Source organism: Rattus norvegicus, chromosome 2, assembly GCF_021556685.1.
Source record: "Rattus norvegicus strain SHRSP/BbbUtx chromosome 2, alternate assembly SHRSP_T2T, whole genome shotgun sequence".
NCBI lineage: Eukaryota > Metazoa > Chordata > Mammalia > Rodentia > Muridae > Rattus > Rattus norvegicus.
In genome coordinates, this window is record NC_141535.1 from 221790496 (window position 1) to 222013866 (window position 223371).

At 46.3% G+C, this 223371-nt stretch overlaps 2 protein-coding genes and 1 long non-coding RNA gene across 30 annotated transcripts; 1 reads left to right on the forward strand and 2 right to left on the reverse strand.

The window, feature by feature from the left end:
* Positions 1-47323: 47323 nt before the first annotated feature.
* Lef1 (lymphoid enhancer binding factor 1) lies at positions 47324-160614 on the forward strand. 28 transcript variants are annotated; one of them, XM_087614992.1, is made up of 14 exons: positions 47378-47586; positions 47908-48788; positions 50940-51006; positions 52516-52649; positions 123632-123764; positions 128447-128537; positions 130104-130187; positions 132032-132154; positions 133617-133779; positions 138862-138969; positions 142630-142678; positions 143293-143333; positions 156546-156587; positions 159433-160614. In XM_087614992.1, exons 2-12 carry the CDS (start codon positions 48582-48584, stop codon positions 143325-143327), a joined length of 1194 nt encoding a protein of 397 aa, XP_087471118.1. In that variant the 5' UTR covers positions 47378-47586; positions 47908-48581; the 3' UTR covers positions 143328-143333; positions 156546-156587; positions 159433-160614.
* On the reverse strand, positions 82095-84558 carry LOC147996547 (uncharacterized). The gene is made up of 3 exons (XR_015676926.1): positions 84495-84558; positions 82939-83561; positions 82095-82827 (listed from the first exon to the last, which is right to left on the reverse strand). It is a non-coding gene; the product is annotated as an uncharacterized LOC147996547 (long non-coding RNA).
* An 8099-nt stretch (positions 160615-168713) lies between the features above and the next one.
* On the reverse strand, positions 168714-211124 carry Hadh (hydroxyacyl-CoA dehydrogenase). The gene is given in 8 exon segments (NM_057186.2): positions 168714-169518; positions 170746-170862; positions 176549-176621; positions 178182-178271; positions 182310-182436; positions 185567-185724; positions 189084-189212; positions 210965-211124. Coding segments are annotated over 8 exon segments (945 nt in total). The 5' UTR covers positions 211097-211124; the 3' UTR covers positions 168714-169399.
* Between the last annotated feature and the right edge of the window lie 12247 nt (positions 211125-223371).

The window sequence follows — 223371 nt, forward strand, 5'->3', positions numbered from 1 at the left end:
TATTTTGATAAGGAAATGCGGAAGCCCAAACTGTTTAGCATTCCTGATAGAGAGCAATGGGACACGCTTATGCACATACATGGGTGTTTGTTTGGGAGTGTATAAAGAGGACTTTAACTTTCATAATATATGTTTAATACCCTAAAGTATAAGTACTAAACCTTCCTAATCTAAGTTATTTTAAGGACATACATAGTTATAAAGGGTTTCATCTAAATTGTTGAGAATGAGAAGGCTAAAGAGATGGCTTAGTGGTTAGGAGTACTGGCAGCCTTTCCAAAGGACTGGGGTTCAAGTCCTGGCATCCACACAATGACTTACAACTATCTGCGACTCCAGCTTCAGGGAATCCAACACTCTCTTCTGACCTCTGAGAACACCAGTGCACACGTGTAATATAGGCAAAACCCTCACATACGTAAAATAAAAAGTACTGAAATATTTGAAACTTTTTACAAATTAGAAGGCACAAGAATGTCCAATGGTAAGATATTAATAAGCCATGGTATATTGATATAATTAAATATTATATTAGGTTGCTATTCTACATTGATTTGTGGGCCTAGCACTGTTCTATAGAGACTGTACTTACATGAAATCATTGCGTTCTCATGATAACCCTGTGAGTTAGATCCTATCATATCCTTTCACAAAGTCTCAGAGGGATGGGAAAAACTGACCAACAGCCCATAGTTAGAGTGACAAGGAGCCAGGGTCTCCAATGAGCATCCTCGTTTCACAGCCCACACTGAGTCTACGCTATGCCATGCTCTCAAGAAGCTTGAAGCCTCTTAAAACATCCATGTATCCAATTACATATACACAACACATAGGGCAGACATTGAAAGCCCTAGGACTGGGAAGATGGCTTTGTTGGTGAAATGCTTGCCTGGAAAGCATGAAGACCTGGGTTTACCTTCCAAGCTCCCATGTAGAAAACCAGGCACGGTAGCTCATTGCCTATAATAACAGTCTAGCTGGACCAGAGAGCTCTGGGATCAATGAGAATCAAAAAAATAAAATGGAGAGCAATAGAAGACAACACCTGAAGCAGACCTCTGACTTCCACATGCACATTGTATACATAATTATGGGTCACAGAGAGAAAGAGAGATGTCAAGTTCTACAGTTGAGCATCACTGATAGTCTACTTATCCTCCTACCTAGAAATATATATAGTTTGCTATAAGGACAGCCTGCTATTTTATGTTTTAAAAATGAAGACAGTAACAGTGCTGTTACCATCTTGATTCTAGCTAAGGTTTACTCGATGCAGAGAATGCTCGGAGCTGCCACACAAGCCCACGCATCCCAGGAGAGCATACCCCAATAGCAGAGGGAGACCCGCCAATGTGGACAAGTTCCAGGCTCAATCATTGCATGCCTTCTCAGTGAGCCAGTAGGTCACCAGGCTCTGCCGGATGACAGAATTCCCAGTGAGTTTTTCTGGGGTTACTGACAGGAATGTGAGAGAGTGGTTACTTACAGGAGCAGAGTTGACAAAAAAAACAAAAAACAAAAATAGTATCACCAAAGTCCACCCCATCATGGCTAACTGAAAGCTAGAAACTTGTTGTGCAAATGCACAGCCTACTGACAGTCCAAGTTAGAGATTGTCTCTTCTAAGCATGGCTGGGGCTCTGCTTCTTCCAGGCACCTTAGTTGGTCCAAATCTCTTTAGAGGCAGCTCGGTTTGCCTGAGAGTGTCTCTCTGAAATCCTTAGAGGTTTTATATGCTTGGGGAAGGAGGGGCTATCTATGTCAGTTTCGGGGACTTCCTGAAGTGTTGCAGTAAAAAATAGAAAATGGTGTGGCCGGTTCCTGCTCTCTCTCGCTAGTTCTGGCTCCAGCAGGCCACAGGAACTGGCACTAATTTATCGCAGTGACTCCACACTGGCCCCCATGGTACTCTCTCACCCTGGCGGTCCACGAGCCGTTCTAATGGGGCACCTTGCCATGCTAGGCATACACATCCCAATCCCCTGGTGGTCTTGGTGCAAACTGCCACCACACATTCTCTTGAACGCAATTAAGTAGCCACATGAAAGAACACATCACACAACAACCTCTGATCCAATTGATAAGATATAATTTGCCCATCTAGATAGCACAAAGTCCTATCCACACCCATCCCTTAAAAACATACACAACTATCTGTATCTATGCACAGAGAAGAATCTTAACATCTGCTGCCATGTTCTCCCAGCTCCTTCTCTTCTGCTTCTCCCTCTCCTTCTAAAACCTCCTTTCCAGTCTCCCTTCCTTCTCCTCCTCTTCCAATGACAGGCCTTGGTTTATCTTGCCTGTCTTCACCTGCATAATGACAGCAACCTACACCAAGACTTCTGCTTGTTTAGTTTATAGGGTGGTTTGAATGAGAATGGCCCCCTATGGGCTCATACGTTAAATAATTGATCCCCAGACAATGGAACTGTTTGGGAAGGGAAAGATTAGGAGGTGTGGCTTTGTTAAAAAAAGCTGTTGGAGGCGTGTTACTAGGAATGGGCTTTGAAGTTTGAAAGCCCACAACCAGCTGGCTGTTTCTCTCCATCTTCCTTCCCCTCCCCCTCCCCCTCCCCTCCTCCTCCCCCTCCCCCTCCCCTCCTCCTCCCCCTCCCCTCCTCCTCCCCCTCCCCCACCTTCCTGCTGCCGGAAGCTCGGCTACACCTACAGTAGCTGAGCACCTACAATGCTGTGCCTATTTCCCATGTGATGATCATGGAATCATCCTCTAAAACTGTAAGCAAGCCCCCAATTGAACGCTTTCTTTTGTAAGAACTGTTGTGGTCATGGCGCCTCCTCACAACTGAACAGTGACTGAGACAGTTCCTGAGCCTTACAAACCTTCCCTGCAGGGCGGGATGTTCCCTCTCTCTTCAAACATCCTGTGTCTTAAGGAGCTTCCCTCTGAAACACAAGGTTTTTAGTCTCAAAGCCTGCCTCAAAAAACTCTCTCTCTCTCTCTCTCTCTCTCTCTCTCTCTCTCTCTCTCTCCCTCTCTCTCTCTCTCTCTCACACACACACACACACACACACACACACACACACACACACACACACATACATCAGCTCTTTGAAAACTGAAGAAGGAGGATTATACATTGAAGATAGACCCTGTCTAAGAAGAGAGGAGAGGGGAGGGGAGGGGAGGAGAGGGGTGGGGTGGGGAGGGGAGGGGAGGGGAGGGGCCGGGAACGATCTATAAAGAAATTATAGGAAAAGCGGAAGTTCCGCATCCTACATGGCTTTGACCTAACTCAGGCTTCAAGGCAATAAAAACGAACAGATACAGGTGGAGAAAGCTGGAGTCGGGTGGACAACGTTCACTCTGCTGCAGCAGCACCAACTGCAGAAAAGCCGGAACCTGGGTGCGCTTGTGCACACACAGCACAGGGAGCTGAGTTGGCTGGCCTGGCTGGGAGGTCTCTGTAGGTGGGTAGACTCAAGTTGCTGTCACCCCAGAGGAGCGAGCTGCAGCTGCTAGTTTTCTTTCACACTCATCAACTCCTGTTTGGACCAGAGGAAGGCTTTGCTAATTGCCAGGGGTTGGAGGCATTTGTCCTCCACATGGCTGTGACCGTGTCAACAGTACTCGGTCATTGAAGAGGACTTCATCAGCTCCTTACAAAGTCACCCCGGGCTTCCTTGGCTCATCCCATAAATGTGACCAGTCAGGTAAAGGGGCTTGCTGATCGAGACTGACCAGAACCCATGTAAAGGTAGGAGGAAAACAGACCTATAAGATTGTCCTCTGGCCTCCACATATGTTCGTGCACATTCCTCCCATCAACGCAGAAGAAGAAGAAGAAGAAGAAGAAGAAGAAGAAGAAGAAGAAGAAGAAGAAGAAGAAGAAGAAGAAGAAGACCGCAACACCAATAAAATAAGTTGTTTTTTTTTTTTTTAAGTATGTGTCACTCTTGGGGGAAATGGGAGGGGGGGATTGTTTCTTTCTTTCTTTCTTTTTTTTTTTTTTTTTTTTTTTTTTTTTTTTTTTTTTTTTTTTTTTGAGCTGGGGACTGAACCCAGGGCCTTGGGCTTGCTAGGCAAGTGCTCTATCACTGAGCTAAATCCCCAGTCCCGGGAGGGGGGGGATTGAAAAACAGAGGCCTTGAGTAACCAGAAATAGTCGCGACTTCTCCTTTAAGCTGCGTCTGGTCGTTGCCCGTGTTCTGGAGGTTTGGTATAGCGGTTGTTGCATCTCTCTGGTGTATCCCTGTCCATCTCCTCCTGCTTCGAATTCTGTGATGTCTTGGGATAAATCTGCCAAGGAGGGAACGTTACATCGTGCAAGTTAAAAACCGGCGACAACAGACTGCCAACCAGGGCCTCTCCTGTCCTCGGGGCTAGCCAATACCTAAGTGCGTGCGGACACACCATTGTTTTCAAACTGCTGGGTTTTTTTAAAAGCATAAATAGATGGTGGAACGTGTTTTAAAGTTGGCTTTATGTATCTCTGGGTAAAAGAGAAATACAGGGCGCTTAAATAGGTAGGACCTTTACCGTGAACCCGCTGTATAAACCGCCATTCATCTTTCCTCGTGTTCCTTGATAATCTGGCCCTCCATTGTAACCGAATCCTAATTCCTTTTAACTTTCCTCATTCGGGTTCGTTCTGCCTCCAGCCACTTCAGCGCCCCACGCCTTTCAAGCGTGTTTAATGGGAAAGGTGAGCGTTTCTACAGCTAATTACTTAATAGGTAACAAAGCTCAGCTCTGCCAGGGGGGGCTCCAGATCCTTCCAGCAGCGGCGAGGCCACTCCCCCGACCCCCGCCCCCACCACCTCTCCTTACCCCACCTCCCCTGTCCCCCCACCTCTCCCGCCCCCGTTTGAGTGTCAGAGGGAGAGCGATATACTTCATCTCTTTTATTCACACACCAAAAGATCAGGTTTCCTTAGATTCCTTGGGAATTTCAGAAGATTAACTTTTAGATAGGAAACTTCATAAGCTGAACAGGCTGAAGGGGAAAAAAAAAAATCATGTCACCCTCCAGCAGTTCCAGCAAGGGATGAAATTTTAAGTCGCATCATGTCCCTCACTCATTTCTTAGTGCAAAATAAATCACTTGGACAGAGTGCAAGCCAATTTTTACTTTAAAAATGTTGTGTCCTAAGGCTGTCTTCTTGAACTTCAAAAGCACACTTCGTAATTACTCCACCTATCAAAGGAAACCCCACATTTCACCTCCAATCTCCCTCAGCTATGGTTATCAGCTTTAATGGTTAATAAACCACATTAATTTTAAACTGAGTATTCTGTTTGGGAATTCAGTGTTTTCAAACAGAATGTCCTGGATTGTATAAATAAACTTATTTTTGTAAAGGCTAACCCCGTGCGAGGTTTTGTTTTGTTTTTTTTTCCTTTTATCTGCTGCTTCATTTTGATTTTAGTTCTCTCTGTCATTCTGAATCCCTGGATGGTTCATGACTCTGTGTGTGTGTGTGTGTGTGTGTGTGTGTGAGAGAGAGAGAGAGAGAGAGAGAGACAGAGACAGAGACAGAGAGAGAGACAGAGAGACAGAGACAGAGACAGAGAGAGACAGAGAGAGACAGAGAGAGACAGAGAGAGACAGAGAGAGACAGAGAGAGACAGAGAGACAGAGAGACAGAGAACGTCCCTTACTGAATCTGGAGTCAATATGTAGGCTAGCTGGATGCCCTTTGAACCCCAGGGTCCCCACATCCCACACCTCACTGGTGTTAGAATTCCAAGTGTGTGCCTCTGCTGCACCGTGGGCATTCACAGGGGTTCTCGGGGACCGAACTCCAGCCTTCCTTTGTGCACAGCAAGCACTTTCCAGACAGAGCCAGCTCCCAACCCCCATGACTCATTTTTACAGTAACGGTTTTTCTGAGAACCACAGGAAAGAGGTCAGGGTTTGACCTTGGTCTGTCTGACACTGACGCTATTGATAAGTTGTCAATCTCCGGACTTCATGCAGTCTGTCTTTTGCTTTCATTTGGTTCACCTTGGGTCTTAAGGAAGTAAGATGTTAAAAACAACAACAACAACAATAATAATAATAATGACTTGTTAAACTCAGAACTCATTACCATGCTGAACAATTCATTCAGATCAGTTTAGAACTTTCATGTCCCTAACAAGGGTCTTCTTCCTCAACCCAGAATTAACCGGAAAGGGTTTCGATTTGTTTTGCTTTGCTTCGCTTCGCCTTGTTACCATTCTCCCCACACTCTGACCCATCTTCCCACACTCCAATCTCACTATATCTACTTGACAAAAGTATTTGCTTAAAAACTGTAATCCCCTCCCCCACCCAGGTCCAGACAACCTTCTCTCATTCTGACAAACATGAATGTTTTAGAAACAGGAACACTTTGGCATGAGGCGTTGAGCTGCTGAGAGACTGGGTACCCTGCTGCAGGGAATCCTTCTCCCCGCCCTCCCACACCTGTGTGCTGATGTACCCAGAGGGGCCTCCCCTCCTCTCCCAGGTCAGTTCTGCAGTGCCAGCCCCACCTCCTGGCACAGCTGGCACTCCTTTCTCTGTCCCACACCCAGGAGCACCTATCACCATCACCCCAGTGAGCTTCCATTAAGGGGTTCCTGCTATACATATTCCAGACATTTCAAACACTAATAATCCTCATCATCGGCCACTTGGGGAAAACCACAATCATTTTCACTTGACAGATCAATCAAACTGAGGTTGGGCAAGGTTGGTGGCCAAGCTCCATCAGCCAAAGAGTGACAATAGGCCAGTTCCTGGGACTGTGCACACAGCACTACTTCTTTCCATGTAGTGCTGTTTGGTCCCTCACACAGATGTCTCTACAGGGGTCCACTGCATAATTTGGGCAGTGACGATAAGGTGATCATTAATCATTTATGGAATAAATCAATAGATTGTTCCTAGTGTTTCTAGCCCATGCCCCATGTGCATTTAGAGGGTCCTGTGAGCAAATGGGGCCAATGGTGGTCTCCAAGCAAAAGCTCACAGAGCTGGTGGCCCTGGACTGTATATGGACAAAGGCTGGAGCTGTCCACTCCTGAGCTGAGTAAACATAGTTGATCTTGGCAGCCAGGTAAACAACCAGCAATTATTAACTATGACAAGTGGGGAGTCTGGGAGGTACTTAACATACCACAAGTATGATCTGAGGCCAGCTCAGATAAGAATAAGGGTGCAAATGAATGAACAATATAAATGAAGAAGGTAAGAATGAAAACTACACAATAGTGCCTTCTGTGTTTGTTGTGGAGGAAGCAAGGAGCAGGGTGCATACATACAGTATGTACATTCATGAATGCATACATACATACATACATACATACAGTATATATGTACATAAATACATACATGCAGTACACACATGCATATATAAATACATATATACACAAACATATAGTACATGTGTACATACATACAGTACACATACATATAGTACACACATACAGTATACATGTACATATAGTATATACACACAGTGCACACATATATATACAGTACACATACATACATACATATAGTACATATGTACATACATATAACACGTGTACCGTACATATGTACATACAGTACATACATATAGTATACATTTACATATACACAGTACATACATACACACATACATATAGTACATATATACACACATACACAAAGATAGATAAAGTGATGGTGTCCACAGCTATTGTTTCAATGCCCAGGTTCTACCTCAGGGCTTTCAGGAAGCCTGAATGGCCACATCAACACTGTGATTGAAACCGAGGCTGAACTCTCCTGGGGACAGGAGCCAGTTATACAGCCTGTTGCCTAGTCAGCCTCACAATTTAGCCATACCTAAGCTCTCTCTCCCAAATACATACCATAACCACCTACGGTCCAACGCTCATTTGCCCCTTTAATTTATAGTTAACTAGAATGAGGAGAGTGGAGCTTTGTGAGATATGAGTTTGACTCTGGAACTAGTGTTCAGGCCAATCCACGTCATCAGCCTACACTGCAGGGAAGATTATTGACACATCAATTAAACATACATCTTACGGTCTGTTTGTCCTCCTCATGGCTCAGCCCTTGATACCAGCTTTCAGGGCTTTGGGGTTACAGTCAGAAACTCATTCTACACTCCAGTGCCTGTGTTGTTTGGGCTATACTGAAACCTCTTAGTGAGGCTGCCTGGGAGGAAGGGTGTGGTCCCTGGGCACAACAGGCATCTTGCTACCCAGGATATGGGGGAATGTGTAGAATGATATAAATGCCCCCACATCTATAATTCAAATGCTGCCCCTCCCCATTGTATTAGGACCCAAGTGTAGATCAGGAGACTTCAGAAATGGGGACCTGAAAAACGCAAGAAGAAAGCCAAAGGGAATGTGCGTGCGTGCGTGCGTGCGTGCGTTCATGCGTGCATTCATGCGTGCGTGTGTGTGACTACTAACTGCAGCAGATTCTGACCTCTGCCCCTTTTATCCCCTCTGTTTCAGGAGCTATCCCTATTTCTCCCATTGCCACCAGTATCTGCCTCGAGGCTGCTCTCCCCACAGGGAGCAACCCTAAGGAAGGGGGTTCAGAAAGCGTCTTCCAGGAGTGTGCTTCTGAACCTCCCTGACATTGCCAGCATCCACAGAAGGCCCCACCGCGGGACTCCAGTCAACACCGGGAGGAAACATAATGCCATCCACTTAGCTGTGGGATTAGTGTTCACCAGACACACTAAGGAACAGAAATTCCTGGGCCTCCTGCTGACTCATTGTGTGAGGGAGAAGTCCAGCAGATGTGCTAGCAATCTTCCTTGAACAATATGATAATCTAGCAGTGTCTATGTGGAGACGGACTTATTCACTAATGGGATTTTGCCACTGACACAAACACAAATGTGCATCCCTTTTCTGACCTTCGTGAGGTGGCCTGTTTCTGGCTGCGATAATGTACCAAGAGGCACAAACATAGACATTTTCTTTCAGAAAACTAATCACAATTCTAGAAGGAAGGGGAAAAGAACCAGCATCGTTTGGACAATGTGGGCTCACATACTTTGGCTCTTAAACCATCTGTAGCCAGTACCTCAGATTTTAAAAAATAAAGTAGGCTTGTGGAGGATCATGATGTAGAGTAGAGAAATGCAAACCTCGGAAAAGGAAAGATACTTTTTGACACATACTCAGTTGTCTCCCTGTGGAAAACTCTGACAAAACTGTCACAGCAGAGCAGACAGCTCATTTCCTGGAACGAGCTTTCATGACGTCCTACCCTTCATTTTGCAGATAGAGATGTCAAGACCCAAAGAAGTTAAATGAAAATCCAAAAATTCATAGTACAAGTTAGTGTTCAGTCAAGACCCTGAGTAAGGCGGGCAACAGGAAAAAGAACAAAAGCAGTTTGAAGAATCCAAGAGGGCAGGAATTATGCAAATCAGACACACACCCTGTTTCCCCTTCTCTGATTCCTACGGACTCCTCTGATCTTCCGGCCTCTCCCGCTCACTCTTGGGATGTAGCGCTGTATAGAGCAGTGATTCTCAACCAGTGGGTCGCAACCTCCTTGGGGTCGCATATCAGATACTTGCGTTATGATTCATAACAGTAGAAAGATTACAGTTATGAAGTAGCAGTGAAAATAACTTTATGTTTCACCACAACATGAGGAACTGTACGAAAGGGTTGCAGCTTTAGGAAGGTTGAGAACCACTGCCCTAGAACCAGGATGAAGCTCTCAGAGAGGGCGTGGTGACTAGCCTCTGAAGCCCCTCCCACTCTCAGTGGACCCACCTCACGTTTTGAATGGGCCTAACCACACAGCACAAGGGACGGGGATGGTCTGCTACATTTGTGTAAATAGGGCATGCACACATCGCACAAAGAATTAAGAGATTTCTTAAAGCTTATACAAGAGAAATAGATGGCTGTTGATGTCTTGGTTTGGGGCTTGATTTGTGGTTTTTTTTTTTTTTTTTAAGTTCCACGACGAAATCTTCGTTCAGAATGTTTTTTCATCCTCTTTGGTTTGGGGACACAGGTCAGTGGTGAAGATCTCCTCAGCTCCCACTTGTCCCCGATAGAAAGTAAATAGCCAAAACCACCTCTTTGCGGTATTTACAAAAATAAAGAGAAATTGGAAAGATTGCAGCCAAAGCTTTGGAGTCTTAGGGGGTTTGTTTGACTTTGTTTTTATAGGGATAGAGGCTTGTGCCTGTAGCACTGGAAATCAGGAAGCTGGGGTAGGAAAATTACCATGAGTTGAAGCTACAGAATGAGACCCTGTCATTGAAAAAAAAATCAATATCATCGCTTAAGAACTAACTGCCCATTTACCACTGTCTGGTACCTGCACCTTGAATTAACAGTTGGTCCCTGGTGTCAGTGCTGAACGAGGAAGCCAGAGCTGTCCGTGGTGATTCTCGGGACAGCTGGAAGCCTTGAGGGAGTCCTAGAGACTATTCAGATCCTAATGTATCCGCTGTTGACTTATTTACAGATTTTACATCCCCCCCCCCCCGCAAGGCCCTTTGTGATGTTTAATAATATATAAGTATAAGTTTTGCTCTGCGAATTAAAGCCGCCGCCACTGCCATATTTATCAAAGGTAGCTCTGAGCTGTGAATCTTTGCCGAAAATAAGGTGTGTGTGTGTGTGTGTGTGTGTGTGTGTGTGTGTGTGCGCGCGCGCGCGCAAAAATATCGATGAGGTAAGGTGTCTGCTCTGAGTTATCTATTCAGCAGGACACCATAACTGAACACGGCTGGCGAAGCGGCTCGCCCAGCTTGGGAAAGCTACTCCATTCTCCCGCACATCTCTGGCGCAATTAACGAACCTGGTGCACAATTAAAATTCAGGTCAGCACACAGCAGCAATGGGGCTCTTTGATGTGAGGGCGGCTTTGGCCATTCTCGTCTACTCATTAAACAGGTTAATCAACTTAGTGCAGGATATAGGACAGGAGTAACCAAAAACTGTATTTAATTGCCACTACCCCAAGAGTTTCAGCAGAAGCTCTGCCCGTGCGTTTGACGCTGCAGCTGCTGGTCCAGTCGACCTGGCCGAGGCGCCGATGCCATTTCTGGAACTTTGTAGTTTTTCGAGCAAGACCTTCTGTCCATATTTATTATTCGTTAAAATGCTACAAAGTCGGCCATGGTATGCGTTTTGTTTGTTTGTTTGTTTGTTTTGTTTTTCTCTTCCTTTGAGCTTTTCTCTCCTGGTTCAGGCTGGCGACTCCAGATAGGTTCGTGTTGTCTGTTCTCTGCATCCTTCAGTTTGAGCAAAGACGGCAATGACGTGATACTTCGTGCTCCCTGGTCCTTGTCCTCCTGGTGCATTTTCATAGGTCAAAACGGCATGACCGCTACAGCAGAAAAATCTGGACACCGTAGATTAAAGATGCAGACTTCAGTCTAGCTCCCTGACCCTCCCTTTGGCAGGTACTCATTTGGAAAAACAAAGACAAAAAAACAAACATAGAAAACTTGACCTTGGGAGTGCGTGTGAATGTGCGGGTACAGTACAGTGAGGTCTTCAAACTGTAAACACCTTCAGTCCTTGGGTCGTGACACAACTTCATGATAATGACTCCACCATTTAGAAAATGGTACTCTGGTACCAAGAGCTAGAACACCAATTAACCAGGCCACCACCTTCTTTCCCTAAAACCTTTTCTCAGTACTTCTTATAACATTAAAAATAAATAAATACATAAATAAAAACTAAAGACACTACGTTACAATGCGAGACCAATGAAGGACGAAAGAATACAAATCTTAAGAGATGGCTCAGTGGTTAGGACCACTTCCTCTCTTCTGGAGGCCTCCAGCTTGGATCCCAGGACCCACTTAGTGGCTTAGAACCACCTGTAACTCCAGCATTACCGAATCCAATACAGACCATTCCAGGCACCTGCACGTATGTCATACATTCACACGAGCACACTCATACGGATAAATAAAATAATCAATCTTTTTTTTTTTTACAGAGAAAAAAATCTCAAGCCTCTACTCCCAGCTACTAAAGAGTTTGAAGCAGAAATAATATTAGCCCAAGACTATAACATATAATAACACTTAATAATAATAATAATCAGATTGTTCAGATATGATACAGAAGGCCCTTTTGTGGGCAGTACAGATGACATGGGTACACTTCTGGCTAAAAAAACAAATGACAATTAGAGTGGAGAGTTGCCAGGCCCAGCAGGTATTGACACAAGCCTAAAGGCCTGGATTGATCCCCAGAACCCACACAGTAAAGCACGGAGCTGACTCCTGCAGGTTGTCGTCTGGCATCCACGCCTACACCTTGACGTGTGTGAGCCTCTGTGCTGGTTGGGTTTCGTGTCAGATTGACACCAGTTACGGACATTTAGGAAGAGGAACTCTCAACTGGGGAAATGCCTTGACCAGATTCACCAGTGGGCAGTGGGCAAGCCTGTGGTGTACTTTCTTGATTGATAATTGATGTCGAGGGGCCTAACGCGTTGTGGATGGTGTCAGCCCTGGGCTGGTGGTTCTGGGGGCTATAGGAGAACAGGCTGATCAAGCCATGAGGGTCACGCTAGTAAGCGGCATCCCTCCACGGGCTCAGCATCAGCTCCTGCATCCAGTTTCCTGCACCGCTTGGGTTTTGGTCCTGACTCCCCTCAGTGATGGACTGTTATCCGGAAGTATAATTTGAAGTAAATCCCTCCCTTCCCCAAACTGACCTTTTTCACGGTGCTTATCACAGCAATGGAAACTCCAGATAAAGACAGCCCCCCATCAAATAAATAAATGTACTTTAAAAATTGTTTTAGAAATAAAGAAATAAACCAAATAACTCTTGAGTATTCAATAAGAAAGTGAACTAGATTCCTTGACTATTAAGCGCTCAGCCTTTAATAGGAAATCTAAACAACACCTCCCTACACACACACACACACACACACACACACACACACACACATACACACACACGCACACACACATGCACACACACACGCATACACATGCATGCACACACACACACACACACACACACACACACACACAGGAGGTTTAAAGAAAATACGGACAAAGCAGCCAGAAAGACTATAAGACTCCAGGACAAATGAGATGACACAGTAGGTGAGCGTCCTAGCTGCTATTCCAGAGGACCTGAGCGCCATTCCCAACACCCACGAGGCAGCTCGCCACCATCTGTGCCTCCACTTCCGGGGAATCCCGTACATTGTTCTGCCTCCAGTGGCACACACGTGGTACACAGACCCCTACAAGAGCAAGATAACCCATGTGCATAAAATAAAATGTAAAAAGGAAGAAAAGTAAGTTAGAGCTGGGGGCTGGGGGTGCCGTTAAATGTAGACGTGAGTGATACGGCTATTGCACAAATTCGATACAGCTTGGTTATCTTTGCAAGATCTTTAGATGATCAGGCCACCAAGGTGAGTGAGCGTTCCAGCAGGCAGTGGCTATAAAAAATAAATAAATAAAGAGAGGGACACGAAGGTGGGAAGGGGATGACTTAGAGGGGATCCAGTGGGTATGGAAAGGGGAGGGAGGGCTGAAAGTGTCAATGAATAAGATATTTTGTTTTTCTTTAAAGAAAATTCATCTGATTATTCCACAGTGGATACCCAAGCAACCAAGTTTGTGACTACTAGGTTCCTCCAAGCCTCTGGGGACAGCAACAGAGCGTGCTTTGCAAGCACTTCTGTCTCGGGTCGCCTTGTGTAATATAAATTGTCAAACGGTGAACTCTGAACTCATGGCCTACAGGAACTTACAGCTTTCGGTTACTCTGTTAGCCAGTTCCTGCAGATTACTTTTGACATCTCTGGGAACGCCATACAGTTTTCTCACGGACCGATTCCTCTGCATGCTATGAACTAGCTGTGTCGCAAAACCTCTTTTCTCTGTTGCTGATTTGGGGCTGTTTAAAGACGCCCTGGATTTAGCACGCACAGGCCTTGGGCCTGTTACTCCTCATTCACCACCGTCATCGATGCTAGCGGCTTGAGAGTCAGTGGTGAGGAATAAAAGAGAATCGATGTTGAGGCCTGGAACAATGCGTGCTGGATATTTAAGAAATAATAGCTATCATTATTAGCAACTGGATAAGAATTAAAGGGCCAACATGCTTGTTGGATGGACACGTAGATGCAATGAACTGACTGGGACAAAACATTCAAAGGCTTCGGCTCTGGCTGCCGTGTTCCACAGCACTTCCCAGTTGTGCTCACAGATTGCTGGGCCCTCAGTAGTGTGACCTGGGCCTACACTTTCTTACGCTCTGGTTCTTGGTAGAACATAGCACTGTGTGTCCAGTAGGCCACTGGGGAGAATCCTTTCTTGGCATCCTTATGTATGGACTATAAGTATCTCCAATGGTTAGTGGTACCCAGAAGACTGGTCTTCTCAAACGATCATGTCTTCCCTTCACAATTGTGTCTTCACTTCAGGACGCTCCCTGGACGCTGGAGGAGAGATGGTCTAGGTGTGCGAGGTGGCATCCCCTGATTATCTTGCTAAAACCTCTAGCTGAATATTTAGTAGAAGCCATCTGTAACCTTGTTTTTTTCCACCCACCCACTTTGTTCCCAGAAACGACCACTCAAGAGATTTCTTATATATGAATAAATGTTTAGGCCAACAGCTTTGCTCTGCTCTCTGACTCACTCATTTCTTAATATCCGTTTGTTTTCTTCTAAGTCGTGTCACATGGCTGGTTACCTGGGCCTCCGTTTCATATGACCGCCTTCTTCTGTGTCTGGGGTGAATGTTTTTTTCACCCGACTCTATTCCCAGAGATCCACTCTCCGTGCCGGAACGTCATCTCCTTATTTCTTGACTAACCTAATAGGCTAACAGCATTTTATTGACAGGTTATGCGTCCACATAGTACAAGAGATTCTCTCTACAGCGTTCCTTTAAGGCAGGGTCTCCAAAGCCTGGCTCCTTATCCTCTACCCTACTGGCTTCTCCAAGCTTTGTTCCTACTCCTCCCCACAGCACCACGCTCCAGACTCAACCTTCCTTCTCAGCTCCTGCAGCAGCAGGTCCTCTGTGGCTTACAAACATACCTGCCTACCTCCTAGGTTCCCAGGGCAATGTTCTTGGCTCTTCACTGATTAATTCCCACTCTTCTGCTAAGTGACTTTAACCTCTCCCTGTCCCCCACCCCCCAAAATCAGATCTTCTTGCTTTGCACTCCCATAGCACCCACCCATAGTCCCATAGTCCACTGTAATGTTGCATGTAACATCTGTCCTTTCTATACAGAGCATAAGCACTGTGTGATCTCCATCATGCCTGTTTAGGGCATGACTGTATCCTTAGCAGCTACTGGAGTGCTTCTCTCATTCCTGTTGACTGGACGAGAGGTTTAGTAAACCACAGGATAGCCTCAGAGGGAGTAATACAGCGCGGAGGCTGAATGTTGCCCAGTGATCAGGGGTTCCCCATGGCGTTGCTGCTGGTAGACAAGTGGAGCTTATGGAGGGTGTCAGGTCTTTGCAAGCTTGGCCTTAAATGAGACTCTCAACCTCTTCCCTTCCCTCCTCCATTCTTTGCTTCCTGGATAATTAGCTAAATGTCACAAAACCCCACCCTGCTGTACGACCTCTCTTGAAACCCACAATAACACTCAGTGATCACACAATGTGGAACCTCGCAAACTGTGAGCTAAAATACCCTCTGCGTTAATTATCCCAAGTACTTGTCGTTGTAAAAGGAAGCTCACTGACAGGACGACAAGATTCAAAACTGGATCTCCAATACCAAGACTCATCCTCATTTACTATAACAATGTGGCTTTGGGGACAGGAGGGGAAGAGAGCCATGGGAAGCTACCACATACCTCAGCTGCAAATCAGGCTTACTGGAAGAGCCGTGCTACAGGGTTGATGTGTGCGCTAAGGGGCTACTGCAAAGAAAGCACTGGATCAGCTCCCAGCAGAGAATAGCACTGTACTATGCGCTGACTGTGGTTACTGGCTTTGGCTGGTTTTCCTGAATAGTGTATTGCTACCCCATCAGAGGTAACCTGCTGAGCCAGACAGGTGCTGGGAGGGATATCTGTGGGCTGGGATTTCCACACCTTGGCCTAGAGGGGCTGTAGTGGGAAGGGTTAAGGCTGCTACTCTGATGTTTCAGTCACCGACACCACGATACAGAGGAGAGGGTCTTACAGAAAGGCACATAAACCATCAGAGCCTTTTCCAGCCCATCTGCAGAGGCTGGCCAAATGCATGTTTCATCTCTATCCCCCAAGTCCCTGAGAATAACACATCAAAGAGCTTGTCTGCATCCCTACAACAGATAACAGCTCTGCCACAAGCTTCGGGGTCCATACATGCTACAGATAGAATGAATTAATAATTCCACATGTTTATAAAATATGAATTAACCCAGGAAATATATAACTCCAAGTAAAATTCTTGCTTTTAAAAAACGGAGAAGAGAAAAGCACTTTGGAAAATGAAAGTCTAGTGAATTTCCATTTGTGTGGTGTTTCTAGGCTGGCATTTGTCGCTTGGCATGAAACATCCCTATGTGACAGGTAGGTGCCGAGACAGCAGGAGCATCTGGCAATTTCAGGGGACCGGGTCTCAGACAACTGACTTTTTAATTACGTTTTCTTAGTTGGCTATTTTGTTTCAACAAAAGAGGAACAAGAAATAGGATCAGCGAGAACTGCAGACAGCCGAGTGCCTTTCTTTAAGCAGGGTAAATTACTCTTGAAAACCATGCCACATTTACCTCTGTCTTTGTGTATAATATCCCGTGTCTGTGTGGAAGTAGTCTCTTTGATGGTAAACAGCTCTTCTCTTGGAAGCACCGCCTGATCTTGCTCTGCTGCATTGAGTGGCTCCCTTAATAGCTGAACTGGTTTTCCTGGGGGCTGTGGGGAGGGGTGAGAAGAAAGCCTTGCACGAAATGAAATGTGTGTATTAGACTCCTCTCTTTTCCATAATATTGTAATGGTAATTTATATTCACACTGGAAGATGTAAAGAGTCATATTCTGGCTTTGCCACACACACACACACACGTGTGTGTGTGTGTGTGTGTGTGTGTGTGTGACTCTATCAATGAATAAATTAATTAAAAATGTAAAAGAGCATCATATCAAAGATATCACATCAAAGAAATCACCCCACTGTTCTATAACAAGACATGGACTAAAGACTGAGCCTTTACACGCTTGCTCCTGGCCCTGTTACACGATGGTGTATTTATAAAAATGTGGTATGCACGGATTATTTATGTCTGGACTTAAGGATTATTTCGAGGCTGAGCAGGGCCTGGGATGCTGAGTGTTTCCACCAGAAGTTTCCACAGAACACGAATTCATCATTAATTAGAGAAAGCAACTTTAGAACTTCAGGGGCTGGCTTTCTCTCTGAAAATTTTCTACTTGGGACATAAAATAACACTACGGCTTTGACAGAAATATCTACATGGGGCTGGAAAGATGGCCCTACTGCTAAAACCACTCGGTGCTCTTCAAGAGGACCTGAGTTCGGATCCCAGCACCCACGAGGCACCTTGTAACCATCCATAACTCACGTTCCAGGGAATCCGGCATCCTCTGCTGGCCTTCATGGGTTCCAGGCGTGCTTGCGATGCACATGTGTACATGCAGACAAACACTCACATGTGTGCATGGGCACACAAATACACACACAGGAACACACACACACACACACACACCCCAAGAAAAAAACAGAAAAGACAGACAGGAAAAGAAGAGGAAGGAAAAGAAATAACTGGATGCTGGACAGTTAGCCCAGTGGTTAAGAACACTGGCTGCAGGGCTGGAGAAATGGCTCAGAGGTTAAGAGCACTGTCTGCTCTTCCAGAGGTCCTGAGTTCAAATCCCAGCAACCACATGGTGGCTCACAACCATCTGTAATGAGATCTTCTGGCCTGCAGGTGTGTATGCAGGCAGGATGTTATATGCATAATAAATAAATAAAACTTAAAAAAAAAAAAAAAGAACACTGGCTGTTGCTCTTCCAGAGGACTCAGGTTCAATTATTCCCAGCACTGATATCATGGTTCACGACCTTCTCTAACTCCAGCTCCAGGACATCCAACACCTTCTCTAGCCTCCATGAGTACCAGGCGCACAACTGTCACACATAAATACATGCAGGCAAAACACCCATACACATAAAATAAAAATAAGGTAATATCTTTTAAGAAAGAAAGCAATGCACATCCATACAGAGATATACAGTCTAGGATTTCATAACCATGATAGGAAAAAGATTATAAAAGGTTTTCATCAGAATCACTCCCAGGTTAAAAAAAAAAAATACGTGAGCTGAGATGGAGTGCTTCTCCGAGTAAAGCCAAGAGCATTCATCTCCATGTGGTAAAATGTGTCAAGTTTTGCAGAGATAATAGCATTGACTAAAAAAAAATGTTAATTACAGCAAACCTCCCAGAAACACCTGGGGCTAGAACAGCCCGAAGATGACACCTAAGTCACCCCTCCCACTGCCTGCCCTTGCCAAATGTCCCCAGGTAGACTAAAACCTTTCCCTTTGGCATCAGGACCAGAGCTACCATCTGTAGTCCACGGACGTTCTCTGTAAGTGCTTCCTCCTACACACACACACACACACACACACACACACACACACACACACACCCCTACAGACTTGGAATAGATGACAGGATCCACCCAGACCCAGGTCTGCTGGCAAAGCCCATCTGGATAGATGCAGGCAGCTGCAGCCACACACGGAGCCACCTGAGAGAAGGGGTAACTTTCACTGTCCCTCCCTCTCTGGCACATCTGCGAAACCATCAAAGTGTGTATGTGTGAGTGTGTGCCTGTGTGTGTGTGCATGAATGTGTGTGTATGAGTGTGTGTGTGTGCATGAATGTGTGTGTATGTGTGTGTGTTTGTGTGTGTGCATGAATGTGTGTGAGTGTGTGTATGTGTGTGTGTTTGTGTGTGTGTTCGAGTGAGTGTGTGTGCATGAATGTGTGTGTGCGTGAGTGTGTGTGTGTTTGTGTGTGTGTGCTTGAGTGTGTGTGTGTGTGTTTGTGTGTGTGTGTGTGTGTGTACACATGCAGAACTGCTTCCTCCTGAAGGTGTTGGAACAGAGCTATCCACAGAGTCTGACGGTGAGGACACCTGCAACAAATAATAAACAGAAACAAATCAGAAGTAGCCATCCATGTGTGGACAGAGAAGCCAGAGCAGTGGAGGGGCTCCATGACCGGAAGAACCAATGCTACCCAGACTCCTTTCGAAGCCTGTCCTTTCACAAAACAGTAAGTGCTTGTACTGCCAGCCTCCAGGCCGGACTCCAGGCAGGTATTAACGGAGAGCTGACCTGAGAAGACGAACCACGGGGAATGGCCAGAGTGTATGCCACAGCTTACTATTAGGCATTTATATTGTTTGATGGGCAGCATATCAATCATCTCCATTCTGCAGGGGATGGAACCAAAGACAGCCACGCTCAATAGTGTGTCCTGGTTTGCATAGCTGGCATCTGAGCTGGCAATAGAGCCCCATTTCTCTATCCAAATTGTAACTGCTCATGTGTGCAAATTAGACCCAAGTAAGCAGACTAAGAACCCTGGAACCCTACCACTTAGAAGGCAGGGGGATCAGGAGTTTAAGGCCATCGATTTTGTTTTTAAAGTTTTTGAGACGGGGGATCTCTGTATAGCCCTATCTGGCGTAGAACTTTGTAGGCCACATGGACTTAGACTCACAGAGATCTGCCTGTCTCTGGAGGACTGGACTCAAAGCTGTATACCACCTTAACAATTAACTTGGAAATGACTTCATCTTAGTGATTATAGGAGCCTCATCAATAGCACTTGAAAGACAGCCATCTCAAAGGCATTATAAACCACGTTGATGTCACACATGCACACAAACACACGCACGCACATCGTGTAGGGCAAGGTAATAGAACAGTATAAGCAAAAGAAGGCACAGGTATTGATACCCTGCAATCACATGAGGAAATTCTGCGGTTGTCAGGGTTTCGTCCAACCATGTGGATGGAGACATGTGCAGTTAATCCAGAGGCTGCCAGGAGCTGCCTTTCTGTGGAAGCTAATGGCAAACTAATAAACAACAGTGACGTGGCAACCTGCCTCAGTCCTGGAACAGCAAAGGGACTTGGACATGAACCCTAAGGAAACCTGTCTGATGTCTGAAAACTGGTGTGCCTAGAAATAAATCAAACTCATGAGGTAATTTAATATACGATGCTAAGTTATCCAGGCATTAATTAAAAGGTGCGTTATTCAATATTGTACTGAGGTGAGTGACTGGGGATAGATTGCTAAGAGTGCTGTTTCATTTAACCTTCCACCAAAATAAATCTCAGATATAGTTTAAAAATGTGTAGACAAAGTGGGTAAAATATGAAAAAACATTAATAATCTGTTTTAGAAAATTAAGCTTTCTTATGTATGGTGGGAAATCTTTAAGTCATAAGAACTATGAAAAATAGCTTCTGCATGGAAAAAAAACAAAACAGGTGAAAACAGCAAGCTTAATGTAACAGGAAAAATTAGCATTTTAAATATGGAAAGAGCTTGGACAAATCAATAATAAAAGTAATTTTTATTATTTGTTTGTTTGTTTGTTTGTTTTTAGAGACAGGCTCTGTGAAACAGCCCTGGAGCTCCTTCTGTAGACCAGGCTGTCCTCGAACTCATAGAGATCTGCCTACCTCTTCCTTTCGAGTGATGGGATTAAAAGTGTGCACCACCACGCCTGGCTAATAATCTGGTTTTAAAGTTGGTAAAGACCCTAACCAGGTTACAAACTAGGAAATACAATGGGCTTTCCACACTTAGACGAAGATGTACGTTCTTGCTTATAAAATAGCGCAATAAAAACATTAAAGCGACGTTTCATACTGGCGAAGACTGTGAAGCTTGATACGGTGTATATCAGAATACTCTCAGAGCACTCTCAGAATAGTATAAACATAATTGGGATCTATATGGAAAACAGTTTAGCCACGTCGTTTCAACCCAAAATACACGCAGTCCTCTCATACACGTGCTCCTCTCATAAAGCATGGTCCTCTCACATGCCTGCTCCTCTCCTACGCATGCTCCTCCCATATGCATGCTCCTCCCATACTCATGCTCCTCCCATACGCATGCTCCTCCCATAGGCGTGTTCCTCTCCTACGCATGCTCCTCCCATATGCATGCTCCTCCCATACGCATGCTCCTCCCACACGCATGCTCCTCCCATAGGCGTGTTCCTCTTAGATGCATGCTCCTCACATATGCACGTGCTCCTCCCACACGCCTGCTCCTCCCATATGCACGTGCTCCTCCCACACGCCTGCTCCTCTCATAGGCGTGTTCCTCTTAGATGCATGCTCCTCCCATACGCATGCTCCTCCCATACGCATGCTCCTCCCATACGACTAAGTAGTTTAAACATTGTTCACTCTTCAAGCACATTCTCATAATCATAAAGTCATGCAAACGGAATATTGATTTCCACATTCTTGATGGGAGCAAAACTGTAAAAATTATCCAAGCATCTATTAAGAAGGTAGGTGACATAAAGCAGGGGACAGTGCTACAAACACATAGAACTCAGTACTGATCAGGAGTGGAAGGCGGCTCTAGATTTAAAACAGAAAGTAAACTACAGAGGTTGGAGTGAGACTGGGCTTTTAAAAAAGTTGCTGCAGCTCCAGGGGAATCCAATGTCCTTTTCTGGCTTCCGAAGGTTTACATGAATATGTGCATACACACAGAACAATACACAAACATACACACGAATACGAAAGTGTTTAATGGCAAAACAATGAATGAATATCACCATTTGGTATGTCAGTCAGTGTGGGGTGTGTGTGTGTGTGTGTGTGTGTGTGTGTCTTTGGATGTTTGTGTGTGTTTGTATGTATGTCTGTGTGTGTGTGTTCGTGGTATGTGTTTATAATTAGATGTAAAACCTGTGTAGGGACACTTCCTGGGGAGAAGGATACAGAATGAGACGCAGGGACAGAATGTGTAAGTTTTCCCATTTGGTCTTACTTATAGAGAGATGAACATTAATTTCATTTGAAATGAAGAAACTAAACAACGTTAATGTTAAGGAACTCCATCAAAAGTCCTGTAACTACCCAAACTCTTTTCTGGGAAGAGAAAAACTGAAAAGAAGTAGGGCCACCTGGGTCCCTTAGGCCCTTAGCTGTGATCCTAAGCAGTCTCCGCCCGCCTGCTAGGAAAACATTGTGTTAAACCCCCAAAGCCTCCCAGCTCTGTTGTTAAGGTAATTGTGTTTACTGTTTTCCAAACAAAGTAATTTGAATCAGAAAAGTAAATGTGCTCTTCAGGTCCTTTGATGTCCTCTTCCTCCTCGCTGGAGCCCCGGTGCTCTTCAGCCGGGCTGCCCTGGGCGGGACACACAGATTCTATAAGCATTGCCTTAGCTACGCCATTCCGCCTGAGATAATGATGTAAACCGAGTAAGCTGTAAGGAAAATCAAATTGGAAATGAACGCGGTGGACCCTGGAAAACACGGGCTGTTTTCGCTGTTTCGTTTTCCCTTTGAACACGTGTGTGGTGATGACTTGGAGCGTGGAAAAACTGCAATGCGGCCGATTGTTAGTGTGGGTGAAATCTTTCCCGAAAATAACATCTGATACCTCTGGAGAGCTGGGCTCGGACCCTCTAAGCCTATCAGATGATTTCCCTCCCTCATGACCCCTGATCAACCTCGTATCAGCTCTAAATGTGATTTGGGAATTTTAGGTTCCTAAGACTCAGAAGCTGGTAACTGCTTAGTCATTCGGCCAGATCTCCAGGCAAAAGGCTGAGCAGCCGGCTGCGTTAGTGGAACGCTCTGAGTCATCCTAACACTGGCCCTCCGGAGACTGGGTCACCTACTGTCTCCGCTGCTCCCAAACCACCCACGGTCACCTAAAGCTAACTCCCTTCTACCAACCCCCACCTCCCGCCCTTTCAAGTTCTCCTTTCTCCCTGTTTTTCCTTGGAATGATAAATTTGGATATGGAAATTATTTTAATAAGAGAAAAAATTAGAGAGAAAAAAAGATTAAAAAGAAATTTGCTAAATCAGCCATTGCTCATTTCCGAAGTCTGAGCTTCTATAACGGTGTCTAACTCCTTGGTGGCTTTTTTTTTTTTCTTTTCTTTTTCTTTTTTTTTTCCTCTCTCCCATTACTGTGTGTACTTGCTATAAAAACATTCCTTTAGACTTTAGAAATTCTAAATAAAACAAGAACAAAAGAGTGCTCCTTCTTTTTAACTCTCCACCCAAATGTTACCATTGTAAATCAAGGTAGCCAAGTAAATTAACCACTGGCATTTAAATGCTTGCTGTCCCAAATATTTATTCCTTCCCACTCCCCCAAATTTGTTTTATATAAAACAATGATCATAAAAACAATAAATATTCATTCTTTGTCTACTTAAATTTTTAGATCAAAGCGCTGTGTGGCCCAAATCCTGAACAGGATTTGGCAACAGGAAGCCATCCACTTCCCCACAGTAACCTGACCAAATTTGGTCTCCATTTATCTCTACCCGATGGCAGTGCTAGGTGTAGCCGTGGTAGCATGCGGAGCACTGCACATGCGCACTTCACAGTCAGAGTTCTTTCACCCCTGGGGTGGCAGGAGAGGGTGGCATGGGACACGTGTGGTATCCAACAGAACTGTGTTTGAGTCAAGGTGCTGTCACCGATGGTTACCTGCTCTCAGGAAGCTACAATTTAATTTAGTCTTGAGTATAAAAAAGAAATGACCACATCAGGGGGTTGTGACAAGGATGGTGAGATGGCCTCTGCCTCTATGGGCATAGGATCGGGCTGTCTGGGGGAGTTTCTGGGACAGTTAGGATATGGGGCCCAGGGGCAAGTAAGAGGTCACAGGAAGGGGCATACTTAGGGGTCCTATCTAGGCAGTCTCCTCTTCTACATATTCCAGCCACCATGATGCTCTGGTTTACCATAGGCCCAAAATCAATGGAGCCAAAGAAGAGAAATGGAACCCCCTGAAGCCAGGAGCAAAATAAATCATTCTTCCTTGTACGTTGTTTAGTCTGACACTCTGGTGACAGGCACACAGACTCCCTCTTGCTACTCTGTGTGTGTTTGCTTCCTCCGGCTGCAATGTAAACTTCTCCTGGGAAAACCCAGGTCTTCACACTCTCTGTAGCCTTCAGGTAGGTCCCATGCATGCTTTTGGTCTACTTGAGTCAACTACACCAAATCTTACTCTTTTCTTTTTTTTCTTTTCTTTTCTTTTTTTTTTTTTTTTTTTTTTGGAGCTGGGGACTGAACCCAGGGCCTTTCGCTTGCTAGGCAAGCGCTCTACCACTGAGCTAAATCCCCAACCCGGTCTTACTCTTTTCTGGAACTCACAAAATGGCTACTGTGCCCTGACACTTGTTCTCCAGCAAGCAGTAAATAGACCTTTCTTTCCCCACTGTGTAACTACTTCTCCTTAGCATCCATCAAACTGTCCTCCATAGTTTGTGCTCTTCATTAGATCTCACACAAACAATGTGAGCATACCCAGGTGCATGTGTGTGCGCTCGGGAACACAATTTTGGGCACGGGCAGGACTTGCAGAGTCTAGAGCTGAGAAGAGAAATGTTGCTTAAAGAAGTAGGTGTGGAGGAGAGAAGCGAGGAGGACTAAGACAGCTTCCAGGCATGATGGAAGGGCATCCCAAAGAAGGAATAGGGCTGGATGAGACCAGACAGACAGAGGGCACACGGACGAAAGGGAAAAGGTCTTAGACGTTGTGCTTTGTAACAGGGAAGCTTACTCGAGGAAATAGGCTTTGCTGGAAATGGAGAAAGGCCATCAAAGAGAGCTACCCCAGAATGAGTTTTCATGGGTCATTGGTGTATAACTATAATATGTATATTATTATGTGGAAGCAGGAAGGAGACATAACACAATGCCCACATAATTATTTTGCACTGATAGGGTTATGGGTGATTGGTATTTTGTCCTTTTCCTGGAAAAGAGTGGGCTAACAGAGGAAGAAAATGCCCTATTTCAAGAGGAAACGTTGGAAAGCAGACAAAACATTAATTCAACACGCTCAAGAACTTCAACTAATGAGGGAGAGATCAGCCTCATGAGGATGTGGCATAAAATACAGAACTACTATTACTGCTCACATTTGGAAACACCACCCGCACCCCACACACCCTCCCGAAACTCCCAGGACACAGCAGTGCTAACTCAGAATGCAATGGCAGCGCGTTCTCCAGACGCGCACCACTAACTCAGTGATTTTTTTTTTTTTTTGCCAAATCCTTTCACCACCAGCTCTGCTATTTAACAAACGTTTTGTTTAAGCCAATTCAGTTTTTAAACACGATGGTACATAGAAAATTATAATAAAGGAAAGGCTACTAAGTAAACATAGTGTGTTGTGGGGTGGGGAGCTATAGTTCTAGCAAGATAGCCCTCAACAGCTCAAGGATTTTTAGTGTGGTGCTGGATACCGCTGGTCTGGTGGAGGCAGGTATGAAGAAGGAGGGGTTAAAGGTCACAGGTACTCCTTACTTGGGGATCTCTCCAGGCCTAAACTCCAAGATAAGAACGCCCGTGCTAGTAGTTACTTAGTAAAAGTCATAAAGGATCTGAGAAGAGAGGTGGAGAAAGACGAGATGTGGGTGATTGAAATGCCAGCTGTCTGTCCCTCTGGGCAGCAACAATGATTCCTCCAGTATCAGACACAGCCCAGAGGCAGCCTACATAGAGGGCCAAAGAGCAAGGCACGCCAATTGCTGTCAGCCATAAGCTGGAGGGTCGTCTCCTGAACATTAACCCTTAGACACTCCTGGGCTCCCCTGCCTTAGAAAGGCAGGCCTCAGATTCAAAAGCTAGAAGCCACTGACAGACTTAACAAAGATGAAGAAATGTGGATCAGGGCTCCAATAGAGGCTTAACTCCAGGGCTAAACTGAGACTCCAAAACAGAAGGAAATGGCTTTCTCCTTATTCAAGTCAAAGGAATTTATTGCTGGGTCTGTAAACTTCTCAAAAGCATCTTCCGTACTACAGAACTAAGGCTCCCTGACCCCAGAACCTTGCAGACACTGGGAGGCCTGATGCAGCTCAGCAGGAATAGAGCCTATCCCAATGGGCCTGGCTTTCTTCATCAGCACCAGAGGACCTTTTAAGTTATCATTCAGGAATAGACCCATCAAGCTCGTGTGGTGACACAGGCCTAGGATCCCTGCACCGGGAGGCTAAAGCAAGGGGATTTTTGCTTTGAAAGTTTTTTTTTTTTTCCTCTTTTTCGGAGCTGGGGACCGAACCCAGGGCCTTGCGCTTCCTAGGTAAGCGCTCTACCACTGAGCTAAATCCCCAGCCCCTTGCTTTGAAAGTTTAAAGATGGCTATGGTCTACATAGCAAGTTCATGGCCAGGCTAGGGGCTTGGGAGACTCATCATAAAGGTTTGCTCAGGGTGTTTCTTTTCTTCTCTCTTTTATTATTGTGTGTGCATGCATGTTCATGTGTGTGTATCAGGGGTAGTCATTCTGAAAGTACGGTGTGCAATCTGCCTTTCCCTTTTCCTTTACGGGTCCTGGCTTAGACGTCTCTGAGTAGTCTAGGCAGAGAGTCCCTGGATCCTGGGATTACAGAAACAGGCTGCCACAACGGGCTTTTCTTGAGTTCTGGGGACTGAAATGGGGTTTTTATAATTACGAGGCAGGCGCTTCACCAACTGAGCTTGCTCTCCAGCCTTCAGTAGACTTTTTAAAGGACTCCAAGTCGCTAAAATGTAGCTTTCTTATGAACGACACAGACAGGTGAGAAAATAATTGCAGCTTATTATTAATAATTAATGTGTGTGCATGGTGTGTGTGTGTTAAGTGTGAGTGCCCGGGTGACGACTCTCCGCTGTGGACTCCAGGAAGCAAACACAGATATCAGGATTGCTCGCCTGACAAGCACTCTAACCACTGAGGCGTCCTGCCCAACTACATGCTCTTATTTCTTAAGAAAACTGGCTAGGAGCCAGGTGCTGATGACCCACACCCCACTCCTTTAATCCCAGAACTGGGGAAGCAGAAGCAGGTGGGTCTCTGAGATTGAAACCAGCCTGGTTTACAGAGTGAGTTCTAGGCCTTGTCAGGGCTACTCAGAGAAACGCAGTCGGGGGGGGGGGGGGGGGAGGAGAGGGGAGGGGGGGAAGGGGAAGGAAAAGGAGGAAGAAGGGAAAGAATTTTTATGATTTAAAAAATGATTTGTGCATGTTTGTCTGTGCCTTTCGATTCACTGGAGCTGGAGTCACAGGCAATTGTGAGCCACAGTGTGGGTGGGTGGGAACCAAAATCAAGAAGAACAGCAGCCACCATCAACTACTGAGCCACCTCTTCAGCACCCCCAACTACACTTTTTACATTTTTTTTGAGAAATAAAACAATTATAACATCCTCCTTCCCTTCTCTCCCCACCACCCACCCATATACCCATCCTTGCTCTCTTTCAAATTCACGGCCCCTTTTTTATCAACTGTTATTACATGCACATATATATACACATATTCATATATATATAATTTATTTATAAATTTATATTACACACACACACACATACACCCATTCCTAATATGAGCTGCTCAGCCTGTATAATGTTCCTTGTATGTATGTTTTCAGGGCTGACCACTTGATACTGTAGAAGCAAATGGTGAGCTCTTTTCTCACGGAAGACTGTTTCTCCTGCCCACAGCAGTCCTTCGTTGTCTGTAGCAATGGCACCTTTTTTTTTTTTCCTTTTTTTCCCCTGGAACTGGGGAGTGAACCCAGGGCCTTGCACTTGCTAGGCAAGCGCTCTACCACTGAGCTAAATCCCCAACCCCACCTTTTAAAAAAAAAATTCTCAGTTTTTATTTGTATCGTGACAGGATAGTATGAAGCAAAACTAATAGTCCTGAATAATTTTTTATTAGATTTTTATTTATTTATTTACATTTCAAATGTTATCCCCTTTCCCGGTTTCCTGTCCATAACCCCTTATCCTATCCCCCCTCCTTCTTCTATGAGGGTGTTCCCTCACCCATCCACCCCTCCCTTCCCTCTTCCCCAACTCTAACATTCCCCTGCACTGGGTGGGGAGAGGGGATCCAGCCTTGGCAGAACCAAGGGACCAATGACACTTTTAAAAAGAATCTTTACCCTTCTAAAAGAGCCATCATGTTCCTTCTAGTAACAGTACCCCTGCTGCCTTTAGAATGGTTTATTGTTGGGATTGTGGGGGATCACAGTGTTAACAGGGACCAAGAGTGTCTTGGTCCTGTTACTATATTTATATACACATATTGTTGTAGATATTCTTTCTGTCAACAAACAGTTATTCAACAAACTCTATTCATGTGTCATTAACTGTTGTGGGTACCTGAATTTACAGCAAAGATGGGAAGAATGTCGTCAACAACCAAATCTCTTGCCTCCAGGGAACCACAATCTAAAGGGTGAGATGGTCAATAAACCCATTAATAATCTATACATGGGATGCCTGCAAGTGATAAGTGCTGGGATTAAAGCATTTATTAAAGAGACAGACCATAAGAGGCACCAGAGGCTGGGGTGGGTGTGTCACTTTGGAAGCACATGAACAGACAGGACCTTACTGGGAGGAAAATTTGGCAAGGTCTGGACGAAGTTAAGGAGAAAGCCTAGTGAGGGTCTCAGAACAGATGGGTATGGAAAGAGAAGATGTGATGCAGGGGCATTCCTGAGTGGGGGATGGAACAAACAAGCCCTCTTGATCTGGTAGAAGAATGAGAAGAGTCATGACACAGGGCCTTGGTAACTGCTGGGAAACGGTAACCATCTAGAGAGCTTAGGGAGGGCCGAGCCCTGGACTGTCCTGGGTTCGAAAAGGTCCCCAGCAGCAATTCAGACAAGAAACAGCGTGGAAACCAGGAGAATGGTGAGGTGGCTGGTTGTAAAATCCAGAAGGAAGCTGAGTCAGAAGAAAGTAGCTTTTACATCTTGTAGATGAAGTATTTGTTGACAGATTGTATGTGGGACATGACAGATGAGAAAATGTGAGGTGGAGCTTCTGGCCTAAGCAAACGGAGCACAGACCTGTTTCTTGTGAGAAGACTATGCGAGAGCTGACTAAAGGAGACTAGAAGCTGCATTGGGACCCAGAGAGAGCTGTTTTCTTGGAACGGGGTGTTGCTATACATCCCATATGCCAGCCTCTGCAACCTAGGGTTACAGATTTGTCTCATACTGTATACGTGACTTAGAAGTTGGATTTTAAACCTGTGAAGTTTCAGATAGCTATTGGACACTCGGATGGGGAGGTAGTCGCCATTTGGAGAGAACTCAGGGAGCTGTTAGCACATAGAAGGCATGAGAGTGGATGAAGTCAACAGGGCAATGAGTGGGAAAGAGAAGAGACAAGGAAAGGCTAGAGACAAAGGGACAGAGCAGTGGCCCAAGAGGGCGGGGAGGAGCCCGAAGTTGTAGGATTCTGGGAGCAGGGGCGAAAAGTATTTAATAATCAACTATGCCAAATGCTAGTGATGGGTTGGATGATGGGACCGCACTGACCAGCAGGCCAGCAGTCTGAGTAGAGAGGGACAGTCTCAAGCACATTTAGACAGACCATGCTCAGGAAAAATGAGAGACATGCATATTCCTTTGCTGTCTTCTTTTTGCCAATGATTTCGGTTCTGCTTAAAACCTAAAGAAATGTCTAGGTTCTCGGGGTAGGTGGCAGGGAATAAAGCCTAATTTAACAGACCTCCAGTTAGTTGACTACTCTGAAGGTCACTCTTTTCACAGTACAGCATGCTATTTGAGATACTAGTCTGTCTGTCAGGCAATGGGGCTGGGAACCAACTTCAGGAGCTGGCACATTTGAAACACGCCATCGGGTCATACTTCTTCCTCTACATGCATTATGCTATTTATACATCGATTTCTTTCATTCTGGGATACTGGGGGTTGAACCTAGGACCGTATGCGTGCTGGGCTAGTGTCTGCCACTGAGCTATATCCAGTTTGTCCTTTCCTTTTTAAAACTTTTGAGCCGAGTTCTTAACTTAGTTGCTCGGCCTGGCCTTGGGATCCAGCTTGGCAGGCCTTAAACAGAGAGAGATTGCAGACCAGCACCGAAAGTTACTTAAAATTCTTGGCTCTACTTTTTATAATCTGGACTTTTGATGTGACTGTTACTAATTTTCAGATGTCGCTAGCTGGGGGTGGGGGGCACCGGAGGTTGGCTTTCCCTCCTCGTGCATGCTAGGCAGATGCTGCATTATTACTCAGCCACAGCCTCGGTCTTCTGCTTTACTTTTAACTACATCCCGAAGCATGTGTACTGCTCGATATCGTGTTTATCTGGCCTACGTGGTAAGCAGAGGACTTGTGAATGTGTAAGTTTCTCCTTTCTTTCTTGGTAAAACAGAGCACAGGAAGAAAGGGAGGAGCCTGCGGCCATCCTAAGCCCCCCCCCCCCCAGGGATGCCCAAAGTTCTATTCAAATCCAGTAGCAGCAGCAGAACAGAGAGATGTGAGGTCAAGTCACTTCGCCAGTGTTCAAGGTGGGGCTGGCGGCGTAATTATTAAGTCATGGCACAATGTAAATTGAGTTACCAAAATGAAAGGAGAAATTGCCCCTTTTTCCTTTTAAATTAAATCTTGTGTCATGTTCCCAGTCAGATTTGAATACAATCCTGGCTTTTTAACTATATAAATTAGTCTTGATGTTTGCACTGCAACTTTCATTTGATTACGGATTTCTCTTTCATCTCCAACAGGAAGACGCTGTAAGGAAACACACACCAGCCACCCCGGTTAATGGGAGTGAGGTGGAGTGTCATTCACAACCACCCACAGTGAAATTGTTATTTTTTTCCTCTTCTTTAATAATAACAAATAAATAAGAGGGTAGGGAGAGAAGTTATGGCTGAAGAAGAGTTACTTTCATGAAATGTTTCTTCCACAGTGCTGGAAACCCTAAGATAACAGCCCTGTATTCAAATATGAAAGGCAGAAAATGTAATTTACTCGAAGCATTAAGTGAGACAGAATAAGAGGGTTATTATCTTTTTTTTTTCATCATCCATAGTAAGCGAAATGCTCACAGTAACCAATGGACAAATACGCTTGGTTTTTGGTATTTTTCCTTCAAATTGTAGTAACCGATAAGTAAAACACAACAGTGATTTTCATATAAAGATTATTTCCGCTGCTATTGCTAGAATCACGGGGCATCACTCCTCTGTGGAAGGCAGACACCCATTTTGGTTTACAAGGAGAGAAACAACAGGAAACATTTGGTTATGTAACATCTCACTTCTGCTTCATGTCTAAGATTGTCACAGGACATAGTGTTCATCCCCGTCCAATTGGTCCTTACACGGAAGCGACAGTTATTATCCTAATTTTCGGGTCCGTTACTGCTCATTTCTTCGGTTGTCATGCAACGGTACTTCTCAGGGTGGCTCTGTGGCAACCCGTTCACCTCTTGGGGACCCAAATCGTCCCTCCTAACACTTCTAATTCCTTCCATTTTCAGGAGTCCAGCTATGAAAAGATCTCATAGCACACCAGCGGAAACAGTTTATCAAGTGATTTCACACACCTTGCCTGCTGCAGGGCCACCAAGAAGTGCCAGCAGGGGAGGGAGTGGATTGAAAAGCAGAGAGAAGGTGTCAACCAGCTCTGAAGGCCACATGTGGAGGAAATCCTTAACGCTGATATATCAGTGTTTTTATCTCCTTCACAGCACGTGATGGTCTTCAGGATTTGGAAGAGTAACCCAGGAAATTCTGACACTTGGTTAAAACGTTTCTCTGACCTTAGCTATGCTTTGGTTCCTTCCATAGTCCCCTTCTGGATATTTCTGGCAAATCTGGAATATATATATATATATATATATATATATATATATATATATATATATATGTGTGTGTGTGTGTGTGTGTGTATGTATGTATATGTATATATGTATATGTATATGTATATATATATATCAGTTTATTTGGGGGCTGAGCCTCTGAGCTCCCATTCAATTTTTTTAAATGTATTTATTTATTATATATGAGTACACTGTAGCTGTCTTCAGGCACACCAAAAGAGTGCATCAGATCTCATTACACATGGTTGTGAGCCACCATGTGGTTGCTGGGAATTGAACTCAGGACCTCTGGAAGAGCAGTCAGTGCTCTTAACCATTGAGCCATCTCTCCAGCCCTCTTATTCAATATTTAAGCTGCTTGTCTTTCTACGTGTTTGGGGCTGGAGGACCTTGGAAGTGGAGGACGAGAGATGGAGGAACATCCCGTTTCATAATGGAGGCGGGGTCAAGACTACCTTGCATCTGTGTTTTTTAACATTTGCCTTAGGAAAAAACCAGGAAATGCTCTTTGTTTTTAACGAGTACGGTTCTGTGCTGCAGCCGGAAGAATTTTGCTGTTGCTGTGTTTAATGGATGGTACGTGTGGACTAGAGCTGAAGGCAGCCTATTCTATCGCCCCCGTTCCCCATCCACCAGACCCATTTCTGTTCCTGAGATGCTATTGCCTCTGGAAATCACCTATCACTTGCTCCCAGAGTCTCCCTCCCTGAATTTTCGTGTCTGCAGAGGCCTTTTCTGAGTGTTGCGATCTTGGATGCACTGCCATTTTTTTTCCTTCCCGTTTATTATGCTGAGAACACTTGGCAATACGTATTATCTCACTGAATTTACTTGGCTGGTGCTTCAACACTTCAGCTGCCGAGCCAAAAGCCCGGTATCCACTTCTGTCTTCTCTTATAAAATGAGTGATTAGCGTACTTCTAGGAAGGCGGACTTTACTCCCACAGGCCTTTTCAAATGGAGATGAGAAATTACAGAATTAAAGGGATCTATTAAAGCAGCCAGAGGTTGGCATCAGGGATGTCTTCTGTAATCACTTCTCCATTTTAGTTTTGAAAAAGAGTCTTTCGCGGAACCTAGAGCTTACTCATTAGACTAGATGGGCTGAACAGCAAACCCCAAAGGTCTGCCCATCCTTACCTGATCCATCGCTGGTAAGACATGAAACACCATGCCCAGTTCTTATGTAGGTGCCAAAGATCTCAACTCAGGTCCTTATACTTGTAGAGCAAGCATTTTACCCACTAGCCACCTCCCCAGCCTAATATCTATATTTCTTATAAAAGGATCTATAGGTTCTTTTAATATTGTTTTATTAGTAGTAGTCTATGGCAGTTTGAACCTGAATGTCCCACATTGGCACATGTACTTGAATGGTAGATGGTGGAGTTTGGGGATGCTTAAGAGAAATGGCCTTGTTGAGCAAAGTGTGTTCACTTATGGTGGGCTTTGAGCTTTTAAGGCCTCTCCCCACTCCCGGTTTGCTCTCCGTGTTTTGTTCTCACAGTTTAAGATGTGAGCTTTCAGCTTGCTGTTCTAGCTGCTGTGCTTGCTTCCTGCTGCCATGCTGTTCCTTGCTATCTGGAACTGTAAGCCATAAATAAACTATTCCTTCCATAAGTTGCCTTAGTGTTTTGCTGCAGCAACAGAGAAGTAACCAATACTGTGTATGTGTGTGTGTCTATTGCCTTTATGTGGGTTCCAGGTATTGGTCATCGGTGGGTTCCAGGTATTGGTCATCGGGCTTGTCTTTACAGGAAGCACTTTTACTTGGAGGGTCATTTCACTGGCCCCTTTTAAGAAAAGGACAACACACATGTAGTTTTCTACTGTAAAGGCACAGCAAGGCCAGAGGAGCTGATTCTTCTCCCTTCACCTCCTCCTCCTCCTCTTCTTCTGTTTCTCCAGACTTGTTTTGTGTTGCCCTCCACTCTCTTTCCTCCTTCTCAGTCTCTGAGTGCTTGAATTTTAGGTGTATGCCACCAGAACTGGCAAACCAGCTTCTTGATTTCCTCCAGAAATGGCCCTGCTTTCTTTTGCTTCCCTTCACCTTCTTATTTCAGAGTGCACATCTCTGAACAGAGTGAAATGGCTCATGAAGGTATTTGGGTAAAAACTAAAGGCACAGACCAGAGGAAATTTACTACCTTAGCCATGAGTACCAAGACACAGATGAAGAAGTGTAGCTGAATGTGAACTCTGTGGAGGAAACAGATACCCTCCACGTTATAGATTTCCTAAGAAAACTTTGATCCCAAAGGACTCAGAGAGCTCTGAGATTGGCAGTTTTACAGGGCAGGAAAAAAAATAAAAGGGTATTCTAGAATATAAAATACAGAATACCTCAGGTTCTCTGCTGCTTCACATTTAATGGTGAATCCATTATTTAGAGTGTGGAAGAAATGTCCAATCTAACAACACACTGAGTCACAAATACTCATTACACATAGATTGTGGGTAGAGACCTATCATAATGCATTCAAGTGATTATTACAAAAGCTAGGCACCGGGGTACATAACTGTAATCCCAGTGGGAGACTGACACAGGAAACTCATGAACTCAAGGTCAGGTCGGGTTACACAGTGAGACCCCATTTCAAAACAAAACCAGAACCAAAACTCTATAAAAGATTATTACTATTTTGAACTACTCACAAAAACTTATTTGGCCGCCTAATGAAATAGAAAGTCATGTAAATAGTATACAAGAACATACTGGGGTTCCATTTATAGGTAGAAATAGTTTATGTCCGTATTGAATATGCAAAGCTTTGGTTTTTTTTTTTATTATTCCCTAATCAATACAGTATAACAGCTATTTACCCAATCTAGAGATATTTAAAGTATATGGGAGCAACCAAGTTCACTTCTTTCCAGAAGTCGCATGATCCAATGAATAAATGCAGAAAAAGTCTATAATCAACAAATTTCTGGCTAGCGTTCTATGCGATGAGGGAAACTGAAAAGCTTCTGCTCTGAAATCTGGAAGGGGACAAGGGACACACTCTCCCCTTCTTAAAAGTAGCCCTTGATGTCTTAGCCACATCAATAAGGGAAGGGAAGGAAGTAAAAAGGAAAATGGTAAAAGTCAGATTATTGTGATTGTTGACCATCTGACTCTATTCTTGGGAGACTATCAAGACCCCTACCGCAGGAGTAGCTCTGCTGAGCCCTCTCCTCAAGGGAGTAGAATGCATAGCCAATATACAAGAAATGGGTAGGTTTTCTAAATATTAGCAAACACACTGAGAAAGAAATCATGAAGGGAATTCCATTCAAGACAACAACAACAATAAAAACTACCTAGGAGGTTGGGGATTTAGCTCAGTGGTAGAGGCAAGGCCCTGAGTTCGGTCCCCAGCTCCGAAAAAAAGGAAAAAAAAAGAAAAAACAAACAAAAAACAAATTTTGGGGCTGGGGATTTAGCTCAGTGGTAGAGCGCTTACCTAGGAAGCGCAAGGCCCTGGGTTCGGTCCCCAGCTCCGAAAAAAAGAACCAAAAAAACAAACAAACAAAAAAAAACAAAAAAAAAAAACAAACAAAAAACTACCTAGGAATAAACCTAACAAAGAATGTTTAAAACTGTGGGGGGGTGGGGGGTGGGGGTGGAAAGATGGCTCAGCGGTTAAGAGCACCAACTGCGGGGGGGGGGGGGGGGGGGGAGGTTTGGGGATTTAGCTCAGGGGTAGAGCGCTTGCCTAGGAAGCGCAAGGCCCTGGGTTCGGTCCCCAGCTCCGGGGGGAAAAAAAAGAACCAAAAAAAAAAAAAGCACCAACTGCAATTCCCAGCAACCACATGGTGCCTCACAACCATCTGTAATGGGATCTGATTTCCTCTTCTGGTGTGTCTGAAGACAGTGTGCTCATAAAAATAAAATAAATATTAAAAAAAATTGTGCGCGCGCGCGCGCGTGTGTGTGTGTGTGTGTGTGTGTGTGTGTGCGTGCGTGCGTGTCTAGAGGTGACCTCCATTCACATTGTAATAAGGTGTGTCTCTGTATTTTAAATCGTTAATTGCTGCACTTGCAGAGCTAAATGCTAACAGATTCTGGTATTGTCATTGCTACGGCCCATTCATTCCTAGTCTTCTGTTTTGTAAATTCTAAAGAAAAGATCACACTGTCCCTAGACTGTTCAAGAGTTGATTCTGATGTATCTCCTTACTGATTGGTTGTCATAAAGAGATGATGGCCAATAGCTAGGAAGTGGAAGGCAGAACTTCCGGTTAGAGAAAGGGACTCTGGGAAGAAGAAAGGTCTTTTTGCCTGGAGATGAGAGAAAAAAGAGCCGCGACTACAGGACTGGCAAATATAGCTAGCCATGTGGCTAGATGGTGCTAGGTGACCGTCCGGTTTTTTTTTTTTTTTTTCTCCTTTCTCCCGGAGCTGGGAACCGAACCCAGGGCCTTGCGCTTGCTAGGCAAGCGCTCTACTACTGAGCTAAATCCCCAACCCCCAGTTAGGTTAACTTAAATGAGCTAAGGCCTACGCTCCGAAATAGTGAAAGGTCTCAGTGTCTTTATTTTTGGCTGGTGCGTCACCAGGGTCCTACAACAAATCGCTACAAAACTTCAAACACAGGGAGAAAGAAACTGAAGTTGACGCTAGATGACAGGAAGACCTCCCGTTCAGAATTCAGCAGATTAATATTGCATGTGGAGGGGTCATGGCTATGCTACCAAAACTGATCTATGGATTCAATACCATCCCTACGGGAATCCAGTGACGTTCTTCCCAGAAACAGACAAATAATCGTAAATTGATAGGAAGCACAAATGACCTCGAGTACCAAAGCATTCCTGGGCAGAAAGAGCAATACTGGGGGCATCACGATACCTGACTCTTGAATTTTACACAGAGCCATAGTGCTGGCACCACAAAATAAAGGACCAAGGGAGAGGAGAAACCCATTCAACTACCGGTACCTTTCTTTTTTTTTTAATACAAAGGTGCTAGGACCCTGGATATTCATATGCAGACAAATCAAACTACATCCATATTTCTCATGCCAAACAAAAATTAACTTAAAATACATGAAAGTTCTTATTTGGGGAAGGGGACTGTTTTGAGACAGGGGGTTTCTCTGTTTAGCCCCGGCTGTCATGGAACTCTCTGTAGACCAGGCTGGCCTCACCTGCCTCTGCCTCTGAAATGCTGGGATTAAACTTTTGAGCCATCACCTGCCCAGCCAGATCAAAGCTCTTAATTCAAAGTCAGAAACTGCTGGAGTAGAACCTAGAAAAGATACTTCAAGAATCAGGTGTGGTAGAGGACTTTTGGAAAAGGAGTCCAACAGCTTAGGGACTAATAGCAAGACCTGAGGCACAGGACTGCATGAAATCAAATAGCTTCTCCACAGCAAAGGACAATCTGGAGTGAAGACATGGTCTACAGCATGGAGGGGAATCTTCACCAGATACACATCTCACTGGGTATCACCAGAACTTGAATAAAAAAAAAAATGAAACAAACCAATCCTGGATCATCCAATCAGGAAACAGGCAAGTGAACTGAACAGGCAGCTCTCAAACAATGAAGTACAAACAAATTGGCAAACAAATATATGAAAAGAAAAATGTTCAACATCTTTGTCCATTGGGAAAATGCAAATCGAAATACAGAGAGATTTTTTTTTTTTTTATCTCGGTCCAGTCAGAATGGATCTTTAAAAAAAAACAAAAACCAAACAAACAACAACAACAACAAAAAAGACCCAGTAACCAAATGCTGGCCAAAAAGAGGGAATGGAGAGGATGAACTATTAAGTACTGCTGGTGGGAATTAAATTCGTCCACCATCTTTGAAAATCATGGCGGACCCTCCTGGGCATACAATCAATGTAAGGAATGTCCATTAGCATTCTAAAAGGAATCCTGTGCATCCGTGTCTACTGGCACAGCTACCAGTGGGCACTTCGTGGATAAGCCCAGGTATCTACCATGACTGGATAAAGAACATATAGCAGTCATAAACAATGTGTTTATTTTGCAACCATCAAGAACAGTTAATGTCATTTGCAAGAAAATGGATGGAATTGGCTGTAGTCATACTCAGTAAAGCAAGGTAGACTCAAGACAGACATCGTGTGCTTTCTTTCAAATACTGAATCTAGACAAGTAGACTATTTGGGAAGAGGCAGGGGAGTAGCAGGAGATGGGGGTGGCATGAGGGGGGTAAGGGGTGGACAGGAGAGGGTAATGAGTGCGCATATGCTAAAAGTCTATGATATTTTTCAAGACTGCCGTGAGGAAGCCCTTTGCTTTTTTTTTTTTTTAAGATTTATTTATTCATTTATTATATATAAGTACACTGTAGCTGTCTTCAGATACACCAGAAGAGGGAATCGGATCTGTTTACATATGGATGTGAGCCACCATGTGGTTGCTGGGAATTGAACTCAGGACCTCGGGAAGAGCAGTCGGGTGCTCTTAACCACTGAGCCATCTCTCCAGCCCCGAAGCCCTTTGCTTTGCACAATGAATATCTGCTCACAGATTTTTTAAAAGAATAAATACAGGAGAGCACATAGTGTTAAGTTTCAAACCAGACAAAGGCTGAGGTACCAATTTAATATTTCAAAGCGGACCTGGCTTCTAGATTCTCCCAGCATCCTTCAGTCCTTACCTGTTACAGAAGATGGTTAGCATTTCTGCCCTCTACTAGCTCGGGGTCTAGGCTGCCCTTCCCCCAAAGGCTCTTCCCTCTATGATGGAGACATTTTGGGTACCTGCCCTTTTGTACCTTTGGCCTCTTGGCTGCTGCACTTGGTTCCTCTCTCTCCCCTCCCCTCCCCTCCCCTCCCCTCCCCTCCCCTCCCCTCCCCTCCCCTCCCCTCCCCAAGTCTTCCCATGGCTCAGTCCACTCTGGACTCTCCCAGATGTCCCTGCCTTTGGCTATGCTGTCTCACACGTGTACAATAAACTTTGTCTTCCACCGTACCTAGGGGCAGTCATGTCCTTTCCTTTCCTTTTTATTTCTTCCTTCCTTCCTTTTATTTTTATTTATTTATTTTTCTTTTTAGGTTATATGTAAACACAACAAACAGCTGTGTTTTATACAAGACCATGGTCATCCTTGAATTTAGCACCAGGTCCCGGGGGCTCTAGAACCAATCACTTCTTTTGAAAAGAGAGTGATACATAAATTTTGGATATTTGATTTAAGTAAATTATATCATTAAGATTAATTTAATGTGTTGCTTTTTGGACTTTTTTTTTTTAGTTTAAAATAACACATGTATCTTTCGTTGTATTTCCATTCATGGTAAAGATCAGGTTATTTATGGTTACTGCTGACTGCATGCTGGGTAATTTTATATTGCCACTCTACTTCATATTCTGTGATGTTGAACACACACACACACAAAAAAAAAAAAACCCAAAATGCCCCTCTTCATAAAACACATATTCCAAGGGAGAGGAATCTAATAAACAAGTACGAAACAAGCTAGACAGTGAGGGGGAGCTGAAAGATAAAGCCAGTGTTTCTCAACCTGTGGGTTGAGACCCCTTTCCCAGGGGTCACCCAAGACCATCAGGAAACAGAGATTTACATCACAGTAGCAAAGTTACAGTTATGAAGTGGCAACAAAAGTGATTTTATGACTGGAGGTCACCACAGCAGGAGGAACTGTCTCTGAGGGTTGCAGTAGCATTAGGAAGGTTGAGAACTACTCGATAAAGCCCATAAGAGAATATAAAGCAGTCGGGATTGCAGCCTGGGTGAAGGCGGGTTGGCTGGCGTGCTGTTTTCCTAAGAGCCAGGAGGCGGGATGAAGCTGGGGAGGAAGGCCTGAGGTATCTACCAGCTGCAAGATGCTCCACTGAGGTTGCAAGAGCAGGATCGTGGAGCCTGTTACAAGCAGAGAGCTCTGCACAGCTGGAGAACCAATGCTTCCGGACAACAGTATTCAGAGGCAGCCACGAACTAGTTAACATAACCCTTGGGAAGCCTTGCCTAGGAGGCGTGAGACAAAGGGCTTTATTGTGAAGCACGAGGGATGTGCACAGGAACCCAGAAGAGTGGAGGCCGGAAGACTAGCGGGGTGTCTACTACAGGTGTGCAGAGGAGAGTTTACCCTAGGAGTAGAAGTTTCACTGGGGACGGTTTTTTTTTTTCTCCCGTAATGCAAAGTCAAGCCGTCTAAAGGCTACCCCGAGAAACTGAAGAACAAAGACCGCGTTATCTGTTTAAGTCAAGCCCTAAAACACATTTGGGAGGCTGGAGAGTTATCTGAGCTGACAGTCAGAATTTACTGCCTAACTTGATAGGAGAGTAATTAATCTCTCTGCTTTGTTTTCTGCCAACTCAACCTGAGGGAAGTGGGGCCCAAGATCTGGAATTGGCAGAGTGAGAGTACAGGACCTTTTAAGTCAAATTCAGATAAGGCCATTTAGATTTATTCTGCCAAATACATGTTTACCCGAGCCAGATGACAGTGCTGTAGCCTAAACTGTTTGTACTGGCACTTTCAGCCTTCTGAATTCTCTGCCCTAATTGGTTATTCTGAGTTTTAAGTGTAGCTGGGCAAGACACAGTTAAGAGCTAGAAACAGTATTTTGTGCGCGCGTGTACACACACACACACACACACACACATTAGTATAGACAATTTCATCCAGTGAGTGGTTTTATGGACAGAAGCACTTTAAAACAAAGGCATTCTCGGGGTTGGGGATTTAGCTCAGTGGTAGAGCGCTTGCCTAGGAAGTGCAAGGCCCTGGGTTCGGTCCCCAGCTCCGAAAAAAAGAACCAAAAAACAAACAAAAAACAAAAACAAAAAACAAACAAACAAAAAAGGCATTCTCTAGGTCAAATGTGGATAGGCCAACTCCCTCCTTTGAGAAAGAAATGAAGATTTGAAACAGTTACTCCGTTTCTAATGAAAACGAGTACATGTTAAGTACAAGGATTTGCCACCAAAAGTCACATGAAAAGCTGGAGGGTCCATCCCAGACTCACTGACAGATTGATGAGACCCTCACTGAAAAACTGTTCCATGCCCGTGTAAGGCCATTTTCCAGGCATTGATTGGATGTAGAGCCTGTCAGTCAGGCGCTTTCCCAGAGCAATAAACTGTATGGATCACACACCTCAAAGGCAGGCTGCAGTCCCTGTAGGTGGAACTCCTCTCAGTGTGTGCTGGGAGTAACTGGGTGCACGGTGAGACTAAGGACCATGTTCTGCATTCATCTCCCTATGGTTTGGTTGGTTCCACTGCTGTCTTTGGGCAAGAGGGCTGTTGCTTTGGCTTCTAGCTTCAAACCAGGGATTAGGGGCTTGCCCAGTGTTGGCAGAACTCTGGAAGTTGCAGAACACAAAGTAAGGCTGGCCATCTTAGGAGATACTTTTACCAACATTCAAGAGGCCCCTCAGGCACCATGTGCACCGAGGGGACAGATTTCCAATCCCACAGAAATCCCCTTAGGCATCCTGCCTTCTTCAGAGTTTCTTTCCTTAAAGAGAGACCCCGGTTTGCTGTCTCCCTTTCAGTATTTTCAGTGTCTCCTTACTGGCCGCTCAAACAAGACAAAGAGAGAGCCACCGCGCTTTGGCAGGACGCCTCCTCTGGCCACGATTAAATTTTAAGACGTTTGTGTTTGTAAAACTGTGAAAGGAAAGATTGCTGCTGGCCAGTTACCTGGATGGAACCCACGTCTCGTTTGTGACTTTTGGGGAAAGGTACAAATGGAAGATGCCTCCTAAGTGCCAGGCAAACCCAAATGGCTGTGGAGTGCCTTCCAGGAGGCTTCTCAAAGATGGAGGCTGGAGTAGGCGGCAGCAGAAAGCAGAGCATCTCGGGATTCTGTTTCCTTTGGCCTGGAGGTCCCCAGTCAGGGCAAAAGGAGCAGAAGAAACACTGGACGTTCCCATTCTGACTTCTCATTCATCAGTCTGTACGCAGGCTACCTGAAAGGCTTGTACTGAGAACCTGAGGTCAGAAGATGGCTCCGACGGTAGTTTGCCTAATTATGGTCCTAACTACACTCGCCTCCTTCCATTTCACAAGCAGTCTTTGCCACCATCTTTACCACACTAGGAACCCGGGATGCCTCAGCCTGGGACGACATAGTCAGTCTAAAACACGGACTCTGGTGAGATTTACTGTTTCTGCGCATCTTTTAGACTTCCTCTGGCCGTCGTGCCAGGGTTCTTATTGCTATATTTGTGAGTATGTTCTCGTTCTCCATGTGTTCACTGTCCCTACGTACGCACCTATACACTCTGGGGTAATTAACTGTGGCTCTGCAGTTAACAGATTCTCTCCTTTAATAAGCATCTTGCACCTTAATATCTTGCATATCTTCGTGTGTATTAGCTCGTGGACAGGTAGACTACTGCACACCCATTTGCAAAGAAAATGAATCCTGTGAGAGGTTAAATGCCCTCCCACACTTCACCCATTGTGAGGGAGGCAGGGGCTCAGCCCTGTCTCAGACGGGGAAGTAGGATTCTGCATCACACTATTGGGCATTCCTGCCTCCCCCTCTCTGCAGGGAACATCATTCAAGAAATGCTTCAGAGAAGACTTAGAGGCTTTTCACCACAGACCCAAACATTTCTGTGGAGTCTCCGTGAATGAAACATGGGGGCAGACCCATCAACAAGATAATTTCAAATCATCGAGACCAACTGAGAAAGCGATTAAAGATGGTATTAACATCGGTTTTCCAGAATCTAATTTCTGTGGAAGAAATATGCAGTGTACTGTAACAGCGGACAGGGGTTAGGAACGTGTGTAGAGGGATTAAGAAAGCAAGATGCTCAAACAGCATGTGCGCACACGTGTTGTGTCAGCCCTCTCTCACAAAATGTGGCCGCAGAAGAAAGTGTGAAACATGCTGGAAGAAGACAATATTTATGGCTGAAGAAATTCAGCCTCACATAACGGTAATTATGAACAAGATATTTCCCCTAATAAAATTACTGCAAAACAAAATCTGGAGAATCTAAGTGCTTCCCTATGTTGTCATTATTTTATCCCATGTGCTTGAGAGTGATTTCGAGAAGGAAAAAAAAGGGGGGGGAGCAAAAGGGAGCCAAGAGAAAGGGCGCCATAGTGAGATGGCCTCTGCAGAGGGTTGGTTTTGCTTTAGAAACTGGAATGTGTCCAGGCTTGATTTTTATTTTCAATTCACATTTCAGATCCAGCTCCCCAAACTCTTTGATCTTTCTCCCTGTCTCCTTACCCGGAAGAGAACCCTTGGCCTTCTCAGCTGGGAGCTGGGAGCACACGTGGAAAGACTGGCTGGGATCCATATTCTTGCCAAATTTAGTCACACAAAGGGGCCTGAGAGGGAAAAAAGAAAGGATGAAAGCCGCAGCCGCCGCGACTTCAAAGGCCGCGCCGCCGCGCCGGGCCCTGCGCAGGCGCCGCCCTCCGCCGATAAAAGGCGAGACCGGCGTGCGCGGGCGGCCCTTCCGCGCGCGACCGGGCTCTGGGGCGGTCGGAGGGGGCTGGAGGGTCGTCGGAGAGGGTCCGAGGGGACGTGCTTTCCACAAGTCGGTGCCCACGCCACAATTGAGGCTCAGGAGAAAAGTTTTGAGAAAGAGAGGAAAAGAATGTGATGTTCGGGTCCCCTAAACTAGCGGATCCTCGGCTGGCACGTGTACCCCAGAACCGAAGTCCAAGTGTGGCTGCCCCCTGTCCCGATGCCACGCAGGCTCTTTGGTGCCGGGTCTCGGCTTCCCGGTGCAGAGCTGGACTCCTGCACCCCTTTTAGCTCATTCTGTTCCCCTGCGATTATTCGCTGGTCTCCACCACTGTCTGTCCTCAGCCACCCTCAGGTCCGCGCTGCTGTGGCGTTGGGGGCAGGCACTCCCGCCTGGGGTTGACATCCCACGGAGCAGAGTGGATGGTGCTCCCTCCACCCTGCGATGCGGGCACACAGGGCTGACCGCGCCGCCGATCCCGTGCTCGAATCACCCGCCCGGGAGACCGCGCCGGGCTGCAGACGCCAATGGGCGCCGGCCGCGCGGAAACCGGGCGTCTGCAGGCGCCGGATTGGAGAAGGAGGGTTTCACGGTCCCGCGAGTTTCCTGACCCCGAAGGAAGGGGCTTTGGGTTTGTTTTTCTAGAGGAAGAGCCCCTGGGACACAAACTGCCACTTCCCTCATCGTCCCCTTTCTCCGCGACGTCGGTTAAACTGAAGATGCTCACAGATTTAGCATCCTGCGGATGCTGGGATGGAAAACCGAGGTCTCGGTTCCGCCCCTGGAATCACTGAATTCGTTTTTTTCTAGTCCTTTCTCGGCCGTCTCTCGGCGCATCCTCTTCCCTAGGCCCCGCCACCTCCTTCCTTTGGAATCCCACCTAGGTTGCAGCTGGCAGAGAGTCTAGGCCACACAAAGGGAAGATCTGGGGCCTGAGCTGGTGTTAGGACTTAGGGGGCGGAGAGGACTGTGCGGGGGCACTGCGCTTCCCATCCCTGTAATTAAGGACTCTCCGGACTGTCTGCAGAGGACTCCACGTGGCTGCAAAATCTCTAAGGGAGGGAGGGTCTTGGCTGCAAAATCTCTAAGGGAGGGAGGGTCTTCTTGTGTGGGTGTGGGTCATTTCCCCGGTTCCCTGCCCCCCACACCCGCTCAACGTATTGGGCTATGCTCACTCCGGGGCAGAAAGGCCGACTCTGCTCCCGGCAGCCTGGGTTCCGGCTGGGGTTGGGCTCCTGGCCCCCACTACTCTCTTAACCTCCCACCCCCACCCCCCAGAGGCACAGCACGGGCGACAGCTCCCTGTGCAAAAGGAAGTGTTGATATAAAACAAGTTCGCTCCCAAACTAAACCCAAAGCCACCAGGAGGAGAAAAACCAACAGCAGCGCAGCCAGCCCCTAGCAATTGTTTCACGGTCGGAATTAAATCACATCAAAACGCCCCCCTGAAACCCACATCCTGAAGGAGCAAACCTACTACAGCCAACCTCTGGTGGTTCGCTAGAGTTCATTTGAACAACCTGCCTCTACATCCGAGGAAAGGGGGCGGCGAGGCTGCTCTTGCGCCGCACCCACCACATCCCAGATCTAGGATCCCACTCGCCCAACCCCAAGTAGGGAAGAAGCTGCTGCTTATGCTAATAACAGTCCCACAGGAATTAGGAGAGACTGCCCGGCGGCTGGAATGCTATTGCCAGGAAGGCGAAGTCCAGAGACACCACTTCCTGGGGTTACTTCGCCCCTTCTGTGTCTCCTTGGTATTCTGTCTTAAGAGAGACTACTTCACAGGGGAATGTCAACCTCCTTTGCCGATAGATCTTTAAAACACGTGGGCGCATGGTTTTAAGGGAAGCCCTATTTAAGATTTGCAACACTGCTAAAGACAGCACACTGCAGAGACCCCTCACTGCCACATCGCATGGAGAGCGAGGCCATTAGGTGATTTCGTTAGAACCAATGCTTCCAAAGAGGGTTACAGCAAGGTACCAAACGCAGCCACCTATCCCAGCCCTTGTAGTAAAGCGTTCTCCCTAGGTATTGCTCCAAAAAATTCCCATCTTGAGCTCCTAATCTCTGGGACACCTAGAGCTGAGCTCCGTATGACTCACACAGTCCAGATAATTAACGCGAAGGAGAAAATGGGAATTCGAATTAGTTGCAACACTTAAACAGGGAAGATGTAGACTCGTCATTTAATCTCCTTTTGGCTTTCAAAAAATACCCTCTGGCTATTCGTCCCCCCCCTTTTTTTTTCTGGGTTTGATGAAAAGGACCGGTCTACTCCGACTTCTTTGATGAAGCTGCATCTTCCAGGGTTCTGTTGCTCAGTCAAATTGGCTCACTCGGAGGAGGAATTCTGACTTTGTTAAACGTATGTTAGCAGGAGCTGTAAACGTCTGAAAAGTCTGTCCCTTGCTCTTCACCCTAGCACACTAACAGCACTGGAGGCTGCATAGCATCACTCTAAAAATGGATTTATTCCCAACCTTCCTTTTATTCTCCCTGGCACCCTGAAGGAAGATGCCATTTTTGGCTTCTGTAAGGTATAGCCTTGACGATTATTTAATTTTTAAAGACAAGTTTTCGTTATTCTGACTTCTTTCACCAGTCCCTTATTGTACCTAAAACTATCAGATTACAAATGACCAACCACATCCTGTGGAGCCAACCGAACTAATGTATAGCATTGAAAATCACTCCCTAGCAAGCTCCCAACCTGGTGGCTATCAGTAAGCAAAGTTTTAAATGCTGACTTAAAGAACTGTTTAAGTCTACAATGCTCAATAGCCCACAATTACACCTTTAAAGGAGAGATCTTTTCCTAAGCGACCTTATGTAATGTCACTAACACACGATTCGGTGGCGTTTTATTTTCAATCTAAGGAAGATAAAGATACAGTTCTTCCTGTCCCCCCGCTCACTGCTCCCAGGTTTTACAGATGGCTGCCGCGTTGGTCTAATGATTTTGCCTGAATATTTGTCTTGAGGGGAGGGGTTGAGAGCTAAAAATGTGTTTCCAAACTTAAGCCTCACTTACACCGTGACTTTCACAAAGCATCGCCCTTAAAAGTTCTGTCCTTTAAACAAAATGCATCAAAGAGACAGTGGGAACTGGAGAATTTTTGAGGTTTGATTCGTATTCTCATCCTCAAGGGTCCCTTTCACCGGCGTCTCCAGGATGTCAGCAACCGCCCAGTCCTGCCTCCCTCTCCTAGGTTCCTCTTTTCCCTCCTTTTGGGATGTATTTTCCTTTTCTACGAGATCTCTACCCGCTGAGTCGTGAATCTCCAAAAATACATGTTCATTCGGTGGTAAGGACACAATGAATGCGGCAGTGTAAAAGCGATAATTAAGGCTCACTCTTCATTCACTCCCTTCTTACTGATCTTCCCCCATGGTAAGCCTGGAGATTTTATTTTCGCTAGGGTGTGTGTGTCCTTGTCTCCTAAGAGTGTCGTGATTCACAGTCAGTAGAGCCACAACTCTTTTTCCTTGCCTTTCCTTCTTCCCTCTGGTTAGGTGAGCAACGTGTTACATTTTCTCCTTCTCCTTCTCCTAGTCCCTAATTCTCGCCTCATTCCCTCTGTCAGAGCATCTATCAACGTGGTGTCGACCACAGCGCCGGCGGCTTTCTCTTTCATCTTCCTCCCTTTGCCTGAGTGAGGGGGCCAGCGTGGGCGGCTGGAAGGAGGTTGAAGAGAGACTGGCAAAGGACGAGAAGTGAGCTGGGGTTGGGGGAAGGCAAGAGAAGAGATGCTTAGATGATGAAGTTAAGCCATTCCCGTAGAGTTTCTCGTCAATTTCACGTGGGCCACATCGTTCTCTGGGGTGGGTTACACACAGCACCCAGTCTATCTTCAGGTTGTATGTTTTTTTTTTCCCCTCCAGGCATGAACGCGCGCGCGCAAACACATACGCACCCCCACGGCGCCCCCCAAACTATGACTCATTCTTTGGGTGCTAGGAAATGAACTAGGGTTGGGGGAGAACCTGGATCTCCTCCTCCTCCTTCTCCTAGCAAACTCCCTCCTCCCCACCCCTCCAGCGGGCAGCCAAGGAGAGCAGGAGGCGGGGGAGGGGCGGGGGAGGAGAAGCGACGCAAGTGAATAGCTTTGCAGCGCCGGCTAGGCGCGGTGAGGAGAAGCGGTGGGAAGGCGCAACCGCTCACCTGCGGGGCTGCGCGCACCGGAGGGACCGGGCTGCGCTCTCGTGGGCCCTGGCATTCGGACTCGCCCGAAGCCTTGCAAGCGGCCACGCTCCGGCTGTTCCCCGCCGGTCTGCCGGGAGGAGCCGAGGGGCCACCGGCAAGCTCTTTGCTTTGACAGAGGGGAGGCGGGGAGAGAGGCGAGTAACAGCGCCAGCGAGCCAGGCAGAAACTCGAGCCGGGAACAAAGAGGGATTGGGCTCGAGTGTGTGTGCGTGCGTGTGTGTGTGTGTGTGTGTGTGTGTGTGTGTGTGTGTGCGCGCGCGCGCGTGTGTGTGTGTACGTGTGTGTATCGGCCCGAGCTACGGGCTGGAACATTTGAACCCGAAGCTCCTGCTGTGACTCCCCAAGACTCCGCCGTGCCAGCCACTGCCGATTCCCAGCGCTCATCAGCACAAACTTTATTCTTGGCAAACTTCTCTTTTTCTCCCCTCCTCCTCTGCCCCCTCCCCCTCCAGCAGATTAAATGCTCCTCCAGAAGGAAAACCGAAGCGAAAGGGAAGGAAAGAAGCTCTAACGCGGACGTCTGCAGCCCGGGTGGCTCTTTATTGTTTACTCAGAAGGAAGTGGACTTTTCGGCATTTTCTGATTTTCCTCGCACCTCCGCGGAGGCAAACGGAGCCTTCTTGAACCAGCTCTTCTCTTCTCAAAAGAAAAAAAAAATCTAAAAACACCGAAATCAGCATCCGAGGAATCCGCGGAGAGGTTTTGCACGGCGACGCGCCACGGGACTCTCGTTTGCACTTTGGAAAGTCGTGTTCCCTCCGGAACCGGTGTCCTCGGAGCACAGACCCCAGCAGCGAAGGCGGCGTGGGGTGGCCACCCAGCCCTGGCAGTCTAGCCTAGTGCACGCGGAGCGGGGCAGACGCTCCCAGAGGCGCCAGCGGCTGCCGCCCTCGCAGTCTGGTGCCCTTCGCCCCAGGGCCGGGAGCCGGCGTCCTTCTAAGTGGGAAAGCGCGGCAATCGCAGAGGCTCTTGCAGCTGCTCCAGTCGTGGGCCCCTCGCTTGCCCACCCAGCTTCCATTCACAGTCCTCCCACACTCAGTCTTCCAGCCCTCCCCACCTCACATCGACCTCCCCTTCCTGCTGTCTCCGAGTGTTCCCGCGGCGGAGCGGAGATTACACAGCCGCCGGGATGCCCCAACTTTCCGGAGGAGGCGGTGGGGGGGACCCGGAACTCTGCGCCACCGATGAGATGATCCCCTTCAAGGACGAGGGCGATCCCCAGAAGGAGAAGATTTTCGCCGAGATCAGTCACCCCGAAGAGGAGGGCGACTTAGCAGACATCAAGTCATCCTTGGTAAACGAGTCCGAAATCATCCCAGCCAGCAACGGGCATGAGGTGAGTGGGCGGCTGTCCGGAGAGGCGTGGCGGGTCCGGGGGACGCGGAGGGGAAGCAAGCAGAGCGCGCGGCCACGGTGGCCACTTAGCCCTGGTCCCTCGCGGGCTGGGTGGGGAATAACGGCCCCTAGTCCATGGTGCGCACGTGTGTGAGCAGCGGGCAGGGAAATTTATTCCAGGTGGGTCTATGGCTAAACGTTGGCAAATGGGCAGGAAACGCTGGCCTTTACCCGACCGGTTTCGTCCTCCGACGTTTCGGCTGCTCTGAGGGACGCGGCGCATTAAAACAGGGATGTCTAAACAACCGCGAAGTCCATCATGGGGTGGAAAACAAAGTGCATCCGCTAGCTTTCTCGGTACAGTGCACAGAAGTGCGTTAAACCACGGAGTGCTCCAAGGAGCGAAGCCCCAGGCGAGAGGAAGGAGAGGCGGGCGTGGGCCTCAGAAGGGGCCGTCCCAACCGCCGTGGAGCAGGGCGCGCGCCCTAACTGCGGGGGCGTTGCGGGGCCGGGTCCCCACAGCAAGAGAGGCTGCTGCCGGGAGCCGTGGGCGAGCCGATCCGAGCCAGCCAACGGCACAGACGCCGCAGCCCTTCCGCCCGCAACCCCGGCATTTAAAGTGGAAAGAAAAGCGTTTATTTGGGGTTAGGCTGGGTTGGGATCAGGCCCTGGATCTCTGCTGAAGAAAGGCGAGCCCTCGGCGGAAGCCGGGCCGCGGCTTGGGAGGAGGGACGCACTTTATCAGATCTCTGGGCCAGCTGAAGGCGACGGCGCTGGTAACCCGAGTAGAGTAAATAGAGACACGTGGGTGCCGGCGCGAGGGAGAGGAGAGCCTGGCCGCGCGCGAGAATTGGATGGGCGGATGGGCGTAGATCCCCAAAGCCCACACCTTAGCGGCCACTCTGGCTCAGCAGCTGAGGAAACCTCACGGGGTCATCCAGTAAAAAAGTTCTGATACCCAAATGATGTCCCCAACGTTTTTTCCTTCCAGAGAAACTTGGAGAGTATAGCTTTTTCCTTAAATGGCAGCCTTCTGCCCCCACCCCCACCCCAAAGAAAGGGTGGTTTCGGGGGCGGGGACATTTTGGGTTTAAAGAGTGCTTTTAAGAACACCTCACTTACCTTCTCTGTCCCGATGGCAGGGGTGAGTACGCATCTGAGAAGCCTGGGGGGCCTGATTCCAAAATATAAGGGAGTCTCTATTCCCAAAGTTCTACCAAAAAATAGGGGAGGGGGGTACAGTCAAAGTCAGGTAAGGGTTTCTGTGCCAGAAGGGCACGGGTCCAAGGACTGAAATACCATCTGAACTCTGGTGGTTGGCTTTTCTTTTTGACAGACTGTAGCGTAGCCTCTTTCTTTCTACTGGAGTAGTCTACACATTTCAACCCACCTCACATTTCTACGGTTTTTCTAGTCTGAGGAAAAAAAGTCATGCTTAGGAGGCCGAAAACTAGCGGGGTTGGGTGTTTGAACTGTTCATCTTTCCGCGGTGGAAGTGAAGCAAGCCGAACCACGGAAGATGGTGAAGGGGTTATACCACTGATTTGCACGTGGTTGAGTCGGGTCGGTGGTGCTTACCAAAAGTGATATTCACTGGGCTACCTTTTAGATGTCTATAACTCGACTCTCAATTTTCCCTCCCATTAACCACAGACCAGTTTTACTCTGATAGCCAGATAGCACTCGGTCTGAAAGTTGTAAGTGAACGCAGTTTCAGCTAGGACTCCTCTCAAAGCAATTTCCCTAAGACCTCAGCCAAGTAGATCTTTTGTTTACATTTCCAGATCTCATTTTCGGTTACAAAATGTTGTTTCTGGTGGCATTTTAATCAGATCTTGTCAAAGTAAACTAGGGCTGAAGAGGTTTGTACATCCTAGAAGTTGGGCACCCAGGAAGCAATGGCTTGTTAGAACAGAACGGGTCATTTCTAAATTCGCTTACTTTTTTGCCACCTTACTTTTGATAATAATTAACTAATAATCATTCAAAAATACACATTGAAAAGAAGATTTTTCCAGCTTGTCTTTAATTTTAACCAAATGAGTAAACTGAGTTTTACCCAAATCTTTACCTTTGAATTAACAGCAGACCAATTTGCTACAAACTCTAAGGTGATCTTCTTTCTTTTGGGGGTGGCTATTCGTGCCATTAGGTGGTCAGACAAACACAGTCCTCTCAGGAGCCCTACCACGACAAGGCCAGAGAGCACCCGGATGACGGTAAGCCAGATTCTCTTTCTCCTCACTTTTCCATAGGGCACATGCAGTTTGAATATCTGCTTTTATTTTGATACTTGTATTTGAGTAGAGTAGAACCAGATATGCAAGACTGTGCCCACGTATTGTTTTAACAGTACGACCAGGAATTCACAGCTTCTCTCTCATGGTGTATATCACACACATCCTTTTGAATCATGCCTTGCATGAGTCTGGGCCTTTGGATTTCCATTGGTCTTCAGATTCTCAGAGAAGGGATGTTTCCAAAGAGTATTTTTCATTTGCAAATTGCTGCCTGTGGGTTCTCAGCACAGTAAAGGTAGGCAGTGGCAGTGTGTGGACAGACATATCAGTATTAGAAGCTAAGTAGATCAGATGATAGACATTTCCCTCATTGTTGACTCTTGTCAGGACTTCACAAAAATCACACACAGAGAGAAACATACTAATATACACACACACTCACACAATAACAATATACATACATGCTGACATACACTTCCAAACACACATTCTCTCTCTCTGTCTCTCTCTCCTTCCCTCCCTCCTCCCCTCCCTCCCTCCTTCCTTCCCTCCCTCCTTTGCTCATTCCATGTTTAATGAGATCACCATAGGGTTCACTTGTTAATCAGTTGGTATTTCTGGTCTCCTTCAATTACTTTACAATTGGCCTGTCTAGAATGGAGTGTTTGTACATTCAATGTGTAGGCCAGGGGGTCATGGAGAGAACGCTATATCAGCCTTCCATTTTGGCAACAAGTAGATACAGTAACTTGTATACAGTAAATTGAAGGGAATAAATAAATACATGCTGTAAGTACAGTAGAGTATGGTAAAATACATATGACGTTTTAAATAAATACAGTAAAATAAATAAGTTAGTTGCATACAGTAAATTAAGCGTAAAGAAACATTTCTTTGACAGTCTGTAATTTCAGCCATGAAATTATTACTTCCGAAGGTTAATTCACTACAAATTTGGGTTTTAACTGTACATTAGATCCAGTTTTTTTTTTTTTCTCAAAAGTCTAACATTTGGTAGAAGTTCAGAGACGAGATGCAGGTGGAATTTTTGAATTTGCCTGAAAGAAGGACCCTTCAATATATAGTAAATGTGTATGTGCTCTGGAGGTAGAAGGCCTTGCATGTTAACACCTCAATTTTGAAGTCTGCCTGTGTTCCCTTGTGTTTCTGTATTTTTGCAGTCTAGTTTGTTAGCATTAGAACAAATTAGGTTCCATGAATAACACTTATTTCTGTAAAAACATCAGTCAGTGGTGGAAGTAAACCGAACCACATGTTTTCTAAGCATCTGGTTTGCTGTTGAACCATCGAGGAGCATAAATGCTGTCAATCTAAAATAGAGCACAGTTGTCCAGTCATAGTATTTTATAAACAAATACTGTATGTAAAGTCTGGCCTGTCTTAGAAGCAGAGATTTCCTGATGAAGAACGGTGTGATATAAAAGCAAAGCTGACACATCTTTTTGATTGTTCTTTGGATCCTCCCAGGAAAGCATCCGGACGGAGGTCTATATAACAAGGGCCCCTCCTACTCCAGTTACTCTGGCTACATCATGATGCCCAATATGAATAGCGACCCATACATGTCAAATGGATCCCTTTCTCCACCCATCCCGAGGACCGTGAGTAACATGCTGATGTTGAAAATTATTTTCAGACGTGCAAATTACCTTGTATTTCAGCAGAATGCTTATTTCTTCAAACGCATTGGCAATGGCTTCCTTGTATGAGGCTTAGTCATCCCATCGCTGTGCGAAAGGAATGGCGGCCTGAGAACAGTGCTGTCTTTATGTTTCCCATTTGGATTTTTAGATTTAGGCCAAGACGAATTAAGTAGAGATTCACGAGTTATGGAATCAAATGAAGCCAAGTCAGCAGATCTAGGATTTTTTTTTTTTAAATCATACGTACTGTGTTTCTGTGCTGAAGATCGGAGGGAAGTGGATTTAATCTTTCAGTTAACTAAGGACCAGGTAGCTTTCAAAACCCTAAAGTGTTTAGAGTCAGAACTACTGAGGCTCATTTCAATCTAGTCATTCAGAATGTTATTTTGGTTTTTGAAAATGTCTTGCTTTATAAACTTTGAAATTGTTTTAAAGGGGGGGAGGGTGCAGACCGGCCATTTTCACTGTGTCGTCAACTGGGAAACTCTCTGAAGATCATGTAATGAGAGCTGTTGCTATTGTGTTTGATTTACTTGAAGTTGTGAAAAAGAATACAGCAGTTGTACCAACTGCGTTATGCTGGCGCGTGCAACGTGACTGTCACATGTGCTGTTTGATGCGATGTCTCTTTAACTGGGGATGAGATGGCACCTGTGTCTTGAGAAAAGGAGTGGGTGGTAACTTGTGAATGTGATCATACTGGCAACCCCCCCCCCCCCGATTTTTGGAGAAGCTGCTGGGGTGGTCATAATTAGTTGCCTGTTCCCAGGCCCACCTCCACCACCCAAGCCGAGTTAAAAACACACAGAGTGAGGGTCCCTGACTGACTTCTTGTGGTGAATCTCCGGTCTCAGTGGGACTCAACACCTCTACTGAGAAGTCCCTCAGAAGCTCCTTGGGTAGAGTTGGAGAGCTAGGAGGCTCACCAAAGAGGCAGACAGGAAACTGCTGGCAATCAAATGAAGTGAGATGAGAGCTCATGGGTTATCTTGGTGATATGAGCCCTCGATGGTTAAAATGATATAGGTCTGTGAAGTTGGTGGGCCTTGCAATTGCAGACTTACGGTGATAATTTTTCTGCAAATTCCAGAAGGATATTTACACTCGGGGAGGGATCATGCATTTTCTCATTTTCACAAAGCGTTTGGCATGAAGCTCATGGCGATGAAATCTTGGAGATTTTGGTGATGTTCATTAAAAGGAACCCTCCCCCCATTATTTTAAAGCATTTCAAGTATTTAGTGGTATTTAATGCCTGTGTGGTGTGAGGAATCTTCTACCTAAAATGTGGGTCAACTAATAAAGCAGTCATAGCCTATTGTTTTAGAGATTAACACCCCCCCCCAACACACACACACACACACACACACACACTCTCTCTCTCTCTCTCTCTCTCTCTCTGAAAGTGCTTCTGGGTTTTAAAACTTGTAGAGAACTTGTTGAGCCAGATAGAGAAATATACCTTTTTTTTTTTAAATAGTTGCTCGTTTTTGTTTTTTGTTGTTGTTTTTGTTTGTTTTGTTTTGTTTTGTTTTTTACGGGCTGCATTTTGGATAAGGAACAGTTGAAGATTTCTGTGGAAAGGCTAACAGGTCAACAGATGAACTTTTCCAATTAAGTTAGAGCTCTGGGAACAGAAAATCGCTTCCCAGACTGTTCATGTTTTACCCATGAGTGCAGGGTGGACTGAATTGTGGTTTGTTCCATAGAAAGACTAGATGCTTCTCTCTTCAGACATTAGTGTAATAATCTCCCTGGTATTTATACATAATGTCTATAAATATTGAAAATGACCCTTTCCCCCTTTAAGCTAGTACTCTGTCTTAGGTCTCTGTAGCCTTTTGTCCTGATTTCTTCCAGTGTATCCATTTTAGTGTGTGTATGTGTGTGTGTCTGTGTGCACGCCTATGTACCTTAGCTCAGTGCCATTTTGAAATGTCAGCAAGTGAAAGGTATGTATGTATGTATTGAACTGTTGACATCCATGAATCAGTCATTCATCGCTTTAGGAAAGATTTGCGGGCTGAGCCAATGTCAGTAGGTCCAGAGAACCTCTTGTCTCTTTTCTGTTGTCTGTGCCATAGCCTCTTACATGTTAAAATGTATCCATGTTAGGTATGTTTTATTGAGAGACCCTGCAGTTTGCACAATTCCAGAAGCCATTCAGCTTTAACCACAAGGCTATGTCAATTTTTTTTTTTAGAGTCCAACTGAAGTGAGTTACAATCTTTGGTTTTTAATACCTCACAGCTGTTTGTAATGTTTCTGAGATCAAAAACACTTTAACCGGAAGGCAGCCTCTCTCCTTTGGCCTGCCCACACTTCTCTCTTCCTCCTTCCCTCTGTACCCCGCAGCACGCAGCACGGTTTGTGTCACTGACATCAGTGATGGTAGACTTTCTTAGATGGTGTCAGGAGCTGGGGGACCATTTGTATTTGAGTGGGAGCAGCCCGGGTGACTTGAATTTGCATTACAAACAATTGCCCGGTTTATTGCATCTGCTGCTTGTGAGAACTGGGGAGAAACATCTGTGGGAGGGTGAGGCACCAACAGGGCCCCTCTCTCCTTTCTGTGACTAACCGCTGTCCTGAGATTCCAGCTGTGGCCAAGTGGCACACATAGGGAGGCCTCTTCTGAGATCTCCCCATAACCATATGCTGTTGCTCCAGTTTAAAGTCAGGCCAGGTATCATGGTGCCCATCAAGACCCATCCATCCATCCATCTTCTTCCCTTCTGCCAGGACATTTCAGTTGGGACCTCCTTTTAGGAACTGGAACCTTTGGGTTGGGGATTTAGCTCAGTGGTAGAGCGCTTGCTAGGTTCGGTCCCCAGCTCCGAAGAAAAGAAAAAAAAAAAAAAAAAGAACTGGAACCTTTAAGGGAGTGTGAGTATCTGTACCAGGTCTCTCATGAACGAGTCTCTCCTGGAATCTCAAATCCGAGTTTTTAGTTCAAACAAATGAGAAGGCAGCTAGGACGACCTGCTTGGTGCCAGTGTGAGCTCTTCAAGCACACAGGATGAGACGATGTGCAAGCCTGTTAATATTTCAGAGCCAGGACCCCAGGAAAATTTATTGAAAACATATAACCAAACCTTTCTTTCTCTGAAGCTTATGTCTGAAAATCAGACCAATGCTGAGGTATTAGAACAACAACAAAACCCCCAGGGCCTTTGTGTCCCAAGCTTAGGGTAGAGCTGAGCGTTCAGGCACAGTGTGAATGAGCCCTGAACTCAGGTGCTTTCACATAGGGAAGTTCCCTGTGGGGTGAGATTATCCTTGTAGTTAATCACCCTGGGCTGCAGCAAACTTCCATTTGTCCCTCCTGCAGCCCAAATGGTTAACACCTTACAAGAGAAGCCTTCCATATCTCTTCTGATGCCTGGGGAGGGAGAGCCAGGAAGCTGCCCCTGGCCCCTGACCACAGTAGCTCTGAATCATGAGAACTTCAAACTTTCTGGATCTCTATGATCTTCCTCACAGAGACCTTGCGGGTAGGAAAGGGAAGATGTCTACTGGCCTCATTTCAGCTGCCTTGTAAATCCTTAGTTTTAAAGTGAGAATAGCTGTGGAAATGTTACAGGCTTTTAGTTATTCAGTCTTTGTGGAAATGTTATAGTTTTTCAGTCTGAGTTATTTAGAATAGTTCGATTGTGTTGACCGATGCTTCTAGGGAATACACGTTTGTACTGCTGGTGAACAGAACTATCTATGTCTAGGAGATCTCCCACCCCTGATTTTGCATTAAGTCTACAAACAACTAAGATTTGGGTTTCCGTCAGTGTTCACTTCTGGGACAAAGGAACTGAGGTAGATTTGCCTCAGCATGCAAAGCTTCTGAATGCCAATATGCCAGTGCTGTATGGCTTTGAAACAAACGGTAAAAAATGAAATAAAATAAAATAAAAGTAGCTCAGGGGTAGTATGCCTGTGGCTTGTTCCTTGTGTGAGGACTCTGGGGGGAGGCACTTTGTGCTGCAAGGGGCTACCTGGTTTGACTTCCTGATGAATTAATGTTAATTTTCTGATTCCAGATGTTTCATTTCTCGCAGCTAAGTATGCTGGCTTTCCCCGCTTTACCCCCAAGCACAGGATATATTTTTCCAGTGTATTTTGTGTAATACTTGCTATCAGGAGGAGAAGGTGTGGGAAATTCCTCCTCAGAGTCCCTGGGTATTCTGTCTGGTCCTTCCTCACTTCACTACTGCAAAGCAAGGGGAGACTCATGATTGACCAGAGTTTGGAGCACTTCCCATTCCTCCCCCCAGACATCCCCAGTTTCCAGGGATTTTGCTTATGGAGTGTGCCAGGAAGCCAGGCTCCACAGGGCCCTTTCAGGAGTTGATGCTGTCGTGTACTAAGCACTGGTCCTCCCTGATCATGTCCTCTCAATTGACCCTAGCAGTTTCTGTTTTGTTTTTTGTTTTTTGTTTTTTTTTTTGTTTGCTTGTTTCAGAAAGACATGAGAGCAACCTCACACACAGTAATTTCACAAACCCAAGACCACTACCTCAAACTGGGAACAAATCTTTTGATGTTGTTTGTCTGGTTTGGTTTTTTTTGAGTCAGGGTGTTTTGAGTCGAACTCACAGAAATACAACTACCTCTGCTACCCCAGTGCTGGGATTAAAGGCATGACAGGCCAGCGGAATCCTGGCGTTTTAAAGTGTCTCTACAGCCCCACAGGTCTTGGCTCTCTTTTTGCCAGCCTCCTTGTTGTGGCTCAGTCTTTAGTACACACGTTAGGATGATCGGCAGAGCTGGACTCTGACAGGCACGCCAGCTGAGAATATCCGAGACTGTAGAGTTTAACTCTTTGGATTTATTTAGTGAAGTTTTTAAGCAGTCAGGTCCCCTCCCATTTTCTTTCCTTCCTGAGTCCTTTGTTCTCCATTTACATATATATTATGGGCAAGATCAGGATTTTACAAATTGGTTTCCCTTTGATTTTGGAGAATGACTTGGGAGTTTAAAAATAAAACATTCCAGTTCTGTCCGTGGCGGGGAGCAGAAGCACGCACACATTAATTCCAGGTACATGTAGCACTCGGCAGCTAGCGTGTAACACAAGTTGCTGTCACAGGACTGGAGTGGCTTTCCAATGGAGGTGTCCATTTAAAAAGCTGTTCTCTAAAGCCAGTAGATAAGCAGCTGCAACAAGCTAGTCCAGTCTGTGGGAAGTCAGACCCGGATGGTCGAGAACCAGCTCTGCTCATGCTGCTCCAGGAGGCCTGCTTCGTTTGTAGCTCATTTGACCGAGTGCTTGCCTAGCACTGTAAGAAACCCCATGTGGAATTAAGTAAAGCTGGGCGGGAGGGCAGGGACAAGGACAACACGCAGGTTTTCGTTGAAATAACTGTTTACAAATATACCCTTGGAACCAAATTTGGTGGCACACAACCTTGGAGTCATGGCTGCTTAGAAGGCTGAAGCAGGAAGATTGAGTTTAGCAGCTGAAGGCCAGCCTGAGTCAGCAGAGCAAGGTGTGTGTGTGTGTGTGTGTGTGTGTGTGTGTGTGTGTGTGTACGCACATACATTAACTCATGTTTGTCTTTTAAATACTGAAACTTAGATTATTTTTAAATTTAACTTTATTCATGTTTACGTGTGGTCTGCTTAGTGCATAGCAATGGATTCCAGTGTGTGCTCGCCACGATGGGTGTTAATGTGCAGAGGTCAGAGGACAACAACTTTGGGAGGTTACTTGTTCTGTCCTTCCACTGTGGATCCCAGGGGTTGAACTCGGGTCACTGGGTCTGCACAGCAAGTGCCTCTACCTGCTGAACCATCTCACCTGGTCCTATCATGGTTTTTCTTCCCCTCATAACCCTGCAAATCATTTTAAAGATGTAAATAATCCAATATGTAAAAACTGGAGGCCTGAAGCCCAAAAACGAGTTAAAGCCCAACAGCAAATGCTGGAAATGAATAGGTGTGGAGAACCAGGCAGGGCTCCCAATCAGAGGGCCATGTGGCAAGTAGAGACCGCTAACTCAACCTCTCGCAACTCCGCTGTGTGTGCTTCAAACCGTTAGCCGATGTGATAGGGGAGAGCACGCAGTTACATGCAAGTATCTACTTTGGCCAAGCCAAGCCCACTGGAATCATGAACTTGCTGTGTGTACCATCCCAAAGCTTAATAGGGAATGATAGTCTCCCAGGGAGCTTCTCTGAGAGAGGTTCTCTGAGGCTCACAAAGCAGAAAGAATGTGTGTTGACTCTCCCACTTCCCAGTACTAGTAGGGAAGCTGCACCACAGAAAGTCTAAAAATAGACATTTTCATTTTTTCTTTTTCTCTTTCTCTTTTCTTTTCTTTTTTTCTTTTTTTTTTTTTTGGCAACTGTCTATGGGCAGTGAGTCTCTTGAAGCTCTATTAGTGGTCATTGTGACTTCTTCTGCCCACCAGTAATCCTATATGGCACCCGATGACAGTTTTCCTGAAGTCACATTTTGATCTCCATCAGTAATGAATTACTGGGATGATTTAAAGTTCTGTTCAGTAGAAATGATTAGCCAGGCCTAATGGCAAAGATCTGTAATTCAAGTTACTCAGGGGGCTGAGGCAGGAAACTTGCAAGTTTCAGGACAGTTTCAGGAAAGAAATCTGTAAGATCCTGTCCCAAGAAAGAAGGGAGAAGAGGGCTATGGATGGTCCAAGGTAGATGCTGAAGTCCAGGATGGCAATAGGAGTGAATGGAGAAGCCTGTTGCTATGCAACACTGAGGAAGATGGAATGAAGAGGCTGATGTAGGGAGGCTCTGTGATGAGAAGAGGATCCCCTCTAGGGATTCTCCACTTGGAATAAAAATTACTGTCAGCCTCCGAACCAAACAAAAAACTTTAAATCTGCTCTGATTTTTAACTTTTAAACGCTAAAAAATTGTAACTTTTATTAAATGTAAGCATGTGTGTCTGCATGCAGGTATGTACACATGAGACCAGAGGCATCAGGTCCCCTGCAAATGTAGTCACAGATGGTTTTGAGCCACCTGATCTATACGTTCTAGGACTAGAAGTTGGATCCTCTGGAACAGGAAGTTCTCGCCATCTCCCTGTCCCCTAGTCTGATAAGCTTTGTCATACTCACTGTCAGCAGTGACGGGAGCTGGCCACTTGGTCCTGAGCTTATCCGGGACTGAGATGGTCACATCAGCTTAGAGCAGAAGGGACGCCTCCAGTCAACTCGCCTAATCAATAAAGTGCCAATGGGGCTGTACATGTCCTTGTATCTGCTTTTATTCTTCTAATATGTTTGCTTTCTAGCAAACCATTTCTTTTTATGAAATATAGAATCTGAAAGTATCTGCTAGGTAACCCTGTCCTGTAGTATTTTTTTTATTCTCTTATTTGTTAAGGGCCATTAGACTATGGTGCTTAATGAACATCCCAGGACGCTCTGTGTTCGGTAACAGCTAAAAACAGCTCATGGGAAGAACAGAAAGGAGGGGACTGGAGCCTTGGGAGGATTCTTGTCTCTCACCTAGATCCTTGAAACCTAGGACAAAATACAGATGATAGAAACATGGTCACTTTTTCTCTTCACAAGTATATTCGAGATGAAAATATAGCTGTGTAAAACAGAAAACATCCAAAAACCAAAAACTAAGTACCTTCTAGCATTGTGTCACTAATGCTCTGCCGTTCACCCGACTTCCAGCCAGAAAGGTTTTCACTAACAAGTCGGGCGTTTCTAGATATTAGAAGTGTTGGATAATCGTGGCCCTGATGCAGCCTGGATGTGTGCTATGCAATGATGGACTGTTTGGTGAGGTTGAGGGCATGAGGATAGTGTTGATGGAGGGAGGTCTTGGGGTAGATGTCAGAAGACCTGAGGCCTAGCCCAAAGTCTGTTGTCCCCTTCTGGAAGTATTTCTCCTTCCCTCCTTTATAAAATGGCACCTTCCTGTGTGGCTGACCTTTCTGTGCCCATGTGGGGCTCTCTGGTAGCACAAAACCTGGGCAAGTGCTGTTTCCTAACCGTGGCAGTAGACTAGGAGTCTAGAATGGTGTGAGCCGGTGCCCAGATTCCCTTCTGGTAGGACTTCTGCAGCAATGACAGGTATGTGACTGGACCCTAGAGCTCGGGAGGAAGGAAGGACACATGGTTGATTCTTCCCGTGCCGAGGTACTGGTTCAGAATCTAGACCCTAGGCCTTATCCTAACCTCTGGAAAATACTTACATTACTAAGTTTTAGGGATTCAATGGCATCCTTGTCTCTTCGTGGTGTTTTAATTGGGCTCCCTTTCTCTCCTGGATGTTGGGAGAACCCCATTCTCACCTCTAACACCCCTCTCCCCTCTAAGGAAACAAGATAGGTAAGGCAATAATAGGCTTCCAGATTTTTGCTAAAGTCTCATAGCCGTCCAACATTTGATAGGGAGTTATCAAATAACCTGTGCTTCCTTGCAATATTCTGACTTAGAAGAGGTTTCCCCCTTAACCCTTTAGGTTCTGGATTTCTTTCCCGTTACATGGAGAGGAGCTTGAGACCATAAGAATGTGAGGACAAGACCAAGTTACATTTTTCTCATTACATTACATTTTCTTCTGACTGAAGTCTTTCTTTTTTTTTTGTTCTTTTTTTCGGAGCTGGGGATCGAACCCAGGGCCTTGCGCTTCCTAGGCAAGTGCTCTACCGCTGAGCTAAATCCCCAACCCCGACTGAAGTCTTTCTATCTCAGTTGGTACCAAAAAAGATCAGGCCCAAGGGACAGGTTAGCTGGGGGGGGGGGTGGGGAGTCTGTGGGAAATTCCAGTTTCTCTAATGTCTCTTGCAGTAAGGTAGTTTCTAACGTTGATCACCCTGCCCTTGTAGACTTAGTTCTAATGACTTGGATCATAGAAAAGACACTGGGAGATGAGGGTTTGGCTTGATGTTAGACACAGCAAGGGCCCGACTTCCAACCAGTACTGAAGGAAGATTTTAAAAGAAAAGGAAAGCAAAGGGCACTGTAATTTTATTTTATCCTTGATGTACTAGGCTTTACATTTAGATTATTAAAGTCTGAGACCCAAAAAAGAAAAAAAACCCAAAAAAACCCAAAAACAAAAACAAAAACAAAAACAAAACCCCCAAAAGTACCAAAAGCAAAGAAGGAAAACCCTGGTTGCCACCTACCACCATTCGGTGAGCCAGTCAGCCTGCCCGCAGGATTATGGAAGAAACTGATTCTCTCAAACACTGCTCCCTGTGTTTGCACGGTCGTTTTTATGAATATATTAAAAATCCATAGCCTAATATTTACCTTTTTCAGCTTTAGGTTAATATATCACTATTTCATACTTTAAAGTGGAAATGGAAAACAATTATATGTTAAAAAATACTGCCTCGTACCTTAGCTCACTGTTCCCATGAGTGCTGTGTGAAGTCAAGCCTGACCCAAGGAGGCAAGGAGCCCACTCTAGGTCAGTAGACTGTACAGGGTTTCCTTTTGTACGTATAGATCACAAATTGTACAGTCAGGGTCTTTCTTAGGTATAGACTTGTTTATTGTCATTAAAAATACATTTGTGTCAAAGAATTAAAAAAAAAGTGGTATCAGACCAAGCTACTTGGTTTGATTCGAAATGCCTTTTTAAAATACTTGTTTTGTGAAGATGAAAGAAATGTTTTTAACTAAAAAGCCTTCCTGTGTAGCCCTTGAGACTTCTTTGCACACACATTAAAGCAATGAGGCTTGGGCTCCCTAAATCCATGTCAGGCCCCTCACCTACAAACTCAAGTTGTCATCATTCAACCCTGATAAACCCCAGGCAGAGGGTGCTGACAGGTGTTTACCTGCAGACTGTATGGGGTTCTCCCATGATGCCTTGCTCTCCTGACCCCAGAGCAAACCCCAGTGTCATTTGGAAGTTTTCTTGCAGTCCAGAACAGCTGCCTCTTAGACCTCACCTCCTTGCCCCTGTCCTACAGCTACTTTCTCAGGCGTGTACCCTAAACCTTGCTCCAGATCCTTGTGTCTGGGTTCGTGTGGCTCTATGTCCCTGGAATAGCCAGCTCATCTTGTCCATACTTAAAGGTCCAGGGTAAAGGTGACTCCTTCATGAAGCATGTGACTGGTTCCCTTCCAACTAGGAGGGTCTGGCTCTCCTGTGCAGTGCTATTGAATCTTCCTGGCTCTTTATACATTTTAAAAATGAGGGTTTTTAAAAAAAAATCTTGTGCATGTTTGAGTGTCTGTGTTATGTATGTGTGCATGTGTGGTTATATGTGTATATCTGTATGCATGTGTATGTTTGTGTGTTTTTGTGAGAACATGTTATACATGCATACATGAGTGTGTGTGTAGTTATGTGTATATGTGTGTAAGTATGTTAATATGTGTGTATTATGTGTGTATTTGTGTGTAGGAACATTTACAGATGCGCGCGCGCGCGCGCGCGCGCGCGTGTGTGTGTGTGTGTGTGCACGTGTGTTAGTACCTGAAGACACCAGAGGTGCTGAAGCCTAGAAATGAAGTTGTAGGCAATAGTAAGTCACCCAACATGGGTGCTGGGAACTGAACTCACACTGCAAAAGCATTAAGTACTTGTAACCTCTGAGCCCCTGTGCATATGTTTTGGATGAGTTAGGTATCTCCATGTTGATTTTTTTTTTTTAACTGGGAATCCCTTTGAGGATAGAGAGTGCGTTTTAATTTTCTGTTACCCACAAGTTTTTATACTGCATGCCATGGTCCAGGTTACTCGCCAGATGTTTAATGGAATAGGTTAGGAATTTTAAACTTCAGGAGTAAAAGGTGCCAATACCAGGTATCAGTCCACCTTTAAATGAGAACTCTTAGAAAGTGTATAGACTTTTGCTATATATAAAGCTAAGATTGGGTTTAGAAATTTTCATACCATTAGGCAATGTTCACGAAATGGATGTTAACACCATTGGTTTTGAGTATGTGGTCCATGTCAGAACTGTTGTGCATCCTATCCACATGAGGTCATGTCACCCTCAAGGCAAGTCAGTGCTGGCCTCAGCATCCACCCAAGGCAGCCCATGAAGGAGCCGAGACGCAGAGGGAGAAAGTCAAGAACGGAAGATCGCAGCTGGCCCGTAGATGGACTGTGAATGGGACAAATGGGATGTAGGCTCGGCTCTCACTGCTGACTGTTCTCTCCCTGTCTTACTCTCATCGCCGCCGGTACCCAGAAGATGCTGGAGGAGATTGAAGTCAGCAGATCTGTCACTAGAAATGATTCATAGAGAGGTGTGTGATGAGAGATTGGATGCTATGTGAAAGTGGGACCTTTCCCACATTCCCTTTGGTGGACAAGAAGCCGGGGAGAGGAGATGGGGGAGACTGGGGAGTGTTCTAGTTTGAAGGCCAAGAGGGGCGTTAACTACATAGTGGCTTTAGAAGGAGGAGTAGGTTTGTGGGACGTTTATTCATGAGTTTTACTTAGGTGTTTTCTATATCTTCATTTTCATGTCAAGCAAACAAGACAGCAGCCACAAAACTGAGATCTAGAACCAAGCTATCTGTTATGAGCATCCTTTTTCGTCCATCGTTCAGTATAAGCTAGTGGTGCCTCACAAGTTGCCTCTCTTTACCCGTGAGCTTCCTGGTCCTCGACCATTGATGTGTGACCGTGAGAAATAAACACTCTGTCCATGGATGAAGCGAGGAGTACAATTGGTAGGATAGTACATTTACTGCTGGCTAACCCATGCACGTTGCACATGCTTTGTGTCAGACTCTCACTACCAAACTCAGGACCTTGGAATGGTGCTCTCATGTTTCCCACGAAGGACCCGTGGCTAGAGAGGTCGCTCAGTTGTCTTGTCTGCAGAGCTAAAGTTGAGCAAACAGGAAAGCTTGGATTTGAGGACAGGTGTCTCTGCCCCTAGTGACAGGACCCAGCCCATAAGCTAATGTTCCACACAAAAGGACCCTGTGAGGAATTCCACCGCCAGGAAACTACCTGGAGCCCTGAGGATGACTGTTAATTATGCTTTGGGATAATGTAAATGGCTAGGCTTCAGGGATGGCTTAAATGGGAGATGCTAAGAATGTTTGAAAATTGTCATCTGGTCCATTGGACAGAGAACCATGCCATTGCTCAGTACGGTTTTGAAAATTCCCAGGGAACATTGACAGCCTGAGTGTTTCACATCCACTTTTCTTTTGCTTGTTATTTTAAAGGGGGCCTTTATTGTTCACTTCTAAAATGGCCCCCCCAGTGTTAAGACTAAGTAAGCTAATTAAATAGCTGTGTGATAGGACATTTTCCAGTGCTTGGATCCTTCGGTAAATGATAGACCCCTTTTCCCCCATAGGAGCCAGGCATTTACACACAAACCTCTGGTAAAGAGTGGTTTTCTTTTTGCACAGCCAGCGTTTGTGTTGTAGGATGTCCTTCACGTTCAGCGGTTTCTGTGGGTTTTCTGACGTCATCACGCCACGTTAAAGGAAAGAAAGAGAATCTAATTTCATAGCAGTGGGAGTCATGGTTGCTCCTGAGGCACTGCAGCAGTGATTAAGAAGTGAAGAGACAGGGCTGCAGAGTGGTTAGGAGCACAGTCTGCTCTTCCAGAGGTCCTGAGTTCAATTCCCAGCAGACACATGGCGGCTCACAACCACCTGAAATGGGATCTGATGCCCTCTTCTGGTGTGGCTGAAGACAGCTACAGTGTACTCATATACATAAAATAAATATTTAAAAAAAGAAGTGAAGAAACCTTTTTAAAGGGGGTATTGATTGGGACCAGTCTTTTTCTCTCTTAAAAGGAAATTTCCTCTTCTTCCTTCTTTTCCTCCTCTTCTGCTTCTCCCTCTCCTCCACTTTCCCCTCCCTCCTCTCCTTCAACCTCTTCCCTCCCCATATATATACATGAATATGACATACACACACATGTATGTATATATAGTCAGGGGAATCCCATAACAGAACAGAAAAATAAAGAAAAAGTCCCTAGATTTCTGCCTTTCAGACATAAGAGTTTCACTTACTTGTACTTGTGTCTTAGTAGCTGCTCACGAACTCAGAATTATTCTCTACTGATCATTTTGTTTTTATTCAAAATTCCACATGTATTTTCCTATGTGAATAAATATAGACCTATATCTCAGCTCTACGTGCTGACTGTCACCTAGTTATGACTATTTTTATCTTCCGTTTTGGCTCTCAGGGGGTTTCATTAGTTTTAACTAATGCCTCAATAAAGCCATGTCCAAAATAAATTTAGAACCTATTTTTGTCCAAGTCGGTTACTATTTCCTATCTTTCTTGATTTAGTAACCATTAACAATGTAAATTAATTGCTAGTTTTATTTGTTTTCGTCTTAAGGTGGGGTCTTTTTATGTGCATAACCCTGGCTGGCCCAGATTTATAATCTCCCTGAGATATTGGCACTCTACAGGGCTTCCCACCTCTTGATTCCCTCAAGTGCTCTGAATAAATGATTCAAAGCTACTTCATGCAAAATGTATGCTCTCTCTCCATTTCTCGACTGTTGCACGATTGAGGTCCACCGTACTATGCAGACAGCTAGGTCCTCACCAAGAGAAATGCCCCCCATCCTGTGATTGGCTCATCACCCTTTACATCTTAGGAGAGCTGGGCTGGGAAAGGACCTCTGACCTTGGGAGGTTGGGACAGTAACTGGAAACACCAGAGTCAACCCAGCAGTTTAGGGTCGGGCAGGTTTTCTGGCGGAAAGAAGACAGGCACCAAAGAATGTTGCGTTTTAAGAACATTCATCTTTCACCCCATGCTCACGGGAGGACCTTTTCTTGGCCCCTCGAGGGGCCCCCAGTTCAGCACAGAGCAGACAGGAACTAGTGTGTATCTTGGATGGATCTGGAGAGGCAGCAGGGAGCAGAGACACGCCCGTGGCCCTTGCATATGGCAGCCTGCTACCACAGGCTTGTGGTACTGATGGTGTGTGTTGCTCTTTACCCGGAGTCGGGCCAGCATGATTAATTGATTATGGTCACAAATATTTGATTCGTTTTGTTGAAATGATTTTGTAGATAATGAACTTTAGGCTCAACTAGGAAAGCAGATTGGTATTTGCTATTGTAGTCGTTGTTGTTGTTGTTGTTACTAAAAGGACATGCGTGGGGGTGGGGTGGGGGGTGGAGAGCTAGCTTAGCAGTTACAAGCAATGCTGTTCTTACAGAGGGCCTGAGTTGGAGTCCCAGCACCACATGGACCCTTACAACCAATCCAGCTCCAGTTTCAAAAGATCTACTGTCCTCTTCTGGCCTTTGGGCACCAGGCATGTGCGTGGTGACGTATGAGCAAAGCACCCATACACGTTATGTACATGTATATTAAAGGACATACATCTTAACCAAGATGACTTAAGAAAATAGCTCAGAGGTCTTTATGGAGCCTTCGAACACGTTTATCACTGCAAGTTAACTGGAACCCACAACTGGTTTTTCTGATGGTGCCTTGTGGTGGTACCCAACCCCACTGGCTAGAGCTGAGTGTTCAGAACCTCGGGAGGGAAAACAGCTGTCACTTCCTCATCTTATGACTTGCCTGGGCACTCAACACCAAACCCCAAACCAGCTCAAGCCACCTGTCAGTTGTTCTATGCACACGCATATAAGCTGTTTGTTTCCATTCCTACCCACGGATTAAAAAAAAAAAAATGTTTGCCATCCTAAAGAGGGTTGGGAATATAAGAAAAATTACTGCTTAAAAACAGTATAGCTTAGTTACTGTTGATTTAAAAAAAATAAAGAAAGAAAGAAAGAAAAGAAAAGAAAAGAAAAGAAAAGAAAAGAAAAAAGAAAGACTTGGACTTGGTCAGGATCCATGTCAAAAAATCACAGTAGTTCTGGGAATCAAGTGGCAGCCTTGGCCTGTGAACTAGACAGAGGCCTGAAGGTGTTTGATCCTATGTCTTCCATACTGTTTAATGAACAACAGGAAGTCGGGATGGAGAGATGACTCCACAGCCAGGAGCACTCATTGCTCTCACAGAGGACCTGTGTTGGGTTCCTAGCACCACATGGCAGCTTACAACTCTCTCTGACTAAGGTTCCAGAGAACCTGATGCCTTCTCCCGGCCTCCATGGGCATCAGGCAGGCACATGGTACCCAGATATGCACGCAGGCAAAAACACTCATAAAATAAAATAAAATGTTAGAAATAAAAAACGGCGTGCAGCTAACCGCAAAGTTGAACGATGCAAGTTTGAATTGATCAGGCCCCACGAGGGCCTTATCTATCCAACTGTAGTAATGACGGATTCGGTGTTTCAAAAGAAAACCTCTCTTAACCTGTCTGGGACTCTAGAAACAGCAGCTGCTCCTGGAATGGCGGAGGAACTGTGGCACTCATGGTGCTAATGATGAGACAGGTCTTATCTGGGCTGCTTGTGCTCATTCTTGTTGGCTATTTTAGCAGTCCTCACATGAACTCAGTGACAACTATGCAGTGTGAAACTTGAAAATAACAGCTGCTTAAGAAAGTCATTCACAGGCTTTTTAAACCTCTCCAAAGAAACAAGAGTGGGGTAGGGCTGGACGCTGTCTTTTTGGGGGTTTTTTGTTTTGTTTTTTTCTTTTTAATTTTTATTTCATGCTCATTGGTGTTTTACCTGCATGTATATATGCCTGTGTGAGGGTGTCAGATCCTTTGGAACTGGAGTTACAGACAGTTGTGAGCTGCCATATGGGTGCTGGGAATTGAGCCCAGGTCCTCTAGAAGAGCCATTTCTCTTACCCTCAGAGCCATCTCTCCAGCACCCGCTGTGTGTCTTAAATGACTACTCTCTTCGAGCAGTTTTCTTATCTGGAAAGGGGTCCCAGCAAAGGGCTGTTTGTTACCTGGACTAAGGCAGGCAGTCTAGCCTGACTGCTTTCCGGTTTAAAAGCCCCCTGAATTTCTGGGTACCCAATATTTGAACCAGCTCACAGAAGGAAACCCATCTGTTTTGTTTCCCCCACCCCCATCATGTCATTTCATCCGTGTTTAGTGAGATGAAGGTTTCCTATGCTCTGGAGGGGAAACCCAAACTAGGCTGGGTGGAGTACAGCAGGGGTGCGTGGAGCGGGGTACGGACCATCTGCATTAGTGGCAAGTCTTCAGAGAGAAGTGCAGGGGAGACACCATCTAACGCTGGATGGAAAGGTTTTCTGCTCCCTCTCCCTGCCCACCTCTGGCAGGGGCTGGAACTCCCACACCTTGCCCTGGGCTTGGCTTACTTACACTTTGGTGTTTTGCTGTGACAGTTATCTCCATCCGGGGGGAGTGAGCCACATGGTACTTTTACTCTTGGAGAACGAGTCCAGGAGTTTTCCCTTGTGGCTCTCCCTTATTTTTATTTTTAAATTTAATCAATTTATTTATTTTTAATGAGAAGACAAGGAATTTCTTTACTTAGTTGGTCGGATCAGTAGTTTTTTAAATTGCTTCACTGTTTACTGAGTTGCCCCCACGACAAAGGTTCTACCCATTCATAGTACACCATTTGTGGGGTGGGGCCGGGAGGCAAGGGTGTTAGTATATTCAGGGTTTCAAAGCCATCAACACAGTCAGTTACATTCTCACCACTTCAGAAAATAACCTGTGCTCCCCCCCAACATCCCACCCAACCCCAACGCTGCCTCCCTCAAGCACCCACCCCAGGCCTGAGCTCTGATCCATTTTTTTGTATCAAAAGACTGCCCTGCTTGGGACATACCACAAAATAGAATCACAGACAAACATAGTGTGCAAATCTGTTGTGATTTTGCCCCTCCCCCAACCCAAAACAGGGTCTTGCTGTGTAATCCAGGCTGGTTCAAACTCCCAATCCTCCTGCCTCAACCTCCCAAGTGCCGGAACTCTGGGCCTTGACTGACTCTGGCCAGTTAACATGTTGTCTGGAGGGAGGCTGAGTGCTGTTCTAACAGCCTGCGCTTTCTCTCCCATCTGGCCTCTGAGGGCTGCACCGTAGTCCGGAAGGTGAGGTCTAAGGGGTGGAGATGTGCATGGGTTAGTCAGTGTGGGGAGAAGAAAAGCCGAAGTTGCTGGTTCAGACGCCTACACTTGTGGCCGGAGTATTTTTGATGGCAGGTCTTTTATCAATTTTTAAAAGTCGGACTCTGTATTCTTACTTATGAGGAGCATACGTTAGACTGTGTGATTATTGTTTAATCAGATCACAGCATACACCTATGGCCATGTGAGTGATAGAAAGCGGAAAAAAACTCTTATTTTCCATAAACATGCCGTTTTCCTTTTTTTCTTTTTCGCTTCCTTGCCAATTCCATGATTTTACTGTGAATGCCAGTCTCGATAAGGAGTCGACATCAAAAGAACTGTCACCCTTGCCTCTTTCTTGATGTTGGGCTTGGCTGCTAACCCCACCCCCACTTCAGCCCATAACTTGGTCATCTGCGGCAAAGCAAATGGGGGAGGGGTGGTGGTAATCTATATACTACGTATTCGATAAAGCTTCATATTCCCTATGGGAAACTGGGGTCGTAACATTCTCTTCCTGGGTCTCAGTGGCCGGTGCGGTGCCTCAGCGTCTTCGTCTTCAAGCCGCTCTAGCTGGGTAGCCAGAGAAGCGTGGGAGTGCGAGACTTCTGCCAGTCGAGGCGCTCAGGTGAAGGAACTTTCCAGCAAACTGTAGTCTTCCGGAGACTGCTCTTTCCTTGTCTGTTTGGGTCGGTGGCTCAGTGCGGCTCAGGCTTCTGGGTGTTGGTTGCTCTTTGTTGTTTGTTTTTTGTCTAGTTTTTGAAGCATGCCTAGGGTCACGTGGGTTGGTTCCCGCTTGCGGTGGGCACAGGCTGCTCGGTGCTGGGGGCGTCCAGCTGAATTCCATCACTGGGGAGTCTGCCCACCCTGACTCCAGTTTGCTCTTCTCGTGGCCCTGCTCTACAGGGGCCGTGTGGGAACCCTGCTGCCTGCCATCCCTCTGGATTTGATCAGACCCAGGGTTCTTCTTATTTTAAACCATAGGTGCGCAGTACGGGGGAGGGGGGAGGGAGGAGTCACTGCTAAGGAGCCATTCCTCAGGTTTTCACAAGCTGGCTGAGCCATTGGAAGCCAACTACTTATTTTCTAGGCCTGGAGATTCCGGTTTTAAACCCCAGACCTACTGAATTTTTATTAGTGTACACTACTTATATAAACCAATGGCTCATTGTGACATTTTTCATTCACATATACAATATACTTCCGACATTAATCCTGATCACTCTCCCTTCCTCCTGCCACATATTTGACCTTCTATTTTCATGTCTTTAAAAGGAACATCTAGATTCCATTTGTAAGCGAAAATATGCTATCTGTCCTCTGTCCTTCATAGTCTGGCTTATTTCCTGTACTAAAATGACCTCCAGTTCTGTCAGGTTTTCCTGAAAATGGTACAGTTTCATTCTTCATGACCGAGTAATACTCCTTTGTGTATGTGCATACCACATTTTCCTCAGCCACTTAAGCTACTTGATTCCATCATGAGGCTGTTGTGAATCGAAACATGGTTGTGCAGACAGATACCTTTGTGCTCTGCCTCTGGATCCATTGGGAAGACACCCAGAGGTGACATGGCTGGATTACATTCTGGTTTCAGTTTTCAATTTTGGACCTGGTCTTGTGTGTCCCGGTGACAGAACCTAGTCCCCAGGGGTGTCTGCCTTAACAAGCAGCTTGTCACTTGCCTTGGAGAACATAGGCAGGCAGGAGAAAAACCATCGCTAACCAGGAAGACGGTTTCTATGACAGGAGTCTGTGAACAGCTTTGCTTCTTTGGGAAGAATGAGCCAAAGGAAATGGGACTTCAGTTGATTCCAGAATTCAGGTTGGGAGAATTACCTCAGAGGGAGGGATTGATAGCATTGGGGAGCTTTATGGAAGGCAAGCATAGTGCCTGATTATCTAAAGGTCTTAAAGCTCAACGTTTGTCTGAAGTGATTGAAATGGTCACCTGGAGGGACCTTTGGCTTGGAATGTATCTGCTGCCCTTGCCCTGCCCCTGCCTCCTCATTTCTCACCTTGGCCAGCAGCACCCTGACCCTATAGGTCCTTGAAGGGATGATGATACCCCTTCAGGAAGGGGAAAATAACAGGGCCAGCATAGAGTTTATGCTATGTAATGCGTCTCCTGTGCATTATTACAGATCTCTCTCTCTCTCTCTCTCTCTCTCTCTCTCTCTCTCTCTCTCTCTCTCATATTCTCTCCCCCCCCACACTCTCCCCCTCACACATACACACACTCTCTCTCACATACATACTCTCTCACACTCTTTCTCTCTCTCACATATGCACACACTCTCTCCCTCTCTCTCTCCCTCTCTCTCCCTCTCTCTTTCACACACACACACACACACACACACACACACACACATGCATACTCTCTCTCCCCCTTTCCCCCTCACACACACACACACTCTCTCTCTCTCTCTCTCACACACACACACACATTCTCTCTCCCCCTCTCTCACTCTCACACACTCTCACTCTCTCTCTCCCCCCTCACACACACTCTCCTCCTCTCTCTTACACATACACACACTCTTTTACACACACACTCACACACACACACTCTCCCACACACTCTTTCACACACTCATATTCTCGCTCTCTCTCTCTCTCTCTCTCTCTCTCTCTCTCTCTCTTTCTCTCTCTCAGTATGGCAGTTTCTGCTGAGGGGCAATCTTAGGAATGTGGTTGCCCATAACCACTGAGGCTACTGATCCTGTGTGCGTTTGCTTTGTCTCTGCCTAGCTCTGTGGCATCTCAGGATTGGTAGCTGAGCAAATGGTACTTCAGCCACACAGCGAGGTGACAAAAATCCTAAATGCAGATTTTTCTGAGGTGAGCCCTGAAGAGTGTTAGGCTCACAGGAAAGAATGTGGGGAAAGCCAAATGCATGCGTGTTAGCAGCCAGATAACATTCTCCCTCAGGTGTCAGTGAGAGGCCTGAGGGGCTCCTATTGACTCTTGTGTTTGGCACTTTGCTGCATGAGGCTAACGATAGAATCAGACATAAAAGAAGCGATTTGGGGCTGATAACCCGAAGTTAGATTGGGGTCCTGGGTTGCTGAAAGTCTAATAAGATTATGAGGAACACACCTAGAGAAAAACATTTAAGAACACTGGGTCTTGCTGTCAACATTTTGGCTGATAACAAATTGAATGATTTCATTTTTCCAAAAGAAAAAGATCTAGACTTCAAAAATACTATGATTCTTGTTCAATGTTACGTTTGCTCTCCCAGTTCATGCCGTGTGTAAACCTCTAGAATCTGGAGTCTAAAGCAAAACAAAATGCAGTTGCCCTGTGGAATTGTGACCTAGAGGGGACCTTGGAGGGGACCAAGGTGTTTTCCAGCTCAGCCCCATTCAGGCAAAGTTGTCGAAGAAAATTTGCAGTTGGTTACCTTGCAAGCAGGTCTGTTGCTTCCGAATCCTACTACACAAAGGCAGCTTTTGTTTGCCAATTACTTGGTATTTCAGAACTAAGAGGTTTTGTGCAGAATGAAAGGGGGCACACATCACAGCCATTTCTCCAATGTCCGTGAGTTTTAGAACTTAGTGGACTTGGAAAAGTTGAGTCGTGAACGGTCTGTGGGCTACTGTCTACGTAAACAGTACCAAGACAGGACTTTATTGAACGAGATGCAGTTAATTTCAAAAATCCCTTCTAGATTCGACTTTCTCACTCTTTATAGAAAAGTCTTGTCATTTTTGTTACCTTTGAAGTCCCTGATTTGAGGACATTCGAGGTCCCTGTCCCTGAATTGAGGTAGATGTGCCAGAGGGTAGGTGTTTTCCAAAGCATCAGTTTAAATGTTGGAATTGCAGTTGTCATTAATAGTTGTCTTGTGACTGGCCAAGACAAATTAGACTTTGTGTGTTTCTGGTTTTTTTTTTTGTGTATGTTGTTGTTGTTTTGGGGTGGGCGTCCTTTTTTTTTTCCCTTGGAGAAGGTAGGAGAGTAGGGATGGGGAGGACCTGAGAGCAGTTAGGGAGAGAATGATCAAAATATATTGTATGAGATTCTCAAACAATAAATAACATAAAAAAGATGTCTTCCTAGACAGTAGCAGTTATCAGACACCGTATATAACACTCGAAATAATATTTGACCTGCTTGTCTATGTTGATCCTAAATGAAATCACAAGTTACGTACATAATAGAGTCCAAAATGCTTTAAAAATGAGGAATGGGTGCACCCTTGTTTTCTGCTTTAAGAAACAGTGGGATGTTGGTGTTGACGTATTTGGTCCCCATGACCTTAAGAGATTCCTTGCCATACTTAAGCTTCCAGTTGTAAGGCATGATCCTGGCAGACTGATTAGCGTCTGCATCTGGAGTCAGGCACAACTCCTGATGTTGGTCCTCCTCCAGATAATCGGGAATCACGTGTTTGTTTGCAGTTTCCCAGAGAAGCCGGTGATGTATTCAGACTGCAGATGTCAGCTATGCTTCCTCCACTGAAAAGGGAACCGGTTAGGGGGAGGGGCAGGCCCCCGGGGTTCCACCTTGCATGCCAGAGTCCTCTGCCCCAGTGACTGTCAGGGTCCCTCTGTCCCTCTCCCAATCGGAACCACTTACTCCTCGATTTCATTCTAGCCTTTTGGCTTGGATGGCGTATTCAGCCATCAGTTCATATTGTGTGGTCTGAGTTATAAAATGCCCCCGCTGGTTTTTCCATACGAAAAGCATGTTTTTCATTTGTGGAAACTTATATAATTTTTTCCCCCAGTCTCTCTCTCTCTCTCTCCCTCTCTCTCCCTCTGTCTCTTTTGTGCTGCTTTAAATTAAAAGCAAATGTATTCCCCTCCCCTTCATTCTGGCTCTCCCACCCCACCCCCACCTTTGCATGTTCCAATTACAGAGTTGTGAAAATAAGTCATCTTTCGGCTTTTGTTACTTTAAAACAGCTATCGGTGATGTCAGAGTCAATACTAAAAGCACTAAGAATGCTGGCAGAGCGCGGTGCAGCTGCAGTCCAACATGATGCTGGAAATGGGGTTGAGAGCATAAAGGCTTTCCATATTCCCAGGGCGCACCACTGCTCGCGGCCTTGGCTTTGATCTCTTCAAAGGCTGCTGCCTCCTCCTCGATGGGGAGACTTGGCTGCCACTCGCTTACATTGAAAAAAGGCAGAGGTCTCTATTCAGGCAGAAATCAATCACTGTGCAGAAACAATTATGTGTAATTCAACCATCATGAAAACAGGACGAGATTACCGGGTTTGTTACCTGAGTGACTGTGTGGAGACGGGGAGCAGAGAACACTGGAGTCCTGCTGACATGCCACATCTCGATGACAATTATAGACATATGAATGATGTGGCGGGCGGGGGAGGCCCAATGACAAATGCTGGTCACGCCGTCCAGCAGAGCAGAAAATGAGGTTACAATTGGGAGATAATGTTTGCATATGTAACCGTATTTCAGCAAGCTGAACAACTTCAGGGAATCGACCCTTAGAAACTCTGGGGAATATCTGTGTGCATCTGTATGTGTACTGGCTTGTAGCTTCACTATCGGCAGAATCCAAGATCAAAATAATCCAGACAATTCAGGATTGCGCCAGATGAGGAGAAAGAAACTTTAACTTGGGGCTGTGTTGGCTTGTTTGGAGCGTACGGTGGGGACACCGGGCTCTGGGAGCACAACGTCTAACCTAATATGCGGGTCTGTCTTTAAACATCTGGTTCAAGAATAACGTTTTGTTTTAGAATCCGCTACTCTGTCTCACAAAGGCCTTAGCGTTTTGCTCCTTGGTGTGAACCCTTTGGAAAGTGAGTTTTGTTGGTTGTACCGTCTTCCCTTGTTTTCAGGTGTTGTTTTTATAAAGCAGACTTGAGAAGCCTCTAAATTTCCTTTCATTGTGAACAAAAACAAGGCCAATTTTCTACATAGGAAATAACTTCTTGCCCTCAGTAGAGGTCTATTTAATCTCGCAGCCCCGGCCTGCAAAGCCGCCGAGGTATTTATTTTTTTTATTTTAACTCATTCTTGACACCTGACAGAAGCGTGGGAGTTACCTCACATTTTGCTGGCTAGCTGAGGTGAGGGGGGGTGGGGGTAGTGGGGGAGGACAGCACAAAATAAGAAGAAAACCCGGACGGTTGATTATCAAACTTGGTATTGCTGCTGTGCAGTTTGATACCCAAGCCCTGGGTTTACCTTTTATGCCGCTCCAGCTTAGACATCAGAGGTGTGAGAGTTGTTTTGAGTTACAGATCTTCAAACAATAAGTCAAAACAAAACAAAAAAAAAAATCAATCCCCTCCGGTCCCTGGGTGCAGTTATGGAAAGATAAAAGAGAAAAGTGAAGTTATGCTAAAGTACATACAAGGAGAGGAGAGCAGATAGGCTAGGGAGAAAAACATGGAGGACAAGGCTGAGGTGAAGTGGGCCTCTTGTGAGCCAACATCAATGGACTTTTATCTTATCACAAAGTTAGAGGCTTGGTTGCCAGTTCCCTTCAAACTGGATCCAGTCTGATCCCAGGCTGCCCAGACCAGCGCCTTCTGTAAAGTTGCCCCCCCCCCCCATCTTAAATGCAATCAACTTGGAATGAATGAGGTTACCTTCCACCCAATGCATAAAACTCAGCCACTGACTTCAGCGGCAAATTAGAGGTTTTGATAATCCCTTGGCATTTTGAATATAAATCGAGGGGGGTAGGTCTGTGTATTTTGTGTCTGTGTTTATGGAAAGCTGAGGGTTATGCGAAGTGTCAGGCAAATCTCTACACCGTGTGTGCATTCTGTGGCCAGGTTTCTAATAGCCAGGAAGCCCCATGCATTCTTTTGGAGGTAAGACGTCACCTGTGCTCGCCCTGTTTCTTGTGGCTAATATCAGGTATGTCTGGAAAATAATAACCATTGGAAGCACTGTTTTTTGATACACGAGCCAGCATGCATTTTGATGAGTCCAAGACAGTAGAAAACCAAAAAGGCTCACATTTTAAGAACAGTCTTAAAGTGGCAACCATTCTAGCTAATAGTTTCTTAGCTAAGACCCAGTGCATTTCTTTGCCTCCCAGAGGGTTCCCAGATGGCCCCCAGCCTTCATTCTCATCTTTCCTTCTCCAGAGAAGAGCAGGCATCTGAGTTACCTCGGGCATGAACAGGGCGGGGCTCTGGCCTAGCATCCACCTCTTTAGCCACTGTCCTGCCCCACCCCATGTGAGCCCAGGGAAGCAGGGGCCTGTCTCACAGCCCTTCAGGATTTTGGTTTCAGGTTTTACAGAAGAAAAGGAAGTCATCTTGGCACTGTTAGAGCAAGAGGCTGCTATTTAAGGAACCGTGTTCTATATATAACTGTAGTTAATCATTTGAGTAAAGCCATCCCAACTTTCATTTGCATAGCTCAGATGACTCACTGTTTTGAAAACTAAATAAACTCAAATGGAAAACAACCGCCCAGTGTCTGCTGCAACTTTGATTCCTTCTGTGGAGTTAATGAGCAGAACAGTGGCAGAGTCATTTCCATACGTCTAAGGCTTTAAAAAAAAATTAATGAGTGTACTTTACAGTAAACATCGAAGCTCCGCTCTGTGCTCCCTGGGCCTGGAGAAGAAGGCTATGATTATTTCTGGTTTCTTCAGGAAGTTGAGATGGGGCAATGTCAGGCTGTATTTTTAGGTCTTTGTCCTCCAACTCTCCTTCTGGCTGGCTTCAGCCAGCATTTCCACGGCAGTCTCTTGCCGTTTCCTATCCGTAATCCCTTCTTGTTATCCTTCCAGGCCGCTCCTCACAGGATGTTGTTGTAAGTGGCTTCGCGTTGACCTGCAGGGAAGGAAGTGAGGCAAGGCCTGGTACAGTGGGTGCAACAAGCTCCCTTCTGCCCTCGCTTGGAAGGACCCTCAAATTCCCCACAAATAGTCAGCGGTGTCTGCAAAGGGGTTGGGAAAAGACTGGAGAGCCTTTACAATCTCCACAGGGGTCTGGACCACCTCTGATGATTGCTGACTAAAAGCAGCCTGCGAGGTACAGCACCCAACTCCCTGTTCCAACCAAATTGCTATTCTTAAGCCACCTGTAAGTAGAAATGTGGAGGTCACTGATGTACGTGCACACATGCATGTGCGTGTGTGCGCTTTCATATATAAATGTAGTATTTAAAGCGCATGGGACAGACTGCCAGCACTCAGGTAGATTAAGGTGAGAGAAACGGTGGGGTTCAGTGGTAGAGCGCTTGCCTAGCAAGCACAAGGCCCTGGGTTCGGTCCCCAGCTCCGGGAAAAAAAAGGAAAAAAAAAAGGTGAGAGAAACGGAAACATCCTTGGTACTTGGATGCTAGCATGTGCTAGTTAATGCTGTTGGAAAACACAACCCTGTTTGCCATACAATTCAAAAAACTTCTGTTATGTACACTTTAAAATATTATTACTTTAATAAATTACTCTGTGTGTGTGTGTGTGTGTGTGTGTGTGTGTGTGTGTGTGTATGCACACCATGTGCGTGCAGTGCTCACAGAGATTAAAGGGGGGCAGTTGGGCCCTGGAACTAGAGTTCTGGTATATGTGAGTGAGTCCTTGTAGATTCTAGGAACTGAACCTGGGTCCTGTGCAAAAGCATCAAGTACTCTCTGTCTCTCTCTCATTTTTTTTAAAGATTTATTTATTTTCTTTATATAAGTACACTGTAGCTGCTTTCAAACACACCAGAAGAGGGCATCAGATCCCATTACACATGGTTGTGAGCCACCATGTGGTTGCTGGGAATTGAACTCGGGACCTCTGGAAGAGCAGTCAGTGCTCTTAACTGCTGAGCCATCTCTCCAGCCTGTATCAAGAACTCTTAACCAATTTAACCAGTGACATATTATACTCAACAGCCCCATTACTGGGTTGTTTTTTTTTTTTTGAGATATGCTAACATTTATTTTTGTTTGCTTGATATTTGAATTTCCACTTTTGACCAGTTTCCGGGGTGAGGACGGAAGTGTGGAGTCCAGCATGTACGCTGGCATGTACCTCTAAGCCTGTGTTTCTATTAGAGAAGGAAGTTCAGATTTGGGGTTGTGTTCCTAGGGTTTGCGTGATCACAGGAGAATATGTGTACCCCCAAATGTGTTAAAGGGTTCGGTAATTTGGATTTAGGGTGGCAGAACCATTCTTTATATTTTCTTCCTTTTCATACACCCCAGGGGAATTAACTATATATATTTCATCAGAAAATAGTTTTTCAGTTATACAAGTGTTATATTCTTGCGTGTTATGTATAGAGGGATATATTCTATAAGTCAAGGTTAAGTTTTATACCGAGTCTATCCCTGTATATTTGCGGTAGTTAAAAAGAAAGCTGTCTTTGGGTTTTTGAATAACAAGTAAAATAGGAGTTTAAGGTCTAAAACGTACTCTCAGGGCACGTCAGGGTCTGGCAGGTGTTACAAGCAAAAAGGAGGTCACAGATTTTCAGTCTTCTGAGGTGAAATCCTGTCCTGGACCTGAAGTTTAGCCTAAGTGGCAGCCTCCTCCCTCCCGTCTTCCCTCTTTCCTCACAAGCCCCACCCTGTGGGACTCCCTGGAAGCTGCAGTGTTTGCTCAAGACCCTCATTGTTACTGTAACCCCCCCTCTCTTCTCTCTCTCTCTTTTTCTCTCTCTCTTTCTCTCTCTGTCTCTCGTTTCTCTGTGTCTGTTTCTCTCTGTTTCTCTCTTTGTGTGTGTTTTCTCTCTTTGTGTCTGTATCTCTCTGTCTCTCTGTCTCTCTGTCTCAGTCTCTCTCTGTCTCTCTCTGTCTCTGTCTCTCTGTCTCTGTCTCTGTCTCTGTCTCTGTCTCTCTCTCTCTCTCTCTCTCTCTCTCTCTCTCTCTCTCTCTCTCTCTCTCAATGCACTCCAAATTCAAACTTTTGCAGTGTAAACATAGCCTGGTGATAATTTAAAGTCTGATTTGGACCCTCTGTTTTGATAAGAAATCACCAGCTTTAAAGGATACATATTGTCTGTTAAAGAATACCTCTATTCAGAAAATCTTTTCTTTGTCTAGCTGCAAATTCTGTCCTGTTTGGAAAATAATTGTAATTATTTAGGAGAGGGTCACCAACTTATATATTGATTAGTGTTGGAATCAACTTTGAAGTGTTTGAAATAAATAAAAGACTGCTTAGGGTTTGTTTTGTTTTTTACATAAAAATGTGCTTAGTATAAATTAAGCATCTGTAGTCACAGCAAACCTCATACCAGAAACACTCGTTATTTCAAGGAGGCGCTTAAAGTATTCATTGGTGACAAGTTTTTCAGTGGCTGTACACCTCTATAATGACCTCTATAATTACTGGAAATGAGTTCCCCTTTGCCCTTGAATGTTTTAAGTTACATTATCATTCTTAAAATTTCACAAACTTAGTATGGTTGATCACAAATACTGATATTTTCTAAGCAAAAAAACCTAAAATTTTATGAGGGTAAATGATCCTAGATTTTTAAAAAGTTATTATTCATGCACACTAAGAATTAAGTTGTTCTCTGTATGCAACATATAAACCATGATACTGGACTTGTTATTGCAAGACCCAGAAGAGGCTGACTTCCGGAACTGTTGACGTGTCCTGCATAGCGTGTGTACTGTACAGTGTGTATATGGCACATCCTGTGTACGGCACAGTTTGTACTGCACAGCATGTATACTGTATAGCATGTGCACTGCACATGTGTACTGCACATCATGTGTACTGTACAGTGAGTATACGGCACATCCTGTGTACTGCACATGTGTACTGCACAGCGTGTGTACTGCACATGTGTACTGCACAGCGTGTGTACTGCAGCGTGTGTACTGCACATGTGTACTGCACAGCGTGTGTACTGCACATGTGTACTGCATATCATGTGTACTGTACAGTGAGTATACGGCACATCCTGTGTACTGCACATGTGTACTGCACAGCGTGTGTACTGCACATGTGTACTGCACAGCGTGTGTACTCCACATGTGTACTGCACAGCGTGTGTACTGCACATGTGTACTGCACAGCGTGTGTACTGCACATGTGTACTGCAGCGTGTGTACTGCACATGTGTACTGCAGCGTGTGTACTGCACATGTGTACTGCACAGCGTGTGTACTGCACATGTGTACTGCACAGCGTGTGTACTGCACATGTGTACTGCACAGCGTGTGTACTGCACATGTGTACTGCACAGCGTGTGTACTGCACATGTGTACTGCAGCGTGTGTACTGCACATGTGTATTGTACAGCATGTGTACTGCACATGTGTACTTCACAGCGTGTGTACTGCACATGTGTATTGTACAGCGTGTGTACTGCACATGTGTACTTCACAGCGTGTGTACTGCACATGTGTATTGTACAGCGTGTGTACTGCACATGTGTACTTCACAGCGTGTGTACTGCACATGTGTACTGCACAGCGTGTGTACTGCACATGTGTACTGCAGCGTGTGTACTGCACATGTGTACTGCACAGCGTGTGTACTGCACATGTGTACTGCAGCGTGTGTACTGCACATGTGTACTGCACAGCGTGTGTACTGCAATTGTGTACTGCACAGCATGTGTACTGCACATGTGTACTGCACAGCGTGTGTACTGCACATGTGTACTGCACAGCGTGTGTACTGTACAGTGAGTATACGGCACATCCTGTGTATTGCACATGTGTACTGCACATCATGTGTACTGTACAGTGAGTATACGGCACATCCTGTGTACTGCACATGTGTACTGCACAGCGTGTGTACTGCACATGTGTACTGCACAGCGTGTGTACTGCACATGTGTACTGCAGCGTGTGTACTGCACATGTGTACTGCAGCGTGTGTACTGCACATGTGTACTGCACAGCGTGTGTACTGCACATGTGTACTGCACAGCGTGTGTACTGCACATGTGTACTGCACAGCGTGTGTACTGCACATGTGTACTGCAGCGTGTGTACTGCACATGTGTACTGCACAGCGTGTGTACTGCACATGTGTACTGCACAGCGTGTGTACTGCACATGTGTACTGCACAGCGTGTGTACTGCACATGTGTACTGCACAGTGTGTGTACTGCACATGTGTACTGCAGCATGTGTACTGCACATGTGTACTGCAGCGTGTGTACTGCACATGTGTACTGCACAGCATGTGCTGCACAGCTTTTCTAATGTGGACAGGGCATTCAAATCTGGAATTACTGTTCTATAGCCAGGGACCTAATGCTGTCTTATGGAGGAAATTTGAGGTGGATGCTGTTTCGTTAGAAGTACTTGAGCTGCCAACAGGCTACACAGAGCATAGATGGTTTTGGGGGGGAAAGCTGGAAACCCACCCACCTCCATCCTTTGCTTTGCCTTTCGAATGCCTGATGGAATAGCCCGGGGACTTATTTTTAAAGTCTGGGAGACTTTTCAGGAGGACAAAGTAGAGATTAGTTTACACATTGATTAGAAAAAGCCAGTATCAAATAGAGATTTAACAGGTGAGACTTCTCTATGGTACACACGTGCTGGCTTCTGTATCAGAAAAGATGATTTTGGATTCCTAACTTAAAACTTTTACTACAATAGTCTCAAAATCCTTCTGCATTTAAACTCAGAATCTTCCCCTGTTCTTGTTGACCTGGCTTTTCCTATGTGAAACCCAGCATCTGGAGGATTCACTCTGTGCACCGCACCCCACCTTGCTCTGAGCGTTTGTGTTGCTTCCAGGCAAACGGAGGCCAGTTTGTGTTCATTTGACCAGTTTGGCCATTTCATGAACAACTTTTCTTAGGCTGAGTTAGACAAAGTTGGCTTCGAGGATTTTTAATTACACTGTTTGATGTATGTTCCCATCTGGGCAGGGTTCAAGAAGGGAGTGGAGCCAAAATATAAAGGTTCCTTAGAGCCAGCCGACGGGGTGGGGGGTGGGGTGGGGGGGTTGGGGGGTGGAGGAGAGTAGAGGAAGGAACCACCACCAGAGACTCCAAGCAGGTCATCCCCTGAAGGACTGAAGGAGTGGGGTAATTACCAACAGGAGGTGGCTGGAGGTGACCCACAAGTCTCCACTTGCCTAGAACCCTCCTTCCTGCAGGCAGCCCATTGAAGTGTCACTCAGCAGGCCTACTTGCCCCACCCCCAAGGGTCCCAAGTTCCATTCCTGCTGGTCCAGGCTCTCCACAGAGTGGGGGTTATTGCCTTACTGCACCCCCCACCTCAAGCCTACAAGATACACACAGTCTAATCCAACATGGCAGGCATCATTACCTCCAACCAGGGGAGCCTACTTCACCACTGGCTGCATTTTTTTTCTTTTTTGGTTCTTTTTTTCGGAGCTGGGGACCGAACCCAGGGCCTTGCGCTTCCTAGGTAAGCACTCTACCACTGAGCTAAATCCCCAGCCACCACTGGCTGCATTTTTAGAGCCATCACTAAAACCACTCCAAGTCACTGTCCTCCCTCCGCATGAGCTGGAGGCGTGAGCTGGAGGCCGCTGTCACTAATGTTTGCTCCAAACCCTTTGCCACTCTGGCTTTGGCTTGCTCATGGCTTTCCTGATCTGACTCTCTCCAGGGCAAGGCTGGTGTCGAGCGTCCCTCCCTCATGGAGAATTTAGGGTTCCCTTGATGCAGTTGCGACCTTTTATAATCTTACTGGTCCCCTGGCAACTGGGACAGCTGTTAGAAGGCTTCTCTTTGTCTGCCACGCTGGCGTTTGAGCACATTCCCTCGTGGTGTCAGGCCATCTGTCTTGAAGTGTGCCTTCTCCACATCACTCCGTCATACTTAGCCACTTTGGGTCTTTTTGGATCAAGTGATCACACTCAGTCATTCTCTTCCTCCTGTCATGTGGGGCATCTGCATCCTCTGTAGCCACCGTGTATCAGGCTGATAGTGGGAACAGGGGACAGCTCAAGTTCAGGATCCCGGATCAGCCTTCGGCTTGCCTATGCCTTTGAACAACTTCACTTGCCCAGGCTCCTAATTTTCTCCTGTAAAGAGTGACGTCATCCTCCTCCTCCCAGAGCCCTGTGAAGATAAGATACGTGCATGTAAATCAGTAATCTGCCCAGCCACTGTGGTAGCCAGGTAGATGCTTTCCCTATGTTTGTAACCACATCAAGTGACTCACACACTTGCCTAGAAGTGTTCAAACAGCTCTGTGCTTCCCTACGCATTTGAACCAAGCTGACTGGGATGAAGCTCCGAGCTTTGGCCTAGCCTTCTTTCATTGATATGGCAGGGGAGGATGGTGACAGCCATCCCAGCTAGGTGCAGGACCCCTCCTGCGGAGAAGCAGGCAATTATATTATTGTTTTCACTGAGAGCAAAACAGAAGCAGGCCAAGGTCCTTTATTTGTAACCTTGTAGTGGACGGATAATCGGAAATTGAGGATTTTAAAATTTCTTGGTAAAAATCCTATGCTAATCAATGTGAAGTCATTTATTTATTTATTCCACTAATTGTGAGGACCCGCACACCTCACTGCAAAAGAAGTATTCCGAGCCCTACTATATATACTATATATACTATATATAGTGGACTATATATACTAAATTTAGGGGCAATATATACTATAAAGTTTGCTTGTCACGTGACTTTTCTAAACGAGATTTTAAAGTCAGGTGATGAATGGCCCTTGAGGGTGTGTGATTAGACGTTGTGGGTTCACACTAGGTAGGTGGACATATTGACAAGAGAAATACCCCTGTCTTTAGGGAAGACTTCTTTGGCACAGTTGATAAATAAGTTGAGGTGATTTTTTTTTTTCCAGTGTGAGAGGTTACGGGCCTGCACTGGGTAGATGGACATCTTGACAAGACAAATACCAGTATCGTTAAGGGACACTTCCGCCACACCATTGACAAGACAGTGAGATGGATTTCCAAGGGGGCGGGGTTCAGGCACAGACCATTCATTCACCGTTGGGAGTCCTATGAAGTTTTCCTTAAGAACAGTACCGGAAGAGCCATTGTGTCGGCAGCTGAACCTTCAAGGTCCCTTCCAGCCTTGTGTTACTAATCTGAAAGACTATTTATTGTTGGGGGATAAAAGCTCCAAGGAAGGTTACTCTGGAGACAGAACCCAAAGCCCCGCCCATTCTGAGAGCATAAGCCAGCACCCTACTGTGGAAAGTGGCTCCCCGTGCAGGAGCCCACGACCGCCTTACATGTATTCCTTGACTCCCATGATGATATCGTCATGGTGAAGTTTAAATGGAAGTCTGATAAACGTCCGTTCAGAAGCCGATCTTATTCATCATGGGTCTCAGAGTGTGTCCTTCAAGTGCCCGGAAGCTGCTTAGGAAGCTCCTTCTCGGGTCTTCCAGGTCGAGGATTGGAAATGGCGTTTTACTAATCTGTCCAGGTCATCCCAGTGCAGGCTAATTTAGCAAGCATTGTGTATTCTTTTTTTTTTTTTTTCTTTTTTGGTTCTTTTTTTCGGAGCTGGGGACCGAACCCAGGGCCTTGCGCTTCCTAGGCAAGCTCTCTACCACTGAGCTGAATCCCCAACCCCGCATTGTGTATTCTTCATGAAGCAATCTATGAGTCTTAAAGTTTGGAAGATAGGTTTACGATACTGTGTGGCTGCTGTGTGTAGGGGTGGGGTGGGGCAGTACGAAACACTCAAAGCACAGAGAATGAAAAAGAAGGAAGTATAATTGGTCCAAGGAGGAGGGGCTGTTGGGAAGTCTAAGCTGTGAGAAGTAAGTACAGATTGGATTTGAGGGGTCAGACATAGAGTGGCCTAGACACAGAGTCTTGCCCAGATTGAGACACAGCACTAGATCTTATCAGCCAAATGATTCCATTTCCCATCCTGTGGATACAGAGTCAGTTCTTCTGGGACCCAGTGGGCAGTGCATTAGTCTAACACTGTCTTCCTCATTTGATTGATTAGATCATTGTGGAGGTAGGTAGATCAGCATCCAGAACCTTGAACCTGTGTCTGAATTTCCTTCTAGATCTACCTAAACCCAAGACCTGTTTCAGAACATTCATTAAACAAGGCCTGTGCTTGCCCCCCCCCCGTCTGTGTGTGTGTGTGTGTGTGTGTCTGTCTGTCTGTCTGTCTGTCTGTCTGTCTGTGCAGTCAATGCAAGCTCTAGGCAGTCCATTTATCTCCCCAGTACTAAGGTTGCTGCACCCAGCTTTTATGCAGGTTGGAGGGCTCCAAACTCAGGTCGTCATGCTTACAGAGCGAATAAGTACTTTGTTGATCGCTCCATCTCCCCAGCCCTTTCCTCTTCTACAAGCTTAACAATTCTGAACCCCTTCTTCTCAAATGTCCCCATCTGAAGGGATAAATTTAATGGGTTATGTTAGCTTACTCTGAAATCCAAAGAGAAGTATTATGAAGCAACACTCTGGAGGCGTGATCATCTGAACTGAGTATTTTATGGAGGAGAAGCTATGAAAGATGGACTGCTTCTCATTTAGTAAACAGCAACGCTAGCCAGGATACCTAAACAGATACCAGATACACGGAGTAGGTTGTTCAGCGAGCATAGTATGGTTAACGTGATTACCCACGTATACGTCAGCAGGGAGATGTGCCTCGATGTCGAGTGTCTGCCCGGCTTTGGCTAACAGATACTGTAAGTGTATTCGCATTTTACCAAACAATTACAATGATAAGCCTGACCTCATTCTTATTCAGTACTTTGCTGTTGACAATTTAAAATAAAGGAAAGAACCACGGAGTGTCTATTTGTTGTTTTGGTAAGTGGAGCATCCCCGTGAGAATTTTTGTTGAGAATTTTCTCAGAATTAAAAAGAAGCCATGCTTGACCTGGATTGATTTTTCTTGCTGTTCTATCATTCGTAAACTACTTTTTTTTTATTTTTAAAACTTTTTTTTAAAGGTAAAACGTGCAAAATCTATCCAAGCCATACATAGTATGAGCCGCCAGCTGCTCTTTTCTAGAAACGGTAGGACTTCGAGGGTCAGAGAAACTATGATTTAGTGATTTCTTTTCCCCTAAAATTACAATTTTCTTTTGGCATTGCAGGGTTTTTTTTGGGCGGGGGGGGGGGGACACCAGAGGTAAGGAGACTGAGGCAAAGGCCATTGCTTCTTGGGAATGGGGAGGATCTGTGATTTCTGTTAGTTGATTAGCCAACACACAGGTTTTATACAGACTAGGTACTGGACTAACTGGTGTATTTTACAGTAGAAATATCTGGAACTGACCAGAAGTATCATTAGAAAGTCGGGGTGAAAGAGAGAGTGAGACACACACACACACACACACACACACACACACACACACACACACACACAGATGGACAGACAGACCCAGAGGGAAGGTCCGGTTCAGCATCATGTGTTATGGAAAAGAGTGTGTAAGAGTGTGTAAGAGTGTGTAAGGCTGGCACCCAGTGGGCACGCTGGGTGTTTCTTTGGCTTTCTTTTCTGCAGCAAGAATTGCTCATGACTTGGGAAATGCCCTTTCATCTTATGTCGTGATAGTCCTCTGATTGCTATAGCAACCGTTTATGATAGGCATTCCTCTGATTGCTATAGCAACCGTGTATGATAGGCATTCCTCTGATTGCTATAGCAACCGTTTATGATAGGCATTTTCTGAGTTTCTTTTCCTCCTTTTGCTTTTCAATCTGTGCTACAGCATCAATAAAGAAAATTAGTCATTCATACTAGGCCTCTTCACTCTAGCAAACCGATCACCCTTCACCCTTCACTCCTTTAACTCTTAGCCAATAAACATTAACTGTGATAAGATAATAATCAAGAGGACGGCGATGGCTTGCCTTCCAATAAATACAGGGGCTGCCTCTCAGCTGTGTATTCCCTTTGCCTTTGTCTCTGTGGTGATGGCCACACAAGAAACCACCACTGAGTTACGGCCCCAAACTTCCTGTCGCAATCCTGCCACACAGGTCCTGCTTAGGACCTGCCTGACAGGAGATGGTTTGCTCACTGAGGTTGACAGTCAGCTAAAAGGCTTCCTGACGTTGCTACACTTACTTGTGAAGCTCTTCCCCAGTATTATAAAAAACCTGGAGTTGGCTTCTTATATGCCAAATTTATGAATATTGGCTTTTATGTTCTCAGAGGAAATAGAAGCACATATCTGAACCTAACGACGGCCACTGGATGCAGTAGGACTATTCACTGGGAAAGCTATCATCGTGGCTACTACTTATGCTGCCTGAGAGCTTGTGTGTTCCACTGGACGGCATGGCTCTTGTTTGTGACTTTTGTTCATGCAAAATCTGAGTGTTAACTTCACACTCTGATGAGTTATTAACTTTTTGATTTTATATATATATATATATATATATATCACATACTACACTTACACTATATTGTGTGCTAGTCCCTAAAAGTTTACTAGTAAACCATTAAAAAATGTTTGTAAAAACTTTATATGGTGATGTTATGTAACAGGTTATTTTTCTGTGATATCTCCAAGCCATACACATACTAATATGTATGTAATTGACATATACCGACCGATCTTACACAAATATCTTCTAGTTGATACAATGTGTTCTAAGACAGATGTGTGAACATCCTACCTGCAACGGTAGGAAATTGAAGGAAAAAAAAAAAGTCAAAGAACTGTCACCTTATCATCGTCAACGATCTAGCATTTTGTTGGCTGAATTATATTGAACTGATTACTGCAGTGAATTCCAGTAAACTCGGTGTATTTGTAGAGAGAGATCGTCACCTGTCTATGCTGATGTTTGCCTGTTCTCAGTCAGAAGGAACGAAATCTTCTGTGTGGACAGCTCACGTGAGGTCTAATAGGTCAAGAACAATGGCTCCCCTAGTTTACTGCCCTCATTACAGCTTCATTACAGTATATGGAGCACGTCTGGCCTATCTGGGATGGAAGCTAGGTTCCTACTGCTCGCAGATAAAAGAATGTCAAAATCTACAAAGCCCTAAACTCATCTTCAAAAGTATTTGGTGGTGAAAGAGGACCCCATCCCCCAAACGATGTGAAATCTTTTATGTCCTTTATCAGTCCCAGTGAGTGTGATTTTTCTTCTTCTTCTTTGTATTGAGTTATGCTAAGAAAAAGTTGAAGTATCTGAGTGACCAGGTACACTCTCCAAACCAGTGGCTCTCCACCTTCCTAATGCCAAGACCCTTTAATACAGTGTGGCAGGTTATGATGACCACCCCCCCCACCATAAAATTATTCCATTACTACTTCATACCCGGAACTTTGCTACTATTACAAACCATAATGTCAATATCTGTGTTTCCCCATAGCTCCAAAGGGGTCATGACCTTCAGGTTGAGAACCACTGCCCAAGCCTTCACTAAAGTGTTATATAATATGAGGTACTCAGTCTGTCATCCTCGGAAATACGGAAATTGTGAAGTGAATTTCTTTGCCTCTGAGGGTTCTCTTAAAATACATTGAGCAGAACATCAATTACTACATAGTAGTTCTTGTGACTTCTCTGATGGAACAGATTGAGTTTTCTTCTGCTTTGTAAACATTTAATACGTGTGTGTGTGTGTGTGTGTGTGTGTGTGTATGCATACACATATGGAAACCAGCAGACAACTTAACCTGCGGGAGTCAGCTCTCTCCTCCCACCGTGCTCCATGACGAGCTCCCTTTTTTGAGCGCCCTCCCATCAGCACTTGCTTTTGAGACGAGGTTCTCTGTAGCCAAAGCTGTCCTCATAGGTGGTGTGATCATAGGCATGTGTGCCTGTGCCCACTGTAACAGAAGAGTGTGTAAGACCGTGCAAAGCTGGTTTTCCATCTTGGTTATGTATTCCACTGTGTGGCTGTGCACAGGTCACTTCACTTCTGAAATAATATTTAGTGGTCAGGATTACTTTTTTTTTTTTTTCTTTTTCGGAGCTGGGGACCGAACCCATGGCCTTGCGCTTGCTAGGCAAGCGCTCTACCCCAACCCCAGGATTACTTTTTTACATTTCCAGAACACAATACACTGCACTTACACTTGTTTACATATATACATTTATTATTGGCTCAATTCTGCATGGGAAGGATCAACTTTTCTTTTTTCCCTTCTAAGGTTGTGTGGCCAGATTTAGTATAAATTCAAGGTCTAAAAGAATAAGAAATGCTAAAAACGAAGCGATGCAGGTAACAGTCATAGGTTATGAAAGCGGATATAAAGATAGTTGTGCTCTAGTTCTAACTCTGTCATGGGTTTTTGGTTTTGATGGCAGATAAATGCCTAAAATTACGAAGTCCAGTAGGAAGCACCACAGCCTTAGAATGTAAGTTCTCAGAGATGGATAGATAGACTTTGGGTCTGGTTCAATTTAGTATGTGGTGTTTCTTATTTGTAAGTTTTTTAAATAATAAAGCTTAGTTTTAAAAAGAAAGTTTTCCAAAACAGTGTTTGATGTGCACTAAATCAAGACAGTTAGCTTATGGTGGGTTTATTAGTTTTAAATTTAAAATTGGTACTGGGTGCCTTAAAATGTTGTGTGTGGTCCTACCATCACGGCAGACAAGATAAGCCAAGATTCTGCAGAAAAGAACTGAAAGCAGGAGACATAGTCCACATATTACACACTTACACAAGTGCTCAACATGTGCACATATGTTTCATGTAGACAGAAACATGACTATACATGTCCAATCTGTTTTCTCAAACTTGTTTTCTCAAGATGTGCATTTTGAATGCATCCCACGGCTGCCAAAAGGAAAGCAAAGGACACGGAGAGACCAGTGAGGAGTGAAGTAGGAGCTTAGGGTGTAACCAGACAGACAGACAGACCAAGGACGCTGATGCTGGCTGAATGTGTTGAGCCAAGCATCATTTTTGGGTCTTGCATAACCCAAGGGAAGGCTTAGAATAGACACGGAACAGGAACAATGAGAAATGAACTCCAGCAGAAAGTGGGGCCTCCCAAGACTACCTACCAACCACTAGGCAGGGGTGAACTAGATGGAAACACGCTTTGCCAGGGAAGTGTGTCACACATTCGCCGGACCTTGAAGAGGAAGACTGTGATCCAGGGATCTGTAACTACTGCCAACCCTCGCTGAGATGTACGCTCTGAGTTCATGGGTATTATCACTAAGTAGGAATGAAAGTCTTCAACCTGTTAATTGTCTGTAAGGAACATCCAATTGGATGATGGTCATTGGCATATAGGAAAAAGAAAAAGTCTTTGCCAGAAGCACCTACCTCCCATGGAGGCCTCAAAGAACATCTGTAGACAAACTGATCAGAAGATGCTCATGGGTAAGACATGGTAAAAATTGCAGCACACAATAGCCACCATTGGCCCATTCGGCTGAGTCAGACACCAAAATCTTAAATCCAGGTTGTCTTGTCTCTCAGTATGGAAGTGATCACATACAGGAAGCTTCAGAGAGAGGACACCAGGAGAGACATTCGGGGCTACAGGTCAGATAGTGCAGCTTTATAGAAATGGCTACCTACATTTGAAAGACAGAATCCATTCTACTGGAGAAAAAAATTAAGAAAAACTAGAGTGGAGAGGTTTAATAGCAGGTTAGATTTAGGTGAATTAATGAAATGGGTTAGAAACTGGAAAGGCATAGCCTACGGAGAGACTAAAAGGACAATTCTAAAACCTACAGTCTGGAAAGTATTCGTAAACCAGGATAAGCAGTCATGATAGAACCGCAATATCAGTCACAGGAAAATGTGGTTCTGAGTTTTCACATGCATAAACAGAGCTTCAAGGTAAATGACAGGGCCGTGAGGAAACACAGAGAAGTCTACTTTCTAGTAAGGAATTTTAACTTGAATTCACTAGTAGCAGATAAGTCACCAAGCTTCCCCCCCACCCCCGCACTAAATGTTATCTATGAAACTAGTTATGTCAACCATTAGTGTGCTTAGCCACATATATCATATGGGTTGCTACATTCAGATAGTTCAGAACATAAAACACTGGGCTACGAGTCAAGTGTTACCAAACTTCAAAGGACTAACTGCAGCCCATCCTAGTCTCTGATCACAGAGACATTAATTAAGGAGAAAGCAACCAATGAGAGCTCCTTCTCAATGAAGAAAACTGTCCAGGGGTCCCCAAAGTCAAAGCAAATATTCGGGTCTGAATGATAATTTATGAGTCAGAACCAGTGGTCAACCAGGGGATGTTTGGAGGGACACTTGCAGTCTTCTGTGTTTAGTGTGGCAAATGAGAAAAGCCGGAGTCCAAATCTGCCTGATGAAAGGGAATGGCGGGGGCTGGGAGTGAGCACAGGTCCATGGCAGCATCCTTTGTGCTGATAGATGCTGGTCCCTCATAACCTTACTGGGGTTATGATAATCGTGACCAGAAAATACCTGGAAGGAAGGGATGGCTCTGCCCAGAACCTGTAACACAGACAGCTTGTGCTTTCGCTGTCTTGGCCTTTTTTTTTTTTTTTTTTTTGTCAAGAGAGGGGATAAAAACTTGTGTTCTTTTATTTATTTATTTATTTATTTATTTATTTATTTATTTATTTATTTATTTGTGGTGAGTTTGTGTCTATCTGATTGTCTTTGTGATGTGTGTGTGTGTGTGTGTGTACATGTGTCTGTTTGTTTTTGTGATGTGTATGTCAGGGTATATGAGTGTGGGGTTGTGGAGGTGTTTCCAGGTATCAAATTCAAGGCCTCTCAGAAGTGAGGGCCTCTCTCAAGCCTAGGCCTGACCAGTGTGAGCAGATTCACTCTAGGATTCTCTAAGTCTGCTCTCTGAACTTCTGGGATCCCTGAGAGAGTTTTGGAGGACCCATGAGATCAAAGCTGTCTCCAGAGCAATCAGATGTCATCTTTCCCCCTTCAGTCTTCAGTGTTGACATTTGCAGTGATGTGAAGAAAGCAATGACGGGCCAAACCGCTGGTGACTGAGTGCCATTCATGGCCCCAGCGCTGGGAATACTAGGGAACTCTATCACCATGGACTGTGTCACGTAACAAAGCCACTAACGTTGCCAGGCCCCCGAATACACGTCCTTGTATTGTCCTGGTAAACACACACCTGGGCCTAGTGTTTTTTGTAAAAGTGATTGACAGATGGAATATGGGTATTCAGTTGCTTGGTAGACTTCCTTATCAAAACTGAGCGAGTGGGGCCTTTGGCTTTAAAGGATACAGTTCTCACCAAGAATAAAATCTTGGCTCAAAGCACAAACTTAGCAAATGACTTCTAACACGAAGACTAACGTATCTCTCTAGTGTGTGGTGGGCGCTCTGTGGCCTGACATCTGGGCTCCTGGGCAGTGTGAGGGAGTTGCAATCACATCTTTCCTCTGGGCCTCTAGACCCCAGAGTCTTACAGAACCCAGTTCAGAGGTTAGAGTAAGACAGAGAAAAATCACCTTAGCGCATATTCCTACACCCGGGAAAGGAGGAGCAGAATATTAAGACACTTTAAAAGCAAATTTTATGTAGATAACATGCCTGAAAGGCAAGCATTTATTCCCCCACTGTAAATGTTTGCCCCTCCACACCTCTTTGGTGTGAGTTGCTGGAGTATTGGTCAGAAAGTCGGCGCTGGGGCTCGAGAGCTGTTTCACAACGGTGTATAGCTGTCAAGTCTTCACAGAAAACCTGCGTTTGGAAAAAAAAAATAATGACCAATTTTTGTTCCACCCAAAAATAAAGCTCAAGGAATAGATGGGCTGGACGGAGAGAGGGGCAGGTGAAGGTAACCTGGAAAACAGGTCTGGTGTTGTGAGACACTGGCTTGGCAGTGTCTCATTAAAGAAAACGAGTCAAGATTGATCTAATTAACTACACAGATTGAGTGCATCCTACCCGCAGAGCAGGTGGCTGTGGCCTTGTCTTGCCTGCCACAGCTGTTTGCCTAAACTGTGCACATGACTCATTCTGAGAAAGAGCCTTAAAAAAAAATAAGTAAACAAACTACTTGAAACCTTCCCCTTCCACCTGCTAATCATCCTAGGAAGAACATTATAATTAGACACAGACACAGACACAGACACACACACACACACACACACACACACACACACACACATTCACACTCACACGGAGTCCCCAGGCCTCTCCTCACAGGGATGGACAGCTGTGTGGTCTTATCTTTGTGCTGGTTGGTTAGTTCAGCTGTGGCAGTGGACACACCGAGGCGGTTCCATGGGCACCCTGGTGTTTCCCAGCACTTCGAACAAGGGGGTGACTACGGGTTGAGTATTCCGATGCCACTCCTGAGCAGATAGGAGCCTGGGGGCACTGTGAAATGATGACCAGAGGAGAAAGCACTGACTCTCTGCCACCCGAAATCAGCAGTAAAGGCTACAGAGTTTATCTGGTAAAAATAACCCTCCCTGCTTATGCCTGATCAGAGCATGGGCTTCTTCCGTGGGACTCAAATTGGTCCTAATTCCTCCTTGTCTCTAACTGTGGGGTCTCAGGCTTATTACCCTCCTGCCTCAAAGCACTGAGAAGGGTTGTCACGAGGATTAAACATTAGTTGCATGGTGATTGACTCCTGGTTCCCCAAATGGCAGTAATTGTAGGTCTTACCGTCTGCTAATATGAAGTTGTGTTTCACAAGGGCACCTCAGGTCTTGCTGTCTTCCCAAACCTTGGTGCTCTGAATCTCTAAAATGAGGAGTTGGTAGGTGACCTAACATTGTCCCCCAGTCTGTCAGTCTTTGTCCCGCCCCCCCCCCACCTTTGCTGGCCATTTCCGGTCAGCCTGAGTCAACCTCCCAGGACCTTGTATGGCTATGCAGAGAAGGGTCCTTCCCACTGCTGTGGTCCTCCTCCCTGTTCTTCCTGCTCTTGTCTGAGCGGCTTCCCTCCCCCTCACCACTTACAGCCCTGCAGGAGGTGGTTAGATCAAAGCCCTAGAGAAGGGTCAGGCCTTTCCGAAGTGCCTGGAGTGACCCTGAGCTGGCTGCTGGATTTGCACCTCACTCTGTGCAGGCAGGGCCGAGCTGAGGAGAACCTCAAGCTGGAGGGCCTCCATTAAAAAGCTAAGCTTCAGTTGTATTTTGGAGAGAGAATCGTCAAATCGTATTGGGAAGACACTGATGCCTGTCAGACAATGCGACCATCAAAAAACCGGTGATAAAATACACAGTCAAGGGAAAAACATGTACATGTACGGCACCTCAAAATAGTATTGCAGTGTCTGGTTTTGAAGTCAGGTCTAACAGGGGGCCTCTAGTCTCCCTCTCTCACGTGACTGCAATTGCAAGGGGACACCCTCTCCTACCCAACCTCACAGCTTTGCCAGTTCGATTGAACATACGGAGTCGTGGCATATCAGAAAGGTTTCTTTCTCTATTGAAGCCGTTTTTCCTCAGTGCACTGCCAAGATTTTTAAATTAGGATTTTCTATGTGTTTTGTATGAATTAAGAAGAAACAGCTGAATTTTCGGTTTTAAAGGGAGAAACTAGATTGTCTCAGGTGGAAATTTTCACTTCTTAAGAGAAGAGGATGCGGGGCCATGAGTTGTACAAGGTTGTCTCAAATTGATGGCGGCACCCGTGCTCACAGGCTCAAGCCTCGGGGGTTTTCGGGCTTGGAGTTGTGGTAGGTAACCCCTCCCTTCCCCGTGAGGCCCTGCGGGTGCTTGCACTCCAACCAGCACCTGCTCTCAGGTTCGAGATTTCTCTGCCGAGCTCTATGTCATGATGAAGTGGCTGTCCTCACTTCAGAAACTGAGCCAAGGTGAGGTGATCATAGCTTAGGGCAACAGGGCCTTGAGAAGGGAAGCCAAGGGCTCAGCCCCAGGCTGATCTTTTCCCCAGAGGCTACCTTGCTTCTCCACAGCTGCACGGTGCTCAGTGAGGAGAAAAAATTCCAGGAACACAGCGGGGAGTGTTGAAGTTAGAAGGTTTGGGGTTGTGTTGTTGTTGTTATTGTTGTTTTGTTGTTTGATTTTTAATGTGCAGCCATAGTGGAGATTAATGCGGACACTACATTCAAAAGTGCCGTAAGCGGACATGGCCTCTTTGGACCCTTTTACCTATCCTGTGTTCTGTCAACTGGGTCTCTCCTGGGTCCCCCTGTCCTCTTTACTCTTCAGGTCCCCATCCAGTCCCCAGAGCCACCTCTGCTTCCAAGTTCTTCCCTTACTGGGGGGGGGGGCACCCTCACACTGCTTTTAACTTACATGCTGCCTTTCATTCTTGGTCTTAAGAGTGGGATTTTTTTTTAAATGGGTTTGGGGTCCAGAGCTAAAACCTTTATAGCTGAAAATAGAACACAAATGGACTTCCGTCTTGGGTCCTTCTGGGTTTGACTCTGTGATTGTTCCTGGTGGATGCCTGGTGACACTCGGGTTCATGGGTGATTGTGCAGAACTTCCTGCCCACCAGCCTCTTGCCCCCACCCTGACCCTGTCCTGCCCTGCCCTGCCCTGCAAACAGGGCCACAGCCCCCTTGCTTGATCCATCCTTGGCTTTGAAAAAGTACCAGAAAGTTCTCAAGAGCTTACTCGCGGATGTTTGGTATTTTGACAGCCCTGGAAGCAGTCTTGGGTTTGGGGTGCCTGCGATGTGTAGCAAAACAGGATGTTTGGGGTGAGCCTTGCCTGCAGGCTGTGTGGTTGTGGCAGGATGGGTGCCCCGACTTTGCCCCTCACTTCTCACCTTTACACCAATTCATTTTCTTTATGTATGGGCTTGTCACACTGGGGGCTGGTGTGGCTTTCCGCCCCAACACATGCTCTGTAGCCACACCTCTTGCCATCACCACGTGGGTCCCATCTGTCTCTGTCAAAACATCATAGCACAGATCACTATGTTTTGGAAGCTTGGTGAGGCACAGGCCTGAGTCCACTTTGACTTTTCTTGTAGGCCAGCATCTTTCTCGCTTGCTCTGTGGTCCTCCCCAGCATCCTTGCTTCCTTCGCCCACCTGTTCATCAAGAATCAAGAACAGCTGGGGCTGAGTCTCTGTGGGAACTGAGAAGGAGGAGAGCCAGCCATCTTGCTTTCCCCTTCGTCTCCTCTCCTCCCAAAGGGTCTGTGAAGACTGCATCAGCCTGCTCGATGCTCTCTCTACGCCACCTGAGCAGCCAATATTCAGGCCTCTGAAACACTCAGCAAGTGTTGTTCTTAAATATTGGCCGGCAGGACTGAAGATAAATTTGTGTAAAGCATTAGGAATTACACAGCTTTATAGACATCCAGGAGGAAAATGGGGGAGTTGAAGGCGGAGGTGGACATCTTATCCTAGACCCATCTCAGAAGGAGGTTCCTTGTTGGCTCTTCTAGGGCTCAGTTTCCGGTCACTGTCACTTTTGCTTCTCAAGTTCTGTTGGTCCCTTTGGAGGTGGGGGATCGGAGTTGATTATCCCTTAGATTCTGAAGCGCCTCGAGAAGGTTCTATTCCTAATTTGATCTGGTTGTTAGGCCATCTTTCTCCATGAAGAACTACGACTATCTTTCTCATGAAGCTGGTCACCTTTTAAATTCATTGAAACATTGTAAAGCAAATTGCTACCCAGAATCTGGACAAATCTCATAGGTGCTATGGTGACAGGACCCATCCAAGTGGTCAGCCACAAAGAGGAGTCCTTATTTGTTTCTGCTGCTGGGAGAAAACACTGACTAAATCCAGCTCAGGGAGGAAAAGGTTATTAACATTTTTCCAGATAAGGTTCACTGTTGAAGGGAGCCAGGAGCTCAAGGAAGACACAGAAGCAGAACCCAGGAGAGAACACTACTGGCTTGCACTCCTGGTTTGCTCAGTCTGTTTTCTTATAAGACCCAGGACCACCACTTGCTCAGGGATGACACCACCCGCAGCCCACGGGGCCCTCCCACATCATTCACTAACCAAGAAAATGCCCCACAGTCACGGCCACAGACAGTCTGATGGAAGCAATTTCTTAACTGAGATTCCATCGTCCCAGGTGACTGTAGTTGTGTCGAGTTGACAATAAAAACTCGCCATTACAGATAGCCATGTCATTACTGAGCAGTGACTAAGGGCTGCGGATGTTATGAGTGTTTATTTTTGTGTTTATTGACTTATTTACATGCTTGCTTATTTAGAAACAGTCTCACTAAATAGCACCGACTGACCTGAAACTCTCTATGATGACCAGGCTGGCCTTGAACTCACAGAGTTCCACCTGTCTCTGCTCCCAAGTACTACTAGGAGCTCATTATCTTTAGTGTTTTCCTGTAGTTGGTAACTGACATCACCCTCTCCATTTACAGCTGAAGAAGCAGAGTTAAGCAAGCAGACAGGGGTTCCGAAGGAAGCCAGTCACACAGGCACTCACTGCAGGGGCCTCGCTGCAGGAAGGGCACAGAAGGCCCCTGGTAACGGTTGCCAGAGGCTGAGAACTGACCTAGGAGGTTGAGGAAGAGATGAATGACACAAGTTCCATCTCAAAGACAATCCTCCTTTTTAGCAGTCTTTTAGACAACAGACAGGCAGTTGTACCACTAAGGCTAAACTAACGCTGTCACACTGTGGGGACAGTGAGTGTGGGTGGTATATATGGTGCTTAAAGACTTCAGCTTTGGAGAAATCAGAATTAAAATCTCGAGGCACATCACTTTTAGAAAGTGAAAGCGTTCAGAGGTAAGCACTTCTGGTACTGAGAGGCTTCTGTCTCTGTACTAACTAGGAAGGGCGCACACATATGCACACACAGACACATTCACTCACACACATAGAACACTCAGATATACATGCACAAACACTCACACACACACACACACACACACACACACACAGTATTGTTTGGTGGTTGTTAATTTTCTACATAGACAAATGGTTAGCCAACATAGCCTCGTTCTTCCTCTTCTTCCCTCAGCCCAGTGGGAGCTGCTGAGGAGAAGCTGGAAAGGAAGAACCTCGTCCTTGGGAATCCTCATTACTTCTGCTTTCACACCCCTCCCCCTCCAGCCTTTAAAAGTGATAATTGCTTGAAAGACTGGTGGGAAGTAATTTTGTGTTGGTAAAGCTCTGGTGAATCTCAAAAGGCGTGGTGTTGGCCATTGGTGGCCTCCTGTTTAATTATGGGGACTTGAGAACTGCGGTACCTACCCCCATCCAAGCCAAGAGCCTGAGACTTGTTGGGCATAAAAGAATGCGAAGAAAAAAAAACCCACGACTTCCCTGGTTTTTCCAAATCTTTTACGTAACAACAGGAAGCCATAGCTGTAACAACAGAGAATGTCTTCAAACGCTTTGAATGTTTGGGTTTTGGTCTCTAGATTAAAGTGTGTACCAGTTGAGAATAGTTGGGACATCTGGTGCCCGCTGCCCCGGGGTCTTGGCATTTCACATACCTTTGCGTTAACGCTCACAGCACGGCACTGGCACTGTCTGCAGCGGTGTAAGAGGTTTGTCCAGATTAGCATGTGTGCTCCATGCTCCTCCCTGGGGTGCCCCAGGTCTTGCTCCTGTCGTCCAAGTGTGGGAAAACAATAATGGGGTGCTCCCCAGTGGCCACCCTGATGGTGACTGGCAGCAGTGGCCCTGGCAGAGGGGGCATGGAATTCATGCTTACTGTCCTGGTAGACAGGCTGTCCCTCTAGAGTTTCAGGAGCCTCCATAGACGACCCTGCCCTTGACGTGTCACCACTTTCTGCCTGTTAACAACGGAGACAAATGGAGCCAGAGGAGTTGTCCGTGGCTCTGATGCCAGGGCCCATGCATGGTCTCACTCCTGCTCTGTGTTTAATTGGTTCATCCACACAGGTGCTCAGGCAGATGCACCTAAAGGCTGCTTAGACGGAGATAAACAGATTTAACTAGTTGCCCCTCTGTCTGCCAAGCGCCTTTGTTAACAAGCCGGAATGCTCATACAGAAATGTCAAGATTTTAGACAACAGAGTCCGCACACACCTGGGACTGGGGAGAGGCCCAACCGAATTCCACAGTTGGCCTGGTTCCCGTCTTATATTCTCCGTTGCAGATAGAAAAATGGAAAACACACACTAGTCAACCCTAATTATTTATAAGATCCCACCACAGATTCTTTCTAATGTAATTAAGGGGTTAATAGCGCCAGGAGTGGAGGGAGGGGGAACCCGAAGTAGACAGGGGAGGGCTTGTTTGCATCTTTTGGGTTTATTTTTAAAGACTCCTGTTTAACAGTTCATCCTAAGCCAAGGTGAGCATCCTAACACTCAAGGGACCCGAGGAGGTTGGACTTTGGGTTGGTGTTGCTAATCGTCCTGTGTGTCACATGGGCCAGGGCATCTCACCTCACAGCTCAGGGCTTCCTGAGTGCACTTCTCTTGCTCAGGTGTAAGTGCCCCCAGCTCCAGGGCTGTTTTTTGTATATAATATGTTGTACACATAAGGAAAGGAAACAGGAGTTTGTCTCATGCTTTTATTTGGATAGGACAAACCAAGTCCAGAAATGAAAAATGTCCTTAGTGCTCTGCCCGTTAACCTGGGTCAAGGCTCCGAGAAAAGATGGTTTACAGGGAGTGAGTGAGACCTGGAAGAATCTGAAAGTAAGAAAGGTACCAGGACAGACTGACTACTGACAGACAGACAGCCTTTCTCCTGGTAGTCATTCCTTGCAAAGTTCCTGGTGGCTGGCATGGGAAGCCCGCTCAGTGGAGAGGACGGTCAGGCCATCAGCATGCCCTCAGAGCCTGTGGAAGTCAGAGGCATGGCTTCCACCCTCTTCCCAAAGCCAGAGTAGTGGGTGGTTATGCCTGGAGGTGGGAACCACCTTCTCTCTTGATGTGAAGACGAGTATCTCCTTCTTCAGGCACCTGCCACTGGCTCACCAGCCATAACTCTGTGGGTGTCTGCATTGCTAACTGAGCTGTTCTGGATGGGACAGCCCTTGCTCCTGGCTCCTGGCTCCTAGATGCTGGCTCCCCCTTCAAGAAACTTGGTTTCCGTCCCAGTCAGTGTAGCAAAATGCAGCAGGGTGGGAGGAGGGGGAGCAGCTGGAGTGTTGGAGTCAGTGCTAGTCCACCTTTTCGATTCCTTGAACCTAAAATTTCATAGCTGAACATGGTGGCACTTGCCTATGATCCCAGCAGGCTGTGCAGGAGGATTGCAAGTTCAAGGCCAGCTTGGGTCTTCTAGCGAGACCCTCTCTTTAAAACACACAATCACATACCACCCTGCCCCTAATCTCAGTGTGTACCCCGTAGGTGTAAACATGTCCTCCTCCCTGACTGACACAGTGAAGAATAAAATGCCCGTGATGTCACTTTAAAAAGTGTTTTAAGGGAACCGTAGGGCTCTGCATCCTGGTAAAGGTTTACCAACGAGACCCATCCACATACCTTTTGACTTTGATACAAAGTTTTTCTGAGTTGTTCAGGCCCACCTTGAATTTGTGATCCTTCTGCCTCTACCTCCAGAGTCACTGAAGTTTCAGGCCTACAGCCCCAGGCCCTGCTGCTGTCAGATGTTCTTACACATTTTTTTCCAGCTTCACTGTGGTTTAGAAACCTAATCCATGCCTCTACAACTGATCTTTGAAACAATCTAGGCTAGACAGCATTATGGAGGATTGGGGTGGCCCTGGGACAAACAGCAAGTCTCATTTGGCATCTGGCTGTCCTTTCTGCTACTTGGTAGTCTAGTGACTCATGCAAGTCAGAGGGATCATGTGGTTGCAGGAAGCGTCGATGAGCTATCCCATCCTCAGTACATGAGTGCTTATGAGTCCAGTGCTGAGTTCTTATGAGTGCTTATGAGTCCGGTGCTGAGTTCTTATGAGTGCTTATGAGTCTGGTGCTGAGTTCTTATGAGTGCTTATGAGTTCGGTGCTGAGTTCTTATGAGTGCTTATGAGTCCGGTGCTGAGTTCTTCCTTCTGACACTGCCACCGGAGCCATCCATTCATCCTTACCCATCATCCCTCATGCTGTCCTGAATAGGTCCTTGCCGTTCCCCAGACTTCTGCCTACATTCCTGCCTTTTCCTGCCTGCACGCTTGTTTCCTAGTTACCCAGTGTTGCCTTCCTCAGTCCAGATTGGTTTTATTTGCAAATCCATCATCTGTCTCCAAGTAGAGACTCAAATACTTGGACAGTTTATCCCAAGCTCACAGGACACTTTCCATATTCCCCAGGACAGGCATAAGGAGGGCCTTGAGAGAGATTTCATTCAGATCAGAGGAGATGAGATCTTGGCCATGGCTGGTCAGAAGACCTTGGTTAGGATCTCTAGAAAAAAGAAGACGAAGACTTTAAATCCCATTTATGTCCAAGAGGATGGAAAGCATGACTTGGAAAGGCACTGAAGTTAATTTGGTAACTATTCGTGAAAGTGGAAATAGTCAAGATAATTTTATTTACCTTTTCTAAACAGCAACTTCTATACTTTTTTTTTTTTGAGCTGGGGACCGAACCCAGGGCTTTGCGCTTCCTAGGTAAGCGCTCTACCACTGAGCTAAATCCCCAGCCCCACTTCTATACTTTTAAATCTAAGTCTACAGTTGTCTTGGAGGGTGGACATTGCATCCATGTGAAGTTGAGCTCTTCTCAGTTTAAAAAGTGTTCTTGTGACCAAATGTGGGGAGTTTTTAAGCCCTCGGTTGAGTGTATATGGTTTCAGAGTTGATGTAGATGGCGTGTATCTCGCCTAACTATGTCCTGACTATCTGAAAGTCACGCTCCTTCAGCTCCCGTTGTATATGCCCATCTATCCACCTGGTTGAAAACAAGGCGTGGGCAGAGTCCTGGGAGGTGTGTGAAATGCTGTACCACAGCCGATGGGAAGGTGGCTTCTCCATTTGTCTGTTGACCACCAGGCAGTTGGGGAATAAGAGGACAGGGAGCTTTTAGGTCATCTCTAAGACAGACTCAGGAAGTAAGAATGGCTTCTAGACACGTCCTTTGTATGACAATGTGGGTGCCACCATGCCTCTTGAGACACAGTATGCCATCCATGCATTGTGCTTTGGTTATATATAAACCAATTGCAGCCTAAGATTCCCTTGTCATCAGTGTGTATAACATTACAAGGTTCAGAGATTCAATGTGCACACAAAATCTTGGCTTTCTGTCTACAAATACAAGAAAATAAGCCCTTTTGGGGTCCAAATCCATTCTTATCCTTTTAGTTTTTTTTTAGGTTCAGCTATAATTTTTATAAATTTAAAATCCTCTTGAAGTATACAGTTCAGTAGGTGTCATTACAATGTGTGTGGCTGGGGCATTTGTCAGATGTCATCTGATTTCAGATTGTTTTCATTAGCCAGCCCTGAGTGCCCCCTCCTCTCAGGACTGCTAATTCTGAACATGTATAGAAAGGAGGTCATACGATTTGTGCCCCTTTCATGCACCTGGTCTAGTTCACTTATGCTTCCGGGTTCATCAACCATATATCAGTACTTGGTTCCTTTTTTATGGGCGGGTAATATTCCTTTACATGTATGTCTCACAGACTGTGATTGTGTCAGTCTGTGGGTCTTTGGGGTTGTTTCGACTTCTTGGCTATTATATGCAGTGCTGCATATGCGTCTTTTAAAAGTTTTTTTTCTCTGCATCTGTGTTTTGCCAGTATGTGTATCTGTGTGAGGGCATCAGCTATCCTAGAACTGCAGTTAGGTAGTTGTGAGCCACCATGTGGTTGCTGGGAATTGAGCCCGAGTCCTCCGGAAGAGCAGTCAGTGCTCTTAGGCGTTGAGCCATCTCTCCAGCCCCCTGTATATGAATATTTATATACAAATATTTGTGTGAATAAATGCTTTCAGCTCTCTTGGATCTCAAGAATAAACTTGTTGAGCAAGTAACTCATGTTTAACTCATTCAGGAACTGTAAAATAGTTTTCCTGTCTGTTTTAAATATTTTTAAAGTTTTAAACATCAACCAATTAAAAAAACTTGAAGAGGGTGAGGATTGAACAAGCCCATTGCTTTAGAGAACAACAAACTCAAGCCACGTTAGACAGGAAACTCTTTACTTTTGTCTCACATTGTATTCACATTTAAAGATTGAGACTGGATTTAAATGTAGGGACATGTGTCCCTTCAGGTTCCTTTGGATACAGTCAGATTCTGGTGACATAAAGGTTGGATTATTTTAAAAACCTAACAGTTCTAGAGTTGACCAGGAGCATGGAGTACCACTTGCACTGAAAGTCTGATGGACAGTCAGTTGTTCTTAATGTGAACTGGATAATGAAGGAGAGGCAGAAAGTTTCTTAATGGCACTGCTTTGTTTGACGGATAGGAATTTTCTAAACAGAACAGCCCTTCTTGATGTTCACTGGTGAGCTCTGCTCAAGCGTGAGTCTTTTAAATGACTTACTGAATGGTGATCCTGGGGGTTGGTGCCTTCCAGTGACCTTGCACGGCCATTTCTGGGGCACACATACAGAGGACAGTGGCATGTCTGAGGAAGGAAGTTACTGACAGGGGTTGCTGTTTGAGCCCCCGAGGCCCCATGCCCCTGTAGCTGTCGTAGGGAGACCCTGGTGCTTGAGAAGAGCCAATGCCCCTGGGTGACAGGCAGCAGGCTTCGTCATAGTTTGATGAAAAGGAACTGGGATTAGTTTAGCCCTGTGCTTTTTGTGGAAATTTTGGACTTTGGGGCTTTCTTCTCTGAGACATGGAGCTCTTAATACCTACTTTACTGAGAGATAGTAAAATCCAAATGAGACAGTGGTGGTGACTTTTCTTTCCTTTGGCAGACCTTGAACTAATAGATATACAGGGAACCAATGATAGACCCAAGCAACAATTTCCCACAAAGTACAACATGCCAGAATATATTGGGCTACTTATGGGAATGTGGGTGAGAGGTTTCTTCTTCTTTTATTTTTTAATTTATTTATTATTACATGAGTATACTGTAGTTGTCTTCAGACACACCAGAAGAAGGCATCAGATCCAATTACAGATGGCTGTGAGCCACTATGTGGTTGCTGGAAATTGAACTCAGGACCTCTGAGAAGAACAGTCAGTGCTCTTAATCGCTGAGCCATCTCTCCAGCCCGGGTGAGAGGTTTCTTAATGGGACATGTAGACTCAACAGCAGTGGCATCGTCTAAAAGGTCCTCACCCTGGGTGAAGCTCACACAAGCAGCATCCCTACCCCTGGGGTTCTCTGCACAACTTGGAGGCAGCAAAGGGTATGGGTATCTCAGCTCTCTGTCTCTATTGTTGATATAAAATTGAGAAGGGAAGAGCTTGTGAATCTTGTAATCTCAGGGATTTCTAAGACTTGTAAGTTGTTTATTCCAGAGTCTCAGTGTCTCTTCTTGGAATGGAACATTCTGAGGAGACTGCTACTGAATCTCTTTGTCATGTTGTACATCTGGAGGTGGTGTTATGATTCCTTTCCAGCTTCTAGCCCAAATGTTTGTGCAGTCTTTCCTTGGAATGGCTGTTCTGCTGATTTTGGTTTTAGCTTTCTGAGACAGGATTTTGTTCATAGCACTTACTTGCAAATGAAGGACTCAGGACCTGCAGGCTAGATTCCTGGAACATGTGGGGGACTCTTCACCCACAGTTACTTCTGGAACTCACGATGCTCTGCAGGCATCCAAGTCAAGGAGTTCCTAAGCCCTGCACCTCAGCTCAGCCATCCTCATCACAAGAGAGAGAGAGAGAGAGAGAGAGAGAGAGAGAGAGAGAGAGCTCTGAGCTCTGATGCTCTGATGCTCTGATGAGTGTCATGTCCTCCTCCCCAGTCCCTCCTCCTGGGTCTGGAATGCAGCACTGCTGAGCCATAGACCCTGGTTTTATGGGAGGTTAGGTTCGAATCTGAGTAGACTCGGGGTATAAGAGTGTTTGGGGAGTTCTGTCTGCAGTGGTTCTTGTTGGAATTCTGGCAGGGCAGGATGAATGTATTTTATCTGGAGGTCCCATCCCTCCATCCCTCCATCCCTCCATCCCTTAGCCTCTAGAATAAACACAGCCTAATGGGTTTTTCTACTGGAAGAAATTGGACTTTTCATGCATTCTGTTGACAATGGAAATGCTTTAGTGACAATTGGATCTGTTCTGTGAACTCTGTTGTGCTCCTTTAGATTGCCATCAAGTCATGGTCCACCTGGTGGCAATGAGCTGCCTTAAAATCCGTTTTTAATATTCTCAGTCCTGAAGACACTCCTCACCAGAAAGCAGCTTTTCTCCCTTTCGGGGTCACTTCCCGGTGTGGAGACAAACTACAGACTATCAGAAGATTAGGACTCGGAGCTTTTCAGCTGATGCTCACGGGGCCACTGGAGCTAGAAAGGGCCTGGGATATATGACCAGTGCTTACGTGTTACCATTTCTTGAGGACCTCAACTTTTTCCAGCGTGGCCACAGACACCACGTTCATGCACTCAGGGTCTCCATTGTCAGCAGAATGAAAAGTCCTGCTTTTCCCCGGTGCATGTCTTTCTTGCAAGCTGTTATGTTTATGGCTAATCTTGGGGTTTGTTGCGCTCTCAGTTCCTGATTAAACTTATTTGGCTAGTCATTCATTCACATGCCTTTAAAATGTGGCATTCGGATGGACCCCAGACATGCAGCAGTGTGATACATTGGTGTAGGTAGACCACATTGTTCCATAGAAAACACAGACTTGTCTTAGAGAGCAGAGATTTCCTGTAGGCTACCAGTGGGCATGGAGGCACAGCGACTGACAGGAGACCTCGAGGCCGCTATGAACTCTTTAGAAAAAATCAGAGTTAGATTTACTTGGTATTTGTTGAAGCCATACATGTTGGTTGACTGTAGTAAAATGTTCTCAATGTGGGAGGTGACCTTAATGGTTTCCAGAAGGCCAGAATGGAATGGACACCATATTCCCATTCTGGCAATGCGCGTTTGGTATGGGCTCTCCCTTGATTCCAACCCAGTGTAGGAATAGTATCCCCTCATTCAGCAGAGAAGGCAACACAGAAGAGTAGGAAGTCGCTGACGGGCGCTAACACACAATGCTAGGCGGGACCAGGAAGCACAGTCGGGTTCTTGACCTTCAGGTTCACACACGGGCCCCGGAACCTCAAATCCTGGCCACAGATGAGTTTTGCTCATCTATCTCTCACCTCAAGATAAAACCCTTGAGAATTTCAAAAACCTCTAAGCCAACTCTCCTGTTCCCTGGAGAGAGTATTTATTCTTTGGGTCAGCATGGTGCAAAGCAAAGGTTTTCAGCTCTCTCTAGCCAACGTCAGCCCCCGTGCCTTTGGCCGGCACAGCTGGACTGGTGCACACCCCCCCAATCTCACCCCACCAGGTTTAAAGTCCTGTACATCTACTGAGTGTCCAAGCGAAATAGTCTCCGTTTTGTATTTTATGTGAACGTCATTTCCCTTCCTTCATATCCATGAGTGTACCTATTGGTGCATGTGTGTGCAGATGTGCATGTGTTTTCCTCAGGTGGTCTCCCTTGCTTTTGAGACAAGATCGCTCACTGATGTGGTTAGGCCACCCACCAATGGGCCAGTCCTTCTGCGTCCATACCTTCAACACTGCAGGTACCCTATGTCCAGCTTTACTAATGAGTGTGCTACCGTTTATACTCAGGTCTCTTCCTGTTACAGAGGCAAGCACTTGACCTACTGATCTCCAAAGCTCTATGCCTTACTTCTACATATAACTTTAAAAGATGGGTGTTACAGGGCCAGAGAGCCAGCTCAGTTACTCAGAGTTACTCAGTAGTTAAGATCACTGGCTACTCTTCTAGAGGACCCAGGCTCTGTTCCCAGCACCCACAAGGCAGCTCACAACTGTCTGGAACTCAAGTTACAGGGTATATAACACATACAGCACACTCTCCTGGCCTTCGTGGGCACCCATGTGGTATGTAGATATACATGCAGACAAAGTGCGTGTGTGGGGGGCACGCATGGCACGTCATACTTGTGAAGATCAAAGGACAGCCTTCAGGAGTCTGTTCGCTTCTTCCCCAGTGGTTCTGGGCATCCAACTTGGTATTTTAGGCTCATGATTCATGGGTATTTTTCCCACCTGCTGGGCTGTCATCCCGGCCCTCTCACTTACTTGCAAGTGTTTTTCCTTGGGTTTGGTCTACATTTATTTCTCTGATAAGTTGTTTTTAAAAAATGAGGGAAGAAACTGCCCATAAACCTTCAAATCTCTTCTCACTGTAGTGTATGGGAGCTTGTACCTACCCAATACCTCAGCCTCAACAGGAAGGAAGGCCCGACAGAGGACCAGGTGATAGAGCTTCATCCCCTGCAATAGAGAGCGAGCATTCTAGGTGTTCTGTCTCTCTCTCTCTCTCTCTCTCTCTCTCTCTCTCTCTCTCTCTCTCTCTCTCTCTGTGTGTGTGTGTGTGTGTGTGTGTGTGTGTCTGTCTGTCTGTCTCTCTCTCTCTCTCTCTGTGTCTGTCTCTCTCTCTCACACACACATGTACACACACTCTACACATATGAATGTATGCATACACATGGACATTTTATCTTCATATATATATGCACACTATATGCTGTGGGATTTTGTGTGTGGAAAATAGATTCTGTTTCCTGAAAATATATAAATAGAATCGAAAGATCATTTTCGTGATTCTCTGTTCTTAACTAGTTTAGACAGAGGTCAAAGTTTGTGACAATAGCTATTACCTCCGTGCTGGTTAACAAAAGAAAGGGGCACTGATGTTCCACAGAATCGAAGTCAAGTCCCATCTGGGTCACTCAGCATCAGTGGGAATGTCCTTTCTGGGCCCCACTTGGGGTTTCTGTCCCTTTTAGGTGTGCATTTGAAGAATTCAGAGCAACACTGAAGACCTGGCCCAGGGACCCTGGCCCTGTTCCGGATGCTTGTCACCAAGAGAAATAAGCTGAGAAAGAGGCTAACCTTAGTACCATGGTGTGGAGTTTAGTGTTTACCGGCTGATCAGCACCTGCGAAGGGCATGTTGCATGTTCCCCAGTTCCCGGAGTGCAGATAATCTGGGAGTGACCAGTTCCATTCTGCACAATAGCAAACTCTTAAAATTCCTGAAAGTTCCGCGGTCATTTTCCATGCACAAGAACAAACCAACATTGTCTCTAGGACACAACCGTCTATCCAGGGCCGAGTAGATTGTCCTTGAGAAAGAGGTCCCTGGGCCAGGTCTTCAGTGTTGCTCTGAATTCTTCAAATGCACACCTAAAAGGGACAGAAACCCCAAGTGGGGCCCAGAAAGGACATTCCCACTGATGCTGAGTGACCCAGATGGGACTTGACTCCGATTCTGTGGAACATCAGTGCCTCTTTCGTTAACCAGCACAGAGATAATAGCTATTGTCATCGTGCTGCTGTGGGGGTTTGTGTGTAGAAAATAGACTGTCTTCCAAAAATCTATAAATAGAATTGAAAGTCTTTTAAAAGACACACACACACACACACACACACACACACACACACACACACACTCGCGCTCTCTCTCTCTCACACACACACTCTCTCTCTCACACACACACACTCTCTCTTTCGCTCTCTCTCACACACACACTCTCTCTCTTTCTCTCTCTCACACACACACACACACTCTCTCTCGCTCTCTCTCTCACACACACTCTCTCTCTCACACACACACACTCTCTCGCTCTCTCTCACACACACACACATTCTCTCTCTCACACACACACACACTCTCTCTCGCTCTCTCTCACACACACACACTCTCTCTCTCTCTCTCTCTCACACACACACACACACACACACACACACACACTTTTGAGGAGTGTGCTTTGACTTCCCCTGGGCGTGGAGAATGAATGACTCAGAATGTACAGAGTTATGTAGAACCTATGTCGGGATCTGCTCGGCCTCCATTTCTAACTCATTTCAGGATTCTGCTTTCTTAAATCCAAAACCAAAGGTGCTTTTTCCTTGACTCATAAGCGCATCCCAGAAGTAGTGACGTCACGGCATCAATTTCACTCAGGGCAAACTGCCTTTCGGCGCAGGTAGAGTGGGGGATGGGAGGGGAAGGAGCCTTCGGTGCTGAGCTGTGTTACACCGTAGCCCAGGATCCCCCACTGCACACAGCAGTCATTCATGGGGCCACTGGCACTGTACACGACTGCCTCATGGACTACATGCTCTTGTCATGGCACACAGAAAATGGAATATAACTTCATGCCACTTGTTACATAATTAGCTTTTCTCTCAACTAACTGGTCCTTAGAGGAAGACTTAAGACCTAAGTTTAGAGGGACATTTCTCTTCCTCTCCCCTTCTCTCCTCCCTCTCCCTCCAGCCTCTCACTCCTTTTTATGTATTCATTTCTCCTTTGGTAGGATTTCCTTTTACTGTTTGTGTTTTACATTGAAGACAGGAGTCTTTCCGTGGAGCCCAGCTTGGCCTCAAACTCAGACCTCCTCCTCAGCCTCCAAGTGTTTGGGTCATGTCCTGCCGATTTTTCAGTTCTTCGCCCATAATTTTTCTTTTCCATCAATGAGAAACCTAGAGAACAGTTATGTAACTACTTCAAATACTATCTGTTCATCTAACCATTTATCTACCTTTCTTCCCCCCCCTTCTGTATTTAATGTTTAAGTACTTTGCCCATGTCTACGTCTGTGCACCATGTGCATGCAGTGGCCACAGAGGCCAAGAGAAGGTGTAGACATTCTGGAACATTCTGGAACTGGAGTTACATACGGTGTAAGCTGCCACACGGGTACCGTTAATCCCTGAGCCATCTCACTGGGCCTTACGTAATTACTTCTCAGAACTCAAATCGGAGATTATGAGGTAAAGGGAGCAGTCTCCTCACATATGAGGTCATGAGGGGAGCCTCCTCATGGAAAGAAATGCAAGTTACAAACACAGCATATTTCTCATTTTTTAATCATTCCATAGCCACACCAAAAATGTAACAGCAGACAAGTAAAAACTGATGTGAGCAACGATTTTAATTAATACACTACATTAAAATAATAAAGCTGACCGTGTGGCTCAGTGGTAGAATACTTGCCTGGCACGGGCTAGTCCCTAGGTTTAATCCTTAGCACAACCACCACCCCCCAAAAAATTTTTTTTAAGGAAAAAAAAGTACAACTTCAACATTTTTTGAAACTAGTGTGTATTTTGTACAAACAACACCTCTCAACTTGTACTGGCTGCAGGTCACGGACCTCAGCCCGGGATTTTACTAGCTAGTGTGGGCCTGTAGGGGAGTCTGTGCTAGTCGTCTGAGGGTTCTTAGGAAATGTCTTCTGTTTCCCCATGTTAGCTCATAGATGCACTTTTTTCACTAGAGCGTCTAATGACAGTAATCTGTGAGGCTTTCCCCCCCCTCTTTTGATTGCCAAAAGGCTCTTCAGTAACTTCTCCCCCAAAAGGTAAGGACCCTTCAGACTCAAGCCAGACTGAAGCATGACTCCTTCCTCTTGTGAGCAGCTGGTTATAAGCAGAGATGGCTTGAGACCCAGTCACAGTTAGCACGGTCACGAAGGCTCAATGACACATTCTTACCGAAGCATCGCTCACACCTGACTCGAAGACAAAAAACAATTAGAGTAAAGCCAGGTCTTTTTATAGTTGCGGCCAGTGGGGAGGGCCCTTCTCACTGTGACATAATTAGGTGTAAGTCTGCTGGCTTCTTTACCCCCCCCCCCCCCCCAGGAATTTTCTCCATGCATCTGCAGTCCAAGCTTATAAACACCGGTCTGCACTCCCCATCTGTGTAGCTGTGGGATTTCTCTGACCTTGACCCTGGGTAAGCTCCAGCTGGCTGCCCCACCTCAGCGGATCTATAGTCCTCTCTCGGGCTTGGAACATTCTTCCTTTCCCTGTGGATATCCTGAATGCCACACAGAGGTCTTCCAACCTCCGGAAGTCACAAGCAGGGAAGAGCATTTCGGACTCTCCTGGAGTCGGCCCTCCTTGATGCTAGTGGGAGAGATTTTTGTTTTTTAACTTTTGACAGGGAACCTGGCGGGGTCTACACGGGGGGCCCTGGCTGATGAGCTTCAGAGGACTCAATTTGCTGCAATTGTGCGCCCTCCACCCCAGAGCAGTGCCCTTTATGCCTGGCATCTTGCCCTTCCCAGCTGCCCGGCGTCATCATGAGGCATGATCCCTGGATTTCGAAGGAAATACAGCTCACTGCCTTGGCATAAAGAGCTCTGCGCTCGACCAGGAGGAGCTCTCGATGCGCGTTTCTCCTCTGAGCCATCCCTGGCTTGTTTGTCTTGTCAATTCCCCCTGGTCTGCTGTATTTGTTACCTTCTGTTGCTGTGATAGAACAGCATAATCAAGCCAACGTGGAGAGGAAAGGTCTTGTCTTGTCTGTCTTATGGGTTCCAGTCCACGACGGACCGTGGAAAGCCAAGGAACTCAAGGGGAGACGAGGGAGGCTGGCTTGTTCAGCTTGCTTTCTTGTATTTCCCAGGACTACTGGCTGGGGTGGCACTACCCAAAGTGGCCTGGGCCTTCTGCCAGCAGTCTGTTACTCATGAGAATGCCCCAGTCCAGTCTGATGGAGGCCGTTCCTCAGTTGAGTGTCTATTCTAGGTGGCTGGGTTCGCTACAAATTCCGTTGTCACCAAACTGACAAAGGTTGAGCATGTCGCTACTCGATGACTTACTATGCAGTGAAGAGCCAAGCACCTCTCTCTTTCTCTGGATATAGAGTGTTTTTAATCAAGGGACTGTGGGCCACTCTGTTCCCTGTCCACCCTTAAGCAAACTGTAGCCGCCCATCCCCCAGATCTGCGATTACATGAGGTTTCCAGTATCCATGATCCAGACAGGTTGTGACCCTTTGATATCTTGCTGTGCCCTGGACTTCCTCCATGGACAGGTCTATGGCATCTGTAAGTCCGAAGCCCTCTTCTGGTGATCCTGGTGATCTTGGCCAGCCTTTCATCCATGATGCCCCTTCCCTTTCTGGCACAGTAAACGTTGGGTCTGCATTGGTTTGCCTCCGGCTGTTCAATTTGGTCACTCTGGTTCCTTTCTTTTCAAAGGACAGTCTTCAACGTGAAAAACAGTGGTGCACTCAGAGGATGAGGGGTGTGTTAGAGGCTGTGAGATCAACTGGATGATGGGGTATCCCGACGCCCACGCCATTGAGTGTCTCATGCTCTCACATCTGCCCTGCTCCTGTTTTCTAGTCTTCACCCCAGTCTCTTCGTTTGCCGACCCTCAGTCACTGAAAAGAGCAGTTCCCTTTGGGCCCTCGGTGTGAAAGTTTCCCCCTGCTTTTCCCTCAGTGAACCGGACACAGCAGATGTGATCTCAGCTGGGTTTAATCCTCATGAGCCTGGGTTTCCTTACCTGCTCACAGATGGACACACCCTTGGGTTTGTAGAGGTGATAGGTAATCACCTTCTGCTGTGTTTGTATTGGCTGTGGGTGGCAGAGGGGTTCGGGGGTCGGGGGTGCATAGTGGTGATGGTGTTATAATAGAGACAAGGACAGCTCCTTAAGAGAATAAGTAAATGTCTAAATAAGTAAATAAATAAATAAATAAATAAAGCACTCCCAGAGTGGAAGTGGGGTAGTGAGCTGGGACAACAGACACTAAAAAAAGAGCACCTTAGCATATGAGTTCTGATCCCACCTAGGTTACTCACATAGCCTGTTTTCTCCTTGGCATATGTGTCGTGGGCTTTGCTCACATATGCTCTACTCTCTGTAGCTCAATCATGGAGGGGTTTCCAGTCTTTCTCTTGTCCACGACTTCTCTCCTGTGTTAACCTGGATGTCCCTTTTTGTTACACACACACACACACACACACACACACACACACACACACACGAGACCCTAGCTCACATGAATCCTTTGAGCAGCTGAAGAGTAAAGGTTAACCTGCTTTAACTTTCATAATTATAATAACACACTCCCTACCTGGGAGTGTCCATGAGACCCTCCCCTCTACATCTTTATTGCTTAGAAAGAAGGCTCGCAGCTTTGCATCATGAAGAGTCTGGTTTGAAATCTTTACACACCCTTGAAGACAAAGGTTACAGGCCACGCTTGTTCCAGGAAAGTCAGCCTTAGGTAGCTTGTTGGGAGGGTGAATGGGTGCGGGCAGGGACGTCCTTAGACTATGGTATAGTAGTTGCCAAATAGGAAGAATGGAGCAAGCTACACTAAAGACCACTTTAAAGAGGAGTCCAGTGGTGGCATTCACACATAAGGGCCTTCCTCCTGTCCTTTCTTAAAATGGAAGCACAATTCTGTGTCTTTCCAGTTACCCTAGACTGGTGATTCTCCACCTCCTAAGGCTGTGACCCTTTAATACAGCTCCTCATGCTTAGGTGACCCGGAACCATAAAATTAGTTCTCACTACTTCATGACTGTGATTTTGCTACTGTTGTGAATTGTAATGTAGACATGCAGGATATCCCGACTCAAAGGGGGCTGAGACCACAGGTTGAGGGCCACTGCTGCCCTCAAGGGGTCAGGTCATTTAAGTCAGAGTAAGCTCTGATCACCTTTCCCAGAAGACAAACAGGAGCCCCAAATGCTCTTTAAAATGAGCCAAAGAGATGTTAAAATCTTTCTCAATTTTCTTCTAAATAAGCTTTTATTGTTGGTGGGGTTTTTTCCTGTACTCTGTGTGTGTGTGTGTGTGTGTGTGAGAGAGAGAGAGAGAGAGAGAGAGAGAGAGAGAGAGAGAGAGAGAGAGAGAGAGGGAGAGAGAGAGAGAGAGAGAGAGAGAGAGAGAGAGAACACACGTGTGCATGCACATACACCCTCCTCCCGAATCCCCTGAGCCCTGACCATGCGGTTCATGTGGAAGGCCCCTGCACACAGTTCTACCAGATTTCCGGGATGTGGGAAGAAGGGAGGGCACGCACATGCTACCTCTTGCCCCTTCTTTCTGAGGCATGGCTTTGGTGAGGGTGAGTAGCACACACCTGAAGGAATCTACAGCCTTTGGGGTAAACAAAGGCAAACAGAAAAACTAGGTGACCTCTCATGGAGTCATCAGAATATTTACGTCATCAAGTGGGTGTGTAACAGAGCTTCATTTTTATAACAGGGGGAGGGACGGGAAACGGATGTTTTCTATGTGTGTGGGTGAACGTGTGTGCAGCTCTGTGCACATGTATGCATGTGTCTTCCTTGGTTGCTGTCCACCTCATGTACTGAGGCAGAACTCCCTGATTTGGCTAGCTAACTAGCCTGCTCCTGCGATCCTGTTTCTCTCTTCTGCTTGCTGGATTACAGGTGGGCCTCCCCAACCGCCAGCATTTATGTACACGCCAAAGCTCTGGCCTGCAGTCCCCAAGCATGAGCAGCTGGTGCTTCACCCACTGAACCATCTCCCCGGACTGCTCCTTGTTGGTCTTGCTGTGCCTTCCACTTCCCTTTGTCCTCCACAAAACCAGGGTGGCCTGGGAGAGTCAAATGGAGGTTACTTTGTTGATCACACAGAAGGAAGTTAGAGGTTGAAAAACCTGAATGATCTGACGCACCACTGCAGGCTTTCTGATGGAGAGAAAGAACCCCGTCAAGAAATTCAGGAGTCCTCCCTCTCCTCCCACACACACCCAGAAATGTGAGCAAAGGCAGGCTGGTCAGTGCCAAAATTTGGCCTTGCGATATACAGAGTAGAGGACCTGATGAGACCGAGCCAAAGTTCTCCTCCTAGGAAACTGCAGATAGATAAAGGTGTTCTAATCTTTTCATGCAACAATAGAGAAAGAATAGGGATGGAAGTCCCTGGGTGTAATATAAAGGTATGAATTAATTCCTTAAAAGGAGTTGGCTTGACAGCGTTGAGAACCTGCTCGGACGATCACGTGACACAGGCATTGCCTGTCTTGGATTTGCCAGAACCTGAGTCAGATGTCAGGGATAAATGACTTAATTACAACCTCCTTCTAGTGAGAAAAGGCAGCTACCCAAGCACACAGCAACAGTATGAGGTAGTAAATATGTAGAGTCCTTTCCCCATCCAAAACCATTCGGAACACTATTACAACAGATATTATTCTAGAAGCTTCTTCAGACAGTTGTTCAGCATGTTAACCATGAAGTGATTGCTTCCTGAAGGCTCCTGAGTAACACAGTTCACCCGGCTGGGAGACAGCAGCTCCCAAAGTGTGCTCTGTCAAGGGTCCATGAGTCAAACAGTTGTCTGGGCAACAGAGCCCGCATGCCTACGCCCAGCCCCAGCCCCAGCCCCAGCCCCACCCCAGTCTCTCTTTTTTTGTGGGTATTCACAATGGTGATGCCAAATCAAGGGTGGATAAAACAGCTGGTAATTGGATGTTTAGTTGCTTCATTTTGCACTATGGTGCTGGGAAGACCAAATGTCACCGATGTAATAAGTCAGTCAAAACAATCAACTTGATTAACCTTTGACCTCTAGGTGTGTAGCTGAAGGGCGGGCAGCTCTGATTCCTCTGACATTGGTATCTGACAGACATTTTCTCAAACATGAGCAAAATGCAGCTGCCACTTCAATGAAAAAAACTGGCAACGTTTATTACCAGGGATTAAAAAAAATTAGGCTTTCAAACAAAAGTTAGAATTTTGAGAACTGATGCTCACCACTGTGAGCTTGGTATTGGTTCTCTATCTGTAAAGCCTTCACAATGGGTTGGTTAATGAGTGGGGTTCTCCCACTGTGTACACACATGTCTCAGTCTGGTGCTCTCTCCTGATGTTCTCCTTATCCAAACAACCACCGCGCCATACTACAGAGCCGCATGTGTAAGCGGAGGCTGCTATGTCACCATCAGCTAGGATGTGCATTGTGACAAACCCCCAGGAGAGTCTCTGCCACCCGTCAGGTTTTGATCAGAAAAGGAGACCCACAATTGTCTGAAGAAGCTTCTAGAGTGCTATCTGTTGAATAGAGAATCCGTCAAGTTGGGCTGAAATATTTCATATCACAGAGCAGACCAGAATCTTAATCACACGATGGAAATCCATGTCTTCTATTAAGGCAGACACCAAAAACCGAGTGGCAAAAAATGTGTAAACAATGTCACTCTCCTTATTTTTATTTAAAAGGGGTTTTATATATAAAATGTTTTTCCTGGTAGGTCTGCTGTTTTTAAGATGAGTTAAATATTTTTAGAGTTTTATTATAATTTTGACTAGGATGACTGTCCCAGGATAAATCTGCATAAACAAAGGTTCATTGGAATCTCTCTGTGTGTGTGTGTGTGTGTGTGTGTGTGTGTGTGTGTGTGTGTGTGTGTGTTCAAGCGTGTGAAGGTTATCGAGGTAAGACAGTGTGAAAGACTGTAAGCTAAGCACAAATGGGATCCGCTGCTCTGGGAGAGAGCCAGTGCAGTGGCCAGCTGTGTGCACCGCACTCCTGAGCTCCTGAGCGCACAACGGTGTTGTTTCAGGTTGCACACACAGCACACCAATGGCCCTACAGGCTGGGTGAGGTACTTCAACAAGCAGTGACCAGAGGAAAATCCTTGAAACTTCGGTGCAAACTAAAAGCATTTTAGAGCAGAAAAGGAGAGTTTATTATGGGGAGCCACCTGAAAACAGAACTTTGAATTTGAAAATGCATGGTAGATTGTCTCAGAGATGTGTGGCTTGAGGTTCGGAGCACCCAGATGTCCTTCCAGGTCTCTCTTCCTTTACCCACCCGGCAGAGCGCTGACTGAGTAGATGTGGGCAGGGTTTTATTTGTGTCTCTCATTAATCCTCGCTGTAATCCCGTTGGCTAGTATCTGCTGCTTTTCGCAAACGAGGAAACCAATTCTGGAGAACTAAGTGGATTACCGAGTGTAAGAATCGGCTCGCGCTTGCCCGGCAGGATTTGAACTCTGCCCCAGTGACTCCATCCATGTCTTAATATTAAACTGTGTTGTTACTGGTGGCTGGACGTAAACTAAGTGTGCGTGTGATGCATGGCAGGCTGCCCTCACCTGGCCGGGAGCTTAGAAGACAGGTGGAGAGGAGCTGAAAACTCGGCAGTCTGGTGGAGGAAGAGCAAGGGTTTTGGTATCAAACCAACAGCCGTACGGCTCATCTGTCCACTAGTTATTACTTAGCTCAGCCCCTCCATCTGTAAACTCCTGGTCATGATAGGGGTGGAGAAATGCCAGAGCCCATCTGGAAACTTCTCTGTAATGTCAGGTACTCACAGGGCATCGAGTCCACACACATTGCCTCCTCTCTGAAAAGAAGAAGAAGGCCTCCATGTCTGGTGACGAGGAAGGACACTTGACTCTCCCTTTGCTCCAGAGCCCATGAGAATGCAGTGGTGAGAATCTTGGTCTCCCTCCTGACCTGGAAGAGGCCCCTGTCTCACAGTAGGGATGTTCTTGGATACGAAAAGCCACACTGGACCTGAGCCTAACACTCCGCCTTGGAGGATGGTTGAAAGTGTTATAGACAAAACACTATCTAGTTGATGGGGAATTTGGTGTTCCCCATACATAGGTTAACTCATCCCTCTGTGAGAAGGTTGGGACTCCTGCTCTGAGAAGAGTGCAGAAGACACTGATGTCACCGCTGTGCTTAGGGAGCACCCACCTGACTGCCTTGGAAAGTAAAATCCCCCCCCCTCCCCCCGTCAGAGTCGAGGCCAGGTGCCATTTCTCACCTTGGTAAGCTAGTAGTGTTTATTCAAGTTACCGCTGTATTGAAGTTATAATTGGGAGCACCACTGATGACACCATAGGCTGTTCCACTGGCATGTGCCAATGCACACTGCACATGGCGTGTGCCAGCTCTGTGCATGGTTAGGTCCCAAACTGTGGGGTTAGCTGAGATCTGGAGATCGACTTCCAGGTCTGCCAGCCACTCACCCAGCTCTCCCACTTCCCAGCAGGCCCAGGGCCTCAAGCCAGGAGGGAGGCGAACCACATTCTGTCCTCCCCAGACCACATTATCAGAGAATGACGACTTTCAGGACACCCCAGTGCCAGCCAGTGGTGAGTGGGTCATTTCTGGGAACCTGACTTTGGAGACGGCTCTCAGATCCCTAAGTGGCACCCACTTCATATCCACAGGAGGTGTGGGTTTTATTGGCTGTGATGCCAAAGCAGTTCCTACCTGCAGGGTCCAGCCTGGGCGGCAGCCAGCCTGCCTGCCTTGGGACGCTTTCCAGCTGTGGGGAGAAGTGTGGCTACTGAGTCCCGGCTGCTCTGACTACCTCCGCTGAGGTGCCTCTTTGTCCGAGGCAATTCCTGGGCCTGGGACAGCGACCGTAGAGTCAGCACATAGATGTCACACACCGTCAGCGGTGACCAGGATGGTCAGAGTCCAAGGCCACGTAATGTGCTGGAAATGAACTTGGCTTCTAGAGCTGGACTTTGTAGACTTTGCCTCACCAGCTGCGTGCCCCCGTGAACTTGAGCCCCCATGAAGCTGTTTTGGCTCTAGGAGCCAAGTAATCACACCGGCATCAGAGGGGCTTGCGGACAAAGTGCTGGTGAGCAGTGAGCGCTTGGTCAGCGTTAGCCGCCATGACTGTTCTGTTCAACCTGGTAGAACAGTGCTGAGCCTTCAGGGCTTCTGCCATTTTTCTAAAGAACCACATGTGAGTGCGAGCACAGGCAGGACAGCCGTTTTCAGCCCCTGCCCTCAAGACAGTTTCCCTGTGTATCCCTTGCTGTCCTGGAACTTGCTCTGGTCTATGGACCAGGCTGACCTTGAACTCAGAGATCTTCCTGCCTCAGCCTGGGGTTGAAGGCGTGCACCATTGCCACTAGCGCCGCCCATCTCTGTCCTTCTTTTAGAACCTGCTGTCCCATCTTCAATACTTCCCCATTGCTTGCCCACTGTGTACATTCAGGGTCAGTTTTTGGCCTTGATCTGCCAATTGCTACAGTGTAGACTTCAGGGGGTTACTAAAAAGAGCTTCCAGGCGTGTCTCAGAAAGGGAGTGATTATGTATCCCAGCCATCTGGGATAAAGAAATTAGGAACACGTTTTTTGGGAGTATCTGCGGGTTCTTTACTAGAAAGATTTACCTGGATGAAGAAACAGCAAATGTCAACCTTGTCTTCCACTCCCTCCCCTGACAGCAGACTGGAGAAAGCTGAGTTACAAAGTAGTGGTATGCTCCATATTCAACACGGAGATGGTGTCAAAGGATGATTTGATTTCCCTGAAGCTTGGAGACAGCGTATGGGGACAGTCTGGGCCCTGTTGCTGCTGTGTTTGCTAGAACTGAGTGGTGGGCTGGGCTGTACCCTCACTTTGCTGCTAGAGGTTCTGGCTTCACTCCCCACCCCCTGGTGACGTCTGTTTCTCTTTCCTGCCTTTTAGGAAGTTGGACTTTAATTGTTCTTTACGTTTCTTACGATTTTACTGTAATGTGAGTTTAATGTGAAGGCACAGAGACCCCATGCTGCCTCCCCCACTGCCTGTTTCTGCTCACTTGATACTTCCTTTTCAGACGTGGCTTGATTTTGTTTTTTTTTTTAAACATATCATCTATCTCGAGCACATACTCCCCATGATGCTGGCCGTCCCCAGTTCCAGGCTCCTGGGAGATATGCTGTGTGATAACAGAGCCTGCATCTGTGTTATCTATCGGTGCTAGGATGGTGCTTGGGAAATTCTCAGGCACTTAATAAGTGGGCACACCTGCACCCACGCATGCGCGTCACTGCATGTGATGTTGTTTTGGGAGTCTCCCTCACAGACTCAGGCGGTGGGTTTAAGATTCTCCCTCTCGTGTGTTCCTCACCAGAGAATACATCATGCTATTTGGAGATTAAGAAGAGCAGAATTCAGAATTGTAATAGTTCATTTTCTGTCTTGGAATTTAACCAAAGGGGCAGGACCTGTTTCTGACCGTGTGTGTGTGTGTGTGTGTGTGTGTGTGTGTGTGTCTGTCTGTCTGTCTGTCTGTCTGTCTGTCTGCGCGCACGCTCATGTGCCTGTGTCTCTGTGTGTGTGCATGTACATGGTGTCACACATTTACAACTGAGGACACTAGCCCCAGGAACACTGTGGCAGACAAGTTCAGTGTAGCTAGAATCCACATTGCTTCATTCATACACATCATGGAGATGATGGTCCCTTAGAATTCTGCTCACACACATTACCGGGACTTCATGTGACTTTTATTTTTGGCCACAAAAATGGCCGTAATCCGTGCATTGGCTTTGCCACACCCACCGGTGCCGCTTGCTGTATCCATCTTGCAAAATATAAGACAAGGCCAGAGCTTAAATTAAAAATCCTCAGCCTCTTATCTCTTTCCTACAGGAAAGCAAATCTGTGTTGAAAACCGTAAAATTACGGCGAGAGCGAGGGTAGCATAATTTAGCAAAAATTCACGGCACCAGAGTCTGAGCCGTATGGCTGGAGGGACAGGTCAGACATTAAGAAGTGCTGCCTGCCAACTCGTTCCTTAGGGTGCTGCTCTGGAGACAAGAAAGGCATGGGAAATGTAGAGATCTTTCCAGAAGATCTCTGCCGTGCTGATGATGACAATCCTCAAGAAAATAGCTTTGTTTATTGCTTGGCAATTACACCGATTTTGAGACTTTCAATCTAAGGGTCAGAGTAGTTATTCTAAGCTAGAATAGAAGTGCATTTGTTTTCAAATTTGGGAGCCAAAGGATTTTTATACCTTAAAAAAAATATTGTGATTTTGCTCCCCATCCCCCGCCCACCTTCTCTGGCATTTTGGATTCATTACGTTTCAGAGGTCCTTCTTATATTATCTAGTAAATGACATTATCGACGCTTGAAGATCAATAAAGTATTTTTAAGCCTTTTACACATTCCTATGCCTAGATGTTTGTGTTAATGTATGTAGAGAAAACTTGTGTGGCTTGATAATGGCGCTCTCTTTACTAAAGGCCAAGGGCTACATGAGCCACACAAGGGCGGCCATTAAACAGCACCTGGTAATTACCAAGCAGAACCATAATTATCCAACAGTCTACAAAGATTTTGTTTTAGGGTTGTTGTGGTAAGCATCGTAGAAATCCTATCATTGTCCAAAAAAATATTGTGACTTTCTGCCATTACCACTTCTGGGGCCACATGAGTTTCTTTGGGAGGGCGATTGTCCTGACAGGCATAAAGACCATAAGGCTCACCAGGGTGACTGCTCTTAATCCCCCCCACCCCCCAGGGTAACCTAACCTTCACATCGCACCACGTCAGTGCGGTTTCCCATTGGTAGAAAGCATCAAGTGCAATGTGAGTGCACCATAGGTGCAGCCCGCGTGTGACAGTGGAGTCCCTTCGCCATCCAGACGTGGCCACACATTTGAACAGTTCACACTGGGACTCGTCAGGCCACTTCCCTGAATTCTCTTTAATATGATTATTTACTTCTTGAGAAACACATTTCCCATTAATCTTAGCCTGGCACAGTACAGGGAAATGTCACTAATTCAAACTCATTACGGGGAAGGCATGCCTGAGCTCGTGAGTTCCTCTCATTCTGATGCTCTTAAATCTGAGTCTCTACGGCTTCTACACAGGCATCTTCCCGAGGCTGCTGTAGTTAGTGCACGGTTTAAAATCCTAGCCGCCCTTCCATGTGTGTAATCGTGTTACGTTTCCTTTCTTTGGGAGAAATGGGAAGGGATTTTTTTTTCCTAGTTCCATTGCTGTTGTTTTTATTTGTGGATAAAATTGTGTGTGCTTACCATATGTAACAAGGTTTGACGTGGAATGGTTAGATCCAGCTAATTAACATCTGAATCACTGTGTGGAGGTTAACATCCAGGACAGGTTTTCAGGAAGACAAAGCAGTAGGGATGGGGTGGGGTTGGCCCATACCACTAATCTTGGCCTGGCACAAGAGGATATAGGACATCCTGGTCTACACAGTCAGTCTATCCTCCTTCGCGCTCATCCTCTGTCTGTCTCTCTGTCTCTGTCTCTGTCTCTCTCTCTCTGTCCTCACTAACTAGAGTTTCTTTAAAAATGGCTACCCTTATGTTGAGCCTGTCACTACAGACTTATTTTGTAAATCCCTTCTTGAACAAGGAGAACTTTGTTAATTTTTTTCATTTCGAGATGCCGTTAGTATGTGACCCTGACTGGCCCGGAAGTTCTTACATAGAGCAGACTGGCTTAAACTCACTGAACCCACCCACTTCTGCCTCTCAAAGGCTGGGACAAAGGACATGTGCCACCACACCTGGGTGGTGTAGGGAGAGGACTTGTAACTTTGCTATAATGGAAATGATGACAGATTTCAAATAAATGACATACAAATAGATAATATGAATCCATTAAAACATGTACTGCTATGTGTGTGTGTGTACATATATGTCTGATATATACACCACATATATAATTCATAAAGTGTGGGTTTGTTTGTTTGTTTGTTTGTTTTTACCTGTCCTATGCTTTCAGGGAACGTGGCGCTGGTCATTTTGGCTGGACTAGCTGGTCAGCAAGCCCCAGCATCTATCTCCTTTCCTGCAGGGCTGGGATTGTAGGCATGCTCCACTACACTAGGGGTTTATGAGGAACCAAACTCAGGAGGGCGCCATGTTTATACAACAAGTAACGCCACCCGCTGAACCACCTTCCTAACCCTGTTGCTGCTGTTGTTTTAAATTTGTTTTTGATAGGAGGTAGCCCATAGCTGTAGCCCAGGCTGGCCTCCAGCACTCCTTCCTTCTGCCTCAGCCTCTTGATCGCTGGGGTTACAGGAAGGGGCACAGTACGTTACCATGCATAAGGCTAGCGATTCAAAGTGTCGTTTCAACTGTTGTATGTGTATGTTACATGTTTATATGTGAAATTCTAAGCGAGGTTGGGAATTACTGTGGATGCCAGAGGAGCAGGGGGCAGCTGAGCAGCGAAAGCAAGTGGTCACATCTGACCCAACAGCAAGGTGTGACAAACTGTCAGAGCGCGGTTCTGAAACATATGCTGACATGTCTCGGATGTGTAAATTATCAGTCTGGGCTGACTGTGTTGTTTGGGTCGGCAATATTTAGTCAGCAAAGGAGAATATTTAGTCTGCTTAAAGGAGAAACTTTTATTGTGTGGTGTTTTCCAGCTAGAGGCAGAATGAGCGGAGAGCTTATAGACCACAATGTTTGCTCTAGCTGCTCTTTATCAAAAAGAAAGACCGAGAGGATGGCAAGGACGTGTCACACACGTGGCCACAGGCTCGGGTCATGTGAAGAAGCACTGTGGTCAGATGACCTCTGCAGGCCACTAGAAGTCCCCAACAGCCCCCTTGCGGGGTATTCCTGGACTTGAGTGTTTGCGTGCAAACACTGGCAACTTTGCCCACGTGACTCCAGTGTCCCCTTAACGACCGCCTACCGCTCCTGCATGACTCTTTTCCTTTGGGGGGGGGGGAGGAGGGATGAGGAAGAGTCAGGCGGCCATATTAACCATTGGCCTTGTGGTTACTTTGCAGTCAAATAAAGTGCCGGTGGTGCAGCCATCTCACGCGGTCCACCCCCTCACGCCCCTCATCACGTACAGCGACGAGCACTTTTCTCCAGGATCTCACCCGTCACACATCCCGTCAGAGGTCAACCCCAAGCAAGGTAAGCGCCCGCCCCCTCGCGCATGCGCGCCCGCCTGGCCTCGGTTCCCAATCAGACCACCACGTCTCCTAGGCCTGGCATCATGTCAGGTGGGCAGGTGTCTGCCCCATGCAGGTCAAGATGCACCCGAAGATGAGTTCGGTTGGTTGACCATTCTTCAGAAACCCATAAAAATGTGTCGTTGCTTTAATTTGTCCCAAACAAGCCCCCCCTACCCCCAAGAAACCTCAGCAACAGCAACAAAGCAGAAGGAAGGAAAGTATAGTACTGTCATGTCCCAAGGGACAGATTTCCAAAAGCCAGTGTGATCCACAATGCAAGCCAGTAGGTTGTGCAAACAGTAAAAGCCCCGTTCTCGGCAATTTACTCGCTAAAGTATCCATCCACATGGGGATGTTGCTTTCAAGTCCCAGATCCCTGTGCCCGCGGAATAAACCTACTTACTGCTCTCCATCACTAAACACAAGCAAACAACAGCCATAACTCTCGCGGTCTGAGGAAGAACAGCTAACAAAGATTCTCTCTCTTACCTCACAGGTAGGAGATGGCTTCTTATCCCAGACCTTAGAAATCGAAACACGATTCTTTCTCCTCCACGTTAAGTCCAGAACAGTCTCTTTCCATTAAAAGGGGGAACTTTACAGATTCCCCTTGGCACGTCCTCTTTACCAGGATAGATGCTTGTGCTCTCGGGGTTATTTTTGAAGAACATTGGGGTTATTCAGACATAGACACTCTTAACTCTAGGACAGTAGATCAATTGACAGGATTCCCTAGACGACGAAGTGAGTCATAGGAGTGGTGTATGCAGTGCAGGCATGGGGCCGCAGGATAATGTGAGTATCCTACGCAGGGAACAATAAGCCAGTAATTTCATTATGCACTCCGTTTAAAATGTAAAAAGTTATTCATCTCTGAGCATCTCCCACGTAACACTTTAGACTCCAGCTGACCATGGAGGACGGAAGCTGTGGCTTGAGGGGTGTGGGCGGAGGGTGGGGGACTACCATATAAGATGTTGGTGACTTTAAATTTTTTTTTTTTTTTTTTTTGGTTCTTTTTCCGGAGCTGGGGACCGAACCCAGGGCCTTGCGCTTCCTAGGTTAGCGCTCTACCACTGAGCTAAATCCCCAGCCCCGACTTTAAATTTTTTAATTACTTTTTGACTGGGAATCAAACTTGGGGCCTTGCACATACTAGGAAAACACCCCAACACTGAGCTATACATCTCTAGCCACTGTTGATAATAACACACACACACACACACACACACACACACACACACACACACACACACACAGAGAGAGCGAAGCAGGAATTGTTTGCTTCAAGAGTCATTTGTGAGGTTGTGAATTTAGCTCAGTGGTAGAGCGCTTGCCTAGCAAGTGCAAGGCCCTGGGTTCGGTCCCCAGCTCCGAAAAAAAGAAAAACAGAGTCATTTGTTCAGCCTCTTGGTTTCCTTATTCCGTTATATTCCTACCATGCTATCTGTTCCTTTTCATGTCCCATCCTCGGCTTAGATATTATAAATACAGTGTAAAACCATCTCTGTTTAGAGTCAAAGCAGCACAACTTCCGTTTGGCTTTTCTGCATCAATGACGAGTTCCACTCGTTGACTTCATTTGCAGAGGAGCACATTGTGTGAGGTCTGAACAAAATGGAAATGCTTGGGCTTTGCCTGTGAAAAGTGGGGGGCCTGGACAGAGAGCTCAGCCTGGGGCCCATCCTCTCAGCACAGCTTGTCGGTCTTGCCTTGCACAAGCAGGGTTGGCATTCAGCAGGGCTATGGAAAACCAAAATGGAAGGCCCAATAAAAGACAAGAAAGCCCAGAGTGCAAAAGCCAAAGCCTGCCTTCTGCCCTCTGACCCTCTGTGGATGACCTCTGTTGACATCAAGGGTCTGAGGCCACTTGTTTTTCATTATTTACCACTTAGCAGTCAATCACCAGGGGCCTCAGAGCCTTGGGGTAAATAGAACGCTGACTCAAGCACTTCCTGTTGGACTTGGGCGTGAGTAGAGCCCAAGTATCTGTAGACAAGGTAAGATGTAGGTCTGGGAACTGGACATGTAGCTTGGTGACAGGACATTTTCGGAACTTGGGAGATCCAGGGCTTTTGTTTGGGGCTGTTTTGTTTGTTGTTAGTGCTGGGGATGACACAAAGCAATAATCAAGGCCACTATGGAGTTCCCCGTGAGCTGCCGTGTCTTTGGGCTATGTCCAGAGGGGCCACGATGTAAGCTGTCCATTGTGAGTTGCAATGTCAGAGCAGGTCTGAGCTGGAATACCTATCTGCAGACTGTGACATTGAGTGATAAAAACTGGAGGTTTAAAATTCTCAGCTCTCAAAAAAAAAAAAAAAAAACACCAAATGCTCGTTATTACTTTTAATTTTTTGATGAAAAGGCATGTTTTCTGTGTTCTGCCTGAGCCTTTGAAACAGTCTCAGTTTAAGAGAACAACACGCTGTTGAGTGGTTCTAGGACAGGTTAGTTTTGAACAACAGTTTATAGTCGACTGAATGCATTTGGTTTCTCCCGTGTTCACCTGGCTGCCACTGTCCTCTCTGGCTCTGTATAGCAAATCTGTATTGATTTTATTACTTCTGGGCGTGTTTAGAGGCCGGACTAGTGGTGTGAGCTGTAAGCTCTCTGCTTTCTTTACCTTTTTAAAAATTGTGACGATTAAAGTCTATTCCCACCATTTCTCATTGCTGTAACATGGATATCCTGGTTTTAATTACATCTTTGTCCTGAGCTTTATGTACTTCATCATCACGTGCCTCTGGTAGGAAAGTGCTCATTACATAATATTGAGTTTACATAATTTCATTCTTGCAGACTTTCCGTTGCCCCTCAAACCTGCACAGATTCATTCTAGCTCAGCTAGAGACTACAGCCAGTGACGTCATCATTCCTAGTGGCCTAGTCAGCTTTGGGTGGTTCGGGGAAAACACAATATTGTGTCCATACAGTAGCCCTGGTAGGCAGAAATGTCCAGACGTAGAGACTGTCTTTGGAAACTTTCTCACTTATAAATAGTAAGATTCTCATTGCTAATGTTCTGAGTTACTCTTGGCTGTCTTTGGTGTGGGGTGAGGATTGTTAGTTCGTTTTTAATTCGAACCTCCCAGAAGACCCTGAGATTTGAGGATTTGAGCATCTTGGGGTCAGGGAGCAAGTGACAAGTTGAAAATCTCACCAAAGGTCCTGAAGCGTCAACCTCAGCTCACCCCTGCCCTTTCCCAGAAACAAGAAAGAAGCCCTGGGGAACAAACTTGGGGACCCACTTGGAAGGGATCAAAGGGAATTAGTGTGTCTATGCAAAACTGAAATTACAGAAGATTCCAAGTGATTTTGAAAATGGCAAACTGCATTGGCCTGAGGCAGGAGCCCTGTGGAGTGCAGCATAGAGACCATTCTAGTCTGTGCATCTTTGTATAAGAATAGAGGGGTTTGTCCTAAACACACAAGTAATATTCAAGGTCTTTCTCTCATGTTCAGGTCTGTTGGTAACTTAGGATCCATGTGAAGGGCATGTTACATAGTACCTCATGCTATTTAAAGAGCCTCTATCACATGTACATCTCTCTTCACGCAATAACCCATGTATTTACAGTCATTGGCGTGCTAATACCATACATCAGTTTTTCCACTTTCCTAATGCAGTTCCTCATGCTGTGAGGACCTTCAACCATAAATTTATTATTATTTTGTTGCTACTTCATAACTATAATTTTGCTCCTGTTATGAGTCATAATGTAGATATCTGATATGCAGGATATCTGATAAGTGACCCCCTGAGGGGGTCACGACCCACACATTGAGAACCATTGCCCCATGTGGAACTGGTCTTTTGTAGCCGTGGCCATCTATGTATATGAAGCAATTTACCCAGCCCTTTTCAGAAACACTCCTCCCAGTAATTAAATTTCACATTTTTCATACTGTGAATTTTTCTTGCTAGTTTTGTTCTCCCCTGTGCCTAAGGTAAGGTCTAAAACGGGATGTCATCTGGGACTAGGATTGGGTAGGTTTCCCAGTTGCAGGGCACGGGGCTCCCAGGAGAGCTCAAGCACGAGAACCGATTTGGTGGCATTCTCCGTTGCCGGAGAATACAGCTAATCCAGAACAGTGTGACCTTGGAGCCTAGAGGACCAGAGTTGATGAGGAGCTTAGAGGAAGCTGCAATGGCAGCAGGGAACAAATGAATCATATCAAGTGTGACCACCACTGGGCTGAAGAGGATTCCTAATTAATCTTCCCTCCTCTGAGGTATCATGTTTCCCCAATCTATGTGTCCGTAAGGGAACCGACGAAAATGGCAATTTCCCTAATCTTTGAGCCCCATGGCAGGGCCACCTTCTTAGGAAGGGCTGTCACTTGCTGTTCTTCACAGAAATAGTTCTCTACCACTTTCTTCAGGCGAAATAATGAGGACAGGGTAAATCATGAAGAGACTTGGGGTAGCTGTGTCCTGGCAGGGCACACATTCCTTAAGCGGTAACTGTCCATCTGAAGACCCTGTGCACTCAGATGTCGAAATCTAAGAAAGACGCACGTCCACTCACCCTATCCGGTAGACGGTTTCTATGCCAAAATTCTGGTGACATGAAGTGACATGCTCTTCCGCATGACTGTCCCTCGAATGTAAACACCGTGCCTTTCTCTTCCTTTCAACAGGCATGTCCAGACACCCTCCAGCTCCTGAAATGCCCACCTTCTACCCCCTGTCTCCAGGCGGCGTTGGACAGATCACCCCACCCCTCGGCTGGTAAGAGCCTTCCTGTGTAACCTTCGGCTGAGTGTTTGAACACGTGCCTTTCCACTTCCCCTTCGTGGAAATTAGCTCCATGTATGGTCACAGTTGTGGAATGCAGGCGATTTCCCACCAACAAGCAAAGCAAGGTGCTAGCTTTATTTCATTTCAATTTGAAAGATTACTTTAAAAAAAAAAGATACAGACTTTGAAACGTATTGGATTCGTCCACTAATATGTGTAGAAAACGACTGCATAGAGTTTGCTTTGAAGCTTATAGTTTTATGGATTCAATTTGTGGCTTTGGGCATTGGCTGTGCCCCGTGAAGCAGAGGCTCGGCGTGGCTTTTCCAGTCTGGGTTTTTTTTTTTTTTTTTTTTTTTAAATAAAACAACTCATATTTTGAAACGCGAACTTAGACTCGCTGGTTAGCTACTTTTTGCTTCTCGGTGACCAACTGAGACAGATACCACAAGACCGAGAGAGATCGACAGAACGCAAGCATCTTTCAGATGGTCATAAGCAAACACCCCAAACTCATTTTGGGAGCAAGAAGTGGCTTTGGGTGCTGGATTGCCGTCGGACTTTGAATGCCAATCGATCTGTTTCTCTGAACTGGTTACATCCAGAGACGATCCTACTGCGGATGCCCATTCGTTCAGCTCTTGTTGGTTGTTTTTATGACAGTAAAGGAAATCTGTGCTGAGGAGAATGATTTTTGCAGCGTGGCTGCTTTTCCCTCTAGCTCCTTGCCTCCTTTCCCCCTCGGTGCCATGGTCCTGCAGATATCTCTCCTGGTTCTCTACTGAGCCTGCTGTCCCCCACAGCCCCCAGATCATGGCTTCATCGCTACACCCAGACATCCTGACATTTTTCTCCAGCAAAGCTAAGACTCCTCCCTGCCCCCCTTCTAACATTAAGGCTCTCGGTCTGAGAGTTTAATTGATTATGTGTGTGTTTGAGCCCTTGCTCGATTATCCTGTCTGAACTCGGCTCCTTGGGAGCAATGTGCCCATGCCGTCACCAGCAGCTAGGAATAAAGATTGTACAATAAAAACGTGGGCTGTGAGAGGGGGAAGAGGGACCTCTCAGAGAAGAAAAGAAACTGCAGAGAATGGGTTGTGTATAGGGGGAGGGAAGGGGCAGTGTCCCTGAAATGTTTATTTACTTTATGTAAATAAAGCAGTTGGTGCCCTTTCTATTTCTAAATTCTCAAAGGGTTGGATAAAGAGTTGGCTAAGCTGCTTCTCTGAAGGGATAGTTTGCCATTCTGTGGGCTGCATTATATTCAATAAGCATTTTCTAAGTCCTCCACATTAAAGGTGTTGGCTGAGGGAAAAGGATAAAAGAACCATTGATGAGCCAGCCTGTGATCGGAACTAAGGGAGGGAGGGTTTTCTTCAAGGCCCCACGGGTGCTTTGATGGTTGAGACGTGGGAGGGTGAGGAAGGGAAACAGTGTTATAAAAAAACGCTGGTGGTGGCTGCCTTCCCACACCCCTCTGTCTTGTCACCAATCTCTTACTGCTAGCTGGTAACTCGTGTTTTGTCATTGATGGGTTCCTCTCTTCTGTGGCCTCAGGCAAGGTCAGCCTGTTTATCCCATCACGGGTGGATTCAGGCAAGCCTACCCATCCTCACTGTCAGGCGACACTTCCATGTCCAGGTAGGTGGAGGTGGACCGTCCAGGTTGCTCCTCTGCTCTCGTTGTGCACACCCCATCCCGCTTGCCTCTGGGCTGGCTGGCTAGGAGCCCCATAACCCAGCCCCGCGTGTGTCTGTGCAGTGTGCCTGGCTCCCACACTAGGTGTCACAGGGCACTGGCCACACCAGGAAACATTGGAACGCCAGAACTCACTACCACCTACCACGGGAGGATGAATACCCCCAAAGTGGACGTTAGAAGGGCTTGTTTTGATTTAGGTCATGCTGGGGGTAGGGGGCGGGCTGAGCGGGAACCCTGAAAATGACTTGGGTCTGAGTTCTACAGTTGCTTCCTTTGTGGAAACTTAACTCAGTCTTGAAAACACCCCATAGCCCAGATCAGTCCTCGACCGGCCCTCGGCTTTTGGGGGAAGAGGGGACAGCACTCACAAGCTGTCCAGAAGGGTGTACATCTTAGTGTGTGAATCAGGCCCTGTGTGGACATGTTTCTGCAAGTGAAGCTCTCTGGGGCTGCTTGCTCTGTGTGGCGCTTCTGCTTCTGGAAGGGATGCTGTGCCCCGTGCTTGATGTACTTGATGCACACACAGCTTTTGCTGTGTCATCTGTGTGTCCCTTGTGGCTTTCTCCAGGAAGCTAGTGTGTTACTGTGCTGGAAGTCAAATGGTGAGCTATTAGCTGGTTGTGAATCTGTCTTTTCTTTTCTTTTTGTTTTTAATGTGGATTTGATGTTCATAGTTTGTGTGGTAAATTTCAGATTTTATATATATATATATATATATATATATGTTCAGGGATATATAAATGGAGATGGCTAGATTGGTTAATGGTCTTCATTTTTTTTAATAGTTTTTAACACTGAGAACTGAAGACAAAGCTTTCCTTGCAGACACACCACCAGCACCAAGCACCATTTGGCAGGAAGGGCAACATTTGGTTAAATATTTGTATTTTTGTCTCCTTAATACTTAAGACATTTGTTTCTCAAACACTAGGCACCCAGCAAAGGCCCTTTTCCTCCTTTCCTGAAGAAGGGCTCAAGTTAAAACCAAAGAATGTTTTTCTTGTGAAATTAAGCTTTTACCCTAAAACTTATTGGAAAGGAAAAAAAAAAATCTCTAAGGCAGCCCAAAGTTACTCAGTGTTCGCTGAGATCCGTCATCACTTTTCCGAGCAGGGCAGGTCTCTTCCTTCGCAGTGGCACGTGATGGATGGGCTACCTTTTTTTGAATACTACATTATTCGTGCCTGGGAGAAAGGCATTAGCGCACACAAATGCTACCTAGTACAGAGTCTCTCTCCCTCTAATTTAACCTTCACCCATAAATCCAGAGCCAGCTCTTCCTCACGCCCTTTCTCCCGAACGTGGCTGCTGTGTAGACGATCATTTCGGACAATGAGATTGAAAAACCTTAGGTAGGAGGGGTCTGCGAGGACCCTCCCTGCCCTTGGTTTCTGTTGCTCCCTTCTGACTTTGGCACCACAGCCAGCAGCACGAGAACACTCTTTGTGTGCGATTTTTGAGATGTGATACCTTTGGTTGAATCTGAATAAAGTTTTGCGTTTTCCAGTAATTTCTCTTAAAATTAGATTGAAATTTTTGGTTGGATAGTTGCTTTGCAAGGAAACTGATCCGGCTTCCCTTCATTTGTGCCTGCTACCCTCCTGAGGAGGAGCGCCACTTTGAAAAAAACTACAGGGAGTCATTGTATTTTTGAGCTGAATACAGAAAGAAAAGAAGACAGTTGTCATTCCAGAGTGTAGTCAATGCTCTGGTGCATAACATAGGGCTTCCCTCATAGCCAGTCGCAGTCAGGGCCTTAATGGCTGCCTCCTCTCTCTGCACAGGTTTTCCCATCACATGATTCCTGGTCCCCCTGGCCCCCACACAACTGGCATCCCTCATCCAGCAATTGTAACACCTCAGGTCAAACAGGAGCACCCCCACACGGACAGCGACCTAATGCACGTGTAAGTAGAACGCATGCCCCCCCCAACCCCCAATTTCTGAGACTCTTCTTCCTTCCATTGTGAAATTCCCGAGGCTGTGCCTGAAAGGCTCTGTCCCTGAGAGCAGGGACTTGATTCTGAAACTGGAAAAGGCCAGGGAATTCACATTTCATGGGCACTCACCAGGGTGGAGCAGGATTCTGCACACAGCTGGGAGGGATGTTCAACTGCAGAACACTCACCATCCCAGACTTTTGTTCAGGGAACTGAAACAGTGCACAGGGCCATTCAAGCGCAGTTACCCAGTGCAGAACTCGAGAAGTAGTGGCCACTGACATGGAGTTCCCTATTGGGTTAGCATTGATTCAAATTTTTAGAGCCAGGCTATGTTACCTTGTTGTGGAACAACAATAAGAAATGGTGTCTCAGGGTTGGAGACATGGCCCAGTGGTTAAGAGCACTGGCTGCTCTTCCAGAGGTCCAGAGGTCAATTCCCAGCAACCACATGGTGGCTCACAACCATCTGTAATGGGATCTGATGCCCTCTTCTGGCATGCAGGTGTATATGCAGATAGAGCATTAATATACATAAAATAAATAAGACTTAGGAAGGAAGGAAGAACAAAAGAGAGAACAAAAGAGAGAAAGAAAGAAAGAAAGAAGGAAAGAAAGAAAGCCAGCCAACCCCTTATTTAGAATTTGTGCATGAGAAGGCTGGATCAAGCAGTGTTGACAACCCATAAGGCTTCTGAAAATATATTCAAAGAAGATATACATTTGTTGGGTGAGAGTATCAAAATTTCATCAGGTCTAGAGAGTATGGTCAGTGGTAAAGAGCTTTGTGTTGTACTAATGAGGACTTGAGTTTGGTCCCTAGTAGCTATGTTAAAAAAAAGCCAGGTGTGGTGACCCATGCCTGTAATCCCACCACTAGGGAGGCAGAGACAAGGGGGACCCTAGGGTCTGCTGACCAGGCAGCCTGGCCCCAGGCTTTCTAAGCATTCTGAACAACCAAGATTGATGTCGACTGAGGATCAACACCCAAGGTTGACCTGCCCCCCTCGACCCCATACATACACAGAGAGAAAGGGAGGGAGAGGGAGAGGGCTTGCTTTGCAAAGTGTCCTTTAATCCCCATCCCAAAAGTAAGCATCCATTTCACCAGAAGAGGAATGACCACCCAGAATTGGTGTCCAGCTTCTTTGGAGGTGACCAAAGGCCTCATCTTTGGGGCCCTCAATGGAGTTTCTCATAGTGAGGGAACCTGATTCCTGGCGTCACTGTGTAAATGAAGAATCCTGTGGTCAGCTGGGTTTCCACTGGATAAGTCACATGCTATTCTTCCAGGTTGATGCTGTCACAGGGGCTTGCCGAGAGCCAGGAGGGTCATCCTCACACTGAATCTAGCAATGCCCACAGATCTTCTCTCCCCTCTCTTCCCGACTCCTCCTGCCCCCTTCCCTAACCACCACCCACCTTTTAGGAAGCCTCAGCATGAACAGAGAAAGGAACAGGAGCCTAAAAGACCTCATATTAAGAAGCCTCTGAATGCTTTCATGTTATACATGAAAGAAATGAGGGCGAATGTCGTAGCCGAGTGTACGCTAAAGGAGAGCGCAGCTATCAACCAGATCCTGGGCAGAAGGGTAAGTAACACCGTGTGGATGGCATCATGTCTATGGCTGTCATAGCATGGCTTCTTTAAAATATGCTGAGATTTGGTTACCTGTCGGGTGGTGTGTGTGTGTGTGTGTGTGTGTGTGTGTGTGTGTGTGTGTGCATGTTGCATACGCGCACTCGTACACATATCTGTCTACATGCATGCATGTGCATTGTGGTACACAAGACACAATGATACGGTGTTGTCAACAATGTCAACTCTGCTTAGAAGGCAAGAAAACTTCCCGGAACTGATCACTGCTTTGCTCTCTGCCACCATTCTTTATCATTCTATATCAAGTGTCTTTATTTGTCTGTCGTGACACTTGGAAACAGTTGTTGAATAAAACAGCCAAGGCCCTTAGCTTCCTGGAGTATGATGTTTAGTGACCAGATATAGACACTAACACACACACACACACACACACACACACACACACACACACACACACACACACAAGTTACCTTATAAAATTGAAATTTGTAGTAAATACTGTGGATATGATTAGCAAGATAAAGGACAGGGGGACCAGTAGAGGACCGGACCCTTGGAGGACACTGCGCTTATCCAGTACCAGTTAGCTGGGTGGATTTCCACAGCTGGGGTATAGCGAGGCTGAAGATTGGAGGAAGGCTCTCTAAACCCTAGCTCCAGGAGGGCTTCTGGGAGACCAGCCTAGAGGAGAGAGGAAGCCACACCTTCCCAAGGAACAGCAGAGCTGTCCTGTCGTGCTCTGAGAGTCTAAGAACAAGTCATGTTTCTGGAGATGTGCTGGACAGCTTAAAGCCTACGTGTGCTGTTTCTGGGTTGACCTCTTCCCTTGCATCCTTCCTCTCATCCGTGTTGTTATCTCTCTGTAGATCTTGTCTGTCATATACTGGGGTCTGAGACTATAACCAGGCTATGGGAACTCTGAAAATTCCTTCTCCAGAAGCTATCCAAAAGACTGGCCAAATGCTTTCCCACAGGTTCGAAGGGGTCTGAGCTTGACACCTCTAAAGCTGTAGGGTGAGCTCAAAGGTTCCATTTTTACTGACTCCGCACTGCAGTTCATTGGGAATGTGTCGTGTTTATATGCACTGGTGCTCACAGGCTGTGTGAGGCAGCTTCTTAGTCCATGACCCCTGTATGTGGGGTTTGGCTTTTCTCTTTATAAGTCCAGATGAGGTGAGATTCTCTACCCAACCTTGGGAAGCATAGCGAGGGTTGTGTGTTAGGTTCCATCACTCCTTAGCGTGCTCCCAGAGTTCAGTACCCTGGGACTCTCAAAAGACATTCAGGAGGCCTGCGGCCAGCCCAGAACACAGAAGCAGGCCTTGGGTTACCAATCCCACTGGAGAACCTCAACCCGTTGCCAGCTCCAATCTGTGAGACGCCAGGCTCTCAGGGGGCAGGGCATGGGGGCAAATTATAGCCTTTGGTGTGATGTCCTATCTCTCTATGGATTCTTAAACACTTAATAATGATAATTACAGCGATTCCCAAGCCAGATCTCAGCAGAGGGGTGAGGCCATCAGCTTTGATTTCAGGCTCCGCGTTAAGAGCCCAAAGACTGATGACCACTTTCTCTGACTTTGTACAGAGAGCAGAGGCACAAAGGGTTGGATACCTTCTCTTTTTCCCTTCAAAGTTTGAATACCTCTCTTAGTTCTTTTCCCCTTTCCGCCTTTGAGTCAGATGCCTCCTGGCCCTGCAGCAGGGATTATTTTCCTGCCCAAGAGGGTGAGGATGTGATCTTCGCTTCCTATTTTTAATGCATATCTCCAACAATTGCTACTTTCTCGGCTCCCTGAATGGTCCCCAGATCCAAGCGTGTGTGTCTGAGCGGATGGTTCTCATTTGGGGGTCTCTCTGTCTTTGATTTAGACACCTGTTTCTATTTATAGGCCTCTGGATCTTTGATTAAGATCAGGTTTTCTGTCCTTTGAGCACTCCCCTCTGGCGGAGCCCTGCTTACTGGCTCTTTTTAAGTTCTGGCTTGAAAAATCATGAAGTTTTACACTAGCGTGATTAGACTGCTTAAAAGTGGATCTTAAATCCATCCTGGAACTTTTTATCTTTTGATTTTTTTTTAAAGCACATCTTTACTGTCTCTAGAATTGAAATGCCCATTCATATGAATGAATCAAAATTTTCTTAATATGTATCATAAACGGCAGTGGCACAAATGTTTAAAATAAACTGACTTGCTGGGCTGTTGCCAGAGGTCTGCTTACTACGCTTGATTGTTAGAATGTCTTAGCAGCTTCTTAAAGGCAAGCAAATGTTTCCCCCTACAGCCTGGCAATTTTTGATAATAAAATTTGACTCTTTTTAAAGTATATTTTTCAGTAATCAAAGAGTTAGGAAAACGTTTCCTCAGTCTTAGTTTTCTTTCTGTGTTTCAGAAACCCCTGAAATAAAGGCCACCTCTGTAGCTTTTTTTTTTTTTTTTTTTGGTTCTTTTTTTCGGAGCTGGGGACCGAACCCAGGGCCTTGCGCTTCCTAGGCAAGCGCTCTACCACTGAGCTAAATCCCCAACCCTCTCTAGCTTTTCTTAAAAAATGTTTGTCTTCAATGCAGAATTCCAGTAGAGTTGGAGAACCTAGCTCGTTAGTCTGTTAAAGGAGCTCTGGCTGTCGGGCCTGAGGTGGTGCTTTGAGCATTAGGAATTACCAGGAACTCGAGTCCCTCGAAAGTGCCAGTAGCCCATGTTTTCTTTCTTGATGGTTTGCCCTGCACAATAAATGCTGGCAATTTGCATAGGAGATGCAGCCTCAGTTTGCATGTTCAGGAGTTAATTTTTACTTGCCATTCTAGATTATTCTCTCAGCTTATGCCTCCATAAGCATACAGTTAGGCCAACATCCTCCTGTTGTCAAAGGTGAGACTGGGCACAGGACTTGTCAGATGAGTAGAGGGACAGACTTAAAAGTGGCAGACTTCTTGTCTCTTGACTTTTTCCTCTCTTCACACAGCTTAGTGACACTTAGCATTTTGGTAGTCACAGTTATTTATCACAAGTGTAGTAAATATCAGTGACTGGTGACTTTTGTGTGTGTCTGAGTCTCTGTGTGTGTGCATTGTACACACATATACATATATAACACACATATATACATGTGTACTTATGTATACACATGCATTTACATACATATGTGTATACATATCGACCTATACGTATGTACATATGTATTCTGTATGTGTATGTGTATATAGTGTATGTGTGTGTAGTGTCCTGGTTGAGGGTCTTCAGTGACAGGCTATGTCTCTTGAGGAAAGCAGCCACCGGTGCCCACTCATGCCTCTCCTTCATTTCCATTTGTCTCATTATAGTTATTTTATAACTGAAGTGTATTAACGATAGGTGAGATGGTTTAGCAGGTAAAGGTTTGCCACAGGGCCTGATGACCCGAGTTTGATCCCTGGGAACCGCATGATGGAAGAGAATCGTTCACATAAATTATCTTTAAACTGCCACGTGTGTGCTATCGTGTATGTGCCTTCGAGAGTGTGCGTGCACACACACACACATACATGCACACAGTACATTTTAAAAGTCTATCACCTGACTTGCCTTTCTGTTCACATCAAGTCACCTGTTTGCCATGTTCTTTAACTTTTAGTGCACTTCTAATACAATTACAAACGAACAGAACAAATGCTTCTCCTGATCCAGCACCGAGGCTGGCTTCAAGGGGATTTCAAAAGGTGTGGGTGTGGCCGCTTGGGCTGTGTGCTCTGCAAGCATGGCAGGAAGGGGCCAGGAGTGTGGGAGGGCTCCCTGGCTCTTGTCTGTCTATTACACAGAACAACAGGCATTCCTGTTTCCTGCAGCACAGAAGCTGAGCCAGGTCTCCAAGTCCAAGGCCACACCAGTGAGAGCTGTTCTCTCAGCAGCCCTCTCCTTCCTCCCTCTCCTCAAACACCCACACCTCCATTTCTCTTTCCTTTTTTCTTTTTGTGGTGGAGAAAGAAAAGGTGCATGAATTAGAAGCATTGTGCCGGACAGCCTGGTACAGAACAGGGGAAGGCAGAGACTCCCAGCTTCCTGAGAGACATTGGTGGGGGGAGGACTCTTCTTCCTCCTGCAGCTTCCTGAGAGACATTGGTGGGGGGGAGGACTCTTCTTCCTCCTGCACCTCCACCACCTTAGTGTGTTACCTCACAGTTGGGCGGTGCCCACATCTCCATGGATCCGAGCACTGGAGATTTTCGGGAAATACTAGAAAACCATCTGCTGGGGTCCCAGGGAAGTGGTTTACAAATGTTTGCAAAAAAAATCATAAGATGTAAAGTCCTCACTCCCTTCCCTGCAGAATAACAATTTTTGTTCCTCAGTGGTTACATCACATGAGAGAAGGGGACCTCTAAGGTTTCCAGCAGCCATAGTTCTTTATCAGAAACCCCAGTCTCGTGGCAAACAAGTTTAGATGTCGCTTCTTGCTTTCTATTGGCTGGACAGAGGCTAACCACAGTCAGAGTGCGCTGTGTGAGCGGTGTTATCGATTTTCTGTAGGCGTGGACGTGTGTGGAAGTGTGAGGAGATGGACTGACTGCTGATGTCACGGCTCACTGGATCACATGATTCAGATTCCAGACTTCGTATGACAGGGCCGGGACAGAGTCCGGGTGGGGACTCGGGCCAGTTTATCCTTAAAAAGCATCTGGAAATGATCACATTTTGCATAAATAAGTGATGTCTGGGCTCTGTTATCAGTGTAGGCTCCAGACAATGAGAGGAGAAAGCTGGGTATCAAATTTCACCTGTGAGATGAGTTTGGTTGGTTGGTTTGTTTGTTTCCTAATTTTATTGGCAACAGGGAAGGGTGGGTGACAGATCTTTATACTCTGAATGCTTTAATATGTTGGACATAATAGAGGAACACAGGGCAGAGGAACCAAAATGTGTCACTCCAGCCACCAGACTCCAGGTAGGTTTCTGGGTCACCAGGGCCGCTCCCGTTAGCCGGGAGTCAGAGCCTAACTGCTTATATCAAATCCATGGGTCAGAGCGTGAAATGTGAGCTGGATTGTTGCCCCTTGGCTCCTTACCTTTTCTCTCTTCCTTTTTCCTTTTCTGTTTTAGTGGCACGCCCTCTCCCGGGAAGAGCAGGCCAAATATTATGAATTAGCGCGGAAAGAAAGACAGCTACATATGCAGCTCTATCCAGGCTGGTCAGCGAGAGACAATTATGTAAGCCCCTTCTCTATCCTGTGGTTTATCTCCTTGCTCCCCGACCTCCCCCTTGCCCTGTTCTCCACCACAAAGGGGATGTTTGGAGGATGCATGGGTACTGATTCTTGTTTGGGGGGGATTAGTGAACTGCGCGATAAGGATTTCACGAGTAGGTTGCATTCTGAAAACTTTAAGCTTTTTAAATTTGTGGATGTGAGTGCTGATTTCTCTGTAAAATGAAGCTCTTTTAGAGTTCAAAACAGAAATCCCTTGTGAATAAATCTTAGGAAAAAGATGTAAAACAACAGCCAAAAAACCCTATAACTTCAACCATGTAAAGACAAGATTAGCTCTTAAATAGTTACCACTGATCTCGTTAACTCTGTACTCCCGTTATGTTTTCTCTGTGTCTTTAGCTTTGAATACAGGTAAAATGTGAGTGTGTATATGTGTGTGTGTATGCATTTATGTATTATGTATTTTTTATCACGTTTCCTATCCTTGTCTAAAAATGTATTTTTCTTCTCTGAAGTCATATTTATGTTCCTATTCTATTAAGCAAATGTCTCAGTTTCCTGGTGTCTCCTGATTTCAAATTTTTGGCATTTTCCCCCCTCAGAGATACTATCCACCCTGCATTGGATGTGTCTGTGTAAAATGGTGTTTTTCTCCCCGTCCCATCATTTCAGCATCATAGATTCATAGTACCAGGATACTAAGAGGATAAGATATTTTAGCATCCTTGGTACAAGTTGTCAGCATTCTCCCCAGGTGACAATGGCTTTACAAATCTTGCCCCATGTCTTGGTGACTGTTTTGACACAGTTTTAGAACTACATGGGGCTTTTTGTTTTGTTTCTTAATCTCCCATTCTTTGTTCTTTGACTAAAAACAGAGTAGAGATTGTCATGTCCTAGGGAATACTAGTTTAACTGTCGAGAACTCCCTAGCTTATGTTGCCAGCTCCCTTACTGGAGAGTTTGAATATCTTCCTGACATTGTCTTTAATTCTATGTTAAGAGTGGTATATTGGAAACTCGGTCATTTTATATAAAGTGACAGTTTCGATTGTTTAGATTCTTAACAGAATAATTTGAAAATCACTCTTAGCTCAGACAGCTACAACAGGCAGCCTATGGAAGCAAAGATTTACCTCTTGCTCTTCGGAGGCCGGGGTACCAGAGACCGAGGCACCTGATACGTTTGGTGTCTGTGGGCCACCCCAAGCATGTGAATGTGCACTCGCTGGGCTGTGCTCCCCCAGGAGCAAATCTTATTCATGGGGTCTGTGCCCCACGCACCACCTCCCAAAGGCCCCACCTCCCAGCAGCGTACTCTGTGGGTGGCCAGGAAGCGTGAGGGGGACCAGAAGGAGACCAGCAGCAGGAATGTCATTCTGGCCAGTCTTGCTTTAGACGAATTGTCCCTTCAGCAGCACGTGTGACGCCATGCCTGCGCACAGGCTGGCCGTGGCTGCAGCGGCTTCAGTTCCCACAGAGACAATGACAGGTTGTATCTAAGGTCGCATGTCCCGTAACAGACATTACAGCATTTTAACGTACGTGCATCTCTGTGGGAATGGGTTAGCATTGTGTCCCCTCTGTTATATTATCCACTCCTCGGAAACGCCACTCTACTGTTCGGGACGCGGAGCTCAAGCGTGCACTCAAACTTCGACACAGAAATAAGAGTCCCGTGGGCAGTTGCTTGGAGGCAACGGCACAGCCGTCTCCCACGCTGTTATTTTGGTTTGATTTAATAACTGCCATCTGCCGGCTGTAGAGAGGTCTTTCCACTCTCTCTGCTACTTCCTAATCCGTGTCATTGCCTCTGGGGCCTGTGAGGTCGGGGAGGTTAGGTAATTTGTCCCCGGTCGTGGAATAGGCCAATACACTGCAATTTACATCCACATAATACCGACTTGTGGATCCGCGTGGCTGGCTCTCTCCTGAGGATTAGCTCCAAGTCTACTGGCTTCTGCTCCCTGAGCAGTAATTACCATGTGCTGCCCTGAGCCTTGGCTACACCCTTTACGGGGGTAGCACAGTCCGTCCTAAAGGGGTGTATAGTGTCCTCCTCTGACCCCGCCACCATGCACACCCTTTTGGCCGTGGCTTGCCTGGGGGACCACCGACCTTTACTCTCTGACCCGTGCAAGAGCTTTGCCAAGCTGTGTCTTTACACATATGCATTGCTTACTGGACATCTTAGAAAATTTCAGTTCTAATCTTGGTAAGTTCTAGCATTTAGAAGGGTGTAGAAGATACACACGTGGGTCCCCTTTCTCCCCCTCTTCATTCCACTCCTTTTGTTCCCCCTGCTTGTGAAAAGAAAGTCGTTTTGAAGCAAGCTGGTGGATCGTGAGTTTATCCTGAAAGATCTTATTCTCCACGACTGGTACAGGAAGTTGTTTTGTGTGAGCTTTGCTGGAATGAAGGGAGACCCCAGCTTTGTTCATACTATACTGTTTTTTTTTTCTTTTTTCTTTTTAAAAACAACCCCATCCATGGCATCCAAAGCAGCGTATGGGGAGAGTACCCATGCTAACAGTCTGGCTAACCGGACTTTAACAGCAGCCGCAGGATGTAGGTGAGGATGCCCCAGTCTGCTAAGACCATTAAACGTACATCTGGGCTTAGCGTTAGAATGGGCTGCTCAATGGCGCCATTGGCTTTACAGGTGAGGTTGATGACTGTTATTTAGGTGGAGTTTTTGTGAGGCAACAGAACATTGGTTTTCCTGAGGGAAGGTGTCTTGCCTCCCAAGATAATATAGTCTATGTAATTTTGACAGATTGTTTTTATCTTGCATGAATTAGTCATTTAATATCCAAACTGGTTGGTCCCCCTCTGTGCTGTAAGTTCTCTCACCTCGCTGATTGAGACATAAGATACCATGCAGGCAGTAGGGGCGATAATGCTCAGAGCGCTACGTGCTGGCCATGTGGAGGGTGGAGAGACACTCAGGGCAGAGCTCAGGTTCAGGGAGGATTCTGCTCAGCAGAAAAGACCCAGATCTGTCTGAGGAAGAAGGGTAAGACACGAGACAGGAATTTTTCTTGAAAGAGTTGCCACTTGGGACCCATGCATATGGAAGCCAAGCGAGGGGAGGGCAGAAGGCTCTCGGGTGAAACAGCCTCACGGGAACCGCAGGAAACCTGAGGAGAACGAGGGATCTTGATGACTTCAGGGAGCACACTCTTCCGTTTGCTCCTTTCCCCGAACACCTCTGGCCACAGTAAAGATGGTCACTGATTCAGGCTGCCTGCTTTAGTGTTTAGGCTACAGAGAATGTTCTGTTAGTCAGTTGAGAATACCTAACCGCTCAGGATTCATGAGAGTGGGCTCTGGTTGTAGCCGCATGGAAGTGCTTTTACTCAGTTGACACCACAGACGTAAAATGTGGTGCAGTGCATTTCCCACTGGGTTTTGTGCTTGGCACCAGTAGAGGTGGGCTCTTCTGAGCATGGCAGTCAGGAAGAAGCGTCTTCAAGGAGGCAGGGATGCGGGAGTCACGTACATGCACACGCAGAGTCGTTACAAGTGCTGAGGAAAGGGAGAACCAGTGACTCTCCTGCCTCTCTGGCTGGCCTCCTCCCTCTGTCTTTGCTTTCTGTACATTGCACACCTGCATGCTGCCCTCCGCCCTCTGACTTCACTTGTGCCTCTGTCCTTCCAGGGCAAGAAGAAGAAGAGGAAGAGAGAGAAGCTACAGGAATCTACTTCAGGTAGGTACCACATGGCCCTCGGTTGGTGCTTCTGCTTCTGGCAGACTCCTTGTAAACAGTCCACATCTTCTTAGCCGCTGATGCTGTCTGTGACTGTCACATGTGATCCCTTAACTCACTGGCTTTCTTTCCTGAGATTCTTTAATGTTTCAAAAAGACTTTTCTTTTAAATGTGAAGGTGCTCGTAGAGACTCCTCCTTTCCCAACCCTGTGCCCGGAGTCATAGTTGAGAGGTGTGGTTGATTTTGATTTTTTTTTCCCCCTTCTGTTGTCTTTGTTCTCTTTGCTTCTGCCTCTGCTCTGTTTGCATAGTCCTTAAGTATGCCACTTCTACGATGATAGTACCACATGCTACCGTGTACTCCCTTGAGAACCTTTCATGTGTTTGGGGTGTTTTAATACTAAACAACACAGTGTCTCGCACTGTGGCAGGAGACCGTGAGGGCCCACCTCGGTCCCTTTTCCTTCCCATTAAAGGGCCCAAACAGAAACAGCTGTCACGAGAACCAAAAAGGGCAAAGTGAGCAGGTCCACACGATGTTGTAGCCACGGCATATTTGGAATGTACGGGAACCTCTCCATAAAAAATTTGTTAAAGACACAATTTTCTGCAGGTACAGGTCCCAGAATGACAGCTGCCTACATCTGAAACATGGTAAGATCAACTCTCTTGGCCCCTGCTGCTGATTTAGCTCTTAACAAGAGGCACTCGCTTGCGGATCTCCCCGCTCTCACCAGTTCCGCTCAGCTTCGTTCCTGAAAGAGGGAAACGTCACCCAAATCACCCTAGTGCTGTTGGCGCGTTCATGGTCCTTATCCCAGCTGTGCGTGCAACACAGTGTGCCTTCGCCTGTCCCACCCCTTCTGTACAGCTGTTTCTCTGTGCTCTTGCCCTCAATGTTTTTTCCTCTCAGCTATTTCTTACTGACCAGTGGAAAATCAGCCTTAAAAAACAGAAACAGAGGGGTTGGGGATTTAGCTCAGTGGTAGAGTGCTTGCCTAGCAAGCGCAAGGCCTGGGTTCGGTCCTTAGCTCCGGAAAAAAAAAACAAAACAAAACAGGAAGCAGCCTGACATCCTCTGCCACCAGTGGGGATGAGTCTGAGGGTCACCTTTGTACCCCTCTCAGCCATGGTACATGGTAAAGACTCAGTTGAAATGATGTGTGGACAGTTTGATTGTAGGGAGGAAGATTTATGTGCTTTTTCTATTTTAAAATGTCTTCTACTGGGTGTTTTTCTTTATGGGTAACCATTGCTAGACCTCGCCCTAGGATCTGTAAGTAAAACCTAATTCACTCATTTTTTTTATGGTAAGTCTTTCCTTTCTAGCCACGTGGCCCAGGAAACCGGCTTCAAAAATAAAGGCTGGGTCTTAAGTTTGACTTGACAGGGCGTAGCCGTCTTCCATAAGAGTTGCCTTTTTACCTGCAGTGTTACTTCTCTAGAACCCTGTGCGGTTAGTCACCTAGTCCTGCCAGGCTCCCTTTGGGTCCTCTTTACCTCTTGCCTTCCTCAACCGCCCAGCCCTTGTCACTTAGTACGTAGGGAATGTGTTATGGCCACAGACTTTCCCTTCTCAGTTCCGAAACACAGATGATGTCACTTCTCAAAGCCATCCCGTTCTTACTGCCTGAAGGGTACAGTCACAGCTCTTAGTAGATGCCCTATCCTGCCTCAGGTCAGTTGTTCAAGGTTTCTTCTCCCTTCCAAACTGGCCCCTGTGAGACCTATGTGTTCTGTCCAGATAAAAATAGCAGTCCCACAAGCAGGCGGAGGGCTCCGCCTGTGCCGGTCTCAGTGCTAGCAAGGCCTGCTCACTCTGTGTATGAACAGACCCATCTGGGCAGCAGCCTTTGGAATGGCCTGCAGTGTGGATGCTCTGGACCAAGCCAGGGGACCTCATCCAAGCTTGAAAATGTACTTTGGGTCCTAAACTTTGCAGTGATTTTTCCCTACAGGAATCTCCAGGGTAGGTACTGGCCCCAAGTAGATTTCAATTTCCAGTCAACAACCTGGGCCCTCTAGTCAGCTTCTTAGCCTCATTCTCCTCACCTGTAAGGTATGCCTTGCCTTTGGCCAATAGGAACTCAGAAATGTCCCTGTCACTTACTCTTGCCAGAAACTTTCTTGATCTTCATTCTGACTTCTTCCCAGGTTTCCAAATCCCCAGCTAGTACCACAATTGTTCTATCCAGATCTAACCTCGCGGATTTAACCTAAGGCTTGGTGACTTCTTCCCCTGTTAATGGATGTCATCTCTTGACATCAGTGACTATAATATATCCAAACGTAACACAGCCACAGATGACGGCCACATAACCGAGTGGACATGAATTACAGTCTTCTGAGCCAGCCACTTAGCTTTGTTCTTCAGTCCCCAGGGGATGATTTGGTTATAATCCCAGCCCCAGGAAGCATGGCTGCATGGATGACAGCCTAGGAAAAAGTATGCCCGCACACCTTGTATTGTTTGTTTGTTTTTTTGATTCCTCTTTAAGGCTGGGTCTCAGGTAGCACAGACTGACCTCCAGCTCACTCTCGTAGGCAAGGCTGACCTTGAACTTTGATCCTCCTGCCTCCACCATCTGAGTGCTGGGATTACCGGCGTGTACCACCGTGCCTGGCTTACTGGAACTGGAGACCAAGCCTGGGCCTCGTGCATGTCCGGGAGGCACTCTGCTAACCGAGCTGTGACCCTCTCTGTGCTGTTTCATAAATGTCACCTTTTCATTGCTGATCTCTTGGGAATAGTTTGCCCCCTTGCCATGTCCAGCCATGACAAAGCAGGCCCTCGGAAGTACAGCGTGTCCCGGGCTGGCACGAAGCCACGTGCTAAGTTCTGCCTTTGCACCGACAATTTTAGGCTGCCTAGTTCATGAGAAATGCATTGCAGAACTTAAGAGTTGGAACTTGATTTAATGCCTTTCATGATTGTATATAATCATGATATATATATATATATATATATATATATATAATACTTGATATATATTTGATATAAAAGCTGAGTATGATACAAAAGGTTTGATAAAATCTGAGGTTTTGGGGGGTTTTTTTGTTTTTTTGTTTTTTTGGTTTTTTTTTGTTTTTTTGTTTGTTTTGTCTTTTTAATGTGTTTTTTTTTTTTTTTTCCGGAGCTCGGGACCGAACCCAGGGCCTTGCGATTACTAGGCAAGTGCTCTACCACTGAGCTAAATCCCCAACCCGTTTGTTTTGTCTTAAAATGTACTTCAGCTGCCTGTTTCTTTAATAAGTCGCAGCAATCTTTGGACTTCTCACCATTTTCTTTTTTCCTGAAGGTTAAGGAGTCTTCTTTGAACATATAAGAACAAAACAAATGCTGCTGTCGCCAACAAATGCTGCTGTCGCCCACTTCTTTTGAGCCCCCAGCTGCTGGGTGTGGCCTGACTTGTTGTATTTACTGCTTAAAGTCACTAGTATCCATCTCCCTCTCATACCCTGAATGGGTCACGTGGTCTTTGAAGTGCAATGCCCCCCCCCCCCCCCATGACAGTCCTGTTGTACAGAGAAAACCTGGGAGCCATGAGATTTGTACAGAGCAGAGAGGAGCCCAGGCTCCATCCTGAAAGAGTCCAGTGAGTCAGCGAGGGTGGCATTCTTGTTCTCCACACCCCTCCCCTTTCTTTGCTGTAAGAACTCCTGCGCCCGGACTTGTCGGTCACCAGTGCTTCTTTACTGAGCCAGGTCTTTATAAGACCTGGAGATGCTACATTGCAAGGGACAGAGAAGGGCCTACTGTCATGTGCTACCTGTGGTGCTCGAAGGCATTTGATATAGGGGTCGCACTGAGAAACCTAATGCTGTAATAAAAACAAAATGTTCTTGGCACTCAGGAAAGCACTGTCACAGGGGAGGGCCCTGTGACAATCACTGATAGTCCCTTCTGGAAGAACCACAGCAGAGAAATCAGGGACTGGGCTACCCAGGTCTCAGCACAGACCCTGTGGGAAGTGCAGAGCCTAGAGCAGCCCCTCATAGTCTTTGGACTCGGGGCTGCATGGGGTGAGGGAGAAGGGAGAGAAGCCATGGCCTCTAGTTCATCTAATTTGTGGTCTGCACTACCTCACAGCGCTGCCACAGGCAGCCTTGGTCCCCCTTCCCTGACTTGCCACCACCAGACTGTTTCTGTAGAACAGCCACTCGCTTGTGTGGTTCTTCACTTCCTGCGCAGATGGCCTCCGAAGCCTCTGCCCCTCCCCACAGTGGTTTTCTGGTGCCAAAGGTACTCAGAAGTTCTGCTGATTACGTGGGTTTGGTTTCTCCCATGGTGTCGGAAGAGCCTGTCTTGCCGGAGCTGATTACATCTCAGAAGCGAGCTCGGGACAGATGGTGTACTTGATTAGAACCAACTCTCCCTGTAGAGCGATGTTTCTCAACCTATAGGTTAAGACCCCCTTGGCAAACCTCGACCTCCAAAAATACTTACACTAGGGTTTGCACTTATACGATTCACAACAATAGCAAAATTACAGTTCCAAAGTAGCAATGGAAATGACTTTACGGGTAGGGGGTCGCCTCGATGTGGGGAACTGTATTAAAGGGCCACAGCACCAGGAAGGTTGAGAACCACTGCTCTAGGGAGATGTGAAATCCCCATAGCCGTTATCAGTTCTGAGAGGACCATGCTAAGGACACTCACCAGCCAGGGCCTGAGCAGGAGGGGGCATAGGCTCCGCCTCCAGGAGGCCTCAGTCCTGTAGTACACTCAGGTGTATCTTATAGTCCCAGTTAACACCAGCCTGCTAAGCCATGCCCACCCTCCACACTGCTCGTTCCTACCACCCTACCCCCGCCTGGATCTCCTCCACTTCGTTTTTTACCCTAGTAATTCCCTTGAATTTTCAGGATCGATCTTTCTTTCTATCTTTCTTTTTTCCTTTCTTTCTTTCTTTCTTTCTTTCTTTCTTTCTTCCTTCCTTCCTTCCTTCCTTTTGAAAAGACAAATTTTTTTTAAGTTAACTTTTTGGGTTAGTGTACAAAATAATGTATTTTGTTATGGAATTTTCTTTTTAAAAATGTTTTTGTTGTTAAATTAACTTACAAAGTAGTGGGTTTCCATATGGAATTGGAATATTTCATTTTGGTTGATGCCCCTATCCACCAGTGTTAATGGCATTTCCATTAACGTCTGTGCTGTTTACAACTTCTGGCTTCCACATTTGAGAGGAAATTCATTGTTCTGTCTGGGTCTGGATTATTATGCCTAACATAATCACCCCTGGCTTATTCTATTTTTTTCTACAAGTGACTCAATTTCATTATTCTTTAGAGCTAAATGATACTGCGTGGGGTATGTCTGTCTACTGTGTCTTCTTTATCTAATTCATTTGTTGTCTGGGCTGCTTCTGGCCATTGTGAACATTCCCTCTGGAATGATGGGGTAGGGATGTCTGTGGTATGCTGACTCTGGCCATAGTATACAGTATGTCTACTTTTAGTTTGGGGGAAATCAACATCAATCGACCTCTGTATGGTCATACTGACTTACATTCATTCCCCCCAACAATATGCAAGAACTCCTATCCCACATGGATGTGTGATGACTAGTGTGTGTTCTGTTTGCCAGTGGCCATCCTGACCTGGGTGAGATAGAGACTCAGTACTCCTAATTTGCATCACACACACACACACACATAGCTAAAAATGTTGGACATTTTCTCAGAAGCATCTGTTCGGATAATTTACCCATGTATCAGTTGTGTTGCTTGCTTCATTGTTATTGCCCTTATGGTTCGTGTTTGCTTTTAAAATTTGTTAACAATAAGCAGGGCTCCGTTCATGAGTGCAGTGCCTGGGGATACCAGAAGAGGGTGCTGAGTCCCCTTAAATGAGAATTAAAGCCAGTTGTGAGCCACTGTGGGTGCTGAAAACCCAACTCAGATGCTCTGTAAAAGCAGCGCTCTTAACCTACTGTGTGCCCCGCAACCCTCCAGACCCCAGAGGGCTTCTTTGGTTTTAGTATTTTGTAACTATCAGGTTAGTAGTTGGCAAAGATTATTTTCCTGTCCTGTAGGTCACCTGTAGGTTGCAAAAGCATCCTTAATTCAATGAAATATGGTGTACAGTTCTCTTCTCTGTATCCTGCAGTCCTGTTCCTGAAATCAGTGCCTGGGCAATATCTTGCAGTGTTTTCTCTGTTTCCTTTAGTGGTTTCAACGTTTCAGGCCTTATATTGGATTTTTAACCCACATCGAGTAAGACTTAGACGTCCAGTTCCACCCTTTAGATGTGCACAGTCAGTCTTCCCTCTGCCATCTCTTAAAGTAGCTGTCGTCTCTTCAGTGTACATCTGTGGAATCTTTGTCATGATCAGTTGACTGTGGATCCGACGGTTTGTTTCTTGCCTCTCTTCTATTCCGTCGGTCAGCTGCTAATGCTGACGGCTTCATTCAACTCCTGTTAAGCGAGAATGATCTTTAAAGTTCTTTAAATGCTGTGTTTCCATTCCTTAAAATGCATGGATTATATTTTATGCCTCTGTGTTGGAGGCAGGGCAGGAGGGAGTTGCCTCCTCAAGCCCCATGTAGAAGTTGGGAAGGAGAAGGGGAACCAACCAAAGCTGGATGTGTGTGAAAATTCCACAGGCAAATAAATTCACTCTGAAACTATTGTTGGTCGGCTCTCAGTGCCATAATACCTTTGGTCCAAACTGGAGGCAAGAGCAGTGAAAGCCATTCCTGAGGGTTCTTCTGAGGGAGCCAAATGCATCCTGTCCAGTTTTTGTCTGGAAGCTAAGAGCCCAGGGCCTTGGGAGGTGAGACTGCACCACTCCTTTCTATCCGCGTGAAGGCCGGTGTCACAGACACTAGTGGTTTATTCTGCCAATCAGCAGTAAGGGTGACTCCCGCAGGGTAAGAACTATCCTGGGAGGAGGCTACTTGGTGAATGAGATCCTTTTCTTCCCAGAGGGGTTTCCAGTATGAGAAGCTGTAGGCCCAAAATGGCTAACTCTAAAATGATATGATTTGTGCTAGGAGTTACACATAGCATGTTAGATAGATAAAGAGTATGTAGAATGAATAGGTAAATCTGAGTGGAATCTTGGCAGTGTCTTGGGTGGCTGGCACTTGAGCTGTGGATTGGCGAGGGAGTTCCTAGATCCCACAGCTAATTATTTTCCTGGGAGGTTTGAGGGCCTTGGCATGGGTTTGATTTGGCACCTCGGCAGCTTGTCGGTAGTCTGACGTTATTATCAAAGGCTTGACTTTCCTTTCTCCCTGTCTCAGTCAAGATGCGTAAGAAAGCAAGCAAGGAGTCAGAACTGTTGAAACAGCGGGCAGATTGATCACTTGAGTTCATTAATTAAAAACCAACCCTGCGAACAAGTTTATTAATGTTTATTGTAGCAAAACAAACCCCAAAGCCAAAATTCTCTAGAGATAGAGTTCTGATGTAGTGCCTCTCTGATTATATAGAATCCACAAACTAACTTAAAAGTAGAAGCAGGATACTTTTAGGAGTGGAAAACTCCTCTGGCTAAAGGCACGGGCGTGCACCTGAAGACACAGATGCACACGCAGCCCCCTCACGCCCACCCCACCCCCATTTTGGCTTTGACATAATCTTTTTCTCAGAGGCCTGCTAACTAAACGAAGAAGTGTGTTTATCACTCAGTAGAACCTTCAGCCGTCACTGCCCTGGGGCCAGGAGCTGTGTGGGAGAAGTAATTGCAAGCACTGTGCAGGCTACAGGAGTTAATTGTGCAGGGCTTGGATTTATGTTGGGGGGAAAAAAGCATGTTTCTGGCTTCTGTTTGATGATGGCATTTAAAGGTTCAAGGCTCCTGGGTCCTGTGATTCTCCTCCCACAGAACCCCCCAGCTACAGAGCAAGAAGGCAGAATCTTAAGGGTCTGGGGGGAGCCTTATGCAGCCCCAGCTTCCGCCCTGTTCTCTGAGAGGTGGGAAGTGGGTAGTCAAATGTTCTCCATGGTCTTTTAAAAAAACATCTACTACCTATATAGTTTGAGGCTCATCCCAGCATCTTTGAGCCTTTTTTCCTAATCTTCGCTCCTAATTCTCCCCACAAGTGTACACAAAATCAGCCTCATTAGGTGTCTAAGCCTCTGGGTGTCCACTGGGTTGGTGTTTAGTAAGAAAACAGAGCCAGACTTTTTTCCCTTTTCTTTTTTGAAATGGTGAAATTAAAGGGAAATTAAAGGCAGCTTGAGAAATCCTAACGCTTGTTCAGAGTCCCAAAGCAGAAAAGACTCTTGCCTGTTCCTAGAAACTGAAAACGTTTGGCTTCTGTCTCCTTTTCCCTCTTGTGACACACAGGAAGCACGTGATAAGGAATTGTTGCACGCAGAAGGTAGTGAGCGGAAGTTAAAGACTCTGGGAAACAGGATCTGGAGAGGAGAAGCTGGCAGGTTAGAGGCCAGGTGTCCCACACTGTCTACCCACCCCACTGGAGTCAGCATCCCCCAGGCACACGGCGGCTCAGCAGCGCCCCCTAGCAGAGGCTGCCTTCTGCCTCCCTCGTAAAGCAGTGTTCAGATCCTAGGCAGGGGGTTGCTGGCTGCATCTGCGTTGCCTGAGAACCCTGGCTCACTTCACTTGAAGCTGGAGATCTCGGTGCCCTGAAGGGACTCTCTTCCTCAGCTTCTGTCCCTGGTTTGTCCATTCTGAAGGAATGGCCTACCTACGACTTTCCTCTTGTGCAAATGGCTGTCACAGGTGAGTAGAAACCTCTTAGAGAATCTTGCCTGTCATGCACCTCAGGAAGTTCAGGCCTCAGACAGTCTTAGTCACAGTTTTAATATAGAGATAGTCACATAATTAACAATGTGGTTCAAGTGACTGCTGTGCAAACTGTAGGTTCTCTAAGTCGGACCCCATGTCCAGGATGCCAGTGGTCAGTGTCTCAGCTACTTTCGTTGCTATAGTAACTTACATTAAGTAACTTACTTAAGTTGCATGGCAACTTACAGAAGAGTTTGTTTGGGCCTATGGTGGTTCCTCCATGGCAGGGATCATGGCAGAAAGCGGCAGGTGAGGTAGCAGAGGCAGGAAACTGAGAGCTCACATCTTGAACCCCAAGCCTGAAGCCGAGTGACCCAGAAATGGCTGACTCTGAAAGCCCGCTCCCTGTGACTTCCTCCAACAATACCATACCTACTAAGTCTCCTCGAACAGCCACACTAAGTGGGGACTGAGACTATGGGAGACTTTTCACATTTCAACCACCATAGTCATTCCTGTGATAGGATGCTTTTGCATATTGAAAGGCACAGTCAGGTCTCCAAGTCTTGGTATCCACAGCAGGCGCGGGGGGGGGGGGGGGAGGCGACTGTAGATTATAGACTCTGGGGGTACATTTCAGAAAGTTTCAGAACAGCAAAACTTAGTTTTGGCACATGATTAGCGCTGCGCTCGCTTTGAGGGTGCTATCAGGTAGGGCTGTCCTACAGTGGGCCTCTCCAACCTTCTTGAGCGTCATTCTTCTTCTCACCTGTGCCCAGTGGGACTGACCCTGTGACCGCGTGTCTGCAGCAGATACACTGCATGTCATTTCTTCCTGTCATGCTGTCCCCTAAACAATACAGAGGAACAGCCATTGCATGGCACTTGCATTGCTTTTGGTAGTGGATGCAATCTGGAGAGGGTTTAAAGCACAGGAAGGGCACACATAAGTTATATGCAGATATGGGCCATTGCATGGATGACCGCAAAGGGACCTTTATGGATTCCAAGGGGCAACTGTACCAGAGCAGCCCACATGTCACTTACTTAACCATAGGCCGAACCAAGGGTGATCTTCCTGCTGGGCCAGAGATTAGGAAGTAGGACTCAGCTAGCAAACAGGTCACTGGTCAGCCACTGCGGGGTTCTAACCAAGATGGCTCCGTGGTTAAGACCACTGGCTGCTCTTCCAGAGGCCCAGACATCAGTTCACAGCCATCAACAGCTCCCAGTCCCTGAGCGCCCAGAGCCTCTTTCTTGCCTCTGAGGTACCAGGCACCACACGTACATGCAGACAAAGCACCCACATACTAGAAACATATTTAATACATTTAACTGGACATGAAGAGATGCACAGGGAACTCACTAAACCTCCCTTGTGATAGCGTGATATCTAGAGTTGTCCCAATACGTAGGGATTGAATTGCTTCAGACATTTTAATAGAGTTCTTCTCTTACTGGGGTGGTACCTGGAGCTGTGGAAGTGCCACCTTCTGAGCGTCAGAGTTCTCTGAAACCTCAAGTCTTATGTCTTTAACTCTCAAAGCACGGAAAACGGGTTTTGTGTGGTACTAAGGCTAGAACCTCGGCCCTGGTGCACTCTAGAGAGCCTGGTTAGTTGGTTTTTGTTTTGTTCTTTGTCAAGTTGACGCAGGTGAGAGGTCTGAGAAGAATGCTTCCGTGAGACTGGTTTGTAGGCCTTAGGAGCCATTTCCTAACTAGTGTTTGGTGAGGGAGGGCTGAGCGCCACTGTGGGCGGTGCCTCCCTCACATAGGCTTCCTGGGTAGAAAGCAGGCAGAGCTGGCTGCTGAGCAGGACTTCTGACCTCTGCACCAGCTCCTTCTCTCACTTCCCCTGATGATGGACTAGGCCTGGGTAGGGTCATGAAATTAACCCTTTCCTCCCCAGGTCGCTCTCGGTCATGGTGTTTTAATCACATCAACAGAAACTCTTTAAGACAATAGGCTCTACCACTGTGAAACACCCACAGCCCCAAACATGGACGTTTTATAAAGGGTTTGAGGCTGGGGAGCTGGGTCTGGTTCTCAGCATCTACAGAGCAGCTCACAAACACCTGTAACTCCAGTTCTTGGGGATCTACCATCTTCTTCTAGCCTCTGTCACACACCAGGAGACGTGCATGCAGTCAAACACCCATACACATACAATAGATGTTAAAAACAACACCTTAAGTATAATTCTGCTTTCAGCACGGTTCACTGACGTGTCTTAGACCTTCACGCCATCATTCCAGAGACTTTACCACAGTAGGTGCCACACGGAGTATGATGGTTTGGCATTGCTGTAAATGACTCCGAGTAATGTTGAAAATGTTTAAATCGCTCTCTCTGATCTCTCTGTTAACTTTCCGTGCGATATGGAATGATTCCTCTCTACCAGGAGTAAAGTACGTTCTGCCACGTGGTGGGGGTTGAAGAATCAAAAGATGAATTTTATTTGACTACTAAGAGTCAAAGGTAAAGGGCCCCGACTTAGAGGTGCTGGGGTGCTGTGTAGATGTAAAATGTGCTGGGTTGGGGTTGGGGATTTGGCTCAGTGGTAGAGCGCTTGCCTAGCAAGCGCAAGGCCCTGGGTTCGGTCCCCAGCTCCGAAAAAAAGAAAAACAGAGTCATTTGTTCAGCCTCTTGGTTTCCTTATTCCGTTATATTCCTACCATGCTATCTGTTCCTTTTCATGTCCCATCCTCGGCTTAGATATTATAAATACAGTGTAAAACCATCTCTGTTTAGAGTCAAAGCAGCACAACTTCCGTTTGGCTTTTCTGCATCAATGACGAGTTCCACTCGTTGACTTCATTTGCAGAGGAGCACATTGTGTGAGGTCTGAACAAAATGGAAATGCTTGGGCTTTGCCTGTGAAAAGTGGGGGGCCTGGACAGAGAGCTCAGCCTGGGGCCCATCCTCTCAGCACAGCTTGTCGGTCTTGCCTCCTCTGCTCTCCTTACCTGAAGCTGTGCTGTCACTGGGCTCCTGCCTGGGCCCCTGGAGCTTTAGCAAAGATATCCGTGCGGTCATACACCACATGATGGGAAAGTCCAAAGCTAGATTGCTCACAGTAGTAGATTTAATTCAGCTCTGGCTGGATATTCTGAGTTCTTACGTATATTCTGAGTGTTGGAAACACTTCACTTCTGCCTCTCGGGCTTTTCTCAGCTACCGGTCTTGTTAGAAGACATTCTGTACCCAGAAACCAACCCCCTGTTGCTTTTTATCCTCCTGCTTCCTTGCTGCTTAGTCTTGGTTCTCTGTGGGTTAGCCTGCAGGTCCTGTGTGTTCATAGCCTGTGTGTCCCTCATTCTTAGCCTCTGGAGGGTGGCGTGGAGGTGCAAGGTCGTTGCCCTCCCACAGTGCCTGCTAAGCAGCAGGATGGAGGTCTCGCTCGCACTTTTAATCCCAAGGCAGTAGCTGAGGTGCGCAGACCTTGGAGAACGCCAGGTCCCTGTAACCCCCACGTTTCTTCATTCATCCCTCCACACACTGGGAGCAAGGGCCTGGGGCACACCGGCGACTTCCTGAGCAAAGGGAGATGATGATTACAAGGCCTGGATCACAGCCTGACTCAGGCCTGTGTGTTCCCGGGGTCTTAATCCGCGTGTACGGTTGCTTCTCCAAGTGAACTTCCTAAGATTTTCATGGATCCCGTTGCTTCATTTTTATAAGAGTTACCCTCTCTCCTCTCTGGGTGAACTTCTGTCAAGATGAGAGGAAATGGGGACGAGGTAGACAATTTAAAGGTGGGCTTCTAAAGCAGGGCTTTGATGTTCTCTTAATTCAGAACCTTTCTCTAGAGCAATGATTCTCAATCTGTGTGGGTTGTGACCCCTCTGGGGTCAAAAGACCCTTTCACAGGGGTCAAGTATCAGATGCCCGGTGTATCAGATATTTGCATTATAATTCATAACAGTAGTAAATTTACAGTTATGAAGTGGCAACAGAAGTGTATTAAAGGGTCACGGCATTAGGAAGGTTGAGGACCACCGTTACAGAGCATGCCCTAAATGTGTCTGCAGATTGTACATCCAGCAGTCCCTGGAGCTGCAGCCTCCCCACAGGACATGTGTGTCCTCACAGGCCAGGCAGATCTGGATGTGTAGACTGAAGGCAGACTACCCTGCAGCCATCGCTGGTGGGTCCCAGGCCTGCCTCAGTCACCCTGACACAAAGTACTGTTTACCTGGTTGCAGTTGGTGTTGCCTAACACAAAGGGGAAGCTGTACACTGACTCTGCCCGGGTCTAATCTGAGTCCAAAGCCAGGGCCATGGACCCCTTTCTGATTCCCTCCCACAGCTCTGTGGTCAGGGATGCAGAAGTCCTAAGTGTGGAACCAAGGACTAATTCAGCTGCAGAAACAAAACTCAGAGTCAAGCTCACCGACCACACATTTCCATTTTTCCTTTTCCCAAACCCCAGGTTGTCTCACTGCCAAGGACCCACAGCCAGGCTTGCCAGGTTAGAACACATTCTCAGAGGGGGATGGGATTTCTTTATTGACTGACGAGCTCAGCCTCTTGACTGGTTTGCTCTCAGAGGGCATGGCATCTTGAGTTAGGCAAAGCTATTCTAGATGTGGGGGACATTGTCAGGATAAAGGTGCCGTTGCCTAGGGAGAAGGTAGGAAAGACAAAGAAAATGATAATGTCGTCAAGTATGGTGGTAAGAGTGTTGAGTTCAGCAGTGTTTCCCACATTGTGGGCTGGGTGACGTCAAGTAAGCTCCTCACCTCCCTGGGCTTGATTTCCTCCTCTGCAAAGAAGTGAGAATTCACATCCCTGTCGCCTCGGTATGAAACTGCTGTGTGAAGTTTTGCCCGGTCACCTTGAAATCAGTTAGGTGAAGGCAAGAGAAGAAGAACGCTTGGAGATTGGCAGCAGGGGTCACCGGGGCCTGTCCTGTCCCAATCTGCCTCAGTGTCCTCTGCAGAAAGACAGGGCTGGGCGCTCTGCTGTGCTTGCCCCCTGCCCTGGAATCCTAACAGCTACCCTCCACACACATCGGATTGTGAAACACGGGAGGCCACGCCCTGCGGTAACAGGCAGAGAGCAGTTGGCACGAGGGGTGTAGCGTGTTGCCACAAGGCAATTCTTGTAGTTAAAACTTCTTTTCACCCCTCACAAAACTAATTTCTAATTCCCTCTCCCCAAAGATGATGTCATAGCTGAATACCCACTCCTACTTACATCCTGAGGTAATGCCTGGGGCCATTTACACAGGTAGGGGTGGTATGAGGGGATGGGGAGAGTTGGGGGTTCCGGGGGGGGGAGTTGAGAGGGGTCCTGATTCAGTGCTTGTGGTTGCTTACCTGTTCTGACCGTGTTGCCAAGAATGTGAGAGTTGGCATTTTTGTCCCTAAGGACCCTCCTTGCTGCCCCTGTCTTAGTGTGCATAGCTGACCAAGCCCAGGTGGCCAGGGGTGCCAGCTTCTCCCATGAGAAGGTAGAAGGGAGAAAGGGCTGAACTGCCAGAGTCTTCCGGCCTTTGTTAGAGTTCCACATAGGTTTTCATAGCGTTGGGGCTCCTCCTGCCCTCTCCTCCCCTCCATCCCTCTCAGTTTTGTACCAGAGACCCAGTCAGTACAGTTCATCTGCCAGGAGCCTTGGGGGGTTCCCTTTTCAGGCTCCTTATAAACCAGATGAGGTCTTGGTTCCGCTTGAGTAGAGAGGTGGTCGGTCAGGCTGGAGGTTGTTTGAGGAAGGCAGCCGTGCTCAGGGTGTGTAGGGTGTTGTATTTTGTGTTAGTGTCTGCCCTGCACAAATGTTAAGGCGCTGGCCTTAACATCTGTAAGAGAGAGAGCCGCTAGCTCCCTTTGATGCTGGGGCTTGGTTTGATTGCCCAGGAAGGCCTCAGTGGGCGGAGCCTGTCCCCCTCCAGCAAGCAGCCCAGCCCCACTGCAGACCACAGCAAGTCTCCCATCTCAGGAGCTTGGTTTCTTCGATTGGATCTTGACTTGACCCATTTATCTCTGTAAAACAACACGCTCAGGGCCCCGTTTTCTCCCGTGAAAAAGAGTTGGTCTTCTTTTTTAACAGGGTGGCCAAGGACAGTTGAGATGTCTCCTTGACACTTTAAGACAGTTTCCCATCAGGACTGCAGCCCCAGCATGGGAGACTGCCTTGCCTCTGAGGACAGCCAACTTGTCAGGGGTAGTTGCAGGGCAGAACAAGAGTGAAACAGAGACAGCCAGACGATGCGTGTGCAGGAAAGAATGGCCAGTAGGAGATGAGGAGGTTCCGTCTGTGAGGAACGTGGTGCCCTTGGCAGCCATGCTTGTCTCGAGTGTTCTAACTGAGGCCAGCTCTAGAACTGAGGAAGGGCGGGACTTGTAGGACAGGCAGGCAGGAGAAGGGGTGTGGCTCTGCTCTAGAATTAGGGTCAAAGCGAGAGTCCCCTACCCTAGCAGATGGACAGGTTGTCTCCCATGGTACAAGACATCCCCAGCTCCCTGTGGCCATTCAGATGTAAACCCCAGCAACCTGGCTTGGGCCAACAGCCTAGGACTTCAAGGCCATACCTTCTTAGGAAACAATGTTTTCCTGCCACAGACTGAGGAAAACTGCCCAGGAAGAGCAGCTTGGGCTGAGCCTTTTGAACATCCTTCATGCAAAAGCACAAAGTAAACAGGGGCCTCTGGGGCCCACGCCCAGGCCAGACTCCAGTCCTGTTCCTCCCCTGAGAAAGGCCTTGCCTCTCTCAGCTCTTTGATCTTCCCTATGAAGGACCGACAGGTTGATAACGCGCAGTGCATTCCTCTGTTAAGTAGGAAAAGGTTAGCTTTGCAGAATAGGTATCTTTGACCTCTGGAGACTTCACAATTCTAGCATTGTGGTGGTTTCTTCCCTTTTTTATTACAGTTTGTTTTATTTCTCCGTAGTTGCTTGGGGATGTGGCTTGATTCACAGTTTTGGATCAGGCGTTTGTGGAGACAGCTGTGTGGGGACCTCAGTCCTCCGTGCTGTCCTCCACACCCGCACGACCTTGTGCGGTGGCCCTCTTCTACTCCGCACCAAAATCCTGTGGAAAGCACTTGGCCACCCACGGTGTGTTTTTCCCTTTCAAATGGTCACAGCTTTCTAGCTTTTTCTATCGGTCGTCTGATTGTTCCGACCCCTTTTCCTCTTCAGTGAAGGAGCCCACCACCTAGAATTAATCTTCTGGAGGAAGAGTCTACCTGTCAAGGGGTACAGTGACCACAAACACAGAGAGCTGGGTTCATCTGAGGCTGTCCCAGGTTCTGGATGGGACGCAGGGCTTCTGCACCTCCGCCTCCGGTTAAAAGCCGAGGAGACAGAGCAGTGCATCCTGGGGTGAAGGAACTGACTGCCTTTGACTTCCTCTGCCTCCGTTTGTCGTGGTGTTTCATTTAGCCTTTAATCGCTTTGGTAAAATCTCGGGTCACTAAAACTTTGGTGACTAGGGTTTCTTCATTTTGAAAAGCATCAGTTAGTTTAATTACTTGCACAGTAATTCATTCGAGACTAACAGTGAATGTCTTCATCTGTTTGGAGAGAGTCATCCTGGGACCTTATGTGGGAGTGGAGGTACCACCCCCTTGGACCGTAAGAATGAACAGCATATCCTGGGTGTGTCGGGCTTGTCCCGTGGGACCTCACCTCGCAGCGCGCTGGCCATTTGGAATGTTCTGGTCCTGTGTAGAATCCCGCAATGGCTCTCCACAGGGAACTAAAACCAGCGCTGGTACTTGAGGCTCTCCTCTGACTTAACTCCTCTCACCTCTCCAGCTCCCATTTAGCTCTTTCTATTGATGTTTCATTTGTTGGTTTGACTAAGACACAGCTCTTTAAGTGCATGTCATAACTGTGCATACACACACAAAGCCAAGCAAACATTCCTATCCTGGCATATATTGGAGGGTTTTTTGGTTGGTGCCTGGCAATCCATTTTAGCCAGCATGAACTTAAGGACATGGATACTGTAAGTGTAGACCGGACATTGATGCCTATGACAGAAGGTACAGTCTTTCCAAGGCCAGCAGCGATTTCACATTAACAGCATTTCATTTGTTTCTTCTTGAGGTGGCAAAAGAAACTCATTCCCAACGTGCAAAGCCAAGGCAGCGACCCCAGGCCCTCTCCTGGAGATGGAAGCTTGTTGAAAACCCAGACTGTCTCCACAGCTTGCCCGGCTGACCCCAAGGAGCACTGACAGCAACTTTACCCTGAGGTCACTGCTAGCGCTGACCCACAGACACAGTCACTGCCAGCCCTCCCTTCTGTCTACTGCAAGCGCTGACTTCCAAAAGAAAGCCGAATACGGTCGTTTCTGAAAAAGAAAAAAAAATAAAATTAAAAAGTCCATGAGAAAGCTAGCAGGCCCTGCCCACTGAGCAGCATTGCTTCCGGTCTTCATGCGCTTCTTGAGCATCTTCTGCGCAGACCTGTCACCCTTCAGCAAGGACAGACAGTTCCTTGGCTGTGTTTGCCTCGTCACGTGCAACTGGAGCCAGCGACCCAAGCAGGCATCAGCATCCTGGCGTGAGAATCGTGGAAGACTCCTCTCGTTCCTGTCTTCATTTTCCTATCTCTTCAAGTTTTTATTTAACAGTACAAAAGGATCAAGTTTGTGTTTGCTTCTTTTTTTTTTTAACTTGAATTTTTAAGTTTACCTTTTTTTTTTTAACTTTTATTTTCCTTGTATATTTTGCTAGCTCTGAGCTTTTAAGTGAAATTCATAGGTCTGAAATAAAAACAAGATGAAAAGAAGCCTTTTTTTTTTCCTGAGAGATCTTGTCCAGTAAGTGGCTTCTCTGTGATACACAGTGGCCTCTGCCCTGTGAGGTGTCTGACAAAGCTAAACAGGTAGCCAAGCCCACTCTTGTTGGAGGTCACGTTTGGCAATCCGTCTCACTTTATTTTCTGATTTTTTTCTTTTATATAAATAACAAACCTTAACATCTCCTTTGGGCGAACCCATTTGCAGTGGATTTTCTTTTTCTTTCCTTTCACTCCTGTAAAAAGCCCAGCACTTGAATTGTTCTTACTTTAAATGTTCCGTATTTGTATCTGTTTTTATTAGCCGATTAGTGGGAGTTTATGCCAGTTGTTAAAACGAGCATCGATGTACCTGTTATTTTTTAAATAGCAAGGCGCAGCCTCCGCCCCAAACTGTCATTTAACGTTTGTCACTCCAGTTTGAGTTAACGTGCTGAGCATTTTTTAAAAGAAGCTTTGTAATAAAACATTTTTTTAAAAGTGTCATTTTATTAAGAATAAAGTTGCTAATAATTGCAAGTTGGTGGTGAACTGAACCCGAGGCCAGGACTTGGCGGGCACAGGAGCAGCACCTCAGAAAGGTGCTCTGAGTGCACAGGACAACGCCTGCCTCCCAGGCCTGCAGACTCCAGCGTCTCCTCTCTCTCCTGTGTCGGGCAAAGACTCGAATCACGGTCAGAAGGGAGACAGCAGAGCCACGTGGTTGTGGGTTCCTCCGGGCTCACCATAGGGCGCTTCATGCCTTCCCTCTTCAGACCTGAGCTTCCCACATCCCCGGAGGGGCCCAAGTGGTGAAGGAGGTCATCCACCTTGTCCATCTCCTCAGAGTCGAAGAAACCTTCTCAGTATTTAGTGATAGCCGTAATCCCCCACCCTCCGTAAACTAGTACACCTTGCTATCTGATTTAGCATTCAACTACATGCATTCAAACGCCAGTCTCTGAAGGTCTTTCACTCCCGAGTTTGGTATCACAGGCCAACTGAACTCCCCTGCTGGTCTCGTTCTCTCCTTTCCATGGTGGATACAGCTGGGGAACAGCTGGCTCCCATACTTGTAATAGCCCTCCGAGTACTGCACTTGAAGATTGCCACTAAATCACCCCTCGAGTTCCTCCTCTCCAGGCTAAGTAATCCCGAGTCCCTGCGGCTTTCATCATCAGGCCTTTAATCATTGTCATTACCGTCCTCTGGGACCTTTCCAGCTCCCCTCCTCTCCATCCTAAACTTGAACCAGGAAAAAATGTATTATGTTCAGGGGTCCTACTTGCTCTAAAGGTTTAATATTCCGCCATTCGTTCGGGATCATCCCCTTAACGTACATGGTTCAAGGCGCTCCCGTCTGACTCCACCATGCCGATCACTTGGGGAGGTAGCTACAAAAGCAAGCATGGCGGACTACTTTCCTGGGGGAGAAAGATGGAATCTCTTCCAAAGCTGGGAAATCCGTTCACCAAAGATATGGCAAAGGGTAAGACTCGTTTCCAGCCATTCTGCCAACCTGCTTTCCAGAGGCATTTGTATTAGGGAAGGAGAATCCGGTATCTCCCTGCTCCACGAGGCAGATTGCAAAAGTTGCCGGTGGCTGGAGAGAGTCTTCTGGCCACTTCTGTTTGACCTTAAAAGTGATGTCTCCCCGCCCCGCAGCTAACAAAGCACAGCCTTCCTGGGAGCCTCTTACCTGAGGTCACAGTTGGCACAGCCACCCTTAGAAATAAACGGGTGTTTCCTTCCTGTTTCGGTTGGTTTGGTTGCCAGGGTTACCGGCAATACCTGTCCAGTTGGGAGGGACCTTCCAAATGCTCCATGACTGTGGCTGTCCTAATGCAAACAGTTTTCCTCCCACAGCTTGGTCTAAGGCTGCGATAATGTAGAAACCCGCTGAGCGGCAGTAAGAAGACATCTGCCTGGCTTTCCTTTAGCAGGAGTAAGATAATGGATAACCCCAACCGGAGGGGAAATGCAAACTTCATAGCACATGGCCCTGGTATAACAAACCTCCCACACCACAGGAAGAGACTTTATGCAAAAGAGCTAACATGAAATTAGTGAGTGGTAGTTAAGCTTGAGGCCTCCAGGGGACGCCACTATTCCAGGTGCCCCTTGCAAGCCCCACTCAGGATCCTGAACTGCTCTCAAGTAGGAGTTGTGAGCAGGTGACCATCAACTACTAGAAGAACGAGACCCTAAATTTCTGTAGTATGGTAAAGATGTCTCGTGTTTCTGGAAGCTGCTGTCTTAAATTCCTGCCGCTGCTTAATGAACAAACCATCATCCTCAGAATGAAGGAGAAGGGGGTATAACCAAGTGGACAACGATATACAAAACAGAACTTTATACGCTCAAGAACAAACGTTGAAAAAGGGGTCACTTGCTTTTCTTTATTGAAACGACGCTACGTTTCATTACCATGTCTGTCAGTCATGAGGAGGTATGAGGTAATCAACCAGACATGCTGACACACACCTTCAATCTCAGCCCTTGGGCAGAGCCCAGAGCAATACCTAACCCCCAGGAACTACGACGCAGTTTGTGAAATATAATTTGTAGAAAATATGTTTCAGTCCATTGTAAAAATGTCCTGTATGTATAGCCCGTGGTCATAAACCGCTGGTGCACAGTCCTATTCAGAATAGCACTAAGGCTAAGGTGGCCTTAACCGGCCTGTTCTGAACTCAAGAACCGTACAACACTTTGACAAGGGGAGGCAGTGTTGGGATATTAGTCACCTACACCGGTGGGCGCATTCACTAAATCTCAACATCTGTCTCTCTCTCAAAATTTTATTTTGCATGTGTTTAGATGGATGTGAGCGCCACAGAACTGTGGGGGGTGCCAGAGGACAACTTGTAAAAGCTTTCACCTTCCACCATGTGGATCCCAGGTTCTAAACTCTGGTCATGAGGCTCTGCCACCCTGACATACTGTGCCGCCATCTTGTGGACCCCAGCATATTTTTAAGGCAGGATCTTAACTGTGTGCTCCCAAGTTGGCCTCAAACTCACGATCCTCCTGACTCCACCTCTCCAATGCTGAGGTTACAGAGGAAATATTTTGCTGAGTCTAGCTTGAGATGTTAATAGCGAAATCAATTTATCTCCGTATTAGCTGTATGGGAGACACTGGCAGAAAACACGCTTGCCAGATGGAAGGGGGAATAGCACACGTGAACTGCACATGTGGCCCCGCATCATCTCCCGAGTCTCTGCAGTCAGGGCAGAATTAGTGGAGCGGACATTTTCTCACAGAATCTGAAGTCAGTGGCATTGTTGAATTATATTTTATGCTGTGATGTCTTCTCCATGAAAAAAGGTCATATGAGGTAACTAAATAGAACACTCCACAAACTGGCCTAGTTATTGTTGTCACTGGCCCTTAAGGCCTTTTTAAATTACTATTTTATGTGTTTAGTGAACACCTATGTGTTTTGCCTGCATGTATGTATGCATGCATGCATGCATGTACCATGTGTATGCCTGGTGCCCTTGAACGTCTGATCAGGGAATCAGCGTTTCTAAGAACTAGAATTACAGAGGGTTGTGGGTCGCCATGTTGGTCCGAGGAACCAACCCTAGATCCTCTCTCTGTTAGAGCGGCAAGTGCTCCTGACCATAGGAGCCATCTGGCCAGTACCATAGGCTTCTCCTTCATCGGATGCTGTAACAAGGGTTCCCAGGTCTGGCTGGCCCAACTCGTACACCTCCCAAGACGAGGTCTGTGTGGTGTTTATTTGGGGGAGCTTAACAAAATCCAGAGATAAACTGGATGATCTGATTTTTCTTGACACCTCCTGGCATCCCAGGCTATACCTGCTCCCTTCCTCAGGTTCCAGTTAGCGGAGACTGTCCCTCCATTTCTGGCCTAGAGCATCCACACGCATCAGATATCCCTTGCGAACGTCACTCTGCTTCATGCTCCACGAGGCACCTGGCAGCTGCAACTACTTTAAAGGATTTTTTTTTTTTTTAAATTAAGTCTGGATGTGTGGGGATTTGTACCCATGCATGCAATGCCCAACCCCGACCAGTAGATGGCGTCCTCTGGAGCTGGTGTCACAGGCAGTTGTGAGTGGCCTGACATGAGAGCTAGGACCAAGATGGATCCTCTGTAATACATTCGCTTAAACCACAGAGCCCTCTCCCTCTTTCCCTCCCAGCCCCCTCTCTATCTCTATCTCTCCTTCCTCCCGCCCCCCCTTCCTGCCTTCCTCCCCCCATCCCCTTGATAGACTAGCATCTCAGACTGGATGATGAGGTCTTCAGCCAGTAGAGATGTGGAATGTCAAGAGTTAACCAGAAACGGTGGGATACATAGAGTCTCAGAAGAGGAGGAAGCTGCTAATTACAGATCACATCCGTGAGCCGTTGCCCCCCTCAGACCTTTGCATTTGGAATCCTTCTGATTCTAATACAAGGGCGCCAGGCATCGCTCTTCCTGCAAAACCATCCCCAACATAATTGTGCCCACCCAAGACTTAAGAAAGTGCATACAGCCGCGTGCTGGCACACAACCATCTCAGCAGCCCAGGGGGCAAAGGCAAGCGGCCTGCCCAAAGTGGGCTAGCCTCATCTACATAGTGGGATTGAGAACAGCCAGGGCTACACAGAAAGACCTCATCTCAAAAACAAGTAACCCAAAAGTTGTTAAGTATTGACAACCTTCCCTTAGGCCTGTGATTCTCGCAGACATAACTTCAAAGATCCGCCATGAGGCCACATGAGGAAGAGCAGCCCGCCTTCCAAGGAAGTAGGGTTCGTAAACCCTAAAGTCTCTGCCTGCAGCAGAGACTGGGACCCTGGGCAACAGCTTCTCTCCTGTCTTCTTTGGTCCTATTGTAAGTCTCTGGGTAGAGGGAAGAGCCTCTCAGCCTACCTCTCTACAGCTTTAAGAGGGGGGCTGAGGGCTCTCAGAACTGATTGATCCCAGAGGAGGCAGGAGAGTTCATTCACCCACAACTCCCCACGTAGAAAATTCAGTGTTCTAGGTTTTCTCTCGGTTTTATTTTGTCTCAGCATCTCTACCTGGTAATTCTGAGTCGACGACTGTTTCTGTGAGGCCAGCAAAGGCAGTTCCTGGAGGTTTCCCCATAATGCCTGTTCACCCAAGAACAGGACATGACTGGCAGAACGTTCCAGCAAAGGCACCTACAAAAATGAGGTCGAGGCATCTTACCAAGACCTGGAGACTGCATCCGGACCCCACAGTCTCCGAGGACCCCAAAGGCCTGAAGCAGCACTCTGACCTAGGGGTTTTCCTTTCTACATATAGACTTCTATTTCAAGCAGTTACGGTGTCAAATTCCCCTGAACTATAAGTCAACATCAGCCTTAGTTAGTGTGGGCAATCCTGCTTTCCCTCCTGTGTTTATGTAGCCTCCTGGGGACTCACACCTACAGTTCTGCCCCCATGAAATCCTTAACAGCTCATCCAGAGTTATCTGAAAATCCAGCGTGTGTCCCGGGACAAGGAGAGACTGCTCAGTGGTTAAGAGCACTGGTTCTTCTTGCCCTGTGGGTCCCAAGTACCTATAAATCCAGATACAGGGTAACGACGCCCTCTTCCTGCCTCTGAAGGCACAGCCCGCAAGCAAAGCGGAGACGCGTGTAGGCAAAACCACTCACACACAGAAAAGACGTGGGAAAGCTTAAATAAATAAAACCACAACACAGTAGGGCAAAGTTCGTGTAGTATCCCATTTGCACACATGCAACCTTTGCCCTGCGGTCTTAAATCACAAGGGCTATGTAAGCCTAAATGACAGCCACTCCTCCTTTCTCTGGCCCTTCCCCGGTAGCTGTGGAAATGCAGGAGCCAGGAGGTCCAGTAGCTCATTCCCTAGGTTTAAAGTACTCAGGACTGTGGTAACGCCATGGCTTCCTCTCCAGTGGGCCTCTCTGTGCTCTGTAAGACATGCATCATCCTTGGAGTTCTGATCATTAGCATCCCCACGGAAAGGTTCCAACACTGTGTCCACCTTACCAGATAACGAGACAAGAACCCCTCCTGGTTACTCAGGCAAAGCAAGGGGGGTGGTTTACTCAGGCAAAGCTGGGGTCCTGAAGACCACAACTCCTCTGGGTCCTTTCAAAACCCAGGGCATGAAGAGAACTGGCAATCCTCCAGCAGCTACAACTGGTGGGTGGAAAGAAACCCCAGCATCGGTGCCACAGACAAGTGGTCCACCTTCAGGGGTGAAACCTTGCTTTGTCATCTCAACAGGGTAACAAAGAAAAGGTGACAAAACGGATGAAAAAAGAAAAAACCTGTGATCATGATGACCACATTATTTAAAAAAAAAAAAAAAAAAGGACACAATCAAATGGGGTTTTTCAGAGTATGGTGACGAGGTTGAGGCTATGGCTTGAGAGGCACACAGTTTGTCCTGGGTTCGGTTCCCAGTACTCAAAGGGGTAGGGAGGCAGTAGGATCAAGTTTCAAGGTTATCTCGGGCCCCATATCGAGTTGAGACCAGCTCGGGACACATGAGGCTCTGTCTCCAGGTGGGGAGGTAAGAGGGACCACAGCAATGATGCCATCGTGCAAGTATTTTTAATTACTATTCATGTTCCCCCAATGCTTGTCAGCAAGAACGTTTCCCCCGTGGAATTACAGCCACACCTTGTATTCTTAGTAGGTTTGGTTACTTAGGTTGAAATGCTAAGGGGATTAAAATTAAGGTGGGACAAGACGAAAGCCCATGTCGTGCGTAGGAGCAGCTTAACTCACCAAGAGCGAGCACCAGTAGCGTGTGCGGTTGTGTAAGCCATCGCTCACACACCGGTTTAACTTTCTTAGGGGCAAACAGTCTAATCTCAAACGAGTTCCTGGAAGCTGACCTTAGCCAAGCTAAACACCTGACAGAATTCAGTGACGAATCCCTTCATAAAAGGTTTTTGAGTGACTTTGTAGGATATAGGATGGCCCACGTCAGTCTTGAACCCACAATCATCCTGTGTCCACCTCCCAAGTCCAGGGATCCCAGGCCTGTGCCTCCCCACACTTGGCTAAGCCCAGCCTTTCTCAGGGTCAACACCTGCTTCCCTGTGACCTTCTCCTACATCGGTCAACAGTTCCCTGGAAACAGACCTCAGACCGGGTGTCAGCAAGTTAAACAATGTTTCCCCTTCATCTGCTGCTATTAACAATAACAATAAATCTTATGGACATTTAAAAGACCATGGGTTTTGTTCTGTAACATGTTTGCAAAATAACCAAAGGATTTCCTTTGAAATTTTCACTTCTGTCAGAGGAATTAATGTCACGGAGGGGTTGTGGAAGGAGCATGATTTGGTTGTTCGTTTGGTTGGTTGGTTGGTTGGTTGTTTTTTGTTTTGTTTTGTTTTTACCTAAAACCTGGTATTGACTTTCAAATGCTATAAAAGATTCATACTACCATTAGGAGGCATCTTTAGAAGCTGAGAACCAGCTTCTAAAAAGTGAGGAAGAAAGCTCAGGGATGGGAGTCCTACTAAGGTTTGATTTTCACGCAGAGCCATGGAAGGGCCCAAGAGACTACTCCCCAAGTGCTCATTCGAAAAGAGAAGGTTCCAGATCCCGCCTGGCCAGTCCCCCAGAACAGAATGCAGGAGGAAGATATCATACAATGGCAAAGGAGTTTGGTCGAGCATCTGGCCAGATCAGAGTGCATTTAAAAGTCCTTCCAGAAACAGTGCTCTGTCTCTCCCCACCCTGGGAGCTGACGGTTGCACTACTGAACGCTCTCTCTTTCCTGAAACTTAGTGGTTAAGAGAGAGCTTGGTCATTTTCAGGATGAGTGCCCACATCCTCTGTAGACTCTGGTTAGAGGGTGACAAACTGAAGCCTGTGGGCCTGGGGTCACAGCAAAGGTTAAGAGGTAGCCTGAGAAAAAGCAGAGCTGTGAGGCCACAGGTGACCTAGAAACAGTGGGGCAGGATCAGGCCCTAAGTAAGTCTATCATCAGCCAGGCTCTGGTGTGCTGCCGAGGCAGAAATGCACACAGGTATGCGCTTTCTCGCTCTGTCACACCCTCAAAGCATTAGAGATCAATAAGTTCTCACACCAATGCTCACAGCATAGCAAAAAGAAACCCAAAAAATATCCTGATAAAGCTACGACCTACGGTAACGAGTACCGGTTGTGGGGACGAACTATCTGAAAGCTGAGATTTGACCTCTTCAGATCCATTCTCTAGTCTTTATCATCAAAAAAAAAAAAAAAAAAAAATCCAGATCTAATCCGGAACCTTCCACTAAATACCTGCTGACCTTGGACACACCCCTTAAGCTCTCTGCTAACGAAGCCACTGGACCTCAGGGCTTCAGATGTCTTTCCAACTCCACATTCTATCATGGAAGACACTGTCAACCCAATGATTAAAAGAATCTTGGGTTACGTTATTTGGCTTTGTGGCAAAGAAGAAACAGATGTTCTTAAAAAACCGCTCTTTGTGCTCCTATTACTATTTTACTGGTAAGAAACGTGGAAGGGCTGGACACAGACCGGCCTCACACACATGCCCCCCCCCTCTCGTGTCCTGGCTTCAGTACCAGCCAGAGGTCTGAGAAGACGGGCCCGTGGTCATAATTACTTCAGCATTCTGTGATTTTAAGTCGTATACGTTTATTTATTCCCATCCCAATGTTTACAGATTAAAAGACTGCATTTTAGTAGAGTCAGCTCAGAGGCACTTTGTAGCACTGATTTCTCCTGAAGAAATGAGAGAGACAGACAGTGACGGTTAAGATCCGAACGGCCACAAAGATGGGCCAAGAACCAAGCTCACAGGTACTTGCCCAAAACTCCAGGAGTCCTGTCCTGATGAGGAGTAAAAAAGACGGGACATTTTCTGTCACGCCCAGAATGTAGGCTAAGGCTCGAGGCTGCGGGCTACAAATGTTCCCAGGCACGCAAGGCCTCTCAGGTGCATCTGTAGGCACCATGGTGCCTGCCCCTGGGGTTCAACGCTGATAAACACGGCATACTCATTTTCAGGAGACCTGAGTGAATGCGGCTAATGATTGCTTCTTACAAAAAGTGGCAAGGTCCAGAGAAAAAGATGTTTGCTCCAAGGCACCCAGGGTATACTGCTTTTCAGAAAAATTCACAGAGAACAGACTAAACTAGAGAATTAGATATCAGTGGAAGAACCCCATTACCGTAACTAGCCAAGAGATTACGTCAGAGAGACTGCAAGGGAGGGTCCACTGAGCAGCCCACGGCAAGCCTGGAAACAACAGTGCAGAGCGTGCTTGTCCTTGTCCAGTGGCTGGCTGGAGATGCTGCCGAGGGGGGATCACTTGTATTTGTAAAATCCTTCTCCGGTCTTTTTGCCCAGCTTCTTCTGGGCCACCAAATTATTCATGGAAGGACTGGGCTGAAATAAGGGGTTCTCCGGATCCATTTCGTGCCACCCTGTCAAGAGGAAGGACATAGGTTCACTTCGGTTTTGACGTTTTCAGGACGAACCTGGGGCACAGAACCTACGCAGGCCATCATGGCAGAGACGCAAGGCGAGCTTCATGGGTACAGCCAACGCCGACACTACGGCGGGCGTGGCACCATCTGCTGCTAGGAGCCTAGCTCCACTGAAGGGCTCCTTGCTACTCAGGACATCCTGCAAACCAAGGCAAAGGCCGGACAGCACAAACAGAAAATAAACCAGATCCATGCTAAGTCCTGGATTGTTCCCAAAGGTATTTTTGCAGCCTCATATAATTTCAAATTTCCCTAAGTCAACTAAAACCCTTTTCCTCCCCAATATGTAAAGGTTTTTGGTGAAATGCTAGAGTGGTACAATATATTTGACTCCAGAATTCCAGCTTAATAATCATTTTGGTGCTGTCTTCAAAACCACCAGGCTTAAAAAACAGTACCTGAATAGTCTGATAGCAGTGAGGTAACACATGTTGGCCCGTGATGGTATGACACAGCGTACCACCGTCAATGTCCTGACTTTCTAGTGTAACCCAAGTTATACTAGAAACACCTATAGGTCCATAGCTGGATCCAAATAAAAGGTTCAAAACAGATGCCCTGCCAAGCAACAGCAGCCATCTCGGCCACCCACTAGTGTGACTCTCCGGCCGCCAGCTATGGCCGGACTTGCTTTGTCCCCCAAAGGCTGTTGTGCTGAAATCTGGATTCTCAGTATAACAGTGTAGAAAAGAGTGGATCCTTCTTCAAGAGTTAGTGCCTGGAAAGGTACTCAGGAAGCTCTACCCACACAAGTGGACTTGTGATTTCTCAGGGGTGGGTTAAATCTAGTGACTAGATTACTTTTGAGAGGGCAGACAGTTGCAAACCAGGGGCATCCCTTATCCACACCTAAGAACCTCTGTATCTGGCTGTTTTGCTTCTTCGCCTCTCTGCCATGTTGTGACAAAGCCAGGAGCATCATCTTGTCATTTGGAGTATCTCTAGCTATCAGAACCGAGAGACGCACAACTCTATTTTTTCCCCCTTTATAAAGTATCCTGCCTCAGGCATTTGGTCACAGTAACAAAAGGTGGACTGCATAAGGCAGGATTTTGAAAAGTCTTAAGATTCATGGAATTGTTTCTTAACTGACATTACAACTTATAGTTTTAAGACGCCAATTCAACCTAGTGGGAAAAACTAAGAGAAGGGTTTAAAACCTACCGTCTAAGATGAACTTTGTAGTATCCAGTCCAACATAGTCAAGAAGCTCAAAGGGACCCATGGGATACCCGGCTCCCAGCTTCATTGCGGTGTCGATGTCTTCCTTAGATGCATCGCCTGCAGAGACAAGGGCCCCGAGGCTCCACCACTGTTCTCCAGGTCTCCCCATCCCCAAGTCACCGCCAGAATCACCAGGATTTTATAGACACACACGTTCAGAAAATGTCTAAAAGTCCATGTTCCTGGTGGGTAAGAGTCTGTCTCAGATCACACACTACACTGGCCATAAGCTTTCCAAGTCAACCCCAACAATTGAGGAAGCTTCTGGAGCCTGCTGCCCAGTTCGTGGGGTGAGCAGCCTGGCCCCAGGAGCACTGCCTCCCTGACAGTTTCTGATTTCCCAAGTCTAGAGTCCTCCACAGAAATGTCATTTAATACTAGTGAGTTTCCATTATAAATGGGCTTCATAACTATATACTATCTCACATACATATGTATATACACATGAACATATACACATATGCACACATACAAATATATACATATACACTCACATGTACACATACACATTCACACAAATATAAGCATATATACACATGCGCACACATACAAATATATACATATACACTCACATGTACACATGTATACACATGCACATATACAACAAACATAAGCACATACACACACATGCCCACATGTACACATACATGCATGCACACATACAAACTCATACATGTTTAGGTTTCTGTTTGTTGCATATGTATTTTTTTAATTTCCTGTTTTACAAAGGAACTTTCTACTGGGCCTGTGTCACACAGTCAAGGCAAAGCTTAAGTGACAGCTCAAACAGATAGAGCCACCATGTTCCACTTGCTGTGCCTTACTGAGAGCCGTTTTCAAAATCACGTTAAGTTGGTAGAAGTGTTTAAGCGTTCATTGCAATGTCCAGTTCCTTCCTGTCATTCTAAGAGACACAATCAATCAATCAATCAATCAATCAATCAATCAATCAATCTTTAATAAATTAGAACTAGAGGTCTCTAAGAAATCACACTTTGAATTTTAGGTAGTAAGAAGGTAAAAATAGTCATACGTATGAGCCTCACCAGATGGTCTCGCACACCCATTCTCTCTCCTAAGTCCCCGGCAGGGTGGGGGCATGAAACCCAGGGTCACAAGCTGAGCAAGTGTTCTTGCCACCGAGCTATTATATCTATCATGTACCCTGCGCTAGACACTTGTGATGAGACAAGGGCAAAGCGGTCAAGCTACCGGTGACGTAACGGGAGGAGGAGGAGCACATGATGCAGCATCAAACCGGTTCACGATGTACAGATAAAGATGAACAGATCCACTCAGACTTCACCGGCTCACCCCCCACCCCGGAGGCCCAGGCTCTGAAGAGTGAAAAGAATCTCAAAGGAGCTGGAAGGGCACCGCAGACAGACACTACCGCACATGCGCAGAGGACACCAGAAGGTACACAGTAGGACAGGCAGGGCTCTGACTCCACAGCTCGCACATGCGTTGTTCAGGATGTGGAGACACGTGGTGCTAAAGCTGCCTCCAGATGCCAGACGTTAACACCCTTGACAGGCTCCTGCCCCAGGACTGCTTCCTACATGCCACGGCCTGGGCTTAGAACAGTAAGCCTTCTACATCTTCAGGCCTTAGCCTCTTCCTTCCTCTAGGCTTCCTCTAGGTTCAGATGGCTCCAATCAGAACCTCTCCCCCACCCTCTTACTTACACCCTGCAGTCCGCGGAACAGTAGCGGCGAGGCCTGGGAACCAGGACACTCATCATCCCTGTGTGTCTCCACAGTTGTCAGAGCCTTACTGCCAGCTCATATTTAAACAGGCAGTGTCCTCTCAAAAGAATATACATGCCCCGGGGACAGAAATCTAACAGCCTCTAACTTGACTTAAAACCATTTAATCAAAACCATAGTCAAAGGCAAAGGCAAGATTATAATTCCCAATTCAGACCCTCACTTGAGGGTTATTACTGGGTTTCCAAAATTACTGATCAGTACAAAGTATTTTTTTAAAAACAGTACTCGGGGGGTTGGGGATTTAGCTCAGTGGTAGAGCGCTTGCCTAGCAAGCGCAAGGCCCTGGGTTCGGTCCCCAGCTCCGAAAAACAAGAAAGAAAGAAAAAGAAAAAGAAAAGAAAAACAGTACTCATATACAAAGTCAGCACAGTTCTAAATCATAGTAAATAGGCAAAAAGAAAAAGACAGAAAAGCAACATATACAAGATGCCGGCCAAGAGAGATGCTCCTTAGTGCCCAGGAGTCTGAGAACCTGGTGGCCCCTGTTCCTCCATTAAAAAAAAAAAGGCCACACAAAGCTCTGCTTCACTCTCTCTAGCTCCCCTGAGTATGTGGCCCTTAACTTTACTGAGGACGATGAGGCAAAGCTTCCTCAGGGGCTAGAGCCTGAGACCAGGGACCTGCCTCCATGATTGTCTCCTTTTTCTGGCTCTCTGGCGCCACCTGCCGGCAAGTCCCAACATTACAATCAGAAGCCCCAGCTCCAAGGACCAGCAAGGAGGAGGCCTGCCAGAAACTCCTTGCTTGACAGATGGCTGAAGCCCCACTCTGGAGTGATCCGTTGGGGACATGAAGATGAGGACTCTGACCATGCCCCAGGAAAGAAGACATCTGGGAAGTCAGATGTGTCGTGCCATAGAGAAGGGAAGCAAACAGCCCTAGGGAGAGCTACCAGAGAGAGCAATGACAGATTATGCCCAGTTTAGGCCTCAGGGACAGCAAGTAGGGCTATGGAATGATGTCTGCGGAGGCGATGGCAGAGCCTGAGGGTGAGGTGGAAGAGTTCCCAGCCATTGCTTGTATACAAGCTCCCGGAGACCTGCTGTATTTCTCTGCAGCCAGGGCAAGGCAGTGAGATTGGCGGTGGGTGCTCTGTATGCACCTAGGACACCCTACAGTGGCTAGAAGGTAAGTCCATGACATCCCAGGCTACAGCACAGCCTTCCCAAGAGCTAACCGCACGCCCTTGCTATGCATCCAGAGCTGAGTGAGCACATAACAAGGACAGCATCTTCCCAAGCCTACAGCACTCTGCCCTCAGAGCTGGGACTTCACCGTACCTGCCAGGCCTTCACTAGTCTGGGGACAGCACACAGCTGGGAAAGGCATTGTGAAGGCCTACCGCAGGAGGCTGTCAGAGGTCAGAAATACAGTGACCCTCCATGACTCTTTCTACACAGGGTGTGTGCGAGAGGTGTAGTGGGCACCCAGGGTACATTGGCAGCTGCTCAGCTCTCTGAACCCTTGCCTAAACAGACTCCCAGACATCCTTACAGGCCCTATCATCAAAACAGCATTTACCAACCAGCAGGGACAGACAGACAGACAGACAGACAGACAGACACACACACACACACACACACACACACACACACACAGTGCATCAATAGCGTGGGACAGAAAAATTCTCCCCGAAGGAACTAGGACACAAAGCCAGAGCGCCAGCAGAAGCCAGGCCCCAGCAGAGAACAAGGACAGAAACCAGGAGCAGTGTCTCCTCCACTTTCTGGGCAATGTACGCTTTCTCAGCAAGCATCACGTAGGAGGAAGACTTGAGAAAGTATAAGGTAACTAGGGTTTCGGTGTGGCAGAGCCTCAGTGTGGTGGCCTGGAAGGAGGAGGTAGGGCTGGGAGAGAAGAGGAGCACCATTGACAGGGAGGCTCAAAGGTGACAGCTGGCAACCAACAGTGGGTGCATCTAAAGGCTTCAGTGGAAATGCAGAGCCCAGAGTGGGCTCCCGTCTAAGCACTCCTCAGAGGCGGCCAACTGAATACCAAGGGGCAAAGAGTTCAGACCACAGTTAAGATGCTGCTAACATACCTGCATGACACTTAGCAACCCCAGGACAGACAGACGTTCTGACACAGGATCCAGAAAGCTAAAACGAGAAAGGCCACAGGGCCAGCAGTGACAGGCCACCCAGCGAAACAGCAAGAGCAAACTGAAAGCATGCCCTGAGCCAGGTCCTGCCTTCTCTGAGGCAACACAGAAAGTGTGTAGTAATCCCGAGGGGCAATGGGCATGAAGAAAATGGCTTTCAACTTCCCACCAGATGCTTGGCACACAGGAGCGGTATCAAAGGACAAGGTGTTTCAGAGAGAAAACCGCCATGGAGTTTGCTACATTCTGAAACATTACATTTACGGGAGGGGGGAGGAGGGGTGAAGGGGTGGGAGGGAGGAGGGAGGGAGAGAACCCAAATGGTTTTCAAGGTAGGCCGACAAACCACAGACTTTCTCTGAGGTGTAATCAGGCGCGTTTGTTGAAGATAAACAGAGAAGTGTTGGTTCGATCTTGGAGTAAACGAAGGCAACTGCTTCCGTAAAGCACAGAGGCCAGTTTAATATTAAAAGCCAGTTTGGATGAGGCAAACGTGCTTTCTTCTACTGGGAAGAAGCAGTGTAAATGCTCTGTTTGGAAAGTGGCATCCTTGAGAGTTTGTACGCGAAGCCTCTCACATCAACAGCAGCAATTGCATTTGCCCGGTCCCTGCAACATATTTGCCTTCAGAGTAGACACCACACTCTCCCCTCAGAAACAGGCAGGGAGAGCACACATCTGTCCTCACTGTGGACCACATCCTGAGGCTTCTGCTTCTACAGCAGGCAGAGTCATTCTTTGTCAACCTTAGAAGGGGACACTGTAGGGTCAGGCAGAGGCTCAACAGGTAAGAGCATGTACTATGCAAGCCTGGAGACCTCAAAACACGCATAAAGGTGGGCGAGAACTGACCCATGAAGCTGTCTTCTCATCATGACATGATATGCAGGTGTGTACATATGAACATGTACACATACACATGCACACACATACATACACACATTGCACATGCACGCACATACACACATACACACACATGCACATACACAACACCATGCACCCACACAACACCACTCACACACAAATGCACATGCACACATACACACACATATGTGCACATGCACACACATGCCCCCATACATATACACATGCATGCACACATGCACATGCACACACAGGCACGTATATACACATACACACACAAATACTTTTTTTTAAGAGAAGGAGCACATTTCAGATCATGAGGTATAAAACAGTGCATCCTAATTTTTTTCTATCGGGACAACGCCTTTACAGTATTAGCCTCGCCATTCATCCATTCATTTCCCATCTCCTGGTTATTTTTTCCATTACTATCTATTTTGAAAGCAGTAAATTCTTACTATTTGGTGTGTGTGTGTGTGTGTGTGTGTGTGTGTGTGTGTGTGTGTGTTTTGTGTGTGTGTGTGTGTAATGTATCATGCATGTGTGTGTGCATAAGCTGAGAAGAGGATTTCAGGTCCCTCGGGGCTGGAGTCACAGGTAGGTATGAGCTGCCTAACATGAATGCAGGGATCTGGGAAGCAATCTTGGGCCCTGCGGAAGACACTCTCAGCAGTGGGTCACCTCCTCATCAATCCCCACTCCCACCCACAACGTCACCCCTACCCCTCCACATACACACAGTAAACTTTCAACGAAAAGCAGAGGGTCGGGGTGGAGATCTGCTCCATTGACGAAGTTACTGCAGCCTGGACTACCACAGAGTCTCATAGGGACCCTGGGACCCTGGGGACCCGGTGACAAAGGTCCTAAGTCCAGGGCCAAGCTGAGCTTAGTCCTGCAGAGCTAGAAGGCTGAACCCTCTTCCCGGGCTCTGTACAACCCACCCATCCCCCTGCGCGTGCACAGCCCGAGAGCTGCAGGCCCTTGTCTGGCCTAGGACAGGTACCTCGCTCATGCAGCCGGATAGCTTCTATGAGGTATGGCACCAAGAGACGGTTCACGATAAATCCAGGAGTGTCCTGATGGAGGGGAGAGAAAAAGACAAGTGACTTCGTTAAGCTTGACCTTTTGTTCCCTATGGGCCACTTCCTCTCACCCTGGATTCCACTGCCAGACTTCTCTCATCCACATGTTTGCAATGTGCTGTGAAGTTCCTTCCTCTGTCTTGTAAGGCATCCTTCACTTTCCTGCCCTCCACTTCCCTTTCAGGAGTCGGCCCAGTCTTAGGCCCCCATCCAAGCAGCAGCACTGCCCAGGTTCCCCCGAGCCACCCCTGGGATATCTCAGTGTATCTCAGAGCTAACCCAACTGCATGCAAAACAAACTGGCCACCATGGCAACAGGGTCCGAATGGCCCTTCACTTCAGCACCCCTGCCGCTGTCTGTCTCCACGGGGCAGAGATGCCAGCCGTTCTAGCCTGACCTCACAGCCTTTCTGCTCTCACAGACACTGCACTGTCAGAGTTTGACAAATAAGTCACCGTCGTCTTCTTTATCCACACTATCTCACCGTCGTGGTTGATGTCCTGTGTTTGCTTTCTACAATACTCCTAAGTCTGAACTCAGTATTATACTGAATCTCCGAAACAAACAAAACCAACAAAACCAAGCAAAAACCAAAGTGTAGTTTTACTAGATCTCTGAATGAGCCATCTGGCACTACAAGGTCCTGTAGCTAAAGAGAGCTGACTCATGTGCTTGGTCCACTAGTCAGGAAGGTAGTCTTCTTTAAAACAATAACAACAACAACAATAACAGTAACAACAACAACAACAGCCACCCGCCTAGTTTTGTTCTGTTCTTTTACATCATCCGAATATTTTACTTTAGTCATAGCAGTGGGGTTTTACCCCTGTGCTCTCCTACCGACTGTCTATTAAGGTAGAAAATAGTAATCGTATTTCAAAGCACATCAACGTAAGAAGGTAGTGGCTGGGGTGGGGGTGGGGGGTGGAAGTGCACAAAGTTGGGGCTTTCCTGGACCTGTTCTTTTATCAGAGCAGCAGGTAGCAACTTTAGGGCCAAGATGGTCTCCTCAGAGAATGGAAGAACCTCTGTGTGTGAGATCCTGAGGCCTTCTGGGAGCCTGTCTGACTGAGTGCTTCAAGCTTTTGAGGAGGGATTTCCAGATAATATGTGCAGACACAAAGAACACGGATCAGAAATGCTTCTGTGTCAGACAGTAGATATAGCTATAAGCTGTGTCACAATGTCCCTGTTAGGGACAGAGGGCATCTGTACCAGTGACAGGAGAAAGCTCAATTCACAGCCATCCTAGGGCTGTCCAGCATGTTGCATGTTTCAGATATAGGAAGGAGATCTACAGTGTTTCCAAATGTTTGCCCCAGGGCATGCCCAACTCTGTAGTTTATTACTTGAAGATACACAGTAGCATTACCGTTGATGTATTTATTAGAGGACACTTTTCTCTAGAGCTCAATGGATGCTGGCATCCTGCCCCGGAAGCTTTTGAGTTGCAAGACAAGTAACACTTCACCCGCCCCACCTTCACAGTTACCCTGCCTCAGGTATTTTACTATAGTAACGGAAAACAGACATAAACATTACCCATGCTTTACCTTGCAGGAAACAGGATGCTTCCCTAAGGTTTTACAAAAGTCAACCAGAGATTCAAATGTCTTCTGGCTGGTCATCGGTGTTTTAATGACCTGGAAATGCAAAGCAGGAGACCATGACTGGAGGGGACAGAGAAGCAGTAGAATGCTTTAAGGACACCGAATCTAAGGCTCTACACAAAAACTGCCTTTAGTTTTACCTCAGTAGGAGTCTCAAGCCAGCAGCAAAGTATTAACCCAAGAGTCCATGCAAAACCCCGGAGTCTGCAGATTACACAAACCCAGTGTTAAAACTCAAGTACGTATTGCTGGGCGGGGGTTAAGGAGTCTTCCAGATGTGTCAGTGCGCCAGGTGTCTTAGAGTCAAATCCCAGCTGAACCACTCACTGCCCTTCTTGGCTTGGGACACTGGGCGTGTTTCTTGAAATTGAAGTGACATTAAAACCACTCTGTCTACATCACGGAGCCGAGTAAAGACAGACTGGGGGTTGGGGGGGCTGCAGAGATGGCTCAATGGTTAAGGGCACTGACTGCTCTTCCAGAGGTCCTGAGTTCAAATCCCAGCAACCACATGGTGGCTCACAACCATCTGTAATGAGATCTGATGTTCCCTTCTGGTGTGTCTGAAGACAGCTATGGTGTATTCATATAAAATAAATAAATCTTAAAAAATGGCTGTAGGGTGGAAACTGGTGCTGTGTGTGTGTGTGTGTGTGTGTGTGTGTGTGTGTGTGTGTGTTAATCTTGGAGAAGGTTAGGGGCGATGGGGGGCTACTCTTAAGGTTCTGTGCATGGAGCCCACCTCTGCTGCAGATTAGGGGTGATGTGCCTAAGTCACAGCCATCTGGATTCCTAGTTGAGTACCCATCTCACCATGACACTTGCTTGCACACAGATGCCCCAGCTCTCAGACCCCTCAAGGCACCTCAGAGCAGGTTCCTTGGAGAGGAATACCTTCATTTTTACCAGCAGGATCCAGGCAGTTGGGACTGCTGACAGCCCACCCGACCTTCCCTTCAGTGCACGCAGGGCATAGCTGCCACCTCACTGGAATCTAGAAAAGGTGGCACCAAGCACAGCCCCCGAATTGTCTATCTCGAAGACTTGTCGGAAACTGGATTTGGCGACACGGAGAGCCCAGGGTGAATTACACACACCACGCAGGCACACAAAGATTTTAAATGTTGGTAATGGAAATTGACTGAAGTCATAATGAGGAGACTAAGTACCTTACGGCCCCTCACCAGTGTTTCCATCCCTTCTGTGAAATGAGGAACCGAGAAATCTCCCCTGTAAGAAGACAAGCTAGGTCTGTGTGGGGAGGAAAGGAAAGACATGAAAAGCAAAGGAGAACCCACAGTGCAGCAGGGGCTGGGGTGCACCGTTGCTGGGAGCAGGTAGGTGGGACCGGAAACAAATCCAAGAGATAAATAGGAAGAGGACAGAACTATAGTGAGCATTTTGAAATTTTGGTTTCTCTAAAATCCACAGGAATATTGTGTGTGTGTGTGTGTGTGTGTGTGTGTGTGTGTGTCTATGAGAAAGTATTTTCATTTTAATCCCAGGTATGGGGACATGGGGCAGCTTCCGACTGACTGCAGCAGGTGACTATGATTTGCTTCGCGCTCTAGTCAAGGCATGGTTTTGCCAGCTACGGATGGTTTCTTCGACTTCGTGACATTCCAAAATCTGGGAACTCTTCAGAGGCTGAAAAATGCTAGGGCCCTGAGAGGTGTGGGTGGGTGGTGGTCGTTCAGGAGGGTCGGTTGTGGTTTGTCAGTAGTCGTGCTCAAAGGAGATAGAAAAGGAAAGACAGACTTAGATTCAGGGGTCTTTACCTCTCTTTTCTCTCTATCCTACCTAGTAATAGAGGGTGAAACGGGGGCAGAGGGAACAAAGAATGGGAAAAAGAAGAACCCAGAAGATAGCAAAGACCAGCTGCACAGAATGGACCAAAACCCCCTATGAACAGAGATCTTCAAACTACTCTGCGGGAGCCTGGAAGGGCCTGCGTCAGATCCACAGCCTCGGATCTTTAAGGGAAATTGTGGGCTTAAAGGAATCAGTGTCTGAGGTTCGGGAGTTTTATAAACGGGACTGATGCGTAAGAATTCTTCCATTCAACAAAGGACAGCACGTGACAGATAATCTACAGCCCCGATGCAAGTGTCAACCCCAGGGAGGGGAAGGACTCTGTGGTTCACTGTCCCATTCATTTCTGTGCTCAGCACCAAGAGCGCAAAACGAAGCAAAACCAGCCTGGATGGGCGTGGGGGGGTGGGGGGGTGGGGAGCTGGGTAGGAAGTCCCAGCCCCAGCTGAGGAAATAATGGCACCTGATGGCTACTGTGAGCTGGGGAGTGGGTTTTCTTTAGAGGTGCAGCCCCTGGTAAGTCAGTTATGGTCCAGTGAGAAGCCGCACACTTCAGAGTATATGCTCTTGATGGGTTTCATTTACTAAAAGGAGGATACAAGATTGGGAGGACAGGAAACGGGGGTGGGGAAGCTGGGCCTGGAAGGGGCCGTGGGGAGGTTGGGATTGTGGATCAAAACTCACCATATGAAATTCTCAGAGAAAGAATAAAGTTAATTAAAATCTATGAATAATAGAATCGAACACTTTCATGGAGTATTTTCTAGAACATGCTAACAGCTGGTAAGCATTATCCATTCACCAATACACTGCATTTCTCCGGAAGACGAAGTTGAAATGATTCTGGCTCTCCTCAGTAACTCTACAGAGTGAGTACAATGTGCAGGGCGCAAGCGTCCGTAACCTAGAACTAAGTCCGACCATTAGCAGACTAAGTGCTGAATGGACACCTCTCCCCTTCGCTGCTCTCTGCATAAGGGCAAACTGCATCTTCTACCTCCCAAGGCTCTTCCTTTCACTGTCCACTTCCTTTATAAATATCGGATTTATGTATACCGGTGTTTTGCCTGCCCGTATGCCTGGCCCACACAGGCCAAAGACACTGTAACATCCCTTGGGACTAGAGTGACAGTCAACTGTCACCTGCATGGTGGGAATTGAACGGGGTCCTTCAGAAGAGCAGTCAGTGCTCCTAACCACTGAGCCATCTCTCCAGCCTATTTCCTACTCCTTCAATAACAGCCAGGAAGGCCAGAGGAACAAGGTCACAGGACGGGGAAATCCCACTGCAGAGAGAGTGGTAAGAAAAAAGTGGATATGAAGCAGCCAGAACTGATAAAATGTGTTTATGGTGGGGATCTGCAGTGCAGGAGACAGAAGGCAAAGAGCTAGCAGAGAAGGCAGCCATAAACAACCCCTAGAGAGGCCCCAGCCAGAGTCTGCCTGGCTCCACAGGGCAGCGTCCCCCACACTTCGCATAGCAATAACTCCACAACCTCAGACCAAATGCTGCTTTAATAGCAGTCGCTCCCAGAGACCCTCTAATTAACCCCTATAAAGGGCAAGCCGCCACATGTCCAGTGCAAACTGTCTGTCCTGACTCCATCTCCCTCAACTAAGTTTCCCAGCAAGTGAGCAAAAGCAGTCTGAACAGGAAGGTTGGCAAGCCCTGTCACCTTCAGGATCTGACCACCACAGGCTCAAGGCTCCAGGAAGCTGCTTTGAAGAGCTCTGATCACAGCATGGAGCTGTGCCTCACTGGGACGGTAGTAAAGGATTGCTGCTCGGGGACCAAATTCACACCAGGAGGGACAGACGAGCTAGAACACCATGTCAGGGAAGAACTGCGTCTCCTGCATGCAGCAAGCTGACCTCAGCAAGACGGCATGCAGGTGCGTGGGTCTCCCCTTCTCTCATGTCAGTGACCCTGTGTCCCTCCCCGTCTGACGTCCCTGTCAACACTGCCATTGGCCCCAACACAAGCAAGTTACTGACAAAGACAGGCACATAAAGAAACAAAGTAGAAAAGTAGATATAAGCTGCCTTTTCTTTCTTTCTCTCTTTCTTTCTTTCTTTCTTTCTTTCTTTCTTTCTCTCTCTCTCTCTCTCTCTCTCTCTCTCTCTCTCTTTCTTTCTTTCTTTCTTTCTTTCTTTCCTGAAGAGGACAATTGCCACAACAGAAACACAAAGGTTCTTTTGTATCGACCTTCCAGGTTCCCGTTAAGTTTCACACCACATAAGGACCAGGTGCCCACTGACCTCCACAAGCTTCATCATGGGGACAGGGTTGAAAAAGTGGAGGCCAGCAAATCGGTCTTGTCTGGTGGTGGCATTGGCTATGTTTGTGATCTGCAAAGAAGACGTGTTGCTGGCAAAGATGGTGTGTCTGTGGAGAGAAGGAACAGTAGAGAACCAGAATGAGTCCCACGTGGGCCCACGGTCAGCACCATAGCCCTGTGTCATTCCAGTGCATGAGGCGGCTACACGCTGCAGATCTGCTGGGAAGCACAAACACCACTCCCCACCACACCCTCCAGCCCCTGTCCCCTGAGGAAGGCACCACAGGAGAGGCTGAAATCAAGCGATTGCGTTTTTATCTAAATCTCCACATTTTAAGTTACCAGCTCCCAAAGCATGATCATTGGGAGCTCCCGAATTTTAAAACTAAAGTTCTCTCGTCTACACATATTAGTTAATTTTCACAATATGCAGAGGAGAGAGACGGTAGCTGTTAGTGGAAAGACTACCAGACGTAGCACAATGAAGTGAGCACAATGAAGTGATCGGACACTCGGAACTGTAAACAATTCTCAGAGAAAACAGCTGAGCCCTCAGGAGCACGGGGCAGTTCCCCCTCTAGTGCAAAGCTTAAACTCGGTCATTGGACGAGAATGGAAATGCAAACACGGGGCTTTGAACATGGCCAAAAGGGAAGTTTAGTCACACAGACAACCTGGGAAGGGAGGGTGCATACACACACATGACACAGGTTCACAGACCTCTGCTTACAGGCTATCCTGAAAACGCACTTGTCTTATTTTATGTGTATAGAACCTTAACTTATCAACGTACAAATCTCATACTGACAGAGACTAAATTCAATTCCTTTCTTCTCAAAATTTAATTTGTTAGACTGGAATAAATCGAGGCTGCCAAAGGCACCAAGGTAAATCTCGTTCCTACAGCGCCACCTTGTGGATAACTAACAAATCAGCAGGTGGCCCTTAAGCACAGATGGATGTGGTCCTAGTACCCAAGGGCAGTGGCCGTTTCTGACCAGTTCTCTATGGGGTTCCTGACCAGAGTGGGGGCAGGAGGGAGGAGACCAGCTGGGGCAAAAAGAAATCAGTAATGTGGAAAGGAGAGAAGCCTCGGAGTGTCCACATGCATGTACGCCTCCTGCTGAGGCAGGAGGATTGTGAGTTGGACTATACAGAAGAGGACAGTCTTTGGTGAGTGTGTATAGACTAAGTGGGCAGGAAGTTAAGGGATGAAGGTCGTTTTCACAGCACTAGCAGGTCGACTTTTCTCAAGCACTGGGGCAGGCTTTTTTAAAAATACAAGATAGCAACTGGGAACATCTTCAAAATGTTCTACCTCAAGACCCTTAAATCACAGGTTGTAAACCTTAGGACACCCCAAAGTCAGACTGAGAAGAAGTGGCAGTGCTGGCCTAGCCTCCTGATTGCCCTGCCCCCAACCTCTCATTACCCTCCGCTGACACTGGGCGTGGTGGGGGGGATGTCAGTCTGACCACTGTCCCTAGGTGACCTCGCACCAAGGCCAAACTGTTTAAGGAGAACAGTGAGGGCCAACCTTTTGTAGACTGGCTCTAGTTCGATTGCCTTGCTCTCTGTGCTGACTTGAGAGACAAACCCCAGCACCAGAGGTGTCCTCTTTGTCCTGTTTCTGAAGCACTAAATGCACATGACCAAGAGACATGCTGTACAGGGGGCAAGAAGGTCGCAGGGCCTCCCAGTTCCCAGGACACACACTTGAGGATTTATATCCCTGTAGCTGATGTGCAAGCATTTCCTTTAACCAGTGCTTCCCTAAGAATTACTTTTGCTTGTAACTTTACTCCATTCAGATCTAACCAAGCAGTGTGGCCAAGTGGACCAGGGGTCATAGACACATCATGTGGATGTAAGCACACATCAGTTAACTGGCCAGTCGTCCTAAGTGCCAAAAGCAGAGTCAAACATTAACAGGGAGCCCTAGATTGTGACCCTGCAGTGTTATCAACATACACTCTTACAAGCCCGACAACACCTCCATAACCCGATGTGGCTGTCTTTCCTAATATCTGCTCCCGGAAGCCTGGTGGAGATTCAGTGGTCACTGAATACCCTCAAGGGGGTTGCAGTTAAACCCAGATAAAATTGAAAACAGAGAAGTGTTTTTTTTTTTAAAGGCACAAAAGGTGCTTTGCCTTCAATCAAACTATTCTGTCCGGTCCACGCTGAACTCCTACCAGACATTTAAGAATTTCCCTGTGTCCCGCAGCGGCTGCCCTGTGACACTGCACAGATCTTCCATTTAACCATGGGCAATTATACCCCTCCCGTGGACAAGGATCAGAGGTGGAAATCCAGTAGATCTTCTGCAAAGAAGTTATGGAGGTTTGTGGGTCTAGGGAGCCATGGAGCTGTGGTGAGCTGGCCCAGAGCAAGAGTGGGGCTGAGGTGTGTCCAAACCCTGGGAAGCTCATCCGGAGACTGGCAGGGGTAGGATCACTCCTCCCCTCTGTCAGGCCTGTGTGTACCCAGGGCACATAGCCCTGTGCCCTCATGTTTGCACCCTGTGGGGAGGTCACATAGCCCAGTAGCCAGGTTAAACTTCTTCTTGCCTTATAAGGTCATGTCCAGCAGCACCTGGAATTCTTCCTCAGGTAAATGGCCCTGCGTTTTGGCCCAGGCCAATGATATAGACTCACCCCAAAAGCGGCTGCCCACTCCTGAAAGGATTAAGTAACTTTTGTTCCCCACATTAAATGAGCTGTGTCATGGAAACTGCCTCTACTGTGTTCTCACTCTGCTATCACTGCCTGAGGTCTCCTTTGCTCTTGGCCAGCCCCCTCGCAGAATCCTGAACAGCAGAGGTTTGAATGAAAACAGCCCCTGTACACTCACAGAGAGTGGACTATCGGAGGTGTGGCCTCAGAGGAAGAAGTGTGTCAACGGTTTCAAACACTCAAGCCAGGCCTCGTGGCTCCCCTTCTCACTGTCTGAAGATCCTGACATAGAACTCAGGTACCTCTGCAGTACCACAGGCTTGTGTGCCATCCCGCCTCTCACCATGACAAGAATGGACTAACCCTCTAAACTGGAAGCCAGCCCCAATGAAACTTTTCCTTTATAAGATTTGTCATGGTCACGGTGTCTCTTTCCTACAACAGAAGCCCTAACTAAGACAGAGGCGTTGGGTAGCAGAGAGGCAGGCCCACTGTCAGGAAGGGGAGCTGAAGAGCCAGGGAAGAACTTTCAGAATCCAACCAAAAAAATTCAGTTATGTACTCTGCAGCGAACTTGTCCAGCCTCTGGAATAGCTCATTCTTCAACTTCAGGTTCTCCACAATGGCCTCCACCACCAGGTCTGTGCTGTGCACCACGGACGCGGCATCGGTGCTGGTTGAAAGGGAGCTCAGGGTCTTCTCCACAAACTCATCGGCAGCCTGGGCAGACAAGAAGGAGAGAGTGTTCAGTGGGCCCTGCAGGCCAGGGGACAGGCCCTGCAGAGATAGGAGGGAGGCCCGAGAGATCAACACACACAGACCCAACAGAAGTCACTGGGGACTGACAGGAAAACCCCCAACTTCCCTGTGGAGGGATAAGAGCATCACTTGTTTCTAGGCACCAGGGCAAAGGTTAGCTTGTGGACATACCCGATAGTAATTACCATTTGTTTACTGCCACAATGAGTAGTTATTGCTTAATGAATACAGTTTCTGCCCCAAATCGGGAAACAACATTAGAGTATTACACAAACAGATATAACCAATGCCACAGAATTTAAAAGTGCTGGAAGCGGAGGCAAGAGAGTATAATGGAGGAAATTGGATAAATTTGCAGTGTCTGTGTATAAAACACCATAATGGAATGTATAACTCGTCATGCATGCTAATAAAACACTGAGTGGCTAAAATGGCAAATCTTAAGTTTACATAGACTACAGACCACAATAAAAACCACAAGGCAATTGTTGAAGGTCCTTACCACAGAGGAACACCAAGAGAAGCAGGAATGTTAATCACGCAGCCAGGGGTGTCTCCTCAGTGGAGGAGATAACATCAAATACCTGCCTTCCATCCAGAAGGCTGAGAATGGATTTTGTTAATGACCTGGTGACCTTTCCCCCTATCTGTAGAAGCAGACCTCACCCAAATTCTCCAGAATGATTATCGCAGACTCTTCCCTCCCTAGACTATCACCCACCCTTAGGGGAGATGTCACACATACTTTATGGCCTGCTGACCTCTATGTTATCAGTCAGTGACCACACTAGATTCTAGGCCTTTTAGCCTAGTGGTCACATGGACTTTGTGAAGGAGTTTGTATGTGGTCCAACTTAAGTTTTATTGTGCATCTGGTGTTGAGCTGATGGTTGGGTAGAAATCTTGTCCTGTGTTTTAAATATGCTACAATGAACCACCTGGCATTACTCGAAAAGCCTGATCCAGGTTGACAAAGTCAGTCTGCACGGAGTTGTGCCAGGGTCTCTTATCTCTTCTCAGGGATGGCTTCCAGTCTGACTCTGGCTGGGACCCCCTCATACAATTACATACACTACTGTCCACGCCTCAAGTAAAACAGCAAAAGTCATCCTATCAATAAAAGGGTTAATGAATGTCAGCTTTCAAAAGCCAGAAAAATTGTCAATAAATGTTTCTTTTTAAATGGTTTTAAGAGTCCATCCCATCCCAGACAGAAAGGTGACCATCAAGAAAACAAATGACAAGGTTGGGGGGAAGGAGGACCATTACATAGCGCTGAAGGCAGTGTGGAGGTTCCTCACAAATACTGAATACAGAACTACAAGGAAGGGCTCGAAGCGAACATGTCACAGGGGTCCTTGCACAGTCACGTTTATCGCTGCATTACTCACAGTAGCTACCAGGTGCATTCAGTCTAAATGCCCATCGGCAGATGAACGGAGAAGGGAAAACATGGTGTACAGACACACAGCAGAATTTCCATCACCCATGAACAAAAATGAAATCATTACACTCAGAGGAAAATGTCCACAACTGGGATCATTATGTTAAGTGAAATAAGCGAGACTCAGAAAACTAAATGTCATGTTTTCTCTCATATGTGAACCCAAGATATAAATCAACTCTTTCTGTCTCTCTGACTCTCTGACTCTCTGTCTCTCTGTCTCTATCTCTCTGTCTGTCTCTGCTTCTGTCTCTGTCTCTCTCTCTTTCTATGTGTGTGTATGTATGTGTGTATATGTGTGTGCGTGCATGTGTGTGGTGTGTGTGTGTATGTGTGTGTATGTGTGTGTCTGTATGTGTATGTGTGGTGTGTGTGTATGTATGTGGTGTGTGTGGTGTGTGTGTATGTGTGTGTGTGTATGTATGTGTGGTGTGTGTATGTATGTGGTGTGTGTGTACGTGTGTGTGTGGTGTGTGTGTATGTGTGTGGTGTGTGTGTGTATGTGTGTGTGTGGTGTGTGTGTGGTATGTGTGTGTATGTGTGTGGTGTGTGTGTATGTGTGAGGTGTGTATGTGTGAGGTGTGTGTGTATGTGTGTGGTGTGTGTGTGTATGTGTGTGTGTGGAATGTGTGTGTATGTGTGTGTGGTGTGTGTGTGTGTGTGGTGTGTGTGTGTGTGTGTGTGTGTGTGTGTGTGTGTTAGAAAGAGCACTGCAGGAGGGTGGAGAACCTTAAGGGGGTGGGCAGGAAAAGAGTAATGGAACACACGTGGTATCAAAGCAGAAGGAAGTGCTATTTGAGAGGTGGTAGGGAACTGAAAGAGGAGGCAGTGGGTTGGAGAAATGATGTCTGAGTATGAAAATGTCATCGTGAAATCCATTTCTTTGTACGCTAACTCTGAAGCTTGTCTTGCCAGCCTCACTTAGGAGGCAAGCCTAGATTAGGTTAAGAGAGCTGGAAAGACCCATCTTCATGGATGGCACCTTTCCTTGGTCTACAATCCCTTACTAAATAATAAAATAAGAAAGCAAGCTAAGGGGCTGGAGAGATGGCTCAGCAGTGACTGCTCTTCCAGAGGTCCTGAGTTCAATTCCCAGCAACCACATGGTGGCTCACAACCATCTGTAATGGGATCCGATGCCCTCTTCTGGTGTGTCTGAAGGCAGCTACAGTGTATTCACATAAAGTAAATAAATAAATCTTTTAAAAAGAGAAAGAAAGAAAGCTAAGTATGAGCTTCTGTGGCTCTCTGCTTCTTGACTGTGGACCAGGTGACCACAGACTCTCCTGCTGTCCTGCCTTCTCCATCTACCGCTATGACTTCCCCACCATCATGGAGTGGTTCTCTTGAACTACTGTAAGGGTCACACAAACCTCCTAACATTAGAACCTTCCCAAAAGCAAAATGGTTGACTCCTGCTTTCTAACAGCCCCAGATAGAGTGTTCAGTGGCAAGTTACATTGGTCTAAACAGTGGTTCTCAACCTGTGGGTCGCGACCCCTCTTAAGGGGTGTCAAATGACCCTTTCACAGGGGTTGCATGTCCAATATCCTGCATCTCAGATATTTACATTATAATTCACAACAGTAGCCAAATCACAGTTATGAAATAGCATCAAAAGTAATTTTGTGGTCGAGGGTCACCCCAACATGACTCTACCCGTATAAATATAACACCTGTCTTAAAGGGCTACAGCATTAGGAAGGTTGAGAAACCCTTGTAGAAACAGTCATGAGTTTGACACAAGCAATTAGACACAAGCACACAATAGGGTGAAGCCACGCACGCACGCACGCACGCATGCACGCACGCACGCACGCACGCTTAGGAACACACAGAGGAGGAGCCATCAGAGGACTGACTGATAAGAACTTACCTTAGGGTTTTCTGTGAACTTCTTCTTTGCCATTCTCTTTAGGCTCTCTTCAATTCCCTTCTTGGATTTTGCCAGGATGTCTTCTGTTTGGTCCACCAACACTACTGTATGGCCAGTTGCTGCAGCTACCTAGATTAAAAAAAAATTTTTTTAAGAAAAAAGAAAAAGAATCAGTTTCATATTCAACATGGCTTCAACTATACTCCACTCAAAATAGCTCATGAACATATGTATCAGCCAGTATCAGACACATACTTCATGCCCAAGATGGTCCTATATAATACAACAAATTTTCATGTAACACGCCACTTTTGGTGGCCCTTAAAGCAGAAGTAGATGACACTTAAAATTCACCAAGCCAGCAAATATCTTGTCCCCAAGAGCTATTTAATGACGGAACTTAACAAAGAGCAGAGTCTATGACAATTAAGCAGTTTCAGGGGGATTCCACATTTCCTGCTTTCTCCATTTCACCCCTCGTGGGTGAAGTCCCTGAGGCCCTCTTGAGGGAAGCTGTGTCCCAAGTTCACAAACCACCAACCTGGATTATCCACTGTTAGGGTCAAGTCAACCGCTAAAGCTCCAACAAGGATTACAGAACAAGGAGTTTGTTGGGGGGGGCGGGGGATCGACTATTGAGTTGCCTACACGCAAGCGTGATTCAATTCGAGGCAGGAGCAGGACATATCTGACGTACTACGGACATGAGGTGACAGCCAGCACTGATGAGAGACCCCAGGAAGCCAGAGAACTCCCACAGCCACTGTTTTAGGACAGGTGGGCACTGGTGGTGTGGAGGGGGCAGGCTAGTTACAGATCTGCCCAAGAAGTACCCAAAAGGTGAAAAACACTCTTATCATGGAAGATTCTCTAAGCTAAGCGGCTAAACCTCAAAACAGAAAACACAGAGAGAATGAGACAGAGACGGATGAACAACATAGGCAAACAGGTTCAAATCCCAAAGCAAGATTTCCAATGCCAGGTCAAGTTTGAAATGTCGAAATGCAGGCTTAAACTGACAACTACACCTAGGGCTTCTCCCACGCGGTGGTACAGGTCAGAGCCTGCCTGGCCTGCGGGCAGCTTCAGCACCCCAGTATCTGGGAAACAAAGAATGGAAAAGCTGCTGAGATTGGCAAACTGACAGGCAGATCAGGCGGATGGGGCAAGAAAGACAAGTCATCTTGATAAAACGGAGACGCACACAGTGACCTCAGTTGTCAGCGTAAGGCCAAACCATTTTCCCAAGCAGAACACCCGAGGACCCAAGCCAGCGTTTCTCAATCGAGCCAAGACAAATCATGCACAAATCTGAGTCTCCGATTCAGTAAGATCGAGGTGCCCGGGCAAAGCAACTTTAGAAACAGCACAGAAAGGACTGGCTATAGCAGACCCAGGCCTTCTGCCTTTAGGAACTCACAAAGCTGACCCCGGGATGACCTCAGGAACATGGGTTTGGAGTGAGTTCTCACCGTTCTCTGGTGATGCAGCTTCCACTGCTGCAGGTTCTCCCGAGACAGTGCAATGTTGGAATGTGTGGGTATTGGATGACATCATGGTCATCCCTCAGTAAAACTCCCGGACGCCAAGTCTCTAGCTAGAGCATCTAAAGACAACTTTTACACAGTTTGTAACGTCTTGCTGCTGAGGGAGCTGCACAGATCCAGTGTGGCTATGAGGGGACAGGGAAGACCCTTGCCAGCTCTTGCCTGGCACCTGGCATACCCCAGCTGCCCTTCCCCTTCACTGCTTGTACTTTACACTGTTACAGCAGTTGTCGCCATGCAGATGACCGTATGTGGGCCCTCCAGGAGAATTACCAAACCACATGGGGGGGAGGGCTAGTGGAGAAACTTTAACAGAAATGAATAAATCTCAAGGTCCTGATAGGGCCAGACAGGGAACTGACCTGCTCTGTGTTTGACAGTTGTGAGACATCAACTTGACAGCCAGGAGTGACAGCCACCAGTAGAGCCTCATGACCCAAAATCACAGGGACATAAAGGTGCTGCCTTGAATCTTTTGCTTTTGGCTCCTTGATCATACAATCCATATGGCATTGGAATCAAGTGATTCTCACACAGTTTCTCTTGACTTCTGCTCTAGATCACCCCTTGAGGTGGCCAAACAGGACTCCTGGACTCGTACCCCCATGGGTCCTAACCTATATTTCCCCCTCTTCATCTCCAGCTGGAAACTCCTTGGGTCTTTTCAGCTCTTAGAATTGAGAAGACTTAGTCATGGCACCAGCTAGTGCTACGGCCAATGGGACAGCAACAAAGAGCGGTGGTGCTGACAGCCCTCCTACGTGGGGAGTTTATAATCCCATTCATAAAAGCAGCAAACCAGTCATAATGGAGCCTCCTGTCTACCAGCAAGCCCAGAACGGCCCAGCATTTCAGGGAGCAAGAACCAATCCTTAAGGAAATGGGTCTCACTTGGGGTGAGACCGCAGGTGATGTTTCCAGAGAACCACTGTCCCAGTTACTATAACCACATCTGACAGATGTCGTCGAACACTTTTTGCTAGGTTTCAGATGAGGTGCCCTGCTAGTCTCATACTTTAAGTAGAGCAAAACAAACCTACAGGTGTCCCCATGTGCAGACAACTGGCCAAATACAGCTGCTTAGTCACAGGAAAGCTACATATCCAGGCAATGTTCTAGGAGCAGGAAATGCAAGATACGTGATCCCATCTGCATGACTCTGTGTAAATAAATCACTGGCTGATTTCCCGTCTTGTCCGTAAGACACAGGGGGTGGTTGATAGCAAGACCATCACCTCTAAATGTTCAGGCTCCATACAGTCACTTCCAACAGATGTGCCCAAGAGACACAGGCCAGCAACTACTTGAAGGCAACGTCATGTCTTAATCATCTTTGTAAGCATCAAAGCCCACAAACGACACATGGCCCAGTACATTACCTGCTTCATAGAATAGCCATGGGGTTATGGGGTTTCCACTCCACTCCACACAGGGGTTCATACTCCTGTTACGGGTACAGCAATCTAAATATATTACCACAGAGATGGATGCTGGAGCAAGCATTCTGTCTCTTGTCCAGACGAAATCCAGAGATGCTGCATGATTCTCACCGTAGACAAGTCTGGCCCAGTCAGACAACTTTAAGCACCGTTATGCAGCCAAGGCCTCCAGAGAGCCCAACGTGCTTCTGGAATTATCGGTGTATTTATTGTATTCTTTATGTAAGCCAATGTAAGCAACGTTCTATACCTACTCTCAACCAACGGAAAAACATAAACCCTTTAAAGAAAGAAGAAAAATGTAACAAGAACTGGAAGGAACTAAGAACCTGCTTAGTGCCAGGATCAAGGCTGCATTTTCCCAAGACTGTTTCTGACTAATCCAATCATAATGGTGATATAAGCAACAACCATTTTGCAAAAGATACAGCAATACTAAAGAAGCAGCTACACAAAAGAGACTGGGCCACTTGACCATAACCACTCAGTTGAGCCCTGAAGCCAGGATTAGGTTCTGAGACTGCTGGGCTCCAGGTCTTGTCTTTCAGTAATCCGGTTAGAGGTGCACATGACACTTGGACTGGCTGCTTTCAATCAGCTTTCTTTTTTTTTTTTTAAGATTTATTTATTTATTATATATAAGTACACTGTAGCTGTCTTCAGATACACCAGAAGAGGGCATCAGATCTCTTTACAGATGGTTGTGAGCCACCATGTGGTTGCTGGGAATTGAACTCATGACCTCTGGAAGAGCAGTCGGGTGCTCTTAACCGCTGAGCCATCTCTCCAGCCCCAATCAGCTTTCAATATACAACTGTTATCAAGTAGCATTTATAAAATATAAACTAAATTTATATTCTCATTCAAGCAGAAGAAGAATCCTCAAGGAAATGGATCTCACTTGGGGTGAGACCACAGGTGATATTTCTAGAAAACCACCTTTCTGACTGATGTCATCCAGCACTTTTGCTAGGTTTCAGATGTGCCCTGCTATTGTAGGCATGGTAATAATATCACTAAAAGGTCCTACTGAGTAACTCAATAACAAATCCGTTCCCCCACTGGTGTTCCCATACATTTTAAAGGTGCTTATGAAATTGATCTGTTTCATTTGATACATGAAGAAAACTGAAACTTTGTAAGTGTTGTGTAACAGTTTCCTCCCAGATTAAAGACATTCTATTCTATAGGAAGCTCCTTAAGCAGAAAAGTAAACAACTCAAACTAGCTTCAGGAAGTCCCTGAAATGGATCAGATTCTCTAGGCCCCTTCCTGCCAGAATAAACAATAAAAGCACAGAGTCCTCTTTTAGATGCAGCAGAGCCAAGCTGCAAAGGCTCTCAGAGAAGCTGAGCTGCAAAGACGACTCTCAAGCCAGAGCAACTGCCTGGGAGAGCAAAAACAAGGAGAGCTGCCTGGAGGACGGTTAGGCCAACTGAGGCACTTGGAAAGGACACTCTGCAACCCCTTGAACTGCCTCTAGGTTGTGCAGTGCGTTCTCAGTTCCTCGCTGTTTTGTTCTGTTTTTTCTTGTTTGGTTGGTTCAGTTTGGTTTTGATTTTGGTTTTGATAGACAGGGTTTCTCTGTGTAGCCCTAGCTATTCTAGAACCAGGTTCATAGCTTTGTGAGCTGTCATTCATTCTGGGGTAGGCTTTGGTGGCACAGCTTTCTCTGAGTCATCTCTGCCTGTAAGTAACTCTCCACCCATACTCCCGTAAGTATCCCCCCAAAACTCATAGTTGGACTTTAATGGTATCTGTGCTTTGGTCTATTGTGGGTTTTCTTTCTTTCTTTTTTTTTTTTTTTTTAGGATATCTGATATGTAATTCTTTTTTTTTTTTATTTTTTTATTGTGGGTTTTCTATTTGGGCTGCGTAGATATGTGTGTTGCATCTGCCCAGAAAAAGTCTTGTCACCTAAGTTAATTAAAGTAACTGGTCTATAATCCTATGGCTTCAATCAGACATAATTATGATAATAGTCAAAATTACTTTTCAGGGCTAGGGAATTGATAAATGTGCTCACTAGAAAAGCAAGAGGACCTGAGTTCAGATTCCCAACACCCACATAAAAAGCCCGATGCCTGGGGAGGTGGAAACAAGAGGATCCCTAGGACTCACTGGTTAGCTAGTCTAGCCTGCCTGGCGAGCTCCAGGTTCCCCGTGAGAGAAGCTGCTTCAGAAGACGTAGCCCTTTTCACTCTGTGTGGGTGCAGGCCATTGTGAGTCCTTAAGCCTAGCAGGTGAATGTGATGCTTGCTGAGGTATGAGAAGTACTCCCCAAGATCTACACCACAGCGGGGCTGCAAACCACACCAAGGGGCAGGCACCCACCACCTGTGGGTATTGTGAGGCGTCCAGTCCGGTGTGTGCCCAGATGATGCATTTAAAAACTCCTACGGATGACTTTACTGTGCAATCACTGTGCTTAGAGTATTACTCCGCCAGCTCCTGTTGGTCCCAGCCGTGTTCCTCCACCTACTCATGTCACTCCTGGGTTGTCACCTCTCCTCAAACACAAGAGATGAGAAGAGTTCTGTCCTTAGACTGGTATTACTGAAACGCCTTCCTGATGCTGCCCGTGAAAATGTTCCGGATATTATACCATAAAGGTACTGTACAACGACGCATTAAAGGAATGGCGGCTCCCACCAAGTCCCCTTCTGCCCAGAGTGTTCAAACATCATAACTTGTTCCATCTTCCCTAAATAGAACTAGTTTAATTCTTTTCCTAAAAGTCTGGCCCCACACTCCTTACGTTCCTGTTCCTTCTCCCGACCTCCGGCCACCTGAGCACGAAGCACGCTCATTCTCGAGTGCTTATCTTCTCTGAACTGTTCTCCACCACCCCTGGCTAAGGACCTGGCTTTGGTTCTGCACAAGCCATAACGCTGGGGGAATATCCAGAATCTCCCAGAGAATAGATTCTTCAAAAGGCTCCACAACAAAAGAAAACCAAAGTCCACAGAGGCCCATCACCCAAAGAATAGCTTCCACATAAGAGTGTCTTCCTAGGGCTGGAAAGCTTGCTCAGTGGTTAAGAGCACCGACTGCTCTATCAGAGTCCTGAGTTCAAATCCCAGCAACCACATGGTGGCTCACAACCACCTGTAATGGGATCTAATGCCTCTTCTAGTGTGTCTGAAAACAGCTACAGTGTACTTATATATAATAAATAAATACATCTTTAAAAAAAACACTATTGCTCTTACAGAGGACCTGGGTTCGGTTCCCAGCCACCCACATACCAACTCACAAATGACTGTAACTCCAGTTCGAGGGAATCCGTTACTATTTTCTGGTCTCCTCATCCTCCTGCACACGTGTGGTGTATACTAACACAGACTCACACATGTATACAAAAGGTGATATCACTAAATAATGGAAAGAAGAGAGTATTTCCCCTATGTCAATATCAGCCCTATAGAAACTCATTTACCTTATTAATTACTCAAAGTTAAAGTGGCCATGTCGATGAAGTGTCACTTTATAGTTAATTCTCCTGAAAACCTGCTAATGACATTAAAAGCTGAATTTAAAGAGGATGGGGCTGTTTTTGATACTTGAAACAGGAAAACTCATCTAAGTAAGTACTCAGAGGAGACGACACTGACGATTGACGTGTCTTCAACAGAAACACTGGGCCGAGCTGGTGAGGCTCAGGTCTGTGGACCAAAATCCTTGCCAATGTGTTTTATCACATGCTAATGACTCCCCCTTCTCCCACTATGTTAATTTCCTCAACCTATTGGCAGGATGTCACTGAAAGAGGGGCCATGATTTCATCTGGCACAAATAAGAGTGTGCATGTAAAGAAGAGAGGACACTGATGTCTTGGATCCCAGCGTTGAACAAAGAACTCCCACATCATCCACATGATGCTGACATTTAATCCAGAGCCACTGATTAAAAGAACAAAACTGAACACCACCACCACCACCACCACCACCAACAAAAACAACCCAAAAAACCAAAAACCAAAAAACCCAAGTACAAAACGTTCTCATCAGGACCAAAGTTCAAGAAACATTGTGGATTATGAGTTATGAGTTCCTTCTCTTGTTGCTGTGATAAAAGCAACATAAGGCAGGAGGTGTTTATTCTGGAGAGGCCACAGTAGGACGCTGAAGCAGCTGCTCACATTGTGTTCTAGTCAGGAGGCAGAAAGCAACAAACGGAAGTGATTGGCTCAATTTCTCCCTTCTACGCAGTCCGCTAACTGAGCCTAGGGAATGGTGCCTCCCACTTCGTGGTGGGTCCTCCCCACAGGCATGTCCAGAGGCCCCCCCAGGTCATTCTGGACCTCATCGGGTTGACAACCGAGACCAAGCGTCACACACTGTGCTCTGCTCCATGGTCACCAGTAATAACCAGACGTCTATAGAACATCACAACCAGGGCAAGTTAGGGAGGAAAGAGTTTATCTGGGCTTACGGTTCCAAGGGTTAGAGTCCATGATGGTGGAGAAGAGTGGTGGCAAGTGACAGGCATGGCTGGAGTAGCAGCAAGCTGCGAGCTCACATCTCAAACTCAAACATGAAACAGAGAAAGCAAACAGCAAGCATGGGGAATCTTTATACCAGCGGTTCTCAACCCATGGGTCACGACCCCTTTGGAGGTGGAAAGACCCTTTCACAGGGGCCACCTGAGACCATCTGCTTGTCACATATTTACACTACAATCCGTAGCAGTAGCAAAATTACAATTATGAAGCAGCAACAAAGATAATGCTATGTTTAGGATCACCTCAGGCCATGGGCGCCGTGTTTGTGGTTCGAGAGACGGAGAGAAGCGCAATGCATGCTCCTGTGAGAAGAACTCGTTAAGCTTATTAACTGCCTAAGCTGAACTTGTGGTAATCATTGCTTTGGTCTATCACTGCCTTCTATCTGGGATAAATAGAATCTTCTAGGCAGTCACTCCCATTGCAATCATGAACTTACAACATTTGCTTGCACAAGACTTAGCCAGTCAATAGCAGGTCATGGATTATTAGGTAGGGGCTCCTGGGGCCTCACCCCATCTGTGCTGAATTATTGGCTACACGGACTGTGGAGGCTAAGGAGTCATTTCTTATCATCAATGTGAATTCACTGGTGAGTGCATCAGAATCCACTGCATAATTCCACGTCCCTGGTCACTCAGATGGCCCTGGTTAAACTTAGTGGGTCACAGAAGAAAGCAAAAAGACAAGAACGTGGGAAAGGGAATGGGTGGGGAGGGGCTTGAAATGGGTGGGAGATAGGAGGGGGAGGTAAGAGAAACCAACTGCATTATATACATGTATAAAATTGTTGAAGAACAAATTTAATTAAGCAATACAGAAATACACTCCCTAGGGTCGGTACCACACCATAAAGTTAAAACGTATCAAAACTTACGGTTCCATTTACAGAGGAGAGAGTTGTAAATAAAGATGAAGTATCAAATCATAACTTCAGACCATTACCAAGTGCACACCGCACAGCTCGCAGGTGGGTTCTCACAGTGGGATCGACCACTGAGCCATCTGACCGTGTGAACCTTTCCAGTTTGCTGTTACAGTCTTAAGGGATTTCTTGGGGTTTTCACTGTGTATAATACATATAATGCACCATATCTTTGTTAATTTATATTATCAGTACGGCTCTTGGCAACCTGAAGGCTATTACATTTTACAAGACTCAAATGCACCAGGGGCTGGCAAGACTGTGTCCTTGGGAGGAAGTACTTTTGTTTTATCATATCTTCTTACTTTGTCCTAGGACAAAGGAACCTTCCAGAAGTGACACTGACTGATATCTACCACTATCAACATATGTATAGAATGAACTAGAGTTTCCACTCAGAGGTGCAAATTTCTGTGTCTCCTTTTGATGCTGTGAACTGACTCACCTTTAAACAAAGGTTTTCTTCAAGTCTCTAGCTTCATTATTCTCCTGGCTCCATATCTCTTCCTTCCTAAATGCCAATTATTCCTAGAATTCCAACTGTACCTGAAATCACCATATTCTATTCTAAGCTAAGTCACCATCTCAGTCCTAAAGACAGCTCTCTATGACATCATCGATATCACTGTTCTGCAAAGCAGAGTTTTCTGACAGCATCTTTTTCTTAACCCCATCTCTAGTTTCCCCACTCATTTTAAAAAGTATACATGCATGTGGTGTATGTGCATTTCTAAGTGCATGTCTGTGTGCATGCATGCATGTGTCGAATTCTTTTCCACCTTATCCTTATATACTGAATCTGGGCCTCTTGCTGAACCCAGAGAGCCGTGTTTGATCTGCCTAGCCAGCTTGCTGGTAGGATTGCTGGAATTATGGGGGAATTGTCACATCCAGCTGGATTGTAGATGACTTTAGAGATCCAAGCGTTGGTCATGACACTGGAACAGCAAGCACGTAAGATATGTGTTCACACTGTGAACCCCGAGATTGTCTTGTTTGCTCGAAAATCCTGATTGTAGTGTGTCTGGCCTTCGCACACACCTTTAATCCCTCTGCCAGAACACAGACACACCCTTAGTACACACCTTAGTACACAGTGAAGGTAGTTTGTAGAAGGGAGCATTCACGTTTGAAAGTGTTGTTAATGAAGTGACAGACAAAGTGACCAATCAGAGAAAGATCTGGTAGAATAGGATAAGCCCAACTCTTGAATGGAGAGGAGAGGGAAGCTACTTGAGGGGCAGTGCAGAGAAGGAGAGAAGAGGGGAAAGGAGGCAGCTTAACCAGGGCAGTTAAAGAGAGAGAAAAAGCTAGATACAGGGGAAGACAGAACAAGCCAGAGAAAGGAGAAGGAGCCAAAGGACTAGAACAGATTTCTAGAGTTAGTCTGAGGCCAAGCAGGGCAATTCAGGGAGAAGCAGAAAGAAGCCAGTTGAACAATCAGCTTGGGGAGGAGTTTGAGACAGAATAGGTGAGTTGAACCAGCCAGCCAGAGTTCAGAAAGAACTAAAAGAGCGATCTTATTCAGCAGTAAATCTCAGAGGCTGAAAACATTCTAGGTGCAGATTAGATTGTATGGAGGCTACAAGCTTCCAGGACCAGGCCTAGGTTAGCGGACAGAGGCAGTGAGCCTCCGAGACATTTATTTCAGGCAAATAAAAGATACTTTACACATTTCTTCCTCTCCAGCCCAGGATCTTTAATTTTTGTTCAACAGTTTCATCTGTTACTACGAGGCTGGTTCAAATGCTAACCCCTCCGTAGAGTCTCTCACCAAATGATTATCTTTTGTTTTAAAACCTGACAGCAAGATTGTCATTGCTAGATGGGTTTTAATCTGTCTGCTTTAATTTTTTTTTAAAGATTTATTATGTATGCATGGATGTCTCTAGGCCAGAAGAAGGCACCAGATCTCATTACAGATGGTTGTGAGCCACCACGTGGTTGCTGGGAATTGAACTCAGGACCTCTGGAAGAGCAGTCAGTGCTCTTAACCGCTGAGCCATCTCTCCAGCCCTGCTTTAATATTTAAAATCTCTTCATGACAGAAACTGAGTTGCTCTTTTACCTTAGGCAGCTATGCAAGTAACCTGAACCCATATTCTTTCCCAGACACACAGCCCGACTCCTTTCCCCTGATTCCACAAATCCACATCCACGTGGCCTCTACCAGATGTTGTAGGAAATTTGACCACACCATGAACCCCAAGATTGTGTTACTGAAAAAAAACAACCCTGTTTTTAGTTATGATTGGCTCAGCCTTAGCACACACCTCTAACCCAAGAGTTTTCTGCTTGAATATTGTAAAGAGGCTTAAATAAAGTCAAGAGGCAAGCAACCAGTTGACAGGAAGTGAGGATAGGATTATTAAGAATCATAGAGAGTAAGAGGGAGTCAGGAGGACGAATAGAGAGACACACTGGACGTAGAAGGGCGGGATGTTCAGTTTGAAGGTTTTTTGAGATGGTGGGAGAGAGGGGCACTCCTACTGGGATGTCGGCTGAGGAGGAAGGCCAGCTGGGTGCTTTCTCTGATTCTCTGAGCTAGGAGGCTTTCAACCCAGCATCTGGTTCCCCATGTCTTCATTGGTAAAATGGAACAATTGAGTTTCTGTTAAAAAAAAAAAAAATCCCAACGTGTTCTGTTTCATCACTGCTGCTGGGGGAATGGCAGCTCATCTTTCCCAAGCCTGGAGGCTGCCTCTCCTTTAATGAGGAAATAGTCACTTCCTGGTTCTTCTGAAGCATAGAAGCTGCAGATTATCATGGGGATCACCATAGGTGGAAGGCGAGGGCAGAGCTCTGAGCCAATGACCAGGGGCTCTCACTGGCCCCTCAGTCACACAATGGCACCTCCAACCCAGAATCTGTACGTGAAATGGCAAGGAACTGATGGTGGGACTTTTTTTGTTTTCTTTTGTTTTGATTTTTTTTCCCATGAAAACTTTCAAGGTTTGGTCAATAAACAGGCAAAGTCAGGCGAAATTTCAACTGTGGGAGATAAGTGATAAATTAAAAACTGGGAGGTTCGTCAACAATGATTTTTGACTATGAACTCAATGTGATGTTGTGGGGATTGTCTGAGGGTCATTGCATTGCCTGCTTCAAGTTCTGAAGTTGCTGTCACTACGAACAGCCCCTATCCACAGGTGGGGAAATTACAGTAATTGTAATGTCCAGTAACTGTAAATTCCATATATAGAGAGAGCAATATGTACACTACACACACACACACACACACACACACACACACGCACACATATACACACATACACAGACACACACACAGACATATACATACACACATACACACATACACATACACAGAGGCATACACAGACATATACATACACACATACACATACACAGACACACACAGACATATACATACACACATACACACATACACATACACAGACGCATACACAGACATATACATACACACATACACATACACAGACACACACAGACATATACATACACACATACACACACATACACATACACAGACACACACAGACATATACATACACACATACACATACACAGACACACACAGACATATACATACACACATACACACACATACACAGACACACACACAGACATATACATACACACACACATACACACACAGACATACACACACACACACATACACTTTAATGTCCCTTTTTTTATCAATAGAGTACATTCTATATACCATATTACCGTTTAAGCGTCTAAAAGTTTCTTTTCCTGGAGAGTCTTCTTTAAGAACTGAATACCCCTGCTTTCCATGCAGCCTGCATTCTTCCTTGACGCCTCTATTAACCTCTGCCCTTAAAATCTATGTTTACAATGTCTTCATAAACTAAAACTCTGCTAGAAAAATCAATAAAAATAGAGGTTTCCTCAGCCTGGGGAAGAAGCTTAGTTGCAGAGCCCGTCTTCAGCGTATTGGAAGGTCTTGGACTCAACCTCAGAACCCTGCTCCACTCTCTATCAAAAAGAAAAGCAAACAATTATTTTTTTAATTTTTTTATTTATGCATATGTGTGTGCATGCCTGTCTCTGTGTGTGCCACATACATTCAGGAGCCTGCAGGGGCCAGAAGATAGCATGAGAGCTAGAGTTATAGTTGGTTATGAGCCACAGGATGTGGGTGCTGGGAACCAAACCTGAGTCCCCTGAAAGACCAGCAAGTGATCTCCGCCATGGCTCCATCTCTCTAGCCGCAAGAAACACAATTTAAAAAGAACACAATGCGGGGTTGGGGATTTAGCTCAGTGGTAGAGTGCTTGCCTAGCGAGCGCAAGGCCCTGGGTTCGGTCCCCAGCTCCGAAAAAAAGAAAAAAGAAAAAAAAAAAAAAAAAAAAAGAACACAACGCAATACTAAGCTATTAAAACTCCCGTCTGTGCCAGCCCATTCTGGACAGAGTGAGCAGTCAGTCTGCAGCTTTCTTACAAGATTAGTCAGTCCCACCCGTATCTCTTCCTCAGCAGACAATGGGTTTCTCTTGGGCAACAATGCATCTTACCTGCCACCCAGCACAGGAGAAGTACTTTCTAATGACAGCGACATAGGTGTAACAGATCTTTTCAGAAGCCTCGATTTGTAACCTATTTTAGAAATGAGTGTCTAAGAAACCGTAACTGCCTTTTGCTATTAGAAACTTTTACAGCAACCTTGGGAAACTTCCCGTGTGTTTTATAGCTGTGAGACATCACCGCATTAGCTTGCAGAGAACAGTAAGAAAAGAGAAACCGGTTGAGAGCAGAGACTATTTTGGTGAGCGGAGGATGGTTTTTCCACCACTGCTGTCCGGGATGCTGGCGAGGGAGAAACAGCAGGGCAAACACTGAGTGTTACCTAAAGAGAAACTCTTGTTCTATGTGTCCTTTGACCGTCACGCCTGTGATTTCCAAGTGGACTGTGTTTAGCTAGTCTAGCCGGTCAATGTGTCACGGCCCCTTTATCAAAGGAACCCTGCTGTCTGTTCCTGTCTGCCAGCAATACAGACCCAGCGATTCCTTCCATCACACAGAGGACCGAGACGGTTTAGTTTCTCCACTATGGTAAGGTTAGAGATCAGCAAACCTTTTCTGTTCAGGGTAGTGGTTACAGATCACCGGACACGGGGGCTGACAGTGGTACCTCTCAAACTGCGTCAAGCCATGAACCCCGTCTCTGTAGAAAAACATACAATTGACTGATAAACAAAGCAAAGGTCAGAGAAGGGGCAGCTGAGTCCACTAGGAGACCTGTGGATGTCAAAGTCCTTCCGAGAGCACTGTGAAATCCCTAACCTGTCACATCCAATGGAGTATCTGTTGCTAAGCCCACTGCAGATTCAAAGATTTAAACTTGTGTGTCTAATGTAGTGTCCACAGAGCACAGGAACCCAGAAGGGGCTCATGAGAGAAGAGAGGGAAAGAGGCCTTAAGGAAGGGAGGGGACAGAGTCCATGTGGTATGAAGGTAGAGGGGGTAGGGGTGTATTGGGGAATGGAGTCGTATGAGATAGGAAGCAGGAGAATGGAGAGAGGAGGGGTGGGAAAGAGGGTTGACCAAAATGAAAGACGTAGGAAAAAGCCTTACAGAAACCCACTACTCTGTAACCTAATTAAAAATTAATGGTTTAAAGAATTATGAACAGAGGTGCCCTACATGGTGGACAACACTCTTCCAAGAAGACATGGGTTAGTAAATGAAACCCAGTGCCAGCCGTGGGATATCCCCTTACCAGTTATGGTCAGAGAAGCCATAGAGGGTCCCCAAACACTGCAGATGCTGTCCTTGCTCTTGGTTGCCTGTCATAACTAAGACACTATTGCTGAAGACAAACCATACTTCGGTTGTAGGACAGAGAGAGCGAGATCAAGCTGAGACTGGCCTGAAACCTTCCTCCCTGTTGGTCAGTTTTCCCAGGAACAGAAAGTGCTGTGCAGCCTCCCTCCCAGGGAAGAAAAGTCACCCATGGGTTTCCCCAGAGGTAGACCTGTTACACTAAAAACCCACCTGGCAAGATGAGTCCCCTGGTACAACTGTGGAATGGCTACGGTGGGAATAAACAACTGCTTTCTGATTTGATTTGAGACCAGCCCTATAAGAGGGAATACGTGAGTGGTACTGTAAACTTAGTCAGAAGCCCACAGCGGGTCACAGGCCCTCAGAGAGAGCCTACTCTGCTAAATGGAAACGTTGTCAACAGCCCTCTAAAGGTGATGTTTATGCCCCTAGATTAGTAATGTTACTGCCAACTCTAGTCAGAGAAACTTCTCCCTCAGTTAATGCAGACAGATGACTGGTCAAGGGGCTAAGAAAAGTGAACAGCCCTAAACAGAACATCTGTACTGACCTCCTACACACACACACACACACACACACACACACACACACACACACACACACACAGAGCTTGGGGAACATGGCAGAAGAGGGAGAAAGGAAGCATGTGTGAGTTGGAGGGTGAGGAGAAATGCTGTCCTCTGGACATGAGGGAGGCCGTTGCATTCGTGAGCTCCTATCCATGAGCTACGGTTACCTGAACGGGATCAAGCCAGAACATATTCCTGCATGATTGGGTAGTGAACTAATGAGACTCTACGCCCCTGGCTGAGGGGCTACTGGCAAGTGCTAGCTACTGGGAAAGGGAAGGCATTTTTTAATTCAGGAGTGTGGTCCCTGGTAGGTTGCCCACGCTCTTGCTGTTTGGACTCACACCCGTGTGTACACAAACATCTCTGAATGGGTTTAGTATGCTATTCAAAGAGAAGAGGTTATAAAAGTGGGAGAGGGAGCAGAGGGAGAGAGGGCCAAAATATATTGTGTTCGCATGTGAAGTTATCAAGCTATAAATGAAAGTTAGAATAATAGCTATCACACCTGACAAAAGTGCAAGGAAGGGGAAAGGGACTTTTATGTGTTGTTGACGGAATGCAAAATAATACCTGTATGGGGAAACACTGAAATCCTTCAAGAACTTAAGAACAGTGCTACTGTGTAATTAGCATTTCCATCTTGGGGTATACGCTTATGGGATTAAAACCAGATAAAGCCACCAGATCTTCCTGTAAAGGCAGCTTAAGGCTTATCCTGATAGTTCAAGAATAGTTACATTAATAAAGAGTGAAACTTAGAAAACATTTCAGGAAGCAGGCATGGTGATGGCGCAGCAGGTCACCATGTCTGTTGCCAAACCTGATTGTCTGAGTTCAAATCCCAATGACCCATGTGATAAAACAAGAGAACTGACTCCCATGGGTATTTTTTATGACCCCAATATGCATCCCTGGCAAGTGCACATGTATGTATGTTCATGTACATGCACACACATGCACACCACACACACATATATACAACACACATATACACACATACACACCACACATACACACGCACACACACCACACATAGACACACATACACAGGCGCACCACACATACATACACACCACGTACACACACACACACACACACACACACGCACAAACACACGCACATGCACACCACACATACACACACATGCACAAACACATGCACACCATACATACACACATACACACACACCACACCACACACACACACATACACACACAAACACACGCACACCACACATACACACATGCACAAACACACGCACACCATACATACACACACACACACACACACACACACACACACACACAATGTAAGAAAGCTGCTTTAAAAAAAAGAATTTTAATATCTGGGTGCCAACAAGTAATAGCACTTGCCAAAACAGCACTGCCTGGACCACCTCACTATCTGGAAAGGACAGAGCTGGAAATCTAGAGTGAAACAAAGGAGTCAGAGGCCATTTTGGTTTGGTTTTGTTTTCCCCTCATTATTTGTTCAACGTTGTAATACACAGAACTTTTCTTGGTTTTTAGCTTAAGTGACGGTTATTTACATCACTGAGAATGCTTGTTTTATATTCCAGTGGCCTGCACACTCACTGTAAGACACTGAGGGCAAACAATCTGGAACACACACACACACACACACACACACACACACACACACGCACACACACCCATGTCCTCAGCTCCATGACTTTCCTGGGGCTGGTGGAAGGCAGGCTCAGCCAAAGGGGAAATATTTTTAGACAAGGGTGCTTCAGAGCTGTAAAAATAGGCCCAGTGAATAGCACACTTGTCAGAGTGCCTAGTACTCCAGCCACAGGGCAACTGTACCAAGCAGAAGCTCGCTGGACTCGTGTATCTTGGTAAATGCGCCACAATGTTTGCATCAGCTTCTCTGAAGAGTAACTTGCATGGTAAATTCAAGAAACTAGCATCAACTGGCCCAATACCTGGTCTCTCCACACCCAGCCCATCTCCAGTCAATGTCTCTTGGGACCGTACACCAGCAAGGCTGTACTCTGTACTTCGTCAACGTCACAGTCTTTCCACAAACTCCCAATGTCATGATTATCCTCACTGACTTCTGACTGCATGCCAATCTTAGCACAAACACTCAAAGGCAGGCACTGTCCTCTGATATCCATGGGTTTGTTATGAGGTGTGTGTGTGTGTGTGTGTGTGTGTGTGTGTGTGTGTGTGTGTGTGTATGGGTGTGTGTGTGTGTACACTAAATAATAAAATACATAATGTAAAATATAAAACACTCCTGCATGGACCTCAGTGCCTGCTCCACCACTCACCAGACACCAGCGGTATGAGCTCCAAGTCCTGGTAGAGCTGGCAGTGAGGCAGGTATACGTGCCTGAGGCAGAGCGGAAGGGAAGACTGAAAATGATTAGGAGAAAATTAGAAACCAAAGCAAGAGACAAGTGACGGGTAAGGTAGGATATCATCACCACGAAGAAAAAACAACCTGACAACCTAACCCCTTACAGCTTGTAGGAATGGCAGAACTTCCAAATATACCCCAGGTCAGAAGGTGGCCATGCCACAGGGCCGTGCTTTGATCTATACAGAGAGTCACCTAATAAAGAACCAAGGAACCGAGGAAGGCAGGGAGGACTTCATGACAGGTCTGTAGTATGCCCTTAAGCAGAAAAGCCTACTGGTGTGCTAGGCATGCCAGTGTGTGCCTTCAACCCCAGCTCTTAGTGGCAGAGGGAAGGGGATTTCTGTTGCTTCAAGGCCAGTCTGGTCTATATGGTGAGTTCCATGCAAGCTAGAGCTACCTAGGGGAACCAGGAAGGAAGGAAGGAAGGAAGGAAGGAAGGAAGGAAGGAAGGAAGGAAGGAAGGAAGGGAGGGAGGGAGGGAGGAAGAGAAGAAGGAAGAAAGGAAAGGAGAAAGGGAGGGAGAAGAAAGAGAGGGAAGGAGAAAAAGAGAAAGGGAGAAAGGGAGGAAGGGAGGGAGAGAGAAAGGAAGAAAGGGTAGAAGGGAGGGATGGAATGAAAGAGAAAAGAAAGGACAGAATTGTTGAGAATAAAACCATGGCCTTCATAAGGAACACTCAAAAGGATCACTGATAGTTCAGGGACTATGCCGGTCTCCTGTGGTACTAAAACTTCTAAGTTTCTGTATTTATTTTTCAAGAAAACTTTAACTCACTGCAACAACAAAAGTTAAGAAGGCTAACAAGTTCACAGAGCTCTGATTATTAGGAAGCTCAGAGGTGAGGACGGTGAGAGGAGGTGGGATCGAACTCTGAGGCTAGAGAGAAGCTCTCCAGTCTCTCTGAGCATCTATTCAGTCACCCAGCATTGCACAAGAACGAAAGACTGGCAAATGTTCACCTGTAACTTCGTATGCTTCCCCTGAGGAAGCCATTGCAATAGCTTAAAGAGCTCTAAGGAAATAAACGCTGTTGGTGTCTGTGTGTGTGTGTGTGTGTGTGTGTGTGTGTGTGTGTGTGCATGTGTGCGTGTGTGTGTGTGTGTGTGCGCGTGTGTGTGTGTGTACACATGTGCATGAGAAGATCAAAGGATAACGTTTGGGAGTTGGTTCTCTCCTACCATGAGGCAGGGTCTCTTGTGGCTTCTGCCATAATAGATATTCCAGGCTAGCTGGTCCTCAAGCTTCTAGGTAACTCTCCTGTCTTCACCTCCATCTCTATGTAAGAGTGCTGGGATCACAGTGTCACAACTTCACCACTGAGCTACTACCTAGCCCGCTCATCTTTTGCATTTTGAAAAGAACACACACGTTCAAACACTCATATACACAGGCACACAAACCATACAAGTTCGGGAGCTTTGGTCAGAGGAACTTACTCCTAATCTTCACAAATTCAAACTTTCCCACACCCCCAAAGTATAAACTATTGACTACATAGTATCAGAAAGTCTGTCAAACACCATTCTCAGTTGGCCTGGTGTCATGTAGTGAAGTGTATGAGCTTTCTGGACTCTTCATATGAAAACACTGGGCTAAGTAATGCTTAGAAAGAACTCGCCTGTCAACCTGAGAAGCACACAGCTTGCAGCTTCCTTTTCCCTTCTCTACAAAGCGAGAAGCAATCTGTCTCCACTCAAAGTTCATTTAATGATACCAGCCACTTTGCCTCAAGATAAATCAGCAGTCAGAGCCAAGTCAGAAGTAGGTAACAGGCAAACACACGAAACCAGTCAAAGTACTTAAACATTAACCTGCAGTCTAAGAGGTTTTTTTTTTTTAATTTAAAACAAACAGAAAATGGCAGGCAATGTAGACACACTTAGAAGGTACACGATCACTAATGGTCTACGCTCCGGCTAAATGTAACTAAGCCTGGACCTCCTTTGTCTAAAATTACTTAACTATTTGATAAATGCATTGGGTGCGCACAAAATGTATTTGCACTTTTCTTTTCCATCCCATTCAGCACAAAATGGAGCATGTCAATTAGTTAAAACTGTGAACAGAACCTCCATGGACTTAGACCATTTCACAGAGACTTCAGAAGAAATGGCAGCCCAACGTGATACAGGACCATAACCCAGATGCTAATTCGTGTTTGTACTTTCACGGCTTCACTCGGGCGGAATAATTAAATAAAAGGTGCTGACCTTCTCAGCAGCCCCTGAGCAAACTGCGTGGTCAGCCCGTATCTGTGTCAGGATTAAGCAAGATGGAACAGGAAACTGGGATCAATGTTCTCCACCTAAACCCAAGGCTCCTGCCTCTCAACACTGTGCATAGGAACAAAAGGGGAGAGAGGCCAAAAGAACAACAGGACAGATGACAATGACAACAGTGGTATCAATGACCACAATGGCAGCTCTGGCTTCTTGGAGGCTGTATGCTATGTGTGTGCCAATTGATTCACCCATTCCTTTTCCATATTCCTGCAAAACCTCTACTCGGGAGAAACTGGGCAGCGATAAAGCAACTGCCTTACGTCTTCACCACCGTGCAGATGGCCCAGCTCCCTGTGCTCAACACATTAATTAATCATTCATCCCTGGTACCAAAGGCAAAAGAGGTTTACTACCCTGCACCAAAAACTGTCCATTATGGATTTTTTTCTCTCAAAAAGGAGATGGTATAATGGGTGGGGAGATGACTTAGAAGTTAAGAGCATTGGCTCCTCTTCCAGAGGACCTAGGTTCAAGTCCCAGCACCCACATGGCAGCTCACACCTGCCTATAACTGTAGCTGAGTTCCAATTTTAAAAAAGAAAGGAAGGAAAGAAAGAAAGACAGAGAGAGAGAGAGAGAGAGAGAGAGAGAGAGAGAGAGGACAGCATTATCTAGAACTGTTTGCTGCAGCAAGGTCAAGTATAAGAAATGAGCCAACTATACCCTGGAAACATAATAAAGCCATTAATTCAGGAAAGTAGTTTCCCCTGCAGGATCAGAGTGGTCACCTAAAGTGACCCGGAGGAATGGGTGTTCCTTATGACTGCCCACTATTTAGACTGTGGGTCTTTGTTACACTTCTATTCAGAAAGTTCTGCTGGGGGCAAATAGTTTTTCCTCTTCCCCCTTACTTTCCCACATGAACTCCCTGATCCAGCTGCTCGAGTATTTCATCCACAAGTCTCCTGATCCCCATCCTTGTCAATCTCTTCCCTCCTTCTCTTCTCAGGTCAAAGTTCTAGCACCTTACCCAGTTAATTTTAAGTACTTCCTGTGTGAGTCGTCAGACACTTCAACACACTTTCTTTGGTTGGACACAGCATCCACAGAACACAGCATCCTGCATTTGTACAAAAGCTGAGAGATGCTTTCTAATTGCTTTCTTTCTTTCTCCCCCCCCCCCCCCCCCCCCCGTTCTTTTTTTCGGAGCTGGGGACCGAACCCAGGGCCTTGCGCTTCCTAGGTAAGCGCTTTACCACTGAGCTAAATCCCCAACCCCTCTAATTGCTTTCTAATTAGTTTCATGCTCCACAGTTTCTGGAGCCTTACCTACATTGTTACTGAAGGCACAAAACCCTATTATCTTGTTACTAAGATGTTGCTCGAACGTTGTTTAAGGGATACATTGTTTTATTGCGCCTGGACAACCAATCTCATCCTCCCAGCCTTGGGAAGTTTTTGTGGTGCTGAGGGATACAGCAGACTAGCTATATTTTCTCCAGTTTAGCCATGCACGGTTTTTGTTTTCTTTTATTTAATGAATTTTGGAAGAAAGCACAATCAAGGTAACTGGTTAGTATGTTTATAGCAAGCATGAATGTATGCATTTGGTTGGGAAAAGACACTGACTTTCGAAAACCCTCCCCAATTAAAATTAGGTAAGTCCTCCACTGACATAAAGCTCAAGTTGCAAAGGCCTTGAAAAGTTAAGAATATAACAGCAAGGACATCAAACAAACAAACAAACAAACAAACAAACCAGTTCTCTAATGTGTGCAGGAAGGTACCTATTAAGAGAAAACGGTGCTACACTCATTCCAGTCTCCAAACCGCACAGTTGATTTTGAACTGTGCCTCAGCTGGCACCAGGCAAAGTCCCACAGAAGCCGACTAGAGATTAGAGACTTCTCAGGGGATAAACCATGCTTATCTCTGTCGCCCAATCTCTGGAGGTTCAGAGCTGGGCACGCAGATTTCTGCACAGGGGCACTAGGTCAAAGGTCAAAGTTGCCTGGCCCAGGGCTGGGCAGAGTCCCAGCAACTCCACAAACTCCCACTAGGTGACTTTCCAAATTGTTACAAAAGTGAAGGCCAAGGAAGTAAATTTGTGGGAGAGGCAGGACGCTCGGAGAGAGAAAGCTGCCCAGATAACCGAAGAACTGTAAGAAAAAAGGAAAGAAAGAACAAAGAAAAAACTTGTAAGGCAAACTAAAAGATATCGCAGCCCAGCTCTTGGCGAGCGGATTCCTGTCAGTTTCAGGCGGTGAGCAAACACATTCTGCAACTCTGCACGCAGAACTGTGCACAGCTCAGCTCCAGTGTGCACGCGTGCACCAGTGTTCTCCACCGAGCCTTCCCCGCTTGTTCAAAAGCGTGCACATAAGGATCGGGCCAAAGGCTGTAGTTCTGGAAGAGTGAAGAATGCTGCACCTTCTCGGACAGCTCTGAACTATACTACTCCACCACACCCGGGGCTCGAGGCCCGCTCACCTGCGCGATGCCGGCGCCCATCAGCCCGCCGCCGATGACCGTCACATGCTTGATCAGGATCTTCTTGGCGGCCGCCGACGCAGAGGAAGAGGAGGACATGGAGCGCACGAATTGCCTGGTCACGAACGCCATAGCTCAGTGGAGCAGCCGAGAACCAGCAGCCGGGACAGCGCGAGAGGTCCCAGAGCTTCGTGGGCGGGGTCGGTGACGTTAGGGGCGGGGCCTCGAGCACGCCCCACCCTCCAGTTTGACAAGCTGCAGGTCCACCCCGGAGGGCGGTGCCAGGACTCAGGCTAGCATGGACTCTGGCAAAGCAGAGACCCACCATGAGGCCACCTGCAGTTGGCTTCACAATCCGATGTGACCGTGAGCAGTGTGTTTAGGGTGAGGACTGTAACCCGGGACAGAGAACACAGGAAAGGAACTCCTGGCCATCAGCCAACAATCACTGCTGTCGCTAGTGATACGGAATTGCTGTTGGTTTTACTTCTAAATGTTCGTCTGGTCTCCCCCAAACTCAGCATCCAGAGGAAAGCCATCCAGAAGAACTGATAGTTAATCCTGTGTGCAACGAAGCTCCCTGAAAAAGCCTTGTCTGTGTCTCACAATCTGCACAATAGAACTAACTTCCTGTCTGAATGTTGGCGCTAGAGAGTCAAAGTTCCCTTGGGCTGTTTCTAGTTACCCACCTCTGTATCTAACTTAAGTTAAATAAAAATTAAGCAACGAGTTTCTCAGCAGGCCACTTGCCCCCACCATTCCCAAACTAAAACACTTAGGGGGAAAAAAGGCATAAAACCGAAGGAAGAGAATCACTTGTTTCTCCGTAACCTGCCTACCCAGGGTCTTCAGCAATGTTCAAGGTAAACAGATGGGTTTACGACCGTCATCTTTCTGTAGCTATAAAAAGTTTATGCAACCCTTTCAGCAGTGAACCTTGTCCTTTAGATCTGTTTCCACTTCTGTTCCCTGCCGCAGGCTGTCTGCACTCCCTTTGGAACGGGGGCTGTGTTTCCCATTGACCCTTTGAATTTTATTTTTATATTTAATTCTTCAAAATAAGCCAAGCCCGTTGAGTGCTACATTCCAGCCGAGTCAAAAAATTAGGAGACTAGGAACAAAAGCCCAACAGCTTGAAGAATGAACAAATTTATGAAGAAAGAAAAGAAATGTGAGCGGCAGTCTGGGGAAAGATGCAAGGCAGAGAGGAGAGGTCTTTATGGCTGAGGCATGACTGAGAAAGGAGAGGCCTCTGTGGCTGAGAAAGGAGAGGCCTCTATGGCTGAGGCGCCCCCGTGAGAGGGGAGCAGAGTGTAAGGAAGCTTGATGAGGGGTTTTAACTCCTAGTTTTCATTTAGAAAGACTAATTATAATCCAACTTTGGTGCTGTGACAATATAATTTTCTCTTTCTTCTTCCTTTCTCTTTTCTTTCTTCTCTTCAGTATATATCTGGGCACTGTATGGATGCAATGTCCCTACAATATATTCACAAATGAGATTTCTGTTGTAACAGCATGTGTGACCTCATGCCTGAGAAAACATATATTTTCAGATCTCTGCTTTTCCTTGGGAAAGAATGATAAATGTGTCTTAATCCACTTGTGCTGCTACCAAAAAAACAAAAACAAAAACCAACCAACCAAACAAACAAAAAAACCCAAATTTCTCCTGGGAGCATGGATAGTCAGGGTACTATCAGGGTCATTATCTGATGAGGACCCACTTTTAGCTCAGAGATAGTTCCTTGTATCTGCAGATGGTTAAAGGGGGGCGATGGTGAATCGTGATTGTCGAATTGAATGAATCTGTAACCAACTAAGAGAGACACCTCTGGAAGACTCTGCAGGGGCATTTCCAAGAAGGGTTAACTGAGAGGAGACGATGTCCTCCCGGAGTAGGGAACACCTTATACAGAGTCGTGGTGGGGTGCACCCTAGATATAAAGAGATCTGAGAGAGAGAGAAAAGATTTCTTTCCTGCCTGTTCCTCTCCATGTGGAGAATTCCTCTACCCTGCTGTAGCTGCTGTGGGCATCCTTCCCTGACATCAGAACCTAATCTAGGCCTTCCAACGTGGGCTGAAACCCAGACTATCTAGGGTTCCTCCAGGCTTTCAGCACCAGACTGGGACGGCTGGCACAGCCAGCCTCAGACACTGAGCAGTTGGGAGATCCTCAGCCTGTCCAGTGGCAGACACCACCAATGCACTCTCCAGACCCAACCGTGTAAGGCGGTGTAGAAGTCACAGCTCATAACACGTATTACACGCTGTTCTCTCTCATAACACGTATTACTCTGACTGTTCTCTCTCTAGCACAGCAGTTCTCAACCTGTGGCAAACCTCTGTTTCCAAAACAAATGCAATTCATAACAGTAGCAAAACTGCAGTTATGAAGTAATGACCGATTGATTGTATGGGGTCACTCCAACATGAGGAACTGTATTAAAGGGTCACAGCATTAGGAAGGCTGAGAACCACTGCTCTAATGGGAGCATTTGGGGGCCCTTTTTCAAGCCACTAGCCCCACCCAATCACCTCCCAAAGACCCGTCTCTAGACACTCGTACATTAGGTTTCAGTGTGGATCTGAGAGGATCCACAGACATCACTGTAGTGGTGGTTCTCAAATCCAAGGTGAGCTACCGTGAACAAAGGTGCTGTGTAAAGAAAAGAAGCTGGGGAACTGTGAGGGCAAGGCCAAACTGGGCTACACAACAAGACTCTAATAAAACAAACAAACAAACAAACAAATAAAAACAAACACAAAACCCACCACCCCAATGAAACAAAAGGAAAGACAGCTGCAAGGCAGACACTCTGGAGTCCCGCAGCTGGCAGCAGTGGGCCACGTAGCCTGCAATTTCCTACCCTTCCTTCGTTTTCGTTTTTGTTCGTCAAGAGAAGTGGTCTGAGGATGAACAAAACAAAAAACAAACTTTCGGCAATTTCACACTAAATGCCATTCACTGAGAGTCTTGGGAAACCAAAAGACCACTTGGCCCTCCTCCTCCTCAGGGCCAGCCAGATGACAGCTACCGCAGAATTGTTCTTTTGCTGGAACTGGCGGCCTTCGAGAGCGTCAGCAATTTCTGAAGGCCCTGAATTGCACCTTCATTCACGGTGGTGGAATTGCCTTTCCTTTCTCTCTTCAGAAACTGTGAGACACTAGCGATGGCAAACGGGACCCTGGATGCTTTACTGAAGGAAGGCACAGAGAAATAGGTGAGTGACGACTGTGTGTGTATTGGCCGCGTAGATGACTAAGTGTAGCACTCGGAACACAGATAACAGAGCAGCACGGAGGTTGAGGGGGTGGCTCCGGGTAAGTGTTCTCTGTGTGAGCACTTGAACCTGAGTTCAGATCCCTGGCCTCACAGCGTGTGCTGCTGATCCAGCCCGGGGAAGGCAGTGAAAGGAGACGCCCAGGCTTGATGGACAGCCAGTCTAGCCAATTGGTATGCTCCAGCTTCAGTGACAGAGTGTATTGCTAAATAGAATGTGTGTGGGGGGAGAGAGAGAAGGGGGGGAGGAAGGGGTGGGAGGGGGTGGGGGAGGGGGAGAACCATTCTGCATCAACCTCTGGCCCCCACGTCTGCACACTTGGATATGCCTGCTTATACATATATATGCCCCCATACACACAAAAGCAGCATATTTGACACCGTAGCCGGTGATCTCTAAGAATAGCAAAAGTTGGCTCTAGTAGGCCCTGTGCCCCATGGCAGTGGTAGGGGCCTGGCAGAGAGGGCTGGGTAGACAGCTTTCCTTCTGCACATATAGAGAAGGGCAGGATTTGGGAACGACCAAAAGCATTGATCAGGGGGCAAATCCATTGAGTATGTTGTAATTTTCCTTTTGTATATAGGAAGCGAATGACCTCTGACTTTGGGGATGTGAATGAGAATTATACTGTCTTTCTTGTTTTGTTGAATAGGTTTTAGGTTCCCTAGATCAGAAAACAAAAGGTTGTGGCTCCAAGAGCAAAGCCCAGAGAGCATGGAACCAAAGGTTCACTGAAGAAAGACTCCACGATGGCTGACCTTGCCTGGGGTTTCATGAAAACAGATCAGTGATTTTCATAAGGAAGGAATGTAATCGGTGCGAGAAGGCAGTCCTCTTTTCACGCAGCCCACTGAGAGCATCCAGTCCAAAAGACACCGAGCCAAGAGTTTGAACAACGCTGGGATAATTTTACAAATAATTTTATCAGTTTGAAGTTTTGGAGGAAGGAAAAAGATCACAGCTGACTTCAGATAGGCGTCTCGGGTTTTCTCATCTCCCCAGCTGCTGTCCCCACACCAAGCACTCTCTACTCACCTGGGCAGTCCAGTCAAAAGAACAGAGGCCTATCCAACTCACAGGTTAAAATTAAAATCTAGGAAGCCATCTTTAATGGGATCCGGCGCCCTCTTCTGGTGTGTCTGAAGATAGCAGCAGTGTACTAACATAAATAAAGATCTTTAAAAATAAAAAATCAAGCATTGTGTGGTAGGGTTGGTACAGTCTGTATTAAGGTCCAAAGCCTTCAGATATCTCACCTGTGCAGTCGTGGCTAAGTGATTTATTGATCAGGATTTTCCCATTTTAGAGGAGGTGGGGGACCCTTGAATTGTTGAGAGTGGACTGCTCTCGGCCAGCTTTCAAGATAAAAGAGTCACCCAGTAGCCGGTGAGGATGGTGTAAGCTCACCCCTCCTCCCAATAAAAAGAGGAAATGATGCACAAACTACATCTTTACAAACGAAACTCTGGATTTGTTTTCTTAGATCTCCACGGACAAAGCTTTGGGGCTCGAAAGTGAGTCGTTTGCTAGACCTCCTGAACAAGAGCAAGGAAGGGGGCAGTCACCTTTCCGAGCAACTTTTACTTACTTTTGATCTTCAACATTTATTTTGTGTGTGCTTACAAAACATGAGTCACACATGAAGGTCATGTGGCAACTTACGGAAAGTGGCTTTCTCCTTCAATCATGTGAGCTCCCAGGTTGTCCGGTTTGGTAACAAGAGTCTACCCTCGGGCTGGGGAAATGGCTCAGCGGTTAAGAGCACTGACTGCTCTTCCAGAGGTCCTGAGTTCAAATCCCAGCAACCACATGGTGGCTCACAACCATCTGTAATGGAATCTGATGCCCTCTTCTGGTGTGTCTGAAGACAGCTACAGTGTACTCTTCTATAATAAATAAATAAATCTTTAAAAAAAAAAAAAGAAAAAAAGAGTCTACCCTCTCCGCCATCTTGCTGGCCCTTGACTCGCTCATGTTAAATGGTTGCACATGGAAGGAAGCGGCCAACACATGTCTGGCCACTCAGGATGTTTGCCATTGTTCTGGGTGCTTTGAGTGAGTTAAATTATGGAATCCTTATAATAAGCCCATGTGGTAGATTCTCTAATATACAGATTAGCCAGGATTGGACAGAAAGCGGCAGAATCGAAACCTGGGACAGCTCGTGTTTTCAAGGCTCACATCCTGGACCACTGTGCTGATTGCTTGCCAGGGTAGTCCTCATGGCTTTCGAGCTATCCTTTAAGGGTGAAGAAACCAAGGTTTTGAGCGGTGAAGCCACTTACAAGCTCACCGAATACAGGCCAGACTCAGAGCTGAGCCTACTCCAAGGCAAGGCCCCATGGTTCTCATAACCCTGTACTCCTTAGGGCCAGCCCTCACTCCTCAAGGGGAACGGGCAGACAGCAATGGACATTACATCATGCAAGGGGAGATTGTTGTACATGTGGAGAGCATCATATATGTAGAACGGGACCATGATATATGTGAGAACAGCATGCATGTGAAGAGCATCATATATGCAGATAAATGTTGTACGTGTGGAGACCATCATGCATGCGGAGAGAGCATTATTTATCTGGGCACAGTGACACACTTGTGGATGGCTTCACACACGTGGAGAGTGTCACATGCTCAGCATGATATATGTGGAAACGGTTTGCATGTGGAGCTTCTGCTCTCACACGAATACCATACATTGCCAGCGACGTATCCCAACAGTAGGAAGGCAGCGGAGGGATTGGAGTCAGTACGGAGCCATTATGGAGTCAGCGTTCAGGCCAGAGCTACTTTACCTCAGGCAATTCTTTTGTCTTTAACTCCTTGTTATCGTGTGACCCAAACTGGCAAAACCAGATGCAGTGTCTAACGGGAGTGGACGTCATTGGCCAAACCAGAGTGAAATCCAGTCAGACATCAGCTTTTAATCGACAATCTGTGAGAAAAATAATAATCCCAGTGGGTCTCTTTCATAGCGTTGTTCAGTAGGGTCCCAGGGACACCACTTGGGTATTCTGAGCAGTTTCCCAAACCCGTGACTTTGACAACAGGTTATGGGTCAGCATTAGGGAACATGGACAATTAGGGAACAGAAGGGCACCCAACAGTTGTAAGAAGAACTCTTCCAGAAAAAGAATATTTCACAGTTGAAAAACAAAAACAAAAAACAAGTGGACAGACAAAAAATTCCCAGAGATATGGAGTAACACATTAGCAACAGTTGCCCATAAAACATTTCATATGGCTAAGTATATTGTTTGGGGAATATTAAATCAACATATTGATCATTTACTCCTGGTTACACTTTCCTTATGGGAGTCTGAGACCATGTAGGTAGCCAAAATCAGTCCCTTTTTGGTTTGTTTGTTTGTTTGTTTGTTTGTTTGTTTTTCTACTGTCACTGGCACTTGAAGATCTGCTCCTCAGGACTAACATGGGCTTGGAAGGAACCTCGGCTCCTCTGGTCCTCCTTCTGTCCGTTAGCTGTCTGTGTGAGGATGTTAAAGCCCTTGCTGGACCACTGATTCAGTTGATAGTGTGATGAAAACGTTCGCACCTGTGTTGAGCCTCCTCTTGAATCGGGGACACTGGTTAGAGCCCACTTGGTGCCGTTTCCACAGGCTCTGTTGCACTTTTCCGTTGCTATGGCAAAATGCCATGCCCAAGGGAATTTAAGTTTGCTGTGCGGCCGATGGTGACCTCACACATATGCTCCTCCTGTCCTGACTCCATCTCTGTGGAAGCTGGGATCACAGGTCTGTCGCCCCACTTCCTGTGCTCCATGTTGCTTTCTTTGGCTGTGATAAACACGGTAACCAAAAGGTAACTTCAGAATGAAAGGGCTTATTTTATTTTACAGCTTAGAGTCCATCGTGAAGGGAAACCAGAGCAGGAACCTGGAGTTCTGCTGCAGAAGCCTAGGAGGAGTGGTGCCTACTGGCATTGCTCCCCATGGCTTACTCAACTTGCACTACTCACAGCAGGCTGGGCCTTTTGTCTTGGTAACTCTTCTGTTGCTGTGATCATAGAGGCCATGATGGAGCCAACGTATAGAAGAGTTTATTGGGGTCTTACAGTTTCAGAGGGTGGGGTCCATGACCATCATGGTCGGGAGCATGGCAGCAAGCAGGCAGGCATGGCACTAGAGCGATAGCTGAGAGCCTACAGGAGGCAGAGAGAGAGAGAGAGAGAGAGAGAGAGAGAGAGAGAGAGAGAGAGAGAGAGAGAGAGAGAGAGAGAGAGAGAGAGAGAGACTGGGTCTGATAGGTTCTTTTTGGGAGGATAGTTTATGTATTTACATTTCAAATGTTATCCCCTTCCCAGTTTCCCTTCTCCCATTCCCCTTCCCCCTTCCCAATTCCCCCTTCCCCCTTCTCCCTGCATCTATGAGGGTGCTCCCCATCCCACCCACCCACTCTCACCTCTCTGCCCTAGCATTCCCCTACACTGGGGAAATGAGCCTTCACAGGACCAAAGGCCTCTCCTCCTATTGATGTCAGACAAGGCCATCCTTTGCTACATTTGTGGGTGGAACCATGGGTCCCTCCATGTGTACTCTTTGGATGGTGATTTAGTCCCTGGGGGATTGAGGGTTGGTTGATATTGTTGTTCTTTTTATAGGGTTGCAAATCCTTTCAGCTCCTTCAATCCTTTCTCTAATTTCTCCATTGAGGTCCCCCTGCTCAGTCTGAGGTTAACTGCAAGCATCTTGGCCTGTATCAGTAAGGCTTTGGCAGAGCCTCTCAGGAGACATTCATATCAGGCTCCTGTCAGCAAGCACTTCTTGGCATCAGCAATGGTGGCTGGGTTTGGTGGCTGTATATGGGATGGATCCCCAGGTGGGGCAGTCTCTGGATGACCTTTCCTTCAGTATCTGCTCCACTCATTTTCCCTATATTTTGTTCCCCCTTGTAAGAAGTATTGTTGCATCCACATTTTGGTCTTCCTTCTTCTTGAACTTCATATGATCTGTGAATTGTATCTTGGATATCCAAAGCTTTTGGGCTAATTTCTACTTATCAGTGAGTGTATATCATGTGTGTTCTTTTGTAACTAGGTTACCTCATTCGGGATTATATTTTCTAGTTCCATTCATTTGCCTAAGAATTTCATAAAGTCGGGGCTGGGGATTTAGCTCAGTGGTAGAGCGCTTACCTAGGAAGCGCAAGGCCCTGGGTTCGGTCCCCAGCTCCGAAAAAAAGAACCAAAAAAAAAAAAAAAAGAATTTCATAAAGTCATTGTTTTTTATAGCTGAGTAGTACTCCACTGTGTAAATGTATCACATTTTTTGTATCCATTCCTCTGTTGAAAGACATCTGGGTTCCTCCAGCTTCTGGCTATTATAAATAGGGCTGCTATGAACATAGTGGAGCACGTGTCCTTGTTATGTTGGGGCATCTTTTGGGTATTTGCCCAGGAGTGGTATAGCTGGGTCCTCAGGTAGCACTATGACCAATTATCTAAGGAACCACCAGACTGATTTCCAGAGTGGTTGTACCAGTTTGCAATCCCACCAACAATGGAAGAGTGTTCTTCTTTCTTCACATCCTCACCAGCATCTGCTGTCACCTGAGTTTTTGATCTTAGCCATTCTCACTGGTGTGAGGTGGAATCTCATGGTTGTTTTGATTTGCATTTTCTCGATGACTAAGGATATTGAACATTTCTTTAGGTGCTTCTCAGCCATTCAGTATTCCTCAGTTGAGAATTCTTTGTTTAGCTCTGTACCCCATTTTTAATAGGATTATTTGGTTCTCTGCAGTCTAACTTTTTGAGTTCTTTGTATGTATTGGATAGATACAAAGCCATTTATTGGATGTAGGATTGGTAAAGATCTTTTCCCAATCTGTTGGTTGTCCTTTTGTCCTATTGACAGTGTCCTTTGCCTTACAGAAGATTTGCAATTTTATGAGGATCCATTTGTTGACTCTTGGTCTTAGAGAATAAGCCATTGCTGTCCTGTTCAGGAAAATTTCCCCTGTGCCCATGTGTTCAGGGCTCTTCCCCACTTTCTCTTCTATTTGTTTCAGTATATCTGGTTTTATGTATAGATGTTTGATCCACTTGGACTTAAGCTTTGTACAGGGTGATAAAAATGGATCAATTTGCATTCTTCTACATGCTGACCTCCAGTTGAACCAGCACCATTTGCTGAAAATGCTGTCTTTTCCCCTCTGAATTGTTTTAGCTCCTTTGTCAAATATCTAGTGACCATAGGTGTGTGGGTTCATTTCTGGGTCTTCAATTCTATTCCATTGATCTACCTGCCTGTCTCTGTACCAGTACCATACAGGTTTTTTTTCTTTTTTTTTTTTCTTTTTTAAATCAGGATTGCTCTGTAATACAGCTTGAGGTCAGGGTTCTTTTATTGTTGAGAATAGTTTTTGCTAATCCTGGTTTTTGGTTATTCCAAATGAAATTGAAAATTACTCTTTCTAAGTCTATGAAGAATTGAGTTGGAATTTTGATGGGAATTGCATTGAATCTGTAGATTGCTTTTGGCAAGATGGTCATTTTTACTATATTAATCCTGCCAATTCATGAGCATGGGAGGTCTTTCCATCTTCTGAGATCTTCAATTTCTTTCTTCAGAGACCTGAAGTTCTTGTCATACAGATCTTTCACTTTCTTGGTTAGAGTCACACCAAGGTATTTTATATTATTTGTGACTATTGTGAAGAGTGTCATTTCCCTAATTTCTTTCTCAGCCTGTTTATCCTTTGAGTAGAGGAAGGCTACTGACTTGTTTGAGTTGATTTTATATCCAGCCACTTTGCTCAAGCTGTTTATCAGGTTTAGTAGTTCTCTGGTGGAACTTTTGGGGTCACTTAAGTATAATAACATATCATCTGCAAATAGAGATATTTTGACTTCTTCCTTTCCAATATGTGTCCCTTTGACTTCCTTTTGTTGTCTAATTGCTCTGGCTAGGACTTCAAGTACTATATTGAATAGGTAGGGAGAGAGTGGGTAGCCTTGTCTAGTCCCTGATTTTAGTGGATTGCTTCAAGTTTCTCTCCAGTTAGTTTGATGTTAGCGAAGTGGTTTGCTGTATGTGGCTTTTACTATGTTTAGGTATGGAGCTTGAATTCCTGATCTTTCCAGGACTTTTATCATGAAGGGGTGTTGAATTTTGTTCAATGTTTTCTCAGCATCTAATGACATGATAATGTGGTTTTTTTCCTTTGAGTTTGTTTATATAGTGGATTGTGTTGATGGATTTAGGTATATTGAACCATGTCTGTATCCCTGGGATGAAGCCTACTTGATCATGGCAAATGATCATTTTTTTCTTTTCTTTTTTTTTTCTTTTTTTCAGAGCTGAGGACTGAACCCAGTGCCTTGCGCTTGCTAGGCAAGCTCTCTACCACTGAACTAAATCCCCAACCCGTGAATGATCATTTTGATGAGTTTGGTTTGTGAGAATTTTATTGAGTATTATTGCATCCATATTCATGAGGGAAATTGGTCTGAAGTTCTCTTTCTGTGTAAGGTCTGTGTGGTCTAGGTAGAAGCATAATTGTGGCTTCAAAGAATGAATTGGGTAGTGTTCCTTCTGTTTCAAGGGTATTGGTATTAGGTCTTCTTTGAAGGTCTGATAGAATTCTGCACTAAACCCATCTGGTCCTGGTCTTTTTTTGGTTGGGAGACTTTTAATGACTGCTTCTATTTCTTTAGGAGTTATGGGGTTGTTTAGATGGTTTAGCTGATCCTGATTTAACTTTGGTACCTGATATCTGTCTAGAAATTTGTCCATTTCATCCAGATTTTCCAGTTTTGTTGAGAATAGGCTTTTGTAATAGGATCTGATAATCTTTTAAATTTCCTCAGTTTCTGTTGTTATATCTCCATTTTCATTTTTGATTTTGTTAATTTGGATACTGTCTCTGTGCCCTCTGGTTGGTCCAGCTAAGGGTTTATCTATTTTGTTGATTTTCTCAGAGAATCAGCTCCTGGTTTTGTTGATTCTTTGTATAGTTCTTTTTGTTTCTACTTGGTTGATTTCAGTACTGAGTTTATTTCCTGCCATCTACTCCTCTTGGGTGTATTTGCTTCTTTTTGTTCAACAGCTTTCAAGTGTGCTGTCAAGCTGCTAGTGTATGTTCTCTCCAGTTTGTTTTTGGAGGCACTCAGAGCTATGAGTTTTCCTCTTAGCACTGCTTTCATTGTGTCCCATAAGTTTTGGTATGTTTTACCTTTATTTTCATTAAACTCTAAAAGTCTTTCATTTCTTTCTTTCTTTATTCCTTGAGCAAGTTATCATTGAGTAGATAGCTTTTCAGCTTCCATGTATATGTGAGTTTTCTGTTGTTTTTGTTGCTATTCAAGATCAGCCTTAGTCTGTGGTGATCTGATAGAATACATGGGATTATTTCAATCTTCTTGTATCTGTTGAGGCCTGTTTTGTGACTGATTATATGGTCAATTTTGGAGAAGGCACCATGAAGTGCTGAGAAGATGGTATATTCTTTTGTTTTAGGATGAAATGTTCTATTGATAACTGTTAAATCCATTTGGTTCATAACTTCTGTTGGTTTCATTGTGTCTCTGTTTTGTTTCTGTTTCCATGATCTGTCCATTGATGAGAGTGGTGCGTTGAAGTCTCCCACTATTATTGTGTGTGGTGTAATGTATGCTTTGAGATTTAGTAAAAAATTTTTATGAGTGTATGTCCCATTGCATTTGGAGAATAGATGTTCAGAATTGAGAGTTCATCTTGGATTTTTCCTTTGAGGATTATGAAGTGTCCTGCCCTTTTAGTTTTTTGATAACTTTTGATTGAAAGTAGATTTTATTTGATATTAGAATGGCTACTCCACCTTGTTTCTTGGTACCATTTGCTTGGAAAATATTTCTCAGCCTTTTGTTCTGAGGTACTGTCTGTCTTTGCCACTGAGGTGTGTTTCCTGTATGCAGCAAAATGCTGGGTCCTGTTTACATATCCAGTCTTTTAGTCTGTCTTTTTATTGGAGAATTGAGTCCATTGATGTAAAGATATATTAAGGAATAGTGATAGTTGTTTTCTGTTATTTTTGTTGTTAGAGGTGGAATTATGTTTGTGTGGCTATCTTCTTTTGGGCTTTTTGAAAGATTACTTTCTTGCTTTTTCTAAGGTGTTGTTTCCC

Coding starts and splice junctions, on each gene's coding strand:
- Lef1 (XM_087614975.1), top strand. CDS start 48,582: ATGCCCCAACTTTCCGGAGGAGGCGGTGGGGGGGACCCGGAACTCTGC. Junction 48,789..50,939: donor CAGCCAGCAACGGGCATGAG/GTGAGTGGGCGG, acceptor TCGTGCCATTAG/GTGGTCAGACAAACACAGTC. Junction 138,970..142,629: donor GGTCAGCGAGAGACAATTAT/GTAAGCCCCTTC, acceptor CTGTCCTTCCAG/GGCAAGAAGAAGAAGAGGAA.